The sequence below is a fragment of the Staurois parvus genome, unplaced genomic scaffold, assembly GCF_062004578.1.
Source record: "Staurois parvus isolate SC_StPar_1 unplaced genomic scaffold, SC_StPar_1.0 ptg000072l, whole genome shotgun sequence".
NCBI lineage: Eukaryota > Metazoa > Chordata > Amphibia > Anura > Ranidae > Staurois > Staurois parvus.
The window spans coordinates 116,909-405,266 of NW_028317868.1; the positions used below are offsets into that span (position 1 = coordinate 116,909).

General features: G+C 47.7%; 1 protein-coding gene, 1 long non-coding RNA gene and 1 pseudogene across 2 annotated transcripts; 2 read left to right on the plus strand and 1 right to left on the minus strand.

Moving 5' to 3' along the window:
* The first annotated feature begins 2,789 nt into the window (after positions 1–2,789).
* Positions 2,790–34,377, plus strand: LOC149469376 (uncharacterized). The gene is made up of 2 exons (XR_016311589.1): positions 2,790–2,918; positions 34,290–34,377. It is a non-coding gene; the product is annotated as an uncharacterized LOC149469376 (long non-coding RNA).
* Positions 34,378–57,265: 22,888 nt separating this feature from the next.
* LOC149469377 (uncharacterized) lies at positions 57,266–131,569 on the minus strand (annotated as a pseudogene).
* Positions 111,415–180,028, plus strand: LOC149469378 (uncharacterized). Its single transcript, XM_089669334.1, has 2 exons — positions 111,415–112,820; positions 178,688–180,028. Exons 1-2 carry the CDS (start codon positions 111,699–111,701, stop codon positions 179,555–179,557), a joined length of 1,992 nt encoding a protein of 663 aa, XP_089525460.1. The 5' UTR covers positions 111,415–111,698; the 3' UTR covers positions 179,558–180,028.
* The last annotated feature ends 108,330 nt before the right edge of the window (positions 180,029–288,358 follow it).

Consider the following 288,358-nt stretch of genomic DNA (forward strand, 5'->3'; position numbering starts at 1 on the left):
CTGGTATTTGGGGGTGTTTGTGCTGTCCTGGTATTCGGGGGTATTTGTCCTGTCCTGGTATTTGGGGGTATTTGTCCTGTCCTGGTATTAGGGGGTGTTTGTGCTGTTCTGGTATTTGGGGGTGTTTGTGCTGTCCTACTATTTGAGGGTGTTTGTCCTGTCCTGGTATTTGGGGGTGTTTGTACTATGCTGGTATTTGGGGGTGTTTGTGCTGTCCTGGTATTTGGGGGTGTTTGTGCTGTCCTGGTATTTGAGGGTGTTTGTACTGTCCTGGTATTTGGGGGGATTGTCCTGTCCTGGTATTTGGGGGTATTTGTACTATGCAGGTATTTGGGGGTGTTTGTCCTTTCCTGGTATTTGGGGGTGTTTGTCCTGTCCTGGTATTTTGGGGGTATTTGTACTATGCTGGTATTTGGGGTGTTTGTCCTGTCCTGGTATTTGGGGGTATTTGTACTATGCTGGTATTTGGGGGTTTTGTGCTGTCCTGGTATTTGGGGGTGTTTGTACTGTCCTGTTATTTGGGGGTATTTGTACTATGCTGGTATTTGGGGTGTTTGTGCTGTCCTGGTAGTTGGGGGTGTTAGTACTATCCTGGTATTTGGGGGTGTTTGTACTGTCCTGGTATTTGGGGGTGTTTGTCCTGTCCTGGTATTTGGGGGTGTTTGTACTGTCCTGGTATTTGGGGGTGTTTGTCCTGTCCTGGTATTTGGGGGTGTTTGTACTGTCCTGGTATTTGGGGGTGTTTGTCCTGTCCTGGTATTTGGGGGTGTTTGTACTGTCCTGGTATTTGGGGGTGTTTGTCCTGTCCTGGAATTTGGGGGTGTTTGTCCTGTCCTGGTATTTGGGGGTGTTTGTCCTGTCCTGGTATTTGGGGGTGTTTGTCCTATCCTGGTATTTTGGGGTGTTTATACTGCTCTGGTATTTGGGGGTGTTTGTCCTGTTCTGGTATTTGGGGGTGTTTGTCCTTTCCTGGTATTTGGGGGGGTTCTCCTGTCCTGGTATTTGGGGGTGTTTGTCCCATCCTGGTATTTGGGGGTGTCCCGTTCTGGTATTTGGGGGTGTCCTGTGCTGGTATTTGGGGGTGTCCTGGTATTTGGGGGTGTCCTGTGCTGGTATTGGGGGTGTCCTGTTATTTGGGGGTGTCCTGTCCTGGTATTTGGGGGTGTCCTGGTATTGGGGGTGTCCTGGTATTTGGGGGTGTCCTGTCCTGGTATTTGGGGGTGTCGTGGTATTGGGGGTGTCGTGGTATTGGGGGTGTCCTGGTATTTGGGGGTGTCCTGGTATTTGGGGGTGTCCTGGTATTGGGGGTGTCCTGGTATTGGGGGTGTCCTGGTATTTGGGGGTGTCCTGGTATTAGGGGTGTCCTGGTATTGGGGGTGTCCTGGTATTTGGGGGTGTCCTGGTATCTTAGCCCCCCAGAAATGTGCTGTGCAGTGAGAAGTACAAGCTGTGTACACCCCATGATCTCCCCATAGTCTGCAGACGATATAACGGTCACACACAGCAATCAATATCCACTTATTGGGGTCCTTTTCCCATAAACATGGAGCGGGAGACATTTTGGTGAAATTTATAACTAACGTTGAGGTTACTTTATATATTTTATAGCTGAAAGTACAAAATATCGTTTTTCTTAAAAATTTTGTTCTTTTTTTGTTTATGGCGTGAAAAATAAAAAGCGCACAGGTGATGACATCCCACCGACAGAAAGCTCTATTTGTGTGAAGAAAGGACGGATATTTAGTTTGGGTGCAGCGTTGCACGACCGCACAATTGTCAGTTACATAAAGAGGCGTGGCCATGAAGGGGTGTACATCCTGCGTAGGGGGAGGGGATAAGGACACAAATGGGCGCTTTATTCTCATGGAGATCACATGGTTATTACTAGGAGGAGACGGAAACATTTGCTGGGTATTGGAGCTTTTGTGAGATGGATGGATTGGATGGCGACTGATTTGTATGGAGACATAATATAGAGTGGGAGGAATCCATGGTGTATTGTCACATGTATGAATGCAGGATTGGGGTACTATCCGTGTATTAGGGGGACCAATGACACCTCGGCTAGTATTGTAGATGAATCTGGGGGCGTCGGGGGCAATCTTCTTATGTTTATGGCCCTTTAGGGCAGATGTGATTTCTATGTATTTTATGGGAGATTTTCTCTGTATATTGGGAGTTTCCATCTTGTTGTATCATGAATGTAGTATGAAAGATGAGTCCTATGTACTAGGAATGGTCATTGGAAGGACAGAATAGGAGCCACATGATTGGCTGGCCAACCCCGTGACAGTATAGACTAGTGGGTGACATTGATTGAGATCTGCCCGCTGTGTGTATACAATCACCCGGCTAATGTCTAGTATCAGGGGACAAAATGTGCCAGCATTCATATCAGACTAAGGGAAAATGGCCGCCGGAGGAGGGCAGGGCGGGCTACAACAAAATGGAGGACGAAGATCTAATCCACTGCACTGTAATATGATAACTGCGAGTACATTGTTTTAGACTAAGGGAAAATGGCTGCCGGAGGAGGGACAGGTGGGCTACAACAAAATGGAGGGAGATCTAATCCACTGTGATGTGATAACTGTGCATACATTGACAAAAGAAGTTTATGAGCCGCCATTGTCTTTTGTTTTTCAGTTTTTTTTCCCTGTTTTATGCTATTCAGCTTTTTTTGGACCAGCACCATCTAGTGTCTGCTCTCCATGCTGCACCCTCTGTATAAATCTGTCAGCAGTCACTTACTGTCTGTGTCACTTCCTGTCTGGAGTCACTTCCTGTCCCGGGAACACTTTCTTCCTCTCAGCCATTTTAGATCGGCTTCCAGACGATCCTGTGATTGTCGGTCTCCATCCTGAACACACGGCCACCATAGGGCCAGCATGGGATCTTCTCCATGTCAGAGCACACGGGTAAGTCAGGTGGATCTCCTATTCCTGGTCCCGGCTCCTGTCCCTGCTATAGACAGATCAATATGCTGGTGTCTCTTGTTACTAAATGTAGATTGCCCCGCCCTGTGTCATTATACAAGGAGGGGGGATTGTCCCGAGTGTATATTTTTTCAAATCAACTAGTCTACCTCCTGGTTTACTTCAGGACTGGTGTCTAGTCTTGTATGGTCGGCTGTGGTGTCTGTGGTCGGTGTTCGGACGGGGAAGTGGTAGTCTAACGGAAGTCCTCAAGCACAATCTGGGTCGGTTCCGTTACATTGGTGGCAAGGTTGTGCTTCCTGGCTGTGAACACGTCCAAACCACTACCGGGATTCAAGATCAGGAAAGTAGATGTCGGTCACCCCAGTGGAGATGTGGACCTGGCATCAGAGTTCCCGGGGCTGCTGCGGATCGTTCTTGCAGAATACCCCAGGACTGTGTCTGTGGATGAGTACCTGGAGCTCAGGCAGCGGATTCAGGTGGTGCTTTAGAGTGGAGCCCTCCAGGTTGCTGATATATACAAAGGCAAGTGCTATACAACCCCAGGGGAACGGGCCAGGGACCATCGGAAGTTACAGATGCCATTCCTGGGAGAGCGACCCCAGGAGCAATGGGTGACTGAGTTGGACAGGCTGGTCCAGCAGGAGATAAAGCTGGACAACCGATATCAGTCTCTGTAATGGCATGAAAAGCAGAAATATTTAGGAGTGACAACAGAATGCTCTCCAGAGGGATAGGACTTTGGTGGTCCTGGATTGCTGTTGGAGAGCCTTACAAATCATTTTGTGTTTGACAATGAAGGAGAACCTACCCTGGAGGACCTGTGAGAAGACAGAGAGGCTATGTTCGGTCTCACAGGAGTCTCAGAGCTTGAACCAGAACTGGAATACCTACTGATGAAAGAACAGGATCTGGAAAGGGAATACAGGCAACTGCTAAAACATGTTCAGCAGCATGCCCAAGAGTCAGCAGTGGAAATTCCAGAGATTGCCGTCCCCAAATCTGAAGTGCTGACTAAAGGGCAGAGCTCTGCTAGCCTCTGCCCAGCACTGGTAACATCTTCTGGGTTCCATGGACAGGAGATGGCAAATGCCTATTCCCAGATACCAGTTCCAGAGACTCGGGATTTGATTGACTTTCCTGCTGAGGAGGAAGCATACGGTGTGCCTCCAGCAGAAGAGCCGTCATCAGGACATGGCGTGGTTTACCTCTGCCCACAACAATCAGCACCGCAGGAGCTACAGGAAGAGGATGCAATCGGCACCTCACAACTGCATGAGCTGATGTCCGTGGATGGGACTTCGGTCTCCACTGACACAACCCCAGAAAAGGGTCTGGCACTGGGACAGGAGGATGTCAGCCTTACTTTGCGAACACTGGGGGATGTCCATCAAGTCAAAGTGGATGAGAATACAGTCACCACCTGGATACCCCAGGGATGCTGGGCAGTCGTCCCAGATCCCCCACAGCATGATGGAGTCGGCCCAGCCACCCTGTCTTCTCTCCAGTGGCTGAGAGGACTTCAGGGAGAAGGACCAGTCCGTACTTCTCCCCAGCGGTGGGTATGTTCTGCGAGAGAGGCAGAGGTTGGCTGAGTGAGTATTGCTATGTTTGGGACAATTTGTTTGGGGTACTGTGTGGGTGCCGGCATTGGAGGACTGGAAGTACAGACTAACTTCAGAGTCAACCTGTTTGGGGTCCCCTGCCAAAAGGGGAGATATGTGATGGGAGTCACTTTGGGTGGGGGGCCCATGGAACCCAGCTTACTTTGGAGAGGTGGGGAGACCCCTGTCTCAGCTTCCCATATCCCTCTTATGTGTAAGTCATCCTGTGCCTGTTAGGGGTGCAGGGTGAGATGTCCTGATATTGTGTAGACATGTCTAGGGGGGGTGGGGGGTTGTTCATTGTTTAACCGTTTCAATACCGTGCAATTTTCCCCCTTCCTGCCCAGGCCATTTTTCAGGTTTCAGCGCTCTCACACTTTGAATGACAATTGCGCAGTCATACAACATTGTACCCAAACTAAAATTTTATCATTTTCTTCACACAACTAGAGCTTTCTTTTGGTGGTATTTAATCACCGCTGGGGTTTTTATTTTTTGCTAAATTAACAAAAAAAGACCAAAAATTTTGAAAAAAAAACAAATTTTTCTTTGTTTCTGTTATAAAAGTTTACAAATAAATAATTGTTCTTCATAAATTTAGGCCGAGATGTATTCTGCTACATGTCTTTGGTGAAAATAACCCAAATTAGGATGTATTATTTAGTTTGTAGGAAAGTTATAGAGTTCACAAACTATGGTATAGATCTGAATATTGATCAATCCTGAAGTACTGACAGCCAATCTAATTTCTTGAGGTCCAAGAATGTCAGAATAGTACAGATATCCCCAAATGACCCCTTTTTGCTGAGTAGACAGTCCGACGTACTTCATAAGAGGCATGGCGAGTTTTTTGAAGTTGTATTTTTTTGTCATAATTTTTCCGAAAATGAAAAAATGAAAAATATTATTTTCACTATTTTTTTTTTTACATACTGTCACCAGTGCAGTACAGCGTCATCATATAACTGGCATGGCGGTGAACAGGGACACTGACTGGTGACAGTATGAAAAAAAAAAAAATTATATTTTTTTTTAATTTTTTTTAATTTTTTTATTATATTTAATTTTTTATTACATTTTTTTTTTATTTTTTTTAAGATTTTTTTTCATATTTTACTATGACCAAAATAGTACAATGTTACCATAGTAACATTGTACTACTTTGGGGAAGTGATCAGTATTTTTTTTTTTTTTTTTTTTTTTACACAATTTGCTTATAGCAAAGAATTACTTTGCTATAAGCAAGCATTTAGCTGAATGAAATCGATTCATTCAGCTTTTTTTTTTTTTTTTTTTTTTTTGTGCTTAGCTGTGATTTGGTCACAGCTAATCACATGACATGTGCATGTGATTAGCTGTGACCATTCACAGCTAGGCACTAGTATACAATGGATGGCATCATGAATGAAGCCATCCATTGTATACAACTGTCATGTGACCTGCTGTGATTGGTCGCGGCAGGTCACATGGTACCGGCAACGGGAGCCGGTACTCGGATCTGTCATCGGCCGTGTCCGAGGTGCACGGGCGGTGACAGATCCCGCTGCTGCGCCGCTCTGCAATAGCGCAAACGGCGCATGTGCGGGAGCACGCCAAATGGCGTGGACCCGGAAAGCTGCAGCGCTTTTCAAGCCGCCAAACGGCTATTGGCCGGGCGGCTAATGGTTAATGCCATGTGGTTGCATCTCATTGTTTATTGGTTGTCTGGCTTGGGAGCAAACTATTATGGGATGTATGTGTTTGTGTGTATTGGTTGGTGGGGGGGGGGGGGTCTTCAGCGGCCCTCCCTCCTGATGGGACTGTCTGCTGGTGTGAAGTTTGAATACCATTTGTGTCTCCTGTTAATAAATGTAGATTCAACACTGTATATATAATCCTCCTGCGCTCAATGGAGTCCCTCAAATACTAAGCGGCTAGCACTCAAACTGGTGCCCAACAGTCAAAAGATCAATATCATGTGATAGGTTAGTGTAGCGCTACAAACATAAGAGCATAATAAAAAACATATAATAATAGACACAATCTGAATGGCACACATCTCATAGTGCAATAAGGTGACCATGTGATGATAAAACAGAATAGATGTGAACATATGTGGCCCAAGCCCCACTCAGTAATGTGAGAAGTGAGTACTATATAGGTATGATAAGTGAGTACACAAAGAAAATGCAATAAAGGTGATCACACGATAAACTTCAAGTGATGGTCGTCACGATTAGAGATGAGCGAATCGAACTTGGCGAAGTGGAATTCGTTTCGAAGATTAGGAAAAATTCGATTCGCGCCGAATCCGAAAATTAGCAGACTTCGGGTGCGCGAATCGAATTTTTCCAGCAATGGCGGCGACAGGTGTGGCGACGGAGCGGGGATCTCTGGGAAGGCGCGCAGACAAGGCGCGCTGACCCATAATGCATTCATTCATGACATGTGATCGCATTAGCCAATCAGCAGCCAGCCAGCCAGCACTGTGTAATGGTGGAGCTATAAATAGCGGCCATCTTAGAGTTCTCCATTTGCCTCCGGTCATTCAAGAGAGACAGACCTCTCTGTATTAGGCACAGAGTTAGGGCCACATACACTTTAGGGACACAGAATCGTTACTTAGGGACAGACACAGAATTGTTACTCAGGGACAGACACAGAATTGTTACTCAGGGACAGACACAGAATTGACTTAGTTAGGGCCACAGAGACTTTAGGGACACAGAATCATTACTTAGGGACACAGAATTGTTACTCAGGGACAGACACAGAATTGTTACTCAGGGACAGACACAGAATTGACTTACTTAGGGCCACAGAGACTTTAGGGACACAGAATCGTTACTTAGGGACACAGAATTGTTACTCAGGGACAGACACAGAATTGTTACTCAGGGACAGACACAGAATTGTTACTGAGGGACACAGAATTGTTACTGAGGGACACAGAATTGTTACTGAGGGACACAGAATTGTTACTGAGGGACAGACACAGAATTGTTACTGAGGGACAGACACAGAATTGTTACTGAGGGACAGACACAGAATTGTTACTGAGGGACAGACACAGAATTGTTACTCAGTAACAGACACAGAATTGTTACTCAGGGACAGACACAGAATTGTTACTGAGGGCACAGAATTGTTACTGAGGGACACAGAATTGTTACTGAGGGACACAGAATTGTTACTGAGGGACACAGTATTGTTACTGAGGGACACAGTATTGTTACTGAGGGACAGACACAGAATTGTTACTCAGGGACAGACACAGAATTGTTACTCAGGGACAGACACAGAATTGTTACTGAGGGACACAGAATTGTTACTGAGGGACACAGAATTGTTACTGAGGGACAGACACAGAATTGTTACTGAGGGACAGACACAGAATTGTTACTGAGGGACAGACACAGAATTGTTACTGAGGGACAGACACAGAATTGTTACTGAGGGACAGACACAGAATTGTTACTGAGGGACAGACACAGAATTGTTACTGAGGGACAGACACAGAATTGTTACTGAGGGACAGACACAGAATTGTTACTGAGGGACAGACACAGAATTGTTACTGAGGGACACAGAATTGTTACTGGGGGACACAGAATTGTTACTGAGGGACACAGAATTGTTACTGAGGGACAGACACAGAATTGTTACTGAGGGACAGACACAGAATTGTTACTGAGGGACAGACACAGAATTGTTACTGAGGGACAGACACAGAATTGTTACTGAGGGACAGACACAGAATTGTTACTCAGGGACACAGAATTGTTACTCAGGGACACAGAATTGTTTCTCAGGGACACAGAATCGTTGAAATAAAGAGTATGTCAGACAACACGCAGAGGAGTGGCAGAGGAGGCAATGTTTCAGGAGCAAGCAGACGTGGCAGCAGAGGAAGGGGTCGAGGCAGCACTATTCGCAGCCAGAGGCCAGTGCTCCCGGTGTCATCCAGCGGTCGTGTCTCCACCGACAACCCTGCCGTCATCGATTGGTTGGCTCGGTCGTCTTCCTCTTCCCAGGTCACCTCTGACACCTACAGCAAACGGTCGGTGGGTACGTCAGACACAACCATTAGTTGGCATGGCCCGGGAGCAAGCCCACTGAAATCACGTGTCCTCTACCTGCCCCTGTCCTTTGGTGTTCCCTCACCAAGCGAAGTATCGCATGCTGTGGGCTCAGCCCCACTGTACAGTGAGGAAGAGCTAACAGAGGGCGGTCAGGAACGGGGGGAGACATCCGCCTCTTCAGCAGCCAGGCGCAGAAGTACTGGCGAGGAGAGTGGCTCGGTAGCCGGTCTAGAGACAGGTCTGTCTCCTGACCCACACGCAGCCGAGGGGGCTAGTAGTGAGGCGGAGACCCTAATTGATGATGATGAGGCTGATCGCACTTGGCAGCCTCGTCGTCATCAGGCTATTGCTTCCGCATCATCAGGAGAAGAGGGTGCCAGCTTGGCAGCGAGCAAAACAGTCGGTGGGTTGCCCAGGAGGCAGCAAGGTCGCAGCAGTGTCAGTGGAGGCAAACGGCCACGGAGTAGAGCACCAGCTCCACTGCAGCCTACCACCACGGCCAGTAGTGGTGCCGGTGTGCACGGAGGAAGTAGCAGTCAGCCAGTGAGAAGTAGCGGGGGCAAAGTTTCCTACTCGGCGGTGTTGCAATTTTTCGTCAAGCCGCCCGAGGAAGTAAACGTAGCCGTATGTCGACTATGTGGCCAGAAAGTCAAGCGTGGCCAGGGGGCCCATGTTGGGACTACAGCGTTGCGTCAGCATATGCAGCGTCGCCATTTGGTGGCCTGGGAAAACCGTGATAAAGATACGGCGGTTCTGCCTGCCCCAGCCCCCGCTCCATCACCCTCTCCGTTACTTGCTCCGTCACCCGACGTCAATCGCCCTCTATCAGCCAGTCAAGGCTCCAGCACCTCTGCTGAGGGGAGTTGTCGCTCGTTGGCATCTTCCGCTCGTTCAGATGCTCCTTCTCCTGCTACTCCTCTTCAAGGATTCCGTCAGCAGTCTTTTTTGGAATCCGTTTCCAAGAGACAACAGTTTGCGAGCACGCACCCGACGGTGCAAAAGCTGAACGTCCTCCTGTCCAAGTTGCTGGTGCTGCAGTCCCTCCCTTTCCAAGTGGTGGACTCAGCACCTTTCCGAGAAATGATGGCTTGTGCCGCGCCGCGGTGGAGAGTGCCAAGCCGGCATTTCTTCGCCAAAAAGGCAGTGCCAGCCCTGCATTCACATGTAGAAGAGATGGTGGGCCAGTCTTTGAGCATGTCGGTCTCTGCCAAAGTGCACGGCAGCGCCGACGTGTGGAGCTGTAACTACGGTCAGGGACAGTACATGTCATTTACGGCCCACTGGGTGAACGTGGTGCCGGCACAGCCGCACCAGCAACTTGGACAGGTCACGCCGCTTTTGCTTCCACGTTTGCACATCCTTGGTCCAGCAAAGATGACCGCCTCTACCACCTCTTCTTCCGCCGTGTCCTCAGCCGCCACCCCCGTGCCAAGTCCCATTACCCGACCGGCATATCACATGTGCAGGGCGCAACGGTGTCACGCTGTGCTGCACCTGGTATGCCTTGGCGAACGTAGTCACACAGGGGAGGAACTTCTGAGTGTAATGAACAGAGAAATCGACAGATGGCTGTCTCCGCGCAAACTGAAAATCGGAACCATGTTGACCGACAACGGAAAGAACATGGTGTCTGCTCTGCGTCAAGGAAGGATGTGCCATGCATGGCTCACGTGTTCAATCTGGTTGTCAAGCGGTTCCTAAAATCCACCATCCCACTGCAAGACATCCTTAAAATGTCACGTAAACTTTGCATGCAATTCAGCCATTCCTACACCGCAAAGCACACCCTCCTTGTGCTGCAGCGGCAGAACGGAATTCCACAGCATCGCCTGATCTGCGACGTTGCAACAAGATGGAATTCAACCCTACACATGTTAGACCGCCTTTACGAACAGCGAAAGGCCATCACCGATTTCCTGATGTTACAAGCGGATAAAGTTACTCCCCTGTGTAACTTAGATGTCAGCCATTGGCAGCTCATGCGTGACACATGCCGCTTGCTCAGGCCCTTTGAGGAGGCCACGCTATTCGTGAGTCGGCAGGACTATGGGATGAACAACGTCATTCCTCTGTTGCACGTCCTGGAACAAATGCTGTTAACAATGGCTGGTCAGGGTGCGGTAGACGTGGCGCACAGATCTCAACGCCACATGACCCCTGTGGGGGCAGGACAGGAAGAAGAGGAGGAGGTAGAGGAGGACATTGGTGCTCAGGAATTATTGAGTGAAATGGGTGGTTTTTCCACTCAGCGGACAGGAGTGGAGGAGCAGGAGCATCTGGTAGAGGAGGAGGAGGAGACAGAGGACCCAGATGCACCGTGGCAGTATGCTGTGGAGATGGAGGCAGGGAGTCCCTCGCATTCCTTGGCACAAATGGCCCATAGCATGCTCGGTTGCTTGCGTAGCGACAGCCGAATAATAACCATCAGACAGAGGGATGACTTTTGGCTGTCCACCTTGTTGGACCCTCGCTACCGTTCAAAAATGGTGGCCTTTTCCACACCTGCTGAGAGGGAGGCCAAAATAACGTACTATAAAAACCACCTATGTAGTCAGTTGGTCTCTGCCTTTCTGCGCCAACGTCCATCCTCAGACACTGTGGGCCCTGTGCGCTCGCGTTCCGCTGCCATGGCAGCAAGGGAGGGGTGGAGTGGTAGGAGCAGTGGCAGCTCCACCAGCAGCGGCTGCCTCAGTCTGCAGTCGATGATGAGTAGCTTTCTTCACCAGCGCAGTGAGGAAACTACTAACCAGCCGCAGCAGCAGCAGCATCAGGTGGACCTGGAGCAGGACCTCAAACAACAGGCTTAGGCCTACTTGGACAGCACCCTGCCAACCGAGGTAGACAATCCCCTTGACTACTGGGCAACGAAACTTGACCTTTGGCCCCAACTAGCTGAATTTGCCCTTGAAAGGCTGTCATGCCCGGCCAGTAGCGTGGCATCGGAGCGCGTGTTTAGTGCGGCAGGAGGTATTGTAACTCCGCGGAGGACACGACTGTCCACCCAAAGTGTGGAGAGACTCACGTTTGTGAAAATGAATCAGGCGTGGATTAGTCTGAATTTCAAACCACCAGTTCCTGACACAACTGACTAAATCCGCCATGAATCATGCCCCAAACATGTTATTATTTTTAACATAGGCCTCTGTATGGCCTTCAATTTAAGCTGCTTACGCTTCGCCACTCTGCCATGGGCCCCTGTACCGCCTCCTCTTGCTGCTGCCAGGCCCAGAGTGTCTCACGGGTCCCTGTACGGCCTCCCATTGCTGCTGTCTCCATCGCCACACTCTGCCATGTGCCACTTTCAGGTCTCCTCACACTGCTGGTGGGTTCCATTTTGTCATAGGGTGCTGGCAGATTACGGGCCTCCTATTGCTGCTGCCAGGCCCGTAATCTGCCATGGGCCCCCGTACCGACTCCTCATGCTGCTGCCAGGTCCAGAGTGTCTCATGGGTCCCTGTACGGCCTCCCATTGCTGCTGTCTCCATCGCCACACTCTGCCATGTGCCACTTTCAGGTCTCCTCACACTGCTGGTGGGTTCCATTTTGTCATAGGGTGCTGTATGGCCTCCCATTGCTGCTGCCTCCACCGCTACACTGTGGCTCCACACTCTGGTTTTGGCCCCGTGACTGCCCAAATGAGTGAAATGTGCGGTGATTCTAAGATCGACGGCACTCATCTGCATGTCATACTGACTGACAGTATTATTTCTCTTCCCCAGCAGACTCCAAGGGCATTTAAATTAAAGGTACAGTGTTCTGCACTAATATAAAGGCTCTCTGAAGCCTAGAAACACCCTTTTTATAAGTTAAATTCACAGCGAATATATTCGCCTCGAATCGAATTTATTCCTCGAATTCGCCGAATCAGCCGAATCGAATTTTTGAATACTTCGCTCATCTCTAGTCACGATCCTGACGAAGTCACATGACGGTGACGCAACGCATAGATAAGTGGTGACGCAGCATCCGGTCCGCGGTGACGTACTTCCGGTACGGCCGCCATCTTAGCCTACCTTGAATGTGAATAGGAAACCCATGCAGTACACCCATACATCCCTATGGAATGGTGGCTTCTTATACAGCATGTGAGTTTACAACTTTACTTTTTTAATAAAAGCACCTATTGTATGGCTTTATATGCTCTGAGAGATTCTTCCTGTGCTTTTATCACCCGGTTGAGAGGTTTATCCTGCTGAGACCAGGAGCCAGTGTACCCTGATTACTTACCTTACCGCATGAGATGTCCATGGGAGACTTGCTGGTGATTTCTGCAATTTTGGATCAAGATCCTGAGTGATCTTAAAGCCGTACAGGCCCTTTGGGCTGCTGAGTGGAGGTGAGGGGGCAATTTAGCCACAGGAGGAGAGTCGCTCACCATCACTTGACGTTTATCGTGTGATCACCTTTATTGCATTTTCTACTGCTTTGAGCTTGAGCACCACCTTATAGCCTAATGAACGTTTATACAGCGATGTGACTCCACTTGAAGCTTACTGTGTTCTCACCTACATTGTGTTCTAACTGTCTTCAGCTGAGCGCCATCATATCGTGTGATGTACTTTGTGTACTCACTTATCATACCTATATAGTACTCACTTCTCACATTACTGAGTGGGGCTTGGGCCACATATGTTCACATCTATTCTGTTTTATCATCACATGGTCACCTTATTGCACTATGAGATGTGTGCCATTCAGATTGTGTCTATTATTATATGTTTTTTATTATGCTGTTATGTTTGTAGCGCTACACTAACCTATCACATAATAAATGTAGATTGCCCCGCCCAGGGTCATTATTCAGGGAGGGGGGACTGTCCACGGGGTGCATATATCTTGTATCTGTGTTCAAATAAAGTAGTCTACCTCCTGGTTTACTTCAGGACTGGTGTCGTCTAGTCTTGTATGGTTGGCTGTGGTGTCTGTGGTCGGTGTTCGGATGGGGAAGTGGTATTCTAACAGAAGTACTCAAGCGCAGTCTGGGTCGGTTCCATTACAGCTGTGTATGGGGGAGGGGCAAGAAGCTAAGGAAGATATATATGGGGGATGGGTGAGAAGCTAGGGAAGGGTGAGAAGTTAGGGAGGGATATATATAAGGGGGAGGGGTGAGAAGCTGGGAGGGATGTGTATGAGAGAGGTTTGAGAAGCTGGGGGGATGTGTATAGGGGAGGGGTGAGAAGCTGGGGAGGGATGTGTATGGGGTAGGGGTGAGAAGCTCAGAAGGGGTGAGAAGCTGGGAAGGGATATATATAAGGGGGAGGGGTGAGAAGCTGGGAGGGATGTGTATGAGAGAGGTTTGAGAAGCTGGGGGGATGTGTATAGGGGAGGGGTGAGAAGCTGGGGAGGGATGTGTATGGGGGAGGGGTGAGAAGCTGAGGAGGGATGTGTATGGGGGAGGGGTGAGAAGCTGAGGAGGGATGTGTATGGGGGAGGGGTGAGAAGCTGAGGAGGGATGTGTATGGGGGAGGGGTGAGAAGCTGAGGAGGGATGTGTATGGGGGAGGGGTGAGAAGCTGGGGAGGGATGTGTATGGGGGAGGGGTGAGAATCTCCCTACATCTCCCCCTCATTGCTATCATCTCCCTACTACTGCTCTCATCACCTCCCCACAATGCCTCTTCCACTCCTCCTTCTCATTTTCCTCTCCTCCGTTCCCCAAATCCATTCACTATATCCCTCTGCTCCTCCCAAACATTTGTATATTGAGTCCTCACTGCTTCCCTCACCCCTCTACGGCACCCACCACCTCCTCCTATTACTCCACTCTCCCACTGACCCGAACACCTCCACTAGTAGTTTCTCACGCTCCTGCACATCCCGCTCCCATGCCACCTTTCTCACCCTTCTCCTCCTCCTAACCGTGGGGAACAACTCCCCGAATCCTGGCCCTCCACCACCTTCCTCACCCGCACAACACCCTCCCGCCTCCACGTCCTGCCCCAACCCCCACAACTTAGTATCTGTCCCCCTGCTCCCTAAAACCCCCCCCCCTTTTTCATGTGCACTCCTGAATGCCCGATCGGTGTGCAACAAGCTTACCGCCATCCACGACCTCTTTGTTTCCCGCTCCCTCAACCTCCTAGCGATCACAGAAACCTGGATCCAGCCCACTGACTCTACCTCCCCTGCTGCACTCTCCTACGGAGGTCTCACCTGGACCCACTCACCCAGGCCTAACGGTCGTAAAGGTGGTGGGGTTGGTCTGCTCCAGTCACCGCAGAGCACCTTCCGAGTTCTCCCAAACCCCCCCTCCCTATCCTTCTCCTCCTTCGAGGCCCACTGCGTCCGACTATTCTCCCCAACCCCCCTGAAGATTGCTGTGATATACCGGCCTCCTGGATCCATACCCCGCTTCCTGGATGACTTTTCCTCCTGGCTACCCTTCTTCCTCTCCTCTGAGCTACCCACCATCATCCTTGGGGATTTCAACATCCCTGTCAACCTCGACAACCCGGCCACATCCCATCTCCTCCACTTAACCTTCTCCTTTGCACTTGCACAGTGCATACAATCCACCGCCCACTCCAACGGTAATATCCTTGATTTCGTCTTCTCCAACCGCTGCGCTCCCCACAACCTCACTAACACCCCCTTCCCTCTCTCTGACCACAACCTGATCACCTTCCCTATCTCCTCGTCCTCCAACGCCTACCCTTCCAAATGTCACACTACTACCAGCCGTAACCTCCTCAACCTTAACCCTGCCCCCCTCCACTCTGCAGCTGATCAACTCCATGACAGCATCCTCCCCCTGTCCTGCCCCGACTTGGCTATGACTGCCTACAACAACGCGCTGTCAACAGCCCTTGACTCACTAGTGCCTTTAACCACACGCAACGTCAGACCCCGACTGCTCCAGCCCTGGCACACTGATCACACCAAAACCCTCAAATGACACAGTCGTGCCCTGGAGCGACTATGGCGCAAAACCAAATCCCAACAAGCCTTCACCCGCTACAAATCTGCCTTCCACACCTACACCTCCTCCCTCCACGCAGCCAAACAAGCCTACTTCCTGACCCTCATCAAGACCCTCTCCTCCAATCCTCGCCGACTCTTCTCCACCTTCAACTCTCTACTCTCGCCACCCCCACCTCCACCCAGCACCTCACTCACTGCCCTTGAGATTGCCAATCACTTCAAAAACAAGATTGACACAATCCGCAAGGACATCGCCGCAACTCACACGCCCTCTCAACCCATCCCCTCTCACACAGCTATCCCCTCATCACCCCTCTCCCTCGACATAACCCGCAGGGACTTCATCGCTGCTCAAACTCCCTCCAACCCCGTTCCCCCTCACACAGCTACCCCCTCATCACCCCTCTCCCACGGCCCCACCACTGCTCTGACCCCCACTTCCACCCCACCCTACATTCCTCATACTGAAGCCCCCCTAACACTCCGCACCTTTGACCTTATTACCATCGAGGAAGCCTCCAAGATCCTCTCTGATGCCCGCCTTACCACCTGCCCCCTCGACCCTATCCCCTCACAACTCCTACGACCTCCCTCCCCCTCCATCCTACGCTCCCTCACCCACATCTTTAATTTCTCCCTCTCCTCCGGCACTTTCCCCTCCCCTCTGAAACATGCACACATCACCCCCATACTTAAAAAGCCCTCCCTGGACCCCAATGACCCGAACAACCTCAGACCCATCTCCCTGCTCCCATTTACATCTAAACTCGAGCGCCTAGTCTACACCCGCCTAAGCTCTCACCTCAACGACAACAACCTCCTCGATCCCCTACAGTCCGTCTTCCGTCCCCTACACTCCACCAAAACTACCTTACTCAAACTCTCCAACGACCTGCTAACCGCCAAAGCTAATGGCCATTATTCAGTGCTCCTACTCCTTGACCTCTCTGCGGCCTTCGACAGTCGACCACCCCCTCCTCCTCAAAAAACTACACTCCCTCGGCCTCAGAGATTCTGCTCTCTCCTGGATCTCATCCTACCTGTCACAACGCTCTTTCAGCATTACCTATAATGCTACCACCTCCCCCTCACTCCCCCTCTCTGTTGGGGTCCCTCAAGGCTCTGTCCTCAGGCTCCTTCTCTTCTCCATCTACACCTCCTCCCTTGGCTAACTCATACACTCTCACGGCTTCAACTACCACCTCTATGCCGACGACACACAAATCTATCTCTCAACCCCCCCACCTCACCCCCTCGGTCTCCGCTTGAATCACAAGCCTACTGAGCGACATATCAGACTGGAAGTCGCTCCACTTCCTTAAACTGAACCTCTCCAAAACCGAGTTTCTTGTCTTCCCCCCCAGCCCGGACACCACCCCCCATTGACTTCTCCGTCACATCCAACAACGCCACCTTCAAACCCGCCCCGCAGGCCAGAGTACTTGGTGTCATTCTGGACTCCAACCTATCCTTCCAGCCCCAAGTCCAATCTTTAACAAACTCGTGCAGACTCGACCTCCGCAACATCGCCAAAATCCGCACGTTCCTAACCCCAGAAACCACTAAACAGCTCATCCACTCCCTCATCATATCACGATTTGACTACTGCAACTCCCTCCTCACTGGCCTGCCTCACCACAGGCTATCCCCTCTTCAGTCGATCCTGAATACGGCTGCCAGACTCATCCACCTTACCAACCGCTCCATCTCCGCCACCCCCCTCTGCCAATCCCTCCACTGGCCTCCACCCCCCTCTGCCAATCTCTCCACTGGCCTCCACTCAGTGTCCTCCACCCCCCTCTGCCAATCCCTCCACTGGCTTCCGATTGCACAACGGATCAAATTCAAAATCCTAACACTGACGTACAAAGCTGTCCACCATACTGCCCCGAACTACATCACTGACCTAATATCCAAGTACCGCCCATCACGCACACTCCGCTCCTCACAAGACCTCCTTCTCTCTAGTTCCCTGGTCTTCTCCTCCCATGCCCGCCTCCAGGACTTCTCCAGGGTGTCACCCATCCTCTGGAACTCCCTGCCCCAACCCATCAGATTATCATCTACTCTCCACTCCTTTAGGCGCACCCTGAAAACCCATCTCTTCAGGGAAGCCTACCCCACCCCCTGCTAACCTGCTGACCTCCTCCACTCTTCCTACTACTCCATCCCCCACAGCTATCTCCTCCTGTGCGACCATCCCCTCCCCCTCCTAGATTGTAAGCTTGAAAGAGCAGGGCCCTCAATCCCCTCATGTTTTGCATTGTATTGGTATTGTTATGTCACATGTTCTGTCCCCCTTTCTAATGTACTGCGCTGAGCGAACTATTGGCGCTTTATAAATACTGTATAATAATAATCTGGGGAGGGATGTGTATGGGGAAGGGGTGAGAAGAAGGGGAGGGGTGAGATGCTAAGGAGGGATGTGTATGGGGGAGGGGTGAGATGCTGAGGAGGGATGCGCATGGAGGAGGGGCGAGAATCTGGGAAAGGATGTGTATGGGGGAGGGGCAAGAAGCTGAGGAGGGATGTGTATGGGGGAGGGGCGAGAAGCTGAGGAGGGATGTGTATGGGGGAGGGGTGAGAAGCTGGGGAGGGATGTGTATGGGGGAGGGGAGAGAAGCTGAGGAGGGATGTGTATGGGGGAGGGGTGAGAAGCTGAGGAGGGATGTTTATGGGGGGAGGGGCGAGAAGCTGGGGAGGGATGTGTATGGGGGAGGGGCGAGAAGCTGAGGAGGGATGTGTATGGGGGAGGGGCGAGAAGCTGGGGAGGGATGTTTATGGGGGGAGGGGTGAGAAGCTGAGGAGGGATGTGTATGGGGGAGGGGTGAGAAGCTGAGGAGGGATGTGTATGGTATCTATACTCCCACTGTGAGAGTACCAGAAATGATACTATAGAGTATATAACATGTTTCAGTCCCTACATTCACTCCTCCCTTGATACTATAGCACTGTTATCTCTTGCTGAAGTTAAAGTAGAGCTCCACCCAAAAGGGGAAGTGCTGCTTTAACTAGTTGATGACTAGAGATGAGCGAAGTATTCAAAAATTCGATTCGACTGATTCGGCGAATTTGTGGACAATATTCGAGTCGAATATATTCGCTGTGAATTTAACTTAAAAAAGGGTGTTTCTAGGCTTCAGAGAGCCTTTATATTAGTGCAGAACACTGTACCTTTAATTTAAATGCCCTTGGAGTCTGCTGGGGAAGAGAAATAATACTGTCAGTCAGTATGACATGCAGATGAGTGCCGTCGATCTTAGAATCACCGCACACTTCACTCATTTGGGCAGTCACGGGGCCAAAACCAGTGTTTGGAGCCACAGTGTGGCGGTGGAGGCAGCAGCAATGGGAGGCCATACAGCAACCTATGACAAAATGGAAACCAGCAGGAGTGTGAGGAGACCTCAAAGTGGCACATGGCAGAGTGGGAGCAATGGGAGGCGGTACAGGGACCCATGTCACACTGTGGACCCAGCAGCAGCGTGACGAGGCGGTACGGGGGCCCATGGCAGATTGGGGCCTGGCAGCACCTATGGGAGGCCTGTAATCTGCCAGCAACCTATGACAAAATGGAAACCAGCAGGAGTGTGAGGAGACCTCAAAGTGGCACATGGCAGAGTGGGAGCAATGGGAGGCGGTACAGGGACCCATGTCACACTGTGGACCCAGCAGCAGCGTGACCAGGCGGTACGGGGGCCCATGGCAGATTACAGGCACATGGCAGAGTGTGGCGATGGAGACAGCAGCAATGGGAGGCCGTACAGGGACCCATGAGAGACTCTGGACCTGGCAGCAGCATGAGGAGGCGGTATAGGGGCCCATGGCAGATTAGGGGCCTGGCAGCAGCTATAGGAGGCCCGTAATCTGCCAGCACCCTATGACAAAAAATGGAACACACCAGCAGTGTGAGGAGACCTGAAAGTGGCACATGGCAGAGTGTGGCGATGGAGACAGCAGCAATGGGAGGCCGTACAGGGACCCATGACAGACTCTGGACTTGGCAGCAGCATGAGGAGGCGGTATAGGGGCCCATGGCAGATTAGGGGCCTGGCAGCAGCTATGGGAGGCCCGTAATCTGCCAGCACCCTATGACAAAAAATGGAACACACCAGCAGTGTGAGGAGACCTGAAAGTGGCACATGGCAGAGTGTGGCGATGGAGACAGCAGCAATGGGAGGCCGTACAGGGACCCATGAGAGACTCTGGACCTGGCAGCAGCATGAGGAGGCGGTACAGGGGCGCATGACAGATTACGAGCCTGGCAGCAGCAACTTGGACAGGAGGACGTTCAGCTTCTGCACCGTCGGGTGCGTGCTCGCAAACTGTTGTCTCTTGGAAACGGATTCCAAGAAAGACTGCTGACGGAATCCGTGAAGAGGAGTAGCAGGAGAAGGAGCATCTGAACGAGCGGAATATGCCAACAAGCGACAACAGGGGCCCATGACAGATTACGGGCCTGGCAGCAGCATGAGGAGTCGGTACGGGGGCCCATGGCAGATTAGGGGCCTGGCAGCAGCTATGGGAGGCCCGTAATCTGCCAGCACCCTATGACAAAAAATGGAACCCACCAGCAGTGTGAGGAGACCTGAAAGTGGCACATGGCAGAGTGTGGCGATGGAGACAGCAGCAATGGGAGGCCGTACAGGGACCCATGAGAGACTCTGGACCTGGCAGCAGCATGAGGAGGCGGTATAGGGGCCCATGGCAGATTAGGGGCCTGGCAGCAGCTATGGGAGGCCCGTAATCTGCCAGCACCCTATGACAAAAAATGGAACACACCAGCAGTGTGAGGAGACCTGAAAGTGGCACATGGCAGAGTGTGGCGATGGAGACAGCAGCAATGGGAGGCCGTACAGGGACCCATGAGAGACTCTGGACTTGGCAGCAGCATGAGGAGGCGGTATAGGGGCCCATGGCAGATTAGGGGCCTGGCAGCAGCTATGGAAGGCCCGTAATCTGCCAGCACCCTATGACAAAAAATGGAACACACCAGCAGTGTGAGGAGACCTGAAAGTGGCACATGTTTGGGGCATGATTCATGGCGGATTTAGTCAGTTGTGTCAGGAACTGGTGGTTTGAAATCCAGACTAATCCACGCCTGATTCATTTTCACAAACGTGAGTCTCTCCACACTTTGGGTGGACAGTCGTGTCCTCCGCGGAGTTGCAATACCTCCTGCCGCACTAAACACGCGCTCCGATGCCACGCTACTGGCCGGGCATGACAGCCTTTCAAGGGCAAATTCAGCTAGTTGGGGCCAAAGGTCAAGTTTCGTTGCCCAGTAGTCAAGGGGATTGTCTACCTCGGTTGGCAGGGTGATGTCCAAGTAGGCCTAAGCCTGTTGTTTGAGGTCCTGCTCCAGGTCCACCTGATGCTGCTGCTGCTGCTGCGGCTGGTTATTAGTTTCCTCACTGCGCTGGTGAAGAAAGCTACTCATCATCGACTGCAGACTGAGGCAGCTGCTGCTGGTGGAGCTGCCACTGCTCCTACCACCCCACCCCTCCCCTGCTGCCATGGCAGCGTAACGCGAGCGCACAGGGCCCACAGTGTCTGAGGATGGACGTTGGCGCAGACAGGCAGAGACCAGCTGACTACATAGGTGGTTTTTATAGTACGTTATTTTGGCCTCCCTCTCAGCAGGTGTGAAAAAGGCCACCATTTTGGAACGGTAGCGAGGGTCCAACAAGGTGGACAGCCAAAAGTCATCCCTCTGTCTGATTTTTATTATTCAGCTGTCGGTACGCAAGCAAGCGAGCATGCTATGGGCCATTTGTGCCAAGGAATGCGAGGGACTCCCTGCCTCCATCTCCGCAGCATACTGCCACGGTGCGTCTGGGTCCTCTGTCTCCTCTTTCTCCTCCTCTACCAGATGCTCCTGCTCCTCCACTCCTGTCTGCTGAGTGGAAAAACCACCCATTTCACTCAATAATTCCTGAGCACCAATGTCCTCCTCCTCTTCTTCCTGTCCTGCCCCCACAGGGGTCATGTGGCGTTGAGATCTGTGCGCCACGTCTACCGCACCCTGACCAGCCATTATTAACAGCATTTGTTCCAGGACGTGCAACAGAGGAATGACGTCGTTCATCCCATAGTCCTGCCGACTCCCGAATAGCGTGGCCTCCTCAAAGGGCCTGAGCAAGCGCAGGTGTCACGCATGAGCTGCCAATGGCTGACATCTAAGTTACACAGGGAGTACCTTTATCCGCTTTTAACATCAGGAAATCGGTGATGGCCTTTTGCTGTTCGTAAAGGCGGTCTAACATATGTAGGGTTGAATTCCACCTTGTTGCAACGTCACAGCATGAGGAGTCGGTACGGGGGCCCATGGCAGATTACGGGCCTGGCAGCAGCAATGGGAGGCCCGTAATCTGCCAGCACCCTATGTCAAAAAATTCAACACACCAGCAGTGTGTGAGGAGACCTGAAAGTGGCACATGGCAGAGTGTGGCGATGGAGACAGCAGCAATGGGAGGCCGTACAGGAACCCATGAGAGACTCTGGACCTGGCAGCAGCATGATGAGGCGGTATATAGGGGCCCATGGCAGATTAGGGGCCTGGCAGCATCTATGGGAGGCCCGTAATCTGCCAGCACCCTATGTCAAAAAATTCAACACACCAGCAGTGTGTGAGGAGACCTGAAAGTGGCACATGGCAGAGTGTGGCGATGGAGACAGCAGCAATGGGAGGCCGTACAGGAACCCATGAGAGACTCTGGACCTGGCAGCAGCATGAGGAGGCGGTATATAGGGGCCCATGGCAGATTAGGGGCCTGGCAGCAGCTATGGGAGGCCCGTAATCTGCCAGCACCCTATGTCAAAAAATTCAACACACCAGTAGTGTGAGGAGACCTGAAAGTGGCACATGGCATGAGAGACTGTGGACCTGGCAGCAGCATGAGGAGGCGGTATAGGGGCCCATGGCAGATTAGGGGCCTGGCAGCAGCTATGGGAGGCCCGTAATCTGCCAGCACCCTGTGTCAAACAATTCAACACACCAGCAGTGTGTGAGGAGACCTGAAAGTGGCACATGGCAGAGTGTGGCGATGGAGACAGCAGCAATGGGAGGCCGTACAGGGACCCATGACAGACTCTGGACCTGGCAGCAGCATGAGGAGGCGGTACAGGGGCCCATGGCAGATTAAGGCCTGGCAGCAGCAATGGGATGCCCGTAATCTGCCAGCACCCTATGACAAAATGGAACCCTGGGCTGGGGCAGGCAGAACCGCCGTATCTTTATCACGGTTTTCCCAGGCCACCGAATGGCGATGCTGCATATGCTGATGCAACGCTGTAGTCCCTGCATGGGCCCCCTGGCCACGCTTGACTTTCTGGCCACATAGTTGACATACGGCTACGTTTACTTCCTCGGGCGGCTTGACGAAAAATTGCCACACCGCCGAGTAGGAAACTTTGCCCCCGCTACTCCTCACTGGCTGACTGCTACTTCCTCCGTGCGCACCGGCACCACTACTGGCCGTGGTGGTAGGCTGCAGTGGAGCTGGTGCTCTACTCCGTGGCCGTTTGCCTCCACTGACACTGCTGCGACCCTGCTGCCTCCTGGCAGCAGCAATGGGAGGCCGTACAGGGACCCATGACACACTCTGGACCTGGCAGCAGCATGAAGAGGCGGTACAGGGGCCCATGGCAGATTACGGGCCTGGCAGCAGCAATGGGAGGCCCGTAATCTGCCAGCACCCTATGACAAAAAATGGAACACACCAGCAGTGTGAGGAGACCTGAAAGTGGCACATAGCAGAGTGTGGCGATGGAGACAGCAGCAGTGGGAGGCCGTACAGGGACCCATGACAGACTCTGGACCTGGCAGCAGCATGAGGAGGCGGTATATAGGGGCCCATGGCAGATTAGGGGCCTGGCAGCAGCTATGGGAGGCCCGTAATCTGCCAGCACCCTATGTCAAAAAATTCAACACACCAGCAGTGTGTGAGGAGACCTGAAAGTGGCACATGGCAGAGTGTGGCGATGGAGACAGCAGCAATGGGAGGCCGTACAGGGACCCATGAGAGATTCTGGACCTGGCAGCAGCATGAGGAGGCGGTATATAGGGGCCCATGGCAGATTAGGGGCCTGGCAGCAGCTATGGGAGGCCCGTAATCTGCCAGCACCCTATGTCAAAAAATTCAACACACCAGCAGTGTGTGAGGAGACCTGAAAGTGGCACATGGCAGAGTGTGGCGATGGAGACAGCAGCAATGGGAGGCCGTACAGGGACCCATGACAGACTCTGAACCTGGCAGCAGCATGAGGAGGCGGTATATAGGGGCCCATGGCAGATTAGGGGCCTGGCAGCATCTATGGGAGGCCCGTAATCTGCCAGCACCCTATGTCAAAAAATTCAACACACCAGCAGTGTGTGAGGAGACCTGAAAGTGGCACATGGCAGAGTGTGGCGATGGAGACAGCAGCAATGGGAGGCCGTACAGGGACCCATGACAGACTCTGGACCTGGCAGCAGCATGAGGAGGCGGTACAGGGGCCCATGGCAGATTAAGGCCTGGCAGCAGCAATGGGATGCCCGTAATCTGCCAGCACCCTATGACAAAATGGAACCCTGGGCTGGGGCAGGCAGAACCGCCGTATCTTTATCACGGTTTTCCCAGGCCACCGAATGGCGATGCTGCATATGCTGATGCAACGCTGTAGTCCCTGCATGGGCCCCCTGGCCACGCTTGACTTTCTGGCCACATAGTTGACATACGGCTACGTTTACTTCCTCGGGCGGCTTGACGAAAAATTGCCACACCGCCGAGTAGGAAACTTTGCCCCCGCTACTCCTCACTGGCTGACTGCTACTTCCTCCGTGCGCACCGGCACCACTACTGGCCGTGGTGGTAGGCTGCAGTGGAGCTGGTGCTCTACTCCGTGGCCGTTTGCCTCCACTGACACTGCTGCGACCCTGCTGCCTCCTGGCAGCAGCAATGGGAGGCCGTACAGGGACCCATGACACACTCTGGACCTGGCAGCAGCATGAAGAGGCGGTACAGGGGCCCATGGCAGATTACGGGCCTGGCAGCAGCAATGGGAGGCCCGTAATCTGCCAGCACCCTATGACAAAAAATGGAACACACCAGCAGTGTGAGGAGACCTGAAAGTGGCACATAGCAGAGTGTGGCGATGGAGACAGCAGCAGTGGGAGGCCGTACAGGGACCCATGACAGACTCTGGACCTGGCAGCAGCATGAGGAGGCGGTATATAGGGGCCCATGGCAGATTAGGGGCCTGGCAGCAGCTATGGGAGGCCCGTAATCTGCCAGCACCCTATGTCAAAAAATTCAACACACCAGCAGTGTGTGAGGAGACCTGAAAGTGGCACATGGCAGAGTGTGGCGATGGAGACAGCAGCAATGGGAGGCCGTACAGGGACCCATGAGAGATTCTGGACCTGGCAGCAGCATGAGGAGGCGGTATATAGGGGCCCATGGCAGATTAGGGGCCTGGCAGCAGCTATGGGAGGCCCGTAATCTGCCAGCACCCTATGTCAAAAAATTCAACACACCAGCAGTGTGTGAGGAGACCTGAAAGTGGCACATGGCAGAGTGTGGCGATGGAGACAGCAGCAATGGGAGGCCGTACAGGGACCCATGACAGACTCTGAACCTGGCAGCAGCATGAGGAGGCGGTATATAGGGGCCCATGGCAGATTAGGGGCCTGGCAGCATCTATGGGAGGCCCGTAATCTGCCAGCACCCTATGTCAAAAAATTCAACACACCAGCAGTGTGTGAGGAGACCTGAAAGTGGCACATGGCAGAGTGTGGCGATGGAGACAACCCACCGACTGTTTTGCTCGCTGCCAAGCTGCCACCCTCTTCTCCTGATGATGCGGAAGCAATAGCCTGATGACGACGAGGCTGCCAAGTGCGATCAGCCTCATCATCATCAATTAGGGTCTCCGCCTCACTACTAGCCCCCTCGGCTGCGTGTGGGTCAGGAGACAGACCTGTCTCTAGACCGGCTACCGAGCCACTCTCCTCGCCACTACTTCTTCGCCTGGCTGCTGAAGAGGCGGATGTCTCCCCCCGTTCCTGACCGCCCTCTGTTAGCTCTTCCTCACTGTACTGGATGACACCGGGAGCACTAGCCTCTGGCTGCAAATAGTGCTGCCTCGACCCCTTCCTCTGCTGCCACGTCTGCTCGCTCCTAAAACATTGCCTCCTCTGCCACTCCTCTGCATGTTGTCTGACATACTCTTTAATTAAACAATTCTGTGTCCCTGAGTAACAATTCTGTGTCCCTGAGTAACGTTTCTGTGTCCCTGAGTAACAGTTCTGTGTCCCTGAGTAACAGTTCTGTGTCCCTGAGTAACAATTCTGTGTCCCTGAGTAACAATTCTGTGTCCCTCAGTAACAATTCTGTGTCCCTCAGTAACATTTCTGTGGCCCTCAGTAACATTTCTGTGGCCCTCAGTAACAATTCTGTCTGTCCCTGAGTAAGAATTATGTGTCTGTCCCTGAGTAACAATTCTGTGTCCCTCAGTAACAATTCTGTGTCCCTCAGTAACAATTCTGTGTCCCTCAGTAACAATTCTGTGTCCCTCAGTAACAATTCTGTGGCCCTCAGTAACAATTCTGTGTCCCTCAGTAACAATTCTGTGTCCCTCAGTAACAATTATGTGTCTGTCCCTGAGTAACAATTCTGTGGCCCTAAGTAACGTTTCTGTGGCCCTCAGTAACAATTCTGTGTCCCTGAGTAACGTTTCTGTGGCCCTGAGTAACGTTTCTGTGGCCCTGAGTAACAATTCTGTGGCCCTAAGTAACAATTCTGTGGCCCTCAGTAACAATTCTGTGTCTGTCCCTCAGTAACAATTCTGTGGCCCTAAGTAACGGTTCTGTGGCCCTCAGTAACAATTCTGTGTCCCATAGTAACAATTCTGTGTCTGTCCCTGAGTAACAATTCTGTGGCCCTTAGAAACGTTTCTGTGGTCCTCAGTAACAATTCTGTGTCCCTGAGTAACGTTTCTGTGGCCCTAAGTAACAATTCTGTGGCCCTCAGTAACAATTCTGTGTCTGTCCCTGAGTAACAATTCTGTGGCCCTAAGTAACGGTTCTGTGGCCCTCAGTAACAATTCTGTGGCCCTAAGTAACAGTTTTGTGGCCCTCAGTAACAATTCTGTGTCCCTCAGTAACAATTCTGTGTCTGTCCCTGAGTAACAATTCTGTGGCCCTAAGTAACGGTTCTGTGGCCCTCAGTAACAATTCTGTGTCCCTCAGTAACAATTCTGTGTCCCTGAGTAACAATTCTGTGTCTGTCCCTGAGTAACAATTCTGTGGCCCTAAGTAACGGTTCTGTGGCCCTCAGTAACAATTCTGTGTCCCTGAGTAACAATTCTGTCGCCCTAAGTAACGGTTCTGTGGCCCTCAGTAACAATTCTGTGTCCCTGAGTAACAATTCTGTGTCTGTCTCTGAGTAACAATTCTGTGGCCCTAAGTAACGGTTCTGTGGCCCTCAGTAACAATTCTGTGTCCCTGAGTAACAATTCTGTGTCTGTCCCTGAGTAACAATTCTGTGGCCCTAAGTAACGGTTCTGTGGCCCTCAGTAACAATTCTGTGTCCCTCAGTAACAATTCTGTGTCTGTCCCTGAGTAACAATTCTGTGGCCCTAAGTAACGGTTCTGTGGCCCTCAGTAACAATTCTGTGTCCCTGAGTAACTTTTCTGTGGCCCTAAGTAACAATTCTGTGGCCCTCAGTAACAATTCTGTGTCTGGCCCTGAGTAACAATTCTGTGGCCCTAAGTAACGGTTCTGTGGCCCTCAGTAACAATTCTGTGTCCCTGAGTAACGTTTCTGTGGCCCTAAGTAACAGTTCTGTGGCCCTCAGTAACAATTCTGTGTCCCTGAGTAACAATTCTGTGTCTGTCCCTGAGTAACAATTCTGTGGCCCTAAGTAACAGTTCTGTGGCCCTCAGTAACAATTCTGTGTCCCTGAGTAACGTTTCTGTGGCCCTAAGTAACAATTCTGTGGCCCTCAGTAACAATTCTGTGTCTGTCCCTGAGTAACAATTCTGTGGCCCTAAGTAACGGTTCTGTGGCCCTCAGTAACAATTATGTGTCCCTCAGTAACAATTCTGTGTCCCTGAGTAACAATTCTGTGTCTGTCCCTGAGTAACAATTCTGTGGCCCTAACTAACGTTTCTGTGGCCCTAAGTAACAGTTCTGTGGCCCTCAGTAACAATTCTGTGTCCCTGAGTAACGATTCTGTGGCCCTAAGTAACAATTCTGTGGCCCTCAGTAACAATTCTGTGTCTGTCCTTGAGTAACAATTCTGTGGCCCTAACTAACGTTTCTGTGGCCCTCAGTAACACTTCTGTGTCTGTCCTTGAGTAACAATTCTGTGGCCCTAAGTAACAATTCTGTGGCCCTCAGTAACAATTCTGATGTCCCTGAGTAACAATTCTGTGGCCCTAACTAGCATTTCTGTGGCCCTAAGTAACGATTCTGTGGCCCTCACTAACAATTCTGTGTCCCTGAGTAACGTTTCTCTGTCCCCAAGTAACGTTTCTGTGGCCCTAACTCTGTCCCTAATACAGAGCGGTCTGCCTCTGTTGAATGACTGGAGGCAAATGGAGAATTCTAAAATGGCCGCCATTTATAGCTCGACCATTACACAGTGCTGGCTGGCTGGCTGCTGATTGGCTAATGCGATCACATGTCATTAAGGAATGCATTATGGGTCAGCGCGCCTTGTCTGCGCGCCTTCCCAGACATCCCCGCTCCGTCGCCGCACATGTCCGCCGCCATTTTAGGAAAAATTTCGATTCGCGCGTCCGAAGTAGGCTATTTTTCGGATTCGGCGCGAATCGAAAATTTTCCAATATTCGAAACGAATTCCACTTCGCCTACTTCGATTCGCTCATCTCTATTGATGACCGCAGGTAGCCAAATGACAGCTGCACTGTGGCTGGCCAGTCCTGGGAGGCCGTCCTATGATGTCCTCCCAGAACGCGCTCTCCTGCGTGCCCCCCGTGATCTCCGTGATTGCCGTGTCCTATGACACGCTGGTCATCAGGAAATGCAATTGCCGGGTCTTGACTGCACTTTCCTCACCCTGTCAGAGCATGAGGAAAGTACTGCTGGCAGTTGTCAGAGGAGGGATCGGCATCGATCATTGATGATCAGTGCCTTGAGGATCGGTGCCCAGCAGAGCCACCTACCAGTGCCGCCCACAAGTGCCCAGCAGTGTCACCCACCTTTGCCCAGCAGTGCCGCCAGTCAGTGCCCAGCAGTGCTGCCTATGAGTGCCGACTATCAGTACCCATCATCAGTGCTGCCTATCAGTGCCAGCTCATCAGTGTCGCCTATCAGTGCCGCCTATCAGTGCAGCCTCATCACCGCACATCAGTGAAGTAGAACAATTACCTGTTTGCTAAATTTTATAATAGAAACAAACTTTTTTTTTTTTAATTTTTTGAAAAATGTATTAATGAATCTTAATGTATGAAGATATTATTTGTAGTGTACAAATTACAACCTGTATGTTACCTCTAAGGGTTGTGCCCCTTCTGACTTTCTGTCGAAGACCCTCTTGTTGTCTTCCTGGACTTTTGCGACCGCCTCTTGTAACAATTTATTGTTAGAGACAAAGAAATTTAGTATATTCTGAGCAGCAGGAACGGAAGTTTCTGGGACCAGGTCATGTAAAAAGGTAGGGTGGAACCCATAGTTAGCAAAAAATGGTGATTGTTTAGTGGCAGAATGGCTAACATTGTTATATGTGAACTCTGCCAGAGGTAAGATTGCCACCCAGTAGTCTTGGAGGAAGGATGTGTAACATCTGATGTATTGTTCCAGGGTCTGATTGGTTCGTTCGGTTTGCCCGTTTGTTTGTGGGTGGTAGGCAGAGGAAAAGGATAACTTGATTTCCAGGGTTTCGCATAGCGCTTTCCAAAATCTCGAAGTAAATTGTACCCTTCGGTCCGAGACAATGTTCACAGGAACTCCATGGAGTCTTACGATTTCTTTAATGAAAATCCGAGCAGTCTCAGAAGCAGAGGGTGTATTCCTTAGTGGCAAAAATTGGGCCATTTTTGATAACCGGTCCACAACCACAAAAATAGCAGTATGTCCTTGGGAAGGCGGAAGTTCCACTATAAAGTCCATGGATATCATTTTCCAAGGCCTATCAGGCACTGGTAGAGGTTTAAGTAAACCCCAGGCCTTGTTTCGAGTGGTCTTGTTCCGATTGCAGATGGCACAAGTCCTTACATATATTTTGCAATCCTTAGCCATATTCGGCCACCAGAACGAGCGTTGGGCCAATTCCAATGTCTTGGAAACCCCGAAGTGACCTGCTTAACGGGTGATCATGGCAGTAACCAAGGTTTGGATACGCTCTTCCAAATGTGCATATCCATCCTGTAAGATCTTAACAGCCTGGGTAAGTGCGGTCAAATGATGACATATCTCATCCAGGGGAGAAGGTCCTCTTCCAGGCTCAGACATGGCCGTATGGTACTGTCACGACTCTAGCGGTAGCTCTATAGGTCCACAGTTTGGGGTTCCCTAGGGTGCGGGGTCTAAGCCCCTGTCTGCTTGTTCACCAGAGCCCCTGATGGTGGGGATGGACTTGGAGCAGGCTGAGACCAGGTTGTGGCCCCAAGGTATGCCCAGCTGCGGTAGAGGAGACTTCTAGTGTCACGTAATTTAGTAGTGAGCCTGATGTGAAAAGGCAGAGCAGATCAGAGCAGGATGCAGATGGATCCATGTGGCAGGTAGCGGAGTCAGGCGGGCCGGGTTTGGTGTCCGAAAAGGCAGAGCAGACCAGAGCAGCAGGCAGAAGCATAGTCGGGTCACAGGCCAGGTTCAGCAACAGGAGGTCAGAATGACCAGGAGCAGGCAGAAGAATATCCAGAGACAAGCCAGGGGTCAGGGCAGGAGAAGGTCAATGGTAGGCAGGAGCAGGCTGGGTTAGGCAACAGGAAACAACTGAGAGTCAGGAATCACAGGCAAAGGAATAAGACCATACGGCAATTTGGATCCTGCAGTGGCCCGTTTAAATAGCCCGCCCGGCACCGATAGGCACGCCTGGGTCCTAGTGCCTGCCCAGTGCCGTCATTGGTGACAGGTGTGCCTGGGTCCTAGTGCCCGCCTTCCTGTATGCCTTGTCAGGATCCTGCGCATGCGCAGATTCCTGTGCCGCGGTGATCTTCCCTGACACTGTTGAGTCCTACAATCAACTTTATGAGCTCCTTTTAAAACTATTATCTCTTTCCAATAACATCTATGAACAAGAGAAGATATGGACCCCACAATTCCTCTATATACTCCACAATTCTCCCATGTGGACACCTCGTAAGTGGTTCTCCAGTATAGACTCCCAGTTTGGGGAACTCATTTAGAAGAAGCCGTCAGCTAGAATCAAACTCCCTACTCTACAGTATGGTGAAGACCAAGGAGGCCTAGCAATACCAAATGTTAGACTTTATTTTATAGCTGCCCAACTTCAGCATCTCACCAGGTGGGACTTAGTAGACACATTAGATCCCATCCATCGATTGCTACTTCCATCAGATACAGATTTCACATCACTCTCACACTTGTTAATGGGCTTCAGATGGCACCAGTGGGAAAGGCATGATCTCTCATATATATATTCCAGTCTTTTGACTCTTACTGAAGACTTATAGAAAGAAATGGAAAACAGTCAGAGGAAATCAGAGAAAGTGGTGGGAGATGATTTTGACCTCCATACCTCTCATCTCTCTGTCCTCTTCACAGAAACTCAGTCATTTCTTTTGCATAGATTATTCAGGACCCCAGCTCAATTGTTCAGCTAGGACAGGAGGAATTTCCCCTTTGACCCCACTTTTAGCGGTGATGTCAGGGATTTGATACGTGTTTTGGAGATATTCAAAAAGTGGAACGATATGACCAGTATTATAATGTTGGTATTCAATATTCCTCAGGTGTGCCTCTTGGTGTCAATTAGAGATGAGCGAATCGAACCAGGCGAACCGGAATTCGATACGAATTTCAGGAAAAATTTGATTCGCGGCGAATCCGAATATTAGCCTACTTCGGGTGCGCGAATCAGATTTTTCCCGATCAGCCGGCAAAAGTGTCCCTGCAGAGAGCTCCGCTATTTCTGACAGTTCTCTGACAGAAGGAACACATGTACAGCGGTTGAAACATTGTATCTATTTGTTTCCATTTAGGATACAGATGTTTCAACCGCTGTACATGTGAAGGAGCTGTCAGAGAACTGTCAGAAATAGAGGAACTCTGCAGATACACTTTTTGCCGGTTTGGAATTCTTATTTTCATCCTACTTCTTCTTCTTCTTCTTCATCCTCATCCTCAGAAGAAGAAGAGGATGAGGATGAAGAAGAAGAAGAAGAAGAAGTAGGATGAAAATAAGAATAATTCCAAGCCGGCAAAAAGTGTATCTGCAGAGCTCCGCTATTTCTGACAGTTCTGTGACATTCACTCCATACAGCGGTTGAAACATTGTATCTATTTGTTTCAATAAATGGAAACAAATAGATACAATGTTTCAACCGCTGTATGGAGTGAATGTCCCAGAACTGTCAGAAATAGCCTAAGAAATAGCGGAGCTCTGCAGATACACTTTTTGCCGGCTTGGAATTCTCCTTCTTCTCATCCTTCTTCTTCTCATCCTTCTTCTTCTTCTCATCCTTCTTCTTCTTCTCATCCTTCTCCTTCTTCTCATCCTTCTCCTTCTTCTCATCCTTCTCCTTCTTCTCATCCTTCTCCTTCTTCTCATCCTTCTCCTTCTTCTCATCCTTCTCCTTCTTCTCATCCTTCTTCTCATCCTTCTCCTTCTTCTCATCCTTCTTCATATCCTTCTTCTCATCCTTCTCCTTCTTCTCATCCTTCTCCTTCTTCTCATCCTTCTCCTTCTTCTCATCCTTCTTCTCATCCTTCTCCTTCTTCTCATCCTTCTTCTCATCCTTCTTCTCATCCTTCTCCTTCTTCTCATCCTTCTCCTTCTTCTCATCCTTCTTCTCATCCTTCTCCTTCTTCTCATCCTTCTTCTCATCCTTCTCCTTCTTCTCATCCTTCTCCTTCTTCTTATCCTTCTTCTCATCCTTCTCCTTCTTCTCATCCTTCTCCTTCTTCTCATCCTTCTCCTTCTTCTCCTTCTTCTCATCCTTCTCCTTCTTCTCCTTCTCCTTCTCATCCTTCTCCTTCTCATTCTCATCCTTCTCCTTCTTCTCATCCTTCTCCTCATCCTTCTCCTTCTCCTTCTTCTCATCCTTCTCCTTCTCCTTCTTCTCATCCTTCTCCTTCTTCTCATCCTTCTTCTTCTTCTCATCCTTCTTCTCATCCTTCTTCTTCTTCTCATCCTTCTTCTCATCCTTCTCCTTCTTCTCATCCTTCTCCTTCTTCTCATCCTTCTCCTTCTTCTCCTTCTTCTCATCCTTCTCCTTCTTCTCATCCTTCTCCTTCTTCTCATCCTTCTCCTTCTTCTCATCCTTCTCCTTCTTCTCATCCTTCTCCTTCTTCTCATCCTTCTCCTTCTTCTCATCCTTCTCCTTCTTCTCATCCTTCTCATCCTTCTCCTTCTTCTCATCCTTCTCCTTCTTCTCATCCTTCTCCTTCTCCTTCTTCTCATCCTTCTCCTTCTCCTTCTTCTTCTCATCCTTCTCCTTCTCCTTCTTCTTCTCATCCTTCTCCTTCTCCTTCTTCTTCTCATCCTTCTCCTTCTCCTTCTTCTTCTCATCCTTCTCCTTCTCCTTCTTCTTCTCATCCTTCTCCTTCTCCTTCTTCTTCTCATCCTTCTCCTTCTCCTTCTTCTTCTCATCCTTCTCCTTCTTCTCATCCTTCTCCTTCCTCATCTCCAAGGGCATTTAAATTAAAGGTACAGTGTTCTGCACTAATTTAAAGGCTCTCTGAAGCCTAGAAACCCTTTTTATAAGTTAACTTCGTAGCGAATAAATTTGCATCGAATCGAATTTCTTCCTGAAATTCGCCGAATCAGCCAAATCGAATATTTGAATAATTCGCTCATCTCTAGTGTCAATAGAGGAGGAATTATTTACACCTCCTCCTATTACAAGTCATATAGCAATTGTGAGGCTGCTGTTTATTGACCATAAAAAATATCCCAAATCTTGGCTATCATCTCAAACTCCCAGCAGACACCAGTGGATTGAGCAGGTGATCTCCACATTAACATGTGAAAAACAAACTTACCAACATTGTAATGCCCCCAGGAGATGTATGTCTGGCAGAACTGGCTGGATACTCCTTGCTCACTCCTGGTTAGTTTTTCATAGGCTTTTAAAATCTTATCTCTTTTAGCCCCATAGAAGGAGAATGGCCAGTTGTATCCTACTGAATGGTAACTACATGGGGGGCCCATACTTGGGGTATGATCCTGTAGACACGGGCCTCATTGATCGGTGTCAGCTATCTATGTATGTACTGGGGGAGTTACTTGCCGTGTACAGCTGAATTGTTCTAGGTTGTTTCTTCTTTTCTCTGTTCATTTGTTTATAAAAGGTAAAAGTGACACCATAGACAAAGCAAGTTATTGTTCTGTATGATCTGTAACAGTGCCACAACTGCCTATACATGAGAATGTATGACTCCATTGTCTGGGCTGAATGTTGGGAATACTGTGCGCACTTATAAACTTTCTAAATAAAATCTATTTGATTAAAAAAAATACTGTAGATAATGCTGTACATATTCTTTCTATTCATAAGATATATTTAGTAATGAACATTAAAAATAGAATGCAACTTTATGTAGCCCTTTATATAGAATTATTTTTTCTTTCTGAACAGGTAGATTGATGAACCAGGATTTTGGGACATTTTGGTCTTCATAAATACAGCTGAGTCACATGGAAAATAAAACACATGGATGTCTTAATTGACTGAAAGTCTTTACTGCAGTTCACTGGAGGATTCACACGGGATACAAGTCATATCTGTGTTCTAAAAGTCATGGTTTGGATCCTCTTCCACTTTGATCCAGTAGGAGAAAAGTAATTTCAGTGTTCTGGAAGTGACAATGGCTTTACAATAAAGTCCAACCCAAGAATACATAAGAGGAGTCATTTCAAACTACTTGTTTGTAGATTTTACAATGGAGAGAAAATATATCACACACCAGAAGGCTTGCAAGGAAGAGAAGCCATATCATTGTTCTGAATGTGACAAAACTTTTACAAGCAAGAGATACCTTATAATACACCAAAGAGTTCACACTGGAGAGAAGCCATATCAGTGTTCTGAATGTGATAAAGCTTTTACAGTGAAGTCACATCTTAATAGACACCAGAGGATTCACACTGGAGAGAAGCCATATCAGTGTTCTGGATGTGATAAAGCTTTTACTCATAAGTCAAGTCTTCTCACACACCAGAGGATTCACACTGGAGAGAAGTCATATCAGTGTTCTGAATGTGATAAAGCTTTTACACAGAAGTCAGATCTTATCAGACACCAGAAGAGTCACACTGGAGAGAAGTCATATCAGTGTTCTGAATGTGATAAAGCTTTTACACAGAAGTCAGATCTTATCAGACACCAGAGGATTCACACTGGAGAGAAGTCATATCGGTGTTCTGAATGTGATAAAGCTTTTACACAGAAGTCAGATCTTATCAGACACCAGAGGAGTCACACTGGAGAGAAGCCATTTTAATGCTCTCAATGTGACAAAACTTTTTCAGTTAATGCCGGTCTAATCTATCACCGGAGGATTCACAAATTTCATCATAGATTATATTCTGGAAAAAAGGAATATTAAATAAGTTTTAGGTGTCACAAGTTAGTTTCACATCCACAATGTCATCCCACAAGCTAGAGAAGAAGGGAAAAGATAAAATGCTACTTTAAGAGAAACAAACTAAAATCTGAGCAAACTGGAATGTAATGATTGGATGAACTGAGTTTAGTGCTTATGTCCATCAATACACAACTAGAAGGGATTTGAATATTTTATCGCTTGACAATTTGTTTTAAGATAAGCATCAATAACTGAACAGCTTCCCTCATGATTCTCATCTTTATCATGGAGCTTTGAATGAACATGTAATGCATTTTCATGATACAGCAACTGAGTTGTGTTTCCAAGCATTTTCTTCATTTCTGGATCCTGAGGTAATACATGACCAACACTGCCTCAGTACCAGAGACTAGGATGGGGTCTATTATCTTACCAAGTCTCTGAAGCCTCAGTGGAAGAGTCCATTCCAGGTTCTTCTGACTATTGATACATGATCAGCCAGGCTTGAGGTCTCCAGCTAAGCCCACCTTGTCCACTCCTCCCATTACCTGTTCCATCTCCTCTCCCATTATCAATGCCTTCTTTCCACATTTCATCTCTCATTGATATTATTATTGTTATTATATAGGATTTATATGGTGCCAACAGTTTGCTCAGCGCTTTACAATATAACGGGAGACAATACAGTAACCATACAGTTTAATACAAGAGGGATAGGAGGGCCCTGCTCCTCAGAGCTTACAATCTAGGAGGGAGGGGCTAGTGGTACAAAAGGTAGTAACTGTGGGGGATGGACTGGTTGGAAGAGTAAAAGATTCCATTATTAGCTGAGGGCAGGATAGGCTTCCCTGAAGATATAGGTTTTCAGAAATCACCTAAAAGTGAGCAGAGTAGGCAATAGTCTGATAAATTGGGGTAGAGAGTTCCAGAGGACGGGGGAAGCTCTGGAGATGAGCATGGGAGGAGGAGACAAGGGAGCTAGAGAGCAGGAGGTCGTGCGAGGAGCGGAGAGTACGGTTTGGGTGATATTTGGAGACAAGATCGGTGATGTAATTTGGGGCAGAGTTATAAATGGCTTTATATGTTATTGTTAGTGTTTTGAATTTTCTCCGTTGGGCAATGGGAAGCCAGTGAAGGGATTGGCAGAGAGGGTTGGAGGACACTGAGTGGAGGCCAGTGGAGGGATTGGCAGAGAGGGGTAGTGGACACTGAGTGGAGGCTAGTGAAGGGATTGGCAGAGAAGGTTGGAGGACACTGAATGTAGGCCAGTGGAGGGATTGGCAAAGAGAGGTGGAGGACACTGAGTGGAGGCCAGTGGAGGGATTGGCAGATAGGGATGGCTGATACAGAATGTTTTGTAAGGTGGATGATATCAGCAGCATTCATGATAGACTGAAGAAGGGATAGCCTGCAATGAGGTCGGCCAGTGAGGAGGGAGTTACAATAGTCGAGGCGTGATATAACAAGGGAGTGAATAAGTTGCTTAGTGGTTTCCGAGGTTAGGAACGGCCATATCTTGGAGCTGTTGTGGAGGTGAAGTCTACAAGATTTGGACAGTGATTGGATTTGGGGCTGAAATGACAGATGGGAGTCTAGGATTACACCTAGCACCCTGGCATGAGGGGAGGGACTGATGGTTGTGTTATTGATCTTGATGGAGAAGTCAGGGAAGGGGGCACAGGCTGGGGGCAATACTAAGAGCTCAGTTTTGGAAATATTGAGTTTGAGGAAGTGGAGTGACATCCATGCCGATATGTCACTTAGTAGGGTAGTAATGCGAAAGGAGACTGAAGGGGTGAGGTGTGGAGGAGACTGAAGGGGTGAGGTGAGGGGTAGAAAGATAGATTTGTGTGTCATCAGGATAGAGATGGTACTTAAAGCCATGGGAGTTTATCAAGTAACCAAGGGAGGAGGTGTAGATGGAGAAGAGTAGGGGTCCAAGGACAGAACCTGGAGGGACCCCTACAGAAAGAGGAAGTGAAGAGGAGGAGGCAGAGTTAAAGGTAACGCTGAATGAGCTCTGTGATAGGTAGGAGGAGAACCAGGAGAGCGCAGAGTCTTGGAGGCCAAGAGAGTGGAGTTTTTTTGAGGAGGAGGGGATGGTCAACCGTATCAAAAGCTGCAGAGAGGTCATGTAGTAAGAGTAAGGATCAGTGGCCATTGGTTGGGATGAGTACGGAGTAGTGGCTATTGGTTGGGATGAGTACGGAGTAGTGGCCATTGGTTGGGATGAGTACGGAGTAGTGGCCATTGGTTGGGATGAGTACGGAGTAGTGGCCATTGGTTGGGATGAGTACAGAGTAGTGGCCATTGGTTTTAGCAGTTCATAGATCATTAGTGAGTTTTAGTAGGGTAGTTTCAGTGGAGTGGAGTGAGGGAAAGCCAGACTGTAAAGGTTCGAGAAGGTTGTTGTCGGTGAGATGGGAGCTCAGGTGATTGTAGACTAAGAGTTCTAATAGTTTAGAGGTAAATGGCAGCAGGGAGATAGGTCTTAAGTTGTTCAGGTTGGTGGGGTCCAGCGAGAGCTTTTTAAGTATGGGAGTGATATGCGCATGCTTTAGAGGGGAGTGGAAGGCACCAGTAAAGAGGGAGAGATTGAAGATGTGAGTGAGGGAGCATAGGATGGAAGAAGAGGGTGACCGTAGTAATTGTGAGGGGACAGGATCCAGGGAGCAGGTAGTGAGACGGGCTTCTGAGAGAACCTTAGTGACCTCTTCGGTAGTAGCAAGGTCAGAAGAGGAAAGTGTTGAGGGAGGTTTAGTATAAGGTATGCTAAGTGGGATGGATGTCTGTGCAGTGGAGATGCCCCTATGAATTGCATCAATCTTGTTTTTGAAATGATTTGCAATCTCGTGAGCAGTGAGTGAGGTACTGGGTGGAGGTGGAGAAAGTAGAGAGTTAGAAGTAGAGAAGAGACGACGAGGACTGGATGACAAGCTATTGATGAGAGTGACAAAGTAGGCTTGTCTGGCAGCATGGAGGGAGGAATTGTATGTGAAAAAAGCAGATTTATATCGGGTGAATGCTTGGTGGGATTTGGTTTTACACCACATTCGCTCCAGCACACGACTATGTCGTTTAAGATCTCTGGTGTTGTCAGTCTGCCAAGGTTGTAATGGTCGGGGCCTGATGCTTCGTTTGGTTAGAGGAGCAAGTGAGTCTAATGTGGATGAAAGTGAACTGTGGTAGACAGCAGTGGCCAGGTCAGGGCAGGACAGGGGAGAGATTCTGTCATAGAGTTGGTCAGTTGCAGAGTGGAAGGGAGAAGGGTTCAAGTTGTGAAGGTTTCTGCAGGTGATTGCTGATTGGAGGGATAAGTGTTTGAAGATGAGGAGACTGTGAAGGTGATGAGATTGTGATCATAGAGAGGAAAGGGGGTGTTTGTGAGGTTGTAGGATATCCTCTCATGGGTGACAACCTTTCAGGCAGGTCTGTGTCTGTGACACCAGCTAGAAAGAAGTCTCTGTTCAGTGAGAAAACATCCCAAGCTGATGCAGGCCTTCCAATACTGAGTTACTGCTGATTTAGGGGATGTATTCAGCAGTAAAACGTAAGCCCAGCTGGCCACTTGTGTTCCATGTGGTTCTGCCAAATGGGATTCCATCAGGTGAAGATCAGAAATCCTTGTTCCATGTTTTCTCTTTCCAGCTATTACTCCTCTCCATAGACTAATCACACAATACAACTGCCAGAGATCTGAACTTACAAAGTGCTGAGTGTGCGGTCATATTCCTACCACTTCTTCCGGGGGACCGACATTCCTCTGATTGGGGTTCACAATAATCACTCTGAGTGCACACATCTCTTTTTGGTGGAAAGTTTGTAAAGAAAACTTCTTCTCCCTGGAAATATTACAACGTTGGCACCAAAGTGTAACTATGGGCAAAATCACTAATGACATTAATAATGAAATCTGTCATTAGCAGAGCAGGTTTTGCTTTTCCGAGTCTCCTATTGTTTTATTTTTTTGTTGTCCCTCCCAGTAGATTTTTTTTGTCTACTTCCTGTAGAAGGCCAAGTCTTTTGGGAAAAATGGCAGTTGGAGTTGTTGGGGCAAATCCTATAACACTGCTGGGGGTGCTCACAACTGTCAGTTGTCATTCATATGGGGGGTTGGACCTTATAGAGAACCTGTTGCTGTAACTGCTGTAGAAGCGTTAGCTGAAGTTGGGCTTTACTTGTTGTGTGTCTTATAATCTATCTAAGACTTCCCTGTACAGGGTGACAACGCTGCTGTGTAATGTTCCTGCAGAATGATCAGGGTTGTCACTCTGTTACAGAAGGTGGGAAAATAACAGATGTACAGACAGGACCAACAGCTGATACAACTATGTTGCAGAGGGAACTCTGGGAATGCTAATGACAGATTGCATTACACATTCAGTTAGCAGACTTCCTGCTGTTGGTCTGATGTTTGAATTGTGTTCTGATATTTACTGTCCTGCTGTAAAAGGTGTAAATGATCGCCCGCATGTTTCCTGTAGTAGCAGGGACTACAAACTCATATCAGGAATAGTAGGATGGCTACCTACCCAAAGGGGTCACCTTGTTGGATTTGGGGGAAACATTTCACATGGTCTCTTTCCATTATTGACACCGAAAAGGGGAGTCTCACTTCACTAACAATAGGAGAGCCAATCAGAGGCCAGTAACATTTCATGGTGTCTCAATGTATTGCAGAATGTTTAATCCCCATTGATCCAATGGATTACTAGTCCTTCCAGATACATTGCTTCTTGTGTGGAAGGAGCACCCTAAAATGGCTTCCCTTCAATTCCACCCATAGCTGTACTTTAGGTAATGTTGCCCCTCCCCCATATCTGTAAGGGAAAGCCTTAATTTCTCCCAATACTCCCCTGGCCTTCCAGTGAGAGGAAACATTTTCTCTGGAGTGGAGATGTTTTATGCAGTGAGACCTTCATAGACAGGATGGGGAATCTAAGTAATCTAAGATAAGTAAGATGAACCGGTGTACTGGAGTCATGGATCAGATAACCAATGACACCATTGTTGGTATAACAGAGCTGACAGCAGAAGTGGCTCCATCACCTAAGGTGGTGTCACAGAACTACATGGTGGCTTACTATCTCTTGGAAGATCAAGGCGGAGTCTACAAACTGGTGTCAGAGAGTGTTGTACATTTATATTAGATCATGAGGATCTCAGAAGGAGATATCTACACAAGGTAAAGGAGTTCCAACAGTCACCTGGGTGGGGGGAAGTGGGATCCATTTTCTTGGATGGGTTAGTTGGAACTTGGTTGAGTAATATGGTGGCTTTGTGTCTTAGGCCATTAGTTGCTACTATAGATTTGATGATAATTGTATACATTGTTGCTGTTGTGTCTTTTGCTGAGTTGATTTTGCTTTTTTATGCACATGATTACATTCACATTGTTAGAACAGAAGATTACTTTAAACCCACAAACGTTTTGTTTTCAAATGCATATTTTCTGTAAAGAAATCCCACTAAAGATAATTTTAATACACAAAAAACACAATATATGACCCAATTTGTTTGATGAAATGTAAAATATTGGGTTGGCATCAAGTATATAGATACCAAACATGCCAAACTTTAAAAATTGTGCGTATTTGTGAAATGGTGACAAACTTCAGTACCAGAAATTGTCCATAGGTGACGCTTTAAAAGCCTTTACAGGTCATCAGTTTATATAGTGAACCATGAATGATGGCCCTAGAGTTATTCCTCTCCCTCTGGTGTGTGCAGAGATTTGTACAATGTGTAGTGTGATTGATGTTTTCCTACATAACCGCACCCAACCCTTGCAATTGCTCATGTATACGGGAACTGGGGGCTTTAAAATGTGTTTTGTGTGTTTTTTCATTTACAGTGAGTTATTTACACTTTTTTTTCTCTGAACTTTATTATTGCCATATAGGGGGTTAATAGCCTCGCATGTGATAACATATTGCTGGTCACAGATCCTCTGTAAAGAAACACAAGAGGTCTATCAGACCCCTAATGTCACCTCTGGACCCCAAAAAAGATGGTCAAGCACAAATCATGTTTGATCAGCTCCTTGAAGACACGAATGTACATCTGCCAAATCTGTATTTGAGTAGACCATAGAAGCAGCATTAGAAAGAAATGTGAGCATGGCTTCAGTCAGGTGATGGTCCTGGTGGTCATGGCCTTGTTCTCCTTCAGGTCCTCTCACCTTGTAGATGGTGACATGGACTTGTGTGGGAATGAGCAGGAGGGGCTCGGGGTTCTCTTGTACCCAATCAGCTTGTTATGGATAAAAGATGAAAGTGTCTTCTGGGAATTTACAGGGATTTGGATGTTTAGAGGGTTACATAAGTGGGCGGGGCTGATATTAATGAGGGGTGTGTCATATGTTAATCAGTTTCTTAGCACAGATGATAGAAATGGTAAAAATAGATCCTTGAAATGTAAACAATCTATCTCTTTCCTTCCGTTGTTAAAGTGTCACATATATATGATGAATAAAGTTGGGTGATATTTTCACCGCACAATACCGTGGTCTGGGTTCTTCTACAACACATCCCCCCAAAAATGTCCTCTTCCAGTTCTAGGAGTCTGGTGGAATGGGACACAAGCTGATGGTATCTCTAGGGCCCTTGTACATGGGGGGTCTGGCCCCTGTGGGTGCAATGCTGGCATTATAATTAGAGATGAGCGAATTTCTCAAAAATTCGATTCGGCTGATTCGGCGAATTCCAGTGTGAAATTCGATTCGATGCGAATTTCTTCGCTACCAAGATGACTTATAAAAAGGGTTTCTAGGCTTCAGAGAGCCTTTAAATTAGTGCAGAACACTGTACCTTTAATTTAAATGCCCTTGGAGATGAGGAAAGAGAAGGAGAAGGAGAAGGATGAGAAGAAGGAGAAGGATGAGAAGAAGGAGAAGGATGAGAAGAAGGAGAAGAAGGATGAGAAGAAGGAGAAGAAGGATGAGAAGAAGGAGAAGAAGGATGAGAAGAAGGAGAAGAAGGATGAGAAGAAGGAGAAGAAGGAGAAGGATGAGAAGAAGGAGAAGGATGAGAAGAAGGAGAAGGATGAGAAGAAGGAGAAGGATGAGAAGGAGAAGGAGAAGGATGAGAAGAAGGAGAAGGATGAGAAGAAGGAGAAGGATGAGAAGGAGAAGGAGAAGGATGAGAAGGAGAAGGAGAAGGATGAGAAGAAGGAAAAGGAGAAGGATGAGAAGATGGAGAAGGAGAAGGATGAGGAGAAGGATGAGAAGAAGGATGAGAAGAAGGAGAAGGATGAGAAGAAGGATGAGAAGAAGGAGAAGGATGAGGAGAAGAAGAAGGATGAGAAGAAGGAGAAGGATGAGGAGAAGGAGAAGGATGAGGAGAAGGAGAAGGATGAGAAGAAGGAGAAGGATGAGAAGGAGAAGGATGAGGAGAAGGATGAGAAGAAGGAGAAGGATGAGAAGAAGGAGAAGGAGAAGGATGAGAAGAAGGAGAAGGATGAGAAGAAGGAGAAGGAGAAGGATGAGAAGAAGGAGAAGGAGAAGGATGAGAAGAAGGAGAAGGAGAAGGATGAGAAGATGGAGAAGGAGAAGGATGAGAAGATGGAGAAGGAGAAGGATGAGAAGAAGGAGAAGGAGAAGGATGAGGAGAAGGATGAGAAGGATGAGAAGAAGGAGAAGGATGAGAAGAAGGAGAAGGATGAGAAGAAGGAGAAGCAGAAGGAGAAGGATGAGAAGATGGAGAAGGAGAAGGATGAGAAGAAGGAGAAGGATGAGGAGAAGGAGAAGGATGAGAAGATGGAGAAGGATGAGAAGATGGAGAAGGATGAGAAGAAGGAGAAGGAGAAGGATGAGAAGAAGGAGAAGGATGAGAAGAAGGATGAGAAGAAGGACAGTTCTGTGACAGTTTCTGTCTATTTCTGACAGTTCTGGGACATTCACTCCATACAGCTGTTTCAACCGCTGTATGGAGGGAATGTCATGGAACTGTCAGAAATAGACTATTAATGACAGTTCTGGGACTGTCCTTCCATGCAGCGGTTGAAACATTGTATCTATTAGTTTCCATTTAGGATACAGATGTTTCAACCGCTGTACATGTGAAGAAGCTGTGAGAGAACTGTCAGAAATAGAGGAACTCTGCACATACACTTTTTGCCGGCTTGGAATTATTCTTCTTTTCATCCTACTTCTTCTTCTTCTTCTTCATCCTCATCCTCTTCTTCTGAGGATGAAGATGAAGAAGAAGAAGAAGTAGGATGAAAAGAAGAATAATTCCAAGCCGGCAAAAAGTGTATGTGCAGAGTTCCTCTATTTCTGACAGTTCTCTCACAGCTTCTTCACATGTACAGTGGTTGAAACATCTGTATCCTAAATGTAAACTAATAGATACAATGTTTCAACCGCTAAACATGTGTTCCTTCTGTCAGAGAACTGTCAGAAATAGCGGAGCTCACTGCAGGGACACTTTTGCCGGCTGTTCGGGAAATGTTCGATTCGCGCACCCGAAGTAGGCAAAATTTCGGTTTCGCCGCGAATCGAATATTTCCTGAAATTCGACTCGAATTCCGGTTCGCCTGGTTCGATTCGCTCATCTCTAATTATAATACACCTGGTAGGCACAGGTACAGCGTCCAGCCCCGCTGCCTGCAGCCTGTCAAAGTCTACACTACAGCTGGACGGGGCTCAATGCTGCACCACGTTTACCTCGTGTTTAGGGCGCTCTGTGTTCAGGGAGAAATGGCCGCCATCCTGATCAGACAAAGCATAGAGCAGATGTAGGCCGGTGCAGTCTGCTTCTTCCCCTGTAGGTGGTGCCCAACCAGAGTGACATCCCAGCCTGGAGAGGAAGTCGGGGGACACTTGGCTTCTCTGTGGTTTCCCAGTTTCTGGAGACGGCGTGGAATGAAGGGGTCCATGGAGTCCTGGGGGCATTTTTTATTTTTGTTTACACCTTTTAAAAATCATTTTATTCCTGAAGATCACTAAACCCCAAATCTGATGTATTCTTTGATAACAGACACCCTATATAATACAATGTTGGGAGTTGTCATTTTCTATGTTACATGATATTAGCACAACAGTTTATGAAAGGCAACATTTCAGGAACAATATAGTAACGTTTATTTCTGAGCACATAAATGCAATTCATGACCTATTTTCTGGTGAAATATAAAAGATGAGGTTGTGCCGAGGAAATGGGATTCCCAACATGTCAAGCCGTAACACTGTGTGCACTTGGAACGCTTTAATAACCCCTCCAGGTCATCAGTATAGAGTTACACAGGAGCACTGGTGCTCCAATCATTGCTCTCCCTCCGGCGTGTGCGCTGATATGTAACGTGTGTGGGGGTCACTGTGTTCCTATGTAGGCACCCCAATGTACATGTCACGTCCTGGTCTGTGTATAGGAGGTCCGCTGAGCTCCCTCTGTCCTTCCCAGTGACACCCACCATGACAGTACCGGGCTCTGCTGTCCAACATGGTGTCAGGGGGAGGGGCACATCTCAGTGGTGGGTGTGGGAATGATAGGCGACTTCACAGCCACTTGTATCACTTCCACATGACAGCCGACATTCAGATTTACTAAAGTCCTCACACTCCGGCTGTATAGCGGTGGGGAGTGTGGGGCGAAATAACACGTCTGCAGCATTGTTAAAAATCCAAATCCTCAGCAAGTGGCTGCATGTTCATATTTTACCACCCCCCTATCCTGGCACCCTAAGATGGTTGCCTAAGCCGCCTTAAGGTGGTCATTGGATTTTGGGACCTGTATGTGGCAAGGCTGCCAGAAAGTCTGTCACTTGTGGTGTCCTCATACTGGGGAGAAGTAGCAGAATGTGTTTTGGGGTGTAATTCCACATCTCCCCATGGCGTGTGCCAGAAATAGCTCATTAAATGACAACTTGGTGTAAAGAGATTTTGTTTTTCATTTTCCAATAACTTATGGCAATAACTGTAAATGTTCCATGGACACAACATGCCTCTCAGCACATACCTTGGGATGTATCCTTCTCATAAAGGGGACATTTGGGGATGTTTGTAAGGTCCGGGCATTTTACTGCCTCAAGAAATGTGATCGGCAGTCAGAAAGTAACAGCGACGTAAAAGCTGCATAAATTCCATTCTATATCCCATAGTTTGTAGACGCCATAACTTCACACAGACCAATCAATATCCACGGATTTAGCTATGCTTCTACCAAAGACACGGAGCAGAATACACGTTGTACTACATGTATGAAGAAATCTGATTTTATGGGATATGTTTTATAACAAAGTAGAAGATATCATTTGTTTTCAAAATTAAAAAATAACCCCCCCCCCCCCCCCGTGGTGATCAAATACCACCAAAGAAAGCTCTATTTATATCAGTGAAACTTGTGTACAGTGTAGCATGACCGCAAAATTGTCAGTTAAAAATAGTGCAGTGCTGAACAGAAAAAAAAAATTCCCTGGTCATGAAGGGGGTAAAACTTTCTGGAGCTGAAGTAGGTAATAAATCTTCCTGTCATCGTACAGTTTGGTTTCATTTTCTTACATTGCTCAGGATGCCGTTCTTCTGAGCTCCACAAAGTCACATATACAGAAACAGGAAGTGATGTCAGGCAAAGATGGTAAGTGAGCTCAGGCACAGACAGGAAGTGATGTCAGGCAAAGACAGGAAATGAGGTAAGGCTCAGATGGGAAGCAATATCGGGCACAGACAGGAAGTGATGTCAGGCACAGGCGGAAAGTGAGCTCAGGCACAGACAGGAAGTGATGTCAGACACAGACAGAGGTCAGACACAGATAGGAAGTGAGGTCAGGCACAGACAGGAAGTGAGGTCAGGTACAGGAAGTGATGTCAGGCACAGACAGAGGTCAGACACAGATAGGAAGTGAGGTCAGGCACAGACAGGAAGTGAGGTCGGGGACAGGAAGTGAGGTCGGGGACAGGAAGTGATGTCAGGCACAGAAAGAAGGGATGTAAGGCACAGACAGGAAGTGAAGTCGGGCACAGACAGGAAGGATGTCAGTCACAGACAGGAAGTAATGTGAGGCACAGACGGGAAGTGAGGTCAAGCACACATGGGAAGTGATGTCAGGCACAGATGAGAAGTGATGGGGGGACAGACAGGAAGTGATGTCAGGTACAGGAAGTTATGTCAGGCACAGACAGGAAGTGATAATGGCACAGACAGGAAGTAAAGTCAGGCACAGATGTGAAGTAATGTTTGGAACAGACAGGAAGCGATGTCGGACGCAGACAGGAAGCGATGTCGGACGCAGACAGGAAGCGATGTCGGACGCAGACAGGAAGCGATGTCAGGCACAGACAGGAAGTAAGGTCAGGCACAGACAAGAAGTGAGGTCAGGCACAACCAGGAAGTGATGTCAGGCACAACCAGGAATTGATGTCAGGCACAGACAGGAAGTGATGTCAGGCACAGGCAGGAAGTGATGTCAGGCACAGACAGGAAGCTCCATGTGGGAGGAATTATAGAGGAGACTTTGCTGGAAGTGTGAGCAGAGGAGGTAATGAGATTGTATTTGATCATATCTCTCATCATTCTCCCGGTCAGGCTCTGGTCACACCAGGAACTGCGCGTTTCTCATGACTCCCCACAGCCAGTTTCCTCCTGCTCATGGGCCAATCGCACTGCACTTTGTGAATGGGCCTCCATCCTCTGGGACCTGGGGGGAGAGAGGGAGGAGGACAGTACGGGGCCCCAAGTACTCATCAGTGAGGGACACTCACTTCCAGAGACTCTCCGCTCTCATCCCGGACTTCACTTCTATAGAAGAAAGGAGGAAACTCCAAATTCTACTGGGAGAAGAGGAGCCAATGGGGGAAATAGCTGCACCACATGTGACACCATGCCACAGACTGAGAGGGACATGAAACACTGAGGACTTCATAATCCTTCCCATGGACCCCTCCCCCTTTATATTTCCCCTCTTCCCATACAAACTGCTTTGGCAATGCTACAATGTCCTTTGTTCCTGCCAATAAAGCTCATTGAATTGAGAGGGAAAGAGAAAGAAGGAAAGATGGTGTCACTAATCATGGTGGGACGCCTCATTTGCAGAGTTCCCGGTTTTGTCCTCTAACCCCCCGGTCACATCCAGCTTACAGTGAAGTCGTACGATTTCCAAGTCGGGGGAAATGCCGATTTCAGGAGTGACACCGATGTCTATGCCAATCCCACCAATAGTAGTGCAGGGACGACTTTAGAAATCGCTGCGACTACCACCAAGTCACACCCCCCGATATGACCCGTCATTGTGGGCAGTAGGGGGCGACTTGTGATCTGCAAGAAGCATAGCATGGAAATGGCATGCCGAGTGACACCCCATGTGACCAGGGACTAAACACTGAAAGAAGCGGAGTTCTCTCTCAGCCCACCTCTCTCTGTATTTGTTTGAGAAAACCCCGAGAGTCCTGGATGGGAATGATTGGTTTACACAGAGAGACAATCAGCAGAAAGAAATGTCCTGTGTTGGTGGTGTCACTGGAAGGAAAGAAATGTCCCGTGTTGGTGGTGTCACCGAAAGGAAAGAAATGTCCCGTGTTGGTGGTGTCACCGAAAGGAAAGAAATGTCCCGTGTTGGTGGTGTCACCGGAATGAAAGAAATGTCCCGTGTTGGTGATGTCACCGGAAGGAAAGAAATGTCCCGTGTTGGTGATGTCACCGGAAGGAAAGAAATGTCCCGTGTTGGAGGTGTCACCGGAATGAAAGAAATGTCCCGTGTTGGTGATGTCACCGGAAGGAAAGAAATGTCCCGTGTTGGTGATGTCACCGGAAGGAAAGAAATGTCCCGTGTTGGAGGTGTCACCGGAATGAAAGAAATGTCCCGTGTTGGTGGTGTCACCGGAATGAAAGAAATGTCCCGTGTTGGTGATGTCACCGGAAGGAAAGAAATGTCCCGTGTTGGAGGTGTCCCCGGAAGGAAAGAAATGTCCCGTGTTGGTGGTGTCACTGGAAAGAAAGCAATGTCCTGTGTTGGTGGTGTCACTGGAAGGAAATAAATGTCCTGTGTTGGTGTCACTGGAAGGAAATAAATGTCCTATGTTGGGGGTGTCACTGGAAGGAAATAAATATCCTGTGTTGGTGGTGTCACTGGAAGAAAAGCATGTCCTGTGTTGGTGGTGTCACTGGAAGGAAAGAATGTCCTGTGTTGGTGGTGTCTACTGGAAGGAAATGAATGTCCTGTGGCGAGTAGTACCGCCTGCTGGACGCCCCCCATTTCGGTGCAGGGGATGGTAATGGAATGATGACAGAATGGGAGGGGCCTGTGTTCAGGCTTCATAGCGACTCTGGGGGGTGGGAGGGGACCATACACGGTACAATCTGATTGGACAAGGACAGGCCGATTGGATACGAAGACAATGATTGGCTGAGCTTTGTCCTCATATTACACAGTTTCCGTCATTCTAGAAGAGATCGTCCAATCAGATTGTACCATGTATGAGAACAGAGAAAACATGGCGGGATCAGTCCGGGAGAAGAGAAGAGTGTATGGGGGAGGGGGATGGGGGAGGAGAGCAGAGAATGGGCTAGGCTGTATTATGGGGACAGGACAGTCAGGGCTCATTGGGGGGCGGTATTACCCCAAGGCTGAGCCACACTTATACCTCCATGGACCTGCTCCCCCCTTTCAGCCAGGGGGGTCTATGTGTGGTGGCAGGAATGACACCACTGTCACTATCAGCGGGCCCAGCCAATGTCACCGATTCCAGGAAATGGGGCGGGTGTGGTAGGCCAGGGCGGGGCTTAAGGGGTTCAAGCAGAAGGTGTGGAGGCCATATAATGACACCTCCCTGCCTGTAATGTGCCCTCTGAAGAGTGATCCAAAACCAGATCACTCTTCAGAGGGCAAAGCAAGTGTAAGCCGGCCCTTAGACCTTCATGGAGAAACATAAGAATGCTTTCACACTGCCCCCTGTGGTCTGCCCAATGTACGTGCAGTGCCCCAGAGGCTTCTATGACATCACAAGTTTTTGATGCGTTTTCTGACCCCCCCTCCCCCGCAGTCCTGCATGCGGCATCTTTAGTGAACTTTCAGAAAAGGCACCAAAAACGAGGGACATAAGAGAAGTCTATGGGAAGTGGGGGGACCCTGTGCTGCCCCCGCTCTGTGGTCAGACTGCAGTGGGGGGCGGTAAAGCCTCTGTTGCAGTATATTACTGCCCCTCTTCAGAATTGTGTAGACAGCTGAGCAAAGCCAACATCCCGAGAGCTGGAAAGTGTCCTCAGAGCCGACCGACCCCCCCACAGCCAATCACAGAGCTTCCACTGGCCCCGCCCCCATATAACCCCTTCCCTAGCGGGGCAGACATGATTCCATGTTTTTATCAGAACTTTAGACTGTCCCAGATAGATGGGTAGTGTTGAATAATTAGGTCTTGCAGTGAGCGATGGTCTCTGGAGTGTAGCCATAGTAAATTGGCAACTGATAAGGGGTCACAATCTACTGACTCTATAGCGACCCATGGGGGGGAGGGGTCACATTTACTGCGTGATATTTAGGGAGTTGAGCAAGATGTGCAGCTTGGAAATATCTTGCAAAGTTCGGAAGCCCCAGACCACTCTAAGTTTCGGTGAGGTATGGATGGACCTGGGCAGATGCAGCTTAATAGTGCCCCATACATAAGTGGTGGGGAGACACAAATATGCAGAGGAAACAGGAAGGTATATATATGGGTAGGACCCAAAAAAGGTATAATATTTTGGGCAGAATTGTCATTTTTTACAACCGTGATACAACCCATCCATGAGAGGGCTCGTTTGGACCAGGATGTCTGTCATGTTTCACATGACTGTCATATGCCTTTCAGTGTTCTCTATATTTTGTCTCTGCTCCTCCCTTTCCTCTGGTTCAGTTCCTGCTGTAGAGATAGCCCACCCCCCTTCCCAGTAATGCATTTCAGCAAGCCTCATGTCTCATGAAGCAGAGCACATTGTGATCTTTTGACCTATCATGTTCATACTTGTAAGATTCTCTCAGTATATGGAATAAACTTCACAAGATCTACAAGAGATCATCTCGATTGAGTCACTGACTGTGCTATCCAACTGAGATTGGAGAGACAGAACAGTCAACAGATCAGTGAAATGTCTTCACAGGATCCTTGCTATCTGCACACAGTGAGATATTATATAGATGGATATAGCAGCTACAGAGAGTGCCACCATCTCTACACAAGCCTGTACATGTCTGCAAGTATATCTCAGCATAACACCCATGAGTGTCAGGACAAATTATTGATGTGAATGTCTTACAACTGCAAGTTTATACACGGCATCTGTATGCATTAGCACATGGCTTGTCTGTGAAATTATAAGAGAAAGAAAACCTTTCTGCAATCATTGCCTAGGAAACCTGAACTCACCCACAGAAACATTGATACATTTCTCTGTAAACTTTCTATCAACCCCTCTCCTTGCTAACATGATGTTTCAGGAAAGTAATATACAGTCTGGGGAAACTAATACACAACCATAATCAGCGCTTCATCCAGAGCAGGACTTAAACCCTGAATTACTGTATACAAAAGAGAAAAACGCTTAAGAAAACCATCCTGGAAAATGCAGGAGAATCTTCATGCTGACAAGTTAGAATTGCTGTCTAATATTAATGACTTATGGACTAATACTGTTAAATGCCTGTCTGCTGCCTCCCAACAATCTCATGAGCCAATACAACTAGGGGGCGCTATCCAGCAATTGAATGTTGCTTATGAGAATTATCAAAGACCGTGTGTTAAATATATTGCTCTCTTAAAGTGGTACAACACTCAAAGGTCATTGGAAGAATTAATGAGTTTTGAGGCGCTCAATCCTGAAAGAGACAATGTAGTGGAGCGAACAAAGACAAAGGCAGAAGTGAGAATAACACAGCTCCATGAATCCAGATCTTATCGCTCTCCATCTACTAGACGCTCCTCAAGATCTTCCAAATCCATACAATCAAGGTCTTCTACACTCAGTCAACAACTAATAAAAGCCCGTGCTGATGCTGAAGCTTCTAAAATTCAGGCAGCTTTCACCCAAAAGAAAGCAGAAATGGAGGCTCAGGCCGCACATCAGAAAGCAGAGAAAGAAGCTGAAGCCACACACCAAAAGGCAGAAATTGAAGTTTTGGAAAAACAATGTGAGCATGCCACAGCCATGGAAAGGTTAAGGGTCTTAGAACAAGCCGCTCGTGAAAACGAAAGAGACAACAGTTCCAGACACTCAGTTGTATCTTATGTCTCAGATTCTTCACACACCTCTCCAGAACGTCAACTTCCTGTCACAACAGCCAAACTACTCAAAGTCTCTTCTCTGCACCTACTGTACCTCAAGATGATTTGCCCTTATATCCTCCAATACATCACACTGCAGCATCTCAGCTAGCCGCAGACACTGGTGTGTATTTAATAGACCGTCCATCATACTTTGGCACCAACAGAGTACCTCCAGCAAATGCACTACTCTACAAACTAACATGCCAATGGACTTTAAGCCAGTTCCAGCACTGAATGACTTAGCAGCAACATATGTTCCCAAGACACTTTGCGTAAGTTCACCAACCGTCACAACCAACTCTGTTCCACCTGCAGTCATGCACCCAAAATCAGAAAACACGGACATGTCAAAGTCTGCTAAATACATGCTCTGCAGAGAACTTGTTAAGACAGGCCTCACCAAGTTTGATGACAAGCCTGAAAATTACAGAGGCTGGAAATCCACTTTTAAGGCCACAATGAGTGACCTAGACATCAATGCCACTGAGGAATTAGATCTACTCATCAGATGGCTAGGTCACCAGTCCACTGAACGCATCAAGAGGCTCAAAGTAGTTCATATTGACAACCCTGCTGCAGGCCTTAATGCTGCTTGGGGCAGACTTGAACATACCTTTGGCAGCGTAGAGACCATTGAAGATGCTTTATTCAAAAGGTTGCAAAGCTTCCCATGAATTTCTGCTAACAACAATCTTCAAGAACTCAGCGATGTTCTATTAGAGCTTCAACTTGCTAAGGCTGACATCAACTTACCTGGTCTCAGTAACCTGGACACCTCTCATGGCATCAAACCTATTGTTCTCAAGCTACCATATGGAATACAAGAAAGATGGGCAGCGCTTGGATCAAAGTATAAGGAAGAACATAGAGTTGCCTTTCCTCCTTTTTCCTACTTCTGTGAGTTCATCGAAAGAATTGCAGACACTGAGAATGACCCAAGTTTCTCATATGGGGACTGTAACCTTCTCAGTACACTCTCTCCAAGACCTATGAACACACATATGTTGCGCAGAGACTGTAGAGGTCCAGCCTTAGTGAAAAGGACTAATGTTGTACCTGCACCTGCTACAGTTCTTGAAAAGACTGATCAAAACAAGAGAATTGAGGACTGAAATCGCCAATGTCCAATACATAACAAACCACATTCACTTAAGAAATGTATCGGCTTCAGAAGGAAAACCCTCAAAGAACATAAAGAACTTTAGAGGAAATTTGGGGTTTGCTACAAATGCTGTGCCTCCATGGAACACTTTGCAAAGGACTGTAAAGCGATCATCAAATGTATAGAGTGTGACAGTGATGACCATGTGCAAGCTCTTCATCAATATTCGCACAACTCTGCTACGCTTACAAACAATCTTCCTGAGGCAAAACAAGGCGTGGAACGTCCAGATCAAGCAGCACCTACCACCCCAGTGTTCTCTACATGTACAGAGGTCTGTGGAGAAGGATTCTGTGACAACTCCTGTGCAAAGATATGATTGGTCCGTGTATACCCCAAAGGTCAACCTGAAAAGGCCATAAGACTGTATACTATTCTGGATGATCAGAGTAACAGATCTCTTGCAAGAACTCAGTTTTTTGAACTCTTGAACATAAGTGGAGATGCTCTGCCTTATACTCTAAGCACTTGTTCCGGCACTACAGAAGTCTTAGGTAGAAGAGCCAGTGGTCTTTTAGTTACTCCTCTGAATAACAATGTGGAAATATCTTTGCCCACTATCACTGAGTGCAACCAGATTCCAAACACCAAAGAGGAGATCCCTACTCCTGAAGCTGCTTATCACCATTCTCACTTAAAGCACATAGCCAACCGAATACCAGCCCTCAATGAAAGTGCCGATATCCTGCTGTTACTCGGCCAATACATTATTATTATTATTATTATTATTATTATATAGGATATATGGTGCCAACAGTTTGCTCAACGCTTATAAAATAACGGGAGACAAAACAGCAACAATACAGTTCAATACAAAAGGGATGGAGGGCACTGATCCTGGGAGCTTACAATCTAGGAGGGAGGGACTAGTGGTACAAAAGGTAGTAACTGTGATTGATGGACTGGTTGGAAGAGTAGAAGATTCCATTATTAGCTGGGGGGAATACTAAGAGCTCAATTCTAAGGGTGCACAAAGTTTGTCATCAAATCAACGGTCCACACAATGCCCCATATGCTCAGCGTCTGGACCTAGCATGGGTCATCATAGGCGATGTCTGCCTAGACAAGGACAGGAGGTCCTACTCAGTCTCTTTCCTTAAAACACATGTCCTGTCAAATGGACGAACAACTTGTTCTGCACAATGACCACATAAATATATTGTGAAAGAAAGACTGTTTGAAAAAGGTGCACAACGGCCCATCATACAAGACAATAAGAAAGCTCTTAATCTCTGGGATGACAACATCGGCAACACAGTGTCCGAGGAAACCACTAAAGACAATGAGTTGGCAGCTGCCATAGAAGACAAAGAATTCTTGAAAACCATGAGTCAAGAGCTCTACCAACATGATTCCAACAGTTGGGTAGCACCTCTACCATTTCGGTCCCAAAGAGAGTACCAAACAACAGCTACATGCAAAATCACGGTTTGTTTCTTTAAAACACAGTTTGAACCAGAAGCCTGAGATGAAAAAGCACTTTGTGGACTTTATACAGAAGTTGTTTGAGAGAGATCATGCTAAGCCTGCACCTCCTCTTACAGAAGGAGAAGAATGTTGGTACCTACAATGCTTTGGGGTCTACCATCCTCGCAAGCCTGATCAGATTAGGGTGGTCTTTTACTCAAGTGCTCGTCATGAAGGCGTCTCCCTCAATGACAATCTTCTCAATGGGCCTAATCTGAACAACAATCTCATAGGAGTTTTACTTCTCTTCAGACAAGAGCCAATTGCTGTTATGGCTGACATTCAGCAGATGTTCCACTGTTTCATCGTCTGCGAAGACTACAGAAACTTCCTCAGGTTCCGCAATAATGATGCCAACGATGTAGTCATAGACTACCGAATGAAGGTACATGTTTTCAGTAACAGTCCTTCTCCTGCAGTAGCAATTTATGGACTGAGAAAAACAGCTCAACAGGGTGAAAAAGAATTTGGATCTGATGCAAGACAGTTCATCGAAAGGAATTTCTATATAGACGAAGGACTCAAATCTCTGCCCAATGAAGAAGAAGCTATTGACCTTCTTACTAGAACCCAGAACATGCTTGCCACTGCGAACCTCAGACTTCACAAAATCATCTTGTCATGGAAATTTTGTATTACAGGTTGAACTTTAAATGTGTCATATATGAGTGTTATTCATATGTCTCTCGTGTGGCTTAATTAAAGCTCTGAAGGCTGCAATTAGGCCATGCGCATGTACAATGTATGTATTACAGTACTCAGCTCGGTAATGGATGAGATGGCAGATCTGCGCTTATAGACCGGCGTGTATACCACCACGGCATTCAATGCGAATGCCGCTGGTGGTAGGCCGCGGGCCTGTATCCACATATCAGCAGCATAGTACCACATGGACTTTGTATAGTCAGGCGCTGGGCAGTGCGAACTCTGCGTGTAGGCTCATGGATATCTCTGCAAGCCACTACCGACCTGAACTGTATCTGGATGGATGCATTTTAATAAAGATCGTATCGGGCCCATTCAAATACAGATTGACACTGTTTAATCTAAGGGATGCTTTTACAGACAATGTACATACTACTAGGAGATGATAGCATGCAAAGGATGGGAAGTTCGCTCTCCACAGAGAGCTTATGGGGGAGGGGAGGACTGGTGTAACTGGTTTCCAGTGTAAATAAGAGGAAAGGCTACACTTCAATCAGGATGTACATTCTGTGTATGGACACTTCCTATACATTGTTCTGTGGGAGGGGATTGACCTGACCCTCATGTGGGGGGGCGTGTGTGTGCTTTTAATAAAACAGGAGTCTGGGGTTAGAGAGTCTGGGGTTAGAGCCAGTCTCAGAGTGAATTCCAACTGCAACCTGAGAGTGTCGTGTGATCATTCCTGGGTAACGGGAGCTCCATTTTCTCCACATATCAACAGAGCTAAACCAGTTGGAGGCGCAGGAATCGTGGAGTTAAGCTGCAGTCGCGGTAAGCAAAATTCGCATAGCTTTATGGGGGATTGCTGCGCATCCAACTGCGGGTACTCACGGTAAGGAAAAATTTGTTAAAAGCAAATTTCCAAGACACTTGCTACCACTGAGGAGGTCATTAAGGTCTTCTCAGAAGCACGCCTCACCACTTGCCCCTTTGACCCTGTCCCCACACAACTCCTCTGGTCACCCTCCTCCTCCATCCTATGCTGCCTCACCCACATCTTCATTCTTTCCCTCTCTACTGGTGCATTCCTCTCCCCCTAAAGCACACGCATATCACTCCTATACTCAAAAAGCCCTCCCTGGACCTCACCGACCTGAACAACCTTAGACCCATCTCCCTGCTGCCATTTACTTCCAAACTCCTCGAGCACTTAGCCTACAATTGCCTAAGCGCCTACCTCACTGACAACAACCTCCTCGATCCACTACAGTCTGACTTCTGTCCCCTACACTCCACCGAAACCGCCCTACTCAAAATCACTAACGACCTGCTAACCGCCAAAACTAATGGCCATTACTCAGTCCTCTTACTCCTTGACCTTTCCACGGCCTTCGACACAGTTGACCACCCCCTCCTCCTTAATAAACTACACTCCCTCGGCATCAGAGACTCCGCTCTCTCCTGGCTCTCATCCTATCTATCCCAACGTTCCTTCAGCGTTACCTATAACGCTACCACCTCACATTAATGGTTGCCACCTTTATCGGAGCGGGAACTGCCATTAGGATACTTGAGATGGCCGTTTCTTAAACTTTGTTTTCCCACCCTTTCCCAGAGGCCTAGACCTCTTTAGGGAACCCCCAGCATCCTCATCCTCCATTGGGGATAGGAACTCACCTATGTCCCCATCCTCCCCCGACAGAGTCCCAAACCTGTTGGTCAGATGTACCTCCTCTACATCTAAAGAGGAGAGGGAAGATGCAGGGGAAATTAAAGGCCTATTCCTAGTTACCTTCCCCACTACAGACCACCCATCCCCCTTATTCTCTGTCCCAGACCCCTCAACCCCAGGACCTGAGCCTGAACACTCCTTCTTACCTCCCAACACCCCATCCCCCTTCACCTGACTCCTCCGTCGACGAGGGAGCAAAACTGGAGAAGAAGACCCTGAGGGCCCCGCAACCCCTGTCCCCTTAGCACCCTCCTTGATTTTTGATTGGCCGGAGGAGGGAGACACATGAGGAGGGGCAGATGACAACTGGGAAGAGACAGAAACAGGGGGAATACTAACAACAGGGGGAATGACAGACACACTGGGGGACACACTAGGCGCCCCTGAGGCTGGCCCAGCATCAACTGTTGGTTCAACCAAAACCCGATCTGCCTCTACTTCCTTAGCCTCCTCAGCCTCCATTCTAGCCAGCTCTTCCATCACCCCTGGCAGGTTATGCAGAGCCCCTGGGCAATTACTGTAAGAGTTACCCAACTCCTGACCCAGATTACATCTGATTTGATTGCAGTCTTTAGCTACATGACCAATCTCTTGGCACAATGAACATTTCAGTACACTGCACCCAGAGGCAAAGTGCATAATTTTTTCAAAATTTTCAGTGGTTTTTGGTTTGTTTAGCAAAAAATAAACCCACAGGTAATTAAATACAATCAAAAGAAAGCTCTATTTGTCTAAAAAAGAAAGATTTTTTTTGAAAAAGTATCATTTTATCTTTTCCCTTCTACTCTAGTTTGTGGGATGACATTGGGGATGTGAAACTAACTTGTGACACCTGAAACTTCTTTAATATCTCTTTTCTTCCAGAATTTAATCTATGCTGAAATTTGTGAATCCTCTGGTGATAGATTAGACCGGCATTAGCTGTAAAGGTTTTGCCACATTGAGAGCATTAAAATGACTTCTCTCCAGTGTGAATCCTCTGGTGTCTGATAAGATTTGACTTCACTGTAAAAGCTTTATCACATTCAGAACACGGATATGGCTTCTCTCCAGTGTGACTCTTCTGGTGTCTGATAAGATTTGACTTCACTGTAAAAGCTTTATCACATTCAGAACACAGATATGTCTCTCCAGTGTGACTCTTCTGGTGTCTGATAAGATTTGACTTCACTGTAAAAGCTTTATCACATTCAGAACACGGATATGACTTCTCTCCAGTGTGAATCCTCTGGTGTGTGATAAGATCTGACTTCACTGTAAAAGCTTTCTCACATTCAGAACACTGATATGACTTTTCTCCAGTGTGAATCCTCTGGTGTGTGTTAAGACTTGACTTCTGTGAATAAACTTGATCACATTCAGAACACTGATATGGCTTCTCTCCAGTGTGAATCCTCTGGTGTGTGATCAGATATGACTTCACTGTAAAAGCTTTATCACATTCAGAACACCGATATGACTTTTCTCCAATGTGAATCATCTGGTGTGTGAGAAGACTTGACTTCTGTGTAAAAGCCTTTTCACATTCAGAACACTTAAATGGCTTCTCTCCAGTGTGAATCCTCTGGTGTGTGATCAGATCTGACTTCACTGTAAAAGCTTTATCACATTCAGAACACCGATATGACTTTTCTCCAATGTGAATCATCTGGTGTGTGAGAAGACTTGACTTCTGTGTAAAAGCTTTGTCACATTCAGAACACTGATATGGCTTCTCTCCACTGTGAATCCTCTGGTGTCTAAGGAGATGTGACTCCTGTGTAAAAGCTTTATCACATTCAGGACACTGATATGGCTTCTCTCCAGTGTGAATCCTCTGGTGACAGATAAGATATGACTTCTGTGTAAAAGCTTTATCACATTCAGAACACTGATATGGCTTCTCTCCAGTGTGAACTCGTTGGTGTACTATAAGCTCACTCTTTCTTATAAAAGTTTTGTCACATTCAGAACAAGGATATGGCTTCCCTCCATTGTGAACCTTCTGGTGTGTGCTATATTTTCTCTCCATTCTAAAATCTACAAACAAGAAGTAGTATGAAATGACTCCTCTTATGTATATTTGGGTTGGACGTTATTGTAAAGCCATTGTCACTTCCAGAACACTGAAATTACTTTTCTCCTGCTGGATCAATGTGGAAGAGGATCCAAACCATGACTTTTAGAACACAGATATGACTTGTATCCCGTGTGAATCCTCCAGTGAACTGCAGTAAAGACTTTCAGTCAATTAAGACATACGTGTTTTATTTTCCATGTGACTCAGCTGTATTCATGAAGACCAAAATGTCCCAAAAACTTGGTTCATCAATCCACCTGTTCAGAAAGAAAAAATAATTCTATATAAAGGGCTACATAAAGTTTCTTTCTATTTTTAATGTTCATTACTAAATATATCTTATGAATAGAAAGAATATGTACAGCATTATCTACAGTATTTTTTTAATCAAATACTTTTATTAATAAAGTTTATAAGTGCGCACAGTATTCCCAACATTCAGCCCAGACAATGGAGTCATACATTCTCACGTATAGGCAGTTGTGGCACTGTTACAGATCATACAGAACAATAACTTGCTTTGTCTATGGTGTCACTTTTACCTTTTATAAACAAATGAACAGAGAAAAGATGAAAACAACCTAGAACAATTCAGCTGTACACGGCAAGTAACTCCCCCCAGTACATACATAGATAGCTGACACCGATCAATGAGGCCTGTGTCTACAGGATCATACCCCAAGTATCAGTCTCCCATGTAGTCACCATTCAGTAGGATACAACTGGCCGTTCTTCTATGGGGCTAAAAGAGCTAAGATTTTAAAAGCCTATGAAGAACTAACTAGAAGTGAACAAGGAGTATCCAGCCAGTTCTGCCAGACATACATCTGCTGGGGACATTACAACGTTAGCAACTTTGTTTTTCACATGTTAATGTGGAGTTCACCTGCTCAATCCACTGTTGTCTGCTGGGAGTTTGAGATGATAGCCAAGATCGGGATATTTTTTATGGTCAATAAACAGCAGCCTCACTATTGCTATATGACTTATAATAGGAGTATTTGCAAATAATTCCTCATCTATTGAGATCAAGAGGCACACCCGAGGAATATTGAATACTAACATTATAATGCTGGTCATATCGTTCCACTTTTTGAATAATTTTGGACATCTCCAAAACATGTATCAAATCCCCGACATCACCGCTACAATTGGGGTCATAAGGGGAAATCCCTCCTGTCCTAGCTGAACAGGGGTCCAGAAAGATCTATGCAAAAGAAATGACTGAGTTTCTGTGAAGAGGACAGAGAGATGAGAGGTATGGAGGTCAAAATCACCTCCCATTACTATCTCTTATTTTCTCTATTTATCTTCTGTCTCCCATTTCCTTCTACAAGTCGAGTAAGAATCAAAAGACTGGAATAAATATATGAGAGATCATGCCTTTCCCACTGGTGCCATCTGAAGCCCATTAACAAGTGTAAGAGTGATGTGAAATCTGTATCTGATGGAAGTAGCAATCGACAGATGGGATCTAATGTGTCTACTAAGTCCCACCTGGTAAGATGTTGAAGTTGGGCAGCTATAAAATAAAGTCTAGCATTTGGTATTGCTAGGCCTCCTTGGTCTTCACCATACTGTAGAGTAGGGAGTTTAATTTTAGCTGATGGCTTCTTCTAAATGAGTTCCCCAAACTGGGAGTCTATACTGGAGAACCACTTACGAGGTGTCCACATGGGAGAATTGTGGAGCATATAGAGGAATTGTGGGGTCCGTATCTTCTCTTGTTCATAGATTTTATTGGAAAGAGATAATAGTTTTACAAGGAGCTCATAACAATGTGATTGCAGGACTCACCAACAGTAAGTCAGAAGGGGTACAACCCTTAGAGGTAACGTACAGGTTGTAATTTGTACAGTACATTAAAGTGGAGTTCCAGTGAAAATAAAAAAAAAATTAAAGTCATCAGCTGCAAAAACAATAGCTGCTGACTTTTAAAAAATAGACACCTACCTGTCCTTCAATCTCGTGGTGTCCTCCCCGCAGCCCATTTCACCGGCTGCCCTGTGTTTCCAGTGCCGGCATCTTCAAAGTGGGCACCCAGCTGTGACAGCTTGCAGCTTCAAGAGTGAGTATCTCTGTGCTTTGTGAATGGTCCTGTCCCAGAATACTACAGGGAGGGAGGGGGGAGGACAACAGATCACCGAGGTCAGGGGTGGGATAACTGCGGCTCTCCAGCTGTTGCAGGACTACAAGTTCCATCATGCCTCTGCAAGTCATAGGAGTCATGCTTGTAACTTCCGGTCTTTGCAATGCCTCATGGGAAATGTAGTTCCACAACAGCTGGAGAGCCACAGTTTGCCCACCCCTGACCTAGGTGATTGCAGCAGAAGTGGGAACGAGTACTTGTCAACTTCAGGTACGCCCCCCCCCCTCAAAAGGTGCCAGTTCTTATTGGGGAGTGGGGTCCTTAAAGCAGGACTTCCCCTTTTGGGTGGAGCTCTGCTTTAACTTCAGCAAGAGATAACAGTGCTATAGTATCAAGGGAGGAGTGAATGTAGAGACTGAAACATGTTATATACTCTATAATATCATTTCTGGTACTCTCACAGTGGGAGTATAGATTTAGTACTTCAACCTGTATGCAGATATCAGTGGCAGACGAGTAGGTGACCTGTCCGCCTCACTGAAAATTCAAACTGATAGTGTAGGTTCCCCCAATTGGAAAAAAACCCATAAGGGATAAAGAGCTAATGAGAGGAAAGGTGAAAAGGAAGAGAGCAATGGAGAGATAAGAGCAAGAGTAGTGAAGAAAGGGGTACAGATAAGGGGGGAGGAGAGGAGGTCCCCAGGGGGGAGGGTGTGTGCCTGTATAGAGTAGCAACTGAGTAGTGGGTTACCTAATGGACTCAGGACTACAAAGAGAGTAAGGTTTCATCAGAGTTTGAGGGTAGGAAATGGTCAACCCATGGTTGCCATAGTTGTTCATTTTTATGCACTCTGTCTAATAGGACGGCTTCTACTTTGACATGTATCGTGGCTCGAGTGACACTATTCTTAGTTTCAGTGGTATTGAGGTGGGGGGATTTCCAGGCCTTCGCTATGGTTTGCTTAGCCGTGGTGGTGACCTACAGGAGTAGTTTGAATTGCCAGTGTGTCACTTCTTGGGCCTTATGCAAGTAATGGAATGGACACTGGTCAACCGACCCCAGTCCAGTGTTGAGGAATGGCCTCAGCTGCCATTCTAGCCACGCCGTCTGATGCATTTCACCCCGCCCACTAGGGCTTGGTCACACTGCATCCATCCCTTTACTTGTATTGGCTGACACTGGAATCGCTCTGACTCATGCTCCCTTCTTCTCACTTGCCGGTGGGGTGATCCCTTTCCTTCCATCCATAGCTTGGAGACACACCATAAGGTATACTTCTTGGGGCTTGTTATTAAATGAGGCAGTGGCCGGATGGATATCTATACTGTAACTTCTTCATAAAGAACTGTAGGCATATGGAATATTTTGCACCAATACGTTTGAAAAAGCGGGCAGGTCCACCACATGTGAAGGTGGGTAACTGCTTCATAGCAGCCATGGAAACAAGTCAGGGATTTGGATGAAATGAATGCAGTAATCTGGGCAGGGACCAGGTACCTGAGGGGAGAGGTCTTTGCTATAGGCAGCACTGGTCACACATATATATATTAGGGCATCAACTCTTGTCAGCATCAGCTCTGAGGAAAGGGACACGTCCCCGAAATGCATCAGCAGGCTGACAACACAACCAGTCGGACTCTGCCATCAGTTTGGGCCATTGTGACGAACCATCCCTTTGCGATAACATTTTGCCCTTTCTGTTCTGGTTTTCTCCCCTTGTTAAGTGGTCTTCCCATTCTCCTCTTGGTAAATGGTCTTCTCATTCTCCCCTTGGTAAAGCTGTATATGTTTAGCAGCTGTTATGTAGACAGACATTCTACACGGTTTGTTTAGGGAAATGTGACCTTGTAATCTTTCACTTCTATAGAGTTCATACTGTATTGTTGGGTTGTAGGGTTTTGTTGTGGGTGGGGAAAACTCGGTGCTAGGCTGTCTGGTGGGGAAGGGGGTGAAGCTGTATATACTGAACTGTATAAAGATTGATTCATTTCACCCTACACAAAGTTCCGACTTGTGGTTTGGGATAGCAGGGAAGGATTGGTTTTGAGCTCTAATACCTGCCTTGGCAGAACACTGGAAGACTTGCAGGGGACCATTGGCTGAGATGCATCGCTCTGCACGAGGAAGCCCAGGCAGAACGGTTCCTTCACAACTGGTTGGCAGCGGTGGGATCTTTCTCATTGCAGAGAAAGTCCAAACCACCAACCAGGACCCCATCTTTTTCACGGAGACGTCCCTGCTCAGCCAGATGGATATTCGGGACCTTCGGAAGCCAGCTCTCCAAAGCCTGCTTGTCGCTCGGGGAGGTATCGCTGGCTGCAAGACCAGAGAGGAACTGTTGGACGAAATTATGGCCCTGAACCAAATGGATGCGCACCCCACTTTACCTGATGCACACTCCACTACGCTTGAAGCGAACACTGCTCCACCAGAAGTGAACTCTGCTTCACAAGAGGAGTTGGAGGAACAGAGGAGCTCATTGGCCCCTGAAACGCCAGGCCCACTTAGCACCGTACGGAGACCCCTATACCATTCAGATTTACGACAAGAGGTGGAGTGGCGTTTGGCTCTGTTCGGCAGCTCTCCCACCTCCGAAACAGATTTCTAAGGCCCTGGACGATGTCACCCAACTGCAGCTTAGTCACTCCCGGACATCAACTGAGGGCTCGTTCTGGGAGGGGATTACCTCCTGCCTTCTCCAGACTGCAACCGGACCAAAGAAAACTCCCTACGCTGCTGTTAAAACTTTATCGGAGGTGGATGGGGATATTGACAGATTTTTTCAGGACTTTGAACGGTTGTGCACCATCCATGGTGTAGCAGCCCAAGACCGGGTCCCCATTTTGAGCAGCAAGCTAACTGGTCTGGCTGCAGACACATTCAGGACTGTACCCGACAGCTACTGCTTGGATTATTGCAGCCAAAATGGCATCCGGAGCGGCCGCATGATCACCAACTCCAGCGCCCACCCGCTGGCAGCAGAATCTGGAACCCCACCGGAGATCCTGCCGACACCCAGGAGGGGTGCTCAGTCCCTCCGGCAGAGCTCCGAAAAACCTGCGGCCTACCGCAGCCTGCGAACCCACGGTCTGTCCTGCCGGCCACCGTCACGAACCAGGACGCCGCCACACCACCACTCTTCTCCAGTGAGAGGGGGAAGCAGCCATCACCCCACCGAAGCTGCCACCACCAACTCAGGTACCCAGGGAAGCCACCGCCACAGGGAGGGAGAGCCCCTACCTCCAGCTCCTGCTCCCATCTACCCTGCCTACACTAGAGGGAAAGCCACCAGCTCCTGTCCTGCCTGCACTGTTAGGGGATGCCACCAGCACCTAGAGGGGGCCATAGCAGCGCAGAAGGCTCCAAAGACCACCACAGGCAACCCACATGGCAGCACCACCACCCAGGCAGCCGCAGCCCCCGGAAGGCCCCCACACGGCATCACCACTACTCTACCAACCTCCCGGCCTGGTACGACCACACCACCTGGGAACACCACTCTGTGGCCTGGTGCGGCCGCACACTTGCAATCCCCCCGCCTCACGAACACCCCAGCGGACTCCCTGGACCTCTCTGCCGGCACCAAGAGCCACCCCTGCAAGACCAGGCTCCCATAGCCCCCGAAAGGATCCAGCACGGCATCACCACCACCCGACCCCAGCACCACCCATGACCACTACCCTGGCGCGGCCGCTCAACCTGAGGCTCAGGTGCCCAGGCCTCCACCCGGAGAGCAGCAAATCCCCAAGGCTCCCTACAGCATCCCCTGCATCCACCAACCCTCATCCTTCTACGTGGGACCTCCACCTGGACCCTGAACCCTGCCAAGCAAGTCTCCGCAAGAGCACGCGCACCCTCCCGCAAGATACAGCAACACAATGCTCCTGATCCGACCACCCAGACACCACTCACGCCGACCCCAACCCAGCTCGACCCAAAGGACAAGAAATAGCAGCACAATGCTCCAGATCTGACCACGCAGGGACCACTCACACCGACCCCAGCTCAACTTGACCTAAAGACTAGAACCCTAGATGTAAGACACCACAACGAGAAACCTCACTGCACGCCAGACTGTCTCCAGTCAAGCCCCCCTGGAAACCATCCATCCACATCCGATCCCCTCTCCCTTCTTCCCTAAACTCCAGCTACCGGAAGACACAGCGACGAGATACACCTCTGCACTCTGGACTATCAGCAGCCAAGCCTCCCACCACTCCTATCCACCACCCCGTGCACCTCCCTAAAATGCCTCTTCCACTCCTCCTCATATTCCTCTCCTCCATTCCCAAAATCTATTCTCTATATCCCTCTGCTCCTCCCAAACAACTGTATATTGTGTCCTCTCTGCTTCCTTCGCCCCTCTATGGCACCCACCACCGCCTCCTAATACTCCACTTTCCCACTGACCCGAACACCTCCACTGGTAGACTTACACGCTCCTGCACATGCTGCTCCCATGCCACCTTTCTCACCCTTCTTCTCCTAACCGCAGGGGACATCTCCTCGAACCCTGGCCCTCCACCACCTCACTCACCCACACAGCACCCTCCCGTTTCCACATCCTGTCGCAACCCCCTCAACCTAGTATCTGTCCCCCTGCTCCCTAAAACCACCCCCCGTTCTCATGTGCACTCCTGAATGCCCGATCGGTGTGCAACAAGCTCACCGCCATCCACGACCTCTTTGTTTCCCGCTCCTTCAACCTCCTAGCGATCACAGAAACCTGGATCCAGGCCACTGACTCTACCTCGCCTGCTGCACTCTCCTACGGAGGTCTCACCTGGACCCACTCACCCAGACCCAATGGTCGTAAAGATGGTGGGGTTTGTCTGCTTCTGTCACCACAGAGCACCTTCCGAGTCCTCTCAAACCCCCCCTCTATCCTTCTCCTCCTTCGAGGCCCACTGCATCCGACTATTCTCCCCACCCCCCCTGAAGATTGCTGTAATCTACCGGCCTCCTGGACCCGTATCCCGCTTCCTTGATGACTTTTCCTACTGGCTACCCTTCTTTCTCTCCTCTGAGCTACCCACCATCATCCTTGGGGATTTCAACATCCCTGTTAACATCGACAACTCGGCCACATCCCATTTCCTCCACTTAACCTCCTCCTTTGCACTTGCACAGTGCATACAATCCACCACCCACTCCGACAGTAAAATCCTGGACCTTGTCTTCTCCCACCACTGCGCTCCCCACAACCTCACAAACACCCCCTTCCCTCTCTATGACCACAACCTTTTTACCTTCTCTATCTCCTCGTCCTCTAATGCCTACCCCTCCAAATGCCATACTACTACCAGCTGAAACCTCGGCAACCTTAACCCTGCCCCCTCCACTCTGCAGCTGATCAACTCCACGACAGCATCCTCCCCCTGTCCTTCCCCGACCTGGCTACGACTGCCTATAACAACTCGCTGTCAACCGCCCTTGACTCACTAGCGCCTTTAACCACATGAAACATCAGACCCCGACCACTCCAACCCTGGCAGACTGATCACACCAAAACTCTCAAACGACACAGTTGTGACCTGGAGCGACTATGGCGCAAAACCAAATCCCAACAAGCCTTCACCCGCTACAAATCTGCCTTCCACACCTACACCTCCTCCCTCCACGCTGCCAAACAAGCCTACTTCCTGACCCTCATCAAGACCCTCTCCTCCAATCCTCGCCGACTCTTCTCCACCTTCAACTCTCTACTCTCGCCACCCCCACCTCCACCCAGCACCTCACTCACCGCCCTTGAGATTGCCAATCACTTCAAAAACAAGATTGATACAATTCACAGGGACATCGCCGCTGCTCAAACTCCCTCCAAACCCGTCCCCTCTCACACAGCTATCCCCTCATCACCCCTCTCCCTCAGCCTCACCACTGCTCTGACCTCCACCCCACCTAACATTCCTCACACTGAAGCCCCCTCAATACTCCACACCTTCGACCTTATTACCATCGAGGAGGTCACCAAGGTCTTCTCTGATGCCCGCCTCACCACCTGACCCCTTGACCCTATCCCCTCACAACTCCTACGTCCTCCCTCCCCCTCCATCCTACACTCCCTCACCCACATCTTTAATCCCTCCCTCTCTTCCAGTGCATTCCCCTCCCCTCTGAAGCATGCACACATCACCCCCACACTTAAAAAGCCCTCCCTGGACCCCAATGACCCGAACAATCTCAGACCCATCTCCCTGCTGCCATTCACATCCAAACTCCTCGAGCGCTTAGTCTACAATCGCCTAAGCTCTCACCTCAATGACAACAACCTCCTCGATCCCCTACAGTCTGGCTTCCGTCCCCTACACTCCACCGAAACTTCCTTACTCTAACTCTCCAGCGACCTGCTAACCACCAAAGCTAATGGCCACTATTCAGTGCTCCTACTCCTCGACCTCTCCGCAGCCTTCAACACAGTTGACCACCCCCTCCTCCTTAATAAACTACACTCCCTCGGCATCAGAGACTCCGCTCTCTCCTGGCTCTCATCCTATCTATCCCAACGTTCCTTCAGCGTTACCTATAATGCTACCACCTCCCCTCTCTCCCCCTCTCTGTTGGGGTCCCCCAAGGCTCTGTCCTCAGGCCCCTTCTCTTCTCCATCTACACCTCCTCCCTCGGCAAACTGATACACTCCCACGGCTTCAACTATCACCTCTATGCCGATGACACACAAATTTACCTCTCCACCCCTCGCCTCACCCCTTCAGTCTCTGCCCGTATCACCCACCTACTGAACGACATATCAGACTGGATGTCGCTCCTTTTCCTCAAATTGAACCTTTCCAAAACCGAGCTCCTGATTTTCTCCCCAGCCCGCGCCCCCCCACCCTCTCCTTCACGACCAACAACGCCACCATCAGTCCAACCCCGCAAGCCAAAGTCCTAGGTGTCACTCTAGACTTAAACATGTCCTTCCAACCCCATGTCCAATTGTTGGCAAACTCATGCAGGATCCACCTCCGCATCATCTCCAAAATACATACGTTCCTAACCCCAGACACTACTAAACAACTCGTTCACTCCCTCATTATCTCACATCTGGACTACTGCAACTCCTTTCTCACTGGCCTACCTCATCACAGACTATCCCCGCTTCAGTCTATCCTGAACTCAGCGGCCAGACTCATCCACCTCACCAACCGCTCCGCCTCTGCCACCCCCCCTCTGTCATTCCCTCCACTGGCTCCTGATTGCCCAACGCATTAAATTCAAACTACTAACACAGACATACAAAGCCATTCATAACGCTGCCCCAAACTAACTCACCGACCTGATACCCAAATACCACCCAACCCGTAATCTTCGCTCCTCACAAGACCTCCTACTTTTTAGCTCCCTGCTCTCAACCTCCCACGCCTGACTGTAGGACTTCCCTCATCCTCTGGAACTCACTACCCCAATCCATCAGACTGTCACCTACCCTCCTCACCTTAAGGCGCACCCTAAAATCCCATCTCTTCAGGGAAGCCTACCCCACCCTCACCTAACAGCCGATCTCCTCCACTCCTCCTACCACTGCATCCCCCACAGCCACTTCCTCCTGTGCCACTATGCCCTCCCTCCTATTATTATTATACAGTATTTATAAAGCTCCAATAGTTCGCTCAGCGCTGTACATTACAAAGAGGGACAGAACATGTGACAGAACAATAACAATACAATGCAAAACATGAGGGGATTGAGGGCCCTGCTCTTTCGAGCTTACAATCTAGGAGGGAGGGGATGGTGGCACAGGAGGAGATAGCTGTGGGGGATGGAGTGGTAGGAAGAGTGGAGGAGGTCAGCAAGTTAGCAGGGGGTGGGGTAGGCTTCCCTGAAGAGGTGGGTTTTCAGGGTGTGCCTAAAGGAGAGGAGAGTAGGTGATAATCTGATGGGTTGGGGCAGGGAGTTCCAGAGGATGGGTGACACCTTGGAGAAGTCCTGGAGGCGGGCATGGGAGGAGGAGACCAGGGAACTAGAGAGAAGGAGGTCTTGTGAGGAGCAGAGTGTGCGTGCTGGGTGGTACTTGGATATTAGGTCAGTGATGTAGTTCGGGGCAGTATGGTGGACGGCATTGTACGTCAGTGTTAGGATTTTGAATTTGATTTGTTGCGCAATCGGAAGCCAGTGGAGGGATTGGCAGAGGGGGATGGCGGAGATGGAGCGGTTGGAAAGGTGAATGAGTCTGGCAGCCGTATTCAGGATCGACTGAAGCGGGGATAGCCAGCGGCGAGGCAGGCCAGTGAGGAGGGAGTTGCAGTAATCGAGTCGTGATATGATGAGGGAGTGGATGATCTGTTTAGTGGTTTCTGGGGTTAGGAACATGCGGATTTTGGCAATGTTGCGGAGGTGGAGTCTGCACGAGTTTGTTAAAGATTGGACTTGGGGCTGGAAGGATAAGTTGGAGTCCAGAATGACACCAAGTACTCTGGCCTGCGGGGCGGGTTTGATGGTGGCGTTGTTGGATGTGATGAAGAAGTCAATGGGGGGTGGTGTCCGGGCTGGGGGGAAGACAAGAAACTCGCTTTTGGAGAGGTTCAGTTTAAGGAAGTGGAGCGACATCCAGTCAGATGTGTCGCTCAGCAGGTGTGTGATTTGGGCGGAGACTGAGGTGGTGAGGTGGGGGGTTGAGAGATAGATTTGTGTGTCATCGGCATAGAGGTAGTAGTTGAAGCCGTGAGAGTGTATGAGTTGGCCAAGGGAGGAGGTGTAGATGGAGAAGGGGCCCAAGGATGGAACCTTAAGGGACCCCAACAGAGAGGGGGAGTGAGGGGGAGGCGGTAGCATTATAGGTAACGCTGAACGAGCGTTGTGACAGGTATGATGAGAGCCAGGAGAGAGCAGAATCTCTGAGGCCGAGGGAGTGTAGTTTTTTGAGGAGGAGGGGGTGGTCGACTGTGTTGAAGACCGCAGAGAGGTCGAGGAGTAGGAGCACTGAATAGTGGCCATTAGCTTTGGCGGTTAGCAGGTCGTTGGAGAGTTTGAGTAAGGCAGTTTCGGTGGAGTGTAGGGGACGGAAGCCGGACTGTAGGGGATCGAGGAGGTTGTTGTAGTTGAGGTGAGAGCTTAGGCGGGTGTAGACTAGGCCCTCGAGGAGTTTGGATGTAAATGGGAGCAGGGAGATGGGTCTGAGGTTGTTCGGGTAATTGGGGTCCAGGGAGGGCTTTTTAAGTATGGGTGTGATGTGTGCATGTTTCAGAGGATAGGGGAAAGTGCCGGAGAAGAGGGAGAGATTAAAGATGTGGGTGAGGGAGCGTAGGATGGAGGGGGAGGGAGGTCGTAGGAGATGTGAGGGGATAGGGTCGAGGGGGCAGGTGGTGAGCCGGGTATCAGAGAGGATCTTGGAGACTTCCTCGATGGTAGAAAGGTCAAAGGCGTGAAGTGTTGGGGGGCTTCAGTATGAGGAATGTAGGGTGGGGTGGAAGTGGAGGTCAGAGCAGTAGTGGGGCCATGGGAGAGGGGTGATGAGGGGGTAGTTGAGTGAGGAGGAACGAATTTGGAAGGAGTTTGAGCAGCAATGAAGTCCCTGCGGGTTATGTCGAGGGGGAGGGGGGATGAGGGGGTAGCTGTGTGAGAGGGGACAGGTTGAGAGGGCGTGTGAGTTTCGGCGATGTCCTTGCGAATTGTGTCAATCTTGTTTTTGAAGTGATTGGCAATCTCAAGGGCAGTGAGTGAGGTGCTGGGTGGAGGTGGGGGTGGCGAGAGTAGAGAGTCGAAGGTGGAGAAGAGTCGGCGAGGATTGGAGGAGAGGGCCTTGATGAGGGTCAGGAAGTAGGCTTGTTTGGCTGTGTGGAGGGAGGAGGTGTAGGTGTGGAAGGCAGATTAGTAGCGGGTGAAGGCTTGTTGGGATTTGGTTTTGCGCCATAGTCGCTCCAGGGCACGACTGTGTCGTTTGAGGGTTTTGGTGTGATCAGTCTGCCAGGGCTGGAGTGGTCAGGGTCTGATGTTGCGTGTGGTTAAAGACGCTAGTGAGTTAAGGGCTGTTGACAGCGCGTTGTTGTAGGCAGTCATAGCCAAGTCGGGGCAGGACAGGGGGAGGATGCTGTCGTGGAGTTGATCAGCTGTAGAGTGGAGGGGGGCAGGGTTAAGGTTGCAGAGGTTACGGCCTAGATCCTAGATTGTAAGCTTGAAAGAGCAGGGCCCTCGAACCCCTCATGTTTTGTTTTGTTACTGCATTGTCTCATGTTCTGTCCCCCACTACAATGTATAGCACTGAGCAAACCTTCTGCCGCTATATAAATACTGTATAATAATAATAATAATAATGTTAAATGCATGTCTGCTCTCTCCCAACAATCTCATGAGCCAATACAACTAGAGGGTGCTATCCAGCAATTGAATGTTGCTTATGAGAATTATCAAAGACTGTGAGTTAAATATATTGCTCTCTTAAAGTGGTGCAACACTCAAAAGGTCATTGGAAGAATTAATGAGTTTGGAGGAGCTCAATCCTGAAAGAGACAATGTAGTGGAGCGAACAAAGACAAAGGCAGAAGTGGGAATAACACAGCTCCATGAATCCAGATCTTATCACTCTGCATCTACTATACAGAGATCGCCTAAAAGTGAGCAGAGTAGGCGATACATTGGGGTAGAGAGTTCCAGAGGATGGGGGAAGCTCTGGAGAAGTCCTGGAGATGAGCATGGGAGGAGGAGACAAGGGAGCTAGAGAGCAGGAGGTCTTGTGAGGAGCGGAGAGTATGGTTTGGGTGATATTTGGCGACAAGATCGGTGATGTAATTTGGGGTGGAGTTATAAATGGCTTTATATGTTATTGTTAATGTTTTTAATTTTATTCGTTGAGCAATTGGGAGCCAGTGGAGGGATTGGCAGAGAGGGGTGGAGGACACTGGGTGAAGACTGCAGACAGAGCACAGGAGACGACCAGAGATTGCAGACACAGCACAGGAGATGACCAGAGACTGCAGACATAGTACAGGAGATGGCCAGAGACTGCGGACATAGTACAGGAGATGACCAGAGACTGCAGACATACTACAGGAGATGACCACAGACTGCGGACACAGTACTGGAGATGACCGGAGACTGCAGACATAGTACAGGAGATGGCCAGAGACTGCGGACACAGTACAGGAGATGACCGGAGACTGCGGACATACTACAGGAGATGACCGGAGACTGCAGACATAGTACAGGAGATGACCGGAGACTGCGGACACAGTACAGGAGATGACCGGAGACTGCAGACATACTACAGGAGATGACCGGAGACTGCAGACACAGTACAGGAGATGACCGGAGACTGCGGACACAGTACAGGAGATGACCGGAGACTGTGGACACAGTACAGGAGATGACCGGAGACTACGCTACACAGTACAGGAGATGACCGGGGACTGCGGACACAGTACAGGAGATGACCAGAGACTGCGGACACAGTACAGGAGATGACCAGAGACTGCGGACACAGTACAGGAGATGACCGGAGACTGCGGACATAGTACAGGAGATGACCGGAGACTGCGGACACAGTACAGGAGATGATCAGAGACTGCAGACCTTTGGGGAGCGGGGGGGGGTTGGGAAGCGGGTGCCCGAATTTGGCAGGTACCATCTCCCACTTCCGCTGTGATTTCCTATGCGATCGGAAGCGGAGGTTGTCCTCCCCCCCCCCCCCCCCCCCGTAGTGGGACATGTGACAGGTCCAAGAAGACTACGGGGCCATTGACAAAGAGCAGTGCTTTTCACACATGTGCAGCCGGCTGTGAAGACACATGATGTCACATCCGGGTGTCCACACTAAGAATGCCGGCGCCGGGGAGAGAAGACGGCAGGTGAAACCAGCGGTGATGAGGACACCGCTGGACCGAGGAGAAGCATCAGCTGTACAGAAGAACCGAGTGGCCGGCCCGGTATTCTAATGCGGCAACGGGAGGGAGGGGGAGGAATACAGGGCCGGCCGCTCCATATTTACTAAATAAGTGAAAAATACGGAACTTACAATTTCTAAACAAATGTATTTCTTAGTTTCTGGGATAAAACTTAGTAAATAAATAATCTTTCTTCATAAATTTACACCAAAACAGATTCTGCGATATTTGGTAAAATCACCCAAATCAGGGTATTTATTCTGTGTTAAAGTCATAGAGACTACAGACCATGGGATGGATCTGGGAATGCATCAGTCCTGATGTACTGATGGTCCATCTCATTTCTTGGGGCCCTAAAATGTCAGGACGGCACAAATCCCCCCAAATGTCAGGACGGTACAAATCCCCCCAAATGTCAGGACGGTACAAATCCCACCCAAATGTCAGGACGGCACAAATCCCCCCAAATGTCAGGACGGTACAAATCCCCCCAAATGTCAGGATGGTACAAATCCCCCCAAATGTCAGGATGGTACAAATCCCCCCAAATGTCAGGACAATACAAATCCCCCCCAAATGTCAGGACAGTACTAATCCCCCAAATGTCAGGACGATACAAATCCCCCCCAAATGTCAGGACGGCACAAATCCCCCCCAAATGTCAGGACGGTACAATTCCCCCCAAATGTCAGGACGGTACAAATCCCCCCAAAATGTCAGGACGTACGGGACGGAACTGGCGGGAAATTGTAACTGTAACTGGTGTGGGGGTGATAAACAGGGTATGACAGTGATGGGTATGTACAGGAGAGGAGTACGGAGGTATGACAGTGATGGGTATGTACAGGAGAGGAGTATGGGGGGTATGACAGTGATCGGTATGTACAGGAGAGGAGTACGGAGGTATGACAGTGATGGGTATGTACAGGAGAGGAGTACGGAGGTATGACAGTGATGGGTATGTACAGGAGAGGAGTACGGAGGTATGACAGTGATGGGTATGTACAGGAGAGGAGTACGGAGGTATGACAGTGATGGGTATGTACAGGAGAGGAGTGTGGAGGTATGACAGTGATGGGTATGTACAGGAGAGGAGTACGGAGGTATGACAGTGATCGGTATGTACAGGAGAGGAGTACGGAGGTTTGACAGTGATGGGTATGTACAGGATAGGAGTGTGGAGGTATGACAGTGATCGGTGTGTACAGGAGAGGAGTGTGGAGGTATGACAGTGATCGGTATGTACAGGAGAGGAGTGTGGAGGTATGACAGTGATCGGTATGTACAGGAGAGGAGTACGGAGGTATGACAGTGATGGGTATGTACAGGAGAGGAGTGTGGAGGTATGACAGTGATGGGTATGTACAGGAGAGGAGTACGGAGGTATGACAGTGATGGGTATGTACAGGAGAGGAGTACGGAGGTATGACAGTGATCGGTACATACAGGAGAGGAGTGTGGAGGTATGACAGTGATCGGTATGTACAGGAGAGGAGTACGGAGGTATGACAGTGATGGGTATGTACAGGAGAGGAGTACGGAGGTATGACAGTGATGGGTATGTACAGGAGAGGAGTACGGAGGTATGACAGTGATGGGTATGTACAGGAGAGGAGTACGGAGGTATGACAGTGATCGGTATGTACAGGAGAGGAGTACGGAGGTATGACAGTGATGGGTATGTACAGGAGAGGAGTACGGAGGTATGACCGTTCCCAGGGAGGAGTATCTCAGGAAGGGTCTATACTCCACCATAACTCTGGTTCTCGGAGTGTCAGGTCCCAGCGGGTTCTCCTGGTGTCTCTCCTGTTATTCTGTCTCGGACACATCAGAGGAACATGGTGGGAGATCGGCCTGAATGTCCTTCCTAGGAGGGAATACCGGAGCCATTCTGAGGCCCATTTAATGGCCGGCAATGAGGAGGAAACCAACACTGAGAAGTAGATGATGAGATATATACAGCACGGGGCAGCACAGTGGCTGAGTGGTTAGCACTTCCTCCTGGCAGTACTCGGGTTGTTGGTTCAAATCACAACCATGGCACCACATGTCTGGAGTTTGCATGTTCTCCCTGTGCCTGCGTGGGTTTCCTCCTACACTACAAAGACATGCTGGGAGGTGAATTGTCTCCTAAGTTGTCCCTAGTATGTGTATGTATGAATGTGAGTTAGGGCCCTTAGATTGTACGCTCCTCGGGGGCGGGGACTGATGGGAATGTACAATATAGATGTAAACTGACGGCGCTATATAAGTACCTGGAATAAATAATAATAATACACCCAGATCATCGATGACGAGGAGGAAGGTTCGGTCACAGATGATTGGTCCGTCTATAGCAGGAACAGGAGCCGGGACCAGGAATAGGAGATCCACCTGACTTACCCGTGTGCTCTGACATGGAGAAGATCCCATGCTGGCCCTATGGTGGCCGTGTGTTCAGGATGGAGACCGACAATCACAGGACCCTCTGGAAGCCGATCTAAAATGGCTGAAAGGAAGAAAGTGTTCCCAGGACAGGAAGTGACACCAGACAGGAAGTGACTCTGCACAGATTTATACAGAGGCAGCAGTATGGAGAGCAGACACTAGATGGTGCTGGTCCAAAAAAAGCTGAATAGTATAAAACAACAGAGCTGAAAAAGAAAAGACGATCGCGGCTCGTAAACTTCTATTATCACAGTTATCACATTACAGTGGATTAGATCTCCCTTCATTTTGTTGTAGACCGTTTTTCCCTCCTCCGGTGGCCATTTTCCCTTAGTCTGATATCAATGTTCTCGCAGTTATACACATCACATCACAGTGGATTAGATCTCCTCCTCCATTTTGTTGTAGCCCGCCTGTCCCTCCTTCGGCGGCCATTCTCCCTTGGTCTATTATCAATGTTCTGTTATTACAGTGCAGTGGATTAGATCTCCATCCATGTTGTTGTAGCCCGCCTGTCCCTCCTCCGGCAGCCATTTTCCCTTAGTCTGATATGAATGCTGGCACATTTTGTCCCCTGATATTAGACATTAGCCAGGTGATTGTATACACACAGCGGGCAGATCTCAATCAATGTCACCCACTAGTCTATACTGTCACGGGGTTGGCCAGCCAATCATGTGGCTCCTATTCTGTCCTTCCAATGACCATTCCTAGTACATAGGACTCATCTTCCATACTACATTCATGATACAACAAGATGGAAACTCCCAATATACAGAGAAAATCTCCCATAAAATACATAGAAATCACATCTGCCCTAAAGGGCCATAAACATAAGAAGATTGCCCCCGACGCCCCCAGATTCACCTACAATACTAGCCAAGGTGTCATTGGTCCCCCTAATACACGGATAGTACCCCAATCCTGCATTCATACATGTGACAATACACCATGGATTCCTCCCGCTCTATATTATGTCTCCATACAAATCAGTCGCCATCCAATCCATCCATCTCACAAAAGCTCCAATACCCAGCAAATGTTTCCGTCTCCTCCTAGTAATAACCATGTGATCTCCATGAGAATAAAGCGCCAATTTGTGTCCTTATCCCCTCCCCCTACGCAGGATGTACACCCCTTCATGGCCACGCCTCTTTATGTAACTGACAATTGTGCGGTCGTGCAACGCTGCACCCAAACTAAATATCCGTCCTTTCTTCACACAAATAGAGCTTTCTGTCGGTGGGATGTCATCACCTGTGCGCTTTTTATTTTTCACGCCATAAACAAAAAAAGACCAAAACTTTTGAAGAAAAACGATATTTTGTACTTTCAGCTATAAAATATATAAAGTAACCTCAAAGTTAGTTATAAATTTCACCAAAATGTCTCCCGCTCCATGTTTATGGGAAAAGGACCCCAATAAGTGGATATTGATTGCTGTGTGTGACCGTTATATCGTCTGCAGACTATGGAGAGATCATGGAATTTATGACTTTTTTTTGCTATACAGCACTGCACTAGTTTAACTGACAATTGCGCAGTCGTGCAATACAATACATAAATGAAATGTATGTCCTTTTTTCACACAAATAGAGCTTTATTTTTTTTTTTGTATTTGATCACCTGTGTGCTTCTTATTTTTAGCGCTATAAACAAAAAAAATTTTGAAAAAAAAACCATATTGTGAAAGGAGTCACTTTGGGTGGGGGACCCATGGAACACAGCTCACTTTGGGTGGGGGACCCATGGAACACAGCTCACTTTGGGTGGGGGACCCATGGAACACAGCTCACTTTAGTTGGGGAGCCCATGGAACACAGCTCACTTTGGGTGGGGGACCCATGGAACACAGCTCACTTTAGGTGGGGGGCCCATGGAACACAGCTCACTTTAGGTGGGGGGCCCATGGAACACAGCTCACTTTAGGTGGGGGGCCCATGGAACACAGCTCACTTTAGGTGGGGGCCCATGGAACACAGCTCACTTTAGGTGGGGGGCCCATGGAACACAGCTCACTTTGGGTGGGGTACCCATGGAACACAGCTCACTTTGGGTGGGGGTCCATGGAACACAGCTCACTTTGGAGAGGTAGGGAGACCCCTGTCTCAGCTCCCCATATCCCTCTCATGTGTAAGTCACCCTGTGCCTGTTAGGGGTACAGGGTGATCTGTCCTAATACTGGGGTGGGGGGTTGTGGATTTTTAATGCCATGTGACTACATCCCATTGTTCTATTGTGTGTCTTGCTTGGTAGCAAACTATTATGGGATGTATGTGTTTATGTGTATTGGCTTGGTGGGGGGGTGTCTCCAGCAGACCTCCCTCCTGATGGGACCATCAGCTGTGTGAACTTTGAATACCTGTGTGTCTCTTGTTGCTGGGTGTAGATTGCCCCGCCCTGTGTCATTATGCAGGGAGGGGGGGCTGCCCCCTGAGTGTATATATCTTGTATCTGTGTGCAAATAAAGAAGTCTACTCTGATTTACTTCAAGACTGGTGTCTGTTGTCGGTGTTCGGATGGGGAAGCTGTATTCTAATGGAAATAGCCAAGTGCAGTCAGGGTCGGTTCCGTTATAAATTAAATGTAGGGGGAGGGGTAATACAATGTATGGGGGGGGGTAATACAGTGTAGGTGGAGGAGTAATACAATGTGTGGGGGGAGGGGTAATACAATGTATGGGGGGAGGGGTAATACAATGTACAGTGAAGGAAATGCGTATTTGCTCCCCTGCTGATTCTGAATGTTCGCCCCTCACAAATAAATGATCGGTCTAAAAATCGAATGATCGGTGTAGGGGCGGACTGACAACTCATGGGGCCCTCGGGCAATAGGGGATCACGGGGCCCCTGTGTCCTTGCCCACACTCAATAATAGCCTATAAAAAGGTACCAGGGGCATCTAATGGGGCCCCCTACTGACCCCGGGCCCTCGGGCAGTGCCAAAGTGCTCGAATGGTCAGTCCACCCCTGATTCGGTGTATTGTAACCCTGAGAGACAGAATAGCAACAAGAAATTCAGGAGAAATGAGTCTAACAAATGATGACTGATCTGCATGTTCATGAGGGAAAGAAGGATTTGATCCCCTTCACAAAACATGACTTAGTACTTGGTGGCAAATCCCTTGTTGGCAATCACAGAGGTCAGACGTTTCCTGGAGTTGGCCCCCAGGTTCACACACAACTCAGGAGGGATTTTGGCCCACTCCTCTTGGCAGATCCTCTCCAAGTCATTAAGGTTTGGTGGCTGACATTTGGCAACTCGAACTTTCAGCTCCCTCCACAGATTATCAATCAGATGAAGGTCTGGAGACTGGCTAGGCCACTCCAGGACCTTAATGTGCTTCTTCTTGAGCCGCTCCTTTGTTGCCTTGGCCGTGTGTTTTGGGTCATTGTCATGCTGGAACACCCATCCACCACCCATTTTCAATGCCCTGGCTGAGGGAAGAAAGTTCTCACCCAAGATTTGATGGTACATTGCCCCTTTGATGCAGTGCAGTTGTTCTGTCCCATTAGCAGAACCCCCCCCCCAAAGCAGAATGTTTCCACCACCATGTTTCACAGTTGGGATGGTGTTCTTGGGGTCATAGGCAGCATTCCTCCTCCTCCAAACACAGCGAGTTGAGTTGATGCCAAAGAGCTGGATTTTGGTCTCCTCTGACCACAACACTTCCCACCAGTCCTCCTCTGCATCATTCAGATGTTCAGTGGCAGACTTCAGACGGGCCTGGACATGTGCTTTCTTGAGCAGAGGGACCTTGCGGGCACTGCAGGATTTCAGTCCTTGTCGGCGTAGTGTGTTACCAATTGTTTTCTTGGTGACTGTGGTCCCAGCTGCCTGGAGATCATTGACAAGATCCTCACGTGTAGTTCTGGGATGATTCCTCACTGTTCTCATGATCATTGACACTCCACGAGGTGAGATCTTGCATGGTGCACCAGACCTAGGGAGACTGACACTTGTTTTGTGTTTCTTCCATTTGTGAATGATTGCACCAACTGTTGTCACCTTCTCACCAAGCTGCTTGGCCATAGTTTGGTAGCCCAGTCCAGCCTTGTGTAGGTCTACCATCTTGTCCCTGACATCCTTGGACAGCTCTTTGGTCTTTGCCATGGTGGAGAGTTTGGAATATGATGGTTTGATTGCTCCTGTGGACAGGTGTCTTTTATACAGGTAACACAATGAGATTAGCAGCACTCCCTTTAAGAGACTGCTTCTAATCTCAGCTTGTTACCTGTATGAGAGACACCTGGTAGCCAGAAATCCTGCTGAATGATAGGGGATCAAATCCTTCTTTCCCTCATGAACATGCAGATCAGTCATCATTTGTTAGACGCATTTCTGCTGAATTTGTTGTTGTATTCTGTCTCTCAGTGTTACACCGAACATTCCATTGTTAGACCGATCATTTCTGTGTGAGGGGCGAACATTCCATTGTTAGACCGATCATTTCTGTGTGAGGGGCGAACATTCAGCATCAGAGGGGAGCAAATGTACATTTCCTGCACTGTATGGGGGATTATAATGTTTCTCTCTCGGGACGTCCTGTGTGAAAAGTTCTCCATCAGCTGATTGTTTTTGATCTTCCCTGTACTGCCCCTCCCCCCATAGTGACACCACATTGCCCCCCCCCCCCATGGTTACTTTCCTCCCACCCCAGTGTCCCCCTGTACCCCCCTCAATGGCCCCCCTTCTTTCCTGATCTCTCCAGAAGTTTCTCATTCAGCTTCTTGTCTGTGTCCGTTCTTGTAGCTCAGAGAGGGGGAAGGGTGTCCTCCATGTTCTTGTAGCTCAGGGAGGGTGAGGGGGTGTCCTTCATGTTCTTGTAGCTCAGAGATGGAGAGGAGTGTCCTCCATGTTCTTGTAGCTCAGAGAGGGGGAGGGGTGTGCTTCATGTTCTTGTAGCTCAGAGAGGGGGAGGGGTGTCCTCCATGTTCTTGTAGCTCAGAGAGGGGGAGGGGTGTAACATAAATGTAGGAGTAGGCTAGTTGAGCTGTGATCCTACTGGAAGCCATGGTTGTCACACGGGGTGGAGGAGCCATCCCTACTGTGCCTATGGCTTGTGTTTCTTTGATCCAAAAATCTGAAAGTCAAGTGACAGAAGTGGGAGGAGCAGATCCCACCAATGAAGGAGGCCTTGTGGATAGTATGCAGCCAGTTACAGCAGGTAACAATGTTTCAGCTGGACTCTGAGATACGGGACCTGAGGATGTCCTAGCTCTTCCAGGATTGGGGCATTGTGAGGAAGTGGTCACAAAGGAAGCCACAGTTATCACAGGGGTGGGGTTGGAGGAGTCACTTCTGTGCTACCTACAGCTTGTGTTGCTTTGCCCCTAGGATCCAGAAACAAAGTGAGAGAAGTGGGCGGAGCAGATGCCACTAACATACTATCGGGTACTGACCTGGGGAAGTGTCAGGGCAGGGCTGAGGAACGGACAGGTAGGCCTATTGGCAGGGTAACGCACTGGCTGACGACAACCACCACCAACAGACCGAAGTCCCTCAGGGCGCGGAGTCTAAGTCCCAGGCTGCCCTTCACCAGGGCCCCTGATGGTGGGGATGGACTTGGCGCAGCCAGGAACCAGGTCGCGGCCCCCGAGGCACCCCGGCTGCGGTAATGGCCGCCGCCAATGGCGTGTAGCTGGTGAGAATGACAATAACGTAGTCAGGCAAGCCAGGTCGACAACAACGGGACAAAACGGTACAGAACAGTAGACAGAGAATAACAGGTCACGGGCCGGGTTCAGCAACGGAAGGTCAGATCGAAGGAAAACACAGAGAATGGTCTAGTCCAGGGTTGGGCAAACTTTTTGACTTGAGGGCCGCAATGGGTTCATATATTGGACCCGGGGGCCGGACCAAGAGTAGATAAATGATGTGTATGTGTCATCCATAGTAAGTATAGTAATATTCCCCCATAGTAAGCATAGTAATTCATCCCCCATATAGTAATTCATCCCCCATAGTAATTCATCCCCCATATAGTAATTCATCCCCCATATAGTAATTTGTCCCCCATATAGTAATTCGTCCCCCATATAGTAATTCGTCCCCCATAGTAATTCATCCCCCATATAGCAATTCATCCCCCATATAGCAATTCATCCCCCATATAGTAATTCATCCCCCATATAGTAATTCATCCCCCATAGTAATTCATCCCCCACATAGTAATTCATCCCCCACATAGTAATTCATCCCCCATATTAATTCATCCCCCATATTGTAATTCATCCCCCATATAGTAAGTCCCCCATATAGTAAGTCCCCCATATAGTAATTCATCCCCCATATAGTAAGTCCCCCATATAGTAAGTCCCCCATATAGTAATTCATTCCCCATATAGTAAGTCCCCCATATAGTAAGTCCCCCATATAGTAATTCATTCCCCATATAGTAAGTCCCCCATATAGTAATTCATCCCCCACATAGTAATTCATCCCCCACATAGTAATTCATCCCCCATATTAATTCATCCCCCATATTGTAATTCATCCCCCATATAGTAAGTCCCCCATATAGTAAGTCCCCCATATAGTAATTCATCCCCCATATAGTAAGTCCCCCATATAGTAAGTCCCCCATATAGTAATTCATCCCCCATATAGTAAGTCCCCCATATAGTAAGTCCCCCATATAGTAATTCATTCCCCATATAGTAAGTCCCCCATATAGTAATTCATTCCCCATATAGTAAGTCCTCCATATAGTAATTCATCCCCCATATAGTAATTCATCCCCCTTATAGTAAGTCCCCCATATAGTAAGTCCCCCATATAGTAATTCATTCCCCATATAGTAAGTCCCCCATATAGTAATTCATTCCCCATATAGTAAGTCCCCCATATAGTAATTCATTCCCCATATAGTAAGTCCTAAATATAGTAATTCATTCCCCATATAGTAAGTCCTCCATATAGTAATTCATTCCCCATATAGTAAGTCCCCCATATAGTAATTCATTCCCCATATAGTAAGTCCTCCATATAGTAATTCATTCCCCATATAGTAAGTCCTCCATATAGTAATTCATTCCCCATATAGTAAGTCCCCCCTGTGTCAATTCACTTACCTTTGCTCCGCGCGTTCCTCTCGTATTCCCGCGCCGTTCTGGTCTTCAGGGAGGACTGTGAGAGGAGAAGAGTTCGTCACGCTGCCCCGCCTACATCCTGGCTGCCCCGCCTACATCCTGACAGCTGCAGAGTCCTGACGCCCGAGAGGAGGGAGGGGGCGGCCATCCGAGAGGGGGGGCGGCCATCCGAGAGGAGGGGAGGGGAGAGGAGGGAGGGGAGCGGGCGCCCGGCACACAGGAGAGCCGCATCTAAGTTTGTAAAGAGCCACGGCTTGCCGACCACTGGCCTTGCGGGAGCCTAGCTCCGCGGGCCGGATTAAAAGGTCCGCCGGGCCGTATACGGCCCGCGGGCCGTAGTTTGCCCATTGCTGGTCTAGTCACAAGCCAAGTCAAATACCAGAAGAGTCACAAGCGTATACACAGTGCTGTAGCAAGACAAAGATACAAGACACAAGTGCAAAGAGCATGTGCGGATCACAGGCTTATATGTACTCAGCCACACCCCTCTGGGAGATGGACCTCAGAGACCTGAAGGCATAAAAGATTCCCACCATGCTCAGCAGAAATCCAAGATGGATGCCAGCACATGGAGTAACATAACCTCTGGGAAAAGGTAGGACCTTGACAGGAAGTTGGTAGCCCAAAACAAGCCAAAGTCAACCCCTCTGAGGTCTACATCTCCACCTGAGGCCCCAGATTCACGTAACATACTGTTGGGTGATTCAGTGCGCATTGGGAATTCTAGGGAGGGTCATGGGGTGAATGACCATGTACCGGGTCCTGGCCCTAGTGGTTCTCTGGAGTCAAGGCCTGGGGAAGAACCTAAAACCACAACAGACTCTGAAACTGACAATGTTTTGTGTGATGTAAAATATCATGACGTGTGCAGTGCAGACCCTCCCTCTGTTGCAGTGAGGACCCTCAGTGCCCACCAGTCATCCTCACACTGGCCCCTGCCCACTGCTACAGAGGAACTATCTGAAGAGGGAGCTGATCAGTTCAGGTCAGACCCCTCTGAACCTGGCCCAGAGGGCCTGAGGTCTCCTCAGAATGTTGTCCACCTGGCACCTGTGGCAGATAGCTCTGAGTCCCCTGAGGCTGTAAAAATTGATGGCAGCCCAGAGGATCTCGGGGGTCTGGCTGAAGGACTCCAGTGCTGGATGGCAAGATGAGGGTGTACAGGCAACAGGAATTTTATTTTGTACCCATTTGTAAAGAAACAGAATGTTCTTCTGAAGTTCCCAGGGAAAAGGCACATTGTGTTTCAGTAAGTCCTGGTATAGACCCATATTGTATGCCTCTATCCCCTTGTGGGAGGAAGTTTTCTTTTGTCTGCTCCCCTGTCACCACAGATACCAGTACTGCCATTTTGGATCCTGGACTGTGGAGCACAGAGGAGGGACCACACGGTGAGGGTTTAAATCTGACTCTACTCCCTCAGCAGCTGCGGCTGACGGCACTGAGTTTCTAGAGGTGGATACATTTGATGCCAGCCCAGAGGAGCTCAGGTGTTGTGCCAACAGAAGGTCAGCTAAGGACGGGGTAGAAGTGTTTGACGTGGGTCGGAGGACAACCCCTGGTGTGTGACGTGGGTCAGAGGACAACCCCTGGTGTGTGACGTGGGTCGGAGGACAACCCCTGGTGTGTGACGTGGGTCGGAGGACAACCCCTGGTGTGTGACGTGGGCAGAGGACATCCCCTAGTGTGTGACGTGGGTCAGAGGACAACCCCTGGTGTGTGACGTGGGTCAGAGGCCAACCCCTGGTGTGTGACGTGGGTCAGAGGACAACCCCTGGTGTGTGATGTGGGTCGGAGGGAAACCCCTGGTGTGTGACGTGGGTCGGAGGGCAACCCCTGGTGGAATCCTTTCTCCTGTAACTTTGCCCTCTGTCACCACAGTCGAGGGTGCTGCCAGTGCAGACTCATTGCTGTGTGTTGCAGAGGGAAGTCTGCAGGATATTGGGGCAAATTCAGCCCAATTAGTGTCTTCCACCTCAGGAGCTGCAGCTGACATCACTGAGGACTTCCAGGCTGATAGGTTTGATGTTGGCCCGGAGGAGCTCAGGTGTTGTGCTGACACACGTCCTGCTGAGGAGGACAGAGTAGAAGGGTGTGGCACGGGTCAGAGGATGACTTCTGGTGGAATAAAGTCTTCTGTGGATTTATCCTTTGTCCCCACAGCTATGAGTATCATGATTGAGGATTCATTGCTGTGCACAGAGGAAGGTCTGCAGGATGATGGGGGAACATTGACCGATCACCCAGGAACGACCTTATGCCAGGCTCAAACATCTGGGTGCGGTAACTAATAGAGACCCACCAGGTGACCATGGCCAGGGGCTGAAGATGATGACAGCACACAATGACAGGTTTGCCTGTACCCTTCCAGTAGGTAGTCGTTGGCCAGTGGATGAAGTGGATCTGCAGGGCGATCTGCTGGCCAGTTCTGATCCAGACCCTTTAGGATCACTCAGAGATAGCTAGTCGCCATGGGCGTGTGTTGTATCCGGGACACAGCGCAGCTCACCTCGTCACTAATAGCAACAACCCGCTCACCGCTCTGTCGTCTGATTGATTTTTCTTTGTTATTTTCATTTTCATTCTTTTACTGTTTTGGTTCCCCAACAGTTCAGCGCGGACAGCATGGAGTCCCAGCTGGGGTTGTGCTTTGTCCTTTTTCTGTATTCTTTTCATACTTCTCGTCTTTTGCTTTTTTAAAAAAAACATTTCCCCTTTTTTCTCTTCTTTTATAAATTTTTGTTTTTATATTGTTTATCTAATTGGATCTGCATCATCTAGTGTCTGCTCTCCATACTGCCCCCTCTGTATCATCAGTCCGGAGTCATTTCCTGTTTATGTCACTTCCTGTTGGTCACTTGCTGTCTGGTGTCATTTCCTGTCTGTGTCACTTCCTGTCCCGGGAACACTTTCCTCCTCTCAGCCATTTTAGATCGGCTTCCAGAAGGTCCTGTGATTGTCGGTCTCCATCCTGAACATACGGCCACCATAGGGCCAGCATGGGATCTTCTCCATGTCAGAGCACACGGGTAAGTCAGGTGGATCTCCTATTCCTGGTCCCGGGTCCTGTCCCTGCTATAGATGATCTGCGTGTATACATGTATATATATATATCTCAGCATCTACTTCTCAGTGTTGGTTTCCTCCTCATTGCCGGCCATTAAATGGGCCTCAGAATGGCTCCGGTATTCCCTCCTAGGAAGGACATTCAGGCCGATCTCCCACCATGTTATTATTATTATACAGGATGGATATAGCGCCAACAGTCTGCGCAGCGCTGTACAATATAAGGGGGAGGTACAATTACAGTACATTTCAGTACAGAAGGGATAGGAGGGCCTGGCCCATGGAGCTTACAATCTAGAGGAAGGGGGAGGTGGTACAGAAGGTGATGGCTGCGGGGGATGGTCTGGTGGAGGTGACTCAAGTACAGTTCTTAGGTGGGGGTGAGCTTCCCTGAATATGTGAGTTTACAAAGACCGCCTAAAGGCAGACAGGGTGGGGGCTGACCGGACATACTGGGGTAGGGAGTTCCAGAGGATGGGAGAGGCTCTGGAGGTGAGCATGGGAGGAGGTAACGAGGGTGCTAGAGAGGAAGATGCCTTGGGAGGAGCGGGTGATTTGGGCGATATCTGCGGATGAGGTTGGTGATGTAGCTAGGGGCGGGGTTGTGGATGGCTTTCTATGCTGTGGTTAGTATTTTGAATTTTATACGTTGGGTTAGTGGAAGCCAGTGGAGGGATTGGCAGAGAGGGGTGGAGGTCAGTGAAGGAATTGGCAGAGAGGGGTGGAAGCCAGTGGAGGGATTGGCAGAGAGGGGTGGAGGTCAGTGAAGGGATTGGCAGAGAGGGGTGGAAGCCAGTGGAGGGATTGGCAGAGAGGGGTGGAGGTCAGTGAAGGGATTGGCAGAGAGGGGTGGAGGTCAGTGAAGGGATTGGCAGAGAGGGGTTGAGGTCAGAGAGGGGTAGCAGTCACTTATTGGTTGGTAAGGTGGAAGGCTCTAGCGGCAACATTCATAACAGACTGAAGGGGGTGTGGCCTGTGTAACGGTAGACCAGTGAGGAGGGAGCTGCAGTAATAAAGGCTGGAGATGACCAAGGCGTGGATCAGTTGTTTGTGGTGTCATTGGTCAGGAAGGGGCGGAGTTTGGAAATGTTGCAGAGGTTGAGGCGGCAGGATTTAGCCAGTGATTGGATGTGGGGCCGGAAGGAGAGGTCAGAGTCTAGGATTACACCTAGTACCCTGACGTGTGGAGGGACCAATGGTTGTATTACATTCTTTCCTGGCCATGGACCTGTCAGTGGGGACCCAGAAGTGACATCATAACGTCCTTTCCGGGTCAGGACAAGAAGGGGAGCCAACGGTGGTGTTTCGGTCCCATCTTGCCCATCTGTGGGCCTGAGAGACCTCACGTGGGGTGAGGTTCACACGGGGGGGGAGGCTGGCACTGTTTGGAAGCCATTGAATGCTTCCACCTGACAGGTGAGCCCGCTGCTTCCCTGCAGCAGGGCTATTGGTAAAGGAAAAAACCTACCTGCCTGGCGCCCGGAACTACATATCCCTGGAGTCAGGTGATATAAATTCATCATCCCTGTGTCTTGCTACCACTGCCAACCAGCTGTGTTGCTGATTTGTGTTGCTGATTTTTGCTGACTTTTCATAGGAAGTATCACGAAAACAGCCTTCACTCACATCTGCTCTACGTTATTCCATAACCATGTGAAGGTCACGCTTGTCTACCCCGCGGTTCTCCATCTGACTACTCAGGACGGGGAACATCACACCTTCCCTTCACCTGGAGAAGCTGATAGATTTCTACATTCTGCTAAACTATCTATGCCTATGGATCGTTCACCTGCCTCTCTTTCCTGTAAATCACAGAGTAGACCTCGAAAGGACGCCTTCGAGACCGTTCAATGTGGAGCGCACTCTACTCAGGACACTCCTGATGGCATCCTAACTTGATCTCTCTATAGCTGACTGCTTTTTTTTTCTTCATCACTACCTTCAAGGTCCATTAGGAAGAGTTATAGAAATTTTCAACATGATAGCTCTCTTGTTACCGGTTTTTAATGGTACTGTAGAGAGCCGTCTAGTTGTACCTCTAGCAACCCATGGATCAGGTTCCCCCAGAGTGCGGAGTCTAAGTCCCAGTTCACTGGTTCACCAGGGCCCCTGATGGTGGGGATGGACTTGGAGTAAACCGAGACCAGGTCGCAGCTCTGGAGTACACCTAGCCGTGGTAGAGGAATTTGCCAGAGGCCCCCGCAGGGATAGTCTGATGTGAAGAGGTGGATATGCCCAGGCCAGGTGGATGGATGGATGAGCGAGAGCGTAGTCAGACAAGCCGATTCGGTAGCCGTGGGAGCGGTATGGTATAAAGCAGCGGGCAGAGAATGGTCAGGTCACACGCCAGTCAGCAACAGTAGATCAGGTCCATAAGGGGGCATCCAGGAGAGAGGTCAGGCAAGCCAGGGGTCAGAGCAGGAGAACACAGCAAGGTCAAGACAGTCCAGGTCAGCAACAGTAACTTAATAGCACAGGTATAGAATCAAGGACACAGGGATGCAGGAAAGACCATTCGGCGATTCCTGTCAGTGCAGGGCGGATTTAAATATCGCGCCCTGCGCTATCATTGGTGCCAGGCGCGCACTCATGGCTCCGAGTGCGCATGCACGGATTTAGTCTTAGCCGCAGCCGGCCAGGACCCAGTGCCCGAACACCAGCGTGACCGGGCACACTGCGCCTGCACTGAGCCGTGGATCGTGGCGGCTCCTGACAGGTAGTTTGGGCTCCAACTAATCCTTTCTGCTAGGAGATGGAGTCCTCTTGTATTACAGGCGGATCAGACCTGGCATGGTGGAATACAATGGCCTATGGTCCTCATCACAACGCTTTTTTAAAATATGTTGGGACAGCAAGATGCAGCACTTGAAACTCTGGTTCTTTTGGGAAATTTCCCCCCCTGAGCTGCTGTACCTGCTTTTCTCTGACCTTACTGGTTATCGGGCTTGTTGGGAGCTTGGAAGACCATTTGGCACCCAAGTGGAAAAAAGAGAAGCCGTTTACATTTCTGTATATTCATTTATGCTTTGTTTTTTTGCATTCTCATCCAATTGGCAATACTTCTTCTGTAGTCTTTCTTTGCCCTATATGTTTAGAGGTTTGGAAGGAATGCACTGCTATGTCCATCTTATTTTCTGCCTTGGGAGAAAGGCTCTTGTTGCTTATTAACTCCTCCTGGTTTAGGCCCTCCTTTCTCTATTTACATAGAATATGAAAATCATCTCCTGGAACGTTACAGGGTTGGTTTCTCCCATGAAGCGCATGATGGTGCTCCGTCATTTAAAATGCCTAGGGTCAGACATAGCTATTACAAGAAACACATTTGAGGGATGCAGATTTTCACCATATGTGTAAATTGTAGGTGGGTGAGGTATTTGGCTGCCTGGCAGGTGACCATAAAGCAGGAGTACTTATCCTGCTCCATAAGCGTCTCCCATATGCCATCGATTGTGTCTCCAGGTAGCATCTTGCACTGTCCTGAGAACAAATATCTATGCCTCTAATAACCCTGGTAACTCCTTTTCCTCCTATCATCTTCCAGGATGGCACACCTGAGAGATGAGGGGCTCCTCCCTACAGGAAACCCAATCAATTTACAGCTGTTATAAGTCCCCTCCCTTCCCCTTGCCCTCCAGTATTGACTGTTTCTCCCTACATTGGAATGTTTGTTGTTTTTTGTGACCAGACTGGGGAGGGCCGGATGGTACCCCTGTGAGGCAGACATAGGGAGGCCGGGGAGGACTGAACTAACCTGCAGGCCAAGTGTCTCTCATAGGTCGCCCTGGATGTACATCAGAGATCCAGATACAGGGGATTGTCTTCCGCCGCAGCAGCAGACTGTACAGGTCTCTATCTCTCTGTGGTCCCGGAGACCATACAAGGAAGAGAGAGGTAGAAAAAGGTTGTATGCTAGCCACCCCTAAATGTCATGGTCATGTCCTTCCCTTCCTTTCTTTTGGGAAAGTTTGGGTTCCTGGAGAAGACCTGGTATTTGGCAGGAAGGTCCTGCAGGCAATGTGTCAGGGCTCCAGGTATGACCAGAGGGGTGTGGACTGACACAGGGAAACGCAGGCTTCAGATATGGTATAAACAATATAATTTATTAAGACTAACAATACAAAATGCAGTGCAAAACTAAACATAAACACAGTGCAAACAAACCAAACCACCCACCGATAACAATACATACAATACAAAGAGTAGTTTGGCAGGCCGGGTCAGTAGCAAACGGGCAAACGGAGTACCAGGAACAGGCGGGAGAGTGGTCGGGGTCACAAGCTGGGTTCAGTAACTCACGGGCAGCGCGGTACAGAGGGTCAGGCAGAGAATGGTCAGGGTCACAAGCCAGGGATCAAGCAGGAGAAGTCAGCAGAGGTCAGGATCAGGCAGTGTCGGCAACAAGTCAGACAGGAACAGAAACAGGAATACAAGATACAGGGGCCCATGGAAAAACACACACGAAGGCCCTACTGTGAGTCTGGCCATTCCTTAAATACAACCCCTGCAATCAGCTTCAGGTGTTTGGCTGATTGCAGGGGAGAGTCTCTGATTGATGAGAGCACCCGCTGGCCAGCCCTGGTACTGCAGTCCACAAGGCAGGTGAGTCCCACCATTATTGTCAAGTCCATTCCTGACAGTATCCCCCCTCAAGGAGCGGCCTTATGATGCTCCAAACAGTCCTAGCTGGGCAAAATGTTCCACCGCCCGGGTCCGGTAACTGGCGGGATATCAAAGACTGGCACATCGGGCTGGGCACCGGACAGAGGCACATCGGGCTGGGCACCGGACAGAGGCACATCGGGCTGGGCACCGGACAGAGGCACATCGGGCTGGGCACCGGACAGAGGCACATCGGGCTGGGCACCGGACAGAGGCACATCGGGCTGGACACCGGACAGAGGCACATCGGGCTGGACACCGGACAGAGGCACATCAGGCTGAACACCGGATCACCAGGCGGAGCAGCAGGCACCGGGTCATCAGGCGGAGCGGCAGGCACCGGGCCACCACGTGGAGCGGCAGGCACCGGGCCCCCAGGCGGAGCGGCAGGCACCGGGCCCCCAGGCGGAGCGGCAGGCACCGGGCCCCCAGGCGGGGCGGCGGCCACCGGGCGGGGCGGCAGGCACTGGTCCCCCGGGCAGAGCGGCAGGCACCGGGCCCCCAGGCGGAGTGGCAGGCACCGGGTCATCTGGCAAGACCGCGGGCCCCGAGTCATCTGGCAAGACCGCGGGCCCCGAGTCATCTGGCAAGACCGCGGGCCCCGAGTCATCTGGCAAGACCGCGGGCCCCGAGTCATCTGGCAAGACAGCGTGCCCCGAGTTATCTGGCAAGACAGCGGGCCCCGAGTCACCAGGCACGACAGCGAGCTCCGAGTCAACCGGCACGACAGCGGGCTCCGAGTCAACTGGCACAACAGCGGGCACCGGGTCATCAGGTACCGGATCGTCTGGCTCGACAGCAGGCACCGGGTCATCTGGCTCGACAGCGGGCATCGGATTACCAGGTACGACAGCGGGCACCGGGTCATCAGACATTGGATCGTCTTGCTCGACAGCGGGCACCGGGTTATCTGGCTCAACAACGAGCATCGGGTCACCAGACACGACAGTGGGCACTGGGTCATCAGGCATCGGGTCATCTGGCTCGACAGCGGGCATCGGGTCATCTGGCTCGACAGCGGGCATCGGGTCATCTGGCTCGACAGCGGGCATCGGGTCACCTGGCATCAGGTCATCTGGCTCGACAGCGGGTACCGGGTCATCAGGCATTAGATCATCTGGCACGACAGCGGGCATCGGGTCATCAGGCACGACAGCGGGCATCGGGTCACCAGGCATGACAGCGGGCACTGGGTCATCAGGCATTGGATCATCTGGCTCGACAGCGGGCATCGGGTCACCAGGCATCAGGTCATCTGGCTCGACAGCAGGCACCGAGTCATCTGGCAAGACAGTGGGCACCGAGTCATCAGGCACGACAGCGGGCATCGGGTCACCAGGCATCAGGTCATCTGGCTCGACAGCGAGCACCGAGTAATCTGGCAAGGCAGTGGGCACCGAGTCATCTGGCAAGACAGCGGGCATTTGGTCATCAAGCAAGACAGCGGGCACCGAGTCACCAGGCATCAGGTCATCTGGCTCGACAGCTGGCATCGGGTCATCAGGCACCACAGCGGGCATCGGCTGGGTAGAGATATCAGGCGGAATTGCGGGTGCCGAGGCACCAGGCTGGACCACGGAAGGCGGGTTCTCAGATGGCAGGCTGACCGGTTTGGATACTGGCAGGATGGTATTGGTTGGAAAGAGTTTTCACTTTTTTCTGGTTTTAGTTACTGGAGCACTGTAAGTAAACGCAGGTCTGTAAACGAATGGAGCAGCTGAAGACAGAGAAGAGCTGGAGGATGGAACAGAGGAGGGAGCAGTTGCTACAGAGGACTTCTTTACAGGGTTAAAGAAAGGATAGGTGCAGCAAGTGGGAGAAGGGGACTGGTATGTGGTAGTTAGCAGAGTATACTGGGCCGTCACTGGGGGTGCTGTCGGGGATGCAGGAAGAGTGCCTTGAGCAGAGGAATGATGTTGCAAGCTGACTGAGGCTGGGTGCAACAAATCTGTCCATGTCTGCAGTACTGGTTGAACAAAACTCAGCTTATGCATAATGAGGAAATACAAAACAGAGGGCGCACAGGCCTAGTGCATTACCATAAAAAATGTTTAATAAAAAATAAAGTATGTGTTGTACTCACAAACGACAATATAGTCAAGGCACATCATAAAGAACAGCTGGGTCAACACCGCGCTGATGTGGCTCTGAGGAAGAGGCAAGTCCTCGAATCGCGTCAGTTTTTTGGATGTCTAAACTCCCTATTGCGGACTGTTACTCAGCGCGGTGTTGACCCAGCTGTTCTTTATGATGTGCCTTGACTATATTATCGTTTGTGAGGCCTGTGCGCCCTCTGTTTTGTCTTTCCTCATTCAGTATATTTGGATTTCCCCGGTCCATTTGAGGGCAGCAAGGTGTGCATGTTCCAGGACATTCTTAATGTGGTTGTAGCCTGCATCGAGTCCATCCCCAAGCGCAGGAGCATTTGTTTTTGCTGGTTCTCAGCTTACACATAGCCTGTCTGACCAAAGACTGCACTGCGTTTATGCAATCCATAAGCACATGTGATGGACAAGCTTCATAATGCTCATGGAAGCAATCTGGATCATCCTCCAACAACCATACCAGTGATTCCACTTGATCCACACTAAATGGGGAAAAAAAGTCATTCCTGCTTTCAGGGGTACAGCCAACTCAGCACAAACCTGAATCAATGGCTGCACCTCAGAAAACTCTGTGCCCTGATCTACTAGGCAATGAGCGATCCTTATACACTCTAGCAGTTGATCCCGGGGATACTCCTTCAGAGTCTGATAAGCATAGTCTTTGTCATCAAACACTAGCAGAGATAAATACACCACCTCATCAAGATCCATCCTTCCCAGCAACAATAAGCTAAGATGGCTTCCCTGTGCAGCCACTTCTGGTCAGGATCGACCTTGGTGTAATGTCAGGGCTCCCGGTATGACCAGAGGGGTGTGGACTGACACAGGGAAACGCAGGCTTCAGATATGGTATAAACAATATAATTTATTAAGACTAACAATACAAAACACAGTGCAAAACTAAACATAAACACAGTGCAAACAAACCAAACCAAACCACCCACCGATAACAATACATACAATACAAAGAGTAGTCAGGCAGGCCGGGTCAGTAGCAAACGGGCAAACGGAGTACCAGGAACAGGCGGGAGAGTGGTCGGGGTCACAAGCTGGGTTCAGTAACTCACGGGCAGCGTGGTACAGAGGGTCGGGCAGAGAATGGTCAGGGTCACAAGCCAGGGATCAAGCAGGAGAAGTCAGCAAAGGTCAGGATCAGGCAGGGTCGGCAACAAGTCAGGCAGGAACAGGAATTCAGGATACAAGGTACAGGGGCCCATGGAAAAACACACACCAAGGCCCTGACTGTGAGTCTGGCCATTCCTTTAATACAACTCCTACAATCAGCTTCAGGTGTTTGGCTGATTGCAGGGGTGAGTCTCTGATTGCTGAGAGCACCCGCTGGCCAGCCCTGGTACTGCAGCCCACAAGGCAGGTGAGTCCCACCATTATTGGCAAGTCCATTCCTGACACAATGGTCCCACCCTAAAGTAGGCCTCTCTGGTGTGCTGTCCTAGAAGGTGATAGGAGAAAAACAACTGTTAGACTTACCAGTAACGGCATTTCTGCGAACCTTTCAGGACGGCAGGCCTACTTCCCACCCTAGTAAGGAAGGGGAGGAAACCCCTAAAAGTAATTGGTGAGTGCCTACATATAATGATTCCCCTTGTGGACCGGTTTTGGTAATTACTTTATTACAAACTGGAGGGCAAGGAGAAGGGAGAGGATTAATTTTTTTTATTCCATAACTTTTATTAGAATCAATAAGACAAAACAAATCAAAAATACAACATGAAGGAGATAGCAATACGATATCAATGATCAAGTTAGATAGAAAGACACAATGTTTTAGATGATACAATTTGTCTGAAATTCACAAAAATGAAGAACAAGATGGGAGAATGGGGACTGCAGGGGATTATCTCCTGAATACCATAGATGAAAGGCTATTCCTAGTTGTGGTTTTGGGTGAGGGACTCTTGTGAAGGCAATGATCTCTAACTGATCTAGGAGCAGTATACCCTAGAGTCAATAAAAGGCCAGTGAGAGATGGAGCATGACACAGAACCAGGTAAATCTACGTAGGAGGGGATTGCGGATCAGGATCTTTAGTGGCCTTATATTAAGTCAAGGAGTATATGTCTTGTTTACCAAAATGATATGTGTGCCTATCAGGATCATCTAAAAAAAAAAAAAAGAAGAAAAGTCGAGTCGAGTGTGAGTGAAAATGATAGTGTGAGTTTGTCTGGAAGGAAGAGAAATAGGAAGATAGCAGAAAGAGAGAAAGGTGGGAAGAGTCGCAGGCAGGAGGTGAATAAGAAGGGGATAGGGGCAGAAAGAAGGGATAAGGATGGAAAAAAAAAGGGGGGGGGAGGGCATAGGGAAAATTCAAACGGATCGAGGCTGTAATCAGGTCGTCAGGGGCCAGGTAAGTGGGCAAGTAATGTTTCCTTTATCCAATATTAAAGAGAGGGGCACTCAGTTCCAAGAGGGGAGGTCAAGTAGGCAAATTAATAGAGAAAGCAGAAGGGGTTCCAAGGTCAAGAGCTGTCAAGGAGGAGAGCCCATAATTCAGCGGTATTCTGAGGTCGATTGGAAGTGGAGCCAGCAGGCCCAAGTGTGAGAAAATTTAGTTGGGTTGTCGTGTGATGACTCGATGAGTTGCTCCATCTCTGCCACTTTGCCCAAGCGTGTCAGCCAATCTCGGATCGACAGGGGTCGGGAAGATCTCCATAGGGCTGGCAAGCTCAATTTGGCTGCATTTAGCATTTGCATGGCTTGTGATTTTAAATAGAGGCGCCTGGGGATGGAGGTATGATGGAGGAGACATTGTGCTGGGGAAAATTCAAGAGGTAGTGAAGAGACCAATGAGGTTATGCGATGGAACTCCTTCCAGAAAGGTTGAATGGCAGGGCAGGACCACCAAATATGAAGAAGTGAACCATCCTCAGAATCACATCTCCAACAAGATTTGGGTATGGTCGGAATAAAGCGACGGAGCCTAGAGGGGGTCCTATACCAACGAGAGGCCAATTTATATCCATTCTCTTGGGTTGAAACGTTCAACGAACCATTATGAGCGTAAGTGAAGATTTGGTTCCAATCTGAGGAAGACAGATCTATCTCCAAGTCTCTCATCCAAGCCCTGCAAGCCAGGAGTATGAGAGGGGCTTGGTCTCCAAATAGGAGAAGATAAGTGGTGGAAACCAGGTGTCATTGGAGTTCCTTTTTGGAGAAAAGGGTTTAGAAGGGGGTGAGAGGACCATTTGTTGTAGTGGGCTTTGGAGCAGAGAAAGTGTTTAATTTGGAGATAGGCCCACAAAGGGAAGGCACGATCCGTCTTATAGGGGGTGAATGAGGCTAGGGTCTTCAATTGGCCATTACAAAAGAAGTGTTCTGCATGAACATGTTAGTGGGTGTAACGGAACCAGACCCCGGCTGCACTAGGGTATTTCCATTAGACTCCAGCTTCCCTGTCTGAACACAGATCCACGGACACCACCGCTGACCATACAAGATGGAACAGCACCAGACTTGTACCAAAACAGGAAATAGACTGCTTTATTTTAACACAGACACAAGATATATACACGGGGCGGGGCAATACATTTAGTAACAAGAGACACACAGACACCCCCCCACCAAGCCAATACACAAATACATACATCCCATAATAGTTTGGGCCTAAGCAAGACACACAATAGAACAATGGGATGCACCACATGGCAGTAAACAATGAACAACCCCCCACCCCACCTAGACATGTCTACACAAAATCAGGACATTTCACCCTGTACCCCTAACAGGCACAGGGTGACTTACACATAGAAGATATATGTAGAGCTTAGGGGTCTCCCCACTCCTCCAAAGGGGGCTGTATTCCATGGGACCCCCACCCAAAGTCACTCACATCACAGTGGGGCCAGTGCTCAGCCAGAAAAGATAGGTGCATGCCCAGTGGGAATTCCGGATTCATGCGCAAGGAGGGTTAGGGACATCAGAAATGGAGACAGATTTGCATGCCAACTGAAATATCTTCAAGGTCGCTCCAATCAGCGGGTGTGTATGAAGCATCGTAGGAGTATGTTTCGCTGGGAGCCAAGGAATCCGTGCCAGCAGAGAGGGAGAGAGTCCTTGAGGTGAACCCAAGCTTTTGTGGGCGAGTGTACGTTCCAGTCGATTATTCTGGTAAGATGACGGGCCCAGTGGTATTTTTGAAGATTGGGGAGCCTATACCCCCCTTGGATTTGGGGAGGGATAGTTCAGAGAAGGGAATACAAGGGTGTTTAAAAGTCCATAGGAACTGTGAGCAAAGTCTTCTACAAAAGGCAAAGAAGGCAGGTGACAAGTGGATAGGAATGGTCTGGAAGAGGTAAAGAAGGTGGGGAAGGACATTAATTTTAAGGATTGCAGCCCTTCCAAACCAGGAAAAACATGGACGATGCCAATTCGAGAGGTCTCCCTCAATGGCTCGAAGGGCTGGGATAAAGTTTTTAGTGTAAATATCTTGGAAAGTGCTAGGGAGCTGTATTCCGAGATAGATAAGGGCCTCCTTTTCCCATATGAATGGGGAGTGAGACCACCTCATGAGGAATGGTAATGTTCAGAGCACAGGATTTGGAGAAGCTGATTTTAAGAATGGAGAGGAATTGGAAGGAATGAAAGTCTTTTAGAAGGTTGGGTAAAGTGGTTCTGGGTTCCGATAGCAGGAGTAGGATGTCACCCGCATAAGCGGCAATTGTATGTGTGTGCCCTGAAACAGAAATTCCCTTTATATTGGGGTTTGCATGGAGCATACAAAGCAGAGGTTCTAACGTTAGAACAAAAATAAGTAGTGATAGGGGACACCCTTGACATGAGCCGTTTGTAAGAGGAGAGGGTCTCGATAGGTGGCCGTTAACCCAGACTTGGGCCATTGGGCAGGAATACAGGGCCATTATATAGTTAAGCATATTTCCTCTTAGGCCTACTGCATATAAGGAGGCCTTTAGGTAGTCCCAGGCCACCCTGTCAAAGGCCTTCTCTGCATCTAGAGAAAGGTGAAAGCCAGGTTGTTGAGAAGTGCAGAGGAAATGGAGATGTTTAGGGCCTTAGTAGTGTTCTCTCTCTTCCCTCTCAGAGATGAAACCGACTTGGTCTAAGTTGACAAAAGAGGGGAGTAGCGGGAGAAGTCGGTTTTTGCATAAAGTTTGAAGTCAACATTCAGGAGTGAAATTGGCCTATAGCTGGTAATTGAGGTCGCATCCTTTCCCTCTTTGGGAATAACAGTGATGTGTGCTTCCAGGAGCTGATTTGGAGGGGGAGTTGATGGAATTGAAAGCCTCAAGACAAGGATCACATAAGACCTCTATAAAAGTCTTATAATAGGCCACAGAAAAACAATCAGGGCCTGGGCCTTTGCCAGGTTTCATTTATTTGAGGGCTAAAAGTAGCTCATCTGAGGAGATGTTTTGTTCCAGGTCCTGTGCTAAGTCTTCTGAAATTGCAGGAGGGCTGTAGAGATGTAGGAACTTCGAGATCAGGGTGATCTAGATTTATCTGATTTAGTTGGGGGATGGTCCGGGGGAAGGCTGTAGAGGGTGGTATAATACCGTTCAAAGTGGGAGGCAATGTCAATGTTTGAGGTGGCCAAGGAGCCGTCAGCACCCCGAATTTTGTGGACCGTCAAGTTTGCTTTTCTTGCTCGGAGGGCTCTTGCCAGGAATTTACCACTCTTGTTTGCATACTGCTAGAATAGCTTCTGAGAGACCATAAATCTGCATTTGACAGCCTTACTGAGCTCCAACATCATCTGTGAGCGGGTGGTCATGAGTTCTGTTAAGGTCATTTGGGCCTGGGTGTGTTTTTTGAGCTTTTTTCGAGAAAACTGATTTGATCAAGTAAGAGCTTTATGGACTCCTGTCGGTCACGTTTACGCTTGGTAGCCATTGCAATGAGCGTCCCTTGGATTACACATCTATGTGCTTCCCACTGGGTCACGGGAGAGGTATCGGAAGTCTGGTTGATCTGAAAGTATTCCCTAAGTTTGGAGCGCAAGTCAGCCTCGTTAACTACATCAGCGAGGAGGGACGTGTCGAGTTGCCACAATTTTGTACGGGAATGCTTTTCAGGGAAGCTCAGGGTCATGGTAATGGGATGGTGATCTGAAATGAACATAGGATCTATTGAGGAGTGATGCAGAAAAGGTAGGTCCACTTGAGAAAGAGGTAGTCAATTCTGGAGCAATTGTTATGAGGAGAGGAAAAGAAAGTGTAATCTTTGACGGTCTGGTGGAGCACTCTCCAAGAGTCATGGAGTTGGAGTTCCTGGAATTTTGTATGAATCTGGCGTAGAGGTCTGTAAGGCAGAAACAAAGTGCAAGAAGAGGAATTTAATAGAGGGACATTGAGGTCCCCCCCAAGATCAGAATTCCCGATTGGAAGGAGGAGTTAAAGGAAGGCAATCCCACAGAAAAAAAGGTACCTGTTTGGTGTTTGGCGCGTATAGGTTTACAAGAGTGATGGGTCTGTCAGCTAGAGTGCCTTTGAGGAATAAATATCTGCCATCTGGATCAACTAAGGAGGCCGAAACAGTCAAAGGAAGGTGTTTGGCAATTAAGATGGTGACTCCTTTAGATTCAGCTAAGGGATTGGGGGCATGGAAGACTGTCAGAAAACATGCATCATAAAGCTTTGGGACGGCGTCCTGTCGGAAATGCGTCTCCTAGAGGAAGGCCACATCTGCCTTATGTTTATGCATGTAAGAGAGCAAGAAGGACCTACTTTCAGGAGTATTTAAACAGTTTGCATTAAGAGAGATGACTTTAAAGGTCGAGTGACCTGACTGAGATCCAGGGGTGGTCATGATAACAAGGGGAGGAGGGGAGAAGCCAGGAGAGGGACAGAAAAAAAAAAAGGGGGGGGGGTTGGTGAAGGGAGAACATGCAAAGGGGGAGGGGAGGAGAAGTGGGATGAAGAGTGTAACGGAACCGGAACCCAGAAGTTTTTCCGTTATAGCACAACTTCCCCTGTCCGAACACCATCCACGGACCACACCCTGAAATCCCCCAGGAAAAAGACAGCACCCAGCTCTTCTTAATACAGGAAACCAACTCTTTATTTTAACACAAAACACAGAATATATACAGAGGGTGGGGAAACACAACCAGGAACAGGAAATACATCATCAGCCCGCCCTATCAGTGGGAAGGGCTAGGGAACCACCCCAACCAAGCCAAGACACAGAACAATGGGATGAAACACATGGCAAATGACATTGACCAACCCCCACACCAATACACAAACAGTACATCCCATAATAGTTGGCTGGACAGGAAGACACAGCACAATGGGGGGTAGCACATGGCAAACAGACAATGGACAGCCATGTGGCCTAGACAAAGGACAACACACAAATACACAATACTGGGACATTCACATGTACACCCTGTACCCTTAAACAGGCACAGGGTGGGTTAAACATAATGATTTGGGGAGATGATACAGGGGTCCCCCCACCCCCAAATGTTGCTCCCGTCACAGAGAGTGAAGGGGGAAAGGAAGGGGTAGGGCAAGAGAAGAGAAAACAAGGAGAAGAGGAGGGGGCAAAGAGAGGGTGGGGGGAGGGGTGAGATCTGAGAGTGTGAGATATCCGGAGGGGAGAGTAGACCAGCTCTATCACCAATAAGGGGAAAGAAAAAAAAAAAGGAGAGGGGACAGGTGGAGGGAGGGGAGGAGGCGTAGGAAAAGAGGGAGTGAGAAAGGGAGTGTCCGGAATGGGTCAGTGGAAGCTCAGTGAGTCCACTGTGTGGGGAGCAAGGAGGCTGAAAAACCAACAATAGGGGATCCACCGGCTGGGAGATCCGAGTGAGTGCTGTGAGTCTAGTGGATCAGCTATAACAGTGGCCAGGTGGCTACGTACGCCCACCTTATAGCAAAGGTGATATCAAAGCGACGCATGCCACCGAAGATGAAGTCTTCTTGCTGGGTGTATTTGCTAGATGCATGTATAAGGAGTCAGGGTGGTCTGATTATAAAACATCTGGTATCGAATAACTGTTAGTTGAGTGTGTAGGAGAGGAGAAAAGGCAGCGTGTTTTCCCAGGACAATGAGGAACATGGGTGGGGCAGAGGGAGAGGCCTCAGAAATGCATGTGAGGTCCTAAATGTGATGGAGCTTAGCATGCAAGCCTACAGCGGCTGGGCTGCTCACAGGTAGACCCAGAGGAGCCGTGGTCGGGAAACACCATGGATCCTTGCTCATCCTGGGAGGGGCATGCACTGGGGTTAAATGAGGATAAAGCCTAAAGTATCAACAGTAGTATAACTATAATGCAAGCAGTTAACATTAGGTATGCAACAGGAAGAATCAAACAACAAAGCAAAAAAAATATATATGCTCACTTCCAGACCTCGAGCGGTCTGGAAGTGAGCAGCACAATCAGTTCAGAAGGGCTAATTTGTCTCCAGTTGTATATTAGAGGAGGGGGAATGGAAGGAACCTTTGATCCTGTCCGGAGCCCCAATAGTCAGGGGTCCAGGCCAGGAGAACATGATCAGATAAGCTATAAATTGGGCTGCTCTAAATATGGAACCGACCGATTTCCTCTTGAAATTCAAGGATCTAAAGGGCCAGTGTAGGCACTGCTCGCTCACGGAAATGGGATATTACCACAGACAAAGGAACTATTCAACTCAAATCACATCCCATAGCCCCCTCCCCCCTCAAATATCCCTACCACCAACCCCTACCAGAGTCTCTTCTGCAAAGGATAAGTGTTTCTTAGAGGATCTTGCTGGGGACATTGAGGTCATCCATCAGAGTTCCGCATGGGGCAAGCCAGCCTCGGTGTTGAGGATGAAGGTCTAGAAGCTATGGGGAGCAGGCGATGAAGCCCGTGGATCCAGAGTGGATATATATAACTCGACATGTGAGGGGAGTAGAAATGCTGAAGACATCTCAGAGCTTCTCGAAACCAAAGGATGACTGTTGTTTAAGTAGGGGGTTGAGGAGGCTGAGCAGAGGGAGTCCAGGTGTTGCAGGGTTGCGGCTCAGAAAAGGGATCCAAAATATAGCCATGAGGTGTTGCAAGGTGTTGGGAGGAGGTCACAGCAGGAAATGAAGCAGGCACTATGCGGGTGCGGTGGGGATAAGATCCGGTGAGCCCGGGTAGACCATGCAGATCATGCGGAGGAATTCTTAGAGACTCGAGTCCGTGTGACCTGAGAGAAGAGGGAGTGGAGGGGATGTGGAGGCTCAAGGGTGTAAGGCACAAAAAGGTAGGCTGGTAACTGATCCCGAGCACAACAAGCAAGTTAGCTCAATAAAACTAAACAAAAAAAGAAAAAGAAGAGGAAGGGTGGGAGAACCAATGGAGGGGCCTACACCTCTTGGCGGGCCGACGGTGTGCTGGCGATGCGGTCGGGCTGTTCACCGTTACAGGTCCTCTGTTAGACGGTCTTGGAGGCATCTCAGGAAAGGAGCAGCGACGGCGGGCAGATTGGATTGCCAGTCCATGTTGTTGGCCTCTATTCTGCCTTCTGAGATGCTTGGCAGATGCATGGTTCTGTACCAGTCCTGAAGATCAATTATTGGGATCTCTAAGGTGGAGCAAAAATGTGGCTGATCTTCTGGGACCCTCAGATAGGCTGTGTAACCTTGTGCTTGGGCCGAGAGGCAGAAAGAGAAACGCCATCTGTAAGGGATGTTGTGAGAGCGTAGCGAGTCTAGGAGGGGGAGTTCCCGCCGTTGTTGCAGAGGGAGGTTAGAGAGGTCTTGGAATAGATGAATCTCTGCCATGGTATAGGAGACGGCTCCTATCTCTAGCACTTCTCAGGATGTCTTCTTTAATCGGGAAATTTACTAAACAGCATATAATGTCCTGTGGTGGGTCAGTGTCCCTGCTCCTGGGTCAAAGCGCTCTGTGCGATCATTCTAAATCAACGGGGGATGCTGGCGGGCGCCTCAGAAGATCATGAAATATCACCACAACCATTTTTGGGATATCAAAGGACTCCAGCAAACGGCAAATTCTAATATTGTGTCTGCGTCCGTGATCATCCAGATATGTGTTTGTAGAATTTGTGGATATGGTGGGAATGGGAAGCCGACGTATGCTGTATTTCCGTAATGGCGTCTGCATTCTGTCTGTTAGTAAGCTCCACCCCTTCTATTCTGGTACCTAAAGTTTGAAGGTCATCACGGAGGTCAGAGAGGGCTGTAGTTAAGGTGATCTTTATGTCTGCAGCCACTGCATGGAGGTCTCTAAGGGAAAGTGTGTGATTCTCAGCAGATAGATCATGCTGGGGGACTGAGTCAGCAGGAGGGTCTGCTCCAGGAGAGCTGGCCACATGTTTCCTCAGCCCCCCTCCACATCATAGACCCTCCCATTTCACACGTTTCCTCATCCCCCCTTCCACATCACAAGTGACCATAACATCCTCTCCACAGTCCCCCTTCAAGGCCAGTTCTCAGTGCAGCGTGATTATCAGTGCATTCATTTGAATGGACTGAAATTGTACAGAGAGTAGTGCATTCACTTGCTGTACCAAATGGCCTGGTACTTCAGTACCATGTGATCCCGTGCAGGAAAAACACGCGTGTGCTTGGGTTGTTGTTAGGAATATATTGACACGCAGCACATCGCATACTCAGGGGGTTTTGAATGCAGTGTGGGAAACTCACTTGGAACGTCCCCCTCCCCCACTTACATCATAATGCCCTCTTTACAGCAGTCCCACAATTCCCTTCACAGTCCCGGGGGCGTGCTAAGCACAGGATACAGAGTTCGGGGGCATGCTAGGCACAGGTTACAGAGTTCGGGGGCGTGCTAGGCACAGGTTACGGAGTTTGGGGGCGTGCTAGGCACAGGTTACGGAGTTCGGGGGCATGCTAGGCACAGGTTACAGAGTTCGGGGGCGTGCTAGGCACAGGTTACAGAGTTCTGGGGCATGCTAGGCACAGGTTACAGAGTTCTGGGGCGTGCTAGGCACAGGTTACGGAGTTCGGGGGCGTGCTAGGCACAGGTTACGGAGTTCGGGGGCGTGCTAGGCACAGGTTACAGAGTTCGGGGGCGTGCTGGGCACAGGTTACAGAGTTCGGGGGCGTGCTGGGCACAGGTTACAGAGTTCGGGGGCGTGCTGGGCACAGGTTGCAGAGTTCGGGGGCGTGCTGGGCACAGGTTGCAGAGTTCGGGGGCGTGCTGGGCACAGCTTGCAGAGTTCGGGGGCGTGCTGGGCACAGCTTGCAGAGTTCGGGGGCGTGCTGGGCACAGCTTGCAGAGTTCGGGGGCGTGCTGGGCACAGCTTGCAGAGTTCGGGGGCGTGCTGGGCACAGCTTGCAGAGTTCGGGGGCGTGCTGGGCACAGCTTGCAGAGTTCGGGGGCGTGCTGGGCACAGCTTGCAGAGTTCGGGGGCGTGCTGGGCACAGCTTGCAGAGTTCGGGGATGTGCTACATACAGATTAGAGATCAGGGGAGTACAACACAATATATAGAGTAGAGCGGTCAGCACTACTACAATTTACAACACATGTATCCGGTCTATAAATCAGAGCCTCTAGGTGTACAGTTGTGAACTTGGACCCTGTACAGTATGTTTGTGGTGTGAGGGGTAGGTGATCTGTGGATCTGGGTGTTAGGAGGGGTAGGTGATCTGTGGATATGGGTATTAGGAAGGGTAGGTGATCTGTGGATCTGAGTATTAGGAAGGGTAGGTGATCTGTGGATCTGAGTATTAGGAAGGGTAGGTGATCTGTGGATCTGAGTATTAGGAAGGGTAGGTGATCTGTGGATCTGGGTGTTAGGAGGGGTAGGTGATCTGTGGATCTGGGTGTTAGGAGGGGTAGGTGATCTGTGGATCTGGGTGTTAGGAGGGGTAGGTGATCTGTGGATCTGGGTGTTAGGAGGGGTAGGTGATCTGTGGATCTGGGTGTTAGGAGGGGTAGGTGATCTGTGGATCTGGGTGTTAGGAGGGGTAGGTGATCTGTGGATCTGGGTGTTAGGAGGGGTAGGTGATCTGTGGATCTGGGTGTTAGGAGGGGTAGGTGATCTGTGGATCTGGGTGTTAGGAGGGGTAGGTGGGGGGCGTGGCTTGCCAAGTCCCGCTATGGATGTTTAGTCTCAGAGCTCCTGCCGGCCGGAGATCCCAGCACACATAGACAGGAGGATCGGGTGAGGAGTGCCCAGCAAATGATGGGAAAAGAGGACCGGACCACACATAGATACCGGTTTCCGCTCCCTGCGGGCTTCAAATTCACAGCAGGAGCTGTTCCGCTCCCAGCAGAGGGGGATATGAAGGGGACCGCTATGTTATACAGGGGGGCTGTGATGTGATGGGGGACCGCTATGTTATACAGGGGGGCTGTGATGTGATGGGGACCGCTATGTTATAAAGGGGGGCTGTGATGTGAAGGGGGACCGCTATGTTATAAAGGGGGGCTGTGATGTGAAGGGGACCGCTATGTTATAAAGGGGGGCTGTGATGTGAAGGGGACCGCTATGTTATAAAGAGGGGATGGGATGTGAAGGGGACTGCTGTGTTATAAAGGGGGGCTGTGATGTGAAGGGACAGCTATGTTATAAAGGGGACCGCTATGTTATAAAGGGGGGCTGTGATGTGAAGGGACAGCTATGTTATAAAGGGGACCGCTATGTTATAAAGGGGGGCTGTGATGTGAAGGGGACTGCTGTGTTATAAAGGGGGGCTGTGATGTGAAGGGACAGCTATGTTATAAAGGGGACCGCTATGTTATAAAGGGGGGCTGTGATGTGAAGGGGACCGCTATGTTATAAAGGGGGGCTGTGATGTGAAGGGGGACCGCTATGTTATAAAGGGCGGCTGTGATGTGAAGGGGGACCGCTATGTTATAAAGGGTGCTGTGATGTGAAGGGGGACCGCTATGTTATAAAGGGGGGCTGTGATGTGAAGGGGGACCGCTATGTTATAAAGGGCGGCTGTGATGTGAAGGGGGACCGCTATGTTATAAAGGGCGGCTGTGATGTGAAGGGGACCGCTATGTTATAAAGGGGGGCTGTGATGTGAAGGGGGACAGCCATGTTATAAAGGGGGGCTGTGATGTGAAGGGGACAGCTATGTTATAAAGGGGGGCTGTGATGTGAAGGGACAGCTATGTTATAAATGGGGGCTGTGATGTGAAGGGGGACCGCTATGTTATAAAGGGGGGCTGTGATGTGATGGGGGACTGCTATGTTATAAAGGGGGGCTGTGATGTGAAGGGGACAGCTATGTTATAAAGGGGGACTGTGAAGGGAATTGTGGGACTGCTGTAAAGAGGGCATTATGATGTAAGTGGGGGAGGGGGACGTTCCACGTGAGTTTCCCACACTGCATTCAAAACCCCCTGAGTATGCGATGTGCTGCGTGTCAATATATTCCTAACAACACCCCAAGCACACGCGTGTTTTTCCTGCACGGGATCACATGGTACTGAAGTACCAGGCCATTTGGTGCAGCAAGTGAATGCACTACTCTCTGTACAATTTCAGTCCATTCAAATGAATGCACTGATAATCACGCTGCACTGAGAACTGGCCTTGAAGGGGGACTGTGGAGAGGATGTTATGGTCACTTGTGATGTGGAAGGGGGGCTGAGGAAACGTGTGAAATGGGGGGGTCTATGATGTGGAGGGGGCTGAGGACATTGCTGTTATGAGAAGTCTATGATGTAGAAGGGGGTTGAAGAAACTGATGTAATTGGGGGACTGTGATGCGAAAGGGGAACTGAGGGCACTGATGTAAATGGGGGGACTGTGATGTGAAGGGGACTAGGAACACTGCTGTAAAGAGGAGAGCTATGATGTGGAAGTGGGGCTGAAGAAACGTGTGAAATGGGGGTCTATGATGTGGAGCGGGGGCTGAGTTAACATGTGAAATGGGGGTCTATGATGTGGAAGGGGGGCTGAGGAAACATGTGAAATGGGGGTCTATGATGTGGAGCGGGGGCTGAGGACATTGCTGTTATGAGGGGGCTATGATGTAGAAGGGGTCTGAGGAAATTGATGTTAAGGGGGGACTTTGATGTGGAAGGGGAAATGAGGGCACTGATGTAACCTAGAGGACTGTGATGTAGAGGCAGATTGTGATGTAAAGAGATGCTGGAGACACTGCTGTAAAGAGGGGTCTATAGTATGGAAGAAGGACTGAGGATAATGATACAAAGGGGGAGCTACAGTAATATGTGGAAGGGGGGCTATGGAAACTGATATAAACGGGAGACTATGATGTAGAAGGGGGGCTGAGGAAATGGATGTAAAGGGGATACTGTGATGTAGAAGTGGGGCTGAAGAAACAGATGTAAAGGGGAGACTGTGATGTAGAAGTGGGGCTGAAGAAACAGATGTAAAGGGGAGACTGTGATGTAGAAGGGGGGCTGAAGAAACAGATGTAAAGGGGAGACTGTGATGTGGAAGGGGGGCTGAGGAAATGGATGTAAAGGGGATACTGTGATGTAGAAGGGGGGCTGAGGAAATGGATGTAAAGGGGATACTGTGATGTGGAAGGGGGGCTGAGGAAATGGATATAAAGGAAAGACTATGATTTAGAAGGGGGGCTGAAGAAACAGATGTAAAGGGGAGACTGTGATGTGAAAGGGGGGCTGAGGAAAAAGATGTAAAGGGGAGACTGTGATGTGGAAGGGGGGCTGAGGAAAAAGATGTAAAGGGGAGACTGTGATGTGGAAGTTGGGCTGAGGAAATGGATATAAAGGAAAGACTATGATGTAGAAGGGGGGCTGAAGAAACAGATGTAAAGGAATAACGATAATGTGGAAGGGGGGCTGAGGAAATGGATGTAAAGGGGAGACTGTGATGTGGAAGGGGGGCTGAGGGAACGAATGTAAAGGAAAGACTATGATTTATAAGGGGGGGCTGAGGAAATGGATGTAAAGGGGAGACTGTGATGTGAAAGGGGGGCTGAGGAAATGGATGTAAAGGGGGGACTGTGATGTGAAGGGGACCGCTATGTTATAAAGGGGGGCTGTGATGTGAAGGGGACCGCTATGTTATAAAGGGGGGCTGTGATGTGAAGGGGACCGCTATGTTATAAAGAGGGGATGGGATGTGAAGGGGACTGCTGTGTTATAAAGGGGGGCTGTGATGTGAAGGGACAGCTATGTTATAAAGGGGACCGCTATGTTATAAAGGGGGGCTGTGATGTGAAGGGACAGCTATGTTATAAAGGGGACCGCTATGTTATAAAGGGGGGCTGTGATGTGAAGGGGACTGCTGTGTTATAAAGGGGGGCTGTGATGTGAAGGGACAGCTATGTTATAAAGGGGACCGCTATGTTATAAAGGGGGGCTGTGATGTGAAGGGGACCGCTATGTTATAAAGGGGGGCTGTGATGTGAAGGGGGACCGCTATGTTATAAAGGGGGGCTGTGATGTGAAGGGGGACCGCTATGTTATAAAGGGTGCTGTGATGTGAAGGGGGACCGCTATGTTATAAAGGGGGGCTGTGATGTGAAGGGGGACCGCTATGTTATAAAGGGCGGCTGTGATGTGAAGGGGGACCGCTATGTTATAAAGGGCGGCTGTGATGTGAAGGGGACCGCTATGTTATAAAGGGGGGCTGTGATGTGAAGGGGGACAGCCATTTTATAAAGGGGGGCTGTGATGTGAAGGGGACAGCTATGTTATAAAGGGGGGCTGTGATGTGAAGGGACAGCTATGTTATAAATGGGGGCTGTGATGTGAAGGGGGACCGCTATGTTATAAAGGGGGGCTGTGATGTGATGGGGGACTGCTATGTTATAAAGGGGGGCTGTGATGTGAAGGGGACAGCTATGTTATAAAGGGGGACTGTGAAGGGAATTGTGGGACTGCTGTAAAGAGGGCATTATGATGTAAGTGGGGGAGGGGGACGTTCCAAGTGAGTTTCCCACACTGCATTCAAAACCCCCTGAGTATGCGATGTGCTGCGTGTCAATATATTCCTAACAACACCCCAAGCACACGCGTGTTTTTCCTGCACGGGATCACATGGTACTGAAGTACCAGGCCATTTGGTGCAGCAAGTGAATGCACTACTCTCTGTACAATTTCAGTCCATTCAAATGAATGCACTGATAATCACGCTGCACTGAGAACTGGCCTTGAAGGGGGACTGTGGAGAGGATGTTATGGTCACTTGTGATGTGGAAGGGGGGCTGAGGAAACGTGTGAAATGGGGGGGTCTATGATGTGGAGGGGGCTGAGGACATTGCTGTTATGAGAAGTCTATGATGTAGAAGGGGGTTGAAGAAACTGATGTAATTGGGGGACTGTGATGCGAAAGGGGAACTGAGGGCACTGATGTAAATGGGGGGACTGTGATGTGAAGGGGACTAGGAACACTGCTGTAAAGAGGAGAGCTATGATGTGGAAGTGGGGCTGAAGAAACGTGTGAAATGGGGGTCTATGATGTGGAGCGGGGGCTGAGTTAACATGTGAAATGGGGGTCTATGATGTGGAAGGGGGGCTGAGGAAACATGTGAAATGGGGGTCTATGATGTGGAGCGGGGGCTGAGGACATTGCTGTTATGAGGGGGCTATGATGTAGAAGGGGTCTGAGGAAATTGATGTTAAGGGGGGACTTTGATGTGGAAGGGGAAATGAGGGCACTGATGTAACCTAGAGGACTGTGATGTAGAGGCAGATTGTGATGTAAAGAGATGCTGGAGACACTGCTGTAAAGAGGGGTCTATAGTATGGAAGAAGGACTGAGGATAATGATACAAAGGGGGAGCTACAGTAATATGTGGAAGGGGGGCTATGGAAACTGATATAAACGGGAGACTATGATGTAGAAGGGGGGCTGAGGAAATGGATGTAAAGGGGAGACTATGATGTAGAAGGGGGGCTGAGGAAATGGATGTAAAGGGGAGACTATGATGTAGAAGGGGGGGCTGAGGAAACAGATGTAAAGGAGACTATGATGTCAAAGGGGGGCTGAGGAAATGGATGTAAAGACTGATGTAGAAGGGGGGGGGGGGCTGAGGAAACAGATGTAAAGGGGAGACTGTGATGTGAAAGGGGGGCTGAGGAAATGGATATAAAGGAAAGACTATGATGTAGAAGGGGGGGGGCTGAGGAAACAGATGTAAAGGGGATACTGTGATGTAGAAGGGGGGCTGAGGAAATGGATATAAAGGAAAGACTATGATGTAGAAGGGGGGCTGAGGAAATGGATGTAAAGGGGAGACTGTGATGTAGAAGTGGGGCTGAAGAAACAGATGTAAAGGGGAGACTGTGATGTAGAAGTGGGGCTGAAGAAACAGATGTAAAGGGGAGACTGTGATGTAGAAGGGGGGCTGAAGAAACAGATGTAAAGGGGAGACTGTGATGTGGAAGGGGGGCTGAGGAAATGGATGTAAAGGGGATACTGTGATGTAGAAGGGGGGCTGAGGAAATGGATGTAAAGGGGATACTGTGATGTGGAAGGGGGGCTGAGGAAATGGATATAAAGGAAAGACTATGATTTAGAAGGGGGGCTGAGGAAATGGATGTAAAGGAAAGACTATGATTTAGAAGGGGGGCTGAAGAAACAGATGTAAAGGGGAGACTGTGATGTGAAAGGGAGGCTGAGGAAAAAGATGTAAAGGGGAGACTGTGATGTGGAAGGGGGGCTGAGGAAATGGATATAAAGGAAAGACTATGATGTAGAAGGGGGGCTGAAGAAACAGATGTAAAGGAATAACGATAATGTGGAAGGGGGGCTGAGGAAATGGATGTAAAGGGGAGACTGTGATGTGGAAGGGGGGCTGAGGGAACGAATGTAAAGGAAAGACTATGATTTATAAGGGGGGGCTGAGGAAATGGATGTAAAGGGGAGACTGTGATGTGAAAGGGGGGCTGAGGAAATGGATGTAAAGGGGGGACTGTGATGTGGAAGGGGGGCTGAGGGAACGAATGTAAAGGAAAGACTATGATTTAGAAGGGCTGAGGAAATGGATGTAAAGGGGAGACTGTGATGTGGAAGGGGGGCTGAGGAAATGGATATAAAGGAAAGACTATGATTTAGAAGGGGGGCTGAGGAAATGGATGTAAAGGAAAGACTATGATTTAGAAGGGGGGCTGAAGAAACAGATGTAAAGGGGAGACTGTGATGTGAAAGGGAGGCTGAGGAAAAAGATGTAAAGGGGAGACTGTGATGTGGAAGGGGGGCTGAGGAAAAAGATGTAAAGGGGAGACTGTGATGTGGAAGGGGGGCTGAGGAAATGGATATAAAGGAAAGACTATGATGTAGAAGGGGGGCTGAAGAAACAGATGTAAAGGAATAACGATAATGTGGAAGGGGGGCTGAGGAAATGGATGTAAAGGGGAGACTATGATATAGAAGGGGGGGGCTGAGGAAACAGATGTAAAGGGGAGACTGTGATGTGAAAGGGGGGCTGAGGAAATGGATGTAAAGGGGAGACTGTGATGTGAAAGGGGGGCTGAGGAAATGGATGTAAAGGGGAGACTGTGATGTAGAAGGGGGGCTGTGGAAATGGATGTAAAGGGGAGACTGTGATGTGAAAGGGGGGCTGAGGAAATGGATGTAAAGGGGAGACTGTGATGTGGAAGTGGGGCTGAGGGAACGAATGTAAAGGAAAGACTATGATTTATAAGGGCTGAGGAAATGGATGTAAAGGGGAGACTGTAATTTAGAGGGGGGTCGTGATGTGAAGGGGGACTGAGGACAGAGGGGACAGCGATGTAAAGGGGACTGTGATGTGAAGTATAGGCTGAAGACACTGATGTACAGGGGGGCTTTGTTGTGTTATAGTGCAAACAAGAGATTAAGAAGATTTTACTGACTGGACCTCCATGAATTGGAATTCAAGACCCTGACCTGGAGGTAGACCATAACCCATTGGGCTAAACCAGTCCTGTCCTGTGATGTACCATGAAGAATAAATGTTTTTTAGGAAATGTCCAGAAACACTGGCATGATGCTTTTGTCACACCAGTCTCCAGGTTCCTGTGCACTGTTTTCCTGAACTTCTGCTGAAGAGAGTGCACACTCGTCACCCTGTTCCCCCTCCTCAGTAATAGATGTCCCACAATTCCTCCACCACCATGACTTCTGCTCATGAGAGCCGTGTCAGTCCTAGCTCACTGTCTGTGCATTTTGGTGTGGGCAGTATCCTAGGCTCAGCTTGGAGTCCCTATTCCAGGAGTGCCCATGTAACTGTGGTTCCTTAGGACCCAGGAAAGCAATGGAGCACACAAACACTGGGAAACTGCAATATTGTAAAGAACATGAAGCAGAAGCAGCACACAAGGTATGTACTGAGGTAAGCTGCAGTAAATGTTAGGGTTTAATAACACTTTAGGTCATATTAGGTACTCACCTCATCCTGTGCCAGGAGGTAAATGAGTTGAAACCAAACAGTTGCCATTCAAAATCCTCACGGTGCTAATTTGTCAGGACTAGAAAACGGTGCTTCTGATTTCTCCTGTCCTGTTCTAGAAAGGCAGCACAATGCTCTGAATGAGACCAAGGAATGATATTCTCCTGCAGAATATTGTAATAGGTGCTCTATTATACCAGCTAATGGGAATATGGTGTCCTCTATAACATACAATACAAACATTTAAACATAAATACTACTATTAAATATATTCAATCATGAAATTTAAACATACGAAGCAACTTTGATTTAGCCATACTCGTACAACGCTGGCTTTTCATTTTATTGTTTCTCTTTCTACAGGTGGATTGACAGATGATTGTTGGTCTTCAGAAGTACTACTGAGTCACATTGGAGACAAGTCGTATGGTGCTCTGAGAGACTTTACTACACTTCACTGGAGGATTCATACAGGACACAAGACATATCCGTTTTCTAAATGTTTTGGATCCTCTTCAACATTGATCCACCCTCGGAGGATAACAGGAGCAAAGTCATTTCAGTGTTCTGGAAGTGAAAATGGCTTTACAGTAAAGTCCAACCCAAGTATACATAGGAGACATCACACTGGACAGAAGATTTGTATTGTCACAAACGTTTTCCAATGGAAGAAAACCTTATCAGACACCAGAAGGTTCTCACAGGAGAGAAGTCACATCATTGTTCTGAATGTGGCAAATACTTTACAAGAAAGTCATATTTTATAATACACCAGAGGATTCACACTGGAGAGAGGCCATATCAGTGTTCTGAATGTGATAAAGCTTTTATAGTGAAGTCACATCTTATCACACACCAGAGGAGTCACACTGGAGAGAAACCATATCAGTGTTCTGAATGTGACAAAGTTTTTACATTCAACTCACAGCTTTTAAGTCACCAAAGAGTTCACACTGGAGAGAAGCTGTACTCATGTCCTGAATGTGACAAAGTTTTTACACAGAAGTCACATCTTATTCCTCACCAGAGGATTCACACTGGAGAGAAGCCATATCAGTGTTCCGAATGTGGCAAAGCTTTTAAACGGAAGGAACATCTTATCAGACACCAGAGGATTCACACTGGAGAGAAACCATTTCAATGTTTTGAGTGTAACAAAGTTTTTAGAGTCAAGTCAAAGCTTTTAATACACCAGAGGATTCACACTGGAGAGAAGCCATATCAGTGTTCTGAATGTGGCAAAACGTTTACAGAGAAGTCAAGCTTTATCAAACACCAGAGGATTCACACAGGAGAGAAGCCGTATCAGTGTTCTGAATGTGGCAAAGCTTTTACAGGCAAGGCAAACCTTACTGTACACCAGAGAAATCACACGGGGGAGAAGCCATATCACTGTTCTGAATGTGGCAAAGCTTTTAGAGTAAGGGAACAGCTGATTATACATGAAAGGGTCCACACTGGAGAGAGGCCATTTCAATGTTCTGAATGTAATAAAGCTTTTGCAATGAAGTCACATCTTATCACACACCAGAGGAATCACACCGGAGAGAAGCCATATCAGTGTTCTGAATGTGGAAAAGCTTTTACACAGGGGGAACAGCTTACCAAGCACCAGAGGGTCCATACTGGAGAGAAGCCATATCAATGTTTGGAATGTAATAAAACCTTTGTAGTGAAATCACATCTTATCACACACCAGAGGATTCACACTGGAGAGAGGCCATACCAGTGTTCTGAATGTGATAAAGCTTTTACACAGGGGGTACAGCTTATTAGTCACCAGAGGGTTCACAGTCTTGATTTTCAGCTAAAGAGAGGGAACTCTGGAAGAAAGAAGAGTGTTAAAGCTGACAAGCAAATCTGAAAGGGTTTGGGGTGTCTCAGCAATTTCACACCCCACGTCATCTCACAAGTGATTGGGAAGATGAAACAATATAATGCTACTTCAAGTAATAAACTTACTACAAGCTATGAGTATACCAGAATGAAATGGACCAATGCATGGAGTTTAGTGCTTATATCCATCAGGCACAAACCTAAAAAGCCTTTAAATACTTTAACTTTTGAGATACTTTTTGGAAAAGCATCAATGCCTGAATTATGTTTTCCTTGTGTTTTTTCTTTTTTTTTTTTTCCTCCTGCATGTATTTGAATACACATTATGTTTGCATCATACGTTAATTGGCCTGCGTTCCCAAGTGTTTCTTCCATTTCCAGATCCTGAGCTAATACATTAATAACTCCTCCTCAGTACCAAAGACTGGAGTGTAGTCAAGTGGCCTATTACCAAGTCTCTGCAACCTTGTTGGAAGAGGTCTCCAAATGGCAATTGTTACATCAGTGGAGCTTGAGGGTTCCAGGAAAAACCCATCTAGTCCACATCTCCTATTGCAAGATTTTCCCTATCTGTTTTATGTGTTACTTTTGACAATGCCATTTAGGCCTGGCTGGCCACAAGTCTAGGCTTTCCATTGGTCAAATGCTGGATATCAACAAAAAGAGAAGACTAGTGGAGAGAAGAAAGAACATATTGTAAAGCTGAGTCCCAAAAGACATTTGTTTTGTGGACAAATTTACACACTGAACAATGGCCACACCTAAACATACCACAAGATGGCTTACTAAAGACAAAACTTGATAAGTACGAAGGGACACATCTGTTGTGATTGGCATATCCCCCAGGGTGGGAGCTCTTTACAGTTAAGTCGTCTATGACCTAAAATGTGCTCCAATCTTTTGTCCAACATTGTCGGGCAATGTTTTTCTGAAAATAAACCTAATGCATTCCAATGGGCACCATAACACGTGGTGACCCCCAGTCTCTGTCTCTTTAATTTCATCTTTAGTATTGGTCAAATTATCGGATCTATTTTTGGCCAAAGCTATCAGGAAGATACTCCTCCTAAGTACTGAGTTTGGATACCCGCGCGCTTTAAACCTGTATTTAAGGGCTCTACTTTCACAGTGGTTGTCATTGGTATCAACACAACTTTTGTGGGCCCCTAGGCATTGGCTAACAGGGATACTTCGAATCAGTGGCCACGGGTGGCAGCTGTTGGCTTGGAGAGTGTTTCCTGCTGTGGGTTTATGGAAGGTCTATGTTTTTTTACTACATGGAGGGTTTCTTTTGGTGGTGGGGTATGTGGTTCTTTCAGATTCATTAGTATCTTTCTTTTGTTTGGGTGTTTTGGGAGGGAGGGGGGAGAGCATTGATGGGAATATGGTGTTTCTGCATATATGTTTTGTATTTTTGTTCTGGATACATATTTATATAATTTTTAATAAACTCCTTTTAAACTTTTGTTTTGCTCAGTAGCTTAATAGATGGAGTCTGTCTCCAATATTCTTCTTTTCATTGGCAGTTTATTTTGTGGAGACACCCACCTGTTTGGTCAATACCAGAGTCATCAATGCCTAGGCTCCCTCCACCACTTTTTTCTTGTTACATTTCAAAGAATAGATGTCCGTATTACCTTCCCAGCTATTCCTCAGGATCCATTCTGTAATATATTGTATACATACAGGATCCATTACTGGATATAAAATAATATACATGGTATACATACAGGATCCATTCTATAATATACACTGTATACATACAGGATCCATTCTATAGTACATTGTATACATACAGGATCCATTCTATAATATACATGGTATACATACAGGATCCATTCTATAGTACATTGTATACATACAGGATCCATTCTATAATATACATGGTATACATACAGGATCCATTCTATAATACACATGATATACATACAGGATCCATTCTATAGTACATTGTATACATACAGGATCCATTACGGTATATAAAATAATATATATTATATACATACAGGATCCATTATATAATACATTGTGTATAGACAGGATCCATTCTATAATATACATGGTATACATACAGGATCCATTCTATAATACATTGTATACATACATAATCCATATATCATACATTGTATACATACAGGATCCATTCTATAGTACATTGTATACATACAGAATCCATTACGGTATATAAAATAATATACATGCAGAATACATTCTATAATATACATTGTATACATACATGATCCATTCTATAATACATTGTGTACAGACAGGATCCATTATATAATACATTGTGTACATACAGGATCCATTCTATAATACGTTGTACACAGACCGGTTCCATTAAATCATAGATTGTATACATACAGGGTACATTATATTATACATACAGACTACATTATATAATACATTGTATACATACAGGATCTATTATATCATATATTGTATACATACAGAATCCGTTATATAATACATTGTATACATACAGGATCCATTCTACTGTATAATACATTGCATACATACAGGAACCATTATACAGTTGCAAGAAAACGTATGTGAACCCCTTGGGATTCTGTGGAGTTTATGCCCAATTCATTTTATGAATTGGGCATAAAATGTGCTCTGAACGTCATCTAAGTCACAACAATAGAAGAACACAGTCTGCTGAACATAATACTACACAAACATTAGATGTTGCAATGGTTTAATTGCACATAACATGTAAACATTCACAGTGCAGGGAGGAAAAAGTATGTGCCAGTGATTTCTGCAGGTCTTTAGCTGACACTCTGGGATTCTTCTTTACCTCATGCAGCATTCTGCGCTGTGCTCTTGCAGTCATTTTTACAGGATGACCACGCCTAGGGAGAGTAGCAACAGTGCTAAACTTTCTCCATTTGTAGACAGTCTGTCTTACCGTGGAAACATGAACATCAAGGCTTTTGGGGATACTTTTGTAACCCTTTCCAGCTTCATGCAAGTCAACAATTCTTGATGGTAGGTCTTCTGAGAGCTCTTTTCTGCGAGGCATGCTTCACATCAGACAGTGCTTCTTGAAACCAGTAAACCCAAAACAGGTGTGTGTTTTTTAAGGGCAGGGCAGCTGTCAGCAACACATCCAATATCATCACACTTATTGGAGTCAAGGTTGGCTCACTCCTGGCTCCAATTAGCTCTGGGAGAAGTCATTAAGCTAGGGCCTCACATACTTTTTCCTCCCTGCACTGTGAATGTTTACATGTTATGTGCAATTAAACCATGGCAACATCTAATGTTTGTGTAGTATTATGTTCAGCAGACTGTGTTCTTCTATTGTTGTGACTTAGATGATGTTCAGAGCACATTTTATGCCCAATTCATGCAAAACTCCACGTAATCCCAAGGGGTTCACATACTTTTTCTTGCAACTGTATAATACATTGTATACATACAGGATCCATTATAAGAGATAACTCACCTGGATACTGTAAGTAGTTGGGATGATATGCACAGATTTAGTAACAGCCCTTGAAATTTCCACTTGCCCGCTCGCATTAGATTAGTGGAAATAAGATGGGGGTGAGCAGCACCGGGACTAGGGGTGTGTGGGAGGGGCGGTGGTGTGGTCAGTGACAAGCACCGATCCCCTGTATGACTTTTAATGAAGCAGCTGGAAGCTGCGGGAGGGAGAGGAAGAGAAGCAGCTTCCAGCCGCTTCATTGAGAGTCATACAGGAGATCCCTGCTTGTCACTGACCCCACTGCTGCACAGATCATCCCCGAATGTTCTGTTTTCTTTCTGCCCCCTATTCCCCCCACTGTGTGCTCCTCAGTTCCCAGCCCCTCCCCCTTTCTCCACACCAATAGAAGAAGAGGGCCGAGAGGCTGGATCTGCTCTGCCTCCCCCTGTGCCCACCCACACTTCAGTCCATGCAGCTTCAGAGGATGTGTGGGTGGGAAATTGAACACAGAGCAGCTGACAGCTCTGATGCATCTGGCTGAGTCATGTGTGTGACCTCCCTTCCTTCCACCCCTTCCTGCCTTCCTTCCACCCCTTCCTTCCATACCTTCCACCCCTCCTTTCCACTCCTCTCTCCCTCCCTTCCACCCATCTCTCTCTTCCTCCCACCCTCGCTCTCACCCCTCCCACTCTTCCTTCCCTCCCTTCCTTCCACCCTTCCTCCCACTCCTCGAACTGTTTCTTCCTTCCCTCCCTTCTTTCCACCCTCCTTAGCACCCCTCAAACCATTCCTTCCATCGCTCACTTCCACCCCTCCCTCTCTTCCTTCCATCCTTCTGTCCTTCCCACCCTTTCTTTCCACCCTCCCTCCCACCCTTACTTCCTTCCACCCCTGCCACTCCTCTCTCCCTCCCTTCCACCCGTCTCTCTCTTCCTCCCACCCTCGCTCTCACCCCTCCCACTCTTTCTTCCCTCCCTTTCTTCCTCCCACTCCTCGAACTCTTTCTTCCTTCCCTCCCTTCCTTCCACCCTCCTTAGCACCCCTCGAACCATTCCTTCCATTGCTCACTTTCACCCCTCCCTCTCTTCCTTCCACCCTTCCGTCCTTCCCTCCCTTTCTTCCACCCCTCCGTTCTTTGCACACCTCCCTTCCACAACTCCTTTGCTTTACACCCCTTCCTCTCTCTTCCTTCCACACCTCCCAAACTTCCTTCCCTTCCTTCCACCCCTCTTCTTTCCATCCCTCCCACCCTTTCTTTCCACCCTTCTTTCCACCCCTCTCCTCCCTTCTTTCCACCCCTCCCACCCTTTCTTTCCACCCTCCCTCCCACCCTTACTTCCTTCCACCCTTACTTCCTTCCACCCCTGCCACTCCTCTCTCCCTCCCTTCCACCCGTCTCTCTCTTCCTCCCATCCTCGCTCTCACCCCTCCCTCTCTTCCTTCCACCCTTCCGTCCTTCCCTCCCTTTCTTCCACCCCTCCAGTCTTTGCACACCTCCCTTCCACAAGTCCTTTGCTTTACACCCCTTCCTCTCTCTTCCTTCCACGCCTCCCAAACTTACTTCCCTCCCTTCCTTCCACCCCTCTTCTTTCCATCCCTCCCACCCTTTCTTTCCACCTTTTCTTCCCCCTCTCCTCCCTTCTTTCCACCCCTCCCACCCTTTCTTTCTACCCTCCCTCCCACCACCCCCTTCCTTCCACCCCTTTCTCCATTCCTTCCTTCCACCCCTCCCACCCTTTCCTCCACCCCTCCCTTTCTTCCTGACATTTCATTTCTTCCTTTCCATTCTTTATTCTGCATAAAACATTTAACAGTGCCATTTCATGAGATAATTTACGAGTGCGTGTTTAGAGGCAGAATTAAGTGCAGAGCAGGGTAGGGGTTGGGTAGTGAAACTGGTGGTGAGTAACTCAAGTCTTGGGTAGTAGCTTAGGACTTGAAATGTTGAGCCCTGTACTAACACATGTTGAAGTTGCAGAATTGTATTCAGGCATTAAGATTGGTTGTGCCCTCAGTCAAGAAGGGGTTCATGGATCCTGGGCTGTGGGGGGTCAGTCTGCACTGAGGACACTTTCCAACTCTTGGGATGTTGGCTTTGCTCAGCTGTCTACAAAATTCTGAAGAGGGGCAGCAATCTGGTCACAAAGCGGGGGCAGCACAGGGTCCGCACGCTTTCCAATAGACTTCTGTTATGTCCCCCATTTTTGGTGTGTTTTCTGAAAGTTCACCAAAGATGCAGCATGCAGGACTGGGGGGGGGGGGGGGGGGTTCAGAAAAGACACCAAAAACATTAGATGTCATAGAAGCCTAAACAAAATTGCAAGTGTGTGGAGGGGGGGCTGGGTAGATGCTGGGCACAGTAGTAGAGGTGTGTGGATGGGGCGCCGGGAGGGTGCTGGGCACATTGGGAGAGGGGTGTGTGGATGGGGGGATGGGAAGGTGTTGGACATATTGGGAGAGGGGTGGAAATATGAGGGGCAGGGGGCTGCTAGGCACAGAGGGAGAGGTGTGGATAGGGGGGCAGGGGAGTGCTGGGCACAGAGGAAGAGGTGTGTGGATGGGGGGCAGGGGGATGCTGGGCACAGAGGAAGAGGTGTGTGGATGAGGAGGGGCAGGGGAGTTCTAGGCACAGAGGGAGAGGTGTGTGGATGGGGGGCAGGGGGATTCCGGGCACAGAGGAAGAGGTGTGTGGATTGGGAGGGGCAGGGGAGTTCTAGGCACAGAGGGAGAGGTGTGTGGATAAGGAGAGGCAGGGCAATGCTAGGCACAGAGGAGGAGGTGTGTGGATGGGGGATGCTGGGCACAGAGGGAGAGGTGTGTGGATGGGGGGCAGGGGGATGCTGGGCACAGAGGAAGAGGTGTGTGGATTGGGAGGGGCAGGGGAGTTCTAGGCACAGAGGGAGAGGTGTGTGGATGAGGAGAGGCAGGGGAATGCTAGGCACCACGGAGGAGGTGTGTGGATGGGGGATGCTGGGCACAGAGGGAGAGGTGTGTGGATGGGGGGGCAGGGGTATGCTGGGCACAGAGGGAGAGGTGTGTGGATGAGGAGGGGCAGGGGAGTGCTGGGCACAGAGGGAGAGGTGTGTGGATTTGGGGCAGGGGAATGCTGGGCACAGAGGGAGAGGTGTGTGTATGGGGGGGGCAGGACGACACTGGGCACAGAGGGAGAGGTGTGTGGATGGGGAGTGTGACGGGAGTTACTTTGGGTGGGGGGCCCATGGAACACAGCTCACTTTGGAGAAGTGGGGAGACCCCGTCTCAGCTCCCCATATCCCTCTTATGTGTAAGTCACCCTGTGCCTGTTAGGGGTACAGGGGATCTGTCCTAATATTGGGGTGGGGGGTTGTTCATTGTTTAATGCCATGTGGTTGCATCCCATTGTTCTATTGTTTTTCTGGCTTGGGAGAAAACTATTATGGGATGTATGTGTTTGTGTGTATTGGCTTGGTGGGGGGTGTCTCCAGCAGCCCTCTTTCCTGATGCGACTGTCTGTTGGTGTGTCTCTGTTGCTAAGTATAGATTGTCCTGCCCTGTGTCATTATGCAGGAAAGGGGGATTGCCCCCTGAGTGTATGTGGCGGAACGGTTTTGCCTGGGCTTCCTCGTGCGGAGCGATGCGTCTCAGCCAATGGTCCCCTTGTCCTGCAAGTCTTATAGTGCTCTGCCAAGGCAGGTGTTAGAGCTCAAAACCAATCCTTCCCTGCTATCCCAAACCATGAGTCGGAACTTCGTGTAGGGTGAAATGAATCAATCTTTATTGAACACAGCTCAGTATATACAGCTTCACCCCCAACCCCACCAGACAGCCTGGCACCAGGTTTTACCCACCCACAACAAAACCCTACAACCCAACAATACAGTATGAACTCTATACAAGTGAAAGACTACAAGGTCACATTTCCCTAAACAAACAGTGTAGAATGTCTGTCTACATAACATCTGCTAAACATATACAGCTTTACAAAGGGGAGAAAACTGAAACAGAAAGGGCAAAATGTTATCACAAAGGGACGGTTCATCACAAGGCTCCCCCCCATTGTATAACACCCGCCAGACCTGGCAAGACCTTCAAACGGGTCCTCTTGGGGCTGGTCAGTTCAGAGGGTTACTTCTCCAACTCGGCTTGCTGGGACAACCAATGCGCGTTGGCGTTTTGCTTCCCCGGTCGGTACTGGATGGTAAAGTTATAGGGTTGGAGGACCAAGCTCCACCGCAGCAGATGACCATTGTCCCCAGAGACCCAGTTTAGCCGTACTAGGGGTTTGTGATCAGTGAGTACGGTAAATGAGTGCCCGTACAGGTAGGGCTGCAATTTGTTGAGGGCCCATACCAAGCCAAGACACTCTTTCTCCACAGAAGCGTAGGCCACCTCCCGGGGTAACAACTTTCTACTTAGGTAGGTCACTGGATGGCCGTTCCCGTTGTCCCCGATTTGGCTCAGAACAGCACCCAATCCAAAGGTGGAGGCATCTGTGTGAACATAAAACCATTTGGAAGGGTCAAGAGCAGCCAAAACGGGAGCATGGATCAGATCATGTTTGAGCTTTTGGAAAGCTGTTTCACACTCTGGGGACCACACAACCTGTTGGGGAAGATTCTTCCTGGTCAGATCCAATAAGGTTTAGCAATGGCGCTGTAGTTGGGGATGAATTTACTGTAGTACCACCCAGTGCCTAGGAAGGCAAGGACCTGGGTCTTGGTTTGGGGAGTGGGCCAATCTGCTACCGCTTCCACCTTTGCCGGTGCCAGTCGTTGCTTTCCACATCCTACCTGATGACCTAGATATTGGACCTTGGACACTCCAACATGGCATTTGTCAGGTCGGATGGCCAGCCCTGCTTGCCCAATGCGATCAAACACTTCCCTGAGGTGTCGGAGGTGATCCTCCCAACTATCACTGTAGATAGCTATATCATCTAGATAGGCGCAGGACAAGTCCTGCAGTCCATCCAGGAGCTTATCTACCATTCTCTGAAAGGTAGCCGGGGAATTCTTCATCCCAAATGGCATGACCCTGGACTGGTACAAGCCGAATGGGGTGATGAATGCCGACTTTGGTACCGCGTCCGCATCCAGCGGAATCTGCCAGTATCCCTTGCAGAGATAGATAGTGGTAAGAAAATTACCTCTGGCCATCTGGTCCAGCAGCTCATCTATCCGGGGCATGGGGTATGCATCAGTCACGGTCCGGTCATTGAGCCCGTGGTAGTCCACACAGAACTGGACGGTTCTGTCCTTCTTGGGTACCAGGACTACTGGGAAGGCCCAGGGACAGAGGGTTCTATCACACCTAAATCTAACATTTCCTTAATCTCTCTTCTCCTTTCTTCTCTGATGGACTAGGTAAGCTGCCTGCTTCAGGGGGACCTGACCTTTGCATGCCTACCCGGTGGGCAGTTGTGGTGGTGTAACCGGGCAGAGATGAGAACAGCCCCCGGTGCTCTTGGAGCAGTTGGTGGGCCTGTTCCTGCGCCTTGGGAGGCAGCCGTGTGCTGATATCTATATCCACTATACTCAGCTGGGACTGTCCGTCCCCCGGCAGCCCCAGCAGAAGAAGCATTTCTGAGTCATCGGTAGCCGGAGCGCAAATAGCAGCTACACTGTCTTCCTGTCGTTCGATGAATGGTTTCAGCATATTGACATGGAAGGTTCACCCGATCCTTCCATTCGAACAGCTAGCTACAATGTACGTGGTATCACAGAGTTGCTCCACCACTTGGTACGGGCCCTGGCAGGTAGCCTGTAATTTGTCATGCCTGACTGGTTTCAAGGCCAACACTTTCTGTCCTAAGTGAAATGTTCGGTCTCAGGCAGACCGGTCGTACTATCATTTCTGTCTGCTCTGGGCGGCCTCAAGGTTGTCTCGTACTAGGGTCATCAACCATTGTAGCCTCTCCCTGAGCTCCAGCACATAGGCCACCACCGAGGTCTACTCCTCGGCCACTGCTCCCTCCCAGTGTTCGTGTAGGAGATCCAGGGGTCCCTGAACCCTCAGGCCATACAGCAGCTCAAAGGGAGAGAACCCAGTGGACTCCTGCGGTACCTCTCAGTAGGCGAACAGGAGGTGGGGGAGATGCCGCTCCCAGTCTTTTTTTGACATGGTGAACGTTCAGAGGAGCTTTTTCAACGTACTGTTAAACCGTTCGCAGAGCCCATTGGTCTGGGGGTGGTAGGAAGAGCTGTAGAGTGGTCTGATCCCACAACTTTCAAAGTTGTTGGGTAAGCTCGGCTGTGAACTGCGTGCCTTGGTCGGTCAAGATCTCCCGAGGAAATCTTACCCGAGTAAAGATCTGCAGCAGGGCTTGAGCAACTGTTTCTACCTGCACATCTCTCAGTGCTACGGCTTCCGGATATCGGGTGGCGTAGTCGACAATGGTCAAGATATACTTCTTGCCTGTGGGACTAGGCCATTTCAAGGGCCCTATTAGGTCCACGGCTATATGACTGAAAGGTTCAGTGACTGAGGGTAGGGGCCTCAGAGTGGCCCTGGTCCTGTCTCCCTGCCTACCTACTGAAAGGAATGATTTTCTTATCCCCTCAGAGACCCCCGGTCTGTGGAGAGATTCCTGGTTTATCAGCAGAATTCTGGGAACACCCCTTGAACACGGAAATCACGACAGCTTATGTTCAGAGATGTTCAAAGTTTATTAGACATTAATAAGATTATATAGGATACAGAAAATAATAAGGGAGGGGGGAGCGAGTTTCAAAACTGTAACTTGTAACTTTCCATCATGAGCTAACTACATGAAACATGACATATACATTTCTTGGTACAAATTGTTTTGGCTAACTTTTAGAGAAAACAGACAGACAAAAACATTGTCAGGGTCATGTTAGCTTCTGTTGATACATCCTTGAACAACTGAAAACAGTTTCATTAAACTTCTAATATCTCTACAAAAAGCTAACTTAATACTTAATACTTAAAATGGCGTACAAAATACAAAATGGAAGTTATCTAGATCCTTTCAGGTTGGAGTCCAGAATGACACCAAGTACTCTGGCCTGCGGGGCGGGTTTGATGGTGGCATTGTTGGATGTGATGGAGAAGTCAATGGGGGGTGGTGTCCGGGCTGGAGGGAAGACAAGAAACTCGCTTTTGGAGAGGTTCAGTTTAAGGAAGTGGAGCGACATCCAGTCTGATATGTCGCTCAGTAGGTGTGTGATTCGGGCGGAGACCGAGGAGGTGAGGTGGGGGGTTGAGAGATAGATTTGTGTGTCGCCGGCATAGAGGTGGTAGTTGAAGCCGTGAGAGTGTATGAGTTGGCCAAGGGAGGAGGTGTAGATGGAGAAGAGAAGGGGCCCAAGGATGGAACCTTGAGGGACCCCAACAGAAAGGGGGAGTAAGGGGGAGGTGGTAGCATTATAGGTAATGCTGAAAGAGCGTTGTGACAGGTAGGATGGAGCCAGGAGAGAGCAGAATCTCTGAGGCAGAGGGAGTGTAGTTTTTTGAGGAGGAGGGGTTGGTCGACTGTGTGGAAGGCCGCAGAGAGGTCAAGGAGTAGGAGCACTGAATAGTGGCCATTAGCTTTGGCGGTTAGCAGGTCATTGGAGAGTTTGAGTAAGGCGGTTTCGGTGGAGTGTAGGGGATGGAAGCCGGACTGTAGGGGATCGAGGAGGTTGTTGTCGTTGAGGTGAGAGCATAGGCGGGTGTAGACTAGGCGCTCAAGGAGTTTAGATGTAAATGGGAGATGGGTCTGAGGTTGTTCGGGTCATTGGGGTCCAGGGAGGGCTTTTTAAGTATGGGGGTGATGTGTGCATGTTTCAGAGGGGAGGGGAAAGTGCCGGAGGAGAGGGGGAGATTGAAGATGTGGGTGAGGGAGCGTAGGATGGAGGGGGAGGGAGGTTGTAGGAGTTGTGAGGGGATAGGGTCGAGGGGGCAGGTGGTGAGGCGGGCATCAGAGAGGATCTTGGAGACTTCCTCGATGGTAGTAAGGTCAAAGGTGCGGAGTGTTGGGGGAGCTTCAGTATGAAGAATGTAGGGTGGGGAAGTGGAGGTCAGAGCAGTGGTGAGGCCGTGGGAGAGGGGTGATGAAGGGGTAGCTGAGTGAAGGGGAACGGGGTTGGAGGGAGTTTGAGCAGCAACGAAGTCCCTGCTGGTTATGTCGAGGGGGAGGGAGGATGAGGGGGTAGCTGTGTGAGAGGGGACAGGTTGAGAGGGCATGTGAGTTGCGGCGATGTCCTTGCGGATTGTGTCAGTCTTGTTTTTAAAGTGATTGGCAATCTCAAGGGCAGTGAGTGAGGTGCTGGGTGGAGGTGGGGGTGGCGAGAGTAGAGAGTTGAAGGTGGAGAAGAGTCGGTGAGGATTTGAGGAGAGGGCCTTGATGAGGGTCAGGAAGTAGGCTTGTTTGGCTGTGTGGAGGGAGGAGGTGTAGGTGTGGAAGGCAGATTTGTAGCGGGTGAAGGCGTGTTGGGATTTGGTTTTGCGCCATAGTCGCTCCAGGGCACGACTGTGTCGTTTGAGGGTTTTGGTGTGATCAGTGTGCCAGGGCTGGAGCGGTCGGGGTTTGATGTTGCGTGTGGTTAGAGGCGCTAGTGAGTCAAGGGCTGTTGACAGCGTGTTGTTGTAGGCAGTCATAGCCAAGTCGGGGCAGGACAGGGGGAGGATGCTGTCATGGAGTTGATCAGTTGCAGAGTGGAGGGGGCAGGGTTAAGGTTGCGGAGGTTACGGCTGGTAGTAGTGTGACATTTGGAGGGGTAGGCGTTGGAGGACGAGGAGATAGAGAAGGTAATAAGGCTGTGGTCAGAGAGAGGGAAGGGGGTTTTAGTGAGGTTGTGGGGAGCGCAGCGGTTGGAGAAGACAAGATCAAGGATATTACTGTTGGAGTGGGTGGTGGATTGTATGCACTGTGCAAGTGCAAAGGAGGAGGTTAAGTGGAGGAGACGGGCTGTGTCCAGGTTGTTGAGGTTGACAGGGATGTTGAAATACCCAAGGATGATGGTGGGTAGCTCAGAGGAAAGGAAGGGTAGCCAGGAGGAAAAGTCATCCAGGAAGCAGGATATGGATCCAGGAGGCCGGTATATCACAGCAATCTTCAGGGGGGTTGGGGAGAATAGTCGGACGCAGTGGGCCTCGAAGGAGGAGAAGGATAGGGAGGGGGGGTTTGGGAGGACTTGGAAGGTGCTCTGTGGTGACAGGAGCAGACCAACCCCACCACCTTTACGACCGTTAGGCCTGGGTGAGTGGGTCCAGGTGAGACCTCCGTAGGAGAGTGCAGCAGGGGAGATAGAATCAGTGGGCTGGATCCAGGTTTCTGTGATCGCTAGGAGGTTGAGGGAGCGGGAAACAAAGAGGTTGTGGATGGCGGTAAGCTTGTTGCACACTGATCGGGCGTTCAGGAGTGCACATGAAAACAGGGGGGGAGATTTAGGGAGCAGGAGGACAGATACTAAGTTGTGGGGGTTGTGGCGGGACATGGAGGTGGGAGGGTGTTGTGCGGGTGAGGGAGGTGGTGGAGGGCCAGGATTGGGGGAGATGTCTCCCGCGGTTAGGAGGAGGAGAAGGGTGAGAAAGGTGGCATGGGAGCGGGATGTGCAGGAGCGTGAGAAACTACTAGTGGAGGTGTTCGGGTCAGTGGGAGAGTGGAGTAATAGGAGGAGGTGGTGGGTGCCGTTGAGGGGTGAAGGAAGCAGTGAGGACACAATATACAATTGTTTGGGAGGGGCAGAGGGATATAGTGAATGGATTTTGGGAATGGAGGAGAGGAAAATGAGAAGGAGGAGAGGAAGAGGCATTTTGGGGAGGTGATGAGAGCAATAGTAGGGAGATGATAGCAATGAGGGGGAGATGTACAAGTTTTGGGGTGGAGCAGAGGGGTAAAGAAATGAGATTTGGGAACAGAGGATAGTAATATGATAAGGAGAAGAGGGGCGTATTATATAAAGGTACATGGAGTGGGACTCAGGCATGTAAGAGATGTTTCCCGGGGTGATTGCTTGCAGTCTGTCCAGCATGCAGTAGAGTTTCTTGCTGTTGTTGTGTCTTCCTGCTGCTGAAGTTCTCCTGCTTTAGTTCAACTGCTGTGTTTAACTGCATCCCACTCCTTCAACACAGCACTCAATCAGAAGCAGCACCCCCATCAGAGACTGTGCCCCCCATCAGTGATCTCCCCCCATGAGCTGATCTAAATTTATAGGGAGATGCTCAAATGAGCATTCAACTCCACCCCAATTAGAAGCTGATAAGGATCACATGAATAGTGGGGGATGTTTCATTGGGAACAGGCTACAGTCGTAAACCTGAGTGCAGCTGGAGGTGAGGAATGGTCAACATACACAAATATAAATACACCATTTGTTCTGAATTTAACAGGAGTCAATGCGTTTTCCTAGTTAAGAGCGGAGATAGGAGATAGATGCATTTCCCCAGAGGAAAGAGCAAATAACAACAAAGGGCCAGAAGAGAACTAGGGAAATGAGGAAATAGAATTTGTTTCCCTAAAACTTGCTTAGCTTATGTATATATTGCTGACCATCAGATTTACAGTGCTATATTTCTTTTTACATAATTTGGACAACCCCTTTAAGGTTTTTTTGGCATGTTATATCTTAAATGCACTTATGTGAATTAATAGTAATTTGGACTTTAAATTTGGTTAAAAACCCATAATATAAAAAAACCGAAAAATTATTATTTTTTTATAAATTTGAAGACAATTTTGCAGTTTGTGGCAAATCATGACGTCTAAGAGTTTTTTCAATATTTTATTTTTTTTCAATATTTTTTTATTTGTTTTCAGCACACCAAAATACATGGAAATTAGATGAAAATAATCAAACAGCTTTTTAGTCGCAGACCTGTGTAATAAGTAAGACACACAACAAGTAAAGCCCAACTTCAGCTAACGCTTCTACAGCAGTTACAGCAACAGGTTCTCTATAAGGTCCAACCCCCCATATGAATGACAACTGACAGTTGTGAGCATCCCCAGCAGTGTTATAGGATTTGCCCCAACCCCTCCAACTGCCATTTTTCCCTAAACACTTAGTCTTCAAAAGGAAGTACAAAAAAAAAAAACAATCTACTGGGAGGGACAACAAAAAATTAAAACAATGGGAGACTCAGAAAAACAAAACCTGCTCTGCTAATGACAGATTTCATTATTAATGTCATTACTGATTTTGCCCATAGTTACACTTTGGTGCCAACGTTGTAATATTTCCAGGGAGAAGAAGTTTTCTTTACAAACTTTATAGCAAAAAGAGATGTGTGCACTCAGAGTGATTATTGTGAACCCCAATCAGAGGAATGTCAGTCCCCCGGAAGAAGTGGTAGGAATATGACCGCACACTCAGCACTTTGTAAGTTCAGATCTCTGGCAGTTGTATTGTGTGATTAGTCTATGGAGAGGAGTAATAGCTGGAAAGAGAAAACATGGAACAAGGATTTCTGATCTTCACCTGATGGAATCCCATTTGGCAGAACCACATGGAACACAAGTGGCCAGCTGGGCTTACGTTTTACTGCTGAATACATCCCCTAAATCAGCAGTAACTCAGTATTGGAAGGTCTGCATCAGCTTGGGATGTTGTTTTCTCACTGAACAAAGACTTCTTTCTAGCTGGTGTCACAGTCGCAGACCTGCCTAAAAGGTTGTCATCCATGAGATGATATCCTACAACCTCACAAACACCCACTTTCCTCTCTATGATCACAATCTCATCACCTTCACAGTCTCCTCATCATCAAACACTTATCCCTCCAAGCAGCAATCACCTGCAGAAACCATCACAACTTGAACCCTTCTCCTTTCCACTCTGCAACTGACCAACTCTATGACAGAATCTCTCCCCTGTCCTGCCCTGACCTGGCCATTGCATTCTATAACAGTTCACTTTCATCCACATTAGACTCACTTGCTCCTCTAACATGAAGCATCAGGCCTCGCCCATTACAACCTTGGCAGACTGACAACACCAGAGATCTTAAACGACATAGTCGTGTGCTGGAGCGAATGTGGCATAAAACCAAATCTCACCAAGCATTCACCCGATATAAATCTGCTTTCTTCACATACAATTCCTCCCTCCATGCTGCCAGACAAGCCTACTTTGTCACTCTCATCAATAGCTTGTCATCCAGTCCTCGTTGTCTCTTCTCTACTTTTAACTCTCTACTTTCTCCACCTCCACGCAGTACCTCACTCACTGCTCACGAGATTGCAAATCACTTCAAAAACAAGATTGATGCAATTCATAGGGGCATCTCCACTGCACAGACATCCATCCCACTTAGCATACCTTATACTAAACCTCCCTCAACACTTTCCTCTTTTGACCTTGCTACTACCGAAGAGGTCACTAAGGTTCTCTCAGAAGCCCGTCTCACTACCTGCCCCCTGGACCCTATCCCCTCTCGACTCTTCCGGTCACCCCCCTCTTCCCTCATCTGCTCCCTCACCCACATCTTCAATCTCTCCCTCTCTACCGGCGTATTCCCCTCACCTCTAAAGCATGCGCACATCACTCCCATACTTAAAAAATCCTCCCTGGACCCCACCAACCTGAACAACTTAAGACCCACCTCCCTGCTCTTGTTTACTTTTAAACTCTTAGAACGCTTAGTCTACAATTGCCTGAGCTCCTCCCACCTCACCGACAACAACCTTCTTGACCCTTTACAGTCTGCCTTTCGCTCACTACACTCCACTGAAACTGCCCTACTAAACCTCACTAATGATCTACTAACTGTTAAAACCAATGGCCACTACTCCGTACTCATCCCAACCAATGGCCACTGCTCCGTACTCATCCCAACCAATGGCCACTACTCCGTACTCATCCCAACCAATGGCCACTACTCCGTAGCCATCCCAACCAATGGCCACTACTCCGTACTCATCCCAACCAATGGCCACTACTCCGTACTCATCCCAACCAATGGCCACTACTCCGTACTCATCCCAACCAATGGCCACTACTCTGTACTCATCCCAACCAATGGCCACTACTCCGTACTCATTCCAACCAATGGCCACTACTCCGTACTCATTCCAACCCATGGCCACTACTCCGTACTCATCCCAACCAATGATCACTACTCCGTACTCATCCCAACCAATGGCCACTACTCCGTACTCATTCCAACCCATGGCCACTACTCCGTACTCATCCCAACCAATGATCACTACTCCGTACTCATCCCAACCAATGGCCACTACTCCGTACTCATCCCAGCCAATGATCACTACTCCGTACTCATCCCAGCCAATGATCACTACTCCGTACTCATCCCAGCCAATGATCACTACACTGTACTCATTCCAACCAATGGCCACTACTCTGTACTCATCCCAACCAATGGCCACTACTCCATACTCATTCCAACCAATGGCCACTACTCCGTACTCATCCCAACCAATGGCCACTACTCCATACTCTTACTACTTGACCTCTCTGCAGCTTTTGATATGGTTGACAAATCCCTTCTCCTCAAAAAACTCCACTCAGTTGGCCTCCAAGACTCTGAACAAGCTCTGCAATAGGTAGGAGAACCAGGAGAGAGCAGAGTTAACTATAACTCTGCCTCCTCCTCTTCACTCCCTCTTTCCATAGGGGTACCTCAAGGTTCCGTTCTTGGACCCCTACTCTTCTACATCTACACCTCCTTCCCCTACTGCCATGGTTTTAAGTACCATCTCTATGCTGATGACACACAAATCTATATTTCTACTACTCACCTCGCCCCTTCAGTCTCCTCTCTCATTACTAACCTACTAAGCGACATATCGGAATGGATGTCACTCCACTTCCTCCAACTCAATCTTAACAAATCTGAGCTCTTAGTATTCCCCCCCAGCCTGTGCCCCCTCCCTGACTTCTCCATCAAGACCAATAACACAACCATCAGTCCCTCCCCCATCAAAAAATGTCAAAAGATAAAATATTCAAATCCCTTCTAGTTGTGTGCTTGATGGACATAAGCACTAAACTCAGTTCATCCGATCATTACATTCCAGTTTGCTCACAGATTTTAGTTTGTTTCTTTTAAAGTAACATTTTAACTTTTCCCTTCTTCTCTAGCTTGTGGGATGACATTGGGGATGTGAAACAAACCTGTGACACCTGAAACTTCTTTAATATTCCTTTTCTTCCAGAATTTAATCAATGCAGAAATTTATGAAACCTCCGGTGATAGATTAGACTGGCATTAACTATAAAACTTTGTCACATTGAGAGCATTAAAATGGCTTCTCTCCAGTGTGCCTCCTCTGGTGTTTCATAAGATCTGACTTATATGTAAAAGCTTTGCCACATTCAGAACACTGATATGGCTTCTCTCCAGTGTGCCTCCTCTGGTGTTTCATAAGATCTGACTTATATGTAAAAGCTTTATCACATTCAGAACACTGATATAGCTTCTCTCCAGTGTGAACCCTCTGGTGTCTGATAAGATTTAACTTCTGAGTAAAAGCGTTATCACATTCAGAACACTGATATGGCTTCTCTCCAGTGTGTATCTTCTGGTGTCTGATAAGATTTGACTTCACAGTAAAAGCTTTATCACATTCAGAACACTGATATGGCTTCTCTCCAGTGTGAATCCTCTGGTGTTTGATAAGATGTGACTTCAATGTAAAAGCTTTATCACATTCAGAACACTGATATGGCTTCTCTCCAGTGTGAATCCTCTGGTGTGGGATAATATGTGATTTATCTGTAAAAGCTTTATCACATTCAGAACACTGATATAGCTTCTCTCCAGTGTGAATCCTCTGGTGTGTGATAAGACTTGACTTCACAGTAAAAGCTTTATCACATTCAGAACACTGATATGACTTCTCTCCAGTGTGAATCCTCTGGTGTGTGATAAGATGTGACTTCAATGTAAAAGCTTTATCACATTCAGAACACTGATATGGCTTCTCTCCAGTGTGAATCTTCTGGTGTCTGGTAAGATGTGACTTCTGTGTAAAAGCTTTATCACAATCAGAACACTGATATGGCTTCTCTCCAGTATGAATCCTTTGGTGTCTGATAAGATCTGACTTCCGTGTAAAAGCTTTATCACATTCAGAACACCGATATGACTTCTCTCCCTTGTGAACCTTCTGGTGTGTGATATATTTTCTTTCCATTGTAAAATCTCCAAATAAGAAGTAGTTTGAAATGACTCCTCTTATTTATACTTAGTTGGACTTTATTGTAAAGTCATTGTCACTTCCAGAACACTGAAATTACTTTTCTCCTGTTGTCCTCTGAGGCTGGATCAATGTGGAAGAGGATCCAAACCATGACTTTTAGAACACAGATATGACTTGTATCCCGTGTGAATCCTCCAGTGAGCTGCAATAAAGACTTTCAGTCAATTAAGACATCCATATGTCTTGTTTTCCATGTGACTCAGCTGTATTTATGAAGATCAACATGACCGAAAACTTGGTTCATCAATCCACCTGTACAAAAAAAAAAAAGAATTTTATATAAAGCTAATGGCCACTATTCAGTGCTCCTACTCCTTGACCTCTCTGCGGCCTTCGACACAGTTGACCACCCCCTCCTCCTCAAAATACTACACTCCCTCGACCTCAGAGATTCTGCTCTCTCCTGGCTCTTATCCTACCTGTCACAACGCTCTTTCAGCGTTACCTATAATGCTACCACCTCCCCCTTACTCCCCCTCTCTGTTGGGGTCCCTCAAGGCTCTGTCCTTGGGCCCCTTCTCTTCTCCATCTACACCTCCTCCCTTGGCCAACTCATACACTCTCACGGCTTCAACTACCACCTCTATGCCGACGACACACAAATCTATCTCTCAACCCCCCACCTCACCCCCTCGGTCTCCGTCCGAATCACACACCTACTGAGCGACATATCAGACTGGATGTCGCTCCACTTCCTTAAACTGAATCTCTCCAAAACCGAGTTTCTTGTCTTCCCCCCAGCCCGAACCCCACCCCCCATTGACTTCTCCATCACATCCAACAACGCCAATATCAAACCCGCCCTGCAGGCCAGAGTACTTGGTGTCATTCTGGACTCCAACCTATCCTTCCAGCCCCAAGTCCAATCTTTAACAAACTCGTGCAGACTCCGCCTCCGCAACATGCAGACTCCACCTCCGCAACATGCAGACTCCGCCTCCGCAACATGCAGACTCCACCTCCACAACATCGCCAAAATCCACACGTTCCTAACCCCAGAAACCACTAAACAGCTCATCCACTCCCTCATCATATCACGACTTGACTACTGCAACTCCCTCCTCACTGGCCTGCCTCGCCGCTGGCTATCCCCGCTTCAGTCGATCCTGAATACGGCTGCCAGACTCATTCACCTTTCCAACCGCTCCGTTTCCGCCACCCCCCTCTGCCAATCCCTCCACTGACCTCCACACCCCTCTGCCAATCCCTACACTGGCTTCCGATTGCGCAACAGATCAAATTTAAAATCCTAACACTGACGTACAAAGCTGTCCACCATACTGCCCCGAACTACATCACTGACCTAATTTCCAAGTACCGCCCAGCACGCACACTCCGCTCCTCACAAGACCTTCTTCACTCTAGTTCCCTGGTCTCCTCCTCCCATGCCCGCCTCCAGGACTTCTCCAGGGTGTCACCCATCCTCTGGAACTCACTTCCCCAACCCATCAGATTATCACTCTCCTCTCCTTTAGGCGCACCCTGAAAACCCTTCTCTTCATGGAAGCCTACCCCCTGCTATCTTGACCGACCTCCTCCACTCTTCCTACCACTCCATCCCCCACAGCTATCTCCTCCTGTACCACTATCCCATCCCTTCTAAATTGTAAGCTCGAAAGAGCAGGGCCCTCGATCCCCTCATGTTTTGCATTGTATTGGTATTGTTCTGTCACATGTTCTGTCCCCCTTTGTAATGTACAGCGCTGAGTGAACTATCGGCGCTTTATAAATACTGTATAATAATAATAATAATAAAGGGCTACATAAAGTTGCTTTCTATTTTTAATGTTCATTACTAAATATATCTTATGAATAGAAAGAATATGTACAGCATTATCTACAGTATTTTTTAATCAAATGCTTTTATTAATAAAGTTTCTAAGTGCGCACAGTATTCCCAACATTCAGCCCAGACAATGGAGTCATACATTCTCACGTATAGGCAGTTGTGGCACTGTTACAGATCATACAGAACAATAACTTGCTTTGTCTATGGTGTCACTTTTACCTTTTATAAACAAATGAACAGAGAAAAGAAGAAACAGCCTAGAACAATTCAGCTGTACACGGCAAGTAACTCCCCCCAGTACATACAGTTGTGTTCAAAATAATAGCAGTGTGATGATAAAAGTGACTAAAGCTGAAAATCCTTCTAATAGCTTTTATTTCCATCCACACAAATGCATTGGGAACACGACACATTCTATTCCAAATCACAACATGAAGAAAAATATATCAAATTTGTGTTGTTCCTCTAAAAAAATGGAAGAAAAGTGAATATTAGACGGTTCAAAAAAATCGCAGTGTTTGTATTCTTCTTTACAAACTCCAACATTCACTATATAAACTGAGAAATGTTTGAAGATTTTGCTTTCCTTTGAATGACTTCATGAATATTTGGTTGTAGTCGCACTGTTTCTGAGAACTGCTGTACATCTGTGTTGCATGGAGTCACCCAACTTCTGGCCCCTGTGATCAGGTATTCCAGCCCAGGATGATTGGACCACATTCCACAGTTCTTCTCTATTTCTTGGTTTGGCCTCAGAAACTGCATTTTTGATGTCACCCCACAAGTTTTCTATTGGATGAAGATCCGGGGATTGGGCTGGCCACTCCATAACGTCCATCTTGTTGGTCTGGAACCAAGATGTTGCCCGTTTACTGGTGTGTTTGGTGTCGTTGTCTTGTTGGAACACCCATTTCAAAGGCATTTCCTCTTCAGCATAAGGCAGCATGACCTCTTCAAGTATTCTGATGTATTCAAACTGATCCATGATCCCTGGCATGCGATAAATAGGCCCAACACCGTAGTATGAGAAACATCCCCATATCATGATGCTTGCACCACCATGCTTCACTGTCTTCACAGTGTACTGTGGCTTGAATTCAGTGTTTGGGGGTCGTCTGACAAACTGTCTCCGCCCACTAGACCCAAAAAGAACAATCTTACTTTCATCAGTCCACAAAATGTTGCACCATTTCTCTTTAGGCCGGTCAATGTGCTCTTTGGCAGATTGTAACCTCTTCAGCACACGTCTTTTTTCCAACAGTGGGACTTTGCGGGGACTTCTTGCAGATAGCTTGGCTTCACATAGGCGTCTTCTAATTGTAACAGTCCTCACAGGGAACGTCACACCTTCTTTCATCTTCCTGGAGCTGATTGTTGGCTGAGTCCGCCCCATTTTGGCTATTCTTCTATCCATTCCAATGGTAGTTTTTCGCTTTCTTCTACGTCTTTCAGGTTTTGGTTGCCATTTTAAAGCATTTGTGATCTTTTTAGCTGAGCAGCCGATCATTTTCTGCACTTCTTTATATGTTTTCCCCTCTCCAATCAACTTTTTAATCAAGGTACGCTGTTCTCCTGAACAATGTCTGGAACGACCCATTTTCCTCAGAATTTCAGAGAGAAATGCACTGTAACCAGCATGTACAACATTTGCTGCCTTCCTTCCTTAAATAAGGGCAATAATTGCCACCTGTTTATCAAAGAATGAATGACCTCACTAATAGAACTCCACACTGCTATTATTTTGAACACGCCCCTTTCAATGAGTGATTCAATGACACAGAATCAGCAGCATGCATGTCATGATTTTTGGGTCTGTTGGATTTCTATTACTCTACTACACCTGCTAGGAAATTATTTGCCATGTAGAAATATAATTTCTACCAAAAACTGTGATTGATCCGGTTAGTGATGTCTGACTGCTATTATTTTGAACACAACTGTACATAGAAAGCTGACACCGTTCAATGAGGCCCGTGTCTACAGGATCATACCCCAAGTATCAGTCTCCCATGTAGTCACCATTCAGTAGGATACAACTGGCCGTTCTCCTTCTATGGGGCTAAAAGAGCTAAGATTTTAAAAGCCTATGAAGAACTAACTAGGAGTGAGCAAGGAGTATCCAGCCAGTGCTGCCAGACATACATCTCCTGGGAGAATTACAATGTTGGTAAGTTAGTTTTCACATGTTAATGTGGAGATCACCTGCTCAATCCACTGTTGTCTGCTGGGAGTTTGAGATGATAGCCAAGATCGGGATATTTTTTATGGTCAAGCAGCCTCACTATTGCTATATGACTTGTAATAGGAGGAGGTGTAAATAATTCCTCCTCTATTGAGACCAAGAGGCACACCCGAGGAATATTGAACACCAACATTACAATACTGGTCATATTGTTCCACTTTTTGAATAATTTTGGACATCTCCAAAACGTGTATCAAATCCTCGACAACACCACTACAATTGGGGTCATAAGGGGAAATCCCTCCTGTCCTAGCTGAACAATTGAGCTGGAGTCCTGAAAGATCTATGCAAAAGAAATGACTGAGTTTCTGTGAAGAGGACAGAGAGATGAGAGGTATGGAGGTCACAATCACCTCCCACCACTCTCTCTTATTTTCTCTGTTTCCCATTTCTTTCTATAAGTCTTCGGTAAGAGTCAAAAGACGGGAATAAATAGATGAGAGATCATGCCTTTCCCACTGGTGTCATCTGAAGCCCATTAACAAGTGTGAGAGTGATGTGAAATCTGTATCTGATGGAAGTAGCAACCGATGGATGGGATCTAATGTGTCTACTAAGTCCCACCTGGTAAGATGTTGAAGTTGGGCAGCTATAATATAAAGTCTAACATTTGGTATTGCTAGGCCTCCTTGGTCTTCACCATACTGTAGAGTAGTGAGTTTGATTCTAGCTGACGGCTTCTTCTAAATGAGCTCCCCAAACTGGGAGTCTATACTGGAGAACCACTTACGAGGTGTCCACATGGGAGAATTGTGGAGTATATAGAGGAATTGTGGGGTCCATATCTTCTCTTGTTCATAGATGTTATTGGAAAGAGATAATAGTTTTATGTGTTTCCAGTGCCGGCATCTTCAGTGTGGGCACCCAGCTGTGACAGCTTGCGGCTTCATAGCCGGGTGCCCACTGAGCATGTGCGAGTATCTCTGTGCTTTGTGAATGGTCCTGTAGTCTTCTAGGACCTTTCATGTGTCCCAGAAGACTACAGGGAGGGAGGGGGGAGGACAATGTCCGCTTCTGATCACCTAGGTGATTGCAGCAGAAGTGGGAGCGGGTACCTGCCAATTTTGGTTACCCCCCCAAAAGGTGCCAGTGGGGTCCTTAACCACTTGCCTACCAGGCACTTATATCCCCTTCCTTACCAGGCCAATTTTCAGCTTTCAGTGTTGTCGCACTTTAAATGACAATTGCGCGGTCATGCAACATTGTACTCATATGAAATTTTTATAATTTTTTTTCACACAAATAGAGCTTTCTTTTGGTGGTATTTACTCCCCGTTGGGTGTTTTATTTTTAGTGCTATAAACAAAAAAAGAGCAAAACATTTGAAAAAAAAGTTCTTTGTTTCTATTATAAAATTTTGCAAACAGGTCATTTTTCTCCTTCACTGATGTGCGTTGATGAGGCGGCACTGATGGGCACTGATAGGCAGCACTGATGGGCACTGATAGGCGGCACTGATTACACGGATTAGAGACTAACCGTTTTTATATTTCATGTATGCACTTTGAAACGTCAACTTGGGACGTTTATCACATCTATACTCCACCATACTCCTCAGTGCGTGCATTTATTTATGTCACTATAACTGATATGGAGATCATAGTTGGTCACTTTTATATTATCCATTGTATCTAGATACATTTCATTCATGATATTTATGATTTTACATTTTTTTCATACCTTTAGCGCTGCGTGTGTTTTATTTATTATTGATTAGAGGGTTTTGAGGTTCTTACCTTTCATGCCAGCTGCTCCATTTCTATATTTATCCAGCGCTCATTTTATCTTATTGGATGAGGCAGCACTGATGAGCTGGCACTGTTAGGCGGCACTGATGAGCTGGCACTGTTAGGCGGCACTGATGAGCTGGCACTGTTAGGCGGCACTGATGATGGGAACGGATAGTCACTGATAGGCAGCACTGGTGGGCACTGACAGGCGGCACTGATGAGCTGGCACTGTTAGGCGGCACTGATGATGGGCACCACATGTGAAGGTGGGTAACTGCTTCATAGCAGCCATGGAAACAAGTCAGGGATTAGTATGGAATGAATGCAGTAATCTGGGCAGGGACCAGGTACCTGAGGGGAGAGGTCTTTCCTATAGGCAGCACTGGTCACACATATATATATTAGGGCATCAACTCTTGTCAGCGTCAGCTCTGAGGAAAGGGACACGTCCCCGAAATGCATCAGCAGGCTGACAGCACAACCAGTCGGACTCTCTGACATCAGTTTGGGCCATCACTGTGGCTTTTTAGGCTTTTTCATGTACATATTCTGTGATTATGTTTTTTGTCTTTTTTATTTTTTTTTTTAAATAAAGCTTGGATAATGCGCTAGGTGTTTGCACCGCCTGTGTGACTTTTTTCTTTTTTACCAGAGCATGAGAGTTTTGTGGTTAGTCTCCATGGCTACTATATTTTGGGAGGATTTCCAAATGTAGATTTAAATCCCATTCCCACTTGGATGTATATGGTATGAAGTGTAAGGTGGTGGAGCTGGTAGCTGTGTATATAAGGTGGAAATCAAACCTCTGACATGGGGGTCACATTTACATACGTGTTCAAACCTTGTCATGTCTGGGAGGGAGGGGGTTGGTGTGTAAGTAGGAGGAACAAAAGTGATTGATCTGAAGATATCTAAAACTTTCAGGTCTAGATATTTTGTGGGAGTCACATAGGGTTTGGAAGGGTATAAAGGAGTCTGGTGTTGAACTAGACTAGCTCTAGGACAAGCATGAAAAGAAGATGGAGGCGTCCATGCCGGATAAAAGCCTGGATGGAGGAGGTATGCCATGAGTGGGTTATGGGGTGACTGTAAGGTGTATCAGAACTTAGACTGTCCCAGATAGATGGGTAGTGTTGAGTAATTGGGTGTTGGAGTGAGCGATGGTCTCTGGAGTGTAGCCATAGTAAATTGGCAACTGATAAGGGGTCACAATCTACTGACTCTATAGTGACACATGGGGGGGGGGTCACTTTTACTGCATGATATTTAGGGAGTTGAGCAAGATGTGCAGCTTGGAAATATTTTGCAAAGTTCGGAAGCCCCAGACCACTCTAAGTTTCGGTGAGGTACGGATAGACCTGAGCAGATGCAGTTTAATAGTGCCCCATACATAAGTGGTGCCGTGACACTAATATGCAGAGGAAAAAGGAAGGTATATATATGGGTAGGACCCAAAAAAGATATAATATTTTGGAAAGAATTGTCATTTTTTACAACCGTGATACAACTCATCCATGAGAGGGGTAGTTTGGACCAGGATGTCATAAGATTGGTAAGGTGTGTTAACATAGGAGGGTAGTTAGTAGAATATAGAATATTGAGGTCTGCCATCAGCTTGGGTCCTAAATCTGGAATATATTGACTGGACCAAGAGAAGGGTGGAGGACGTTGTAGTTGTGACACAGTTAAGGAGGGTAGAGAGATATTAAGAGCTGTAGACTTTTTGGGATTCACAACCAGGTCCGAAATCACTGCAAATTGGTCCAGGCATTGGAGAAGGTTGGGTGCTGAGATCAAAGGAGAAGACATGAAGAGGAGATTGTCATCAGAGAAAAAGCATAACTTATGATGATGACCGCCAAGTTCTAATCCTTTAATATTTGTGTTAGTTCTTATCAGCTGTGCTAAAGGTTCATTCGCTAGAAAAGGAGGGGGGGGGGCAAGGGGCAGCCTTGCCTCATTCCCCTTTGTATGGAAATAAAGTCTGACTTGTAACCCACGTACCTCAAGTAAGCCCTTGGGGGGGTGTAAAGGGGTGATATCCATTGGAGTCAAAGGCTTTTTTTATGTCTAAGGAAAGGAAACAGCCGGGTATGCGGCGTATGCAAGCTGCATGTTCTAGCAAAATCACTCTGTGGTCTCGGCTTGGCAGTGGGGGGTTAAAACCCATCTGATCCTTGTGTATCAAGGTGCCTATGATGGAGTTCAGCCATGCAGATAGGATTTTTCTAGGATTTTAACATCCAAGTTAAGAAGGAAGATTGGTGTGTAATGAAGCCATGTGGTGTGATCTGATTGGGGTGCAGGTAGCATAGAAATGACTGCTGTTAGGGAGTCTGAGCAGAAAGAATAACCTTTGAGTAAGGCATTAAATGCATTAACCAATAAAGGTGGAAGGAGGTTAGTAAATATTTGGAATATAGGGCTGTAAGCTGTCTGGGCCAGGCCGCTTATTAGACTTTAGGGACTTGATGGAGTTCGGGACCTCAAGTTCTGTAATAGGTGTTTCCAGGGAAGAACATTGAGAAGCTGAGAGTGTTGGTAGAGATAGGCTTGAGAAAAGTCCAGTGGCCTGCGATTCATCATAGGAGCCGGTCTCAGAGTATAATTCTGCTAGATGTTTGTGGAAGACCTGTAATATTTTATTAGGATGGCTGGTGTGTGAAGTTTTTGTAATCTTTAAATGGACAAGTCTGTGTGTGTGGTCTGAGGTTCGCAGTCCCAGGGCTAGAAAAGTGTCAGGTTTGTTTGCGTTCATATAATGTTCATGCCTGGATTGGCGTAGAATTTTTTCATCTGATTCTGTCAAGAAAACACCTATTTCTAGCCTGGACTTGTCCAGGACAATCTATGAGAAGGTGAGGGGTCTGATTGGAAGGCTTTGTTGGCCTGGTGAAATGAGGTTTCTAAGCGGTGATGGATTGCTCGCTGTCCTTTCTTGAGATGTGAGGCTTGGCTGATACAGGCTCCTCTAATTACAGACTTATGGGCTTCCCAAAAGGTCAGGAGAGAGATGTCATCAGTTGTGTTATGTGTCAGGTATTCTTTGATGGCTAGTCCAATGTCCAGTCTGTGGGATGGGTGGGCCATTTAGACTCCATGTAGTGCTAGTTTGTTGGGGTACTAAGGAGGAGAAGGTCAAGAGGACAGCTTTGTGACCAGTCCAGGGGTAAGGTATGATGGTTCAGGATAGGAGGGCTGGGGACATACCTCTAGTCAGAAATTTATGGTCAATGTGGAAGAAAGTTTTCTGTGGATATGAGTAGTATGTATAGTGTCTTCTAGCTGGGTTAGCTTCTTGCCATGTGTCTATGAGAGAGCGTTGTTGGAGTTGTTGCTGGAAGGAGGATGTGGATGGATAAGAGGTTATGGGGGTGTCACGGTATGGGAGCCTGCCAATTATTAATCCCCTTATTAATGCCTTGTATCACATGCCCTCAGAGTCCTGCTCTGTATTGTTCCAATTGTCCCCTGTGTCACTGGCCAAATGGTCTAATTAAATTACTCTGGACCCCTCCTCCCTTCCCCCTCATGCCAAATTCCTGAACTCTCTGGACAGGACCCATTGCCATGGTAACCCGACAGGAAGTATCCGGTTACCAGCTCAATACTTAAGAGAGAGCAAGGAAACCCCCCCCCCCCCCCCCCCGTGTGTTCTCCTGGCTGTGTGTGAGAGGTAAGGCTGTGCTGAGCGCCAGCTCCCCGTCCTCCTCCTCATCTCCTGGACTGTATGTGCTGCCTGGAATCCCTGCTCGGCTGTCCCCGTGAATCTGCCTGGATCTATCCCCTGCCTGGACTGAACCCCTTGTTCTCCGTGAGTACCTGCTTCCCCACTGTTACCTGAACTGTTACGGTGGTGACTCCAGGCACCCCTCTCCTGTGTCGGACTACCCCTGTTACAGGGACACCCCCTTGGCTCTCCTAGTGGACTATAAGTGGGTGGGGACCCTCGTTACCCTTTAGTGGCAAATCCACCCTGTCTGCCACCCCCCGTATTGAAGGACTGCCGTCTGTTTGTCTCAATAAAGCTTTGTGCATCGGTCATCCTCTCTGTGTGTTCTGTCCTGCCTTTCCTCCGTCACAGGGGGATTTGTCTAAAAAGGGATAAACTAGCTGATTGGAATTGCCACATAGTAAAAGTGTACCTAATTTATGGGAATCTATTACTTGTAGCAAATGGGAGTTATAATTACAATTGCTGCATAGTATGAAGCTATAGTGACCTCTGAGGTCAAGGAGGTGACCCATTAGAAAATATAATGGCTCTCTGGGTCCCAGATCCCTGCCTTGGGTGTAAAGGGAGTAGAGCAGTGGAAAGCTTTGAGTACACCTGTGTGTTTAGTTGCGGCAGAAGCCATATAAACCTGTGGGTAGGAAGAGCTGAGATATTTTGGCATATGGCTGGCAGTGAAATGAGTCTCCTGCAGGCACACCACATGTGCTTTGGCAGAGGCAAAGGATTTGAAGGCCTTCATTTTTTTATTCCCCGAACATTCAGGGTACGTATATTTATTGGAGCCATGATAAAGGACAGATGCAAAGCTGATTGTAGGTGTTGCATCATGGCGAGATCATCACCCCTGGGACAGGAATAAGAGAAAGAAAGGAAAAAAGAGGAAGAAGCAAGGTTAGTAAAGAGAGAAATGTCTGACAAAACAGGTCAGGAGGCCAAAAGGCCATGATGTGAAAACAGGTAGGTTGTCCATCTGTCTATGTCACTGGGATATAAATGGACGGGAAGAAAACAGTCCTGGGCAGGCCCAACTCGGGCTACCAAGGAAAATGTGGGGGAGCAGTGAACATCTTCAGAAGCCAAAGAGGCCAAAAAACAGGATATTAAACATCTGTTGTATAGAGGAGTCAGGCCAAGGATAGACTATTGGGATGAAGATGTCAGCCTGCAGATATAAGCAGTTGGTAAGTGTATGCATTGTTCAAAGAGGCTATGCTTGGCTGGGTATCATGGGCATTAAACAGCATTAGACCACAGCTGGATGAAAGGGTGATCCGTTTGTTATTTTGTTGTCCAGCTATTGGTAGAAGGTTTAGCTAACAGCATTGAGCTGTTAGTTGCAAAAATTGTAGAATTATACTACATATATATTTTGTTTACAAACGTTTTTATTTTTTAAGAAATAGACTTCAAAATGGCATTACAGCTTCAAATAGAATATACAAGAGAAACAAGGAACAACTGCAGTATTCATTTCAAAGTTGAAATTATGTAGAATAAAGGGAAAAAGAGAAAAGAAAAAAAAGAGAAAAGAAATTTAGTACATGAGCAATATAGGTAGAGAGGGAGGCAGAGTTATAAAACGATCAACAAAGTAACTCAATCAATCAAAGCATAAATGGTCCTTATTGATCTAGTAAATGCCTGTGAGTTCTCCAAAGTTCCCATTTTCTGTCAAAAAATGCATCTTATCCAATAGAGTATAATGAATTCTCTCCATGAGCATCACCGCATCAACTCTGCAGAACTGTGGTCAACGGTACTGTGAGGGATTTCCAATGGAGGGCAATAGCCCATAGGGTGGATATACAAATGCTATGTATTAGCCTCATAACCTCAGTCTGAACTCCCGAGATAGGGGCTCCCAGTAGGCAGGACTGCATAGACAGATGCACCGCAGCACCTGCCACTGCAGAGGCAACTTCAGAACCTTTGCGTCACACCAATGAGAGGCTTGGGCAGGCCCAAAATATATGCACTAGAGTATCAGCAAGGCCACAGCCCCAGAAACAAAGGTGGGACATCCCTGGATACATGGCGTGTAGTCTAGATGGGGTATGATACCATCTGGTTATTACTTTGAGGGCCGTCTCACGGACAGAAAGATCTAGAGCTCTTACACACATTATCCACCATGGAATCCCAATCCTCATCAAAAAAAGTGACATCACTATCAGCCTCCCATTTCTGTCTATAAAGAGGGGGTGAGGGAAAGAAAGGAACCATAAATTGGCGATACAAATCTGAAATAAGACCCCTGCCCCTAGGAGAGTCACGGCTAATACATTCAAAAAATGAAATCGGAGATGAAGACGTAAGACCAAAATGTGAATTAAAAAAATATTTAATCTGTCGATAATGATAATATTCACAAAGCAGAATACCAAAAAGTATGCGTAGCATCTCAAAAGTGATACAAGATCCTCCTCTCTGAAAGTCAGATGACCTAATAAAGGACCTATCATACCACCAACGGAATACCTGTGAAGATGAGAATGCTGCAATAAAATTTGGGTCACCAAAAAATGATGAACCTGGTGAGACAGAGGAGACAAGATTCAATTTAAGTTTATAACGGGACCAAAACATCAATGATTGGGCAACAATGGAGTTATAGAGCAATAACGAGCGGGGGGGGGGGGGTATTTTGGACCATAATACACGTGGTAAATAGAAAGGATGTATAGACTGAGATTCAAATCTGATCCATGGGACCTGGGAAGTAATAGTCACCCATTGTGATAGCTATGCGAAACGGGCTGACAGGTAGTAAAGCCAGAAATTGGGGAGACCTAGGCCTCCCACCCATTGTGACCGGTAGAGGACCGATGAAGTAAAACGAGGGCGTTTGTTACGCCAAATAAAATTATTAATAATCCATTGAAAGCGATCTAAGAACGTTTATGAGACAGGGATTGGGAGTGATCTAAATAAAGTAATTTAGGGAAGACATTCATTGTTACTGCCGTGACTCTGCCCAAGAATGAGATAGGGGATCCATGCCAGATCTTCAATAGAGGTGAGAGGCGTGACACACATGGTGGCCAATTAGCAGCAAATAATTTTGAGTATCTGGGGGTGAGGTTTATACCTAGGTATGAAATCTGATCTGTGGCCCAACGAAATGGAAAAGAATTGCGGAGAGATGCACCCAGGGAATCAGGAACATTAATAGGCAGAACTACTGATTTAGTAAAATTTACAGTAAGACCTGATACTGTTACAAAGTCATTCAATAATGAGCAGAAGTCAGGCAATGACACCAACAGTTTAGTAAGGAAAAGCATAACATCATCTGCATACATACAAATTGTGAAATGTGAACCAATAATGGGGAACCAGAAATGTCTGAGTGTGATTATTGCAATTGCCAAGGGTTCCAAAACAAGCGCCAATAATAAGGGTGAAAGAGGACAACCCTGACGGGTACCTCCGCCTAGTGTACAAAATACAGAATTGCAGCCTGGAAGTCTTATTCTTGTTTTGGGGGGAGTCATACAAAGCATGTACACCAGACAGAAATTCATCACTAAAGCCCATCTTCTGCAGTAATGAAAACAAGTATGGCCAGAGGACACTATCAAAGGCCTTGTTAATGTCCCAGCTCAGCAACAAAACTTCTTTAGAATGCAAATTGGCGTCCTAAATAACATTTAATGTGAGAGGAATATTGTCCGTGATAAGTCTGCCTGGGATAAATCCCGATTGGTCCGGTGAGACCAAAGAGGAGATAATAGGGGCCAACCGATCTGCCAGAATGTGGCTAAATAATTTCAGATCATTGTTCATCACTGAGATTGGTCTATAGTTTTGAGGTAAATGATGGTCTTTCAGGGGTTTAGGTAATAGAGACAGGTTAGCCAAGAGTATCTCCTCAGGAAACCTACCGCCCTGCAAAACATCATTGAATAATGACATCAAAGAGGGAGCCAATGTAGGAGCAAAATGTTTATAATAACTGGCCGTGAACCCATCAGGGCCGGTGCTGTGGAAGTTCTGAGTGCGCTAATCACACAGGATATTTCCTTCAAAGTGCATGGGGCATTGGGAGAGGATATCTGAGAGGGTGAGAGAACAGGGAGGGGTATAGAATCAAGCCATGAGCCATTTAAGGAAGCAGAAGTTGGTTGCGGGGGAGCTAACAGGGTGGAATAAAATTTTTCAAAAATACCCAGGACTTCACGAGGAAGAGAGGAGATACTGCCGGATTTAGTACGTAACTTGTAGATATGTGGGGGTCGTATTGAAAGGTTTAATTTAAAAACCCTACTAGAGTAAAACCTTTTCTTACTCTCTGGGAATGTCCTCTTTTTATGGGCTGTACATTCCAGAGCCTCCTCGAGACCTGGACCAAAAAGATTATCACCAATAAAGGGTAAGGCACAAAGGTGCAGTTTGAATGCTGAGTTCCCTGCCCAGGTTTTTAACCAAAATGCCCTTTTAGCTGAATTCACTAGGGCAGAGTTTTGAGCCGCTAGCTTAACTGATTTGGCCGAGGCATCCACAAGGAAACCAACTGCTTTAAACAGCAAAGGAAATTATTTATTTATTTCAGGTACTTATATAGTGCTGTCAGTTTACGCAGCGCTTTACATATATATTGTACATTCCCATCAGTCCCCGCCCCCGAGGAGCGTACAATCTAAGGTCCCTAACTCACATTCATACATACACATACTAGGGACAATTTTGACATCAGCCAATTAACCTACCAGCATGTCTTTGGAGTGTGGGAGGAAACCGGAGTACCCAGAGGAAACCCATGCAGGCACAGGGAGAACATGTAAACTCCAAGCAGGTGGTGCCGTGGCTGGGATTCGAACCAACAACCCGTGTACTGCCAGATGGAAGTGCTAACCATTTAGCCACTGTGCTGCCCTATATTTCACAATTTGCTGCCTGGAGGTTCCTGCCAAAAGATGCGACTAACTGGGTAAGCCAGCATTCCAGATTTCTGGTGACACAGGTAGACGATAAAGTTGGCCTAAAGCTGATGGAAGTGGAATACCAGGCCCTGCGGAGTAAGACTTCACCCCTCTTATACATAGGGTCCTTCATGGCCCCCATATCTTCAAATGCTAAGTCCATCCTTTTAGAAACTTTAGATAAGGGGGTGTCTAATTTCTGAACCTTGTTCCATTGCTGGGACCCGTTATCCTAAAAAGGAAACCTCGTTTCAAGGTTACTTGAGAAAAAGGGTCTCCTCTCAGGGCTTTCCCATTCCTGCCTAATGGTATCAACCAGGGAACTATGGACTGGAAAGACACTAGTCTTTCTAGCATGCAAACCTTGATACATGAGGTCATGCTTAGATAGGCAAACATCCTCCTCCTCGATCTCTAAGGTTTTGTAGATAACTTTAAGGAGGTCGTCCACATCTTCCAGGGGCAATTTGTTCCTGAAACCTCTGGAGGAGCAAACTTCACCATCCTCCTCTTATGAGCATGAATCTACTCGTGAGGAAGCAAGAGACCTAAGATCCTCCTCCGGGTCCTCCCCCCCTCTTAATGCACCTGCTACCTACAAACCCACCGATTGGGTCCAAGGATCCAGTGGCGACTGCATTTTTCCAATGGGGATCTAAAGGATACACTACCACCTCCCCCCTCTCTGTTGGGGTCCCTCAAGGCTCTGTCCTTGGGCCCCTTCTCTTCTCCATCTACACCTCCTCCCTTGGCTAACTGATACACTCCCACAGCTTCAACTACCACCGTATAGCCGACGACACGCAAATCTATCTCTCGACCCCTCGCCTCACCCCTTCAGTCTCCGCCGAATCACCAGCCTACTGAACGACATATCAGATTGGATGTCACTCCACTTCCTTAAACTGAACCTCTCCAAAACCGAGCTCCTAGTCTTCCCCCCAGCCCGGACCCCACCCCCCACTGACTTCTCCATCACGCCCAACCATGCCACCATCAAGCCCACCCCGCAAGCCAGAGTACTTGGTGTCATACTAGACTCCAATCTATCCTTCCAGCCCCAAGTCCAATCGCTAACAAACTCAAGCAGACTCCACCTCCGCAACATCGCCAAAATCCGCTCGTTCCTAACCCCAGAAACCACCAAACAGCTCATCCACTCCCTTATCATATCACGACTCGACTACTGCAACTCCCTCCTCACTGGCCTGCCTCGCCGCTGGTTATCCCCGCTTCAGTCAATCCTGAATACGGCTGCCAGACTCATCCACCTCACCAACCGCTCCGCTTCTGCCACCCCCCTCTGCCAATCCCTCCACTGGCCTCCACCCCTCTCTGCCAATCCCTCCACTGGCTTCCGATTGCCCAACGGATCAAATTCAGAATGCTAACACTGACGTACAAAGCTGTCAATAGTTCTGCCCAAACTACATCACCGACCTAATATCCATCTACCACCCAAAACATATGTTTTGCTCCTCACAAGACCGCCTTCTCTCTAGTTCCCTGATCTCCTCCTCCCATGCTCGCCTCCAGGACTTCTCCAGGGCATCACCCATCCTCTGGAACTCCCTACCCCAATCCATCAGACTATCACCCACTCTCCTCTCCTTTAGGCGCACCCTAAAAACCCACCTCTTCAGGGAAGCATACCCCACCCTCTGCTAACTGCCGATCTCCTCCACTCCTCCTACCATTCCAACCCACAGCTTTTCCTCCCATACTACTATCCCCTCCCTCCTAGATTGAAAGCTCCAAGGAGCAGGGCCCTTGAACCCCTTGTGTATCACATTGTATTGTTATTGTACTGTCTCATGTACTGTCTCCCATTGTAATGTACAGCGCTGAGCGAACTGTTGGCGCTTTATAAATACTGTATAATAATAATAATAATAATAATAAAAGGATTGAAATGTAGACAACATGTCATCCTTAATGGAGGTGAGCACTTTATGGCAGGCTGTAAATGACTTATCCTTAATTAGGCTAGCCACACAATTGCAGCATAAGGGTTTTTCCCAAGCTGAACCCAATTTAGCTGCACAAACTGCACACTTCTTCTTGGGGGTCTGACTCTGCACCTTGTCCTGGACTTTAACATACAATGAGCAAGAAAAGACACAATACAGAAAATAATCATCACAGGGCCCCTCATACAAAACCACTGTGCTGGGGGAGCAAGAAAAGGTAGTGTGCCCACCAGGGTCAGCAAGAGGGATCAGAGTCCCCAAGCTTACCTTAGAGGAGCCAGTGCCTGAAGGACCAGAGTCTGCCTGAGAAGTGCCAGCGCCTTCCATCCATCCCTCTTGGTGTAGAGCCAAAGGCTCTGCTGGGTCTGTACACAAGACTGGCTGCAGTGCTAATATGGAGACTGGAACCACGAGTCTCTGGCGCCTGTCAATGACGTCACCGCAGCCGTAACTTCCGGTTCCTGAACAGCACCCAGAAGTTGCGGGTACTTGCACGCCTGCTTGGCAGTCACTCTGCCCCATTGTGCATCGGATGCTGGAGCCCCCCCCCCCTCGGGAAGGACAACGACAGGCATCAAAGGTCCTGGACCCCTCATGACACCCCCGATGATGGTCATCATCCACTGAGGCATGGAAGGACATCAGGAGCGCAGCCCCACTTTTCCTGAAGGGATTGCGTTGAGCAGGAGGAAGTAAGCCAGACCAGGATCCACCAGCAACCTCTAGGGCCCAGGACTTCCAGACAATCAGTTCCTTGATGACTGCACCCATCCTTGCAGAGGAAACACTAAAAACTCAGGAGGGAGGCCTGGTGGTCCGCCTTTTATAGTACTGTGCTTATGTGTTTCCTGTCCCAGAGGGAGGAGCTCTGTCTCAGGAAGGCTGTCCTGGAGGACGTTTGGAGAAATGAACATTAGAATAACTGAGAGACAAAAGCCAGAAATAGATCAGTGGCTGCATGCACGCCTCATTGTTAGGCTGCAGGTAGAGAGGCAGAGATGAGGCAGGATTTATCATGAAATACAAATTAAAGTGTATTATTATCAAAACAGCCAAGAATATTTCACAAGGTCTGAAAAGTATGTAAGTCATCGAGTTATTCCCCAATTTAAGAAGAAGAGCATAACTGCAGGTAGTAAATGTAAGAGAGGAGTTGCAGATGATACGATGGTGGGTAGTATGTACAGGAGAGGAGTGCGGGGGGTATGACAGTGATCGGTACGTACAGGAGAGGAGTGTGGAGGTATGACAGTGATCGGTATGTACAGGAGAGGAGTGTGGAGGTATGACAGTGTTTGGTATGTACAGGAGAGGAGTGCGGAGGTATGACAGTGATGGGTATGTACAGGAGAGGAGTACGGAGGTATGACAGTGATCGGTATGTACAGGAGAGGAGTACGGAGGTATGACAGTGATCGGTATGTACAGGAGAGGAGTGTGGAGGTATGAAAGTGATGGGTATGTACAGGAGAGGAGTGTGGGGGGTATGACAGTGATGGGTACGTACAGGAGAGGAGTGTGGGAAATATGACAGTGATGGGTACGTACAGGAGAGGAGTACGGAGGTATCACAGTGATGGGTACGTACAGGAGAGGAGTGTGGGAGGTATGACAGTGATGGGTATGTACAGGAGAGGAGTGTGGGAGGTATGACAGTGATCGGTATGTACAGGAGAGGAGTACGGAGGTATGACAGTGATTGGTATGTACAGGAGAGGAGTACGGAGGTATGACAGTGATCGGAGTGTACAGGAGAGGAGTGCGGAGGTATGACAGTGATCGGTGTGTACAGGAGAGGAGTACGGAGGTATGACAGTGATCGGTGTATACAGGAGAGGAGTGTGGAGGGTATGACAGTGATGGGTACATACAGGAGAGGAGTACGGAGGTATGACAGTGATGGGTACGTACAGGAGAGGAGTACGGAGGTATGACAGTGATGGGTACGTACAGGAGAGGAGTACGGACGTATGACAGTGATGGGTACGTACAGGAGAGGAGTACGGAGGTATGACAGTGATGGGTAAGTACAGGAGAGGAGTACGGAGGTATGACAGTGATGGGTACGTACAGGAGAGGAGTACGGACGTATGACAGTGATGGGTACGTACAGGAGAGGAGTACGGACGTATGACAGTGATGGGTACGTACAGGAGAGGAGTACGGAGGTATGACAGTGATGGGTACGTACAGGAGAGGAGTACGGAAATATGACAGTGATGGGTACGTACAGGAGAGGAGTACGGAGGTATGACAGTGATGGGTACGTACAGGAGAGGAGTACGGAAATATGACAGTGATGGGTACGTACAGGAGAGGAGTACGGAGGTATGACAGTGATGGGTACGTACAGGAGAGGAGTACGGAGGTATGACAGTGATGGGTACGTACAGGAGAGGAGTACGGAGGTATGACAGTGATGGGTACGTACAGGAGAGGAGTACGGAGGTATGACAGTGATGGGTACGTACAGGAGAGGAGTACGGAGGTATGACAGTGATGGGTACGTACAGGAGAGGAGTACGGAGATATGACAGTGATGGGTACGTACAGGAGAGGAGTACGGAGGTATGACAGTGATGGGTACGTACAGGAGAGGAGTACGGAGGTATGACAGTGATGGGTACGTACAGGAGAGGAGTACGGAGGTATGACAGTGATGGGTACGTACAGGAGAGGAGTACGGAGGTATGACAGTGATGGGTACGTACAGGAGAGGAGTACGGAGGTATGACAGTGATGGGTACGTACAGGAGAGGAGTACGGAGGTATTACAGTGATGGGTACGTACAGGAGAGGAGTACGGAGGTATGACAGTGATGGGTACGTACAGGAGAGGAGTACGGAGGTATGACAGTGATGGGTATGTACAGGAGAGGAGTACGGAGGTATGACAGTGATCGGTATGTACAGGAGAGGAGTACGGAGGTATGACAGTGATCGGTATGTACAGGAGAGGAGTACAGAGGTATGACAGTGATCGGTATGTACAGGAGAGGAGTGTGGGGGGTATGACAGTGATGGGTATGTACAGGAGAAGAGTACGGAGGTATGACAGTGATGGGTACGTACAGGAGAAGAGTACGGAGGTATGACAGTGATGGGTACGTACAGGAGAGGAGTACGGAGGTATGACAGTGATCGGTATGTACAGGAGAGGAGTACGGAGGTATGACAGTGATGGGTATGTACAGGAGAGGAGTACGGAGGTATGACAGTGATCGGTATGTACAGGAGAGGAGTACGGAGGTATGACAGTGATGGGTGTGTACAGGAGAGGAGTACGGAGGTATGACAGTGATCGGTATGTACAGGAGAGGAGTACGGAGGTATGACAGTGATGGGTATGTACAGGAGAGGAGTACGGAGGTATGACAGTGATCGGTATGTACAGGAGAAGAGTACGGAGGTATGACAGTGATGGGTACGTACAGGAGAGGAGTACGGAGGTATGACAGTGATCGGTATGTACAGGAGAGGAGTACGGAGGTATGACAGTGATGGGTATGTACAGGAGAGGAGTACGGAGGTATGACAGTGATCGGTATGTACAGGAGAGGAGTGTGGGAGGTATGACAGTGATCGGTATGTACAGGAGAGGACTACGGAGGTATGACAGTGATGGGTATGTACAGGAGAGGAGTACGGAGGTATGACAGTGATCGGTGTGTACAGGAGAGGAGTACGGAGGTATGACAGTGATCGGTATGTACAGGAGAGGAGTACGGAGGTATGACAGTGATGGGTATGTACAGGAGAGGAGTACGGAGGTATGACAGTGATGGGTATGTACAGGAGAGGAGTACGGAGGTATGACAGTGATGGGTATGTACAGGAGAGGAGTACGGAGGTATGACAGTGATGGGTATGTACAGGAGAGGAGTACGGAGGTATGACCGTTCCCAGGGAGGAGTATCTCAGGAAGGGTCTATACTCCACCATAACTCTGGTTCTCGGAGTGTCAGGTCCCAGCGGGTTCTCCTGGTGTCTCTCCTGTTATTCTGTCTCGGACACATCAGAGGAACATGGTGGGAGATCGGCCTGAATGTCCTTCCTAGGAGGGAATACCGGAGCCATTCTGAGGCCCATTTAATGGCCGGCAATGAGGAGGAAACCAACACTGAGAAGTAGATGCTGAGATATATACAGCACGGGGCAGCACAGTGGCTGAGTGGTTAGCACTTCCACCTGGCAGTACTCGGGTTGTTGGTTCAAATCACAACCATGGCACCACCTGCCTGGAGTTTGCATGTTCTCCCTGTGCTTGTGTGGGTTTCCTCTGGGTACTCCAGTTTCCTCCTACACTACAAAGACATGCTGAGAGGTGAATTGTCTCCGGTCTAAGTTGTCCCTAGTATGTGTATGTATGAATGGGAGTTAGGGCCCTTAGATTGTACGCTCTTCGGGGGCGGGGACTGATGGGAATGTACAATATAGATGTAAACTGACGGCGCTATATAAGTACCTGGAATAAATAATAATAATACACCCAGATCATCGATGACGAGGAGGAAGGTTCGGTCACAGATGATTGGTCCGTCTATAGCAGGGACAGGAGCCGGGACCAGGAATAGGAGATCCACCTGACTTACCCGTGTGCTCTGACATGGAGAAGATCCCATGCTGGCCCTATGGTGGCCGTGTGTTCAGGATGGAGACCGACAATCACAGGACCTTCTGGAAGCCGATCTAAAATGGCTGATGGGAGGAACGTGTTCCCGGGACAGGAAGTGACACAAACAGGAAGTGACACAGACAGGAAGTGACTCCAGACAGATTTATACAGAGGCTGCAGCATGGAGAGCAGACACTAGATGGTGCTGGTCCAAAAATAGCTGAATAGCATAAAACAGGGGAAAAAAATGAAAAACAAAAGACGATGGCGGCTCGTAAACTTCTATTGTCAATGTATGCACAGTTATCACATTGCAGTGGATTAGATCTCCCTCCATTTTGTTGTAGCCCGCCTGTCCTTCCTCCAGTGGCCATTTTCCCTTAGTCTAATACAATGTAGGTACAGTTATACACATTACAGTGCAGTGGATTAGATCTTTGTCCTCCATTTTGTTGTAGCCCGCCTGTCCCTCCTCTGGCGGCCATTTTCCCTTAGTCTGAAAAGAATGCTGGCACATTTTGTCCCCTGATATTAGACATTAGCCGGGTGATTGTATACACACAGCGGGCAGATCTCAATCAATGTCACCCACTAGTCTATACTGTCACGGGGTTGGCCAGCCAATCATGTGGCTCCTATTCTGTCCTTCCAATGACCATTCCTAGTACATAGGACTCATCTTCCATACTACATTCATGATACAACAAGATGGAAACTCCCAATATACAGAGAAAATCTCCCATAAAATACATAGAAATCACATCTGCCCTAAAGAGCCATAAACATAAGAAGATTGCCCCCGACGCCCCCAGATTCATCTACAATACTAGCCAAGGTGTCATTGGTCCCCCTAATACACGGATAGTACCCCAATCCTGCATTCATACATGTGACAATACACCATGGATTCCTCCCGCTCTATATTATGTCTCCATACAAATCAGTCGCCATCCAATCCATCCATCTCACAAAAGCTCCAATACCCAGCAAATGTTTCCGTCTCCTCCTAGTAATAACCATGTGATCTCCATGAGAATAAAGCGCCAATTTGTGTCCTTATCCCCTCCCCCTACGCAGAATGTACACCCCTTCATGGCCACACCTCTTTATGTAACTGACAATTGCGCGGTCGTGCAACGCTGCACCCAAACTAAATATCCGTCCTTTCTTCACACAAATAGAGCTTTCTGTCGGTGGGATGTCATCACCTGCGCGCTTTTTATTTTTCACGCCATAAACAAAAAAAGACCAAAAATTTGGAAGAAAAACAATATTTTGTACTTTCGGCTATAAAATATATAAAGTAACCTCAAAGTTAGTTATAAATTTCACCAAAATGTCTCCCGCTCCATGTTTATGGGAAAAGGACCCCAATAAGTGGATATTGATTGCTGTGTGTGACCGTTATATCGTCTGCAGACTATGGGGAGATCATGGGGTGTACACAGCTTGTACTTCTCACTGCACAGCACATTTCTGGGGGGCTAAGACACCAGGACACCCCCAATACCAGGACACCCCCAAATACCAGGACAGGACACCCCCAATACCAGGACACCCCCAATACCAGGACACCCCCAATACCAGGACACCCCCAAATACCAGGACACCCCCAATACCAGGACACCCCCAAATACCAGGACACCCCCAATACCAGGACACTCTCCAATACCAGGACAGGACACCCCCAATACCAGGACACCCCCAAATACCAGGACATGACACCCCCAAATACCACGACACCCCCAAATAGTAGGACAGGACAACCCCAATACCAGGACACCCCCATATAACAGGACATGACACCCCCAAATACCAGGACACCCCCAATACCGGGACATCCCCCAATACCGGGACATCCCCCAATACCAGGACACCCCCAAATACCAGGACACCCCCAATACCAGGACACCCCCAAATACCAGGACGGGACACCCCCAAATACCAGGACAGGACAAACACCCCCAAATACCAGGACGGTACAAACACCCCCAAATACAAGAGCAGTATAAACACCCCCAAATACCAGGACGGTACAAACACCCCCAAATACCAGGACAGCACAAACACCCCCAAATACCAGGACAGCACAAACACCCCCAAATACCAGGACAGGACAAACACCCTCAAATACCAGGACGGGACACCCCCAAATACCAGGACAGGACAACTACCCCCAAATACCAGGACGGTACAAACACCCCCAAATACCAGAGCAGTATAAACACCCCCAAATACCAGGACAGGACCAACACCCCCAAATACCAGGACAGCACTAACACCCCAAATACCAGGACAGGACAAACACCCCCAAATACCAGGACAGCACAAACACGCCCAAATACCAGGACGGGACAGTACACACCCCCTGTGACGGGGGTAGGCAGGATAGTACAAACACCCCCAAATACCAGGACAGGACAGTACACACCCCCTGTGACGGGGGGGGGGGGGGCAGGACAGAAGACACAGAGCAGCTGATAAACACACAAAGCTTTATTGAAAGATGACAATCACTCAATTGGGGTCAGCAGGTAGCGTCTCAGTGCCTAGTGTAGGGGAAGAGCAGGGAGAGGGCCCAAAACAATTGTAATCCGGCCCCAGGGGGCAAAGTCAGAGTCTCTGGCAGTTTGTAATCCAAACAGGGAAGAGAAAGGGGGGAGAGTTCATGGACAGTCCATAGGGGAATAAAACGGGTGCAGACACTCACGGGTCCAGCAGGGATGTCCTGGCTCACAGCAGACGACAGCAGGGGGCGACCCTCCTCAGCACACAGCAACAGCGGGTAATCCGGGCCCCAGAGAATTAGAGTATAGGGGGGCCCACAACAGGCAGTCCTATCACACAGCAGCAGCGGATAATCCGGGCCCCAGAGTATTCAACAGAGTATAGGGGGGCCCACAACAGGTAGTCCTATCACACAGCAGCAGCGGGTAATCCGGGCCCCAGAGTATTCAACAGAGTATAGGGGGGCCAATAACAGGTAGTCCTAGCACACAGCAGCAGCGGATAATCCGGACCCCAGAGTATTAGGCAGAGTATAGGGGGGCCCACAGCAGGCAGTCCTAGCACACAGCAACAGCGGGTAATCCGGGCCCCAGAGTATTAGGCAGAGTATAGGGGGGCCCAAAGCAGGCAGTCCTAGCACACAGCAGCAGCGGATTATCCGGGCCCCAGAGTATTAGGCAGGGTATCGTGGGGCCCAAAGCAGGCAGTCCTAGCACACAGCAGCAGCGGATAATCCGGGCCCCAGAGTATTAGGCAGAGTATCGTGGGCAAACTAAAAAATCCCAGCGCCAATCAAAGAAAGTGTACAATTATGCAGCTGTGCACCAGTGAAAACCACCAATAATGAATAACACAAAAAAAACAGCGCAAAAATTAAATAAAAAACAATCACAAATAAATGTAAAAAATATATATATAATATTTCAAACATAAGTCCTTATTCCCAATTCCCAAAAGTAGCCTCAAAGGCGTGCGTTCCAAATACCGGAAGTGACGTTGGACCACACGGTATTTGGAACGCACGCCGTCTTTTGCGGTTCAAGCGGCCATCTTAGAGGTGGAAAGCTGGTCATCCTCTACAGTGATCCTTAAAGCGTGAGATCCCTATATTTACAATTTGGAATCTTGTTCCTTTGAAGCCTTTGAGGCTACTAAACAAGGCCTGTTATTGTATGAAACATGTGAGTGTCCTTATTCTATGGATTTCTATGGTATTGAGTGGCAGGATTACACTATGTAGCCTTTCTTTCCTTGCACATGATTGAGGATTCCATGGAGAAGTAGAGTGGAGTCGATTAAATATATAAATTGTGCCGCGCTCCTGTGTATAAATAATTACAATATTCACTATTTCAAATGACAATCCAAAGTAAAAAAAAAAAAAATATGAAAAAATAATAAAATGATATATATACTTATATGTAGTGTATAAAATACAATTATCTTCTGCTTATAACACCATAAATAAATACCGCATACTGTGCTGGTGACAATAGTAAATAGTGATAGTGATAAAAACAATATATATAAAAAGTGCTCATAGACAGTCCTCTTTCAATGTAAATTATGATGGTGCAATGCCGCTCCCATAATCCACTGCAGTGTGATTTTATTATGCCTCACCTCAGGTTTTGCCTTATAAAAAGGCAAAACTAGCTTTTTGTCCTTATAGGACTGCTGGGATGATCCTGGAGTGGAGTCGATTGCGGTATCTAAGCAGGGTGAAGAAGGAGATTTGAGTTCCTCTTGAGGGGCTATAGGATCCCTTATATCCTATGAGGCTTATTACTCACCTCCATCTGGTGAGTGCGGTCAATATGATGTGTCATGTGGTGATCAGGTGGAAGCACATTTTGGAACATTGTCTTGAAAATCCTTTTGGGAAAATAAGGACTTATGTTTGAAATAGTATATATATATTTTTTTTTTTTGCACAGAGTATCGTGGGGCCCACAGCAAAGCAGTCCTAGCACACAGCAGCAGCGGATAATCCGGGCCCCAGAGTATTAGGTAGAGTATAGGGGGGCCCACAGCAAAGCAGTCCTAGCACACAGCAGCAGCGGATAATCCGGGCCCCAGAGTATTAGGCAGAGTATCGTGGGGCCCAAAGCAGGTAGTCCTAGCACACAGCAGTAGTGGGTAATCTGGGCCCCAGAGTATTAGGCAGAGTATCGTGGGGCCCACAGCAGGTAGTCCTAGCACACGGCAGCAGCGGATAATCCGGGCCCCAGAGTATTAGACAGAGTATCGTGGGGCCCACAGCAGGTAGTCCTAGCACACAGCAACAGCAGGTAATCCAGGCCCCAGAGTATTAGGCAGAGTATTGTGGGGCCCACAGCAAAGCAGTCCTTGGAGTATGGCAGCGTGCCCGGCGGGTAATAATACTGTAAATCCCGGGTAATACTGCAGAGTGTCAGCGAGTAATAATCCTCCCGATCCCGGTATTACTGCAGAGTGTCAGCTGGTAATAATCCTCCTGATCCCGGGGTCTTTGCAGAGTGGATGTGGGGATCTTGCCTCACCGCAGACCTCCCAGCTGCTGTGTAGCGGACAGAACGACCTGGGACGCTCCCCACCGGCCTTCTCAAGACCAGTGTAGGACGCTCCCAGTCATCCTGGCAACCGTGGGGCGGCTTCCGCATTTCCCGGCAACAAGGCACACCCCCATGACACGGGCGACGCTCACGAGAGTACGGCCTTTGTCAGTCGGCGAGTGCAGGAGCGGGAAACTCCTGTGCCAGCGCTGTACTCACCAGGGCCATGCGGCGTTGGGCTGACTGCCGCGGCCTGGAACATCCCTGCGGGGGGTCCGCCCCTTCTCCTGCTGGATGGCTGGAGAGGTGTGAACCTCACCGCAGGGAACTATCTCTCCCCCTCCAGCTGCTCTGGATAGAGACAGAGAGGTGACAGGAGTCACACCTCTCATCCTGGATGGCGGGGCTTCAAAGGGCCGTGACATGATGAGAGGGGGGAGAGGTGGGTGGAGCTGAGAGGAGGGAGAGGTGGGTGGAGCTGAGAGGGGGGAGAGCACACAGCCTGGCACACCGTGACACTTGAGTTTGGTGTTGGGTCTGGTATGTTGGTTGGAGGAGGAAGCTTGACACTGGAGATCTCGTCATGAATTGTGTCCATCTTCTTGAAGTGACTGGCAATCTCCTGTGCAGTAAGTAAGTTGGTGGGCGGAGGCAGTGGGGGGCGGAGTAAGGAATTAAGGGTAGAGGAGAGTGACGAGGATTGGATGAGAGGGTCTTGATGAGAGTTGTAGTAGGTTTGCTTAGCAGCATGGAGGTTGGAGTTGTATTTGAGGACAACATGGAGCGGGAGACATTTTGGCCGAAATTTATAACTAACTTTGAGGTTACTTTATATATTTTATAGCCGAAAGTAAAAAATATTGTTTTTCTTCCAAATTTTTGGTCTTTTTTTGTTTATGGCGTGAAAAATAAAAAGCGCACAGGTAATGACATCCCACCGACAGAAAGCTCGATTTGTGTGAAGAAAGGACGGATATTTAGTTTGGGTGCAGCGTTGCACGACCGCGCAATTGTCAGTTACATAAAGAGGCGTGGCCATGAAGGGGTGTACATCCTGCGTAGGGGGAGGGGATAAGGACACAAATTGGTGCTTTATTCTCATGGAGATCACATGGTTATTACTAGGAGGAGACGGAAACATTTGCTGGGTATTGGAGCTTTTGTGAGATGGATGGATTGGATGGCGACTGATTTGTATGGAGACATAATATAGAGCGGGAGGAATCCATGGTGTATTGTCACATGTATGAATGCAGGATTGGGGTACTATCCGTGTATTAGGGGGACCAATGACACCTTGGCTAGTATTGTAGATGAATCTGGGGGCGTCGGGGGCAATCTTCTTATGTTTATGGCCCTTTAGGGCAGATGTGATTTCTATGTATTTTATGGGAGATTTTCTCTGTATATTGGGAGTTTCCATCTTGTTGTATCATGAATGTAGTATGGAAGATGAGTCCTATGTACTAGGAGTGGTCATTGGAAGGACAGAATAGGAGCCACATGATTGGCTGGCCAACCCCGTGACAGTATAGACTAGTGGGTGACATTGATTGAGATCTGCCCGCTGTGTGTATACAATCACCCGGCTAATGTCTAATATCAGGGGACAAAATGTGCCAGCATTCATTTCAGACTAAGGGAAAATGGCCTCCGGAGGAGGGACAGGCAGGCTACAACAAAATGGAGGCGGGAGATCTAATCCACTGCACTGTAATGTGATAACTGTGTTTTTATTCATAACAGAAGTTTATGAGCCGCCATCATCTTTTGCTTATCAGGTTTTTCTCTGTTGTTTTATGCTATTCAGCTTTTTTGGACCAACACCCTCTAGTGTCTGCTCTCCATACTGCACCCTCTGTATAAATCTGCTGAGTCACTTCCTGTTCAGTGTCACCACATCCAGGTCACTTCCTGTCCTGTGTCACTTCCTGTCCCGGGAACACTTTCCTCCTTTCGGCCGTATTAGATCTGCTTTCAGAAGGTCCTGTGATTGTCGGTCTCCATCCTGAACACACGGCCACCATAGGGCCAGCATGGGATCTTCTCCATGTCAGAGCACACGGGTAAGTCAGGTGGATCTCCTATTCCTGGTCCCGGCTCCTGTCCCTGCTATAGACGGACCAATCATCTGTGACCGAACCTTCCTCCTCGTCATCGATGATCTGGGTGTATTATTATTATTTATTCCAGGTACTTATATAGCGCCGTCAGTTTACATCTATATTGTACATTCCTGGAGCCTGTCCCCATACAACTCCTCTGGTCACCCCCCTCCATCATTCGCTCCGTCCCTCACATCTTTAATCTCTCCCTCTACTGGCACATTCCCCTCCCCCCTAAAGCATGCGCACATCCCCCCCATACTCAAAAAGCCCTCCCTGGACCCCACAAACCTGAACAACCTCAGACCCATCTCCCTGCTGCCACTCACTTCCAAGCTCCTTGAGCACTTCGTCTACAATCGCCTGAGCGCCCACCTGTAACATACATGTAAGATTTGAGTGGATAAAGATTTGATCAGTAGAAATATGGAATCGTAGCCATAACAGGTGGAATGGATAGGATATGATCGATAGGCTGAAAGCCGGGCTTCTGGGATGTGACATGAAGGTGCAGACTGGAGTAGATGAGATGAGGCCACGCCCTCTCATTGTAAAGGTGTGTTCAGGAACAGTCTGGTCATTAAGGATGTGTATTGAGCCCCTGGGCAGTAGGGAAATGAATGGTCATCAATGGATCTGGGATACAGATGTGTATGTATACACAATGACTCCATAGGCCTTACAGACTCAATCATCATTTAGCATGAGTCTAAAGCCCCGCCTCCTGGAGGTGACACTTCTTGTGTGTCAATCAGGTTATCACTTTCTGGGGAAACAGGTTTGGAGTTAAATGACAGCAGACTGTCTGCCTGAGGTGGAAAGCTCTATAGGTAATATTCCCATCAAAGAAGTATGTTTCATCTCTCATAAAAGCTGAAATATTAGTTGCAGAGATATGAACATACTCCCTTCTTGTAGGCCATTCTGTGCGCTGCACTTGCATATGAAAATCATAGTTGTGGCTTGGGGGGAAAAGCCAGGAAAACGCAGGAAACGGTTAGGTGACGCTGGGTCGCGACCATTGAACAGTGTTTGGTACTGTCGTGATCGGGCTGATGCACTAGTGTCAGAAATCCAATCCCCGACTTGGTGTTCAGGCCAGTCTTGGCCCAATTGGACTTGGGCAGGTCAGCATCCACAGCATATTGTGGGCAGATGCAAGAGCCGCCCCCCATGGTTGGTTGGCCGAGGACTAATGTCCCGCCTATGTCCTAATCCGAATATATTGATTACACGGACATTTGGACACTTATATGGAGCTGGTTTGATTGACCAATGGATTGCTAAGTTTCTGGCTTGCTCCCTGTTGCGGCCGCAAATGCGCATCTCGGTTAGCTAGTCGCTGTGGGCATGGCGTGTGGGGGACACGTGACAGGGTGATCGTTGACAGATCCTTGACACCACCTCACTGACAGCAACCCCTACAGTCTGGCTTCCGTCCCCTACACTCCACCGAAATCGCCCTACTCAAAATCACCAACGACCTGCTAACCGCCAAAGCTAATGGCCACTATTCAGTGCTCCTACTCCTCGACCTCTCCGTGGCCTTCCACACAGTTGACCACCCCCTCCTCCTCCTTAATAAACTACACTCCCTCGGCATCAGAGACTCCGCTGTCTCCTGGCTCTCCTCCTATCTATCCCAACGCTCCTTCAGCGTTACCTATAATGCTACCATCTCCCCCTCTCTCCCCCTTTCTGTTGGAGTCCCCCAAGGCTCTGTCCTCGGGCCCCATCTACACCTCCTCCCTTGGCAAACTGATACACTCCCACGGCTTCAACTATCACCTCTATGCCGATGACACGCAAATTTACCTCTCCACCCCCCACCTCACCCCTTCAGTCTCTGCCCGTATCACGTACCTGCTGAACGACATATCAGACTGGATGTCACTCCATTTTCTCAAATTGGACCTTTCCAAAACTGAGCTCCTGATTTTCCCCCCAGCCCGTGCCCCCCCCATCCTTTCCATCACAACCAACGCCACCATGAATCCCACCCTGCAAGCCAAAGTCCTAGGTGTCACTGTAGACTCCAATCTGTCTTTCCAACCCCATGTCCAATCGCTGGCAAAATCATGCAGGCTCCACCTCCGCAACATCTCCAAAATACGTTCGTTCCTAACCCCTGACACTACTAAACTACTTGTACACTCCCTTATTATCTCACGTCTGGACTACTGCAACTCCCTACTCACCGGCCTCCCTCATCACAGACTATCCCCGCTTCAGTCTATCCTGAACTCAGCGGCCAGATTCATCTACCTTACCAACCTCTCCGTATCCGCCACCCCCCCCTCTGTCATTCCCTCCACTGACCACTCAGTGTCCTCCACCCCTCTCTGCCAATCCCTCCACTGGCCTCCACTCAGTGTCCTCCACCCCCCTCTGTCATTCCCTCCACTGGCCTCCACTTAGTGTCCTCCACCCCCCTCTGTCATTCCCTCCACTGGCCTCCATTCAGTGTCCTCCTCCCCCCTCTGTCATTCCCTCCACTGGCCTCCACTTAGTGTCCTCCACCCCCCTCTGTCATTCCCTCCACTGGCCTCCACTCAGTGTCCTCCACCCCCCTCTGTCATTCCCTCCACTGGCCTCCACTCAGTGTCCTCCACCCCCCTCTGTCATTCCCTCCACTGGCTCCTGATTGCCCAATGCATTAAATTCAAACTACTAACACTGACATACAAAGCCAATCATAACGCTGCCCCAAACTACCTCACCGACCTGATACCCAAATATCACCCAACCCGTAATCTTTGCTCCTCACAAGACCTCCTACTTTCTAGCTCCCTGGTCTCCACCTCCCACGCCCGACTGCAGGACTTCTCCAGTACTTTCCCCATCCTCTGGAACTCACTACTCCAATCCATCAGACTGTCACCCATCCTCCTCACCTTCAGGCGCACCTTGAAAACCCATCCCTTCAGAGAAGCCTACCCCGGCCTCACCTAACAGCCGATCTCCTCCACTCCTCCTACCACTCCATCCCCCACAGCCACTTCCTCCTGTACCTCTACCCCTCCCTCCTAGATTGTAAGCTCGAAGGAGCAGGGCCCTCGCCCCCCTCGTGTATTGTATTGTTATGGTACTGTCTCATGTTCTGTCCCCCACTATAATGTACAGAGCTGAGCACACCTTCTGCCGCTATATAAATACTGTATAATAATAATAATTCCCATCAATCCCCGCCCCCGAGGGGCATACAATCTAAGGTCCTAACTCACATTCATACATACACATACTAGGAAACACTTAGGAGACAATTCACCTCCCAGCATGTCTTTGTAGTGTAGGAGGAAACCAGAGTACCCAGAGGAAACCCACACAGGGAGAACATGCAAACTCCAGGCAGGTGGTGCCATGGTTGTGATTTGAACCAACAACCCGAGTACTGCCAGGTGGAAGTGCTAACCACTCAGCCACTGTGCTGCCCCGTGCTGTATATATCTCAGCATCTACTTCTCAGTGTTGGTTTCCTCCTCATTGCCGGCCATTAAATGGGCCTCAGAATGGCTCCGGTATTCCCTCCTAGGAAGGACATTCAGGCCGATCTCCCACCATGTTCCTCTGATGTGTCAGAGACAGAATAACAGGAGAGACACCAGGTATGTATGGGAGAGGGGTGAAAAGCTGGGAGGGGATATGTATGAGGGAGGGGTGAGAAGCTGGGAGGGATGTGTATGGGGGAGGGGTGAGATGTTGGGGAGGACTGTGTATGGGGGAGGGGTGAGAAGCTGGGAGGGGATATGTATGGGGGAGGGGTCAGAAGCTGGGAGGGATGTGAATGGGGGGAGAGGGGAGAAGATGGGGATTAATGTATATGGGGGAGGGGTGAGAAGTTAGGGAGGGATGTGTATGGGTTAGGGGTGAAAAGCTGGGGAGGGATGAGAAGCTAGGAGGGGATAAGTATGGGGTAGGGGTGAGAAACTGGGAGGGATGCGAATGGTGGAGGGGTGAGAAGTTGGGGAGGGCTTTTGTGACGGGAGTCACTTTGGGATGCTGGGCCCATGGAACAGCTCACTTTGAAGAGGTGGGGAGACCCCTGTCTCAGCTCCCCATATCCCTCTTATGTGTAAGTCACCCTGTGCCTGTTAGGGGTGCAGGGTGAGATGTCCTGACATTGTGTAAACATGTATAGGTGGGGTGGGGGGTTGTTCATTGTTTAATGCCATGTGGTTGCATCCCATTGTTCTATTGTCTGTCTGGCTTAGGAGCAAACTATTATGGGATGTATGTGTTTATGTGTATTAGCTTAGTGGGGGGCGGGTCTCCAGCAGCCCTCCCTCCTGATGGGACTGTCTGCTGGTGTGAAGTTTTAATACCTGTGTGTCTCTTGTTACTAAATGTAGATTGCCCCGCCCTGTGTCATTATGCAGGGTGGGGGGACTGTCCCGAGTGTATATACTGTATATTGTATCTGTGTTCAAATAAAGTAGTCTACCTCCTGGTTTACTTCAGGACTGGTGTCTAGTCTTGTATGGGCGGCTGTGGTGTCTGTGGTCGGCGTTCGGAGGGGGAAGTGGTATTCTAATGGAAGTACTCAAGCGCAGTCTGGGGTCAGTTCCGTTACAGCTGTGTATGGGGGAGGGGCAAGAAGCTAAGGAAGATATGTATGGGGGAGGGGTGAGAAGCTGGGGAGAGATGTGTATGGGGGAGGGGTGAGAAGCTGGGGAGGGGTGTGTATGGTGTAGGGGCAAGAAGCTAAGGAAGATATGTATGGGGGAGGGGTGAGAAGCTGGGGAGAGATGTGTATGGGGGAGGGGTGAGAAGCTGGGGAGGGATGTGTATGGGGGAGGGGTGAGAAGCTGGGGAGGGATGTGTATGGGGGAGGGGTGAGAAGCTGGGGAGGGATGTGTAGGGGGAAAGGGTGAGAAGCTGGGGAGGGATGTGTATGGGGGAGGGGTGAGAAGCTGGGGAGGGATGTGTATGGGGGAGGGGTGAGAAGCTGGGGAGGGATGTGTATGGGGGAGGGGTGAGAAGCTGGGGAGGGATGTGTATGGGGGAGGGGTGAGAAGGTGGGGAGGGATGTGTATGGGGGAGAGGTGAGAAGCTGGGGAGGGATGTGTATGGGGGAGAGGTGAGAAGCTGGGGAGGGATGTGTATGGGGGAGGGGTGAGAAGTTGGGGAGGGATGTGTATGGGGGAGGGGTGAGAAGCTGGGGAGGGATGTGTATGGGGGAGGGGTGAGAAGCTGGGGAGGGATGTGTATGGGGGAGGGGTGAGAAGCTGGGGAGGGATGTGTATGGGGAAAGGGTGAGAAGCTGGGGAGGGATGTGTATGGGGGAGGGGTGAGAAGCTGAGGAGGGATGTGTATGGGGGAGGGGTGAGAAGCTGGGGAGGAATGTGTATGGGGGAGGGGTGAGAAGCTGGGGAGGGATGTGTATGGGGGAGGGGTGAGAAGCTGAGGAGGGATGTGTATGGGGAGGGATGAGAAGCTAGAGAGGGATGTGTATGGGGGAGGGGTGAGAAGCTGGGGAGGGATGTGTATGGGGGAGGGGTGAGAAGCTGGGGAGGGATGTGTATGGGGAGGGGTGAGAAGCTGGGAGGGATGTGTATGGGGGAGGGGTGAGAAGCTGGGGAGGGATGTGTATGGGGAGGGGTGAGAAGCTGGGGAGGGGTGAGAAGCTGAGGAGGGATGTGTATGGGGAAGGGGTGAGAAGCTGGGGACAGGTATGTGTGCGGGAGGGGTGAGAAGCTGGGGACGGGTATGTGTGCGGGAGGGGTGAGAAGCCGGGGACGGATATGTATGGGGAGGGGTGAGAAGCCTGGGACGGGTATGTATGGGGGAGGGGTGAGAAGCCGGGGACGAGTATGTATGGGGGAGGGGTGAGAAGCCGGGGCCGGGTATGTATGGGGGAGGGGTGTGTATGGGGGAGGGGTGTGAAGCCATGGACGGGTATGTATGGGGGAGGGGTGTGAAGCCGGGGCCGGGTATGTATGGGGGAGGGGTGTGAAGCCGGGGCCGGGTATGTATGGGGGAGGTGTGAAGCCGTGGACGGGTATATATGGGGCAGGGGTGAGAAGCCGGGGACGGGTATGTATGGGGGAGGGGTGAGAAGCTGGGGACGGGTATGTGTGCGGGAGGGGTGAGAAGCTGGGGACGGGTATGTGTGCGGGAGGGGTGAGAAGCCGTGGACGGGTATGTATGGGGGAGGGGTGTGAAGCCGGGGACGGGTATGTATGGGGGAGGGGTGAGAAGCCGGGGACGAGTATGTGTGGGTGTTCTATCTCTCCAATCTAAGCATTGATAGTGTGATCTCTGTAACTTACAGTTGTGATGAGATGGTGATAACTTCATCCTCAGTTGGATACCACAGTCAGTGACTCCATCGATAAGACATCTTGTAGATCTTGTGAAGTTTCTTCCATAAACTGAGAGAATCTTACAACAATGAACATTCGATCGGTCAAAAGATCATAATGTTTCTGCTTCTTGCCATGAGGCTAGAACTGCAATGCATTTCTGGGAAAGGGGGAGGGGCTATCTATACAACATTAAACCAAATAAACTTTAGTTCAAGTCCAATATAAATAATGAAGATCCTTTCCGGGAACATCTGCAAAACAAGAGGGAAGGGAAGAACAAAGGAAGACAATGCAAACATTCAGCATAATACTTGCAGATGTTGGTGTGGAAAGTCCAGGCTGAGACATGGAAATCCATATTCAGAGGAGAAGGCAGCAACATGCACCTTCCTTCTTACCTCCCTGTAATTCAGGTGGATGACTTGTCTTCCTCTTTGGTTCCTTTATAGGCCTGAAGTAAAGGTGTGCAGAACCTTCTTTCATGACTCTAACTTCTACCTTGCGTACCTTTCCATCGTTACTTGGCATAGTCTTTGTAATCAGACCCATGGGCCAATGGTTACCATGGGGATCTGTCTCCTTCAAAACAACTACGTCTCCCACTTGTAGATTGGGTTTGCTAGTTTGCCATTTATTACGACTTTGAAGGGTAGAAAGGTACTCCATCTTCCAGCGATTCCAGAACACATTAGCAAGATGTTGAACCCGTCGCCATTGATGCTTGTAAATGTTGGGGTAATCAAGTTCCTCTGTGGGAATAGTGGCTACCCCAGTTTTTTGGGTAAGAAGAGTGGCTGGAGTGAGCAACACTGGGAACTCGGGATCTGAGGACACAGGGACCAATGGCCTTGCATTGATTATAGCGGACACTTCTGCAAGAAGAGTGACTAAGATTTCATGAGTAAATTGAGAAGTTTTCTGGTCCAGTAGCATAGAGTCCAGGATCTTTCTTGCAACTCCAATCATGCGTTCCCAAGAGCCTCCCATGTGAGGAATGAGGTGGGTTGAGTTCCCATTTACACTTATTGCCACTCAAGAAGATCTCTATCTTTTCTGCTGCTGTAAAATGAGTCCCACAGTCAGATCTCAGGGACTTTACAGGTCCTCGTACAGAAACAAATCTTCTGAAAGCATTAATGATACAAGAAGAGTCCATTGATTCTATCACATCAATGTGCACTGCACCAATGCTCAAGCAAGTGAACAGCACAGCCCATCGCTTATTGTTAGCAACTCCGCCACGAGTTCTGCGTGTAACAACAGTCCAGGGGCCACATATGTCCATGCCAACATTAGTAAATGGTGCTTCAGTGCTTAATCAGTCAGCTGGCAACTCTGCCATTTGTTGTTGTAGGTGCTTCCTGTGACGGGAGAGACTTTGGGTGGGGGGCCCATGGAACACAGCTCACGTTGGAGGAGTAGGGAGATCCCTGTCTCAGCACCCCATATCCCTACTATGTGTAAGTCACCCTGTGCCTGTTATGTGTACAGGGTGGAATGTCCTGATATTGTGTAGACATGTATAGGTGGGGTGTGGGGGTTGTTCATTGTTTACTGCCATGTGGTGTATCCCATTGTTCTATTGTGTGTCTGGCTTGGGAGCAAACTATTATGGGATGTATGTGTTTGTGTATTGGCTTGGTGGGGGGGTGTCTGCTGATGTGTCTCTGGTTTCTAGATGTGGTTTGCCCCGCCCTGTGTCCATATGCAGGGAGGTGGGTTGTTCCCTTGAATGTTTATATCTTGTATCTGTGTTAAAATAAAGCAGTCTATTTCCTGGTTTTACTTCGAGTGGTATCTAGGGGCGGGGTTGTGGACGGCTTTGTATGCTGTGGTTAGTATTTAGAATTTTATAGGTTGGGTTACTAGAAGCCAGTCGAGGGATTGGCACAGAGGGGTGGAGGCCAGTGGAGGGATTGGCAGAGAGGGGTGGAGGATGCTGAGCTGAGGTCAGGGAGGGGATTGGCAGAGAGGGGCGGAGGTCAGTGAAGGGATTGGCAGAGGGGCGGAGGACACTGAGTGGAGGTCAGTGAAGGGATTGGCAGAGAGGGGAGAGGACGCTGAGTGGAGGTCAGTGAAGGGATTGGCAGAGAGCGGTGGAGGACACTGAATGGAGGCCAGTGGAGGGATTGGCAGAGAGGGGTGGAGGGTGTATATGGGAAGGTAGATAATCTGTGGGGTCTGGGTTTATATGGAGGAGGTAGGTGCGTATGGGGAAGGTAGGTTATCTGTGGGATCTGGTTTTGTTTTAGGGAGGTAGGTGATCTGGGTGTATGTTGTAGGTAGGTGATCTGGGTGTATGTATGGGAGAGGTAGGTGATATGTGGGATCTGGGTGTATGTTGTAGGTAGATGATCTGGGTGTATGTATGGGAGAGGTAGGTGATCTGTGGGATCTGGGTATATGTTGTAGGTAGGTGATCTGGGTGTATGTTGTAGGTAGATGATCTGGGTGTATGTATGGGAGAGGTAGGTGATCTGTGGGATCTGGGTATATATAGGGGAGGTTGGTGATCTCTGGGATTTGGATGTATAAAAAGAGGTAGGTGATATATGGGATTTGTGTATGTATGGGGTAGGTAGGTGATCTGTGGGATCTTAGTATATATGGGGGAGGTAGGTGATCTGTGGGATCTGGGTATATATGGGGATGTAGGTGATCTGTGTGATCTGTGGGATCTGGGTGTATATGGGGTAGGTAGGTGATCTGTGTGATCTGTGGGATCTGGGTGTATATGGGGAGGTAGGTGATATGTGGGATCTGGGTGTATATGGGGGAGGTAGGTGATCTGGATGTATATGGGGGAGGTAGCTGATCTGAGGGATCTGGGTTTATATGGGGAGGTAGGTGACCTGTGTGATCTGTCTGTATATGGGGGAGGTAGGGGATCTGAGTGCACATGGGGGATGTAGATGATCTATGGGAACTGGGAGTGTATGAGGGAGGTAAGTGATCAGCGGGATCTTTGTGTATATGGGGAAGGTAGGTGATCTGTGGCATCTGCATGTATATGGGGCAGGAAGGTGATCTGTGGGATATGTGAGTGCAGGGGAGGTAGGTGATCTGTGGGATCTGGGTGTATATGGGGAAGGTAGGTGATCTGTGGGATCTGGGTGTATATGGGGAAGGTAGGTGATCTGTGGGATCTGGGTGTATATGGGGGAGGTAGGTGATCTGTGGGATCTTGGTGTATATGGGGAAGGTAGGTGATCTGTGGGATCTGGGTGTATATGGGGTAGGTAGGTGATCAGCGGGATCTTTGTGTATATGGGGGAGGTAGGTGATCTGTGGGATCTGGGTGTATATGGGGAAGGTAGGTGATCTGTGGGATATGGGGGAGGTAGGTGATCTGTGGGATCAGGGTATACAGGTGAAACTCGAAAAATGAGAATCTGGTGCATTCATTCATTGATTTCAGTGCAGCAACTTAAAAGGTGAAACTATGAGATAGACTCATTCCATGCAAAGCAAGATAGTTCCAGCCGTGATTTGTCATCATTGTGATGATTATGGCTTACAGCTCATGAAAACCCCAAATCCACAATCTCAGAAAATGAGAATATTCCATGCAATCAATAAAACACGGATTGTACATAGAACAATATCGCACCTCTGAAAAGTAGAAGCTGCATATGTACTCAGTACTTGGTTTGGGCCCCTTTTGCAGCAATTACTGCCTCAATGCGGCGTGGCATGGAAGCTATCAGCCTGTGGCACTGCTGAGGTGTTATGGAAGACCAGGATGCTTCAATAGCGGCCTTCAGCTCTTCTGCATTGTTCGGTCTCATGTCTCTCATCTTTCTCTTGGAAATGCCCCATAGATTCTCTATGGGGTTCAGGTCAGGCGAGTTTGCTGGCCAATCAAGCACAGTAATCCCATGGTCATTGAACCAGGTTTTGGTGCTTTTGGCAGTGTGGGCGGTGCCGAGTCCTACTGGAAAATGAAGTCATTATCCCCATAAAGCTGGTCTGCGAAAGGAAGCATGAAGTGCTCCAAAATCTCCTGGCAGACGGATGCATTGACCCTGGACTTAATGAGGCACAGTGGACCAACACCAGCAGATGACATGGCTCCCCAAATCAACACAGACTGTGGAAACTTCACACTGGACTTCAAGCATCTTGCAGTGTGTGCCTCTCCATTCTTCCTCCATACTCGGGGTCCTTGGGCCTCTCCATTCTTCCTCCATACTCGGGGTCCTTGGGCCTCTCCATTCTTCCTCTATACTCGGGGTCCTTGGGCCTCTCCATTCTTCCTCCATACTCGGGGTCCTTGGCCTCTCCATTCTTCCTCCATACTCTGGGTCCTTGGGCCTCTCCATTCTTCCTCCATAATCGGGGTCCTTGGGCCTCTCCATTCTTCCTCCATAATCGGGGTCCTTGGGCCTCTCCATTCTTCCTCCATAATCGGGGTCCTTGGGCCTCTCCATTCTTCCTCCATAATCGGGGTCCTTGGGCCTCTCCATTCTTCCTCCATACTCGGGGTCCTTGAGCCTCTCCATTCTTCCTCCATACTCGGGGTCCTTGAGCCTCTCCATTCTTCCTCCATACTCGGGGTCCTTGGGCCTCTCCATTCTTCCTCCATACTCGGTATCCTTGGTTTCAAAATGAGATGCAAAAGTTGCTCTCATCAGAAAAGAGGACTTTGGACCACTGAGCAGCAGGCCAGGTCTGTTTTTACTTTACAACAATAAAGCAAAAACAGGCCACCAAAAATGACACGAATTACTGGTGTCATTAGCATATCTCCGACTCACTTGTATAAGTGTGGATACATAAACCCAAAAACAACATACTAAGCAATATGATAGTGTGACAAGAACACCCCTACCTGAAAAAGAAGGTTTCTAGATGATCCACGCGGAGTAATATGAATTCAAAAGAATTTTAACAATACTTTATTTGATCACATAGATCATAAGGAGGTTAAACATGGGCACGGTGTACATGTGAAAAAAATAAAATCATGTTAAAAAACACTTAACGTCTTCAATTTAGGGTCATCTTAGCCAATAGAGCACCATATAAGGCAGAGTTGTGTAATGATGAGATAGTTATCCTGGGTTCAGTAGGTGTGTTCCCAATATATGTCAGGGACCTCCTGGAATGTAAAAGCTGGAACACAAAAATACATAGTATATGTATAGAAATATGGAAACCAAATCACATCCAAAATTCACCAGGCCTCCCTCCACAGTAGTCAATGGATACTACTATTACCTTCTCAATAGTGAGACTATCATACCCGCTTCTCAAGTGTAGGGACTTCCTGGATAGCCACCCCAAATGAAACAAGGTCCACAGTACCAAATGATTCTGAGGATATATATAGAAAAAAATAATAAATATATAGATCATGGGCATCAAGTGACCCCGAAAACAAAACACACACAAAATGTGGATATATTACCATCAATAAAGATCAAGAAGACTCCTGTCGACTTGAAATAGGATCAGGTCCTTGATGCTTTTTCAAAGATGCATATGGGGGTGAGGAGCCAGGTATACACAGTGCGTGGATTTCAAACACATATAATGTGTATGTAGCATATAGCAGGCCGTAGATACCTGAGTTTAATATACCCAGTAAAGGGTTTCCAAAATTTGCTCAATTAGAGAAGGTTATTGCGGTTTTATAAGGATGTGGCTATGTCACAGCAAAAGATACCTGAATAGGATAGCGTATATATATATATATATATATATATATATATATATATATATATATATATGTAGATTCTCCTCCAAAGAGGATTTCCAAAAAATTCCCCGAGTATACAGGGTAAATTAGGCCCATGAAGCATGCCCTATTAGCACCATGTAGGCTCTATAAATCTCAACAGCCGTAAGCTTTAAATAACTTGCCACCGGTGGAAGGTATGTTTCCCTGAGGGATTGCCGTTTGCGAACCGCTGTAATAGTAGCCCACTGGTAGTTCTCAGAGGGTCTTGGGCCTTCCTAGCAGGGAGCTGTGACACCACCATTCCTTCCCGCCTCGTGGGCGCCGCACCCAGTGAAGACGCCGAGCGTAGTGACGTCAATACGTTGACGCGTTTCGTCCGCCAATCACCGCAGACTTCGTCAGAACTGGGAGGGGACTTCAATCCTTTGCCTTATATGGTGCACTAATTGCATACCAGAAAGTCTCCACCTCGCCATCTTGTGTTGAAAGAATATCACTACATTAAGAATATACAAAGTGAATTAAAACACATATCTTGAATTTTAAAATGATTGCTGGATGTAGAAGAGGAGCCCAATTACTATAGATCAAGTCATCTTCTAAGAGGATAATAAAGAGGAGATTATTATTAGCATATTTCTTATTCACATATGGAAACATCAAAACCAGGTCCAGCTACCAGAATTTCAATATCAGTCCTATTATTGTATATGCTCACCACCCAATAGGAATAGAGAAGATTGCATAGTTAGATTCATATTTTGTCCACAGAAGCCCATATTTAATTCATATATATGGTATCCCAATGTAGATTATAACTCAGGGTATATGAAGAGTTCAAGGGAATTCATTTCAAAAACACCCCAAAGTTGAGTTCTGTATTTAATCCAAATGGGACAAGTGCCCCCAGGGTATAGATCCAGAATTTTTCTTTTTATAGGAGGACTTTGTCAAAGTCACCCCGACGAGCCGAAATATTCAGCAGAAAGATCCCTTTTACTTTTAGACCATCTGTTTTGCCCCCGTGTACTTCTTTAAAGTGTTGCGCCAGTGGGTTCTCTTTTTCTCCCTTTCTTACATTCCTATTTTCATTTCTAATGTCTCTCAGATGTTCACCAATCCTAGTCCTAAGGCTTCTTTTTGTTTTACCTATATATATCTTTTTACATGGACATTCTATCATGTATATCATTTTACTACTAGAGCAGTTAATAAAGCTTCGTATTTGAAATATCCTAGAGTTATCATTGTTGAAGAACTGATTGGACTTATGTACAAATGGACAAATCTGACAATGGCCACATGGAAACATACCATATACGCCGGTCCTCCTAGTTAGCCAGTTTCTTTGTGGTGCCCTCTGAAATTCTGATTGTACTAATATATCATTTAGATTCCGAGTTCGTTTTGATACCATATGGGGGCTCTCTCCTACCACTCTCGCTATCTGCGGATTTTGAGTTAGTAAATGCCAATGGGAGTCCAGGGCCTTCTTGACTTCACCCCATTGTTGTCCAAATTTAGTTATGAATCTTACCGGTTGGTTTACAGTGTTCGCAGCTGCCTTTGGTTTTGATTTATTAATAAGTTCCTCTCTTGTTTTACCGAGGGCTCTTCTTTTTGCTTTTCTTAGGGTTCTATGTGAATAGCCCCTCTCTCTGAACCTCTTATAGAGCTGGATAGATTCATGTCTATATTCTAATTCTTCTGTACAGTTTCTTTTTATTCTCTGAAACTGACCAATAGGAATTCCCTGTTTTAAACTCCTTGGGTGATAGCTATTAGCATGTAGAAGTGTATTGGCCGCTGTTTCCTTTCTAAATGTTTTAGTGACCAGTTCATTTTCGTGGACAGAGATCCACGAGTAGTATCCATTGACTACTGTGGAGGGAGGCCTGGTGAATTTTGAATGTGATTTGGTTTCCATATTTCTATACATATACTATGTATTTTTGTGTTCCAGCTTTTACATTCCAGGAGGTCCCTGACATATATTGGGAACACACCTACTGAATACATGGTTTACTCAAATATAAAGCGGGAAACCTACGGAAACCCAGGATAACTATCTCATCATTACACAACTCTGCCTTATATGGTGCTCTATTGGCTAAGATGACCCTAAATTGAAGACGCTAAGTGTTTTTTAACATGATTTTATTTTTTTCACATGTACACCGTGCTCATGTTTAACCTCCCTATGATCTATGTGATCAAATAAAGTATTGTTAAAATTCTTTTGAATTCATATTACTCCGCGTGGATCATCTAGAAACCTTCTTTTTCAGGTAGGGGTGTTCTTGTCACACTGTTTTTACTTTAGCCCAGGTAAGACGCTTCTGTCATTGTTGTTCAGGAGTGGCTTGACAAGAGGAATACGACATTTGAAGTTCATGTCCAGGATCCGTCTGTGTGTGGTGGCTCTTGATGCACTGACTCTAGCCTCAGTCCACTCCTTGTGAAAGTCCCCAACACTTTTGAATGGCCTTTTCCTGCCAATCCTCTCCAGGCTGTGGTCATCCCTGCTGCTTGTGCACCTTTTTCTTCCACACTTTTCCCTTCCACATAACTTTCTATTAATGTGCTTTGATACAGCACTTTGGGAACATCCAACTTCTTCTGCAATTCCCTTTTGAGGCTTTCCCTCCTTATGGAGGGTGTCAGTGATGGTGTCAGGTCAGCAGTCTTTCCCATGATTGTGATTCCTACTGAACCAGACTGAGAGACCATTTAAAGGCTCAGGAACCCTTTGCAGGTGTTATGGCTGAATGATCTGATTAGAGTGGGACACTTTGAGCCGAGAATATTCCACCTTTTCACAAAATTCTCATTATATGAGATTGTGGATTTGGAGTTTTCATGAGCTGTAAGCCATAATCATCACAATGATGACAAATCACGGCTTGAACTATCTTGCTTTGCATGTAATGAGTCTATCTCATATATTAGTTTCACCTTTTAAGTTGCTGCACTGAAATAAATGAAATTTTGCACCATATTCTAATTTTTCGAGTTTCAACTGTATACTCCACAATTCTCCCATGTGGACACCTCGTAAGTGGTTCTCCGGTATAGACTCCCAGTTTGGAGAACTCATTTAGAAGAAGCCGTCAGCTAGAATCACACTCACTACTCCACAGTATGGTGAAGACCAAGGAGGCCTAGCAATACCAAATGTTAGACTTTATTTTATAGCTGCCCAACTTCAGCATCTTACCAGGTGGGACTTAGTAGACACATTAGATTCCATCCATCGGTTTCTACTTCCATCAGATACAGATTTCACATCACTCTCACACTTGTTAATGGACTTCAGATGGCACCAGTGGGAAAGGCATGATCTCTCATATATTTATTCCAGTCTTTTGACTCTAAGAGAGAGTGGTGGGAGGTGATTTTGACCTCCATACCTCTCATCTCTCTGTCCTCTTCACAGAAACTTAGCCATTTCTTTTGCATAGATCATTCAGGACTCCAGCTCAATTGTTCAGCTAGGACAGGAGGGATTTCCCCTTAATACCCCAATTGTAGTGTTGATGTCGGGGATTTGATACACATGTTTTGGAGATGTCCAAAATTATTCAAAAAGTGGAACGATATGACCAGTATTATAACGTTGGTGTTCAATATTCCTCGGGTGTGCCTCTTGGTCTCTTTACTTTATGGAGGGAGACAGTACAGTAACAATACAGTTCAGTACAAGAGGGATTAGAGGGCCCTGCTCCTTGGAGCTTACAATCTAGGAGAGAGGGGATAGTGGTACAAGAGGTAATTAGCTGTGGGGGATGGAGTGGTTGGGGGAGTAGGGGATTCCAGTAGTTAGCTGGGGTCGGGGTAGGCTTCCCTGAAGAGATGAGTTTTCAGAGTGCGCCTAAAAGTGAGAAGAGGAGGCTCATAGCCTGATAGCTTGGGGTAGGGAGTTCCAGAGGATGGGTGAAGCCCGTGAGAAATCCTGGAGATGAGCATGGGAGGAGGAGACAAGGGAGCTAGAGAGTAGGAGGTCTTGCGAGGAGTGGAGAGTACGGTTTGGGTGGTATATAGAGACAAGGTCAGTGATGTAGTTGAGGGCAGTGTTATGAACAGCTTTATACTTCAGTGTTAGTGTTTTAAATTTTATCCGCTGGGAAATTGGAAGCCAGTGGAGGGATTGGCAGCGAGGGGTGGAGGACACTGAGTGGAGGCCAGTGGAGGGATTGGCAGAGAGGTGGCTGATACAGAACGGTTAGTAAGGTGAATGTGTCTGGCAGCAGCATTCATGATGAACTGGAGTGGAGATAGTCTGCGATGAGGTCGGCCAGTGAGGAGGGAGTTACAATAGTCAAGGCGTGATATAATAAGGGAGTGAATGAGTTGCTTAGTGGTTTTTGAGGTTAGGAACGAGCATATCTTGGAGATGTTGCGGAGGTGAAGTCTACATGAGTTTGTCAGTGATTGGACCTGGGGCTGAAAGGACAGATTGGAGTCTAGGATGACACCTAGTACCCTGGCATGAGGGGTGGGACTGATAATCACTAAGCTCTTCTCTGAAGCTCACCTTACCATCTGCCCCCTTGACCCTGTCCCTACACAACTCCTACAATCACCCTCCTCCTCCATCCTACGCTCCCTCACCCACATCTTTAATCTTTCCCTCTCTACTGGCACATTGCCCTCCCCTCTGAAGAATGCGCACATCACTCCCATACTTTAAAAACCCTCCCTGGATCCCTCTGACCTAAACAACCTAAGACCCATCTTCCTGCTGCCATTTACATCCCAACTCCTTGCATGCTTAGTCTATAATCACCTGAGTTCCCACCTCACCGACAACAACCTCCTTGATCCCCTACAATCTGGCTTCCGTCCCCTACACTCCACCGAAACTGCCTTACTCAAACTCACCAATGACCTGCTAGCCTCCAAAGCCAATGGCCACTACTCAGTGCTACTACTCCTCAACCTCTCTGCAGCTTTTGACACGGTCAACCACCCCCTCCTCCTCAAAAAACTATACTCTTTTGGCCTCAGAGACTCCGCTCTCTCCTGGCTCTCTTCCTATCTATCACAACGCTCCCTCAGTGTTACCTATAATGCTGCCACCTTCCCCTCTCTGTTGGGGGTCCCCCAAGGTTCTGTCCTCGGGCCCCTTCTCTTCTCAATTTACACCTCCTCCCTTGGGTAACTAATACACTCCCACGGCTTCAACTACAATCTCTATGACGATGACACTCAAATATATCTCTCTACTCCCCGTCTCACCCCTTCAGTCTCCGCCCGAATCACTAGCCTTCTGAACGACATATCAGACTGGACATATCAGACTCCAATTCCTCAAATTAAACCTTGCCAAAACCGAGCTCCTAGTTTTCCCCCCAGCCCGTGTCCCCCCTGACCTCTTCATCACGACCAACAACATCACCATCAGTCCCACCCCGCAAGCCAGAGTATTAGGTGTCATTCTAGACTCCACCTCTGTCTTTCCAGCCCCAGGTCCAATCACTGACACATTCATACAGACTCCACCTCTGTAACATCTCCAAAATACGCACGTTCCTAACTCCAGAAACTACAAAGCAACTCATTCACTCCCTTATTATATCACGACTTGACTACTGTAACTCCCTCCTCACTGGCCTACCCCAACACAGGCTATCCCCACTTCAGTCTATCCTGAATTCTGCAGCCAGACTCATCCACCATGTACTGTCTCCCATTATAATGTACAGCGCTCAGCAAAGTGTTGGCGCTATATAAATACTGTATAATAATAATAGTGTTGTTGATCTTGATGGAGAAGTCGGGAGGGGGGGCACGTGTTGGGGGGAATACTAGAAGCTCAGTTTTGGAAAGGTTGAGTTTGAGGAAGTTGAGTGACATCCTGTCCAATATGTCACTTAGTAGGGTGGTGATGCAATTGGAGACTGAGGGGGTGAGGTGGGGGGTTGAGAGATAGATTTGTGTGTCATTGCCATAGAGATGGTAGTTGAAGCCGTGGGAGTTTATCAATTGGCCAAGGGAGGAGGTGTAGATGGAGAAGAGGAGGGGTCCGAGGACAGTACCTTGAGGAACCCCGACAGAGAGAGGGAGTGAAGGGGATGTGGCAGCGTTATAGGTAACACTGAAGGACCGCTGTGATAGATAGGAGAGCCAGGAGAGAGCGGAGTCTCTGAGACCAACTACATGGGAGACCCATACTTGGGGTATGATCCTGTAGACGCGGGCCTCATTGATCGGTGTCGGCTATCTATGTATGTACTGGGGGGGGTTACTTGCCGTGTACAGCTGAATTGTTCTAGGTTGTTTCTTCTTTTCTCTGTTCATTTGTTTATAAAAGGTAAAAGTGACACCATAGACAAAGCAAGTTATTGTTCTGTATGATCTGTAACAGTGCCACAACTGCCTATACATGAGAATGTATGACTCCATTGTCTGGGCTGAATGTTGGGAATACTGTGCACACTTATAAACTTTATTAATAAAATCTATTTGATTAAAAAAATACTGTAGATAATGCTGTACATATTCTTTCTATTCATAAGATATATTTAGTAATGAACATTAAAAATAGAAAGCAACTTTATGTAGCCCTTTATATAGAATTCTTTTTTCTTTCTCTACAGGTAGATTGATGAACCAGGTTTTAGGACATTTTGGTCTTCATGAATACAGCTGAGTCACATGGAAAACAAGACATATGGTTGTCTTAATTGACTGAAAGTCTTTACTGCAGCTCACTGGAGGATTCACACGGGATACAAGTCATATCTGTGTTCTAAAAGTCATGGTTTGGATCCTCTTCCACATTGATCCAGCAGGAGAAAAGTAATTTCAGTGTTCTGGAAGTGACAATGGCTTTACAATAAAGTCCAACCCATATATACATAAGAGGAGTCATTTCAAACTACTTGTTTGTAGATTTTACAATGGAGAGAATATATATCATACACCAGAAGGCTTGCAAGGGAGAGAAGCCATGTCATTGTTCTGAATGTGGCAAAACTTTTATAAGCGAGAGAGACCTTATAATACACCAAAGATTTCACACTGGAGAGAAGTCATATCAGTGTTCTGAATGTGATAAAGCTTTTACACAGAAGTCACATCTTATCAGACACAAGATTGTTCACACTGGAGAGAAGCCATATCAGTGTTCTGAATGTGATAAAGCTTTTACACAGAAGTCAAATCTTATCAGACACCAGATTGTTCACACTGGAGAGAAGCCATATCAGTGTTCTGAATGTGATAAAGCTTTTACTCTGAAGTCAAATCTTATCACACACCAGAGGATTCACACTGGAGAGAAGTCATATCAGTGTTCTGAATGTGATAAAGCTTTTACTCAGAAGTCACATCTTCTTGAACACCAGAGGATTCACACTGGAGAAAAGCCATATCAGTGTTCTGAATGTGATAAAGCTTTTACTCAGAAGTCAGATCTTATCACACACCAGAGGATTCACACTGGAGAGAAGTCATATCAGTGTTCTGAATGTGATAAAGCTTTTACTCAGAAGTCAGATCTTATCAGACACCAGAGGATTCACACTGGAGAGAAGCCATATCAGTGTTCTGAATGTGATAAAGCTTTTACAGAGAAGTCATGTCTTCTCAAACACCAGATGATTCACACTGGACGGAAGTTATATCAATGTTCTGAATGTTACAAAGCTTTTACACAGAAGTCACATCTTATCAGACACCTGATTGTTCACACTGGAGAGAAGCCATATCAGTGTTCTGAATGTGATAAAGCTTTTACTCTGAAGTCAAATCTTATCACACACCAGAGGATTCACACTGGAGAAAAGTTATATCAGTGTTCTGAATGTGTTAAAGCTTTTACTCAGAAGTCAAATCTTCTCGAACACCAGAGGATTCACACTGGAGAAAAGCCATATCAGTGTTCTGAATGTGATAAAGCTTTTACTCACAAATCAAATTTTCTCAAACACCAGAGGATTCACACGGGAGAGAATCCATTTTAATGCTCTCAATGTGACAAAACTTTTACAGTTAATGCCGGTCTAATCTATCACCGGAGGATTCACAAATTTCTGCATTGAATAAATTCTGGAATAAAAGGGATATTAAAGAAGTTTCAGGTGTCACAAGTTAGTTTCACATCCCCAATGTCATCCCACAAGCTAGAGAAGAAGGGAGAAGATAAAATGTTACTTTAAAAGAAACAAACTAAAATCTGTACAAACTGGAATGTAATGATTGGATGAACTGAATTTAGTGCTTATGTCCATCAAGCACACAGCTAGAAGGGATTTAAATATTTTATATTTTGATCATTATTTTTAAGATAAGCATCAATAACTGAACAGCTTCCCTCATGATTCTCATCTTTTTCTTTTTTATGGAGCTTTGACTGAACATGCAATGCATTTTCATGATTCACCAACTGAGTTGTGTTTCCAAGCATTTTCTTCATTTCTGGATCCTGAGGTAATACATGACCAACACTGCCTCAGTACCAGAGACTAGGATGGGGTCTATTGTCATCTTACCAAGTCTCTGAAGCCTCAGTGGGAGAGTCCATTCCAGGTTCTTCTGACTATTGATACATGATCAGCCAGGCTTGAGGTCTCCAGCTAAGCCCAGCTTATCCACTCCTCCCATTACCTGTTCCATCTCCTCTCCCATTATCAATGCCTTCTTTCCACATTTCATCTCTCATTGATATTATTATTATTATTGTTATTATATAGGATTTATATGGTGCCAACAGTTTGCTCAGCGCTTTACAATATAACGGGAGACAATACAGCAACATTACAGTTCAATACAAGAGGGATAGGAGGGCCCTGCTCCTAGGAGCTTACAATCTAGGAGGGAGGAGCTAGTGGTACAAAAGGTAGTAACTGTGAGGGATGGACTGGTAGGAAGAGTAGAAGATTCCATTATTAGCTGAGGGCAGGATAGGCTTCCCTGAAGAGAGAGGTTTTCAGAGATCGCCTAAAAGTGAGCAGAATATGCAATAGTCTGATAAATTGGGGTAGAGAGTTCAGGAGGATGGGGGAAGCTCTGGAAACGAGCATGGGGGGAGGAGACAAGGGAGCAAGAGAGGAGGGGATCATGCAAGAAAAACAGAGGATGGTTTGGGTGATATTTGGAGACAAGATTGGTGATGTAATTTGGGGCAGAGTTATAAATGGCTTTATATGTTATTGTTAATGTTTTGACTTTTATTCATTGGGCAACGTGAAGCCAGTGAAGGGATTGGCAGAGAGGGGTGGAGGACACTGAGTGGAGGCCAGTGGAGGGATTGGCAGAGAGGGGTGTAGGCCAGTGGAGGGATTGGCAGAGAGGGGTGGAGAACACTGAATGGAGGCCAGTGGAGGGATTGGTAGAGGACACTGAATGGAGGCCAGTGGAGGGATTGACAGAGAGGGGTGGAGAACACTGAATGGAGGCCAGTGGAGGGATTGGTGGAGGACACTGAATGGAGGCCACTGGAGGGATTGGCAGTGAGGGGTGGAGGGATTGGCAGATAGGGGTGTCTGATACAGAAAGGTAAGTAAGGTGGATGATGGCAGCAGCATTCATGATAGACTGAAGAGGGGATAGCCTGCAATGAGGTCGGCCAGTGAGGAGGGAGTTACAATAGTCAAGGTGAGATATAACAAGGGAGTGAATAAGTTGCTTAGTGGTTTCTGAGGTTAAGAACGGCCGTATCTTGTAGATTTTGCGGAGGTGAAGTCTACAAGATTTGGACAGTGATTGGATTTGGGACTGCAAGGACAGATGGGAGTCTAGGATTACACCTAGCACCCTGGCATGAGGGGAGGGACTGATGATTGTGTTATTGATCTTGATGGAGAAGTCAGTGGAGGGGGCACAGGCTGGGGGGAATACTAAGAGCTCAGTTTTGGAAAGATTGAGTTTGAGGAAGTGGAGAGAAATCCATGCCGATATGTCGCTTAGTAGGGTAGTAATGCGAGAGGAGACTGAAGGGGTGATGTGAGGAGGAGACTGAAGGGGTGAGGTGAGGAGGAAAAAGATATATTTGTGTGTCATCAGGATAGAGATGGTACTTAAAGCCATGGGTGTTTATCAAGTGACCAAGGGAGGAGGTGTAGATGGAGAAGAGTATGGGTCCAAGGACAGAACCTTGAGGAACCTCTACAGAAAGAGGGAGTGGAGAGGAGGAGACAGAGTTAAAGGTATTGCTGAAGGAGCACTGTGATAGGTAGGAGGAGAACCAGGAGAGAGCGGAGTCTTAGAGGCCAAGAGAGTGGAGTTTTTTGAGGAGGAGGGGATAGTCAACTGTATCAAAAGCTGCGGAGAGGTCATGTAGTAAGAGTAAGGAGCAGTGGCCATTGGTTGGGATGAGTACGGAGTAGTGGCCATTGGTTGGGATGAGTACGGAGTAGTGGCCATTGGTTTAGCAGTTAATAGATCATTAGTGCGTTTTAGTAGGGCAGTTTCAGTGGAGTGTAGGGGGCGAAAGCCAGACTGTAAAGGGTCAAGAAGGTTGTTGTTGGTGAGTTAGGAGCTCAGGCGATTGTAGACTAAGCGTTCTAAGAGTATAAAGGTAAACAAGACAGGGGGACGGGTCTTAAGTTGTTCAGGTTGGTGGAGTCCAGGGAGGGCTTTTTAAGTATGGGAGTGATGTGCGCATGCTTTAGAGGGGAGGGGAAGGCACCAGTAGAGATGGAAAGATTGAAGATGTGAGTAAGGGAGCATAGGATGGAAGAAGAGGATGACCATAGTAGTTGTGAGGGGACAGGATCCAGGGGGCAGGTAGTGAGACGGGCTTCTGAGAAACCTTGTTTGGCAGCATGGAGGGAGGAATTGTATGTCAAGAAAGCAGATTTATATCGGGTGAATGCTTGGTGAGATTTGGTTTTACGCCACATTCGCTCCAGCACACGACTATGTCGTTTAAGATCTCTGGTGTTGTCAGTCTGCCAAGGTTGTAATGGTCGGGACCTGATGCTTCATGTTGTTAGGGGAGCAAGTGAGTCTAATGTGGATGAAAGTAAACTGTTGTAGACAGCAGTGGCCAGGTCAGGGCAGGACAGGGGAGAGATTCTGTCATAGAGTTGGTCAGTTGCAGAGTGGAAAGGAGAAGGGTTCAAGTTGTGAAGGTTTCTGCAGGTGATTGCTGATTGGAGGGATAAGTGTTTGAAGATGAGGAGACTGAAGGTGATGAGATTGTGATCATAGAGAGGAAAGGGGGTGTTTGTGAGGTTGTAGGATATCATCTCATGGGTGACAACCTTTCAGGCAGGTCTGTGTCTGTGACACCAGCTAGAAAGAAGTCTCTGTTCAGTGAGAAAACAACATCCCAAGCTGATGCAGGCCTTCCAATACTGAGTTACTGCTGATTTAGGGGATGTATTCAGCAGTAAAACGTAAGCCCAGCTGGCCACTTGTGTTCCATGTGGTTCTGCCAAATGGGATTCCATCAGGTGAAGATCAGAAATCCTTGTTCCATGTTTTCTCTTTCCAGCTATTACTCCTCTCCATAGACTAATCACACAATACAACTGCCAGAGATCTGAACTTACAAAGTGCTGAGTGTGCGGTCATATTCCTACCACTTCTTCCGGGGGACTGACATTCCTCTGATTGGGGTTCACAATAATCACTCTGAGTGCACACATCTCTTTTTGGTGTAAAGTTTGTAAAGAAAACTTCTTTTCCCTGGAAATATTACAACGTTGGCACCAAAGTGTAACTATGGGCAACATCACTAATGACATTAATAATGAAATCTGTCATTAGCAGAGCAGGTTTTGTTTTTCTGAGTCTCCTATTGTTTTATTTTTTGTTGTCACTCCCAGTAGATTTTTTTTGTCTACTTCCTGTAGAAGGCCAAGTCTTTTGGGAAAAATGGCAGTTGGAGGGGTCGGGCAAATCCTATAACACTGCTGGGGGTGCTCACAACTGTCAGTTGTCATTCATATGGGGGGTTGGACCTTATAGAGAACCTGTTGCTGTAACTGCTGTAGAAGCGTTAGCTGAAGTTGGGCTTTACTTGTTGTGTGTCTTACTTATAATCTATCTAAGACTTCCCTGTACAGGGTGACAACGCTGCTGTGTAATGTTCCTGCAGAATGGTCAGGGTTGTCACCCTGTTACAGAAGGCGGGAAAATAACAGATGTACAGACAGGACCAACAGCTGATACAACTATGTTGCAGAGGGAACTCTGGGAATGCTAATGACAGATTGCATTACACATTCAGTTAGCAGACTTCCTGCTGTTGGTCTGATGTTTGAATTGTGTTCTGATATTTACTGTCCTGCTGTAAAAGGTGTAAATGATCGCCCGCATGTTTCCTGTAGTAGCAGGGACTACAAACTCCTATCAGGAATAGTAGGATGATAAAATGTAAGTTAATAGATAGGGCCGCGCCCCTACAATAAGGTATATCTATATAAACTATATATTAGATTGTTATTAATAAACACTGGCTGGATTTTATCATGAATAATTCACATATGAAAAAATAAGAGAAATCCTTATAAAGTACAGCAAAAAGATTTTCTGGATATATATGTGTGAATTTTTTTTAAATAAGAAATGAATAATAAATATGAATAATAGAAAAATATATAAAAATAATAATAAAAAAATAAATAAAAAATATAAATGAAATATAATCACAAAATTTTGAAAATGAAAAGATGAAAAAGAATCTAAAAATGAAATGGTGTCCAAAGTCTATGAATAATAGCGGAGTATTCTATTCGTGTCCACAATAGTAATTGCTGTATACAGTGGGGCAAAAAAGTATTTAGTCACCACCAATTGTGCAAGTTCTCCCACTTAAAAAGATGAGAGAGGCCTGTAATTGGCATCATAGGTAGACCTCAACTATGAGAGACAAAATGAGAAAACAAATCCAGACAATCACATTGGCTGATTTAGAAAGAATTTATTTGCAAATTATGGTGGAAAATAAGTATTTGGTCACCTACAAACAAGCCAGATTTCTGGCTCTCACAGACCTGGACCTTCTTCTTTAAGAGGCTCCTCTGTCCTGCACTCATTACCTGTATCAATGGCACCTGTTACTTGTTAGCAGTATAAAAGACACCTGTCCACAACCTCAAACAGTCACACTCCAAACTCCACTATGGTGAAGACCAAAGAGCTGTCGAAGGACACCAGAAACAAAATTGCACCAGGCTGGGAAGACTGAATCTGCAATAGGCAAGCAGCTTGGTGTGAACAAATCAACTGTGGGAGCAATAATTAGAAAATGGAAGACATACAAGACCACTGATAATCTCCCTCGATCTGGGGTCCACGCAAGATCTCACCCCGTGGGGTCAAAATGATCACAAGAACGGTGAGCAAAAATCCCAGGACCACACGGGGGGACCTAGTGAATGGCCTGCAGAGAGCTGGGACCAACGTAACAAAGGCTACCATCAGTAACACACTACGCTGCCAGGGACTCAGATCCTGCAGTGCCAGACGTGGCCCCCTGCTTAAGCCAGTACATGTCCGGGCCCGTCTGAAGTTTGCTAGAGAGCATTTGGATGATCCAGAAGAGGATTGGGAGAATGTCATATGGTCAGATGAAACCAAAATAGAACTGTTTGGAAGAAATACAACTCGTCGTGTTTGGAGGAGAGAGAATGCTGAGTTGCATCCAAAGAACACCATACCTACTGTGAAGCATGGGGGTGGCAACATCATGCTTTGGGGCTGTTTCTCCGCAAAGGGACCAGGCCAACTGATCCATGTACAGGACAGAATGAATGGGGCCATGTATCGTGAGATTTTGAGTGCAAACCTTCTTCCATCAGCAAGGGCATTGAAGATGAAACGTGGCTGGGTCTTCCAACATGACAATGATCCCAAACATACCACCCGTGCAACAAAGGAGTGGCTTCGTAAGAAGCATTTCAAGGTCCTGGAGTGGCCTAGCCAGTCTCCAGATCTCAACCCCATAGAAAACCTTTGGAGGGAGTTGAAAGTCCGTGTTGCCCAGGGACAGCCCCAAAACATCACTGCTCTAGAGGAGATCTGCATGGAGGATGGGCCAACATACCAGCAACAGTGTGTGCCAACCTTGTGAAGACTTACAGGAAACGTCTGACCTGTCATTGCCAACAAAGGATATATAACAAAGTATTGACATGAACTTTTGATATTGACTAAATACTTATTTTCCACCATAATGTGCAAATAAATTCTTTCCAAATCAGCCAACGTGATTGTCTGGATTTTGTTTCTCATTTTGTCTCTCATAGTTGAGGTCTCCCTATGATGCCAATTACAGGCCTCTCTCATCTTTTTAAGTGGGAGAACTTGCACAATTGGTGGTGACTAAATACTTTTTTGCCCCACTGTATAAGGAACTGTAGAAATAAATCCTTGCTTGAATATTGACCCTTTTATGGGCTCACCTTCTTGTTAGCCTATTGCTGGGCTGACACAGCTTTTAAGAGGTTTGTATTGATGAGACCCTTTGGACCTCCCCTGGGTTTTCCTGGATTGGTCACTTCTAATGTGCTTGTATGGACATGATGATCTCTGCTTCCTTCTGATGCTGGATGTGGCTCCATCTCCCTATTTTTCTCCTCGTTAGTATAGTGGAAGAAAGAAGAGATATTTGGTGCCTTATCGTTTTAATAAAAAGATTTATTTAATGCCCTCTATATGACCTCACATGTCAATCATTTCAATGCGCTTTGTAATAGATAAAACCGCTAAATGCGGATGTGACAGGCTTCCTCCGTGTGTCTACACACACTGTCTATACCCGCCGTTACTGAAGTTGGGTTGTCATGGTGACGTCAAGCCCCTCCCCAATGTGTTGCGCCACAGGGTCACGTGGCTTCTTCCGGGGGATGTGATAGGACAATCACCTTGTCTGGACTTCTTTTATAATAGTTTAGCGCCATTTTCTTGAAGTATGTATGGTCGCGGCCATCTTTTTGGGGCCAAACCTTTATAGCTATCATTACGGACAGCTGTATTGATCAAATTGAGACAATGTTGCTAATTGTGATGTTGTTTGTGTGAAAACATGTAACTGTTATATCCACTGTTTAACAACCCTGTATACGTCGGCTATAGACTGTGCATGTAATTGGCAACAGGGAAGTCGGTCACATTTACTTTTAACAATAAGGGTTAATCCAAAATTTATTACAAAATGCATATACAAAAAATAGAAAAAATACGTACATATATATATATTCAATTAAAAACAGTATAAAGTGCTCTATATTGACTCACAACTACTAGTTTTTTTAGTAATAGTAGGATGGGTACCTACCCAAGGGGGTCACCTTTTTGGATTTGGGGGAAACATTTCACATGGTTTCTTTCCATTAATGACACCGACAAGGGGAGTCTCACTTCACTAACAATAGGAGAGCCAATCACAGGTCAGTAACATTTCATGGTGTCTCAATGTATTGCAGAATGTTTAATCCCCATTGGTCCAATGGATTACTAGTCCTTCCATATACATTGCTTCATGTGTGGAAGGAGCACCCTAAAATGGCTTCCCTTCAATTCCACCCATAGCTGTGCTTTAGGTTATGTTGCCCCTCCCCCATATCTATAAAGGAAAGCCTCAATTTCTCCCAATACTCCCCTGACCTTCCAGTGAGAAGAAACATTTTCTCTGGAGTGGAGATGTTTTATGCAGTGAGCCCTTCATAGACGGGATGGGGAATCTAAGTAAGCTAAGATAAGTAAGATGAACCGGTGTACTGGAGTCATGGATCAGATAACCAATGACACCATTGATGGTATAGCAGAGCTGACACCAGAAGTGGCTCCATCACCTAAGGTGGTGTCACAGAACTGCATGGTGGCTGACTATCTCTCGGAAGATCAAGGCGGAGTCTACAATCTGGTGTCAGAGAGTGTTGTACATTTATATTAAATCATGAGGATCTCAGAAGGGGATATCTACACAAGGTAAAGGAGTTCCAACAGTCACCTGGGTGGGGGGAAGTGGGATCCATTTTCTTGGATGGGTTTAGTTGGAACTTGGTTGAGTAATATGGTGGCTTTGCTCCTTAGGCCATTAGTTCCTACAATAGATTTGATGATAATTTTATACATTGTTGCTGTTGTGTGTTTTGCTGCCAGTTGATTTTGCTTGTTTATGCACATGATTACATTCACATTGTTAGGCCAGAAGATTATTTAAAACCCAAAAAACATTTTCTTATTTTCTGAAAGCAGAGACCCTGGAGAATAAAATGGTGGTGGTTTTTATAACACAATATTAGCACAGCTGTCTATGAAATGCATATTTTCAGTAAAAAAAAAACACTAACAATAATTCCAGTGCAGACAAACACAATATATGACCCAATTTGATGAAAGATGAGGTTGGTATCAAGTATATAGATACCAAACATGTAAAACTTTAAAAATTGTGCGTATTTGTGAAATGGTGACAAACTTCAGTACCAGAAATTGTCCATAGGTGACGCTTTAAAAGCCTTTACAGGTCATCAGTTTATATAGTGAACCATGAATGATGGCCCTAGAGTTATTCCTCTCCCTCTGGTGTGTGCAGAGATATGTACAATGTGTAGTGTGATTGATGTTTTCCTACATAACTGCACCCAACCCTTGCAATTGCTCATGTATACGGGAACTGGGGGCTTTAAAATGTGTTTTGTGTGTTTTTTCATTTACAGTGTGTTACTTTACACTTTTCTTTCTCTGAACTTTATTATTGCCATATAGGGGGTTAATAGCCTCGCATGTGATAACATATTGCTGGTCACAGGTCCTCTTTAAAGAAACACAAGAGGTCTATCAGACCCCTAATGTCACCTCTGGACCCCAAAAAAGATTGTCAAGCACAGATCGTGTTTGATCAGCTCCTTGAAGACACGAATGTACATCTGCCAAATCTGTATCTGAGTAGACCATAGAAGCAGCATTAGAAAGAAATGTGAGCATGGCTTCAGTCAGGTGATGGTCCTGGTGGTCATGGTCTTGTTCTCCTTCAGGTCCTCTCACCTTGTAGATGGTGACATGGACTTGTTGTGTGGGAATGAGCAGGAGGGGCTCGGGGTTCTCTTGTACCCAATCAGCTTGTTATGGATAAAAGATGAAAGTGTCTTCTGGGAAGTTACAGGGATTTGGATGTTTAGAGGGTTACATAGGTGGGCGGGGCTGGTTTTAACAAGGGGCGTGTCACATGTTAATCAGTTTCTTAGCATAGATGATATAAATGGTATAACTAGATCCTTGAAATGTAAACAATCTATCTCTTTACTTCTGTTGTTAAAGTGTCACATATATATGATGAATAAAGTTGGATGATATTTTCACCGCACAATACCGTGGTCTGGGTTCTTCTACAACACCCCCCAAAAATGTCCTCTTCCAGTTCTAGGAGTCTGGACTCTTAGCCCTCTTGTATATGGGATGTGAGGTGACTCCTTTTAGCAAAGTAGACCCCACAAGGTATTTGCAGAGAGGCATGTTGAGTGCATGGAAGATTTTATTTTGTGCCAAAAATGTTATGGAAAATTACAAAAATCATTTTTTTTACACAAAGTTGTCAGAGACGAGATATTTCTCACACAAGACATGGATATATGTGGAATTACACCCCCAACACACATTCTGCTACTTCTGGGGATACCACATGTGAGAGCATTTTTGGAAGCCTAGCCACGTACAGGGGTCCAAAATCTAATGACCACCTTCAGGCTTTCAAAGGTCATATTTAGTTTCCTTACTACCTATCCCAGTTTCAGAGGTCCTGAATTGCCAGGAAAGTGCAAACACCTCCCAAATGACCCTTTTTTTAGAAAGTAGACACCCCAAAGTATTTGATCAGAGGCACGGTATTTTGCAGATCTAATTCTTATCACAAGGTTTTGAAAAATGTAAAAATGAAATAAAAAATCCATGCGTCGGCCTGCCTGGGTTATATAGCTGCAGCTGCTGCTCCTCCAATTAGGCATCCACCGGTCCAGCACCGTGCAAAGGGATCATCACATCCAAAGAGGGATCTCCACACAGGTGCACATTAAAGATTTAGATGTGCCTTTAACCACTTGGTGACCACGCTATACCCCTGGTTACCCAGTTCTGGAAGGGCATCATATGACGTCCTTCCAGAACATGCCCTCCAGCGCACCCCCAGGGGCGAGCACCTGGCGACATCTGTGATCACTGTGCCCTACGGAGACAGCTGATCACGTGATGAGGTAAAAGGCCAATCACAGTGACCTTTTACCACGTGATCAGCTGGGTCCAATGACAGAGCACATCAAACAGTAAATACAGTTTCTGGTTATCGGTAACCAGCAGCTATCAAAGGGCAGATCGACACTGATCATCAGGGCCCTGATCAGTGCCCTGCAGTGCTGCCCAGCAGTACCACCCAGCAGTACCTCCCACCAGGGCCCCAGCAGTGCCACCCATCAGTGCTGCCAGTCAAGGTTGTCAGTCAGTGCCGCCCATAAGTGCCCCATCAGTGACCATCATTGCTGCATATCAGTGCCTCATCAATGCTCACCAGTGCTGCCTCATCAGTGCAGCCTATCAGTGCCCATCAGTGCTGCCTATCCTTGCCATCTCATCAATGCACATCAGTGCTGCCTATCCTTGCCACCTCATCAGTGCTGCCTATCAGTGCTGCCTCATAAATGCACATCAGTGAAGGAGAAAAATTACCTGTTTGCAAAATGTTATAATAGAAACAAAGAAAATGTTTTTTTTTCCAAATATTTTGCTTATTTTTGTTGATAACTCCCCTCCACCCCTCACCCCCAGTGGGCAGTAAATACCACCAAAGAAAGCTCGATTTGTGTGAAAAAAATTACAAAAATTTTATATGGCTACAATGTTACATGACCGCCCAATTGTCATTCAAAGTGCAAGAGCTCTGAAAGATGAAAATTGTCCCGGACAGGAAGGGGGTAAGTGCAGACTTATACTCATCTGATCCTGATCCTGTGCACAAAGATAGAAGCTCTCCGGGGTCTCTGACTCCTCAGTGGCTCCCACTGCTATCAATCACAGCCAGTGAGGAGGGAGCGGGGGTGGGTCAAACCGTGCTCTGTGTTTCTCATAGGCACATAGAGGCGGCTGAGGAGCGAGAACATATGAGTGCCCCAGAGTAAGCATCTTGCCTGGAGCGCTGGGGGGGATCTGAGAAGATGAGTATCCTGGCGGCTCTGTGCAAACACATTACACAGAGCAGTTAAATTTGACACGTTTGTTATTTAAAAATTGTGAAACTTGACAACCACTTTAACCCCTTCACGCCGGCGCCTCTCATTTCAGAAGCCGGGAGGCGGGGTGGGGTTTAGGGTCATGTGACGCGACATGTCACAGCGGTCACAGGATCGGGAAAGGTCCTGATCGAAAGAGGAGATCGGGACCTTTCCATGAGTCCTGGACATGTGTGCTGGGGGTGCGCAGGGTGCGCACTCTCAGCACATATGTTCTTTCTTAATAGAACGCAAATGTGTGGCTGCTTGGCGTCAAGGCCCAAAGGCCGGGAGGGCGCACATTTGCATTCGGCCGGTGTGAAGAGGTTAATCATCTGATTTTGTGAGCGCATAAACGCATGTAAATGTGAGTGAACGCAACGCACATAAATGTGACTCTGGGAGCAAAATACAAGTCTGGCCCCTCTGATCACCCGTCGTTCCCGATGATAAAAATGTCCTGCAAACGCATGTGACCGGAAGTCATGAGAAACGTGCAGTTCCTGGTGTGACCGGAGCCTGACCGGGAAAACGTTTATCTGGGGTGACGTTTGGGGACAATGTGATCAGTGACACCCACTTATGTCTGATCTCACTATTACTTTTCTATCTGAGTTTTCACTTCAATACGGGAAATAATGTGAAATCTGAGGGAAATCTGAGAGCCATATGAAGACTTTGGGCCGTTCTATTGTCTGTTCATATGTCTGTGTGTACATCACACCGAAAAGAGGGACGTTTACAGGGCAAAGAAGGACAGAGAAATATGGTGTCACACAAGGGAGAGTGATGGGAGATATGATCAAATACAATCTCATTACCTCCTCTGCTCACACTTCCAGCAATGTCTCCTCTATAATTCCTCCCACACGGAGCTTCCTGTCTGTGCCTGACATCACTTCCTGTCTGTGCCAGACCTCACTTCCTGTCTGTGCCTGACATCATTTCCTGTCTGTGCCTGACATCAATTCCTGTCTCTGCCTGATATCACTTCCTGTCTTCCATATAGACTCCCTGCCTGTGCCTGACCTCACTTCCTGTCTGTGCCTGACATCACTTCCTGTCTTCAATAGAGACTTCCTGTCTCTGTATATGTGATATCATCACCTTGTGGAGCTCAGAAGAACTGCAGCCCAAGAAATGTCACAAGAAAATGAAACCAAACTGTACGATGACAGCAAGATTTATTGCCTACTTCAGCTCCGGAACGTTTTACCCCCTTCATGACTGGGGATTTTTTTGCTATTCAGCACTGCCAATTGTGCGGTCATGCAACACTGCACACAAATTAAATTGATATAATTTTTCTCACAAATAGAGCTTTCTTTGGTGGTATTTGATCAGCACTGGGGGTTTATTTTTTATTACAAATGATATTTTTGATGGAATCCTTTTGCTTGGTTGACCTATATTAGTTTATAGGTCCATACTATGAGGTGAGCGGCCATCCTTATCCATAGGTGGAGGTGCAGATTTCACGGGGGAGCACTGCAGTCTTTCTGGAGCACATTCTATATCAAACACCTTTATTCTAGCACAATATTTGATTGAACTGTTCCAATTATAAGGACTTTTATTGTATATTTTATATGTATATATGTACATGAATATGGCGTGTATGAGATAGAGCAACACTGATTTTCAGATTGGATTAAATGATATCTTCTACTTTGTTATAAAACATATCCCATAAAATCTTCATTCTTCATACATGTAGTACAACGTGTATTCTGCTCCGTGTCTTTGGTAGAAGCATAGCTGAATCCGTGGATATTGATTGGTCTGTGTGAAGTTATGGCGTCTACAAACTATGGGATATAGAATGGAATTTATGCAGCTTTTACGTCGCTGTTACTTTCTGACTGCCGATCACATTTCTTGAGGCAGTAAAATGCCCGGACCTTACAAACATCCCCAAATGTCCCCTTTATGGGAAGGATACATCCCAAGGTATGTGCTGAGAGGCATGTTGTGTCCGTGGAACATTTACAGTGTTTGCCATAAGTTATTGGAAAATGAAAAACAAAATCTATTTACACCAAGTTGTCATTTAATGAGCTATTTCTGGCACACGCCATGGGGAGATGTGGAATTACACCCCAAAACACATTCTGCTACTTCTCCCCAGTATGAGGACACCACAAGTGAGAGACTTTCTGGCAGCCTTGCCACATACAGGTCCCAAAATCCAATGACCACATTAAGGAGGCTTAGGCAACCATCTTAGGGTGCCAGGATAGGGGGAGGTAAAATATGAACCTGCAGCCACTTGCTGGGGATTTGGATTTTTAACAATGCTACAGATTTGTTATTTTTTGCACATTCTCCACCACTATACAGCCGGGAGTGTGTGGACTTTAGTAAAGTCTGATTTCATGTGGAAGTGATACAAATGGCTGTGAATCCGCCTGTTACTTCCATGAACATTGCTGCAATGTGCCCTGACCCCGCCACCGGACAGCAGAGCATGGTCCTGTCATGGTGGGTGTCACTGGGAAGGGTGGCGGGAGCTCAGTGAACCTTCTGTACACAGACCAGGAAGTGACATGCACGACGTGAATGACATCACTTCCTGGACTGGAGCTGTCATTCTCCAGGATCAGTGCTGGGGAAGTAGTTGATGGAGGGTGGTCTGTGTTCCATCATCTGCAGTGGAGTAGAGAGGAGACATCCAGAGTCTAATATACCCCGGGGGTCTCCATAAAGAGAACCTGTCACCTATATGCCATCACATAGGAGGCTATTAGTCCCCTACATGATAGCAATACAAGTTATGGACAAAATAAATAAAGTTTTAAGCATAGAAAGAGACTTTTTTTTTAATAATGTAAAAATGTTAGAGCCCCCATCACACCTACACAAACACGCACATTTGGGCTCCTACATAGGAACACAGTGACCCCCACACACGTTACATATCAGCGCACACGCCGGAGGGAGAGCAATGATTGGAGCACCAGTGCTCCTGTGTAACTCTATACTGATGACCTGGAGGGGCTATTAAAGTGTTCCAAGTGCACACAGTGTTACGGCTTGACATGTTGGGAATCCCATTTCCTCGGGACAACCTCATCTTTTATATTTCACCAGAAAATAGGTCATGAATTGCATTTATGTGCTCAGAAATAAACGTTACTATATTGTTCCTGAAATGTTGCCTTTCATAAACTGTTGTGCTAATATCATGTAACATAGAAAATGACAACTCCCAACATTGTATTATATAGGGTGTCTGCTATCAAAGAATACATCAGATTTGGGGTTTAGTGATCTTCAGGGCTAAAATGATTTTTAAAAAGTGTAAACAAAAATAAAAATAAATGTCCCCAGGACTCCATGGACCCCTTCATTCCACGCCGTCTCCAGGAACCGGGAAACCACAGAGAAGCCAAGTGTCCCCCGACTTCCTCTCCAGGCTGGGATGTCACTCTGGTCGAGCGCCACCTACAGTGGAAGAAGCAGACTGCACCGGACTACATCTGCTCTATGCTTTGTCTGATCAGGATGGCGGCCATTTCTCCCTGAACACAGAGCGCCCTAAACACGAGGTAAACGTGGTGCAGCATTGAGCCCCGTCCAGCTGTAGTGTAGACTTTGACAGGCTGCAGGCAGCGGGGCTGGACGCTGTACCTGTGCCTACCAGGTGTATTATAATGCCAGCATTGCACCCACAGGGGCCGGACCCCCCATGTATAAGGAGCCTAAGAGATACCATCAGCTTGTGTCCCATTCCACCAGACTCCTAGAACTGGAAGAGGACATTTTTGGGGGGTGTTGTAGAAGAACCCAGACCACGGTATTGTGCGGTGAAAATATCACCCAACTTTATTCATCATATACATGTGACACTTTAACAACAGAAGGAAAGAGATAGATTGTTTACATTTCAAGGATCTATTTATACCATTTATATCATCTATGCTAAGAAACTGATTAACATGTGACACGCCCCTCAATACCAGCCCCACCCACTTATGTAACTATTATTATACAGTATTTATAAAGCGCCAATAGTTCGCTCAGCGCTGTACATTACAAAGGGGGACAGAACATGTGACAGAACAATACCAATACAATACAAAACATGAGGGGATCATAGACCCTGCTTTTTCGAGCTTACAATCTAGGAGGGAGGGGATGGTGGCGCAGGAGGAGATAGCTGTGGGGGATGGAGTGGTAGGAAGAGTGGAGGAGGTTGGCAAGTTAGCAGGGGGTGGGGTAGGCTTCCCTGAAGAGGTGGGTTTTCAGGGTACGCCTAAAGGAGAGGAGAGTAGGTGATAATCTGATTGGTTGGGGCAGGGAGTTCCAGAGGATGGGAGACACCCTGGACAAGTCCTGGAGGCAGGCATGGGAGGAGGAGACCAGGGAACTAGAGAGAAGGAGGTCTTGTGAGGAGTGGAATGTGCGTGCTGGGTGGTACTTGGATATTAGGTCAGTGATGTAGTACGGGGCAGTATGGTGGACGGCTTTGTACGTCAGTGTTAGGATTTTGAATTTGATCCGTTGCACAATGGGAAGCCAGTGGAGGGATTGGCAGAGGGGGGTGGCGGAGATGGAGTGGTTGGAAAGGTGAATGAGTCTGGCAGCCGTATTCAGGATTGACTGAAGTGGGGATAGCCAGCGGCAAGGCAGGCCAGTGAGGAGGGAGTTGCAGTAATCGAGTCGTGATATGATGAGGGAGTGGATGAGCTGTTTAGTGGTTTCTGGGGTTAGGAACGTGCGGATTTTGGTGATGTTGCGGAGGCGGAGTCTGCACGAGTTTGTTAAAGATTGGACTTGGGGCTGGAAGGATAGGTTGGAGTCCAGAATGACACCAAGTACTCTGGCCTGCAGGGCGGGTTTGATGGTGGCGTTGTTGGATGTGATGGAGAAGTCAATGGGGGGGGCGCAGGCTGGGGGGAAGACAAGGAGCTCGGTTTTGGAGAGGTTCAGTTTAAGGAAGTGGAGTGACATCCAGTCAGATATGTCGCTCAGTAGGTGTGTGATTCGGGCGGAGACTGAGGTGGGGAGTTGAGAAATAGGTTTGTGTGTCGGCAGCATATAGGTGGTAGTTGAAGCCGTGAGAGTGTATGAGTTGGCCAAGGGAGGCGGTGTAGATGGAGAAGAGAAGGGGCCCGAGGATGGAGCCTTGAGGGACCCCAACAGAGAGGAGGAATGAGGGGGAGGTGGTAGCATTATAGGTAATGCTGAAAGAGCGTTGTGACAGGTAGGATGAGAGCCAGGAGAGAGCAGAATCTCTGAGGCCGAGGGAGTATAGTTTTTTGAAGAGGAGGGGGTGGTCAACTGTGTCGAAGGCCGCAGAGAGGTCAAGGAGTAGGAGCACTGAATAATGGCCATTAGCTTTGGAGGTTAGCAGGTTGTTGGAGAGTTTGAGTAAGGCAGTTTCGGTGGAGTGTAGGGGACGGAAGCCGTGGGAGAGGGGTGATGAGGGGGTAGCTGAGTGAGGAGGAATGGGGTTGGAGAGAGTTTGAGCAGCGACGAAGTCCCTGCGGGTTATGTCGAGGGGGAGGGGGGATGAGGGGGTAGCTGTGTGAGAGGGGACGGGTTGAGAGGGCGTGTGAGTTGCAGCGATGTCCTTGCGAATTGTGTCAATCTTGTTTTTGAAGTAATTGGCATTCTCAAGGGCAGTGAGTGAGGTGCTGGGTGGAGGTGGGGGTGGCGAGAGTAGAGAGTTGAAGGTGGAGAAGAGTCGGCGAGGATTGGAGGAGAAGGCCTTGATGAGGGTCAGGAAGTAGGCTTGTTTGGCTGCATGGAGGGAGGAGGTGTAGGTGTGGAAGGCAGATTTGTAGCGGGTGAAGGCTTGTTGGGATTTGGTTTTGTGCCATAGTCACTCCAGGGCACGACTGTGTCGTTTGAGGGTTTTGGTGTGATCAGTGTGCCAGGGCTGGAGCAGTCGGGTCTGATGTTGCGTGTGGTTAAAGGGGCTAGTGAGTCAAGGGCTGTTGACAGCGTGTTGTTATAGGCGGTCATAGCCAATTTGGGGCAGGCCAGGGGGAGGATGCTGTCGTGGAGTTGATCAGCTGCAGAGTGGAGGGGGGCAGGGTAAAGGTTGCGGAGGTTATGGCTGGTAGTAGCGTGACATTTGGAGGGGTAGGCGTTGGAGGACGAGGAGATAGGGAAGGTGATCAGGTTGTGGTCAGAGAGAGGGAAGGGGGTGTTAGTGAGGTTGTGGGGAGCGCAGCGGTTGGAGAAGACGAGATCAAGGATATCACACTACACATTTTACATATCTCTGCACACACCAGAGGGAGAGGAATAACTCTAGGGCCATCATTCATGGTTCACTATATAAACTGATGACCTATAAAGGCTTTTAAAGCATCCCCTATGGACAATTTTTGGTACTGATGTTTGTCACCATTTCACAAGCACATGCCATTTTTAAAGCTTGACATGTTTGGTATCTATATACTTGATGCCAACCTCATCTTTCATCAAATTGGGTCATATATTGTGTTTTTCTGAACTGAAATTATTGTTAGTGTTTTTTTACTGAAAATATGCATTTCATAGACAGCTGTGCTAATATTGTTTGATAAAAAATTTTAACCACCACCATTTTATTCTCCAGGGTCTCTGTTTTCAGAAAATAAAACACAATATTTAGGGGGCTTTAAATAATCTTCTGTTCTAACAATGTGAATGTAATCATGTGCATAAACAAGCAAAATCAACTGGCAGCGAAAGACACAACAGCAACAATGTATACAATTATCATCAAATCTATAGTAGGAACTAATGGCCTAAGAAGCAAAGCCGCCATATTACTCAACCAAGTTCCAACTAGACCCAACCAAGAAAATGGATAAAAAAGATAAACGTGCTGCGCTATTAAAACCAATAAATAAATACATATATAAACATGTAAGAAAGTGCCCACAAATATATAAAGTGACACTGTGCATCTATGTATGTGCCACTGGAATATGTGGCCAATATAAACGTGAAAGAAACACTGTGTCTAAAACATAAGTCCAGAGTGCAGGCGTGAACGAGATCTCAAATGATCTTCTGGTATCCAAAAGACACAGATTGTGGATAAGGTGAGACAATTAAAGTGAAGATTGCGCACTCACCAGATACACAACCTTATTGCGCATTTGTATGATATAATAAGGACATCAGACATCTCATCAAAAAGGTCTGGTCAGATCTGGTCAATGCCTCCTTCGCTATCCCACGGTTTGCACTTAGCCTTCCCAAATGGTAACCACTCTGCGGATGTACCTGGCTCCCACAGGAGCTCAGAAAGAAACAACAGAGGAGGCCAGTAGTGCAATATTGCCTTAGGATGTTTATTCCACACAATGGGTATGTATACAGCAAGAAAACAAATAAAATAGATTACTGACCGATTGCAAGCTGCCGCCGGGACCCCTTGTGGTGCCGGCGGTAAGGCGTCAAAACAGCTACAGCCCGACCCTGACGCGTTTCGAGCAAGTGCTCTTAGTCATAGGGTGTCCTGGCCATGAGCTGTTGACGCCGCACTGTCCTTTAAATAGTGGGAGTGGTGCGTGTATCATTGCCACGCGCCATCTTCCCAGAGATAAGTGTCCTTACAAGCGGCGCCATTTTGGCGTAGTCCGGACTGACTGCACATGTGCGAGCGTGTGTCAGATCCCGGAAACATCGCTATACCATCATATAGGTTCACCAGATAAAAACATGTTACCATGGAGATATTACAATCCAGTGTAAGTCCCGGACCCAATTTCAAATAAATAAATAAATACCGAAAAAGGGGGGTATACCAATTAAAACGGCAATTCCCTCAGGTATGGCTACATAAAAGAAAACGTAATTTATCCTTATTAAAAGGACTTTATTGTTCCGGTCCAAGGATAAAATAATACTTTAAAATTAAAATGATATCTAAGCATATAGCTACATATAGCACAGCTGATCCTAGATTGGTAATGTTACACATATTGCACCTTGCAAAAAGATTTTATTTTTATGACTTTTTGCAACATGATCGTACTTAAAGGATATTCATAAATACATCAAAGCAAAGAGATATATGTCACACTAAATATCTTATTGTGTGGCATTTCAGAAAGGCATTCGTATGATTTGATAATATTATCTATGTAATAAAACTACATATGTAACTATGCAGTACCTATAGGCATACTACAATAGTATATGTATATGCATGTATGCTATTATTTATGATCTATAGCACATTGATTATAAGATATATAAAAATAAGATACAGAATATATAAAAAAGAATAAATATGAATATCCCATATCTTGTAATATCTTGTAAAAATGCATATATACATGCATATATAAAATCTGTCAATAATTGTAAATGTATAGAAGTAAACGTATAATGATACATATAAAAACATGTAAAAAAATAAAATACATAAAATATATAAAAATATTTATAAAAAAGACTTCGCCATGATTAGAAATCACCAGACAGATTCAATACCAAATTCAAAACCAGAACATGTTTCAAATTTTCTATGTTCATATATAAAGATATGGAATTGTAATAAATCTAAGTATGTGTAAAATTCATCAGCTGTTATCGATGAAACAATTCACATCTAGTTCTATATTCAACCCTTTTGGACGCATGGAATCCATCTGGAAAATCCATTTGTTTTCCATTTGGGACACTGCTCTCTTCTTATTAGTACCCCGCCAATGGGGTTGTACCATATCAATACCTATAAATATTAGGGATGACGGGTCTCTGTTGTGATGTGTCCTGTAGTGCATGGACAATGAATGATCTTTATAACCCTTTTTCACATTGTTAGCGTGTTCCTTAAGTCTATCTCTCAATCTTCTAGTCGTGCGTCCAATGTACTGTTTTTTACATGGGCACTGTAAGAGATACACCACGTGCTTGCTATAACAAGAAATGAAGTTCCTAATTAGAAAAGGTTTTTCCTGTAGTAGTGGAGGTAAAGTTCTCAATTTTACGCTTCCTTTTTCCATTATAGGTGCATATAACGCACCTATTGCATGGATAAAAACCTCTCATATCACCAAACAAAGAGACCGGTTGTGGAGGGTTAACAATGTTCGGGGCAATCAGATTTCTCAAAGTCTGTGCCTTTCTATAGACTATTTCCGGTTTTTCTGGTAGAATTCTTGTTAAAACCGGGTCGGCCTTTAAAATCTTCCAGTTCTGGTGTATTATCTTAGATATTGTTTTATACTGCCTGGAAAATGTGGTTATAAAAGGATAGACTTTTGATAATTTTTGTGATACATTGTTAGTCAATAACACCTCTCTATTCATATGTGCCACATCTTGCATGATATGAGTGAGGTGCGTATCCTCATATCCTTTTTCCAAAAATCTACTTTTTAGAATATTGGCTTGGGTTAAGTAGGTGTCTAAGGAGGTACAATTTCATCTTATTCTAAGAAATTGTCCTTTTGGTATATTAGAAAGCCATGAGGGATGGTGGCAACTATTAATGGGAATATACCCATTTCTATCTGTTGTTTTAAAAAAAGATGAAGTTACAATCACACCATCCAGGTTCATCAATGTTAAATCTAAGAAGTTGACACTGGTCTTACTATATTCAAATGTTAACTTAATGTTCAGGGTATTGTTATTGAGTGTCCCAAAAAAGTTTATTAAGGCTTGTTCATCTCCTTTCCATACAAGGAGGATGTCATCAATATATTGTTTATAAAAGCACAGTTCTGGCCAATCCCTGGCATATATGACATCCTCCTCCCATCTGGTCATAAATAGGTTGGCCAGACTCGGAGCGAACTTGGCTCCCATAGCCACACCTCTTGTCTGTAGATAAAAAATACCATCGAACCATAAGTAGTTTCTGGTCATGGCGGGCAGAGGCACATCGGGCTGGACTCCGGGCAGAGGCACATCGGGCTGGACTCCGGGCAGAGGCACATCGGGCTGGACTCCGGGCAGAGGCACATCGGGCTGGACTCCGGGCAGAGGCACATCGGGCTGGACTCCGAATCAACAGGAGGCGGCGGGCCCCCAGGCGGAGCGGAGGGCGCCGGGCCCCCAGGCAGAGTGGTGGGCCCTCAGGAGGGGCGGCAGGCACCGGGCCCCCGGGCGGAGCGACAGGCATCAGACCCCCGGGCGCAGCGACCGGCATCGGGCCCCCGGGCAGGGCGGCGGGCTACCAGGCATCGGGCCCCCAGGCAGGGCGGTGGGCGCCGGGCCCCAAGGTGGAGCAGCGGGCGCCGGGCCCCCAGGCGGAGCGGCAGGCATCGGGCCCCCAGGCAGGGCAATGGGCGCCGGGCCCCCAGGCGGAGCGACAGGCGACGGGCCCCCAGGCAGGGCGCCGGGCCCCCAGGAGGGGCGACAGGCATCGGGCCCCCAGGAGGGGCGACAGGCGCCAGGCCCCCAGGAGGGGCGACGGGCGCCGGGCCCCCAGGAGGGGCGACGGGCGCCGGGCCCCCAGGAGGAGCGACGGGCGCCGGGCCCCTAGGCGGGGTGCCGGGCCCCCAGGAGGGGCGACAGGCATCGGGCCCCCAGGAGGGGCGACAGGCATCGGTCCCCCAGGAGGGGCGACAGGCATCGGGCCCCCAGGAGGAGCGACAGGCATCGGGTTATCAGGCACGACAACGGGCATCGGGTCACCAGGCATCAAATCATTTGGCTCGCCAGCGGGCACCGCGTCATCTGGCAAGGCAGTGGGCACCGAGTCACCAGGCACGACAGTGGGTTCCGAGTCAACTGGCATGACCACGGGCACTGGGTCAGACATTGGATTGTCTGGCTCGACAGCGGGCAACGGGTCACCAGGTACGACAGCGGGTACTGGGTCACCAGGCATCAGGTCATTTGGCTCGCCAGCGGGCACTGCGTCATCTGGCAAGGCAGTGGGCACCGAGTCACCAGGCACGACAGTGGGCTCCGAGTCAACTGGCATGACCGCGGGCACTGGGTCAGACATTGGATCGTCTGGCCCGACAGCGGGCATCAGGTCACCAGGCATGACAGCGGGCACTGGGTCATCAGGCATTGGATCGTCTTGCTTGACAGCGGGCATCGGGTCAACTGGCCTAATGGAATCATCAGGCTGGATGAGTTCATCAGGCTGGGTAGAGACATCAAAAAAGGGGGGTTTGTGAAAAGAGATTCACAGAAAAGCGGCTACATAGTGAACAGAACGTGACACACAGGAAGAAATTTCCAAAAATTATGCTTTATTACACATATAAAAATATGACATATGGGCATTCGCCCTGGTTTACCATCACCTCAGTTGAGACAATACACACAGACCTAAAACCATTTAAAATGACACCAGAACCGGTCTAAATGTATGTGCAGCAGGGAAAATGGCTACAAGAGTCTAGTGTCCCTGTAGCACAAACACACAGGTGAACACTTCCCTAGGGAGGTGTATCCAAAAATTATGCCATGGGCATACCATAATAGAGGATATAAGGGATTAAGCAGTAACCATATTGGCAAATCCCAATCAAGGAATCCAAAAATTATACTATAGATATGTATGTCACATGTATACAATAGAGCAAGCACAATATGCGTCAAAAAGGAGAGTAGCAGGCCTCAGGCCTGTATGAAGGAAGACATAAATGTCAAATATATTGTACAATACATTCCTGTGCCGGCACAAGTGGTTGGGGCCCATTCATCTGTAATATAGATAGCTGTTTCCTAGAGCTCTTGGATGGGAATATGCCCCATTTATTTCCAGGATGGAGGAAAAGATGCACAAAGCAGCACTCTGCTTGAAGTGGTTTCTTCACCACTACATGTGGACTATACACCACTTTTGTAGGAAAAAACAAGACACATCCCAAAGACTCTTCTGCCTGTTGAAATATATATGGTATATCTTGTTTCCTATACAACGCACCATGATGTCCCCATCCTGTAGTGAAACAAACAATATGTGGGAAGTCACTGACAGAGCTAACACTCTATAGAAGATATATAGGTCATATAGATCACAGAGGACCATATATCTAGTGTCCTGTAACAATCCACTCACCACCTGTGCTATGGATAACAGGAATGAAAGAGAAGTCCTTCATAGGTACTGCCATACAGGGCCAAGGCGGCCAAGGAACCACCGCTGACATCCGCCGATATACCGCGGGTTCCAGCCCCTTCTCGGCGCTTGTGCTGCTTAAGCTTGCCTCATGGCTTGTGAAGATGGCTTCCTCCTTATGGGTCAGCGTGCGTTCCACCTAGTGCGCATGACCGGAAGTGACGTATCTGACGTATGACGTCAACGCGTTTCGCCGATGGGCGTATCTCACTCAGCTTCGTCAGGACCAATGAAACAACCGCATTTCAATTTTCTATTTATAGTGGGTCAGATACGTCACTTCCGGTCATGCGCACTAGGTGGAATGCACGCTGACCCATAAGGAGGAAACCATCTTCACATGCCATGAGGCAAGCTTAAGCAGCACAAGCGCCGAGAAGGGGCTGGAACCCGCGGTATATCGGCGGATGTCAGCGGTGGTTCCTTGGCCGCCTTGGCCCTGTATGGCAGTACCTATGAAGGACTTCTCTTTCATTCCTGTTATCCATAGCACAGGTGGTGAGTGGATTGTTACAGGACACTAGATATATGGTCCTCTGTGATCTATATGACCTATATATCTTCTATAGAGTGTTAGCTCTGTCAGTGACTTCCCACATATTGTTTGTTTCACTACAGGATGGGGACATCATGGTGCGTTGTATAGGAAACAAGATATACCATATATATTTCAACAGGCAGAAGAGTCTTTGGGATGTGTCTTGTTTTTTCCTACAAAAGTGGTGTATAGTCCACATGTAGTGGTGAAGAAACCACTTCAAGCAGAGTGCTGCTTTGTGCATCTTTTCCTCCATCCTGGAAATAAATGGGGCATATTCCCATCCAAGAGCTCTAGGAAACAGCTATCTATATTACAGATGAATGGGCCCCAACCACTTGTGCCGGCACAGGAATGTATTGTATAATATATTTGACATTTATGTCTTCCTTCATACAGGCCTGAGGCCTGCTACTCTCCTTTTTGACGCATATTGTGCTTGCTCTATTGTATACATGTGACATACATATCTATAGTATAATTTTTGGATTCCTTGATTGGGATTTGCCAATATGGTTACTGTTTAATCCCTTATATCCTCTATTATGGTATGCCCATGGCATAATTTTTGGATACACCTCCCTAGGGAAGTGTTCACCTGTGTGTTTGTGCTACAGGGACACTAGACTCTTGTAGCCATTTTCCCTGCTGCACATACATTTAGACCGGTTCTGGTGTCATTTTAAATGGTTTTAGGTCTGTGTGTATTGTCTCAACTGAGGTGATGGTAAACCAGGGCGAATGCCCATATGTCATATTTTTATATGTGTAATAAAGCATAATTTTTGGAAATTTCTTCCTGTGTGTCACGTTCTGTTCACTATGTAGCCGCTTTTCTGTGAATCTCTTTTCACAAACCCCCCTTTTTTGTATGCCTTTTTTGGCTACTGAATGGAGACCATACATTGGGTGACACGCTAATTTATTCAATAACCTCTTAAATAACTATCTTAGTATATGGGTAGAGACATCAGGCTGAATGGAGGCATTAGGCTGAATGGAGGTATCAGGCTGGGTGGAGGAATCAGGCTGGGTGGAGGCATCAGGCTGGGTGGAGGCATCAGGCTGGGTGGAGGCATCAGGCTGGGTGGAGGCATCCGTAAGTAAGCGCAGGTTTGTAAATGGATGGAGCAGCTGGAGACAGAGAAGAGCTGGAGGATGGAACAGGGGAGGGAACAGTTGCTACAGAGGGCTTTTTTACAGGGTTAAAGGCAGGATAGGTGCAGCGAGTGGGAACAGGGTACTGAAATGCGTTAGATAGCAGGGTATACTGGGCTGTAACTGGAGGTGCTGTTGGGAATGCAGGAATAGAGCTTTGAAGAAATAGATTAGAAGCAGGACTGGGTGTTTGCAAGCTGACTGAGGCTGGGTGCAACAAGTCTGTCCATGTCTGCAGTAGGGGTTGAACAAAGCTGAGTTTACACAAAGTCTGTCTGGTCAATGACTGCACTGCGTTTATACAATCTCTTAGTACCTGTGGTGAACATGCAGAATAACGCTCCAGAAAGCAATCCACATCATCCTCTAATAACCACACCAGGGACTCTACCTGGTCTGCACTAAATGGCGGCAAAAATCCATCCCTGCATTCGGGGGTACCAGATGAAACCAACTCCGCACAAACCTGAATCAATGGCTGCACCTCAGAGAACTCTGTGCCCTGATCTACTAGAACATGAGCGATCCGTATACATTCTAGCAGTTCATCCCGGGGATACTCCTTCAGAGTTTGATAAGCATACTCCCTGTCATCAAACACTAGCAGATATAAATACACAACCTCATCCAGATCCATCCTTCCCAGCAACAAACCAAGATGGCTTCCCTGTGCAGCCACTTCTGGTCAGGATTGGCCTTGGTGTAATGTCAGGGCTCCAGGTATGACCAGAGGTATGTGAACTGACACAGGGAAACGCAGGCTTCAGATAAGTTATAAACAATATAATTTATTAAAGACTAACAATACAAACAAACGCAGTGCAATACTAAAACATAACACAGTGCAAACAAACCAAACCAACCACCCACAGATGACAGTACATACAATGCAAGCGTCGTCAGGCAGGCCGGGTCAATAATAATCGGGCAGGTAGGAACAGGGGGTCAGGCAGAGAATGGTCGGGGTCACAAGCCAGGGATCAAACAGGAGAAGTCAGCAGAGGTCCGGATCAGGCAGAGTCAGCAACGAATCAGACAGAGACAGGGACAGGAACAGGAATGCAGGTAACAAGATACAGGGGCCCAGGAAAAACACACACCAAGGGAACAGACTGCAGGTCTGGCCATCCCTTAAATACACCAGTAATCAGCCTCAGGTGTATTGGCTGACTACAGGGTTGCGTCTCTGATTGCTGGGAAGCACCCGCTAGCCAGCCCTAGTACTGTAGCCCACAAGGCAGGTGAGTCCCACCATTACTGGCAAGTCCATTCCTGACACCCTCTTCTTCCATCCTATGATCCCTCACTCACATCTTCAATCTCTCCCTCTCTACTGGTGCCTTCCCCTTCCCTCTAAAGCATGCGCACATCACTCCCATACTTAACAAGCCCTCTCTGGACCCCACCAACCTGAACAACTTAAGACCCATCTCCCTGCTGCCATTTACCTCTAAAATCCTAGAACTCTTAGTCTACAATCACCTGAGCTCCCACCTCATCGACAACAACTTTCTCGACCCTTTACAGTCTGGCTTTCACTCACTACACTCCACTGAAACTGCCCTACTAAAACTCACTAATGATCTACTAACTGCTAAAACCAATGGCCACTACTCCGTACTCATCCCAACCACTGGCCACTACTCCGTACTCATCCCAACCAATGGCCACTACTCCGTACTCATCCCAACCAATGGCCACTACTCCGTACTCATCCCAACCAATGGCCACCACTCCGTACTCATCCCAACCAATGGCCACCACTCCGTACTCATCCCAACCAATGGCCACCACTCCGTACTCATCCCAACCAATGGCCACCACTCCGTACTCATCCCAACCAATGGCCACCACTCCGTACTCATCCCAACCAATGGCCACCATTCCGTACTCATCCCAACCAATGGCCACCACTCCGTACTCATCCCAACCAATGGCCACTATTCCGTACTCATCCCAACCAATGGCCACCACTCCGCACTCATCCCAACCAATGGCCACCACTCCGCACTCATCCCAACCAATGGCCACCACTCCGTACTCATCCCAACCAATGACCACTACTCCGTACTCATCCCAACCAATGGCCACTACTCCGTACTCATCCCAACCAATGGCCTCTACTCCGTACTCATCCCAACCAATGGCCACCACTCCGCACTCATCCCAACCAATGGCCACCACTCCGTACTCATCCCAACCAATGGCCACCACTCCGCACTCATCCCAACCAATGGCCACCACTCCGTACTCATCCCAACCAATGGCCACCACTCCGTACTCATCCCAACCAATGGCCACCACTCCGTACTCATCCCAACCAATGGCCACCACTCCGCACTCATCCCAACCAATGGCCACCACTCCGTACTCATTCCAACCAATGGCCACCACTCCGTACTCATCCCAACCAATGGCCACCACTCCGTACTCATCCCAACCAATGGCCACTATTCCGTACTCATCCCAACCAATGGCCATCACTCCGCACTCATCCCAACCAATGGCCACCACTCCGTACTCATCCCAACCAATGGCCACCACTCCGTACTCATCCCAACCAATGACCACTACTCTGTACTCATCCCAACCAATGGCCACTACTCCGTACTCATCCCAACCAATGGCCTCTACTCCGTACTCATCCCAACCAATGGCCACCGCTCCGCACTCATCCCAACCAATGGCCACCACTCCGTACTCATCCCAACCAATGGCCACCACTCCGCACTCATCCCAACCAATGGCCACCACTCCGTACTCATCCCAACCAATGGCCACCACTCCGTACTCATCCCAACCAATGGCCACCACTCCGTACTCATCCCAACCAATGGCCACCACTCCGCACTCATCCCAACCAATGGCCACCACTCCGTACTCATCCCAACCAATGGCCACCACTCCGTACTCATCCCAACCAATGGCCACCACTCCGTACTCCTCCCAACCAATGACCACCACTCCGTACTCCTCCCAACCAATGGCCACTACTCCGTACTCCTCCCAACCAATGGCCACTACTCCGTACTCCTCCCAACCAATGGCCACCACTCCGTACTCATCCCAACCAATGGCCACTACTCTGTACTCATCCCAACCAATGGCCACCACTCCGCACTCATCCCAACCAATGGCCACTACTCCGTACTCATCCCAACCAATGGCCACTACTCTGTACTCATCCCAACCAATGGCCACTGCTCCTTACTCTTACTACATGACCTCTCTGCAGCTTTTGATATGGTTGACCATCCCCTCCTCCTCAAAAAACTCCACTCTCTTGGCCTCCAAAACTCTGCTCTCTCCTGGTTCTCCTCCTACCTATCACAGAACTCATTCAGCATTACCTTTAACTCTGCCTCCTCCTCTTCACTCCCTCTTTCTGTAGGGGTCCCTCCAGGTTCTGTCCTTGGACCCCTACTGTTCTCCATCTACACCTCCTCCCTTGGTCACTTGATAAACTCCCATGGCTTTAAGTACCATCTCTATCCTGATGACACACAAATCTATCTTTCTGCCCCTCACCTCACCCCTTCAGTCTCCTCCACACCTCACCCCTTCAGTCTCCTCCTCACCTCACCCCTTCAGTCTCCACTTGCATTACTACCCTACTAAGTGACATATCGGCATGGATGTCACTCCACTTCCTCAAACTCATTCTTTAAAAAACTGAGCTCTTAGTATTCCCCCCAGCCTGTGCCCCCTCCCCCGACTTCTCCATCAAGATCAATAACACAATCATCAGTCCCTCCCCTCATGTCAGGGTACTAGGTGTAATCCAAGACTCCCATCTGTCCTTTCAGTCCCTAATCCAATCACTGTCTAAATCTTGCAGACTTCACCTCCGCAATATCTCCAAGATACGGCCATTCTTAACCTCGGAAACCACTAAGAAACTTATTCACTCCCTTGTTATATCACGCTTCGACTATTGTAACTCCCTCCTCATTGGCTGACCTCATTGCAGGCTATCCCTTATTCAGTCTTTCATGAATGCTGCTGCCATCATCCACCTTACAAACCATTCTGTATCAGCCATCCCTATCTGCCAATCCCTCCACTCAGTGTCCTCCACCCCTCTCTGCCAATCCCTCCACTCAGTGTCCTCCACCCCTCTCTGCCAATCCCTTCACTGGCTTCCCATTGCCCAACGGAGAAAATTCAAAACACTAACAATACATATAAAGCCATTTATAACTCTGCCCCAAATGACATCACCGATCTTGTCTCCAAATATCACCCAAACCGTACTCTCCGCTCCTCGCACAACCTCCTGCTCTCTAGCTCCCTTGTCTCCTCCTCCCATGCTCGTCTCCAGAGCTTCCCCCATCCTCTGGAACTCTCTACCCCAATTTATCAGACTATTGCCTACTCTGCTCACTTTTAGGTGATTTCTGAAAACCTCTCTCTTCAGGGAAGCCTATCCTGCCCTCAGCTAATAATGGAATCTTTTACTCTTCCAACCAGTCCATCCCCCACAGTTACTACCTTTTTTACCACTAGCCCCTCCCTCCTAGATTGTAAGCTCTGAGGAGCAGGGCCCTCCTATCCCTCTTGTATTAAACTGTATTGTTACTGTATTGTCTCCCGTTATATTGTAAAGCGCTGAGCAAACTGTTGGCGCCACATAAATCCTGTATAATAACAATAATAATAATATTAATGAGAGATGAAATGTGGAAAGAAGGCATTGATAATGGGAGAGGAGATGGAACATGTAATGGGAGGAGTGGCCAAGTTGGGCTTAGCTGGAGACCTCAAGCCTGGCTGATGATGTATCAATAGTCAGAAGAACCTGGAATGGACTCTCCCACTGAGATTTCAGAGACTTGGTAAGATGACAATAGACCCCATCCTAGTCTCTGGTACTGAGGCAGTGCTGGTCATGTATTACCTCAGGATCCAGAAATGAAGAAAATGCTTGGAAACACAACTCAGTTGGTGAATCATGAAAATGCATTACATGTTCATTCAAAGCTCCATAAAAAAAGATAAAGATGAGAATCATGAGGGAAGCTGTTCAGTTATTGATGCTTATCTTAAAAACAATTGTCAAAAGATAAAATATTCAAATCCCTTCTAGTTGTGTATTGATGGACATAAGCACTAAACTCAGTTCATCCAATCATTACATTCCAGTTTGCTCAGATTTTAGTTTGTTTCTCTTAAAGTAGCATTTTATCTTCTCCCTTCTTCTCTAGCTTGTGGGATGACATTGTGGATGTGAAACTAACTTGTGACACCTGAAACTTCTTTAATATTCCTTTTTTCCAGAATATAATCTATGCTGAGATTTGTGAATCCTCCGGTGATAGATTAGACCGGCATTAACTGTAAAAGCTTTGTCACATTGAGAGCATTAAAATGGCTTCTCTCCAGTGTGAATCTTCTGGTGTCTGATAAGATTTGACTTCTGTGTAAAAGCTTTATCACATTCAGAACACTGATATGGCTTCTCTCCAGTGTGAATCCTCTGGTGTCTGATAAGATGTGACTTATGACTAAAAGCTTTATCACATTCAGAACACTGATATGGCTTCTCTCCAGTGTGAATCCTCTGGTGTGTGATAAGATGTGACTTATGTGTAAAAGCTTTATCACATTCAGAACACTGATATGACTTCTCTCCAGTGTGACTCTTCTGGTGTCTGATAAGATCTGATTTCCCTGTAAAAGCTTTATCACATTCAGAACACTGATATGACTTCTCTCCAGTGTGAATCCTCTGGTGTCTGATAAGATGTGACTTCTGAATAAAAGCTTTATCACATTCAGAACACCGATATGACTTTTATTCAGTGTGAATCCTCTGGTGTCTGATAAGATGTGACTTCACTGTAAAAGCTTTATCACATTCAGAACACTGATATGACTTCTCTCCAGTGTGAATCCTCTGGTGTGTGTTAAGACTTGACTTCTGTGTAAAACCTTTATCACATCCAGAACACTGATATGGCTTCTCTCCAGTGTGAATCCTCTGGTGTCTATTAAGATTTGACTTCAGAGTAAAAGCTTTATCACATTCAGAACACTGATATGGCTTCTCTCCAGTGTGAACTCTTTGGTGTATTATAAGGTATCTCTTGCTTGTAAACGTTTTGCCACATTCAGAACAATGATATGGCTTCCCTCCATTGTGAACCTTCTGGTGTGTGATATATTTTCTCTCCATTGTAAAATCTACAAACAAGTAGTTTGAAATGACTCCTCTTACGTATATTTGGGTTGGACTTTATTGTAAAGCCATTGTCACTTCCAGAACACTGAAATTACTTTTCTCCTGCTGGATCAATGTGGAAGAGGATCCAAACCATGACTTTTAGAACACAGATATGACTTGTATCCCATGTGAATCCTCCAGTGAACTGCAATAAAGACTTTCAGTCAATTAAGACAACCATGTGTTTTATTTTCCATGTGACTCAGCTGTATTCATGAAGACAAAAAAGTCCCAAAAACCTGGTTCATCAATCTACCTGTAGAGAAAGAAAAAAGATAGAATTCTATATAAAGGGCTACATAAAGTTGCTTTCTATTTTTAATGTTCATTACTAAATATATCTTATGAATAGAAAGAATATGTACAGCATTATCTACAGTATTTTTTTTAATCAAATAGATTTTATTAAGAAAGTTTATAAGTGTGCACAGTATTCCCAACATTCAGCCCAGACAATGGAGTCATACATTCTCACGTATAGGCAGTTGTGGCACTGTTACAGATCATACAGAACAATAACTTGCTTTGTCTATGGTGTCACTTTTACCTTTTATAAACAAATGAACAGAGAAAAGAAGAAACAACCTAGAACAATTCAGCTGTACACGGCAAGTAACTCCCCCCAGTACATACATAGATAGCTGACACCGATCAATGAGGCCCGTGTCTACAGGATCATACCCCAAGTATGGGTCTCCCATGTAGTCACCATTCAGTAGGATACAACTGGCCGTTCTCCTTCTATGGGGCAAAAAGAGCTAAGATTTTAAAAGCCTATGAAGAACTAACTAGGAGTGAGCAAGGAGTATCCAGCCAGTTCTGCCAGACATACATCTCCTGGGGGAATTACAATGTTGGCAAGTTTGTTTTTCACATGTTAATGTGGAGTTCACCTGCTCAAGTCACTGTTGTCTTCTGGGAGTTTGACATGATAGCGAAGATCGTAATATTTTTTATGGTCAATAAACAGCAGCCTCACAATTGCTATATGACTTGTAATAGGAGGAGGTGTAAATAATTCCTCGTCTATTGACACCAAGAGGCACACCCGAGGAATATTGAACACCAACATTACAATACTGGTCATATCGTTCCACTTTTTGAATATCTCCAAAACACGTATCAAATCCCAACATCACCGCTACAAGTGGGGTCAAAGGGGAAATCCCTCCTGTCCTAGCTGAACAATTGAGCTGGGGTCCTGAAAGCTCTATGCAAAAGAAATGACTGAGTTTCTGTGAAGAGGACAGAGAGATGAGAGGTATGGAGGTCAAAATCATCTCCCACCACTTTCTCTTATTTCCTCTGACTGTTTTCCATTTCTTTCTATAAGTCTTCAGTAAGAGTCAAAAGACTGGAATATATATATGAGAGATCATGCCTTTCCCACTGGTGCTATCTGAAGCCCATTAACAAGTGTGAGAGTGATGTGAAATCTGTATCTGATGGAAGTAGAAACCGATGGATGGGATCTAATGTGTCTACTAAGTCCCACCTGGTAAGATGCTGAAGTTGGGCAGCTATAAAATAAAGTCTAACATCTGGTATTGCTAGGCCTCCTTGGTCTTCACTAGAGATGAGCGAATCGAACATGACGAAGTGGAATTCGTTCCGAAGATTTGGAAAAATTCTATTCGCGACGAATCCGAAGATTAGCAAACTTCGGATGCACGAATCAAATTTTCCCAAAAATGGCGGCGACATGTGTGGCGACGGAGAAAATGGACAGAGAAGATGGGGCGGGGATCTCTGGGAAGGCGCGCAGACAAGGCGCGCTGACCCATAATGCATTCATGACATGTGATCGCATTAGCCAATCAGCAGCCAGCCAGCACTGTGTAATGGTGGAGCTATAAATCGCGGCCATCTTAGAATTCTCCATTAGCCTCCGGTCATTCAAGAGAGACAGACCTGTGTGTATTAAGGGACAGAGTTAGGGCCACAGAGACTTTAGGGCCACATAATCGTTACTCAGGGACACAGAATCGTTACTCAGGGACACAGAATCGTTACTCAGGGCCACAGCTATCAAAGAATCGAAAATTTAAAGTGACATACACCCTTTTTTTTTTTGGTGGCTGTCGTGCACAGTTGGTGCTGCAGTTTGCCGATTGTGCAAAATAAACTGACTTTCTGCTTCACAACCACTATTGTACGTTCAAAGAGTTAGATCCATTTACACGCCGGCTGGCGGTAATATTTTTTGGGTGATTAGTGCATTCCAGTGACACAAACGTACAGTTTCCAGCCAACGGCAAGCTGCAATTGACCGATTGTGTACAATAAACTGACTTTCTGCTTCACAACAACTATTGTACGTTCAAAGAGTTAGATCCATTTACACGCCGGGTGGCGGTAATATTTTTTGGGTGATTAGTGCATTCCAGTGACATAAACGTACAGTTTCCAGCCAACGGCAAGCTGCAATTGACCGATTGTGCTAAATAAACTGACTTTCTGCTTCACAACCACTATTGTACGTTCAAAGAGTTAAATCCATATACACGCCGGGTGGCGGTAATATTTTTTGGGTGATGCACGCTGCTGCTGGGGGGACTTTTTAACATAGGCCTCTGTATGGCCTTTAATTGAAGCTGCTTACGCTCCGCCACTCTGCCATGGGCCTCTTGGGTATCCCAGAAGCTGCTCAGTGGGTCAGGGCAATAAAGCTCCCGGTTCGCAGGTTGTTCCGTCTTATGGATGGAAGTACGACGGTATATGATCTTCTTCGCACCCACGGCATTACTTCGTAGAATTTCTGCATTGCATCTGCAATCACAACGCTGACTTCCCGGATCGCCACTCAGCCATTGGACTCTTGATAGTCGTCTCCCCACGCTGCTGCTGGGGGGACTTTTTAACCTAGGCCTGTGTATGGCCTTCAATTGAAGCTGCTTCTGCTCCGCCACTCTGCCATTGGACTCTTGATAGTCGTCTCCCCACACTGCTGCTGGGGGGACTTTTTAACATAGGCCTCTGTATGGCCTTCAATTTAAGCTGCTTACGCTTCGCCACTCTGCCATGGGCCCCTGTACCGCCTCCTTTTGCTGCTGCCAGGTCCAGAGTGTGTCATGGGTCCCTGTATGGCCTCCCATTGCTGCTGACTTCATCGCCAGACTCTGCCATGTGCCACTTTCAGGTCTCCTTACACTGTTGGTGGGTTCCATTTTGTGATAGGGTGCTGTATGGCCTTCCATTGCTGCTGCCTCCACCGCCACCCTGCGCCATGTGCCTCTGTCGTCTGCTCACGCTGCTGACGGCTTCCGCTTTTTAACCGAGGCCTGTGTTTGGCTTCCGAATACTGCTGCATCCACCGCCACCCTGCGCCATGTGTCTGTCGTCTGCTCACGCTGCTGACGGCTTCCGCTTTTTAACCTAGGCCTGTGTATGGCTTCAGAATAATGCTGCCTACACCGCCACCCTGCGCCATGTGCCTCTGTCATCTGCTCACGCTGCTGCCAGGTCCATACTGATTCATGGCCCCCTGTACCTGCTCCTCATGAACGTGGTTCAGCGGGTTTGCATCACTTAACGGCAAATCGTTGACAAACGCTGGGACGTTCAGTGTTGTGCGCATTAAGCCAGACACCAAAGGGCAGCAAAGACCTGTTATTACTCGCTCAAGCATGGCTGAACAAAACCAGTCTCTACCACAAATTGGACCCAGACCTGCCCAGGGTCTCGTAAGTAGATTGCACGGAGGAGTAGAGTTCGTTATTGGAATTAACTGTGAGGGACTTTTAAACCTAGGCCTGTGTATGGCCTTCAATTGAAGCTGCTTCTGCTCCGCCACTCTGCCATTGGACTCTTGATAGCCGTCTCCCCACGCTGCTGCTGGGGGGACTTTTTAACATAGGCCTCTGTATGGCCTTCAATTTTAGCTGCTTACGCTCCGCCACTCTGCCATGGGCCCCTGTACCGCCTCCTCATGCTGCTGCCAGGCCCGTAATCTGCCATGGGCCCCCGTACCGACTCCTCATGCTGCTGCCAGGCCCGTAATCTGTCATGGGCCCCTGTACCGCCTCCTCATGCTGCTTCCAGGTCCAGAGTGTGTCATGGGTCCCTGTACGGCCTCCCATTGCTGCTGTCTCCATCGCCACACTCTGCCATGTGCCACTTTCAGGTCTCCTCACACTGCTGGTGGGTTCCATTTTGTCATAGGGTGCTGTATGGCCTCCCATTGCTGCTGCCTCCACCGCCACACTGTGGCTCCACACTCTGGTTTTGGCCCCGTGACTGCCCAAATGAGTGAAGTGTGCGGTGATTCTAAGATCGACGGCACTCATCTGCATGTCATACTGACTGACAGTATTATTTCTCTTCCCCAGCAGACTCCAAGGGCATTTAAATTAAAGGTACAGTGTTCTGCACTAATATAAAGGCTCTCTGAAGCCTAGAAACACCCTTTTTATAAGTTAAATTCGCAGCAAATATATTCGGCTCGAAGCGAATTTTTTCGGCGAATTCGGCGAATCAGCCAAACCAAATTTTTGAATAATTCGCTCATCTCTAGTCTTCACCATACTGTAGAGTAGTGAGTTTGATTCTAGCTGACGGCTTCTTCTAAATGAGTTCCCCAAACTGGGAGTCTATACTGGAGAACCACTTACGAGGTGTCCACATGGGAGAATTGTGGAGTATATAGAGGAATTGTGGTGTCCATATCTTCTCTTGTTCATAGATGTTATTGGAAAGAGATAATAGTTTTACAAGGAGCTCATAATGTGATTGCAGGACTCAACAACAGTGTCAGGGAAGATCGCTGCGGCGCACGAATCTGCTCATGCGCAGGATCCTGACAAGGCATACAGGAAGGCGGGCACTAGGACCCAGGCGCACCTGTCACCAATGATGGCGCTGGGCAGGCACTAGGACCCAGGCGTGCCTATCGGTGCCGGGCGGGCTATTTAAACGGGCCACTGCAGGATCCAAATTGCCGTATGGTCTTATTCCTTTGCCTGTGATTCCTGACTCTGAGTTGTTTCCTTTTGCCGAACCCAGCCTGCTCCTGACTACCATTGACCTTCTCCTGCCCTGACCCCTGGCTTGTCTCTGGATATTCTTCTGCCTGCTCTTGGTCATTCTGACCTCCTGTTGCTGAACCTGGCCTGTGACCTGACTATGCTTCTGCCTGCTGCTCTGGTCTGCTCTGCCTTTTCGGACACCAAACCCGGCCCGCCTGACTCCGCTACCTGCCACATGGATCCATCTGCATCCTCCTCTGATCTGCTCTGCCTTTTCACATCAGGCTCACTACTAAATTACGTGACACTAGCGGTATCCTCTACCGCAGCTGGGCATACCTTGGGGCCACAACCTGGTCTCAGCCTGCTCCAAGTCCATCCCCACCATCAGGGGCTCTGGTGAACAAGCAGACTGGGGCTTAGACCCCGCGCCCTAGGGAACCCCAAACTGTGGACCTATAGAGCTACCGCCAGAGTCGTGACAGTACCATACGGCCATGTCTGAGCCTGGAAGAGGACCTTCTCCCCTGGATGAGATATGTCATCATTTGACCGCACTTACCCAGGCTGTTAAGATCTTACAGGATGGATATGCACATTTGGAAGAACGTATCCAAACCTTGGCTACACCCGCTTCTGTACCAACAGATCCGGCTACTTCTCCTTCGGCCAGTGATTCCTCAGAAACCCGTACTAGTACGGTGGTCCAATTACCTTCACCTTAACCTTGTGTGCCTACTCCAGAACGATTTAATGGGGATCAAAGTAAATTCAGGGCATTCAGAAACGCATGTCAGCTGTATTCTGACCTGCAAGCACAAACTTTCTCCACAGAGACTGTTAAGGTGGGGTTCATCATCTCCTTGCTGCAGGGAGAACCTCAGGGTTGGGCCCACCGCCTGCTCAAGAGTCACCATCCACACCTAAACACCATGACTACGTTCTTCAATGCCATGGCCCAGCTATACGACGATCCACAGCGGACAACTACAGCTGAAGCAACATTACATGCGCTTCAACAGGGTCGCCAAGCAGCAGAGGACTATGTCTCAGACTTTAGACGATGGAGTGGTGACACAAACTGGAACGATGCAGCCCTACGACATCAGTTCCACCTGGGCCTGGCCGAACCCCTCAAGGATGAGCTAGCTCAGGTAGGCATACCTGGTTCCTTGGAAGATCTGATTGCGTTAGCCATCCAGATTGACCGTTGGCTACGTGAACGCAGGTTGGAAAGATCCAACCAAGCTCTGAGGCCTACCTGGGTGCTACCCAAGTTTCCAGCCCAGCACAATCCCCCTGCTAGAACCCGGGATTCTGAGGATACGGATGCCCCGGAACCTATGCAACTCGGGCTAATACATCCTTCACTAACTACCGAGGAATGCCAAAGATGTCGGGTCCACAACCTCTGTTTATACTGTGGAGAACCAGGCCATTATGTGCATTCCTGCTCAGCTAAATTGCGTAAGTGCATCTTTGTTTCTTCAGCTGCTCCTCCATCATGTTCAAATAGTTCAACTCACCTGGCTGTTCCCATTTCCTTCCAGCATCCCGGAAGAACTGTGTAGGTGACGGCAATTATTGACTCGGGGGCCTGCAGCTGCTTCATAGATTTAAACTTTGCCGCCCAACAACATATCCCATTACTGCCAAAAGAACACGGGTTAAACATTTTTCTTGCTGATGGAAGCCGTATTAAATCCGGACTGGTAGACAAAGAGACCCCACCAATCCATACTACAGTAACCAACCATCATCAGGAATTTTTACTTCTAGATGCCATCACCGCCCCACTGTTTCCTCTCATACTGGGCATTCCTTGGCTATGGGCACACGAACCTCAAATTAACTGGAAGTCGGGCTCGATCCAATTTCCCTCTTCTTACTGCCAGGAACATTGTTTGCCCAAGGTATCCTCAGGTCCACCTACCCTACTGTGCATGGACTCTGATACGGAACTCTCTCAAACAATTCCTCCAGCTTACCATGACTAACTTGACGTATTCAGTAAACGGGGAGCAGATATACTTCCTCCTTATCGATCCTTTGACTGTCCAATCGATTTGCTTCCCGGGTCTGAAATCTCCATTGGGCAGATCTTCTCCTTATCTGAGCGGGAACTAGGAGTTCTAAAGGAATATATCAAGGAGAATCTCCAGAAAGGGTTCATTCGGCCCTCCACTTCACCAGCTGGAGCTGGAATATTCTTCGTAGAAAAAAAGGACAAGTCCTTGCTGCCCTGCGTGGATTATCGGAAACTAAATAAGATTACCGTTAAGAACCGGTATCCCCTTCCCTTGGTTCCTGAACTATTCCAGAGACTCAAGACTGCCACTATCTTCACCAAGTTGGATTTGAGAGGGACATAAAACCTGGTCCACATACGGGAAGGGGACGAATGGAAAACGGCCTTCCGCACCCGTTTCGGCCACTTTGAATACCTGGTCATGCCATTCGGGTTATGCAACGCGCCTGCTACTTTCCAACATTTCATTAATGACATTTTCAGAGATTACCTGGATGTTTTTGTTGTCATCTACCTGGATGATATATGTAAATCCTCCTGCGCTTCTATGTCTCCTAGGATGAGTAAAAGGAACAGCCGCTCACATCCAAATCTCACCTTAAGATAGAACTAATAAATCGAATATATAAATGATGTAGCGCTGTAATAACTCATGAGTATGGTTATAAACATATCACTCTACTGACATCCAAAAGATAGCAATTGTGACATATATAAGTGATGCGTGCAATATAGAATACACTTATATATGGTTGCACTTCTCTACGGTTGGTGAATCACAGGATTCCCAAACATCATACTTATGAGCATCCTACCATTGCCTGACTAAAGAGGAATAGAGGAAGGAGGAGGAGAGAGTATAGAAGGTGGTGGAGTCATTTCTGGCCTGGAGGAATCGTGTAGGATCCAGGGTGATCCAAGAGGCTTATTTGGCCCCTGTGGGTCGCAGGGGGAAAGTGAGCGGGCACGCCTGCCATATAGGAGTACTTCTCACTACCTGCACTGGCACAGCAGCACATGGTGTGATCATTGCATTGTGTGGATTTTTGAGACACAACTTGACACCGAATATAGTGGACCTTTTATCACCATTGTTTATATAAGTCACTTATCTGATGATGCATAACCCTGTATAGGGAAGCACTGTGTGACAATGATGATATGATCACTTGTTTATGATCACTTGGATATTTATAAGTGTATTCTATATTGCACACATCACTTATATATGTCACAATTGCTATCTTTTGGATGTCAGTAGAGTGATATGTTTATAACCATACTCATGAGTTATTACAGCGCTACATCATTTATATATTACATCTACCTGGATGACATTCTGATTTTCTCCACATCTCTGGAGGTACACCGAGACCATGTGAGATGCATTCTGGGACGGCTTCGCCAGCATGGACTATATGCTAAGGCAGAGAAATGCAACTTTGAGCAACAGAGCATTCCATTCCTGGGCCTGATCACCTCTACTGCCAGAATTGCAATGGATCCCCAAAAGATCACAGCAATTTTGGAATGGCCGGTACCCTCAGACAAAAAAGGAGTTCAGGGGTTCATCGGATTTGCAAATTTCTACTGGAAATTCATTAAGAACTTTTCGGGACTCATTTCACCTATCACTCACCTCACCAAGTTAGGAGTCCACTTCCATTGGACCCCAGAGGCGCAAACGGCTTTTGAGACAGTGAAGAAATTATTCACAGCAGCCCCCATCTTAAGCCATGCAGACTCCTCTCTTCCTTACACCTTGGAAGTAGATGCGTCCTAAAACGCAGTAGGGGCAGTTCTTTCACGAAGGAAAGGCCTGAAGGAACTAATGCATCCAGTAGCCTTCTTCTCTAGGAAACTTACCTCAGCTGAAAAGAACTACGACATTGGGGACCGAGAACTCTTGGCAATAAAGACAGCACTGGAGGAATGGAGATACCTGCTGGAAGGGGCCATACATCCAATTCTGATATATAGCGATCACAAGAATTTAGAATATTTAAGGACTGCTAAACGTCACAAACCACGCCAGGCTAGATGAGAACTGTTTTTCTCCAGATTCATTTTTCACATCACCTACAGGCCAGGATCCAAAAACACTAAACCAGATGCGCTTTCACGTATGTTCGAGGATCCAAAAGAATCTCCAAAACCGGACACCATTCTACCAGCAGGGAATTTCTTGCTATTAAAGTCTGAACTTCGGGGGCGCATGCGCGGCCAGGGACGATGGCGGCTGCATTTTAGCTGAGCTCCACTCATCCCCGGCCAGCACGGACTCACCTGATACGTGCCACTGCTTCCCTGCTAATAAGGGTGAGTCACACCCACTTGGCACCCGGCCCGGCTCCAGGGAGAGACCTGTATGGGGAAGATAGGGCGCTGGAAGCCCCCCTTCCCGCAGCCACCGGATTTGCGGCCCTCGCCGCTCCGGCGGTTCCTGTCCAGGCCGCAATCCCCGGCCTCCAGTATGCCCAGGAACCCAGGGAGAGATCCCGGCCCCCCCGGTGGTCACGGAGGGTCCTGTCAGCTTCCATGTCTACCTCTGCCCTGACTCAGCCCCAGATGGAGGACTCTGATCCCCATAATAAAACTGGGGATCCCCAGCATATAACTGGGGGGGCAGCAGAATACTCTGCATCGGGAAATCATCCTCCCTCCACCCAGATATCTCAGCAAACCATACCGTCTCCTTCCCTCACACTTTCAGCGCTAGATGACAAGCTGCAAATTTTTCTGCGCAATATTACCGCATCCATATCCACTAAAATTGGAAAGCTGGCATTAGATCTCAGAGGGGAAATAACTCAGATTGGAGACCGCACGGATAAATTGGAGACTGAGTTTGATGATTTGGTGCAATACGTTCATGTTTTGGAGGAGGATAACGCATATTTGAAGCATTCCATGTCCCAAATGCAGCTCCAGCAAGAGGATTTAGAAAACAGGGAACGGCGCCAAAATATCCGTATACGCGCAATTGCACCGTCACCTTCTGTCCTTCTTTAGCGCAACTGCTCCATTGGTTCCGGAAACAGACTGGCGAATGGACAGGGCTCATCGCTCACTGGGCCCAAAACCTGTCGAAGGCACCAGACCACGTGACGTCATAGTTAGCTTCCACTTTTTTCAAAGCAAAGAAGCCTTATTATCAGCTGCTCGCCACAAATCATCTCTGGAATTTAAAGGTGACAGACTCCAACTCTTCTGCGATTTGTCTCCGACTACCTTGGCCAAGAGGCGAGCCCTGAAGCAGCTCACCACACACCTTCAACAACATCATGTCCTTTACCAATGGGGGTTTCCTTTTTGGTTGGTCGTAACTAGGGATAATACCAAAGTCGTGCTTCGTGATCTTCATGAGGCGGATTCCTTCTTAAAGCGCCTGGGACTTCCACCTTTGCCTGAAGATGTGTCCCCTCTGCCACCAACTCCATCTCGTCCATCCGCCACCCCCAACAAGATCTGGACTCCAGTCCGCGGAGGTCGGAAGAGACTCACACGTACCCCACAGCGTCCACGTCACCCTCAGTAGATCGATCCGTCTGTATGATGATTCTCTGGGGTGCCCTTCCGATGTGTTTCCGGTGATGATCCTTCCTTCCTGGGTTTTTTACATAATTTTTTTTCTTTTCGGGTTTCTCTTTTCTGTCCAGCCGAACCATTGTTGGGTGCATTTTCTCACTTCTGTTTTATCTGGCCGGGCATGACAATTTTTCTGATGTCTTGGTTGTCATGCTGCTCCCGAATTTGTCTAGCCATAGGCCTAGACGACTTGGGCCAATTGGTTGTTCCCGAGTTTATATCCTCACGGATACTTATGTCAATTTCTATGTTTACATCTTTCTGTGTTACTTTATTGTTTTTTGTTTTTTTTTTATACTGCATCGATGGTATTTCATTTCTTTTTTATGCTAACACATTTGCTTCAATTTTTGTTATTTTATAATGGCTTTGAGGTTTCTGTCGTATAATGTCAAGGGCCTCAACTCCATTCAAAAAAGGTGGATGGCTTTGAGGGAACTTTGATCCTCAGGAGCAGACATTATTTTTGTTCAAGAGACCCATTTCAAATCAGCTGGCTCCTTTCGTTTTGCCTCGAGATTTTTTCCCCAAGCCTATTCGGCCTTTGATCCCTCCGGGAAGGCTGGGGTGGCAATTTTGATTGGGTCACACTGCTCCCTTCGGATTGTTTCCTCCAAAGTTGACCAAAAAGGTTGTTTCATTATTCTGGAATGTATGCTGGGTAACACTCCCCTTGTTCTGTTGAATTTATACGCCCCCAATACGGGTCAATTGCAATTTCTTTCCCAAACACTCGCTGCTTTAGACTCTTTTTTCACTGCGCATGTGATTGTGGGGGGTGATTTTAATTAGATTTTTTCCCCCCATAAGGACAAGAAAGTTCTTTTTGAGTCCACACCCTCGAAGCGGCAATGTTTCGCTTCAAAATCCTTTCGTAGACTGATAAGGGAGCATCGTCTCTTCGACGCCTGGCGGATTAAACACCCCCTCCATAAACAATTTACTTTCTACTCCACCCCTCACCGTAGCTTCTCCCGCTTAGATCATTTTTTCATCTCTGCCCCACTGCTTCCACTCTTGGTCTCTTCTGAAATTAACCCCATTACCTGGTCTGATCACACCTCTCTGACTTTAAACCTTTTCTTTCCTCCCGCTATACCCAAACCATGTCATTAGTGCCTTAATGAGACCTTCCTCTCCACAGATCATCTTAGGGATGAATTGTCTTGGGGACTTGATACCTATTTTACCCTCAATGTTGGCTCCGTAGCCTCTTCCTCTATTTTATGGGAGGCCCATAAGGCGGTATTTCGGGGACTCTGTATTTCTATGGGTTCTCGTTTAAAGAAATCTGCGGCACGTGCTAAGGCCTCTCTTGTACATCAACTATTTTTGGCGGAGCGACGGTTGATGGCCAAGCCGTCCATTTCTGGGCTCCGGAAGGTAACATTTTTACGTGACCGAATTAAAACCCTCGACTCCAGTAAGGCTGCACAATCCCTTCTGTGGGTTAAACAGAAATTTTATGAATTTTCCAACAAACCCCATCGTATGTTAGTCAATCGACTTAAAGCTCAGTCTCCTTCCACGATGCCTGATCTTTTAATCCAACCAAACGGCAGCCCTACCTATGATCCTCAGGTCATGGCAACCCTTTTTGGCTCCTACTATGAGAAACTGTATAACTGTTTGATCCCAGACCTTCACCCGCCTCTCACACAGTTATCCTTTGACAATTTTTTTGATTCCTTGTCATTTCCAAGACTATCACCCTCAGACATTGCCATTCTTAATGCCGACATTACGATAGAGGAATTACTTGATACAATTAAACATTTCCCTTCTCGTAAGGCCCCGGGTCCGGATGGTTTAACCTACACCTAGTATAAATCCTTTATTGGTATCCTGGCTCCCCATCTCTTTTCTCTTTACAGAAATCTTTTTAAGGGGGTCACACCCCAGACTGAATTTTCACGAGCCTATATCTCGGTTATCCCTAAACCCGATAAAGATCCCTCTATTGTAGACAACTACCGTCCGATTGCCCTACTTAATTCCGATTACAAGAATTTCACAAAAATTTTAGCCAACCGACTGTCCGGAATTATTTCCAAACTCATACATAGGGACCAAGTGGGCTTTGTGCCTTCCAGACATGCTGCGGATAACACCAGGAGCTCTATTGATCTGGTTGATCTGGTTAATCGATCCTCCACCCCTGCTGTGTTACTGAGCTTGGACGCTCAAAAAGCTTTTGACCGGTTAAGTTGGCCCTACATGTTTATGGTTTTGGAGAGGTTTGGTTTCCGGGGTCCATTTGTAGCAGCCTTGAAGGCCCTTTATTCTTCCCCATTTTCGCAGGTCAGATTAGCATCTTTTCTTTCACTCCCTTTTCAGATGTCAAATGGCACACGTCAGGGTTGTCCACTCTCCCCTCTGCTGTTTATTCTTTGCCTGGAGCCACTGGGGACAGCCATTAGGTCGAATCCGGATATTCGCGGGATACATTCCCATACCCATGAGTACAAATTATCGCTGTTTGCAGACGACATCCTCCTCACACTCATGAGTCCCTATACTTCTTTACCGATTTTGCATCAGATCTTGAAACAATTTGGGGCTATTTCAAGTTACAAAGTTAATACGTCTAAAACTGAGGCACTCCCAATTCACGTCCCACCTGTCACATTATCCTTGCTTCAGGAAGCCTTTCCCTACCAGTGGTGTACCCATTCTTTAAAATATTTAGGTACTAATCTTACTTCCTCTTACCAATCCATATACGAGGCCAATTTCCCTCCACTATTTATAGCAATTTCTCGCTCTCTGAAACGATGGGATGCCTTGCCCATCTCTTTCCTAGGATGCATTAACATATTAAAAATGACAGTGTTGCCTAAACTTTTGTACCTGTTTGCGACCCTCCCCGTTCCCGTTCCTATGTCCAAACTTCACTCTCTTCAGAAATCTTTCCTGCATTTTATTTGGCACAACAGGTGGCACAGGATTGCACATTCTGTTTTGCTTTCCCCACGATCTAGGGGGGGCCCCGGATATTATAACATATTACTACGCAACTCATCTTCGTTTTCTCATGTCATGGTCTTCCCATCATCCTCCCAACATATGGACTGAGATTGAATCTTTGCAATTGTCCCCAGCTCATCCATGCTCTCTCCTTTGGTCGACCTCAGCAGTGGATGTCTCCTCCTTTCGCCATTTATTTCTGGGACCTATGTATTTTTCTCTGACTGTTTGGCGGAAATGTAGGGCTAAATTTACACTGGCCTCTGATTGCTCCCCACTGACAAATGTCCTCTATAACCCTAATCTCCCAGACAATATGGCCATGTCCCGGATGTCGCATTGGGTTGTAGCTAACCTTTTTCAATTGCGTCACTTGGTACACCTGGTGTCTCGTAAGTTACACTCATTCCCAGTCCTCCAGAAAAAAGCCCTTTTACCTTCTCAACACCTATATATTTATCTTCAAATACGCCACTTTTTTTCCACTTTATCTCCTTCATTGACTCTGGGGAAGCCTACTCCCTTTGAAAGTTTATGTATGCAGGGTCCCCACCATAGGGGTATAATCTCTAATACTTATAAACTTCTTATGGAAGCCCCCTCCTTATCCAATGATACTCACCTTTACATGCGTAGGTGGTCTCAATTCACACAATGCGATATTGATTTATTAACATGGAAGAAAATTTGGGAAAATGCATCTAGATCTTCTGTCTGTGTGGTTTTTAAGGAAAATATTTACAAGACTATGATGTTATGGTATAAAACACCTGAGGTTCTGCATGCTTATAACCCGAGTGCTTCTCCTGATTGCTGGCGCTGTAGTAGAGACCTTGGTTCTCTCTATCATATTTTTTGGACATGCAGCTCCATTACTCCTTTCTGGCAGGATGTTCTCTCCTTGCTGAATTCATTGCTGCATGTCTCTCTCCCACTTGATCCATTACATTTTTTACTGGGTCTACCATTCCCAGGATTACCTAAAGTATCCAGGAAACTCGCTGTACATGTGCTGACCGCGGCCAGGAGAAGCATTCCTATGTGTTGGTTATCCTCTAATCCTCCTTCAATGTCGATTTTGTACAAACTCATTGCTGATGTAAGACAGATGGAATATTTGACTGCACTACATAGTTGTTCGTTTGCTGTATTTGAGATGATTTGGCTCCCGTGGGATACTTTCACCTCTTCTATGCCGGCCCACATTGCAAGGCCCTGATATCCTTTACATTGATATTTATGACTCCGCTGGTCCTGACACTATTTAATTTTGCCATCGATGTATCTTTCTGTTATGTTTATTTTCTTTTCTTATCCTTTTGAAATATACTGTTTGTATTTCATGAAAACCAATAAAAATTGTTAATATAAAAAAAAAAAGTCTGAACTTCTGTGTCAATTGCAGCAGGCCTCAGTAGGAGCCTCTAGTCCACCTGGAATCACTGTACAGAACAGGGAAGGGCTTTTATGGAAAGAGGAGCAAATTTTGGTACCCGAAGAGGCACAAATTCTTGTTCTGGGTTACTGCCATGATCACACGTTAAGCAGGTCACTTCGGGGTTTCCAAGACATTGGAATTGGCCCAACGCTCGTTCTGGTGGCCGAATATGGCTAAGGATTGCAAAACATATGTAAGGACTTGTGCCATCTGCAATCGGAACAAGACCACTCGAAACAAGGCCTGGGGTTTACTTAAACCTCTACCAGTGCCTGATAGGCCTTGGAAAATGATATCCATGGACTTTATAGTGGAACTTCCGCCTTCCCAAGGACATACTGCTATTTTTGTGGTTGTGGACCGGTTATCAAAAATGGCCCAATTTTTGCCACTAAGGAATACACCCTCTGCTTCTGAGACTGCTCGGATTTTCATTAAAGAAATCGTAAGACTCCATGGAGTTCCTGTGAACATTGTCTCGGACCGAAGGGTACAATTTACTTCGAGATTTTGGAAAGCGCTATGCGAAACCCTGGAAATCAAGTTATCCTTTTCCTCTGCCTACCACCCACAAACAAACAAATGGGCAAACCGAACGAACCAATCAGACCCTGGAACAATACATCAGATGTTACACATCCTTCCTCCAAGACTACTGGGTGGCAATCTTACCTCTGGCAGAGTTCGCATATAACAATGTTAGCCATTCTGCCACTAAACAATCACCATTTTTTGCTAACTATGGGTTCCACCCTACCTTTTTACCTGACCTGGTCCCAGAAACTTCCGTTCCTGCTGCTCAGAATATACTAAATTTCTTTGTCTCTAACAATAAATTGTTACAAGATGCGGTCGCAAAAGCCCAGGAAGACAACAAGAGAGTCTTCGACAGAAAGAGAAGGGAAGAAGTGATTCTGCATCTGGGAGACCAGGTCTGGCTGGCTACAACTAATCTGAAGATGGCGTGCCCTTCGAGGAAGTTGGCACCAAGGTTTGTGGGCCCATTCTTGATAAGACACAGAATTAAAGTCACATATGAATTGGCACTTCTGGAGTCCATTAGAGTACACCCAGTTTTCCACGTGTCACTGTTGAAACCTGCCGTACCCGATCCATTTCCTAGTCATAGGTCAAGGCGCGCCCATAGACGTGGACAGGGAAGAGGAATTTGAGGTCAAGGCTGTTGTGGACTGTAGGAAAAGGAGGGATCAGACACAGTACCTTATTAAGTGGAAGGGGTATGGTCCGGAGGAAAACTCATGGGAACCAGCTCAGAATGTTCATGCCACAGACCTAGTTCAGGAATTTTTTCGCAGTCACCCGCAAAAGAGGAGCCAATTGGGCATCCAGAGGCTGCCCATAAGGGGGGGGGGCAATGTCAGAGAAGATCGCACGAATATATGCATGCGCAGCATCCCGATAAGACATACAGGCAGGCGGGTACTAAGACCCAGGCGCACCTGTCACCAATGACAGCACCGGGCAGGCACTAGGACCAAGGCACGCCTTTCAACGCTGGGCGGGCTATTTAAACTGGCCACTGCAGGATCCAAATTGCCGTATGGTCTTATTCCTTTGCCTGTGATTCCTGACTCTGAGTTGTTTCCTGTTGCCGAACCTAGCCTGCTCCTGACTACCATTGACCTTCTCCTGCCCTGACCCCTGGCTTGTCTCTGGATATTCTTCTGGCTGCTCCTGATCATTCTGACCTCCTGTTGCTGAACCTGGCCTGTGACCCGACTATCCTTCTGCCTACTTCTCTGGTCTTCTCTGCCTTCTTGGATACAAAACCCGGCCTGCCTGACTCCGCTACCTGCCGCACGGATCCATCTGCATCCTGCTCTGGTCTGCTCTGCCTCTTCACGTCAGGCTCACTACTAAAGTATGTGACACTAGCGGTCTCCTGGACATACCTGGGGGCCGCGACCTGGTCTCAGCCTGCTCCAAGTCCATCCCCACCATCAGGGGCTCTGGTGAACAAGCAGACTGGAGCTTAGATCCCGCGCCCTAGGGAACCCCAAACTGTGGACCTATAGAGCTACTTCTAGAGTCTTGACAAACAGTAAGTCAGAAGGGGTACAACCCTTAGAGGTAACATACAGGTTGTAATTTGTACAGTACAAATAATATCTTCATACATTAAGATTAATTGATACATTTTTCAAAAAATTTGAAAAAAAAAAAGTTTGTTTCTATTTTAAAATTTAGCAAACAGGTAATTGTTCTACTTCACTGATGTGCGTTGATGAGGCTGCACTGATAGGCGGCACTGATAGGTGACACTGATGAGCTGGCACTGATAGGCAGCACTGATGATGGGTACTGATAGTCGGCACTCATAGGCAGCACTGCTGGGCACTGACTGGCGGCACTGCTGGGCAAAGGTGGGTGACACTGCTGGGCACTTGTGGGCGGCACTGGTAGGTGGCTCTGCTGGGCACCGATCCTCAAGGCACTGATCATCAATGATAGATGCCGATCCCTCCTCTGACAACTGCCAGCAGTACTTTCCTCATGCTCTGACAGGGTGAGGAAAGTGCAGTCAAGACCCGGCAATTGCATTTCCTGATGACCAGCGTGTCATAGGACACGGCAATCACGGAGATCACGGGGGGCACGCAGGAGAGCGCGTTCTGGGAGGACATCATAGGACGGCCTCCCAGGACTGGCCAGCCACAGTGCAGCTGTCATTTGGCTACCTGCGGTCATCAACTAGTTAAAGCAGCACTTCCCCTTTTGGGTGGAGCTCTACTTTAACTTCAGCAAGAGATAACAGTGCTATAGTATCAAGGGGGGAGTGAATGTAGGGAGTGAAACATGTTATATACTCTATAGTATCATTTCTGGTACTCTCACAGTGGGAGTATAGATACCATACTCATCCCTCCTCAGCTTCTCACCCCTCCCCCATACACATCCCTCCCCAGCTTCTCACCCCTCCCCCATACACATCCCTCCTCAGCTTCTCACCCCTCCCCCATACACATCCCTCCCCAGCTTCTCACCCCTCCCCCCATACACATCCCTCCCCAGCTTCTCACCCCTCCCCCATACACATCCCTCCTCAGCTTCTCACCCCTCCCCCATACACATCCCTCCTCAGCTTCTCACCCCTCCCCCATACACATCCCTCCTCAGCTTCTCACCCCTCCCCCATACACATCCCTCCCCAGCTTCTCACCCCTCCCCCATACACATCCCTCCTCAGCTTCTCACCCCTCCCCCATACACATCCCTCCTCAGCTTCTCACCCCTCCCCCATACACATCCCTCCTCAGCTTCTCACCCCTCCCCCATACACATCCCTCCTCAGCTTCTCACCCCTCCCCCATACACATCCCTCCTCAGCTTCTCACCCCTCCCCCATACACATCCCTCCTCAGCTTCTCACCCCTCCCCCATACACATCCCTCCTCAGCTTCTCACCCCTCCCCCCATACACATCCCTCCTCAGCTTCTCCCCCTCCCCCATACACATCCCTCCTCAGCTTCTCACCCCTCCCCCATACACATCCCTCCTCAGCTTCTCGCCCCTCCCCCATACACATCCCCCCTCAGCTTCTCACCCCTCCCCCATACACATCCCTCCTCAACTTTTCACCCCTCCCCCATACACATCCCTCCCCAGCTTCTCACCACTCCCCCATACACATCCCTCCCCCATACGCATCCCTCCTCGGCTTCTCGCCCCTCCCCCATACACATCCCTCCTGAGCTTCTCACCCCTCCCCCATACACATCCCACCTCAGCTTCTCGCCACTCCGCCATACACATCCCTCCCCAGCTTCTCGCCCCTCCCCCATACACATCCGTCCCCAGCTTCTCACCCCTCCCCCATACACATCCCTCCTCAGCTTCTCGCCCCTCCCCCATACACATCCCTCCTTAGCTTCTCGCCCCTCCCCCATACACATCCCTCCTCAGCTTCTCGCCCCTCCCCCATACACATCCCTCCTCAGCTTCTCGCCCCTCCCCCATAAACATCCCTCCTCAGCTTCTCGCCCCTCCCCCATACACATCCCTCCTCAGCTTCTCGCCCCTCCCCCATACACATCCCTCCTCAGCTTCTCGCCCCTCCCCCATACACATCCCTCCTCAGCTTCTCGCTCCTCCCCCATACACATCCCTCCTCAGCTTCTCGCCCCTCCCCCATACACATCCTTCCCCAGATTCTCTCCCCTCCTTCATACACATCCCTCCTCAGCTTCTCACCCCTCCCCCATACACATCCCTCCTCAGCTTCTCACCCCTCCCCCATACACATCCCTCCCCAGATTATTATTATACAGTATTTATAAAGCGCCAATAGTTCGCTCAGCGCTGTACATTACAAAGGGGGACAGAACATGTGACAGAACAATACCAATACAATGCAAAACATGAGGGGATTGAGGGCCCTGCTCTTTCGAGCTTACAATCTACAGGTAGGATGAGAGTCAGGAGATAGCAGAATCTCTGAGGCAGAGGGAGTGTAGTTTTTTGAGGAGGAGGGGGTGGTCGACTGTGTCGAAGGCCGCAGAGAGGTCAAGGAGTAGGAGCACTGAATAATGGCCATTAGCTTTGGCGGTTAGCAGGTCGTTGGAGAGTTTGAGTAAGGCAGTTTCGGTGGAGTGTAGGGGATGGAAGACGGACTGTAGGGGATCGAGGAGGTTGTTGTCGTTGAGGTGAGAGCTTAGGCGGGTGTAGACTAGGCGCTCGAGGAGTTTAGATGTAAATGGGAGCAGGGAGATAGTTCTGAGGTTGTTTGGGTCATTGGGGTCCAGGGAGGGCTTTTTAAGTAGGGGGGTGATGTGTGCATGTTTCAGAGGGGAGGGGAAAGTGCCGGAGGAGAGGGAGAGATTAAAGATGTGGGTGAGGAAGCATAGGATGGAGGGGGAGGGAGGTCGTAGGAGTTGTGAGGGGATAGGGTCGAGGGGGCAGGTGGTGAGGCGGGCATCAGAGAGGATCTTGGAGGCTTCCTCGATGGTAATAAGGTCAAAGGTGCAGAGTGTTAGGGGGGCTTCAGTATGAGGAATGTAGGGTGGGGTGGAAGTGGGGGTCAGAGCAGTGGTGGGGCCATGGGAGAGGGGTGATGAGGGGGTAGTTGAGTGAGGGGGAAGGGGGTTGGAGGGAGTTTGAGCAGCGACATAGTCCCTGCGGGTTATGTCGAGGGGGGATGAGGGGGTAGCTGTGTGAGAGGGGACGGGTTGAGAGGGCGTGTGAGTTGCGGCAATGTCCTTGCGAATTGTGTCAATCTTGTTTTTGAAGTGATTGGCAATCTCAAGGGCGGTGAGTGAGGTGCTGGGTGGAGGTGGGGGTGGCGAGAGTAGAGAGTTGAAGGTGGAGAAGAGTCGGCGAGGATTGGAGAAGGCCTTGATGAGGATCAGGAAGAAGGCTTGTTTGGCTGCGTGGAGGGAGGAGGTGTAGGTGTGGAAGGCAGATTTGTAGCAGGTGAAGGCTTGTTGGGATTTGGTTTTGCGCCATAGTCGCTCCAGGGCACGACTGTGTCGTTTGAGGGTTTTGGTGTGATCAGTGTGCCAGGGCTGGAGCAGTCGGGGTCTGACGTTGCGTGTGGTTAAAGGCGCTAGTGAGTCAAGGGCTGTTGACAGCGCGTTGTTGTAGGCAGTCATAGCCAAGTCGGGGCAGGCCAGGAGGAGGATGCTGTCGTGGAGTTGATCAGCTGCAGAGTGGAGGGGGCAGGGTTAAGGTTGCGGAGGGAACGGCTGGTAGTAGTGTGACATTTGGAGGGGTAGGCATTGGAGGACGAGGAGATAGGGAAGGTGATCAGGTTGTGGTCAGAGAGAGGGAAGGGGGTGTTAGTGAGGTTGTGGGGAGCGCAGCGGTTGGAGAAGACGAGATCAAGGATATTACCGTTGGAGTGGGTGATGGATTGTATGCACTGTGCAAGTGTAAGGGAGGAGGTTAAGTGGTGGAGATGGGATGTGGCCGGGTTGTCGAGGTTGACAGGGATGTTGAAATCCCCAAGGATGATGGTGGGTAGCTCAGAGGAGAGGAAGAAGGGTAGCCAGGAGGAAAAGTCATCCAGGAAGCGGGGTATGGATCCAGGAGGCCGGTACATCACAGCAATCTTCAGGGGGGTTGGGGAGAATAGTCGGACGCAGTGGGCCTCGAAGGAGGAGAAGGATAGGGAGGGGGGGTTTGGGAGAACTCGGAAGGTGCTCTGCGGTGACAGGAGCAGACCAACCCCACCACCTTTACGACCGTTAGGCCTGGGTGAGTGGGTCCAGGTGAGACCTCCATAGGAGAGTGCAGCAGGGAAGGTAGAGTCAGTGGGCTGGATCCAGGTTTCTGTGATCACTAGGAGGTTGAGAGAGCGGGAAACAAAGAGGTCGTGGATAGCGGTGAGCTTGTTGTACACCGATCGGGCGTTCAGGAGTGCACATGAAAATGGGGGGGTGGTTTTAGGGAGCTGGGGGACAGATACTAAGTTGTGGTGGTTGGGGCAGGACGTGGAGGCGGGAGGGTGTTGTGCGGGTGAGGGAGGTGGTGGAGGGCCAGGATTGGGGGAGATGTCCCCCGCGGTTAGGAGGAGGAGAAGGGTGAGAAAGGTGGCATGGGAGCGGGATGTGCAGGAGCGTGAGAAACTACTAGTGGAGGTGTTCGGGTCAGTGGGAGAGTGGAGTAATAGGAGGAGGTGGTGGGTGCCGTAGAGGGGTGAGGGAAGCAGTGAGGACACAATATACAAATGTTTGGGAGGAGCAAAGGGATATAGTGAATGGATTTTGGGAACGGAGGAGAGGAAAATGAGGAGTGGAAGAGGCATTGTGGGGAGGTGATGAGAGCAGTAGCAGGGAGATGACAGCAATGAGGGGGAGATGTAGGGAGATTCTCACCCCTCCCCCATACACATCCCTCCCCAGCTTCTCACCCCTCCCCCATACACAACCCTCCTCAGCTTCTCACCCTTCCCCCATACACATCCCTCCTCAGCTTCTCACCCCTCCCCCATACACATCCCTCCTCAGCTTCTCACCCCTCCCCCATACACATCCCTCCTCAGCTTCTCACCCCTCCCCCATACACATCCCTCCTCAGCTTCTCACCCCTCCCCTATACACATCCCCCCCCAGCTTCTCACCCCTCCCCCATACACATCCCTCCTCAGCTTCTCAAACCTCTCTCATACACATCCCTCCCCAGCTTCTCACCCCTCCCCCATACACATCCCTCCCCAGCTTCTCACCCCTCCCCCATACACATCCCTCCTCAGCTTCTCACCCCTCCCCCATACACATCCCTCCTCAGCTTCTCACCCCTCCCCCATACACATCCCTCCTCAGCTTCTCACCCCTCCCCCATACACATCCCTCCTCAGCTTCTCACCCCTCCCCCATACACATCCCTCCTCAGCTTCTCACCCCTCCCCCATACACATCCCTCCTCAGCTTCTCACCCCTCCCCTATACACATCCTTCCCAGCTTCTCACCCCTCCCCTATACACATCCCCCCCAGCTTCTCAAACCTCTCTCATACACATCCCTCCCAGCTTCTCACCCCTCCACCATATATATATCCCTTCCCAGCTTCTCACCCCCTCCCCCATACACCCCTTCTGAGCTTCTCACCCCTCCCCCATACACATCCCTCCCTAACTTCTCACCCTTCCCCCATATATATATCTTCCTTAGCTTCTTGCTCCTCCCCCATACACAGCTGTAACGGAACTGACCCAGACTGCGCTTGAGTACTTCTGTTAGAATACCACTTCCCCGTCCGAACACCGACCACAGACACCACAGCCGCCCATACAAGACTAGACGACACCAGTCCTGAAGTAAACCAGGAGGTAGACTACTTTATTTGAACACAGATACAAGATATATACACTCAGGGGACAATCCCCCCTCCCTGCATAATGACCCTGGGCGGGGCAATCTACATTTATTGTGTGATAGGTTAGTGTAGCGCTACAAACATAACAGCATAATAAAAAACATATAATAATAGACACAATATGAATGGCACACATCTTATAGTGCAATAAGGTGACCATGTGATGATAAAACGGAATAGATGTGAACATATGTGGCCCAAGCCCCACTCAGTAATGTGAGAAGTGAGTACTATATAGGGATGATAAGTGAGTACACAAAGAAAATGCAATAAAGGTGATCACACGATAAACTTCAAGTGATGGTCGTCACGATCCTGACGAAGTCACATGACGGTGACGCAACGCATAGATACGCGGTGACGCAGCATCCGGTCCGCGGTGACGTACTTCCGGTACGGCCGCCATCTTAGCCTACCTTGAATGTGAATAGGAAACCCATGCAGTACACCCATACATCCCTATGGAATGGTGGCTTCTTATACACCATGTGAGTTTACAACTTTACTTTTTTAATAAAAGCACCTATTGTATGGCTTTATATGCTCTGAGAGATTCTTCCTGTGCTTTTATCACCCGGTTGAGAGGTTTATCCTGCTGAGACCAGGAGCCAGTGTACCCTGATTACTTACCTTACCGCATGAGATGTCCATGGGAGACTTGCTGGTGATTTCTGCAATTTTGGATCAAGATCCTGAGTGATCTTAAAGCCGTACAGGCCCTTTGGGCTGCTGAGTGGAGGTGAGGGGGCAATTTAGCCACAGGAGGAGAGTCACTCACCATCACTTGACGTTTATCGTGTGATCACCTTTATTGCATTTTCTACTGCTTTGAGCTTGAGCACCACCTTATAGCCTAATGAACGTTTATACAGCGATGTGACTCCACTTGAAGCTTACTGTGTTCTCACCTACATTGTGTTCTGTCTTCAGCTGAGCGCCATCATATCATGTGATGTACTTTGTGTACTCACTTATCATACCTATATAGTACTCACTTCTCACATTACTGAGTGGGGCTTGGGCCACATATGTTCACATCTATTCTGTTTTATCATCACATGGTCACCTTATTGCACTATGAGATGTGTGCCATTCATATTGTGTCTATTATTATATGTTTTTTATTATGCTCTTATGTTTGTAGCGCTGCACTAACCTATCACATGATATTGATCTTTTGACTGTTGGGTACCAGTTTGAGTGCTAGCCGCTTAGTATTTCAGGGACTCCATTGAGCGCAGGAGGATTATATATACAGTATTGAATCTACATTTATTAACAGGAGACACAAAAGGTATTCAAACTTCACACCAGCAGACAGTCCCATCAGGAGGGAGGGCCGCTGAAGACCCCCCCCCACCAACCAATACACACAAACACATACATCCCATAATAGTTTGCTCCCAAGCCAGACAAACAATAGAACAATGAGATGCAACCACACGGCATTAAACAATGAACAACCTCCCACCCCCCCTAGACATGTCTACACAATATCAGGACATCTCACCCTGCACCCCTAACAGGCACAGGATGACTTACACATAAGAGGGATATGGGGAGCTGAGACAGGGGTCTCCCCACCTCTCCAAAGTAAGCTGTGTTCCATGGACCCCCCACCCAAAGTGACTCCTATCACATATCTCCCCTTTTGGCAGGGGACCCCAAACAGGTTGACTCTGAAGTTAGTCTGTACTTCCAGTCCCCCAATGCCAGCACCAACACAGTACCCCAAACAAATTGTCCCAAACATAGCAATACTCACTCAGCCAACCTCTGCCTCTCTCGTAGAACATATCTGCCACTGGGGAGAAGTACGGACTGGTCCTTCTCCCTGAAGTCCTCTCAGCCACTGGAGAGAAGACAGGGTGGCTGGGCCGACTCCATCATGCTGTGGGGGATCTGGGCCGACTGCCCAGCATCCCTGGGGTATCCAGGTGGTGACTGTATTCTCATCCACTCTGACTTGATGGACATCCCCCAGTGTTCGCAAAGTAAAGCTGACATCCTCCTGTCCCAATGCCAGACCCTTTTCTGGGGTTGGGTCAGTGGAGACCGAAGTCCCATCCACGGACATCAGCTCATGCAGTTGTGAGGTGCCGATTGCATCCTCTTCCTGTAGCTCCTGCGGTGCTGATTGTTGTGGGCCATGTCCTGATGACAGCTCTTCTGCTGGAGGCGCGATGGCTGGTTCCTCCCCCGCAGAAAAGTCAATCAAATCCCCAGTCTCTGGAACTGGTATCTGGGAATAGGCATTTGCCATCTCCTGTCCGTGGAACCCAGAAGATGTTACCAGTGCTGGGCAGAGGCTAGCAGAGCTCTGCCCTTTAGTCAGCACTTCAGGTTTGGGGACAGCAATCTCTGGAATTTCCACTGCCGATTCTTGGGCATGCTGCTGAACATGTTTTAGCAGTTGCCTGTATGCCCTTTCCAGATCCTGTTCTTTCATCAGTAGGTATTCCAGATCTGGTTCAAGCTCTGAGACTGCTGTGAGACCGAACATAGCCTCTCTGTCTTCTTGCAGGTCCTCCAGGGTAGGTTCTCCTTCATTGCCAAACACAGAATGATTTGTAAGGCTCTCCCACAGCAATCCAGGACCACCAAAGTCCTATCCCTCTGGAGAGCATTCTGTTGTCACTCCTAAATATTTCTGCTTTTCATGCCATTACAGAGACCGATATCGGTTGTCCAGCTCTATCTCCTGCTGGACCATCCTGTCCAATTCAGTCACCCATTGCTCCTGGGGTCGCTCTCCCAGGAATGGCATCCGTAACTTCCTATGGTCCCTGGCCCATTCCCCTGTGGTTGGATAGCATTTGACCTTGTCCATACCAGCAACCTGGAGAGCTCCACTCTAAAGCACCACCTGAATCCGCTGCCTGAGCTCCAGGTACTCAGTCCTGGGGTATTCTGCAAGAACGATCCGCAGCAACCCCGGGAACTCTGATGCCAGGTCCACATCTCCACTGGGGTGACCAACATCTACTTTCCTGATCTTGAATCCCGGTAGTGGTTTGGACGTGTTCACAGCCAGGAAGCACAACCTTGCCACCAATGTAACGGAACCGACCCAGATTGTGCTTGAGGACTTCCGTTAGACTCCTGCTTCCCCCTCCGAACACCGACCACAGACACCACAGCCGACCATACAAGACTAGACGACACCAGTCCTGAAGTAAACCAGGAGGTAGACTAGTTGATTTGAACAAATATACACGCGGGACAATCCCCCCCCCTCCTTGTATAATGACACAGGGTGGGGCAATCTACATTTAGTAACAAGAGACACCAGCATATTGATCTTTCTATAGCAGGGACAGGAGCCGGGACCAGGAATAGGAGATCCACCTGACTTACCCGTGTGCTCTGACATAGAGAAGATCCCATGCTGGCCCTATGGTGGCCGTGTGTTCAGGATGGAGACCGACAATCACAGGAACTTCTGGAAGCCGATCTAAAATGGCTGAAAGGAGGAAAGTGTTCCCGGGACAGGAAGTGACACTGGATAGGAGGTGACACAGACAGGAAGTGACTCCAGACAGATTTATACAGAGGCTGCAGCATGGAGAGCAGACACTAGATGGTGCTGGTCCAAAAATAGCTGAATAGCATAAAACAGGGGAAAAAACTGAAAAACAAAAGACGATGGCGGCTCGTAAACTTCTATTGTCAATGTATGCACAGTTATCACATTACAGTGGATTAGATCTCCCTCCATTTTGTTGTAGCCCACCTGTCCTTCCTCCGGCGGCCATTTTCCCTTAGTCTAATACAATATTCATACAGTTATCACATTACAGTGGATTAGATCTCCCTTCATTTTGTTGTAGCCCGCCTGTCCCTCCTCCGGCGGCCATTTTCCCTTAGTCTGATATGAATGCTGGCTCATTTTGTCCCCTGATATTATACATTAGCCGGGTGATTGTATACACACAGCGGGCAGATCTCAATCAATGTCACCCACTAGTCTATACTGTCACGGGGTTGGCCAGCCAATCATGTGGCTCCTATTCTGTCCTTCCAATGACCATTCCTAGTACATAGGACTCATCTTCCATACTACATTGATGATACAACAAGATGGAAACTGTTATAGAGTCATTGTACAAATCCTGTGACCCGACTTGTATCCGGGAATATTGCATGGCCTTCTACTTCCTGCTTCCTGTTCTATGCTGACCTGGATGCAGTTCTGTTGTACAACATGATTCCTCACACCAGCAGCTTGTGTTGTCTTCATTCCTGTACATGAAACATGGTGTCAGAAGTGACTGGAATCAGGACTGAGCCTCTTGTTTGGAGCGCAGCAGCTTTGGGAAACACAGGTTTGTGAACTACAGCCTGAGACTGAGGATTGTCTGAGATTTGATAGCTCAGAGGCTTCCTGACAATATGGCTGCCATGAATGGCATACCTCCCCAAGAGGGGATGACAATGAGTGGGGATTGGAGCAGCAATTGGGAATCTTTCAGAGCTGAATGTGAAGATTATTGTCTGGCTACAGGCTGGAATGAGAAATGTGCAGGAGTGCCGGCAGCAACTCTGAGAAGAGTCATGGGCAGTGAATGCAGGCATGTGTATAAACACCATGTGACCCTCACAGCAGATCAGCAACACAATGTTACAGCCATTGTAAATGTACTGGAAGATGATCTCATACCTGCTACAAATGTCATTTATGAAAGGGATGTGTTTGGATGCTGCAAACAAGAAGAGGGACAATCTTTGGATCACTTTGTTACACACTGGAGAGAAAAGGCAGCAACTTGTGAATATGGCACTCAGAGACCAATTGATAAGGGACACAATTGTTGTTGGTATAGCTAGCGAGAGAGCACATGCAGGCGCCTCCTAAGAGAACATGAGTTCACTCTACACACAGCCATTGAGACGTGCCGTACAGCAGAGCTCACTGACAGACGTCTGAAAGTTATGGAACAGGACAGACAGCAGACCGACAGCATAAACATTGCAATGCAGCATGGCAACAGGAACAAACTTCAGCAACGCCCCCTGATGAGCACAAATACTGCCAACCCTACAGCTTGCAAATACTGTGGGACTGTGCATGAAAGAATTAAAGAGCCGTGTCCAGCTTATGGGGAGTCTTGGAAGTCTTGTGGAAGAAAAAACCATTTTGCTAACGTTTGTTTGTCAAGTAAACGACGGCCATCAATAGGCAAATGACACAACGTGGAGAACACATCCACATATGAGGAAGAGACACACACCACTGAAGTTATAGACAGCAGTGAATTGATCGGCGCTGTGCAATCCAGAGGAAAGAAATGGTTTGTCACTTTACATGTAAATAATAAGCCCCAATCCTGTCACCTCCATTCAGGAACAACGTGGGATGTAATGTGCTTAAGAGACAAAATGGTGTCAGCACCAGAAGCACGTCTACTGCCAAGTGACACCACATTAAAGTTACACTCCGGTGCGATGATGAAATCTCTAGGACTCTTCAAGACAGAATGTGCCATACGTGGACTAACACACAAGCTGGAGTGTGAAATTGTGGAAGCAGCCAAAAGCCACTGTTGTCTGGCTCATCCTGTGAGCGTCTAGGGCTGAGACGTTTCTCCGTCCCTGCAGAGCGCAATGTGATGGACAATCTATCCAAGGGGCCCTTGACAAAACAACTGCTGATAAAGGAATTTAGTGATGTGTTTACTGGGCCAGTAGAATCTGTACCAGGGGAAGTTCATTTCCACCTTGATGTGAGTGTCCCTCCAGTCCAATGTGCACCACGCAATGTGCCGGTGGCATTAAAACAGGCAGTTAAGGCACAGCTTGACCAGTATGAGGCCAATGGACACTTGGCACCAGTGACTGACCCAACTGGCTGGATAAGTAATATGGTGATTGTAAGGAATCTAAATAAGCTACAAATATGCATAGATCCCAAATTCTTAAATATGGCACTGAGACGATCTCACTACATCATTGTAAGAAATCAAATTTATGATTCGGCACTTATATTGATGGCAAGCTTGCAATATATTTGGTTTTTATGATTAATCATAATTATTATTAATATGTTTGAATGGGCGCCTTACTTACACCAATGAGAGTATTATTTAATTCTTCAGTAAAATAGCTGAGATATAGCTATAGCTGAGACTGAAAAATATGAATAAGTTAAGCTGAGACAGTAAATATGGGTAAGTTAGGTGAGACCAGCTAAACCAGCTGAAGACTATATTTAGGCATAGCTGGTTAAAAGTCTCTGGTAGTAATATGTCAAGGGTATTAGGAGGACTCATTATAGACTTACTATTACATTATGTATTTTTTATAGTATCTGTGTGTATTTAGTATACGTTTCTAATATTGATACATATATAGATTAGTGATTATACATTGATATGTTGAAAAGATATGTTCTTAAGTTAAATATGAATAGCTGAGGTTACATCATCAGCTTACAGTATTATGTATATCAGCATGTGTACCTGTCCATCAAACATCACATACAGTATATAGCGTCCACTTTCTTTTATGAAATGGCTTTGCCAAGCAGTAATAATTTCCATAAAAGGTATTAAGATCACTAGGTATGACGCTTGTTCCTACATAAAAGGTCCATAAGGGACAGTGGAGACACTCACACACTAACACTGACACTTTGCCACACACACACGTCTGAGAATCTTCTGAATAGCTGGAACAGCTGCATACTGAAGACAAGATTGTCACTTCCGTCTATTTCCGGTTTCTTCCAAAAGTCTCATGAAGGACAAGAAGAAGATGGACGTTGCACATGGTCAGACAGTTATAACAATAATAGTGACTTTTTCTTTAAACTTCAGCTCGATATTTCTACAGTAGTTTTATCTACATGGAACTGTTCATGATACGCTTTACATTGTTATTTTACACCATTGTGTGATAGAATAAAATCACACTTTATTTTTATTTCAACGGCTCTTTCATTCATAATCGCCTCAAGACACTAAAAGAAGTATTATATGTATCTAAAATCCAACAATCATGCCAACTCTCGAGGATGTTTTGTACAAGCTGCCTAAGGCACGTCTGTTCATGCTTGTTGATGCCCGGGATGCATTTTTACAGTGTAAGTTGGATGATGCAAGTAGTTACATGACAACCTTCTGGACTCCGTGGGGCAGGAAAAGATGGCTCAAACTGCCTTTTGGAGTATCAGTTGCACCAGAGGTGTATCAAGGTAAACAACATGAACTATTGGCTGGACTCGGTGGTATTGAACCAATAGCTGATGACATCCTTGTGGTTGGCTGTGGGGACACAGATGAGGAAGCAGAGGAAGATCATGATGGCAAACTGCTGGAACTAATGAATCGTTGTAGACAGGTAAAATTGAGACTTGGCATGAAAAAGCTGCAATTCAAGGTCAAAGAAGTCCGCTTTCATGGACACATTCTAACCTGGGAGGGTTTGAAGGCTGACCCAGAAAAAATCAGAGCCATACTGGATATGCCGCAGCCAGCAAATGTGAAATCCCTACAGCACTTCATTGGATTTGTTACCTATGTAGCAAAATTCCTACCACACCTCTCTGAGGTCTGCGAGCCATTGAGAAGGCTTCTGGACAAGGACGCTGTTTGGCATTGGCTTCCTAAGCATGATAATACAGTGCAGGACATCAAACGCTTGGTCACGGACACACCTGTCCTGAAGTATTATGACGTTACAAAACCTGTAACTATTCAAAGTGATGCAAGCAAAACTGGACTTGGGTGTTGTCTATTGCAAGCTGGCCAGCCTATCGCTTTTGCTTCAAGGGCACTGACTCTTACAGAACAAAACTACGCACAAATAGAAGAGGAATGTCTGAGTATAGTATTTGCCTGCCAGCGCTTTCACCACTACCTCTATGGGCGCCACGAGCTCACGGCAGAAACTGACCATAAACCTCTGATTTCTATTTTCCAGAAACCACTTTTGTGTGCACCCAAACGTCTACAGAGCATGTTGTCACGTTACAAAACTATTGCCTAAATGTTGTCTATAAACCTGGTCCTGAAATGTACATTAGTGACACTCTTAGCAGAGCTACAGCAGCAGGTGGTACACCTGAGTATGCACAACACACAGTTTGCAATGTTCAGCGGGACCTGGAGGTCCTGTCACAGATTAATCATTCAGACTATTTATACGTCACGGACCAACGATTGCTTCAGATAAAACAGCACACTGAAACCGATGAAAGTCTGCAGGCTCTTAAATATGTTGTTCTGAACGGTTGGCCTGATTCCAAGTTGGAAGCCCCATTACTTGTGAGAGAATATTGGACTTTCAGAGATGAAATCGGCATCCAAGATGGTATACTGTACAAGGGGCCAAGGGTCATCATTCCTAAATCTTTAAGATGGGAGATGCTGACTCGTATTCATGCCAGTCACATTGGTGGAGAAGCATGCTATAGGCAAGCACGTGATACCCTATACTGGCCCAACATGCAGAACGAGATTAGAGACTTTGTTAGCTGTTGCTCGGCATGCAATGAATATGCGCAGGCACAACAGAAAGGACCTATGATGTGCTGCCCACCCGGCCTTGGCAAATTGTAAGCATGGACTTACTGAATTATGCTGGGCAGGACTTTCTACTAATTGTTGATCACTATTCTGACTTTTGGGAGATTGAGCTACTTCCTGACCTGTCTGCTGATACTACCATCAAGCGTTGTAAAGCACAGTTTGCACGTTATGGCCAGCCGCATAATCTCGGATAATGGACCTCAATTTGCATGTGAGCAATTCAGACGTTTCTCTACAGATTGGGGATTTGAGCATATTACCTCATCCCCGAGGCACCCGCAAGCCAATGGTAAAGCGGAATCGGCTGTCAAGATAGTGAAGAATCTTTGTAAGAAAGCCAAGTTTGATGGTACTGATCCATGGAAGGCCATTCTACATTGGAGGAACACCCCATCTGAAGGCATGGACAGCAGACCTGCACAGCGCTTGATGTCTAGGAGACTGAAGACTTCATTGCCTGTGGCCAACAAATTACTTGATCCTTGTGTGGTTACAGGTGTCCCGGCGAAACTGCAGTGGAGGAAGCAGATTGCCAAACTGTCATACGATGTGTCTGCTAAAGACTTACCTGAACTAAGCATTGGAGAGCCAATCCGTATGAAGCCGCTTCCAGGTGACAGGACCGGTCTCTGGAGACTGGGTTCCTGTGTTCAGAGGGTTGCTCCTCGATCATATCTTGTGGATGTAGAAGGCAGTCTTTACTACCTCAATCGAGTGGACCTGCGAAGGGCAGAACGATTCACCGCACAAGCCTATGAGCATCCTGCACGTGATCCTCCTGAGGTGCTCAATGCCCCGAGTCCTACTGGACCATATACTCAAAGCAGAAAGAACTCTGCACTCATATCGGGATACAATGAGGATGACATAATGCAGCCACAAATCCCGACAAGTTCTTCTCTGCCAAACACACCAGCCAGGAAAGAGGGTCGCTCCTTATCAACACCTTCTGGAGCTGAACGGGTTTCCCCAGGAAAATCCCTGTGGCCTTGCGTAGTGGTCGAGTTTCCAGACCACCAGATAGACTCAATCTGTAGTGTATCTACCAGTCACACAGCATGCCATGTTCAAGACTGTTCAGGATCTGTTTTAGTTTCATTGTTTACAAGGTTTGAATGGAATGTAAAAAAGGGAGACGTTATAGAGTCATTGTACAAATCCTGTGACCCGACTTGTATCCGGGAATATTGCATGGCCTTCTACTTCCTGCTTCCTGTTCTATGCTGACCTGGATGCAGTTCTGTTGTACAACATGATTCCTCACACCAGCAGCTTGTGTTGTCTTCATTCCTGTACATGAAACAGGTACTGTCCATGTATTAGGGGGACCAATGACACCTTGGCTAGTATTGTAGATGAATCTGGGGGTAATCTTCTTATGTTTATGGCCCTTTAAGGCAGATGTATTTCTATGTATTTTATGGGAGATTTTCTCTGTATATTGGGAGTTTCCATCTTGTTGTATCATGAATGTAGTATGGAAGATGAGTCCTATGTACTAGGAATGGTCATTGGAAGGACAGAATAGGAGCCACATGATTGGCTGGCCAACCCCGTGACAGTATAGACTAGTGGGTGACATTGATTGAGATCTGCCCACTGTGTGTATACAATCACCCGGCTAATGTCTAATATCAGGGGACAAAATGTGCCAGCATTTCTATCAGACTAAGGGAAAATGGCCACCGGAGGAGGGACAGGCGGGCTACAACAAAATGGAGGACGAAGATCTAATCCACTGCACTGTAATGGGATAAATGTAAATTGATACTATACCAAGGGAAAATGGCTGCCGGAGGAGGGACGTGCAGGCTACAACAAAATGGAGTACGAAGATCTAATCCTCTGCACTGTAATGGGATAAATGTAAATTGATACTAGACCAAGGGAAAATGGCCGCCGAATAAGGGACAGACAGGCTACAACATAATGGCGCCCGATTGGTATATTAAGGATTATAATGGTATATATAGGCAGCTGTACGTCGGATGGCAAACTCCTGAGGAAGTCACGTGATGTGATGTAACATGTAGAGTGGGACAATGACCTCAAGCTGCTAAATAGGAAGTTTACGAGCCGCCATCATCTTTTACATTTTAGGTTTTTTCCCTGTTGTTTTTTACTATTCAGATTTTGTTGGATCAGATCCATCTAGTGTCTGCTCTCCATACTGCAGCCTCTGTATAAATCTGTCCGCAGTCACTTCCTGTTTTGTGTCACTTCCTGTCTGGAGTCACTTCCTGTTTTGTGTCACTTCCTGTCTGGTGTCACTTCCTCTCTGTGTCACTTCCTGTACCGGGAAAACTTTCTTCCTTTCAGCCATTTTAGATCTGCTTCCAGAGGATCCAACAGAATCGGTCTCCATCCTGAACACACGGCCACCATAGGGCCAGCATGGGATCTTCTCCATGTCAGAGCACACGGGTAAGTCAGGTAGATCTCCTATTCCTGGTCCCGGCTCCTGTCCCTGCTATAGACGGACCAATCATCTGTGACCGAACCTTCCTCCTCGTCATCGATGATCTGGGTGTATTATTATTATTTATTCCAGGTACTTATATAGTGCCCTCAGTTTACATCTATATTGTACATTCCCATCAGTCCCCGCCCCCGAGGAGCGTACAATCTAAGGGCCCTAACTCACATTCATACATACACATACTAGGGACAACTTAAGAGACAATTCACATCCCAGCATGTCTTTGTAGTGTAGGAGGAAACCTGAGTTCCCGAAGGAAACCCACACAGGCACAGGGAGAACATGCAAACTCCAGGCAGGTGGTGCCATGGTTGGGATTTGAACCAACAACCCGAATACTGCCAGGTGGAAGTGCTAACCACTCAGCCACTGTGCTGCCCCGTGCTGTATATATCTCAGCATCTACTTCTCAGTGTTGGTTTCCTCCTCATTGCCGGCCATTAAATGGGCCTCAGAATGGCTCCGGTATTCCCTCCTAGGAAGGACATTCAGGCCGATCTCCCACCATGTTCCTCTGATGTGTCCGAGACAGAATAACAGGAGAGACACCAGGAGAACCCGCTGGGACCTGACACTCCGAGAACCAGAGTTATGGTGGAGTATAGACCCTTCCTGAGATACTCCTCCCTGGGAACGTCATACCTCCGTACTCCTCTCCTGTACATACCGATCACTGTCATACCTCCGTACTCCTCTCCTGTACATACCCATCACTGTCATACCTCCGTACTCCTCTCCTGTACATACCCATCACTGTCATACCTCCGTACTCCTCTCCTGTACATACCCATCACTGTCATACCTCCGTACTCCTCTCCTGTACATACCCATCACTGTCATACCTCCGTACTTCTCTCCTGTACATACCCATCACTGTCATACCTCCGTACTCCTCTCCTGTACATACCCATCACTGTCATACCTCCGTACTCCTCTCCTGTACATACCGATCACTGTCATACCTCCGTACTCCTCTCCTGTACATACCCATCACTGTCATACCTCCGTACTCCTCTCCTGTACATACCCATCACTGTCATACCTCCGTACTCCTCTCCTGTACATACCCATCACTGTCATACCTCCACACTCCTCTTCTGTACATACCGATCACTGTCATACCTCCGTACTCCTCTCCTGTACATACCGATCACTGTCATACCTCCGTACTCCTCTCCTGTACATACCGATCACTGTCATACCTCCGTACTCCTCTCCTGTACATACCGATCACTGTCATACCTCCACACTCCTCTCCTGTACATACCGATCACTGTCATACCTCCGTACTCTCCTGTACATACCGATCGCGGTCTTACCTCCGTACTCCTCTCCTGTACATACTGATCACTGTCATACCTCCGTACTCGTCTCCTGTACATACCCATCACTGTCATACCTCCACACTCCTCTCCTGTACATACCTATCACTGTCATACCTCCGTACTCCTCTCCTGTACATACCCATCACTGTCATACCTCCGTACTCCTCTCCTGTACATACCCATCACTGTCATACCTCCGTACTCCTCTCCTGTACATACCCATCACTGTCATACCTCCGTACTCCTCTCCTGTACATACCCATCACTGTCATACCTCCGTACTCCTCTCCTGTACATACCCATCACTGTCATACCTCCGTACTCCTCTCCTGTACATACCCATCACTGTCATACCTCCGTACTCCTCTCCTGTACATATCCATCACTGTCATACCTCCGTACTCCTCTCCTGTACATACCCATCACTGTCATACCTCCGTACTCCTCTCCCGTACATACCCATCACTGTCATACCTCCGTACTCCTCTCCCGTACATACCCATCACTGTCATACCTCTGTACTCCTCTCCCGTACATATCCATCACTGTCATACCCCCCACACTCCTCTCCTGTACATACTACCCACCATCATATCATCTGCAACTCCTCTCTTACATTTACTACCTGCAGTTATGCTCTTCTTCTTAAATTGTGGAATAACTCGATGACTTACATACTTTTCAGACCTTGTGAAATATTCTTGGCTGTTTTGAAAATAATACACTTTAATTTGTATTTCATGATAAATCCTGCCTCATCTCTGCCTCTCTACCTGCAGCCTAACAATGAGGTGTGCATGCAGCCACTGATCTATTTCTGGCTTTTGTCTCTCAGTCATTCTAATGTTCATTTCTCCAAACGTCCTCCAGGACATCCTTCCTGAGACAGAGCTCCTCCCTCTGGGACAGGAAACACGTAAGCACAGTTCTCTAAAAGGCAGACCACCAGGCCTCCCTCCTGAGTTTTAAGTGTTTCCTCTGCAAGGATGGGTGCAGTCATCAAGGAACTGATTGTTTGGAAGTCCTGGGCCCTAGAGGTTGCTGGTGGATCCTGGTCTGGATTACTTCCTCCTGCCCGACGCAATCCCTTCAGGGGAAGTGGGGCTGCGCTCCTGATGTCCTTCCATGCCTCAGTGGATGATAACCATCATCGGGGGTGTCCTGAGGGGTCCAGGACCTTTGATGCCTGTCGTTCTCCTTCCCGTGTGGGGGGGCTCCAGCATCCGATGCACATTGGGGCAGAGTGACTGCCAAGCAGGCGTGCAAGTAGCCCAAACTTCTGGGTGCTTCCCAGGAACCGGAAGTTCCGGCCGTGGTGACATCAGCGCCGGGCGCCGGAGACTCGTGGTTCCAGTCTCCATATTAGCACTGGCAGCCAGTCTGGAGTACAGACAAAGCAGAGCCTGTGGCTCCACACCAAGAGGGGCATATGGAAGGCACTGACACTTCTCAGGCATACCCTGGTCCTTCAAGCACTGGCTCCTCTAAGGTAAGCTTGGGGACTCTGATCCCTCTTGCTGAATCTGGTGGGCACACTTCCTTTTCTTGCTCCCCCAGCACAGTGGTTTTGTATGAGGGGCCCTGGGCTGATTATTTTCTGTGTTGTGTTTTTTCTTGCTTATTGTATGTTAAAGTCCAGGACAAGGTGCAGAGTCAGACCCCCAAGAAGAATTGTGCAGTTTGTGCAGCTAAATTGGGTTCAGCTTGGGAAAAACCCTTATGCTGCAATTGTGTGGCTAGCCTACTTAAGGATAAGTCATTTACAGCCTGCCATAAAGTGCTCACCTCCATTAAGGATGACATGTTGTCTACATTTCAATCCTTTTATTATTAATATTATTAGTATTATTATTATACAGTATTTATAAAGCGCCAACAGTTCGCTCAGCGCTGTACATTACAATGGGAGACAGTACATGTGACAGTACAATAACAATACAATGTGATACACGAGGGGTTCGAGGGCCCTGCTCCTTGGAGCTTTCAATCTAGGAGGGAGGGGATAGTGGTATGGGAGGAAAAGCTGTGGGTTGGAGTGGTAGGAGGAGTGGAGGAGATCGGCAGTTAGCAGAGGGTGGGGTAGGCTTCCCTGAAGAGATGGGTTTTTAGGGTGCGCCTAAAGGAGAGGAGAGTGGGTGATAGTCTGATGGATTGGGGTAGGGAGTTCCAGAGGATGGGTGATGTCCTGGAGGCGAGCATGGGAGGAGGAGATCAGGGAACTAGAGAGAAGGAGGTCTTGTGAGGAGCGAAACATATGTTTTGGGTGGTAGATGGATATTAGGTCGGTGATGTAGTTTGGGGCAGTATGGTGGACAGCTTTGTATGTCAATGTTAGCATTCTGAATTTGATCCGTTGGGCAATCGGAAGCCAGTGGAGGGGGTGGCAGAAGCGGAGCGGTTGGTGAGGTGGATGAGTCTGGCTGCCTTATTCAGGATTGACTGAAGCGGGGATAGCCTGTTAAGAGGCAGGCCAGTGAGGAGGGAGTTGCAGCAATCGAGTCGTGATAGGATGAGGGAGTGGATGAGCTGTTTAGTGGTTTCTGGGGTTAGGAATAGAGATGAGCGAATCGAACCAGGCGAACCGGAATTCGAGTCGAATTTCAGGAAATATTCGATTCGCGTCGAAACCGAAATTTTGCCTACTTCGGGTGCGTGAATCGAACATTTCCAGATCAGCCGGCAAAAGTGTCCCTGCAGTGAGCTCCGCTATTTCTGACAGTTCTCTGACAGAAGGAACACATGTTTAGCGGTTGAAACATTGTATCTATTAGTTTCCATTTAGGATACAGATGTTTCAACCGCTGTACATGTGAAGAAGCTGTGAGAGAACTGTCAGAAATAGAGGAACTCTGCACATACACTTTTTGCCGGCTTGGAATTATTCTTCTTTTCATCCTACTTCTTCTTTTTCTTCTTCTTCTTCTTCTTCTTCTTCTTCTTCCTCATCCTCTTCTTCTGAGGATGAGGATGAGGATGAAGAAGAAGAAGAAGAAGTAGGATGAAAATAAGAATAATTGCAAGCCGGCAAAAAGTGTATGTGCAGAGTTCCTCTATTCTGCAGATACACTTAGAGGAGCTCTGCAGATACACTTTTTGCCGGATTGGAATTAATCTTATTTTCATCCTACTTCTTCTTCTTCTTCATCCTCATCCTCATCCTCAGAAGAAGAAGAGGATGAGGATGAGGATGAAGAAGAAGAAGAAGAAGAAGAAGTAGGATGAAAATAAGAATAATTCCAAGCCGGAAAAAAGTGTATGTGCAGAGCTCCTCTAAGTGTATCTGCAGAGCTCCTCTAAGTGTATCTGCAGAATAGAGGAACTCTGCACATACACTTTTTGCCGGAAACCGCTGTATGGAGGGAATGTCCCAGAACTGTCATAAATAGACTATTTATGACAGTTCTGGGACATTCACTCCATACAGCTGTTTCAACCGCTGTATGGAGGGAATGTCATGGAACTGTCAGAAATAGACTATTAATGACAGTTCTGGGACTGTCCTTCCATACAGCGGTTGAAACATTGTATGTATTTGTTTCCATAAATGGATCCATTTATGGAAACAAATACATACAATGTTTCAACCGCTGTATGGAAGGACAGTCCCAGAACTGTCAGAAATAGTCTATTTCTGACAGTTCTATGACATTCCCTCCATACAGCGGTTGAAACCGCTGTATGGAGTGAATGTCCCAGAACTGTCAGAAATAGACAGAAACTGTCACAGAACTGTCCTTCTTCTCATCCTTCTCCTTCTTCTCATCCTTCTTCTCATCCTTCTCCTTCTTCTCATCCTTCTCCTTCTTCTCATCCTTCTCCTTCTCCTTCTTCTCATCCTTCTCCTTCTCCTTCTTCTCATCCTTCTCCTTCTCCTTCTTCTCATCCTTCTCCTTCTCCTTCTTCTCATCCTTCTCCTTCTCCATCTTCTCATCCTTCTCCTTTTCCTTCTTCTCATCCTTCTTCTTCTGCTTCTCCTTCTCCTTCTTCTCATCCTTCTCCTTCTTCTCATCCTTCTCCTTCTTCTCATCCTTCTCCTTCTCCTTCTTCTCATCCTTCTCCTTCTCCTTCTTCTCATCTTTCTCCTTCTCCTTCTTCTCATCCTTCTCCTTCTCCTTCTTCTCATCCTTCTCCTTCTTCTCATCCTTCTCCTTCTTCTCATCCTTCTCCTTCTTCTCATCCTTCTCCTTCTTCTCATCCTTCTCCTTCTCCTTCTTCTCATCCTTCTCCTTCTTCTCATCCTTCTCCTTCTTCTCATCCTTCTCCTTCTTCTCATCCTTCTCCTCATCCTTCTCCTTCTCCTTCTTCTCATCCTTCTCCTTCTCCTTCTTCTCATCCTTCTCCTTCTCCATCTTCTCATCCTTCTCCTTCTTCTCATCCTTCTCCTTCTCCTTCTTCTCATCCTTCTCCTTCTCCTTCTTCTCATCCTTCTCCTTCTTCTCATCCTTCTCCTTCTCCTCATCCTTCTCCTTCTCCTTCTTCTCATCCTTCTCCTTCTCCTCATCCTTCTCCTTCTCCTCATCCTTCTCCTTCTCCTTCTTCTCATCCTTCTCCTTCTTCTCATCCTTCTCCTTCTTCTCATCCTTCTCCTTCTCCTCATCCTTCTCCTTCTCCTTCTTCTCATCCTTCTCCTTCTTCTCATCCTTCTCCTTCTCCTTCTTCTCATCCTTCTCCTTCTCCTTCTTCTCATCCTTCTCCTTCTCCTTCTCCTTCTTCTCATCCTTCTCCTTCTCCTTCTCCTTCTTCTCATCCTTCTCCTTCTCCTTCTCATCCTTCTCCTTCTCCTTCTTCTCATCCTTCTTCTTCTCATCCTTCTCCTTCTCCTTCTTCTCATCCTTCTTCTTCTCATCCTTCTCCTTCTCCTTCTCCTTCTTCTCATCCTTCTCCTTCTTCTCATCCTTCTCCTTCTTCTCATCCTTCTCCTTCTTCTCATCCTTCTCCTTCTTCTCATCCTTCTCCTTCTTCTCATCCTTCTCCTTCTTCTCATCCTTCTCCTTATCCTTCTTCTCATCCTTCTCCTTATCCTTCTTCTCATCCTTCTCCTTCTCCTTCTTCTCATCCTTCTCCTTCTTCTCATCCTTCTCCTTCTTCTCATCCTTCTCCTTCTTCTCATCCTTCTCCTTCTTCTCATCCTTCTCCTTCTCCTTCTTCTCATCCTTCTCCTTCTTCTCATCCTTCTCCTCATCCTTCTCCTTCTCCTTCTTCTCATCCTTCTCCTTCTCCTTCTTCTCATCCTTCTCCTTCTCCATCTTCTCATCCTTCTCCTTCTTCTCATCCTTCTCCTTCTCCTTCTCCTTCTCCTTCTTCTCATCCTTCTCCTTCTTCTCATCCTTCTCCTTCTTCTCATCCTTCTCCTTCTCCTTCTTCTCATCCTTCTCCTTCTTCTCATCCTTCTCCTTCTTCTCATCCTTCTCCTTCTCCTTCTTCTCATCCTTCTCCTTCTTCTCATCCTTCTCCTTCTCCTTCTTCTCATCCTTCTCCTTCTCCTTCTTCTCATCCTTCTCCTTCTTCTCATCCTTCTCCTTCTTCTCATCCTTCTCCTTCTTCTCATCCTTCTCCTTCTTCTCATCCTTCTCCTTCTCCTTCTCCTTCTTCTCATCCTTCTCCTTCTCCTTCTTCTCATCCTTCTCCTTCTTCTCATCCTTCTCCTTCTTCTCATCCTTCTCCTTCTCCTTCTTCTCATCCTTCTCCTTCTTCTCATCCTTCTCCTTCTTCTCATCCTTCTTCTCATCCTTCTCCTTCTCCTTCTTCTCATCCTTCTCCTTCTCCTTCTTCTCATCCTTCTCCTTCTCCTTCCTCATCTCCAAGGGCATTTAAATTAAAGGTACAGTGTTCTGCACTAATTTAAAGGCTCTCTGAAGCCTAGAAACCCTTTTTATAAGTCATCTTCGTAGCGGAGAAATTCGCATCGAATCGAATTTCATACTGGAATTCGCAGAATCAGCCGAATCGAATTTTTCATTTCTTCGCTCATCTCTAGTTAGGAACGAGCGGATTTTGGCGATGTTGCGGAGGTGGAACCTGCATGAGTTTGTTAGCGATTGGACTTGGGGCTGGAAGGATAGATTGGAGTCTAGTATGACACCAAGTACTCTGGCTTGCGGGGTGGGCTTGATGGTGGCATGGTTGGACGTGATGGAGAAGTCAGTGGGGGGGTGTGTGCGGGCTGGAGGAAAGACTAGGAGCTCGGTTTTGGAGAGGTTCAATTTAAGGAAGTGTAGTGACATCCAATCTGATATGTCGTTCAGTAGGCTGGTGATTCGGGCGGAGACTGAAGGGATGAGGTGGGGGGTCGAGAGATAGATTTGCGTGTCGTCGGCATAGAGGTGGTAGTTGAAGCCATGGGATTGTATCAGTTGGCCAAGGGAGGAGGTGTAGATGGAGAAGAGAAGGGGCCCAAGGACAAAGCCTTGAAGGACCCCAACAGAGAGGGGGAGTGGGGGGGAGGTGGTAGTGTATCCTTTAGATCCCTATTGGAAAAATGCAGTTGCCACTGGATCCTTGGACCCAATCGGTGGGTTTGTAGGTAGCAGATGCATTAAGAGGGGAGGAGGACCCGGAGGAGGATCCTAGGTCTCTTGCTTCCTCAAAGGTAGATTCAGGCTCATAAGAGGAGGATGGTGAAGTTTGCTCCTCCAGAGGTTCCAGGAACAAATTGCCCCTGGAAGATGTGGATAACCTCCTTAAAGTTATCTACGAAACCTTAGAGATCGAGGAGGAGGACGTTTGCCTATCTAAGCATGACCTCATGTATCAAGGTTTGCATGCTAGAAAGACTAGGGTCTTTCCAGTCCATAGTTCCCTGGTTGATACCATTAGGCAGGAATGGGAAAGCCCTCAGAGGAAACCCTTTTTCTCAAGTAATCTTAATAGGAGGTTTCCTTTTGAGGATAACGGGTCCCAGCAATGGAACAAGGTTCAGAAATTAGACACCCCCTTATCTAAAGTCTCTAAAAGGATGGACATAGCATTTGAAGATATGGGGGCCATGAAGGACCCTATGTATAAGAGGGGTGAAGTCTTACTCCGCAGGGCCTGGGATTCCACTTCCATCAGCTTTAGGCCAGCTTTATCAGCTACCTGTGTCACCAGAAATCTGGAATGCTGGCTTACACAGTCACATCTCTCAGCAGGGACCTCCAGGCAGCAAATCCTGAAATATAGGGCAGCACAGTGGCTAAATTGTTAGCACTTCCGCCTGGCAGTACTCGGGTTGTTGGTTCGAATCCCAGCCACGGCACCACCTGCTTGGAGTTTGCATGTTCTCCCTGTGCCTGCATGGGTTTTCTCTGGGTACTCCGGTTTCCTCCCACACTCCAAAGACATGCTGGTAGGTTAATTGGCTCCTGTCAAAATTGTCCCTAGTATGTGTATGTATAAATGTGAGTTAGGGATATTAGATTGTACTCCCCTTGAGGGTTAGGGACTGATGTGAATCTACAATATATATGTAAAGCGCTGTGTAAACTGACAGCACTATATAAGTACCTGAAATAAATAAATAAATAAATAATTTCCTTTGCTGTTTAAAGCAATTGGTTTCCTTGTGGATGCCTCGACCAAATCAGTTAAGCTAGCGGCTTGAACCTCTGCCCTAGTGAATTCAGCTAAAAGGGCATTTTGGTTAAAAACCTGGGCAGGGAACTCAGCATTCAAACTGCACCTTTGTGCCTTACCCTTTATTGGCAATAATCTTTTTGGTCCAGGTCTCGAGGAGGCTCTGGAATGTACGGCCCATAACAAGAGGACATTCCCAGAGAGTAAGAAAAGGTTTTACTCTAGTAGGGTTTTTTGTCGAAAAACACATGCCCAGCAGGCTAAGGAGGTTCAGCCTAAGAAACATTGGACAGGGCACAAGAATAGGGGAAGAGGAGGAATCTTATCCAATCCTCCTCAAGGCCCACCAAGTCTCATCTCAATGACTTGAACGTCCCAATGGAAAGAAGACTGGGGACCTTTCTCCCTCAGTAGGCTTCAATCGCCTCGAATCTGTACATCCTGGACTTGATCAAGAAGGGGTACAGGTTGGAGTTCAACTTCAGTCCCCCCGCCAGATATCTGGTAACCCACCTTCCCAAGGATCGGGAAAGGGTGCAGGCCCTGCGTGTCCTAATTGGGGACCTGGTAGATCAGCAGGTCCTTACCTGAGTTCCCTGGGACAAGCAGGGCAGGGCATGTTATTCCCATGTGTTTGTAGTAAAAAAAACCCTCGGGCACGTGACCCTGAGAGCAGATTTATCATTATTAAAGGCACCCCCTCGGGTCGTGAACTCACGATCGTTAATGTCTATGCACCAAATTCGGCGCAAGCATCCTTCTTTTCCAGTTTTTTTTTTTTTTTCAAAATTCTTGATAGGTTTCTATCCCCTCGTTTATTGGTGGGAGGTGATTTTATTTGGTAGCTAACCCCCGTTTAGACCAAAGCTCGTCCTCACCATCCTCCCAAGCCTTCCCAAAATCCCTTACCAAAAAATTAGACACACTTCAACTGGTAGACTCCTGGAGGGCACATAGTGTAGGAGCTAGAGATTATTCATTTTACTCCCACCCACATGACTCTTATGCTAGACTAGATTATATCTATTGCTCCCCCATTCTGCTGGCTAACTCTAGGAAAGCTTGCATTCATTTAAGCCCCTGGTCAGATCATAATATTATCGCTCTGTCTATCACTTTTATAGGTCTAGCCCCTACTCCCTACTCCTGGAGACCTAACGACTCTATGCTTACGGATACTAACACCCGCCATGAAGTAGTTACTTCCATTCAAGAATACTTTCAGTCAAACACAACTCCTGATATCTCCCCGGCCATCTTGTGGGTAGCCCATAAGGCAGTCCTGCGAGGCCACCTTATTTCCATGTCTTCTTCTAGAAATAGAGAGCGGTGGAAACAAATTCAGAAACTTACCCGAGAATTAGAATCACATTATAGGGCTCATGATGGCAATCCATCTCTCCTTAACAAACCATGATATCGCAAAAGCGTCTAGAACTGAATACTTTACTATCCCAGAAAACTAAAAAAGCTCTACGCTGTTCGAAGGCCTCCTTTTTATTACATAGTAATTCAGCTTCTACTATGTTCACACAGAAATTAAACCTTTCAATATGACCCCCACATATCTACAAGTTACGTACTAAATCCGGCAGTATCTCCTCTCTTCTTCGTGAAGTCCTGGGTATTTTTGAAAAATTTTATTCCACCCTATTAGCTCCCCCGCAACCAACTTCTGCTTCCTCAAATGGCTCGTGGCTTGATTCTATACCCCTCCCCCCGCTCTCACACCCTCTCAGATATCCTCTCCCAATGCCCCATGCACTTTGAAGGAAATATCCTGTGCGATTAGCGCACTCAGAACTTCCACAGCACCGGCCCTGATGGGTTCACGGCCAGTTATTATAAACATTTTACTCCTACATTGGCTCCCTCTTTGATGTCATTATTCAATGATGTTTTGCAGGGCGGTAGGTTTCCTGAGGAGATACTCTTGGCTAACCTGTCTCTATTACCTAAACCCCTGAAAGACCATCATTTACCTCAAAACTATAGACCAATCTCAGTGATGAACAATGATCTGAAAATATTTAGCCTCATTCTGGCAGATAGGTTGGCCCCATTATCTCCTCTTTGGTCTCACCGGAGCAATCGGGATTTATCCCAGGCCGACTTATCACGGACAATATTTGTCTCACATTAAATGTTATTTAGGACGCCAATTTGCATTCTAAAGAAGTTTTGTTATTGATAGTGTCCTCTGGCCCAGGGGCGGACTGACCATTCCAGCACTCGGGCACTGCCCAAGGGCCCAGGGTCAGTAGGGGGCCCCATGAAATGCCCCTAGTACCTTTTTATAGGCTTTTTTGGGTGTGCTTTGAGTGTGGGCAAGGACACGGGCCCCATGATCCTATATTGCCCGGGGGCCCCATGAGTTGTCAGTCCGCTCCTGCTCTGGCCATACTTGTTTTCATTACTGCAGAAGATGGGCTTTAGTGATGAATTTCTGTCTGGTGTACATGCTTTGTATGACTCCCCCCAAGACAAGAATAAGACTTCCAGGCTGCAATTCTGTATTTTGTACACTAGGCGGAGGTACCCGTCAGGGTTGTCCTCTTTCACCCTTATTATTGGCGCTTGTTTTGGAACCCTTGGCAATTGCAATAATCACACTCAGACATTTCTGGTTCCCCATTATTGGTTCACATTTCACAATTTGTATGTATGCAGATGATGTTGTGCTTTTCCTTACTAAACTGTTGGTGTCATTGCCTGACTTCTGCTCATTATTGAATGACTTTGTAACAGTATCAGGTCTTACTGTAAATTTTACTAAATCAGTAGTTCTGCCTATTAATGTTCCTGATTCCCTGGGTGCATCTCTCCGCAATTCTTTTCCATTTCGTTGGGCCACAGATCAGATTTCATACCTAGGTATAAACCTCACCCCCAGATACTCAAAATTATTTGCTGCTAATTGGCCACCATGTGTGTCACACCTCTCACCTCTATTGAAGATCTGGCATGGATCCCCTATCTCATTCTTGGCAGAGTCACGGCAGTAACAGTGAATGTCTTCCCTAAATTACTTTATTTAGATCACTCCCAATCCCTGTCTCAAAAACGTTCTTAGATCGCTTTCAACGGATTATTAATCATTTTATTTGGCGTAACAAACGCCCTCGTTTTACTTCATCGGTCCTCTACCGGTCACAATGGGCGGGAGGCCTAGGTCTCCCCAATTTCTGGCTTTACTACCTGTCAGCCCGTTTCGCACAGCTATCACAATGGGTGACTATTACTTCCCAGGTCCCATGGATCAGATTTGAATCTCAGTCTATACATAACTTCTATTTACCAGATGTATTATGGTCCAAAATTCCCCCCCCCTCGTTATTGCTCTATAATTCCATTGTTGATCAATCATTGATGTTTTGGTCCCGTTATAAACTTAAATTGAATCTTGTCTCCTCTGTCTCACCAGGTTCATCATTTTTTGGTGACCCAAATTTTATTACAGCATTCTCATCTTCACAGGTATTCCGTTGGTGGTATGATAGGTCCTTTATTAGGTTATCTGACTTTCAGAGAGGAGGATCTTGTATCACTTTTGAGACGCTACGCATACTTTTTGATATTCCGCTTTGTGAATATTATCATTATCGACAGATTAGACATATTTTTAATTCACATTTTGGTCTTACGTCTTCATCTCCGATTTCATTTTTTGAACGTATTAGCCGCGACTCTCCTAGGGGCAGGGGTCTTATTTCAGATTTGTATCGCCAATTTTTGGTTACTTTCTTTCCCTCACCCCCTCTTTATAGACAGAAATGGGATGCTGATAGTGATGTCACTTTTTCTGATGAGGATTGGGATTCCATGGTGGATAATGTGTGTAAGAGCTCTAGATCTTTCTGTCCATGAGACGGCCCTCAAAGTAATAACCAGATGATATCATACCCCATCTAGACTACACGCCATGTATCCAGGGACGTCCCACCTTTGTTTCCGGGGCTGTGGCCTTGCTGGTACTCTAGTGCATATATTTTGGGCCTGCCCAAGCCTCTCATTGGTGTGGCACAAAAGTTCTGAAGTTGCCTCTGCAGTGGCAGGTGCTCCGGTGCATCTGTCTATGCAGTCCTGCCTACTGGGAGCCCCTATCTCGGGAGTTCAGACTGAGGTTATGAGGCTAATCCATAGCATTTGTATATCCACCCTATGGGCTATTGCCCTACATTGGAAATCCCTCACAGTACCATTGACCACAGTTCTGCAGAGTTGATGCGGTGATGCTCATGGAGAGAATTCATTATACTCTATTGGATAAGATGCATTTATTTGACAGAAAATGGGAACTTTGGAGAACTCACAGGCATTTACTAGATCAATAAGGACCATTTATGCTTTGATTGAGTTACTTTGTTGGTCGTTTTATAACTCTGCCTCCCTCTCTACCTATATTGCTCATGTACTTCATTTCTTTTCTCTTTTTCCCTTTATTCTACATAATTTCACCTTTGAAATGAATACTGCAGTTGTTCCTTGTTTCTGTTGTATATTCTATTTGAAGCTGTAATGCCATTTTGAAGTCTATTTCTTAAAAATTAAAAACGTTTGTAAACAAAAAAATATATATTTAGTATAATTCTACAATTTATGCAACTAACAGCTCAATGCTGTTAGCTAAACCTTCTACCAATAGCTGGACAACAAAATAACAAACGGATCACCCTTTCATCCAGCTGTGGTCTAATGCTGTTTAATGCCCATGATACCCAGCCAAGCATAGCCTCTTTGAACAATGCATACACTTACCAACTGCTTATATCTGCAGGCTGACATCTTCATCCCAATAGTCTATCCTTGGCCTGACTCCTCTATACAACAGATGTTTAATATCCTGTTTTTGGCCTGTGTGGCTTCTGAAGATGTTCACTGCTCCCCCACATTTTCCTTGGTAGCCTGAGTTGGGCCTGCCCAGGACTGTTTTTTTCCCGTCCATTTATATCCCAGTGACATAGACAGATGGACAACCTACCTGTTTTCACATCATGGCCTTTTGGCCTCCTGACCTGTTTTGTCAGACATTTCTCTCTCTTTACTAACCTTGCTTCCCCCACTTCTCTCCTTTCTTTCTCTTTTTCCTGTCCCAGGAGTGATGATGTCTCCATGATGCGACACCTACAATCAGCTTTGCACCTGTCCTTTATCATGGCTCCAATAAATATACTTACCCTGAATGTTCGGGGAATAAAAAAGTTAAGGCCTTCAAATCCTTTGCCCATGCCAAAGCACATGTGGTGTGCCTGCAGGAGACTAATTTTACTGCCAGCCATATGCAGAAATATCTCAGCTCTTCCTACCCACAGGTTTATATGGCTTCTGCCGCAACTAAACACACAGGTGTACTCAAAGCTTTGCACTGCTCTACTCCCTTTACACCCAAGGCAGGGATCTGGGACCCAGAGGGCCGTTATATTTTCTAGTGGGTCACCTCCTTGACTCAGAGGTCACTATAGCTTCATACTATGCCCCAATTGCAGTCCTAACTCCCATTTGCTACAAGTAATAGATTCCCATAAATTAGGTACACGTTTACTATGTGGCAGTTCCAGCCAGCTAGTTTATCCCTTTTTAGACAAATCCCCCATAACCTCTTATCCATCCACATCCTCCTTCCAGCAACAACTCCAACAACGCTCTCTCATAGACACATGGCAAGAAGCTAACCCAGCTAGAAGACACTATACATACTACTCATATCCACATAAAACTTTCTCCCACATTGACCATATATTTCTGACTAGAGGTATGTCCCCAGCCCTCCTATCCTGAACCATCATACCTTACCCCTGGACTGGTCACAAAGCTGTCCTCTTGACCCTCTCCTCCTTAGTGCCCCAACAAACTAGCACTACATGGAGTCTAAATGGCCCACCCATCCCACAGACTGGACATTGAACTAGCCATCAAAGAATACCTGACACATAACACAACTGATGACATCTCTCTCCTGACCTTTTGGGAAGCCCATAAGTCTGTAATTAGAGGAGCCTGTATCAGCCAAGCCTCACATCTCAAGAAAGGACAGCGAGCAATCCATCACCACTTAGAAACCTCATTTCACCAGGCCAACAAAGCCTTCCAATCAGACCCCTCACCTTCTCATAGATTGTCCTGGACAAGACCAGGCTAGAAATAAATGTTTTCTTGACAGAATCAGATGAAAAAGTTCTACGCCAATCCAGACATAAACATTATATGAACACAAACAAACCTGACACTTTTCTAGCCCTGGGACTGCGAACCTCAGACCACACACACAGACTTGTCCATTTAAAGATTACAAAAACTTCACACACCAGCCATCCTAATAAAATATTACAGGTCTTCCACAAACATCTAGCAGAATTATACTCTGAGACCGGCTCCTATGATGAATCGCAGGCCACTGAACTTTTCTCAAGCCTATCTCTACCAACACTCTCAGCTTCTCAATGTTCTTCCCTGGAAACACCTATTACAGAACTTGAGGTCCCGAACTCCATCAAGTCCCTAAAGTCTAATAAGCGGCCTGGCCCAGACAGCTTACAGCCCTATATTCCAAATATTTACTAACCTCCTTCCACCTTTATTGGTTAATGCATTTAATGCCTTACTCAAAGGTTATTCTTTCTGCTCAGACTCCCTAACAGCAGTCATTTCTATGCTACCTGAACCCCAATCAGATCACACCACATGGCTTCATTACACACCAATCTCCCTTCTTAACTTGGATGTTAAAATCCTAGAAAAATCCTATCTGCATGGCTGAACTCCATCATAGGCACCTTGATACACAAGGATCAGATGGGTTTTAACCCCCCTCTGCCAAGCCGAGACCACAGAGTGATTTTCCTAGAACATGCAGCTTGCATACGCCGCATACCCGGCTGTTTCCTTTCCTTAGACATAAAAAAAGCCTTTGACTCCAATGGATATCACCCCTTTACACCTCCCCAAGGGCTTACTTGAGATATGTGGGTTACAAGTCAGACTTTTTTTCCATACAAAGGGGAATGAGGCAAGGCTGTCCCTCCCCCCCTCCTTTTCTAGCGAATGAACCTTTAGCACAGCTGATAAGAACTAACACAAATATTAAAGGATTAGAACTTGACGATCATCATCATAAGTTATGCTTTTTCTCTGATAACAATCTCCTCTTCATATCTTCTCCTTTGATCTCAGCACCCAACCTTCTCCAATGCCTGGACCAATTTGCAGTGATTTCGGACCTGGTTGTGAATCCCAAAAAGTCTACAGCTCTTAATATCTCTCTACCCTCCTTAACTGTGTCACAACTACAACGTCCTCCACCCTTCTCTTGGTCCAGTCAATATATTCCTGATTTAGGACCCAAGCTGATGGCAGACCTCAATATTCTATATTCTGCTAACTACCCTCCTATGTTAACACACCTTACCAATCTTATGACCTCCTGGTCCAAACTACCCCTCTCATGGATGGGTTGTATCATGATTGTAAAAAATGACAATTCTGCCCAAAATATTATACCTTTATTGGGTCCTACCCATATATATACCTTCCTGTTTCCTCTGCATATTAGTGTCGCGGCACCACTTATGTATGGGGCACTAATAAACTGCATCTACCCAGGTCCATCCGTACCTTACCAAAACTTAGAGTGCTCTGGGGCTTTCCAACTTTGCAAAATATTTCCAAGCTGCACATCTTGCTCAACTCCCTAAATATCACGCAGTAAAAGTGACCCCCCCCCCCCCCATGGGTCGCTATAGAGTCAGTAGATTGTGACCCCTTATCAGTTGCCAGTTTACTATGGCTACACTCCAGAGACCATTGCTCACTCCAAAACATAATTACTCAACACTACCTGTCACAGCTGCCCCCCCCCCCCCCACAGCCCCTTCTCTGTCCCTGCTCTCTCTCTGCCATCTCTCATCCATGCCCCTCCCCCCCCTCCTGCAAATATGAAACTAACTCGTAAGGCAAGCTTGAGCCACCCTAGCTCTGCCCCCCCCCCCCCGGTTGCCTAGTTGACTAAGGGGGTCCGATGCAGAAGTTGATGCAGAGCTCCCGAGGTATTCACCGCTGGGTAGCTGATGGAAGGAGCCCGAGAGCTGTGGCCAGGCTTGGCAGAGACCCAAGGCTGCCTAGGACCCCCCCTTCTCCCACAGCTGGGGAAGACTTTACTTGCTACAGAGACTCTCCCTTGGCTCTCTGTCTGGACTTTGTGTGTTGGTCCTTCCGTGTCATCCTGGACTGGCGTATTCACCCTCCCTGCGAACTCCCCTATTCAGTTACTGCCGTCTGTTTGTCTCAATAAAGCTTTGTGCGTTTGCCATCTACTCTGTGTGTTCTGTCCTGCCTACGCTCCGTCACACTACCCATCTATCTGGGACAGTCTAAAGTTCTGATACACCTTACAGTCACCCCATAACCCACTCATGGCATACCTCCTCATTCCTGGCTTTTATCCGGCATGGATGCCTCCATCTTCTTTTCATGCTTGTCCTAGAGCTAGTCTAGTTCAAACTTACAATTTCACAGCACCAGACTCCTTTATACGCTTCCAAACCCTATGTGACTCCCACAAAATATCTAGACCTGAACTTTTTAGATATCTTCAGGTCAATCACTTTTGTTCCTCCCACTTACACACCAACCCCCTCCCAGACATGACAAGGTTTGAACACTGTAATGGGTTTCGCTCGGCAGTGGGTGTGTGTGACCCCCTGGATGGGTGCACAACACAAAACACAGGCACAGCACAACAGTGGAGGTGAAAAAAACAAAAAGGTGCAGTTTATTTACAATATTTACAGAAAAACGTCAAAACAAAATAAGAAACATCAAATCCTGGCCAACTTGGATACTTACTGTACAACATAGCTTCCCTAGCTACCCTCCAGGTACAGCCTGATGCTATACCTAGCCCCTGTTAGTTGGAGGCTTAGCCACATAGGCTTTTGTCTCATTGCACACAGATAGGATGTTGTCCCCAGTCAGTTCAGGCACAGATCTGGTTCCAGGTTGGAGCAACTCACTAAGCAGGCTGGGAAGTTTTATAAAGGCCTTAATGAGCCCACTATCTTCAGCTGGGCTCATTACCTCAGTGCTGAAGGACTCAGCACTTCCCCCCTAGTGGAACAAATCCCCATATAGTCTAAACCTTGGACAAATGTATCGTCCATCCAGGACGCAACCAGGTGATTTCACCTGCCTACTGTCACATACCCCCCCTCTTGTTTCAACCTTGGGGTTGTAACGCCAGTAGCCAGACAGGCATGAACCCGGGATAAAGCATCCACATTTCCCATCTGAACTCCAGGGCAATGCTTTACCGTGAAGTTCATTTCTTGTAGGCTAAATGCAATTTATCCTGCGCTCCGGGACCCAGGCCGGTGGTGAGTAGATCAAATCCCAACAAAACAACCACCGGGGCATACAAGGTCGTGCAGCTCCAAACCAAGGCTGGGGAAGCCCGAACAGAACTGTGAAGTAAAACAAGAAAAAGCGCACCAACCTTGCGCATTACTTCAGTAACCAAATTTATTTAGTAAAAGAATGGTACTCACAAACAGCGAATAAAAAGTGCCAGCTCTGAGGAAGAAGGCATGACCTTCGAAACGCGTCAGTTGTACTGAGTGTCCACCCCCATGATGGGATTCGCGCTGGCCTCTTGCCTTTTGAAGTCCCTGGGAGGACTTACATGCCTGTTTTTATTCGCTGTTTGTGAGTACCATTCTTTTACTAAATAAATTTGGTTACTGAGGTAATGAGCAAGGTTGGTGCGCTTCTTCTTGTTTTACTTCACAGTTAATTTCTTGTAGGGCCAGGAACCACCTATTTACTCTATTGGTCTCTTTATTTTGAGCCATCCATTTCAAGGGAGCGTGATCCGTGACTAGGTCAAAATGTCTGCCTAGCAGATAGTACCGCAGGGAATCTAGAGCCCACTTTACTGATAAGCACTTCTTCTCAATTGTGGTGTAATTTTCCTTGTGAGACTTAAGCTTTCTGCTCAGGTAGATTACCGGGTGCTCCTCCCCCTTCCAAACCTGGGACAACACTGCTCCTAAGCCAACATCGGATGCATCCGTCTGGACCACAAAGTCTTTTGAGAAGTCTGGTGAGTATAGCTGTCAGGGCTCCAGGGTATGACCAGAGGTATGTGAACTGACGCAGGGAAACGCAGGCTTCAGATATGTTATAAACAATATAATTTATTAATACTAACAATACATAAACGAAGTGCAATACTAAACATAATACAGTGCAAACCAACCACCCACAGATAACAATACATACAATGCAAGCGTCGTCAGGCAGGCCGGGTCAATATCAATCGGGCAGGTAGGAAAAGGAGGAGCAGGCAGAGAGTAGTCAGGTCACGAGCCGGGTACAGCAACTAACGGGCAGGTAGGTACAGGGGGTCAGGCAGAGAATGGTCGGGGTCACAAGCCAGGGATCAAACAGGAGAAGTCAGCAGAGGTCCGGATCAGGCAGGGTCGGCAACAAATCAGTCAGACAGGAACAGGGATGCAGGTAACAAGATACAGTGGGCCCATAGAAAAGCACACACCAAGGCACAGACTGCAGGTCTGGCCATCCCTTAAATACACCTGCATAATCAGCTTCAGGTGTTTGGCTGACTACAGGGTTGAGTCTCTGATTGCTGAGAGCACCCACTGGCCAGCCCTGGTACTTCAGCCCACAAGGCAGGTGAGTCCCACCATTACTGGCAAGTCCATTCCTGACAGTACCCCCCCCCCTCAAGGAGTGGCCTCAGGACGCTCCAAACAGTCCTAGCTGGGCAAAATGTTCCACCGCCCGGGTCTGGTAACTGGTGGGATATCAAAGACTGGCACGTCGGGCTGGACTCCGGGCAGCGGCACGTCGTGCTGGACTCCGGGCAGCGGCACGTCGGGCTGGACTCCGGGCAGCGGCACGTCGGGCTGGACTCCGGGCAGCGGCACGTCGGGCTGGACTCCGGGCAGCGGCACGTCGGGCTGGACTCCGGGCAGCGGCACGTCGGGCTGGACTCCGGGCAGCGGCACGTCGGGCTGGACTCCGGGTAGAGGCACAGGGCCCCCAGGAGGAGCGGCGGGCACAGGGCCCCCAGGAGGAGCGGCGGGCACAGGGCCCCCAGGCGGGGCGGCGGGCACCGGGCCCCCAGGCGGGGCGGCGGGCACCAGGCCCCCAGGCGGAGCGGCGGGCACCGGGCCCCCAGGGGGAGCGACAGGTCTCGGGCCCCCAGGCGGAGCGGCGGGCGCCGGGCCCCCAGGCGGAGCGGCAGGCACCGGGTCATCAGGCACGACAGCGGGCACCGGGTCATCAGGTACTGGATCGTCTGGCTCGACAGCAGGCACCGGGTCATCTGACGCTGGATCGTCTGGCTTAACAGCGGGCATCGGGTCACCAGGCATGACCGCGGGCACTGGGTCATCAGGCATTGGATCGTCTGGCTCGTCAGGGGGCATCGGGTCACCAGGTATGACAGCGGGCACTGGGTCACCAGGCATCAGGTCATTTGGCTCGCCAGCGGGCACCGCGTCATCTGGCAAGGCAGTGGGCACCGAGTCACCAGGCACGATAGTGGGCTCCGTGTCACCAGGCATGACTGCGGGCACTGGGTCAGACATTGGATCGTCTGGCTCGACGGCGGGCATCGGGTCACCAGGCATCAGGTCATTTGGCTCGACAGCGGGCACCGCGTCATCTGGCAAGGCAGTGGTCACCGAATCACCAGGCACAACAGTGGGCTCTGAGTCAATTGGCACGACAGCGGGCACCGGGTCATCAGGTACCGGATCGTCTGGCTCGACAGCAGGCACCGGGTCATCTGGCGCTGGATCGTCTGGCTCGACAGCGGGCATCGGGTCACCAGGCATGACAGCGGGCACTGGGTCATCAGGCATTGGATCGACTGGCTTGACATCGGGAATCGGGTCATCAGGTACCGGATCGTCTGGATCGACAGCGGGCACCGGGTCATCTGGCGCTGGATCGTCTGTCTCGACAGCGGGCATCGGGTCACCAGGCATGACAGCGGGCACTGGGTCATCAGGTACCGGATTGTCTGGCTCCACAGCGGGCATCGGGTCACCAGGCATGACAGCGGGCACTGGGTCATCAGGCATTGGATCGTCTGGCTCGACAGCGGGCATCGGGTCACCAGGTATGACAGCGGGCACTGGGTCATCAGGCGTGATAGGATCATCAGGCTGGATCAGTTCATCAGGCTGGGTACAGACATCAGGCTGGGTAGAGACATCAGGCTGAAGTGCGGGTGCCGAGGCACCAGGCTGAACCACGGAAGGCAGGTTCTCAGAGGGCAGGCTCACCGGTTTGGATACTGGCAGGATGGTACTGGTTGGAAAGAATTTTCGCTTTTTTTCTGGTTTTAACTACTGGAGCACTGCAAGTAAACGCAGGTCTGCAAACGAATGGAGCAGCTGGAGACAGAGAAGAGCTGGAGGATGGAACAGAGGAGGGAGCAGTTGCTACAGAGGACTTCTTTACAGGGTTAAAGGAAGGATAGGTGCAGTGAGTGGGAGCAGAGGACTGGTATGTGGTAGTTAGCAGAGTATACTGGGCAGTCACTGGGGGTGCTGTCGGGGATGCAGGAAGAGTGCCTTGAGCAGAGGAATGATGTTGCAAGCCGACTGAGGCTGGGTGCAACAAGTCTGACCATGTCTGCAGTATGGGTTGAACAAAGCTCAGCTTACACAAAGCCTGTCTGACCAAAGACTGCACTGCGTTTATACAATCCCTTAATACCTGTGGTGAACATGCAGAATAACGCTCCAGAAAGTAATCCACATCATCCTCTAATAACCACACCAGGGACTCTACTTGGTCGGCACTAAATGGCGGCAAAAATTCATCCCTGCATTCGGGGGTACCAGATGAAACCAACTCAGCACAAACCTGCATCAATGGCTGCACCTCAGAGAATTCTGTGCCCTGATCTACTAGAACATGAGCGAGCCGTATACATTCTAGCAGTTCATCCCGGGGATACTCAATCAGAGTCTGATAAGCATACTCCCTGTCATCAAACACTAGCAGAGATAAATACACAACCTCATCCAGATCCATCCTTCCCAGGAACAAGCCAAGATGGCTTCCCTGTGCAGCCACTTCTGGTCAGGATTGGCCTTGGTGTAATGTCAGGGCTCCAGGGTATGACCAGAGGTATGTGAACTGACGCAGGGAAACGCAGGCTTCAGATATGGTATAAACAATATAATTTATTAACACTAACAATACAAACATAAACGCAGTGCAATACTAAAACATAACACAGTGCAAACGAACCAAACCACCCACAGATAACAATACATACAATGCAAGCGTCGTCAGGCAGGCCGGGTCAATAACAATCGGGCAGGTAGGAACAGGAGAAGCAGGCAGAGAGTAGTCAGGTCATGAGACGGGTACAGCAACTAACGGGCAGGTAGGTACAGGGGGTCAGGCAGAGAATGGTCGGGGTCACAAGCCAGGGATCAAACAGGAGAAGTCAGAAGAGGTCCGGATCAGGCAGGGTCGGCAACGAATCAGTCAGACAGGAACAGGAATGCAGGTAACAAGATACAGGGGCCCATAGAAAAGCACACACCAAGGAACAGACTGCAGGTCTGGCCATCCCTTAAATACACCTGCATAATCAGCTTCAGGTGTTTGGCTGACTACAGGGTTGATTCTCTGATTGCTGAGAGCACCCGCTGGCCAGCCCTGGTACTGCAGCCCACAAGGCAGGTGAGTCCCACCATTACTGGCAAGTCCATTCCTGACAATAGCACTGGCTGGCTACATAAGGCCCTTTTTAAAGACTGAAATGCTGCTTCAGCCTCCGGGGACCACTTAACCACGACCGACTCCTTCCTTTTTGTCAAGTTGGTTGGGGCACTGCCAGAGAAGCAAAATGGGGAATGAATCGCCAATAGTAGCCAGCAATACCTAGAAAAGCCCGTACCTGCTTCTTGTTGTTTGGGCGTGGCCAACTCTATCGCTTCAACTTTGTTGATCTGGGGTTTTATTACTCCTCTCCCAATGGTGTACCTGGCCTCTTCCTGTCCAATCATACACTTCTTTGGGTTGGCCGTAAACCCAGCTTTCTGTATTGAGTCTAGTACAGCCTGAACCTTTGGCAAATGTGAGGCCCAATCTGCGCTATGGACAATCACATCGTCCAGGTAAGCTGCAGCATACTTCTGATGGGGGCGAAGAATTTGATCCATTTTGTGCTGAAAGGTAGCCGGTGCATTCTGTAACCCGAACGGCATTCTTCTATACTGGAATGACCCTTCTGGGGTTCCAAATGCAGTCTTCTCCTTTGCTGACTCAGCTAGGGGTATCTGCCAATATCCTTTGGTCAAATCGAGCGTCGTCATGTACCGGGCTGCTCCCAGACGGTCGATTAATTCATCTATCCTCGGCATGGGGTAGGTGTCAAACTTTGTAACTTTATTTACCTGTCGGAAGTCGTTACAAAATCGCCAGCTCCCATCCGGTTTGGGCACCAACACTATGGGGCTGGACCAGTCACTCTGGGACTCCTATCACAACCAGGTGATTTCACCTGCCTACTGTCACATAACATATGTAAATGTGACCCCCATGTCAGAGGTTTGATTTCCACCTTTATATACACAGCTACCAGCTCCACCACCTTACACTTCATATGTCTTGGAAATTCGCTTTAACGAATTTCTCCTTACCGTGAGTACTCGCAGTTGGATGCGCAGAAATCCCCCATAAAGCTGTGCGAATCTCGCTTACCACGACTGCAGCCAAACTACACGATTCCTGCCCATCCAAATACTTTGGTTCTGTTGAATTTGTGGGTGATGGAGCTCCGTTACCCTGGAATGATCACACGACACTCTAAGGCTGGTTGCAACTCACATAAGGGCTGATTTTAGGCTCAGCTCTCTGTTTTATTAAGAATACACACATGCCCCCCACATGAATAAAGTCAATCCCTCCCACCGAACAATGCAATGGGGAGTACCTATACAGAGGATATACATTCCAATTGGAGCATAGCCTTTGCTATTATCTATCACTGGTCCTCCCCCATGAACCTTCTGAGGTCAGCAGACTTCCTCCCCTTCCCCCCTATGAGCCATCTGAGGTCATATTTCCTGTCCTACTAGCTTCTATTGGTATGTCCATTCTTTGTACAAGCACTCCCTAAAAATATCAGTCTGTACCTGGATGGGCCCGATACGATCTTTATTAAAACACATCCATCCGAGATACAGTTTCAAGTTGGTAATGGGTTGTAAGATATGCACAAGCCTACACGTGGAGTTCACACCGCTTGCGCATTGCGTTATGAAGCCCACGTGGTACCATGCTGCTGATATGTGGATACAGGCCCACGGTCTACTGACAGCAGCATTCGCATGGAATGCCGTGGTGGTATACACGCCGGTCTATAAGCGCAGATCTGCCATCTCATCCATTACCAAGCCGAGTACTGTAATACATACATTGTACATGCGCATGGCCCAATTGCAGCCTTCAGAGCTTTAATTAAGCCACACGAGAGACATATGAATAACACGAATACATGACACATTTAAAGTTCGACCAACAATACAAAATTTCCATGACATTCCCTCCTGTTTTATCATATTCTCCTCGTGTCCCTTCTTGATCTTCTTCAGCTTGATGGGTGTAGTCTCAAACTTCAAAGAGTTCCTGTAGTTGTCCCTGAGAATAAAGCTCCACGGGGTACCTGAAACAACAAGACCCGACGCAGACTCGACGCAAACAGGCTTGATTGAAGCGATGATCCTCAAGAGCGTTGGAACCTTCACTACAGGAAGGCTCTTGCAAAAACCACAAACAGACTTGTGGTATGAATAAAGCTTGTGATCCCACGGTGGTCTGGGGAGATCCAGCAACAGATTCTCAAATTGCCCCTGCAGACGGGGCCACACAAGGCTGGTCTCGACCCAGACAGTTTTCCAAATCGCAGACACAAACCATGATGAGGCTTGAAGCTTGCTTGAAGGTCTTGGAGAATGTGGTCTTCAGAGAGATAAATTAGAGGGAAGCCAGGACGTAATCTGTAGAGAAGGTGGATGGTTGGTGAGGTCTTCCTCCGATCAGTGGTTGGAGTGGGATCCCCGGAGCGGGCATGGAGATGTGGTCGTCTGCCCGAGCTTGGCTTACACGGTCGATGAGGCAACAGGAACATCTCACCGCGGCATATAAAAGGCAGATGAAAAAGAGAAGCATCAGGATATACACTCCCACTTCCTTCAACCAAGATCCGATGGAGAACAGGAAATCTCCCAATCCTCCCAAACCCTTGAACGGATTCCAACCCTCACTAGCTATAGCTCTAGCTTTTCCCTGTAGTTCACTAACTTTGTCCATATGGGCCTGGACCTTGTCATCGGTGTCTTCTATCCAAGTACAACAATCCTCTCCGATGAACTCACAGAACCCCCCTTTGGCGGCTAAAAGATAATCGAGGGCCATCTTCTCCTGAAGCACTAAAATTCCCATCTGCCGTTGTTCTTGGGCAATTTCTCTGACAGCCTCTACGGTCTCGTTAAACATACTATCCACGATGACAGAAAAATTGTTCAGGCGCTTCATAAGTTCTATTCCCCATCCTGTCCATGAGGGGAACCAAGCCCATGCCTGGTCGCCCTCAGAGAACAGTTCCCTGCGAACTCTCCCTGCCATCCTTACCTTCTTGTGGACCATCAACTCTTCATGGTCCATCACTACATAGGATGCGGGGACTAGCTTTATGAGGGCACACGAACCTTTCGCGTTTTGGGGAAATGTTCTATAGGCTGCCGAACCACACAGAAAATAGTATGGACCTGTCAGAGCAGAGCAGGAAGAGTTCCTCGTTCGGCCTCTGGTACTGAGCAACAGTTGCACAGACTGGGGGATTGCTCCCTCAGTCTGCACATCACATCCGTCCTTCCAACACACGTGGTCTGGTCGGTCAGTGTGGTTACTCAGAAAGGAAGTCTGGTTAGTCAGATTGACAGTTATACCTCCCTCACAGGTGGTAGTCCCAACAAACTTGTTACCTGTGCCAAAGCTGATGTTAAAGCACACCTGAGGGCTGCCTAGCTGCCCAGTTACCCATAATGGACTGGTGAGGGCCCTACAGGAGCTAGAGCTAATATTGGTGCTGAAACTGATGTTACCTGCTAAAAATGTGTCATTAAGTTCTACCGACAAATGTCTACGTGGGGGCTGACCAGGGGTCCCTTGCTTTTTCATGCCGACGCGGATGTCATATAGGGCATGAACAGCGGCCATTGCGGACATGTGATGACTGGGTGGGGGCTTTGAGCATACCCAACAGTTGGTTTTGTTGGCGGTTCTGGCTAAACGCAGGTGCATTTTAAATAAAAGGTTGGGGTATCTGCCGTCTTTTCCTCCGTTCACACACATGTATGACATACAAACAAAAAGAAAAAGGAAAATGACACCCCTCATTCTCTGGTGTAGCTGAAAAGCTTCTTGCAGTGGCTTGCGTGCACCCAGTTGTCTCGTCCCTCGAGTTTGAGTGAGGTAGGTGTCGTCAGCTGGACTTGGTATGGTCCGGTGAACCGTGGCTCGAGTCCGGTTCTTTGATGTTTCTTTAGGACGACCCAATCACCTGGCTCAATAGAAAGAACACCTGTTATTGTATTTGGATCGGGGAGCGATTCGCGAACCCGATGGTGTATCTTCTGCAGCTCCCGTTGCAGAGATTGCACATAACCTGTAAGCTGTGAATGCAAAGACGACAACTGTTGAGGAAAGTACAACCCTGTTTTGGGAGGTCCCCCAAACAACACCTCGTAGGGTGACAGCCCATGTGGTTGCCGAGGGGCATTCCGGATGGAATAGAGGGCAATGGGGAGACACTCAGGCCAAGGTTTTTTGGTATCGGCCATGATTTTGGAGATCCTGTTTTTAAGGATTCCGTTGAGACGTTCAACCTTACCGCTACTCTCGGGGTGATACGGGGTGTGTAGCCCTTGGTTGATGTGAAGGGCTTTACATACCTCTGCAAAGATCTGTCCAGTGAAGTGTGACCCCCTATCGGACTCGATGGTTTCAGGTAGACCCCAGCGGCACACAACCTCAGACAGGATTTTCTTCGCCGTGGTACTAGCGTTGGCACATGTGACGGGCCACGCTTCAGGCCAGCCTGAAAACATATCTACACAGACCAAGGCGTATTCGTACGGCCCACTCTTTGGTAACGAGATGTAATCGATCTGGATGCGTTGGAAGGGGCGTTCAGGTTTTGGTGAGTGCCTTTGGGGTATTACTACCGTTCTGCCAGGGTTGTGTAGGGCACAGACTAGGCAAGAAGCTGCAAAGGTAGCTGCAGCAGTACTGAACCCAGGTGCAATCCAATGCTCGTCTACCAACGCACACATAGCCGTCTTAGATTGGTGCCCAGGGTAGTGAGCCAAGTGGGCCATCATGGGGAAAAGGGACTTTGGCAAACACCATCTTTTGTTCAGGCACCAAATGTCATTCGACCCTTGGGAGGCTCCTGCTGCTGTCCATCTAGCCTTCTCCTGCAAACCCGCCTGTGATTGCAGTTTTTTAAACTCGTCTAATGAAACCTCTGAAGGGATGGCCAGCATCAGAACCCCCGTTTCCTGAACCAGTGCACCGGCCTTTGCGGACCGATCTGCCAAAGCGTTTCCACATGCCTCCACACTAGTCTCAGTGGTATGAGCTTTCACCTTAAGAACAGCAATCTCCCGTGGCAGGCCGAAGGCAATGAACAACCTGTCAATCAGTTCTGCATGCTTCACCGGTTTACCTGAACTTGTGAGAAATCCCCTCGCTTTCCAGATGGGACCAAAGTCATGTGCAATACCAAACGCGTACCTCGAATCCGTATAAACATTAATCCTCTGACCTTCATGTAACTCACATGCCCTGGCCAGTGCCCACAGCTCAGCTTCCTGAGCTGACATATGTGCGTTCAGAGAGCCCTTTTCCACAACGTCACTTTCCGTCGTGACCGCGTAACCAGTGTGTGGCTTACCGTCTTGGGTGTAGTACCTGGACCCATCGACAAAAAGATTTTTCGCTTCCGGTATTGGCGTTTCCTTCACTGGGCTGATCGCCGCTGACTCCAGTTCCATCAAAGAAATGCAGTTGTGTCCTTTGGAAGAGAGGTTAGTAGTGGACAAAGAAGACATGTTAGTAGAAGAGGTGTTAGTATTGTTAGTCGGGTTGCAAAATTCAGCACCGTCGTTGTTGTCCTCCCCCCCTTTCTCGTCTTCCAACACAGGAAGAAGAGAAGCTGGGTTAAGAATAGTGCATCGTTTGATAGAGAGGTTAGTAGGAGTTAGGAGGGCTACCTCGTATTTGGTCAATCTTGCTGCAGAGAGATGTTTAGTTTGGACCTGGTTTAGGATCTCTTGCACCGAGTGTGGAGTGTAGAGTGTGAGGGGTGAATCCAAAACGATGTCACCCACTTTTTGGACAAGGACAGCACAAGCAGCCACTGCCCTCACACAACCCGGGGACCCTTTGATGACTGGGTCCAGAGCGGTCGATAGGTACATGATGGGGCGGTATTTGGTTCCGTGAAGTTGGGTTAGTACTCCGGTTGCATGGCCCTGACTTTCATGACAGAAAAGGTAGAAAGGTAGGTCATAGTTGGGTAGACCTAGGGCTGGTGCTATTGAGAGTTCCTGAGTCAAATCTTGAAGAGTTGACCAGTCGTCATCTGACATTTGAAATGGTGTTTTGGATGTCAGCTCATACAGGGGACCAAGTTTGTCCGAGATGTTGGGGACCCAATCTCTGCAGTAGTTGATAAGGCCGAGGACGGCTCTCAGCTGACGGTGGTTTTTGGGTCTCTTTAGGTCTTGCAATGTCTGCACTCTTTGGGTTGTTAGGTGCCTGGTGCCCTGAGAAATACAATGCCCCAAGAAGATGACTTTTTCCTGGCAGAGTTGTAATTTCTCCTTGCTGGCCTTGTTGCCCGTTGACGCCAGATGGTTGAGTAATGAAACAGTATGTTGATAACAATCCTTTTTAGTGGGACAGCAGAGGAGCAAGTCATCAACATACTGTAACAACACCACCTCTGGATTCATTGGGGTCCACTGATCTAACACGATTTTCAGCTTGCAGCTGTATTCCGAGGGACTGGTTACTGCTCCCTGGGGGAGACGGGTCCAGGTAAGTTGTCGGCCCTGGAAGGAGAAGGCAAAAAGGTACTGACACTGGGGATCCAGGGGTACCGAGAAAAACGCGTTTGACAGATCAATGACGGTAAAAAATTTTGCATTGGGTGGTACGGTTGCCAGCAGGGTGTGTGGATTGGGCACCAAAGGGGCATCACTGATGATGATTTTGTTTACCGCTCTCAGGTCATGTACCAGCCGGTAGGTGGTCGGTTGACCAGGTGCTGTTTTTTTTGCTACTGGGAATAATGGTGTGTTACATGGCGACTGGGTTGGGGTGAGGACCTTTATCTGTAGATAATGGTCGATCTGGGTTTTTAGGCTGTCCATTTGAGCTACACTTAAAGGATATTGTGGTAGTTGTGGTAACACGCTTCCTGGTCTGATGTTGACTGTAGTTGGAGGTACCGGCAAGAGACCCACATCATATTTATCTGCTGCCCAAACTTTGGGGTCAACTTCAGCCAATACGTCCAACTCCAGACAATATGTAGCCTCGGTGAGATAAGGTAGGGCCAACAATGTGCACAGTCTTTCTTCCGACAGGGCACTACTCACCACAACACCCGATGGGGTGAACTCAATGACAGCTTGAATGTCTGACAAGATGTCCGCTCCCAAAAGATTGATGGGGACGTCATCTGAGACCAGCACTGACCTGACAGCCTCAGTGTGCAGACCTAACCTGAAATGGAGTGGTTTGGTGGACTGTAGAGACACTGTTTGACCTGTGAGACCTACCGTCGGTGTGTTTGCCCCTGAGAGGGGTACCTTGCCTTGGATGTCCTGTTTTCGCAAGACTGTTCTGGCTGCACCGGTGTCGATGAGGCAAGGGAGGGGATATTTTAATTCCTCGAGAAAAAGATGGATCTGGGCCGACACCGATTTGCCAACTTCCTATGAGGATTCATAGGAGTTACTTACCATGGTGGTCATAGGGGCGGGGGACTCATCAGGAATGAACTGCCACCGACCTTTAGGTAATTGGGGACAGCTCCTCCTCATGTGCCCCGTTTGGTGGCACTGGAAGCACCTGGGTGGGGGCCTATCCTTCCTGTGACCCAGATCCCTTGGTTTTTCGTGTGGGGTTTGGGACATAAGAACTTTGGCCTTGTCTTGTTTTCTTCTATCCATTTCCCTCTCTATTGCCGCAAGAGTGGAAAGGATAGCAGGGATAGACATCTCATTATATTCGGGTCGGGCCAGAACCAGCCTTTCCCGAATTTTAATATTGATGCCTTCCAAAAATTTGGCCCGCAACAGAATGTGCGTCGCGGTCACCTTTACCCCTTCAGTTGGAGCATCAGGTCCAACTTCCAGATCCGCATCCAGTGCCGCCTGCTTGAGACGGCGCCAGAAGCAGGCGCTTTCCTCATTAGGACCCTGGGTGAGCTTCATCATGTCCGTAGTAGAGGTAGCACCATACATTTCTGGAAGCTTTGCCTTTAGCTGTGTACAGAACTCTTTGCCCCCTGAAGTCATCTCCTCATGCGTGGTTATAGAGCACCCTGCAATCACTGTACTGGCCACTTCCATGCCCACCTTTGCCCGTAGGATCTGTGCACAATCTGACCCGCTCATACCATAGCTGAACTGGTTTTGTCCAAACATTCGAGCAAATCCTCTCGGATTGACTCGATAGTCCGGGAGCTCAGCCAGAATAGTGCGGATCTCTGCCGGGGTGAAGGGGACATGCCAAACTACCCGTTCCCCTAAAGTCCGTTCCCCCCGTGCATTGGGAGGACCTTCAAATTGCTGCACCCTGACTGGATAGGCCTCGGTCCGGGAAGAGTGCAAGGGCTGACCCAGCATCATCGGTGGGCTTAGATTAACCACCTCGCTTACTGCACCTTCAGGTTTGAGGTCCCTCAGATCAGGGTATAGCTGGGGGGCAGGGGTCTGATCAGTGGTTCGTAGCGCTTTGATGCAATCCGCCCTGTTTTTTAACCGGGTGTCTATTCCCCTTGATTCACAGATAGTCTGCAAATCGGTTGTTGAGTAGGCTTCATAGTTGGAAACAGAAGGAGCTGGGGTGAAGCAGGGAGAAGGGAGAGGTAGAGGCAGAGGCTGAGGCATAGAGACAGAAGACACAGAAGGTATGTCAAGAGTGACGTCACTAACAGAAGAGACAGGTGCAGTTATACTTATCTCAGCCACTGTTGGTTGTTGGGGGACCCCAGCAGACCCTGATCCTGCCTGCCTTAGTAGAGTCAGCCCTGAAAGAGCTTCCTCCACCTCTGACACTGGATCCTCCTGTTTTATTCCCTCTGGAGGCCAGGTATACATCACCTGGTTCTTCCGGACAGACACCAGTTTATGTATGCCCTGCTTCCCTAATCGGATTGACCTGTGAAGCCATAGCTGTGCGATCTCTAGTTCTGACGCCTGCATCCGTGGTTCAAATTCAGAGATGAATTTTTCCCACCTCCATGCGTCAAATGTACCTTCCCGGGGAATTTCCCATCTGGTACCCTTCGACCATTTATTCCACCTTTTGAGGGGTTCTGTAGACTTCCCCCCCAAACTCACCTTCATCAGTTGTGCAGCTGTCCTTACCCTGAAGAGGGCTGGTTCCCCCTCTCTCTTCATGGACTGACTACTGCCCATCGTGACTAGTCACTGGTATATATCCCGCGTCCGGGTACCTGTTTACCCCCTGGAGCACTCGGTGGGATCCTACCGAGAGGCCTGATTCCACCACTTTCCCAGCACAGCGTAATTTATGTGATACTTATCGATCACCCGAAGCGCATCAAGTGGCGGTCAGACTGAGAGCACACCTCCCACTCCCACAGCGCAATTTGTGTGATCCTGACCACCCGAAGTGTTTGTGGTGACCAGGACTTCCCTGGACCGCCCACTCACACAGCGTAATTTATGTGGTTCTCATCACCCACTGTGTTTGGCAGGCCACACCGCACAATGATGAAAGTGGCTTTTCTCTCCCTGCACACAGTAGCTAACACAAGTCAAAACAAAAAGAGGGGTTCTTGGATGTTACTTAGGGGTCACTGGTTGGGCAGAAACCTGCTAACTGACCTTTAGGAAATTTGTGTAAAAAGAAAAAAAACTTTCCTAATGCACACAGAAAAACCCTTTTTCAACCTGAAAAACTGTTAAAAAGGACAAAGTGGATCCTTATGAAAAACACGGGACGTTTCACAGTAAAACAATTACACCGAGGTAAACCGAAAAACTGCGCCAAAAGTAACCTTGTTGCTGACTCAAAAATCACTCCTATCAGCACCGCTAAACGATCCACGTTATACACGCAATCTTTACTGCAACCACCTAGAACCGTTTACACAAAAAGTCTGCTGGACGTGAAACACGCGACACAGCAGCTTAAAACAAACCCGCTTTACAATAAGGAACTACTTTTAACAGGAAAAACACAAGAAAAACATAATCACTATACAAGAAATCTATGTGCAAAAACCCAGACTTCACCGCGCTCATTAAATGTGGAACACGTGAAGGGAAAACTCGCTTAATACACTTTAAATTGTCTGGCAATACGCAAATTTAAAGCTAAAAGCAAACAAATGAAACTGTAAAAAATTTGGATTAAAAACACAATATGGGTCAAATGCATATAGGAAACTTCATGCACATTGCATAGAGATTACTGCACATTTGGTAGCCAACAAAATGGTCACCAAACAAAAGGAGTCCATGTGGTTTAGTCAAGAAAATGACCCCCCACAGAGGAGCACATGGCAGATACTAGAATGACCCCCCACAGAGGAGCACACGGCAGACTCTAGCCTCAAAATTGCCTCTTACATAAAACAGACTTTTGGACAGAACATACACTGGACAATTACACAACAATATGAAGTACACATACAACACAATTTGGGCACAATCACAGAACGGACATAAAACACCAACATATCATACTAACATGCACATGTAACAAAAAGGACCCCCTGCTGCATGCTTGCTGGGAGCAGTGGTACCACAAAACATTGTACAGACTACATACACACAGAGATCTTACAACAGTTAACAATTAACCTAAGCCTTTCAGCACTGTAATAATTACCTCACGTGGAGGGGGGTAAAGCAATCACCACAGTACCTACAACCCGCAAATACTTACCTAACACTATGCAACAACTTTTACCCACTAAAACATATACCCGTTTAATTTTTGGTTGGAAGATTTTTTAAACTTGACCAAATCCAGCCAACCAAAACCCCCCCCTCTGCTGCGTTCCGCAGAGACAAACCCTTGTCTTTCACCCACAAATCAAGAGTTTAGGACAAAAAATGAGGTCCTTGTTAAGCGGTATTTCTTGTTAGCTAACAGAGAGCGAAATCAGCCACACGAACACGCAAAAAGCGATCCTCTTAATGGCAGAGAGACCTGAAATGTGCCGGCATACTTTTTGCTAGTTCATGATGGCCATTCCCCCCTCGTTCTTGGTTAGCTACGCAAGAATACGCGTTAGTATCCACCAGGCTCGCCAAACTGTCTTGGAAATTCGCTTTAACGAATTTCTCCTTACCGTGAGTACTCGCAGTTGGATGCGCAGAAATCCCCCATAAAGCTGTGCGAATCTCGCTTACCACGACTGCAGCCAAACTACACGATTCCTGCCCATCCAAATACTTTGGTTCTGTTGAATTTGTGGGTGATGGAGCTCCGTTACCCTGGAATGATCACACGACACTCTAAGGCTGGTTGCAACTCACATAAGGGCTGATTTTAGGCTCAGCTCTCTGTTTTATTAAGAATACACACATGCCCCCCACATGAATAAAGTCAATCCCTCCCACCGAACAATACAATGGGGATTGCTTATACAGAGGATGTACATTCCAATTGGAGCATAGCCTTTGCTATTATCTATCACTGGTCCTCCCCCATGAACCTTCTGAGGTCAGCAGACTTCCTCCCCTTCCCCCCTATGAGCCATCTGAGGTCATATTTCCTGTCCTACTATCTTCTATTGGTATGTACATTCTCTGTACAAGCACTCTCTAAAAATATCAGTCTGTACCTGGATGGGCCCGATACGATCTTTATTAAAACACATCCATCCCAGATACAGTTTCAAGTTGGTAATGGGTTGTAAGATATGCATAAGCCTACACGTGGAGTTCACACCGCTTGCGCATTGCGTTATGAAGCCCACGTGGTACCATGCTGCTGATATGTGGATACAGGCCCACGGTCTACTGACAGCGGCATTCGCATGGAATGCCGTGGTGGTATACACGCCGGTCTATAAGCGCAGATCTGCCATCTCATCCATTACCAAGCCGAGTACTGTAATACATACATTGTACATGCGCATGGCCCAATTGCAGCCTTCAGAGCTTTAATTAAGCCACACGAGAGACATATGAATAACACGAATACATGACACATTTAAAGTTCGACCAACAATACAAAATTTCCATGACAGCAGGCAGCAAGGGCTGGACGCTGTACCTGTGCCTACCAGGTGTATTATAATGCCAGCATTGCACCCACAGGGGCCGGACCCCCCATGTACAAGGGGCCTAAGAGATACCATCAGCTTGTGTACCATTCCACCAGACTCCTAGAACTGGAAGAGGACATTTTTGGGGGGATCTGTTGTAGAAGAACCCAGACCACGGTATTGTGCGGTGAAAATATCACCCAACTTTATTCATCATATACATGTGACACTTTAACAACAGAAGGAAAGAGATAGATTGTTTACATTTCAAGGATCTATTTATATCATCTATGCTAAGAAACTGATTAACATATGACACACCCCTCATTAATACCAGCCCCGTCCACTTATGTAACCCTACAAGGTGAGAGGACCTGAAGGAGAACAAGACCATGACCACCAGGACCATCGCCTGACTGAAGCCATGCTCACATTTCTTTCTAATGCTGCTTCTATGGTCTACTCAGATACAGATTTGGCAGATGTACATTCGTGTCTTCAAGGAGCTGATCAAACATGATCTGTACTTGACTATCTTTTTTGGGGACCAGAGGTGACATTAGGGGTCTGATAGACCTCTTGTGTTTCTTTAAAGAGGATCTGTGACCAGCAATATGTTATCACATACGAGGTTATTAATCCCCTATATGGCAATAATAAAGTTCAGAGAAAGAAAAGTGTAAAGTAACACACTGTAAATGAAAAAACACACAAAACACATTTTAAAGCCCCCAGTTCCCGTATACATGAGCAATTGCAAGGGTTGGGTGCGGTTATGTAGGAAAACATCAATCACACTACACATTGTACATATCTCTGCACACACCAGAGGGAGAGGAATAACTCTAGGGCCATCATTCATGGTTCACTATATAAACTGATGACTGTAAAGGCTTTTAAAGCGTCACCTATGGACAATTTATGGTACTGAAGTTTGTCACCATTTCACAAGCACATGCCATTTTTAAAGTTTGACATGTTTGGTATCTATATACTTGATGCCAACCTCATCTTTCATATTTCATCAAATTGGGTCATATATTGTGTTTGTCTGCACTGGAATTATCGGTATTGAGGTTTTTTTACTGAAAATATGCATTTCATAGACAGCTGTGCTAATATTGTGTGATAAAAACCACCACCATTTTATTCTCCAGGGTCTCTGCTTTCAGAAAATAAGAAAATGTTTTTGGAGTTTTAAATAAGCTTCTGGCCTAACAATGTGAATGTAATCATGTGCATAAACAAGCAAAATCAACTGGCAGCAAAACACACAACAGCAACAATGTATACAATTATCATCAAATCTATAGTAGCAACTAATGGCCTAAGAAGCAAAGCCACCATATTACTCAACAAAGTTCCAGCTAAACCCATCCAAGAAAATGGATCCCACTTCCCCCCACCCAGGTGACTGTTGGAACTCCTTTACCTTGTGTAGATATCTCCTTCTGAGATCCTCATGATCTAATATAAATGTACAACACTCTCTGACACCAGTTTGTAGACTCTGCATTGATCTTCCGAGAGATAGTCAGCCGCCATGCAGTTCTGTGACACCACCTTAGGTGATGGAGCCACTTCTGCTGTCAGCTCTGCTATACCATCAATGGTGTCATTGGTTATCTGATCCATGACTCCAGTACACCGGTTCATCTTACTTATCTTAGATTACTTAGATTCCCCATCCCGTCTATGAAGGGCTCACTGCATAAAACATCTCCACTCCAGAGAAAATGTTTCTTCTCACTGGAAGGCCAGGGGAGTATTGGGAGAAATTAAGGCTTTCCCTTACAGATATGGGGGAGGGGCAACATGACCTAAAGTACAGCTATGGGTGGAATTGAAGGGAAGCCATTTTAGGGCGCTCCTTCCACACAAGAAGCAATGCATCTGGAAGGACTAGTAATCCATTGGACCAATGGAGATTAAACATTCTGCAATACATTGAGACAACATGAAATGTTACTGGCCTGTGATTGGCTCTCCTATTGTTAGTGAAGTGAGACTCCCCTTGTCGGTGTCATTAATGGAAAGAAACCATGTGAAATGTTTCCCCCAAATCCAAAAAGGTGACCCCCTTGGGTAGGTACCCATCCTACTATTCCTGATATGAGTTTGTAGTCCCTGCTACTACAGGAAACATGCGGGCGATCATTTACACCTTTTACAGCAGGACAGTAAATATCAGAACACAATTCAAACATCAGACCAACAGCAGGAAGTCTGCTAACTGAATGTGTAATGCAATCTGTCATTAGCATTCCCAGAGTTCCCTCTGCAACATAGTTGTATCAGCTGTTGGTCCTGTCTGTACATCTGTTATTTTCCCACCTTCTGTAACAGGGTGACAACCCTGATCATTCTGCAGGAACATTACACAGCAGCGTTGTCACCCTGTACAGGGAAGTCTTAGATAGATTATAAGTAAGACACACAACAAGTAAAGCCCAACTTCAGCTAACGCTTCTACAGCAGTTACAGCAACAGGTTCTCTATAAGGTCCAACCCCCCATATGAATGACAACTGACAGTTGTGAGCACCCCCAGCAGTGTTATAGGATTTGCCCCAACCCCTCCAACTGCCATTTTTCCCAAAAGACTTAGTCTTCTACAGGAAGTACAAAAAAAAAACCAATCTACTGCGAGGTACAACAAAAAAAAAAATACAATAGGAGAATCAGAAAAGCAAAACCTGCTCTGCTAATGACAGATTTCATTATTAATGTCATTATTGATGTTGCCCATAGTTACACTTTGGTGCCAACGTTGTAATATTTCCAGGGAGAAGAAGTTTTCTTTACAAACTTTCCACCAAAAAGAGATGTGTGCACTCAGAGTGATTATTGTGAACCCCAATCAGAGGAATGTCAGTCCCCCGGAAGAAGTGGTAGGAATATGACCGCACACTCAGCACTTTGTAAGTTCAGATCTCTGGCAGTTGTATTGTGTGATTAGTCTATGGAGAGGAGTAATAGCTGGAAAGAGAAAACATGGAACAAGGATTTCTGATCTTCACCTGATGGAATCCCATTTGGCAGAACCACATGGAACACAAGTGGCCAGCTGGGCTTACGTTTTACTGCTGAATACATCCCCTAAATCAGCAGTAACTCAGTATTGGAAGGCCTGCATCAGCTTGGGATGTTGTTTTCTCACTGAACAGAGACTTCTTTCTAGCTGGTGTCACAGACACAGACCTGCCTGAAAGGTTGTCACCCATGAGATGATATCCTACAACCTCACAAACACACCCTTTCCTCTCTCTGATCACAATCTCATCACCTTCAGTCTCCTCATCTTCAAACACTTATCCCTCCAATCAGCAATCACCTGCAGAAACCTTCACAACTTGAACCCTTCTCCTTTCCACTCTGCAACTGACCAACTCTATGACAGAATCTCTCCCCTGTCCTGCCCTGACCTGGCCACTGCTGTCTACAACAGTTCACTTTCATCCACATTAGACTCACTTGCTCCTCTAACAACACGAAGCATCAGGCCCCGCCCATTACAACCTTGGCAGACTGACAACACCAGAGATCTTAAACGACATAGTCGTGTGCTGGAGCGAATGTGGCGTAAAACCAAATCTCACCAAGCATTCACCCGATATAAATCTGCTTTCTTCACATACAATTCCTCCCTCCATGCTGCCAGACAAGCCTACTTTGTCACTCTCATCAATACCTTGTCATCCAGTCCTCGTCGTCTCTTCTCTACTTCTAACTCTCAACTTTCTCCACCTCCACCCAGTACCTCACTCACTGCTCACGAGATTGCAAATCATTTCAAAAACAAGATTGATGCAATTCATAGGGGCATCTCCACTGCACAGACATCCATCCCACTTAGCATAACTTATACTAAACCTCCCTCAACACTTTCCTCTTTTGACCTTGCTACTACCGAAGAGGTCACTAAGGTTTCTCAGAAGCCCGTCTCACTACCTGCCCCCAGGATCCTGTCCCCTCACAACTACTACGGTCACCCTCTTCTTCCATCCTATGCTCCCTCACTCACATCTTCAATCTCTCCCTCTCTACTGGTGTCTTCCCCTCCCCTCTAAAGCATGCGCACATCACTCCCATACTTAAAAAGCCCTCCCTGAACCCCACCAACCTGAACAACTTAAGACCCATCTCCCTGCTGCCATTTACCTCTAAACTATTACAACTCTTAGTCTACAATCACCTGAGCTCCTCCCACCTCACCGACAACAACCTTCTCGACCCTTTACAGTCTGGCTTTCGCTCACTACTCTCCACTGACACTGCCCTACTAAAACCAATGGCCACTACTCCGTACTAATCCCAACCAATGGCCACTACTCCGAACTCCTCCCAACCAATGGCCACTACTCCATACTCCTCCCAACCAATGGCCACTACTCCATACTCAACCCAACCAATGGTCACTACTCCGTACTCATACCGACCAATGGCCACTACTCCGTACTCATCCCAACCAATGGCCACTACTCCGTACTCATCCCAACCAATGGCCACTACTCCGTACTCATCCCAACCAATGGCCACTACTCCGTACTCATCCCAACCAATGGCCATCTGTACTCATCCCAACCAATGATCACTACTCTGTACTCATCCAAACCAATGATCACTACTCCGTACTCCTTCCAACCAATGGCCACTACTCCGTACTCATCCCAACCAACGGCCACTACTCCGTACTCATTCCAACCAATGGTCACTACTCCGTACTCATCCCAACCAATGGTCACTACTCCTTACTCATCCCAACCAATGGCCACTACTCCGTACTCATCCCAACCAATGGCCATCTGTACTCATCCCAACCAATGATCACTACTCTGTGCTCATCCAAACCAATGATCACTACTCCGTACTCCTTCCAACCAATGGCCACTACTCCGTACTCATCCCAACCAACGGCCACTACTCCGTACTCATTCCAACCAATGGTCACTACTCCGTACTCATCCCAACCAATGGTCACTACTCCTTACTCATCCCAACCAATGGCCACTACTCCGTACTCATCCCAACCAATGGCCACTACTCCATACTCATCCCAACTAATGGCCACTACTCCGTACTCATCCCAACCAATGGCCACTACTCCGTACTCATCCCAACCAATGGCCACTAGTCCATACTCATCCCAACCAACGGCCACTACTCTGTACTCATCCCAACCAACGGCCACTACTCCGTACTCATCCCAACCAACGGCCACTACTCCGTACTCATCCCAACCAACGTCCACTACTCCGTACTCATCCCAACCAATGGCCACTACTCAGTACTCTTACTACTTGACCACTCTGCAGCTTTTGATACGGTTGACCATCCCCACCTCCTCAAAAAACTCAACTCTTTTGGCCTCCAAGACTCTGCTCTCTCCTGGTTCTCCTCCTATCTATTGCAGCGCTCCATCAGCGTTACCTATAACTCTGCCTCCTCATCTTCACTCCCTCTTTCTGTAGGGGTCTCTCAAGGTTCCGTCCTTGGACCCCTACTCTTCTCCATCTACACATCCTCCCTTTGTCACTTGATAAACTCCCATGGCTTTAAGTACCACCTCTATACTAATGACACACAAATCTATCTTTCTACCCCTTACCTCACCCCTTCAATCTCCTCCTCACCTCGCCCCTTCAGTCTCCTCTCGCATTACTAACCTACTAAGTGACATATCGGCATGGATGTCACTCCACTTCCTCAAACTCAATCTTTCCAAAACTGAGTTCTTAGTATTCCCTCCAGCCTGTGCCCTCTTCCCTGACTTCTCCATCAAGATACGGCCGTTTTTAACCTCGGAAACCACTAAGCAACTTATTCACTCCCTTGTTATATCTCGCCTATTGTAACTCCCTCCTCATTGGCCGACCACATTGCAGGCTATCCCCTCTTCAGTCTATCATGAATGCTGCTGCCAGACTCATCCACCTTACTAACCATTCTGTATCAGCCACCCCTCGCTGCCAATCCCTCCACTGGCCTCCATTCAGTGTCCTCCACCCCCCTCTGCCAATCCCTCCAGTGGCCTCCATTCAGTGTCCTCAACTCCTCTCTGCCAATCCCTCCACTGGCTTCCCATTGCCCAACGGATAAAATTCAAAACATTAACAAAAACATATAAAGTCGTTAATAACTCTGCCCCAAATTACATCATCAATATTGTCTCCAAATATCACTCAAACTGTACTCTCGGCTCCTTGCACACCCTCCTGCTCTCTAGCTCCCTTGTCTCCTCCTCCCATGCTCATCTCCAGGACTTCTCCAGAGCTTCCCCCATCCTCTGGAATGCTTAACCCCAATTTATCAGACTATTGCCTACTCAGCTCACTTTTAGGCGATCTCTGAAATCCTCTCTCTTCAGGGAAGCCTATCCTGCCCTCAGCTAATAATGGAATCGTCTACTATTCCAACCAATCCATCCCCCACAGTTACTACCTTTTGTACCACTAGCCCCTCCCTCCTAGATTGTAAGCTCTGAGGAGCAGGGCCCTCCTATCCCTCTTGTATTAAACTGTATGGTTACTGTATTGTCTCCCATTATATTGTAAAGCGCTGAGCAAACTGTTGGCGCCATAAATCCTGTATAAAAATAATAATGAGAGGAGATGAAATGTGGAAAGAAGTAATTGATAATGGGAGAGGAGATGGAACATGTAATGGGAGGAGTGGACAAGGTGGGCTTAGCTGGAGACCTCAAGCCTGGCTGATCATGTATCAATAATCAGAAGAACCTGGAATGGACTCTCCCACTGAGGCTTCAGAGACTTGGTAAGATAATAGACCCCATCCTAGTCTCTGGTACTGAGGCAGTGTTGGTCATGTATTACCTCAGGATCCAGAAATGAGGAAAATGCTTGGAAACACAACTCAGTTGGTGAATCATGAAAATGCATTGCATGTTCATTCAAAGCTCCATGATAAAGATGAGAATCATGAGGGAAGCTGTTCAGTTATTGATGCTTTTCTTAAAAAAATTGTCAAAAGATAAAATATTCAAATCCCTTCTAGTTGTGTATTGATGGAGATAAGCACTTAACTCAGTTCATCCAATCATTACATTCCAGTTTGCTCAGATTTTAGTTTGTTTCTTTTAAGGTAACATTTTATCTTTTCCCTTCTTCTCTAGCTTGTGGGATGACATTGGGGATGTGAAACTAACTTGTGACATTTTAAACTTCTTTAATATCTCTTTTCATCCAGAATTTAATCTATGCAGAAATTTGTGAATCCTCCGGTGATAGATTAGACCGGCATTAACTGTAAAAGTTTTGTCACATTGAGAGCATTAAAATGGCTTCTCTCCACTGTGAATCCTAATGTGTGTGATAAGACTTGACTTCTCTGTAAAAGCTTTATCACATTCAGAACACTGATATGGCTTCTCTCCAGTGTGAATCCTCTGGTGTCTGATAAGATGTGACTTCTGTGTAAAAGCTTTATCACATTCAGAACACTGATATGACTTCTCTCCAGTGTGAATCCTCTGGTGTGTGATAAGATGTGTCTTCTGTGTAAAAGCTTTATCACATTCAGAACACTGATATGGCTTCTCTCCAGTGTGAACTCTTTGGTGTACTATAAGGTCTCTCTCGCTTGTAAAAGTTTTGCCACATTCAGAACAAGGATATGACTTCCCTCCATTGTGAACCTTTTGGTGTATGATATATTTTCTCTCCATTGTAAAATCTCCAAACAAGAAGTAGTATGAAATGACTCCTCTTATGTATATGTGGTTTGGACTTTAGTGTAAAGTAATTGTCACTTCCAGAACACTGAAATTCCTTTTCTCCTGTTGTCCTCTGAGGCTGGATCAATGTGGAAGAGGATCCAAACCATGACTTTTAGAACACAGATATGACTTGTATCCCGTGTGAATCCTCCAGTGAACTGCAATAAAGACTTTCAGTCAATTAAGACATCCATATGTCTTGTTTTCCATGTGACTCAGCTGTATTCATGAAGACCAACATGACCGAAAACTTGGCTCATCAATTCACCTGTACAAAAAAAAAAAAAATTAAATTTAAAATTCTATATAAAGGGCTACATAAAGTATTTTTCTATTTTTAATGTTCATTACTAAATATATCTTATGAATAGAAAGAATATGTACAGCATTATCTACAGTATTTTTTTTAATCAAATAGATTTGATTAATAAAGTTTCTAAGTGCGCACAGTATTCCCAACATTCAGCCCAGACAATGGAGTCATACATTCTCACGTATAGGCAGTTGTGGCACTGTTACAGATCATACAGAACAATAACTTGCTTTGTCTATGGTGTCACTTTTACCTTTTATAAACAAATGAACAGAGAAAAGAAGAAACAGCCTAGAACAATTCAGCTGTACACGGCAAGTAACTCCCCCCAGTACATACATAGATAGCTGACACCAATCAATGAGGCCCGTGTCTACAGGATCATACCCCAAGTATGGGCCCCCCATGTAGTCACCATTCAGTAGGATACAACTGGCTCGTTCTCCTTCTATGGGGCTAAATGAGCTAAGATTTTAAAAGCCTATGAAGAACTAACCAGGAGTGAACAAGGAGTATCCAGCCAGTTCTGCCAGACATACATCTCCTGGGGGAATTACAATGTTGATACGTTCGTTTTTCATATGTTAATGTGGAGATCACCGGCTCAATCCACTGTTGTCTGCTGGGAGTTTGAGATGATAGCCAAGATCGGGATATTTTTTGTGGTCAAGCAGCCTCACTATTGCTCTATGACTTGTAATAGGAGGAGGTGTAAATAATTCCTCCTCTATTGAGACCAAGAGGCACACCCGAGGAATATTGAATACCAACATTATAATGCTGGTCATATCGTTCCACTTTTTTAATAATTGTGGACATCTCCAAAACATGTGTATCAAATCCCCGACATCACCGCTACAATTGGGGTCATAAGGGGAAATCCCTCCTGTCCTAGCTGAACAATTGAGCTGGAGTCCTGAATGATCTATGCAAAGAAATGACTGCGTTTCTGTGAAGAGGACAGAGAGATGAGAGGTATGGAGGTCACAATCACCTCCCACCACTCTCTATTATTTTCTCTGTTTCCCATTTCTTTCTATAAGTCTTCGGTAAGAGTCAAAAGACTGGAATAAATATATGAGAGATCATGCCTTTCCCACTGGTGTCATCTGAAGACCATTAACAAGTGTGAGAGTGATGTGAAATCTGTATCTGATGGAAGTAACAACCGATGGATGGGATCTAATGTGTCTACTAAGTCCCACCTGGTAAGATGTTGAAGTTGGGCAGCTATAATATAAAGTCTAACATTTGGTATTGCTAGGCCTCCTTGGTCTTCACCATACTGTAGAGTAGGGAGTTTG

Coding starts and splice junctions, on each gene's coding strand:
- LOC149469378 (XM_089669334.1), top strand. CDS start 111,699: ATGGAAGAAAACCTTATCAGACACCAGAAGGTTCTCACAGGAGAGAAG. Junction 112,821..178,687: donor AGCTTATTAGTCACCAGAGG/GTTCACAGTCTT, acceptor ATCAGACACAAG/ATTGTTCACACTGGAGAGAA.